The sequence below is a fragment of the Panthera pardus genome, unplaced genomic scaffold (assembly GCF_024362965.1).
Source record: "Panthera pardus isolate Hobbes unplaced genomic scaffold, ASM2436296v1 HiC_scaffold_9, whole genome shotgun sequence".
NCBI lineage: Eukaryota > Metazoa > Chordata > Mammalia > Carnivora > Felidae > Panthera > Panthera pardus.
In genome coordinates, this window is record NW_026527024.1 from 7,780,228 (window position 1) to 8,001,103 (window position 220,876).

Below are 220,876 nucleotides of genomic sequence, written 5' to 3' on the forward strand. Positions count from 1 at the left end.
GCACACACATAATACACATGTGTGTGCAGATACACGTGCATGGCATGCACATACAAACACGCATGCTCAAAATAATACACGTGTGCAGAAACACGTACACACATGCATGTGAAATGCACATACAAACACACATGGGCGCACACATAATACACATGTGTGTAAAGATACGTGTGTGTGGCATGCGCAAACACGCGTGTGCACACACAATACACATATGTATGCACACACGTGCGGTACATACAAACACGTGTGTGCATGCGCACACACAGTACCACGTGTATGCAGACACATGCAGACACATGCACATGACACACAAACACGCATGTGTGCACATACATAATACCACATGTGTGTGCAGACATGTGTATACATGTGCATGTGGCATGCACATACAAACACACGTGTGTGCACACACCCACATCATACACATATCGGCACCTCACACGCACGCACACACATCACTCACAACCACACATATATGTGCATACATGCTCACAATCACACAGAACATAAATGCATGTGTGCATACACAAAACATACACGCATGCATCTGCACATGTGTGTACACACGTACATATATATACACAACACACATGGATATATGCACACACTCACACGCACACGTGTCAAGTAATAGACATACCTGCACACACAACACGCACATACACCCATGTGCCCATGTACTCCCAGTGTACACACAACACACATGTGTGCCCACTCACATGTGCATGCACGCACACTTTTGCACACATACTCGCACACACACTCGTGCAGGCGCTGGCATACGTATACGTTTGGCCGCTTCCTCACTGGCCTGCATACCGCCTTATACATAGTGTGTGTGTACATAAACGTCGCTGGCTGGAGAGCATTATCACAGCCTGGCCTTCCTTTGTATTTGGAGAAAGTCAACAAGATGCTGCATAGGTTTACATTCTCAAAGAAGAGGAGTATACGAGTGTACAACAAAAAGTTCCCCAAAGCTATTTCCTACACTTGACCAGAAAGAACGAGCAGACTTTACTAGCTCCTGTGGCCCGGGAGCTCTCCTTTGCCGGGTCCAGACCCTCACGTTCAGGGTGTGGAACCAAACAAATGCAGTCACTTGTGTCCGGGACGAGATGGCGACGGTCAAGGCCCATAAAGGAAATGAAACCTAAGCTTACAAGAGTTGACAGCCCTTCTCAGAAATCAGAAGACATTACCAGTTCCCGAAGGCCAAGTCTGTCCACACCATCTCTGGGCTTCCTTGCCCCCCGACTGAGCTCCCCTAATACAAATAAGAAAGAAGGCCACTAGGCAACTGCAGAAAAAGCCTAATCAGTGGCCCGTTTACCTCGTCAAAACCCCCGTGTCCGTGAGCAACTTGAGACTCACTGCTCCCGGGTCCTTGAGGTCCCCAGCTTGCAGGTCGAAAGCCTGGCGAAAGCTCTCCTCCCTGCCTTGTTTTATTCAGTACGCAGAGTTTGGTTTTCGACAAGGGTGTCCACACGTTAGGGGCGGTGTGACGGACACTTCACCACACCGTCTCCGGGCAAGGTTTTGGAAGAACCGTTGCATAGAAAGCGACCCAAGAAGCTTCTGGTGTTATGTTTTCTTTAAGTTACGCGTAGAGTTGAGGCTCATAACTGAGAGTCGAAGCAGCCTGTGCAGAACTGGACAAGCAAAAGGGAACCTTGGCCAAAGCGGAGAGGTGTCTTCGTATTGAGTATTTGTAAGAAAGAGGAAAGAGAATTCGACACGAGAGAAGCCAGTCTCCATCACCCTGAGATGAGGTTACACAGGGGGCTGCAGTTTTGGTTTTTTTGTTTTGCTGTGGTTTCTTTTTGTCTTATTTTGTGTGTGTTTTAGTTAGAGAACCGCCATTAAAACCTCTTTCATTGGACACAAACCCCACATTGCTGGCGAAGCGATCCCCAGCACGATAGGATTGACCCTCCCCGTTTCATCCAGCGGGGTGTAGGTTCTAGGAAAGTGTGTGTTCTTACAAGACGGGACACTGAGGCCAGCCTGCACGGTGTGGCCCTTGACCCCGTCATCACGTTCGAGGAAAGCCCACGCTGGGACGGCTCTGGGGTGACCTGGCTGGTCTGCGGTGTCCTCGGGTGCCATCATTTAAAGCAGAGCGAGCCAGGCTTCAGAAAACGTGAGTGGCGGGTGCTGGTGGAGAGCAACCGGGGGGATCAGAGGTTCCCTCTGGGAAGAGTCGTGGAGGGAGGGAGGGTGGCTCTTTGGACCTAGAAGCCCCTCGCACCCGCAGGCCGGGACCCTCAGGCAGAAGGTGCCGGTCGCAGACACATCTGTGGCGGGGCTGTGAGCGGGCTCCCACAGGCCGCGTGGGAAGCTCCCGGCCGACCGAGTGCTCGCCCACTCTGTGTGTGACCTTCCAGTCCCCAAGGCCTGACCAAACCGTCGTAAGAGACGTCGCATCGTCTTTCACAAACATAACGCGGAGTGGGAGAAGCCGGATGCGCCCACACGCCCACCGCGAGCTCTGAACCGACTGAGCCGATCTGTAGGCCAGGCCTCGGGTGGAGCCGCCTCGCGGGTGTGGCCGCATCGCGGGGGGGGGGGGGGGGGGGGGGGGCCGGGGCGATGCTCGTCTTTGCTGCGGCTCGGCTCACACAGGACTCCGCTTGTGAACAGTCCAGGCAGGACGGCGAGGGTTTGCGCACGTTTCTGTACGTATTTTATACCATGATGAACAAAAGTGAGAGCAAACCGTGTTGGGCTGTGGAGGCTGCGAATCCTCAGCGAGGCTGGGGGCGGGGGAGGGGGGTTGCTGGAAGTGACCCCCGGAGGAAGGCCGGGCAGACGCACGGCCGCAGGCAGGGCAGGCAGCGGCCCGCATACCAGCCCCCTCCCCAGGCGTGTGGGGAAGGCGTTGGCGCTCTTGTCCTTGGACAGACCGGGAGGGACGCCACACCAGGAACTCAGGAAAGTCAGGCCGGTGGGGGCCGTGCCTTGGGAACGCGTGTGACCAGACAGCGTAAGGCTGTGGCAGGCCTAAATGGGGTGGCGCCCATGCAGGCAGCAACCCTGGGGGACAGAGCGGCTACGGCGACACGTGCTTGCTGCCTGTCACGCGCCGGCCTCCATGCTTGGCGGGTCCCGTCTCCTTTTTTCCTCTACACCACCTTCCACACAAGTACTGTGGCCGTGCCTACTTTGCAGATGGGAAGCTGGAGGCACAGAGACCTCTCTGACTTGCCCTAGTGTAAGGGCTAACGCTTAGCTTAAAAGATAACAACTTTGTTCTGACACTGAAGGTCAAAAGATAACCTTGCTTTTACTCTTGTAAATCATACTTCATACTCTTGTGAATCAGGCTTTACCAATGAAGGAAACAAAAGCTCAAAAAAGAGCATCGGAGACAAGGGCAAGGAGATCCACTGGTTGCAACTTAGCGGCAGAAAGTCTAAAATAATCACCTCATTCGATAACTGTTTCTGACTCATCTGGCAATTGTTTCTAACTCATCTGGGAACTGTTTATCTGTTCTGTTCCCAGATAATGACAAAACGATGTGATCGGCTTTAAAAACTCTGTACCCCGGCTGTTCAGGGCCACACTCTTATCAAGAGTGTCGGTCCCGATCGGTCGGCCTTGCCTCTCATTGTAATAAACTTTGTTGCAACTGTCACTGGTGCCCGTAGCATTCTGTTTCAGGAGTCGTGTGGATGCAACACTAGGTCACACAGGGCCAGGAGTGGGGTCTGAACGTGGGCAGTCTCTGAGCCATGTTCCCAACCACTGGGCCGCATTCCTTTCCAGACTCAAGATACTTCGAGTACAGGGAGCAGGGATTATCCAAAGAAATCCATAAAATTACAGAGCGGTCGTAAATAAATGCATGCAAACACGAAAAAGTGACATTAACTCCTTCAGTGCTTCTCGGAGGGCAGGCAGGCTAGCGACAATTTTTTTTTTTATTTTAAATCTGGGAGTACCTGTTTTTCCAACATCTTTGAAGGACTGTTTTGTCCGACAGGGGACACTTGACTGCCAGGCTCCCTTCCAGCCTCTGTGTCTGTCGTCCCCCCCCTCCCCCCCACCCCGGCCTGCACGGCCTGTGGTGAGGACCAGCGGTTATCTTACAGAGGAGTCCTGCACGAGAAGGGTCTCTCTCGCTCTCAGACTGTCCTGGCCAGTTTGACCATGAAGTGCCTCGGCCAGACCCCCTCACGTGGATCTTACGTGGCGTGCGTGTGTCGCCGTCCGGTTTGGGCAGGATCTCCCAAGCGTTCTATCTGGCCCTGCTCGCCACCCCCCACCCCGAGACTCCCTCCTGCGGGCGTCTCTGTTCCCCATACATGGTCTGTTGGCCTGCCTCCAATCTGTTGATTGCTCAGATCTACGGTTGAGTTCCTTTAGTAAGTTTGTATTTCATTTATTATAAACTCCAGAATTTCTATTTAGTCCTTTTAATAATTTCTCTCTTTCCTGATACTCTTTATTATTCTCACACTTGCCTTGACTTTGTTTCTTTGAGCATATTTGTAAGCTCATTCAAGGTCTCTGTCCACTTGGGCCCAACATCTGGGCTTCCCGAGGGACGGTTTCCACGGACCGCTCTCCCCCAGTACAGCCCATCCTTTACCACTGCTTTTACACGTCTTACGGCTTTCTGTTGAAAACCGGACATCTAAAATAATAATAGTGTGACAACTCTGTAAACGAGATCCCTCTCCTTCGACTTTGTCTGGCTTAGCAACTTTCTTGGGCTAAGTTTCCGAAAGCTGCCTTGTCACGTGCTGCCTCCGAGGTCTCTGCGCAGCTGGCCGTGTAGCTCAGCTAAGCACTTGGGGACAGATTTCCTCAGATGCGTAGGGACCGGGCCTTCTCCGTGCACAGCTCTGCAGATGCCCACCCCCTCCTGGTGCCCCAGGGATGCCGGGTTCTTCAAAACCCTCTGTGCACATCTCATTTCCTAGACTTCTCTTTCAACTGTCTCGCCAACCTGGTACACTGCCCCCAGCAGCCGCCATGGTGCGGAACTGCCACTGATGGGTTTTGATACGGTTTTCCCAGGAGCCAGACGGGCCAACCGGCTCCCTGACGATGCGGCTTTCAGGGGCAGCTCTAAACTCACTCTGTGCCCTCCCTGCTTGGCCGCAGTTCCCACTGCTATTGTAGCCCCCAGGCCGCTGCGTGACTTTTCCTCATTATATTTCCCTTTTTAAAGTGATCTCCACACCCAGTTTGGGGTTCGAACTCACGACCTGAGATCAGGAGTCATACACGCCGCCGACTGAGCCAGCCGGGCGCCCCTCATTACATTTTCTAGGAGCTACTAATCGTGTATGAGACACAGAGATTTATGTTTTTATGACTGGCCTCTTATTAAATACTTGCTGGTAAGTTTTCAGGTTATTTTCTTAGGTTTTACAGGCAGACAATCTTGTATTTGCAAATGACCTCTGGGGCGCTTAGGTGGCTCAGTCGATTTGGGTGTCTGACTTTGGATCAGGTTATGATCTCACGGTTTGTGAGTTCGAGCCCCGCGTCCGGCTCTGTGCTGACTGCTCAGAGCCTGGAGCCTGCTTTGGATTCTGTCTCCCTCTCTCTCTGCCTCTCCCATACTTGTGCTCTTTCTCTCAAAAATAAAGTGTTAAAAAAAAAAAAGAAAGAAAAAAGACTTCCTCCATACAAAATGTAACCTCTCTTTTCTTTTCATATCACATTGCCCAGGGTTTCCAGAATAACACCAAAAAAGGTAGACCTCCTGGCTCCTTCCCTACGTTTGTGCTCAACTGTTGCTCAGATGATTATACTGTTGGCTTTTTGTTGCAGTATTTTTCTTTTCCACGTTTGTCAGTACCTTTCTCTTTAGACTTTACTAAAAACTGTCAATAGGTGTTTGTCTTTAAGTGGAAACTTAAGACAAATTAATGTTAAGGTTGTGCCAGACTTTAGCCTTAGTTTATTCAGCATCTGATCGTTCACAGTGATAAGCAACTAGAAAAAGATTTAGGTGACACCCTTACGATCTGTGCCCTTGAGAGCTGACAGCGCAGCCAGAAATGGTTTTCAATAAAGCAGAACCACGGGCGCCTGGGTGGCTCAGCGGGTTAAGCGTCAGTCTTTTGAGTTCGGCTCCGGTCGTGATCTCACCTTCGTGTCGGGCTCTTCGTTGACAACATGGAGCCTGCTTGGGATTCTCTCTCTGCCCCTCTCCCATCCTTTCTACCTCTCAAAAATACGCTGTAAAAAAGATAAAGCAAAGCACTGCAGTGATGCTAAGTCTATGACTGGAAGCAGCACAGTGCTGAGAGGCCTTGTAACGGGGGCAGGGGGTGTTGGTTCGGGACACCCGGGGAAATCCACTCCAAGCCAGGAAGTGAAGGGCAGTGGGAGTCAGCTAGGCCAGGGGCAGGGGAAAGGCAGGTTTGGGGTACTGATGGGAAGGAGGGTGGGAAGTCTGTGGAACCGAGAGGAAGCGTCAGGGGTGGGCGGCACCGTGGAAGGAAATACGGCTGGGAAGGCCTCAGGGCATGGTATGCTGGGGGGGGGGGGGGCTTTATTCCAAGAGCAAGGGAGAGCGGTAGTGAGTTAGAGACGTGTTTTCAAAGACGGCCCGGCCTGCGGCATGGAGGGTGCAGGGGGAGGGGCCACAGCTCCAGCGCTGGGGGTGGCAGGCAGCACGGGCAGGGCCGTGGGCTCCTAGCAAAGCGGACGTCTTCTCGACTTGAACCGAAGGGCCTGGGGTCTGCACGTGGGAGGGAGGCAGAGGGACGGCCGAGGTCGCCACCTCAAGCTCCCGGACAGACACCGGCAGCCGGACAGAAACACCGCGGGCCCCTCAGTGCAGAGGGCTAACAAGGAGGCGCCGGGTTAGCGGGTGTTGAGCCCAGCGGCAGAGTCTGCGTTGCAGACATCAACGTGGACACCAAGTTGTCGAGGGCTGTCAAGCAGAATGCAGAGTAAACATTAAAAGAGGGACTGGGACTAAAACTTGCGTCCGTCCGCATTTACGGTCTGGCTGGAGAACCGGAGGGCCAGGCGTGTGGCCGCGGGCGCCCCGCGGCGGGGGGGGCTCCTCCCGGGCTCCCCCTCCTGCCTCAGCCAGCCTCTCGTCCGCTCTTCTCAGGACTCCGCTCACAAAGCGCACAAAAAGACCGTTGTTTTCTACTCGCGATGGCCTTTCAGACGAGTGTTTCCAAGCCTCCGAGTCCAAGGCAGGCAGAGAAGAGCCAAGATGGGAACAAGAGGACGAGTATCAGCGACCTGATGTTCCTTTGAAAATGAAAGAACTCACAAATAGCGTGTATAAAGAATCTACTTACTACTTTTCAAGTTATTTGACCACACGTTAAAAATTTCATTTCAGGGGCGCCTGGGTAGCTTGGTCGGTTAAGCGTCTGACTTCGGCTCAGGTCATGATCTCACGGTCCGTGAGTTCGAGCCCCGCGTCGGGCTCTGTGCTGACAGCTCAGAGCCTGGAGCCTGCTTCCGATTCTGTGTCTCCCTCTCTCTCTGACCCTCCCCCATTCATGCTCTGTCTCTCTCTGTCTCAAAAATAAAAAATAAACGTTAAAAAAAAAAAAATTAAAAAAAAAAAAATTTCATTTCAAAAGACAAAGGAAAAACAAATCACAAGTGAGCTAACGTAAGAGTTTATTGAATAAATACATGCACTGTCATGTAAAATTAGTTGATCAAAAAGGACATTCTCTAATAACAATTAAAAAAAGCCCTCCGCCGTTTTCCATCTGCAGTGGCGGACAGCCCGAGTATAAACGCGCATATACGCTGGTCTCCACTGAGCTTCGGTTCCTGAAGAAAAAGGGCTGACCTCCTGACGAACACTATCTCGTAGCACAGAACAGAGTTGCCGTGAGTACAGCAACGATCTGGAACTTGGAAACACCGGCGTCACACTTCCATACGCTAAGGCACAGGAGAAGCAACCCACATGGACAAACAGAACTCAAATCTGTGTAAGTTAATTTTCCTCCCGTTGATTCAGCTCAATACAGAGAAGTTAACGTTCCCTTTTCCTAGACGAATCGGTCATTAAGGAGCAGGGATGCCGATCTGGGGACCCTGGAGTGCGGAGTCCGGCCGTGAGCAGAATTCTCAGTCCTTCCCACGGAATACCACAGCTTCCCACTGACCGCTCACTTGGCCGTGAAGGACAGAATCACACCTGGAAAGGTTTGTTTGTTTTACGTCCTCAGAATCGTCCCTTTCCTTCTAAAGAGAAGGAAGCCCGCTGCCAAGGTCCATCTCCAGGCTCCTCCGTCCCCGCGGCACAAGGCGGGTGTCACGCTGCCACTGGCTTTATACTCTTCCTTGTACTTATTTTGCCTAATTGCTTAGAGCGCTGCATAAGGTGAATACATACCGCAAGGTGAGCACAAGGCAAAACCCAGATGTTCAGGATGTTGGTAAAAATTACTGGTATTGTAAATCCCAGTGAGCGGTCGTTCCCTTTTTATAGATTATGCCAGAGGCCCTTCAACAGACTCAACTGAAAAAAAATCTTCAATAAATCTAATACCATGGACCGACGACTAGGTTTATTAAGTAATTACCTGCCTTTATCGCGCTGCTAAAACACCACCGCAGTTAAATGTTTTGTGGGCACCAGTATATTCATCCATTTCCTCCTGTACATTAACATGGGAAATGGTTTATAATGAGGCTTTATAGTGAAGTTCCATCAAGTAGGAAGCAGGGAGATTACACTGGTCTTTATGATTACATGAACTGTGTTGTGAGGCTATAGGCTCCATTATATATAAACCTCCGGTTTAAAGTGTGAACTAAAAGAAGGGTAAGATCTGTTGGCAGGCAGAAGTACGCAAGGTAACAACCAGCATCCACCACAGGCACTTTGGTGTGTTTGGTCACACGGGCCGCCCATGAGTCCGTGGAGGGATTCATGGTAAGATCCCCAGTTTCAACCACAAAGCTCGATTTCCCCAATGTCCTCACACATGATTTCAGAATGTTCTGATAGCTAAGGACTCATTTGCACCATACAGCTTAACATACTGAAAACTCTTTCTGTGTCCGTGCGTGTTTCTCACAGGCGAGCACGGCTTAGACACTGCCACGGAGCCTCAACCCCCAAGAGGTCTGGGACTCGAGGATGTAAAACATGCTTTTAGTAATCTAAACAGGAAAACATATTCCAAAACAGAAACTGTATAACAATATCCCAATACTGAGGTCAGTCACGGCATAAAGTGAGGAAACCCCGGAAACGGTTAATTACAATCACCAGCCGCCGTGCTGGAACCCTGTGGCCCCAAGAGTGGCCTCTGTGTTGGGCAAAAGGAAGCCAAGGCCACCTCAGGGGTTCTGTCAACCTATGATGTCACACTGACAGGTGAATGAATGAGCTGTTGGTTTAAAACAACTTCCTCCTTACCCAGATCCACCCCACAAACTCTGTGGTGACCACGTGAGCCTGTCTCTGTCTTCACAGGCTGGGAAAACACTGAAAACTAACAAACCTTATGACCGACTATTTCACAATAGCCTAACTGCTAACACTGAAAATTTGGGTTGTATTTTAGGAAGTATAACTGTGTATCTGTGTACTATTTCATGAATACATTCTATCAAGCAATTAAGACATTTCATGGAAGAAACTTCAAGTTAGTGCACCATGATGACATGACATCCTCTTAGTATTATGTATTACTCAGTTACACATTTTTCCTTAGAAGCACTTCATCTGACTTCTCAAAAATACATATTTATATTTATAAAAGTGGTAATATTTTGAATATTTTCGTCATTCGTGATGGGCAGAACTATACTTATTTAATATTTAATCTTTCAGCTTTTCTTTTTAAAAAGAAAAATACCACAAAATTGGTCACTGAGAACTTTTCCTGCAAAGACAAAATGATTATGTGTCATAAGAATTTAATAAGTCTTAGAAAAAAAATATATTTCCTTAATCCATGTTCTTCAGAGTTCAAACCAGCAGGTAGAGATTATAAAAAATAGTCTATTTACATGGCAGAGTGTACCTCAGCGATGTACAAAACAAGGCAACAGTAAAGCATATACACAGATCTGCTTCCTCGTCGATACAACGGACATACAGCCTTACGCGACACGGTAACTAACTACTACCCTATTATACGCTAGAATAACCGGCAAATACTACAGGAAATTAAACATATAAAATTTAATGATAATATTGGCCAAATATGCCTAAAACGTCAACATGTTTTATAAAACTATTAAGATATGTATAACTAAATACATTGAAATTATAAAAACAATATTGGTACGTCTGTGGGAGGGTGCGCTGCGAGCGCACGAAGGTGGTTGGCACACCGGGGGGGGGGGCTCCTCGTGCCCGGCAGGGACTACGTCACCACGTGTGGTCTCGTGCCATCTTCTGTGAGGTCGTACCTAGGGGTGCATGGGGACATGACAAGAGACATGTGGTCAACCGGGGAAAGTGTTGTGGAATAGACACACGGGGCTCGTTCGTGCTGGGACACTCACCACTGGGTCCAGCCCTTGGCCAGTTCTTCGGACGCCAGACCGACCAACACCTGTGGGTTAAACGACACCTGTAACAGCGGGTGGAGCCCCGATCTCTCTGACCTCCTGCTGCCTCAGTATGGAACCCACTGTGTTATTTTGAGTCTCTCCCTGTCAATGTTTTTGACCCTGATGACCCCCCATGAATGATATGGCGATCACATCCAAGAGCTCTGCCCTGTATCCAGGACTCTCAAAGTTCGGTTATGAAGAAGGATCAGTGCTGATAATTTACAGGGATATCGGCTCACGCTCCATTAGTGCCAGCACAGTGGATCCGGATTATCTGCAAGCGGGACATAATTCAAAACTCCTCTTCCCTAACTCAGCCTCTGTGTACATTTAATGTTAAAGAATATATAATCTTATGCAAGAGTTACATGTGAATTCTGACAAAGACCAGAATAAATTCAGAGAAATAAAGGCACTAATTTGTTAGAAAAAGAATAGTTGGTTAGTGGAGGAGGCGGAACTGCAAGAGAATATTTTCCTTCATGTTTTCTTTCAATGTGACTCAACATTTCTTTAATTAAAAAATTAATCTTTTCTTCAACTCTACGTTCACAGCATTTGTGTGAGTAACATGCCCAATAATATGATTATGTAAAAACAATGAAAATAAAGTAATTTTCAAAATGTACTCATATTTTAGATGCCATGGTCTTTCATGGTCCACTATTTTATAAATAAGCATTAATCAGAGAGGAAGTCCCCCCCCCTTTCCATTGATTTAAGTATGGTCTAAAACAATGCCCTTTGGGTACGTGCTTAATGTTTATAAGATATAGGAACCGATCACGGTTATTTTTTAAACTTACTTTGCCAAGAAGCCCTTTGTCTTTGGACAGGAAGCCACCACTGTTCTTTACTGCTACATCCAGCGTCCTCCTCTGTACTTCTGGTAATGAAACGCTGAAATCAAAGCTGACACGGGAAAAAGAGGACCGCCCTTAAATTTCTCCATAATGTTGTTGTATTCTCATTATAACCAAAAAACAACCTTTCTGCTTACAAGACAGTTCTAAATGTTATGCTGTTTTTTATTATAAAATTGAGTTCTGTTCAATGTTTGGATCTGGCATTTCATGAAGACTCAAAAACAATTTTTGTTTCCCTTATTTTGCAAACATAACCGAAGACTCTGGCCTCCTAAGTATGTGAAAGGCCGTATGTAAGTGATGAATTACCAAATTCTACCCCTGAAACCAACACTGCATTAATATTACTAATTACTAACATATTAGTAACAAACATGTCAACTAAAATTTAACTAAAAATTAAAAAAAAAAAATCAAATAAAACAACACTAAGTATGCGAAAGACCCTACTGCCTGTGGCTCCCTCATGTATGGGGACGGGTGTTCTTTGAATGTCTGCCCTGGGGGACTGTGGATGTAGGTAGGACCCACTGGTTTTCTCATCCAGGCCAAAAGACTAAACAGCAGTGATTACAAAGCCGGGGTGAGTGAAATAAAGAAAAGTAGTATGTGATACAGCTTCATGGAAGGGAAAAGATACGCAGTGCACTTTTTAATGGCCGAAGTCAGATGCTACAAACAAAAATGCCTCCAGGGAACCAAGTCCTCAAAGCTGGCTGGAGTTCAGCCACTGTGAGTCAGGGTCTCTGGCAAACCAGAGGGCAGAGGGCCTAAGGCCTGGGAGGGATGTGGCTGGGATGTGGCTGGAATGTGACCAGCCTTCAGGGAGCTTCAGCAGCTAGAATCCCAGACTTGCAGGGGGCGCGGAGGGGCGTTTCTGAATCCTTAACTTTGGCTGCGGCTAAGTGAGAACACTGTCAAAATGTGCTCACGCCAGGGACTGGTGCACACCTCCTGTCAGTTTCTGTCTGTGATTTAAAAAGAGTTGCTGGCGTGAACATATGAGAAACAACCAGTCCATTTAAAGATAAATGTAAACAAAAGTGACACCATTTGACTATGTGATTTCCCAAAATGCTGTTGGTTTTTTTTAGCTGTAGACACTGTAACGTAAGGTAACGAGTTTGCAGACTGAAGCTCTTAAGGGTGGCGCAAGGCCCCCGGAGGTCCTCGAGGTGCTCTCTGGAGATCAGCACCGATGGCAGAAGCAGATATGACCTCTACTAAGACAGCCCATTAAAGGGATCTGCGAAAATGTTAGACAATAATGCCGTTCTTTTCACTTTTTTATTGTTTTGGAAACTAGTTGTTTTTCAGAAGAATGTTGTATTTTAAGATGTCATAGACTTATTGTTATTTAAAATAAACTTAAAATATACTTATTGTTGAATTCTTAGTTTTTATTTATAAGTCAGAAAAATCAATAGATACAACCGCCCAGGATGGAAGTTCCGCGAGGTCCACAATCACCAGTTTCCCTTCCACAGTGTGTACAGCCTGAACTTACTATGTTTAGCCACTTCTAGACCAAGTTCAAAATGTTCATTTATTTATGTTAACAAGTCCGTGTGTGCTAATCTGGAGTTTTTTCACTGATACTTCCCAACAGTGTGTTGGTTGAAATGCATTAGTCATTCAAAGGTATTTGATCAAGGCTTTTTTAATTTCTGAATTCGACAGCCTACCCATCTTGAGTGAGCACCATACCTCTGGTCAAACACGGGGTTCAGTGTTTTCTTTGACACGTGTGTTTTTCTCCTTCCTGACCTCCTCTTGTCTGGTAACAAATACATGCGGACATAGGGGTCAGAGCCATCTTCAGAGAAGGCAATGAGATTTCTTACGACACAAACCAGAGAACACTCGATATTAGAATCTAGGAAAACGACCGTTAGCATCACGTTCAAACTTCCTACTTCGATTTATATTTATCTACACCACTGAGAAGCAGAAAGGAACAAAGTGAGTTTCTGTCCTCACCCTGTGCTAGCTTGTTGGCGGACGCAACTTTCACCTCCGTTTCTTGAGCCCAGAGTTTGGGGGACATCCTGATACTTGCTCTGCTTTGAAAACGGAAGCTGTTGTTTCTAATGTCCAGCTTCTCCCAGTGGGAGGGGATGTGGTTGGCCTCACACCAAGGGAAACCCCATCCTCAGTGCTGCCAGGCTGCTCCCCCAACTCTGTGCCCTTCGTTCACCTAAACCTTTCACCTCCTTTGTGCAACCCACGCTGCTCTTCTCCTCGGACACCTGGTCTGAGCCAAACAGAGTCTGGGAGTTAATTATATGCAACCACTTCAAATTATTCACTTACCGATCAACCTGAAAATCTAGTTAGGGGACTATTTGCTGAGAGTCCTCTACAACAGTAATTATCTCACAGCAAGAATGTATAAGGTGCTCAATAAATAGGTTCAGAACTGAAGTCTACATTTATATAATTTCCTATGTTTCTAACAGCCTTTTATTATTTTTTTTAAGTTTATTTATTTACTTTGGGAGACAGAGAGAGAGAGAGAGAGAGAGAGAGAGAGAGAGATAGAACCCACGTGCATGAGCAGGGGAGGGGCAGAGAGAGAGGGAGACACAGAATCCAAAGCAGGCTCCAGGCTTTGAGCTGTCAGCACAGAGCCCAACGTGAGGCTTGAACTCACAAACTGTGAGATCATGACCTGAGCTGAAATCAAGAGTCAAATGCTCAACCCAAGAGTCAAATGCTGAGCACCCCAGGTGCCCCTCTAACAGCCTTTAATAAGATCCAAATACTTATGCCGTACATTTATATCCTAACTACTACTGAGAGAAGTCACACAGAAGGGAAATAATTAGTCGGCTCCATAGCATCATCACTAATCAAAGACAAATTAAAGCAACGCTGCCAGCTCATGTTACACTTACTAAATCAGTACGCTGCACAATAAACTTCCTGATGGGGGCAGGAGAAGATACACCTGTACCCTGGGTACCAATGCCAGCTGGCATGTTCCAGAAATAGTCTTGAAAGACTATTGGCAATACCTGTCATGATCTCATCAACCTTTTGAGATCCTCCGAATTACTGACAAAAACTTACTCCTGGAAATTTAATCTCAAAGAGACACTTCAAGAAAAATATGTTCATTACCGTGTTACATGTAACTTGGGACAATCTAAACATCCAGCCATATGGAATGTTGTATAAACTGCAGTAGAGCAGTTCAAGATGTAGTACAGGGGCACCGGGTGGCTGAGTGGGCTAAGCATCCGACTCTTGATTTCGGCTCGGGTCATGATCTCACGGTTCGTGGGTTCCAGGCCCACCTCAGGCTCTGTGCCGACAGCGTGAAGCCTGCTTGGGACTCCGTCTCCCTCTCTCTCTGCCCTTCCCCTGCTCTCTCTCTCTCTCTCTCTCTCTCAACACAAATAAAAATAAACTTAAAAAAAGGAGTGGATTACAAAGCAACCAAAATGTTTATGAACAGAAACAATGTCAAGAACAAAAAAAGAATGCAGTACTGAATACTAAGTCTGTAGCATAACATCATTACTTTGTCCTTCAAAAATGAAATGGGTTCATCTGTTTAGTGATGTCAGAGCTAACACTGGCCTCTCATCTAAAGCCCACCTGGGGGTTCCCGGGGGCCCAGCTCACCTGCAGGAGTGCACGACCACCACAAGCTTGTTTCTCTGCGAGCTGTGTCGGATGGTCAGCTGGATCTGCCCCAGGGGCGACTGCCCCAGTGTCGTCCCACTGGGGAAACAAAGCGAGAGGTTATAGCTCTCCTCAGAACTGAATGGGAGTGAGTCAACTGGCACAGAAACAATCAAATTACCCACGGACTTGAGCATAATCTGGACTTCTATTAATCAACCAAACTCATATCTCAAATAAGGTTTCAACATAACTTAATTATCCAGAACTGACAGCTTTCCCAGTGAGGGCCCATGGTAAAAAGGAGACTCAGGAGATGTCCTCATTACAAACATCGATTCTGTGGTCTCTGCAAAGCAACGTCTAGCCTGTAAGGACCCAACTCTACGTGTGCTTCCTCAAAGCCCCACGTGCACTGCTTGCTCTGATTTTCCCGGCAGCCTCTCTCAGGAAGCTTCTCTCTCAGGGTTGAAGCGCAGACTCCCAAGCCCGCCAACGGTTGCCCTGGTGCAATGTCCCTCAAGATCATCCCGGCTACTCCCCAAATTTAGCTCCTGAGAGAAGTGCTTTCTTATTTAAAGTTCTATCTCCTCCTAGAGCAAGAGAGGAAGGGACTGATTGCTTTCTTCTGAACGCTGAACCTGAGAAAGTACGCAGGAGAGAGCATGCTGAGTGTGGGTCACACGCGTGTGACTTCCTCAACCCCCAGGAGTGCGTTTCATCTCTGCCTCCGCTTCCTATGCCTCGACACACCTCTCGGAACAACAAACAGCAAGAACAGCTTCAAAGGGCCACTTCGTTCCTTCCACTGACGGGAAGAGGTTAACGTCTGAAGCTTATGATAACTGCAAGCTGCCTTCCTCCTTCTCTGAAGAGCCCAGGAGCACAAGTATGAATCCAAAGACTAGACAACACACGACCGGTGGTAGTAAGGGGGTGCTGAGCAAACAGGACTTGTTCTTCCAACACAGACACAACCACGGCACGAAGAGCGAGCATCAGCTCTAGGTCCCGCCTCCTGGTCTGAGGACAGGCACACAGGGGCTCAGACCCTCTTCTATTCACCCCGAACCCCACTGCTTCTTGGTCCCTAGTCAGGTCCTAGAAATGGCAGGTTTATTTTAAAAGGCAAACACTCAGTGAGCAAAAGGGCAGGGACACCTCAGGCTCTTTTGGCTAACTCAAGACGACATTAGCACGAGACGTGTGCTCTGAGTGGACAAGGACAAAGGAGGGGTCTGGTTACTTCTCTAGCTGCCGCAGCCTCTGCCGAAGCTCCTGGGTGGCGATGGGCAGGGATATGTCTGAGGCTATGCTTGGAGTGGGCTCCTTAACGGAGATGTGGCTGGGGGAGCAGGTGGCACTGGTCTGGAGGCTGGAGGAGCTCCTGCCCAGGTCGCGTGGGCCTTGGGGGCTGGCCTCCACAGGCTGGGCCCCCTCTTCCACGCCAGGCTTATCGCTGCCCCCGACGACTGGTGTGCACGGGGCTGTGCTGCCATCACCGGAGCCTGGCGATGCGGACGCGTGAGATCTGACAGGTATTTCTCTCCCTTCTTTGGAGACAGAGGGTCGCTTTACTTGAGCTGAGTGTTGGTGGTCTGGGGACCTTTCTGGCTTTTCAAGGTGGAGTATCTGCAAGTGGAAACAAACACAAAATTGAAATCAGTGACACTAGAATGGCCTGGTATATGAATGGCTTTAGATGTATTCACTTGCCAATGTCTACTGAAAACTTGGCAAAAACATTATAAACAGTCTAGTCTATATGTCCAGCTACTCTGTTATTAGAGTGATGCCACATTATGTAAGTAGAAAAAGGAGGGGCACCTGGGTGGCTCAGTAGGTTGAGCACCCAACTTCAGCTCAGGTCTTGACCTCACAGCTCATGAGTTCGAGCCCCACATCTGGCTCTGTGCTGAGAGCTCGGACCCTGGAGCCTGCTTCAGATTCTGTGTCTCCCTCTCCCTCTCTGCCCCTCCCTACTTGTGCTCCTTCTCGCTCTCAAAAACAAATAAAAATGTAAAAAATTAAAAAAATGCCTTAGTTCTCATTTAAAAAAAAAAAAGAAGAGAAAGGAAAGTTTAATCAAAATTATCGCTTCCATGATGTAAACATAATTTCTCTTCGGCCTCTTCCGTTTGCGTGCATTCTTGCACAGCTGTGGGGGTGATGTCATTGTTGGGCGAGCCTGAGCCACGCGCCCCCAAGAAAGGATGAGAGGTGAGGGCCCCCTCCCCAGTGGGCTACTGCACACACCCAGCATGAACGCCGGAACGGCCTTCGTGTCCTTCGGCTTGTGTGAGCACGTGAACCTTCACTTCGCTGGCTTTTCACAGTCGGTGGTAAGGTGTGCAACATTCCACTGAACAAGAGCCCACACCCCAAAACCCTGCGCTCCAGGGTTGCTGCAACAGTGTCAAGTCTCCCTCCTTGTAAAAAATAAAGCTGCAGCAAACATCTTTATGTTCGTGGCCTCTGTGCATTCTGTCTTCTTACTGAAGGTCAGATCTCCAGAGAACGGGTTCCTGGCCCAAGGGGCTCCGTGACCCGTGGTCTGCAGACTGCAGTGCAGTCCTTTCTGCAGAAACTGCCTATCTCCAGAGTTGGAACCAAGTGCAAAGAGATCATGAACACTGAACCCTCCACAGACCGAGGTCGCTTGGAGTTTTTAAAAAGTGGGTTCTTCATTTTAATTTGCATTTTATTTTATTTTAAAACAATGTTTATTTATTGAGAAAGCACGCGTGCACATGAGTGCGGGAGAGGCAGAGAGAGACGGAGAGAGAGGGTCCAGAGAAGGCTCCGTGCTGACAGCAGCGAGCCCCGCGTGGGGCTAGAACCCACGAACCGTGAGGTCATGACCTGAGCTGAAACCAAGAGTCGACTGAGCCACCCAGGCGCCCCTTAATTTGCATTTTAAAAATTAGTGAGTTTTAGCATTTTCCAATCCATTTGCCAGTTTTATTTTGAACATTTCCTCAGGCACTCACAAGAGTCATTGTCTATTTTGTACCAAAAGTCTGTTTGTAATTTCTACCATCTTGAAGAACTGTATTAAATTTTCTCTCCTGAATGACCTTTGAGAATTTAGCCTGGCCTGCTCAAGCAATCTGGAAATACCAGCTGGGGCAGATGTCTAAGTCCAAGCCTCAATTATCTCTCCCCTGAGCGCCTATAGTTGTCAGCAGTGGTTTCCTCGATCCCAGACAAGTGCCTTCCTGGCCCCAGGCTCGCAGCTATACCGCGGTCATCCTCCATGAGGGCCCATGCCCTTCACTACACTCTGGAGCAGCACCCAGGAGTCAGCCAGTCCGCCCCCCCCCCCCCCCCCCCCCCGACCCCTGTCCACTCCTGTAATCGCTGCATGAGACTCCAGTACCCTGAGGGCGATCTTCATCTTCAGAGTGCTGTTTGGACCTGAATTACTGAGTTGAAATCGCTGGTTCATGGTCATGTCATTGCTGGTAAGCAGCTGACTGAGAGGGATCTTCAGGTGCCCCAGAGAACACTGATGCTGTTCATCTTTGACCTGCAGAACACACAGAACACATTTAGCTCTGAAGGGTCAAGACAGAAAATATAGAGGGGAGCCCGGGGGGCTCAGTCGGTTGTGCGCCGACTTGGGCTCAGGTCATGATCTCCCGGTCTGTGGGTTCGAGTCCCATGTCGGGCTCTGTGCTGACAGCTCAGAGCCTGGAGCCTGCTTCCAATTCTGGGTCTCCCTCCCTCCCTCTCTCGCTCTCTCTCTCTCTGCCCCTCCCCACCAGGCTTCCATCTCTACCTCAAAAATAAACATTAAAAGAAAAAAATACAAAAAAATGGAGAAATGTCCAAAATCAAGTCTTTTTTTTTTTTTTTTAAACTAGGCTCCATGCCCAGAGCGGAGCCTAACACGGGGCTTGAACTCACAACCCTGAGATCAAGACCTGAACTGAGATCAAGAGTTGGTTGCTTAACTGAGTGAGCCACCCAGGCTCCTCCAAAACCCAGTCTTTAAAAAATATCTCAGCCATCTCTTTCTAAGTAGTGTTCTCGTAAATGACGGACACAGTAGAAAACCTCTTAGAGACACAGAATGCTACAGTAAGTGAGGTTCCAACGAATCTCTCATTTCCTCATTGCACAGCTACAATGAGCACCAAAAAAGCACTGTGGGGTCACTTGGGGGGCCCAGCCAGTTAAGCATCTGACTTCTTTTAAAAATTTTTTTAATGTTTATTAATGTTTATTATAGGACATTAAAAAGACATTAAAGGGATATTCTAAATAATGTTGTGCCAAGAAACTCAACAATTTAGATGAAATAGATGAATTTCTTAAAAAACATAAACATCAGGGGTGCCTGGGGGCCTCAATCGGTTAAGCATCTGACTTCAGCTCAGGTCATGATACCACAGTTCATGGGTTCAAGCCCCACGTCGGGCTCTGCTGACAGCTCAGAGCCTGGAGCCTGCTTCAGATTCTGTGTCTCCCTCTCTCTCTCTGCTCCTCCCCTGCTCTCACTCTGTCTTTCTCTCAAAAAATAAACATAATTTTTTTTTTAAAAGCATAAACATCAAAAATCATGAAGAAAAAAAGAGATACCCTAGATAAATCCATATCTACGAATGGAATATAATTTGTATTTAAATGCCTTCTCATGAAGAAAAGTACAGGCCTAGATGGCTTCACTGGTGAATTCTTGAAGCACGTGAGGAGAAAGCCCAATTCTACACAACTCTTCTAGAAAAATGCAAAGAAGGGAACATTCCCCAACTCATTCTAGGAGGACAGCATTACCCTGAGAAAAAAACAAACTTACAGATTAGGATCCTTCATGACTAAGATACAAAAACTCAACAAAATGTTAGCAAGTTACATTGAATACATAAAAAGGATACTACATCATGACCAAGTGGAACTTACCCCCAAACAAAGGTCTGTAAGGTTTAACATTCGACAATCAACAATATAGTCCACCATGTTTACAAACATGAACATCATCTCAATAGTTATAGAAATAGTTATTGAAAATAGTTATAGAAATAGTTACAGAAAAGCCTTTGAGAAAATTCAACATCCATTCATGACAAAAACACGCAGCAAACTAGCAGCTGGAGTAGAAGGAAGCTTCCTAGACAACAGACCTAATGGTGAAACCTCAAGGCTTTCCCCTTGAGGTCGGAAGGGAGGGGAAGGGGTCTACTCGCTCCAGAGGCTGGAGGGCCCAGCAGGGCAAGAGGAGGCAGGAAAAGGAAGTGAAAGGCACCCAGATCGGACACACAGAAGTAGAAGTGACATAATTAGCAGACAACGTGACTACCAGGTAGAAGACAATCCTAAAGTATTCACAAAAAGCTATGAGAATAATCAAATACAATAATATAATATCCACATACAAAAATCATTTGCATTTCTAGATACTAGTAACCAAAAGTTGAAAACTGAAAAAAATTATGTATCAAAAAGTATGAAATACTTAGGGATAAATCTGACAAAGATGTATCAATTATGGTGATGAGTCCATGAACTGTACTCTTTAAATCTGGGCACCTCTTTGTATGTTGGTTATATTTCAACAAATCTATTTAAAAAATGCAAATAAAATACCTCGACTTCAAGGTCCTGGCGCTTGGGATTGTGAATGAAGAAGGTGAAGTTTTCTTCCCATACAGGTTCATTGGTTTTGTACCGAATCTGAAAGAAATAACCAAGTATCAGCTCTGTGGTATTTTCTGTGGAAAAGGGCTACCGAGACTGTGGTTATTCATTTATTGTGTTTGGAAGCTTAGGACTTTAATTAAATTCCAAGACACTTATTTGCTGAGCATGTGCTGTGTGTTAATTGTGAAAAGTGTTCAAAGATGGAGACAGTCCAAAGCTTTTAGAGTGTGTCAGGGAAATTGACAGTTATGAAATCTCAACCTCTGAGCCCATCCCAATGACAAGAGTTCATCTGCTTGGTTTGGCCTTTGTTCTACTATTTTCCCAGGGACCACATAATGCTAGAAGTCAGGAAGCTTCCTAAATTGTGAACATTTTAAAGCGAACAATGGCCTGTAACTGTAAATAATTCCTGAAATATTTTCTTTTAAATTAGGAAAGTGGAACACATTACAACAACAGCAATGTCCTCTGAATGCCACAGAATTGTGTTTGTTGAATTTTAAGGACTGCTGGTTATCTTTCAAACAAAATATTTATAGAGCATTCAAAGGAAACTTAGAAATTTATACCATGTCATTTATCCACGAAATCAAGCAAAAGCATATTATGGCATTTTTAAAATTTATTTTTTGAGAGGGAGACAATGGGGGAGAGGAGTTGGGGGGGAGAAGGGGGAGGGGGAGAGAGAAAGAGAGACAAACTGAGCTACCCAGGCACCCCCCTTTTTTTTGTTGTTGATATTTTTAAACATAAACAATACATTCGTTACCCAATAAAGAAGTTTGTTATCTGGGAACTAACTGATTTGAGAAAACGAGAGGAAGATATGGAAATCAATGCCTCACGCCTGCACTAGCAGCCCGCTGACAGTCCCCACCTAAGACCAGTAACAGTGACATCATTGGAAACCAGTCAGCACCTCACCTTGCTCTCCTGGGCCTTGTGTCCAACTGACATCTGGACAAGAGGGTTTGGATTGCTGTTTATTTTCTTCCCTGACTATCCAAAAACAAACAAACAAACAAAAAATAAGACAAAATGAGTAAACATACATCTTGAACTGGGGCTTACTAAAAATGAAATTAGTGGCTCATATGAATAGTCATTTCTAATTAATTCTGACACTTCAGTTACAGGGACTATCTGGGAACAATTTAACTGGAAAATAATTGCTGAGCATATCCAAAGCCATAATTGGGTCTACCATGAAATAAATTAAGAAAATTCCTATTTCCATATGATTTTTAAATGCTAAGGCCTTTTATTTTTAAAGCAAGCTAGTTTGGAAAAATGCAAACTTCTAAATATCTTTAATGCTAATTCCAGCTCTCAAAACTCATGTTACTAGGATAAGAAAATGAGTAAGTGCAGCAAATGGAAACAAAAGCATGAGGAAGGACAAACATCTGGAACATACACTTCTGAATAGTCCCCTGGTGGGAATAATAAACACACTACAAAGTATCAGAGACATATCTTCACATTTTTAACTTCGTACCTTCTGTGCAAACATGTAGCTATCAGATATCACTTCTTGCTTACCAGCTCCTAAGTAATTCTGACTGGAAGAATAAACATCAATCTAGAACTGCATTAAATTAAGCAGATATAAATATAATGAGAAAAACTCAGGAATAAGAAAACAAATGGTGAGAAGCATACCTGAGCAGACAGGTGAAAGAACATAGTGGGACACAACATACATGGGACATGAGGTTTATTTCTAACTTAGCCCCACAAGAAGATGCAGTTAAATATCTGTGTTAGTGGGAATTAATTAGGTCACAAAAATGTTTTGTTGTTGTTGTTGTTAAACAATTTTAGAGTCAATCCTTAACACTACAGCAATGATAGAAATAGGTGTCAAATTCATAGGATTATCGGAATATTATTAGCCCAAACATACAGTGATAATCTATTTTCTGGTTCATCTTTTTGGTGTGAATAAATTCTGCAAAACGAAATAAACACCATTAAAAAAAGAAAACATCCAAGGTTATAAACTACTGTGGCAGAGAATATGAACTCTTCACCTAAATCCTTCCTTTACCACTGGAACCCGGAGTTCTAGGTGGGCACGAGTCCTCTGCACATGAAAATTCTATTTCCCAACTTCCCTTGCAACTGGGTGTGGCCAGGACGTGGGCTGGCCTCTAGTGAGGGCGCCCTCCTTTGTGGAGCCACTTTGGCTGGAGATGCTGAGCCGCGGGGCCAAGGCCAGGGTTCTGCTACGCCGGAGGGAATGAAATCGTCCTCTGATATAGCAACTGCTTTGATACAGAAATTGCTTCTTAGCTAGGGTAGGTCACTTCATCTCTGAAAAAGCAGCTGTTTCACTCCTAAAGTTACCGTGCCTTATCAATTTTGAGACACAATTTTTCTTTTTTTACCTTTCTAACATCTCTTGAAAAATTTATGGAGCTGTTTTGGGGCGGATCCCAATTGGGACACAGTTGTTCTTGCCTTAACCAATTTATTTTGCTTCTCTCTTCCTTTTGTTGTGTGCACGACATAATAAAAATCTGTATTTATCCTGAGTCTAAGAATTCTTCCAGTAGACACAAACACTATCAAACCTTAATGGAGCTTTTTTTTCTTAGTGGCACCTAAAATAATGGTGTATTTTTAAACAAATGATGTTCCAGTTTCTATGAAAGAGGTTAAATCGTTAAGTCTTGTACCACAATGCAGTAGTCAAAATGCATCAGCCCCAGTCAGATACACAGGTATAATGAAAGTATGAGTTTTTATTTTATCTTTTAACATTTTATTTTTTAATTTTTTATATGAATTTTAAGTAGGCACCACAACCAACGTGGGGCTTGAACTCACGACCCTGAGATTAAGAGTCGCACGCTCTACTGAGCCAGCCATGCATCCCAAAAATGTGAGTTTAAGTTAGACTGTCTTGAATTAAGTTTCAGTGGTTTACAACTGATTGTTGAGACCTACATGTTTCATCTATTTGAACTTTGGTTTTCATGTTTAAATAATGGCCACAATGCCATTTCCAAGGCCTTGCCGTTACGCTTAAATGAAACGGTAAAATATCAATTAAAACGTACATATTACGCTAGCTACACTGAGCACTTTTTACACGCGTGATCTTATTTAATTTACTCGATACCCCTAAAAAGATCCTATCACTTCCAGTCTATAAGTAGCAGAGGACCGGACATCTCACTACAGGTTATCCTGAGGAGTTGGGCAAGGCTGCGGTTCAAACCCAAACAGTCTGACTTAGAGCCTTCATTGCAACCGTTTCGTCTCGCTGGTCAATGATCCCCAGACATCAAAGAAACGGTGAGGGAAGACTCGATCTAATCCCTTCCAGTGTTACTGGAGCGGTTACTTCAACTACCGTGCTAACCACTACTGCAAAGGAGTAACTCACTGCTGGGTCACACCTCATGGCCTCAGTACAGGTGAGGACTTAATAAATTTACAGCAGAAAGCAGACATCTTGTCAGTCTTCTTCACTCAAAATTTAACTTCTTTTTCTAGATGAAGCTGATTCAAAACCATTCCTTCGGACAGAATTTTCTTGAGACCATTATATTTAAATCCCCCCCCCGCCCCAATATTTGATCCTAAAATGTTCGAAAGAATCGGAAAAAAAATAATAAAACACTGTAAGTCATAGAAAACTTTTAACAATTTGGCCAGAAAATACATGTTCATGTTGTTTTAGGGAGTGGAGCTTAGTTTTCAATATACCTCATTTAATGAAACTTAAAGCTTCTCAAAAGATCTGTCACCCAAACCCAGCAGCACCAAAAGCCATGAGGTCACCGACTCAGACGGCCCTAACTCAGCATATTGGAAGAGGTGATTTCTAAATGGATAGTCACAGTGCACAAGGAATACCTTGAAATCATAATCTAAAGATTGGTTATGTTTTTAAATAGACCTTCTATTTCACCATTTTCACCAATTCAAATCCAATTAAAATGCAGAGGATTTAAAAGTACCTTAGATACTGCTGCCTGAGGCCAACAAAACAGAAGTCTAATTTACCATATTGGTACTTTATAAAATTTATCTTCAAAGCTGACTTAATTTCTTCTAACTACTAATTCTTGGGTAAACAAAAAAAGGATCCAACTAGACAATTAATTACTATATTACTATGGGAGACAGTTTGTCAATAAACCCATGTGAGTTAAAATATCATCTCTTTCAATATGTTTCAATTAAGTTTTCAAAGGGAAACTATTAGTTTACCTTTAAAGCTTTCTGAACTGCAGACTTCTTCAAGACATCAGGGTTAAATTCTAATGGGTTACTCTTTCAAGTCAGAAGAAAATGAATATACCAAGGGTTAATAAAACATGCAATGAGGAGTTTATGTAAGGTTAATAATGACACGAAAATTTATGAGAACAAACAAAAAAATCTTTAAATGAAAACCACCAACAAGAATGACACAGTAAAAATCATCTGTAGCACATACAATTCTTCTTTATGCCCAAGATTTTATCTTAGGATAAACCTTTAATCTATAAATATCAGAATACATTTCCTCTGATTACTGTGATCCTTTACGATTACTGTTCTTTCACTCCCACCCCTCTTGTCTTTGGGATTTGAAAAAATCCAGGAGTGACACTTTAAGAAAGGGTTCTGTTTACTATTCTTAACCTGAATAAACTCATGAAGACGTCACCCATGACAACACTAAAGGTTTTATCTGACGTACAAGTGGATGGGCTCAAGATGCCCATGTGGCTCTCAAGCCAAATCACACCCCATACGAGCAGCTGACCCTTCCCTCGCTTCTGAACTTTACCTTCGTGCAAAACCACAGCAGAAGTGGGCCTTTTCCACTTCACTGCCATTCTCTCCCGAGTATCGAACGCAGGGGCTGAACACTTCGTTTCAAAAGTGTATCCTGGCTTTAAAGTTCTATTATTACGGGTTTTATGTCCTAGTTTCATTGACTTTTTTTTTTTTTTTCCATATCATTACTTTCTTGCCTTCAAGAGGACGAGGCAGAGCTGTCTGTAAGCTCCTTCAAGGACTGACATTTAACATGGAAGATTTTATCATTTCGGTTGTAATTAATTTCAAATGACAAACTGCTTTTTGTTATGTTTTTATTAAACAGCAGACATCATGGTGAAGAAAGATGGACAGCCAACTTCCCAGCCTCCGGTGGCCATGGCAGGCTGGGCCAGATGAGAAGACGGAACATCCAGCCCAAAGGAATTCACGTGACATAAAGGCCAGACCACTGCGGCGGCCTGTGGAGCTCTAAACACTGGACCCACCAGATGGGCCAGGTGAGGCTGGGAACCTCCGCCCTGACATGTGAGGACCGCCAACCCTCAGGTGTCACGGAAACCTCTGCTGAAGCTCACTTTGGGTAGGTGTGATGCACATCTCATTCTAACACGCACAACGAAAGCAAAAGTGAGGAGAGAGGCGTGGTGTGGGTGGCAGAGCTAGAGAAGCGCTGTGAGATCGTGGGGGGCTGCGCAGGCTCGAAAGAGAGACGGGCCAGATCACATGGGGACACTGGGAGGGGGCCAGCGTCGGCCCGGACGTCACGGCACCTTCCAGCCTCGGGCTGCTCCCCACAACTGGAGGCAGTAATAACCTGCAGTGTAGCCGCCCGGACTTTTTAAAGATTTGTATTTTTACGTAATCCGACACCCGATGGGTGACTCGAACTCACAACCTTGAGATCAAGACTCACACACTCCACTGACTGAGCCAGCCGGGTACACCCCCTTTTGGTCTTTAAAGACCTTAAAGTAATGCCACCTGTACTTTTTACAAGTGAAATGGCACCTTGCATCATCACACCCAGTGATCTTGCTACTGTGTACCAAGTATCCAATTTTACGGATACCAAGGAGGCAACGGTGTGAACACTCATCTCAGATAAACCCCACGGACAGCTCTGTGAACTCACAAACCTGAAGTGGTAACAACCTCACTCTACACTAGCATGGGGTAGACAGGAGGGGTCACAAGGCAGAGTTCAAAGCCCAGCTCTGGTACTGACTAGCTGCGATCTTGGGTCTCTAACTTCTGTCCCTCACACTCTCTGTGCTGCCTCAGCTTCCTTATCTGAAAAGTGACGTGATGGGGAGATTAAACAGGGCGGACAGGGAGAGCCCTTGGAAGGCGTTCAGCAAATGCGTGTTACTATGTAAGTCCCAGGTTCCCAGGTTGGAAAGCTGGCCACTGGAAGCCAGAGAACACCCTCGGCGCTCCAGGGTCACATTCAGCTCCAAATCTGATCAAAACGGGAGGGCAAAGTGCCGACAGTCTGTATCGTCAAGAGACTGTTTCCACACGGGAGAAAGTCCTGTAGTGCCAAAGGTTCCCAGATGGCGGTAATGCATGCATGGGGCTGCAAATTAAGTATCCTGAGTAGGTAGAAGGTACAAGACCAACGGGGCTGGCCTTTACCAGAAATACCAACAGTCTCAGCCTTTGGGGGAAAATTGAGAAAGCAATGATTTAACCTGACGATAAAATCCAATTTTCTTTAAAAAAGAAAAAAGGCAATCAAATCTGGTCAAATTAATCTCATAAAATACTGTGCTGATGCCTATGACTGAATCACTAAGCCTACTGTATGATTTTGATAATGTGGGAGGGAAGTTGGTTTTGATAAGCTAGCAATGTCTTAGCTCAAGATCATAAAGCAATTAAAAAATCCTGACACAAGGTCAGAAATATTTCCCTTTAAAGAAAGCAATTACTGAATGAGGAAAGGTAACTTAGAAAAACCACTGCAGACTAACAGAGTTTATGCAGGAGGGTCACACTGTTGTCCACAGCAGCTTACAACCGTCACTAAGAAACACCCAAAATATAAAGTCATTTCATAACTCGAGAGTTACAGAGAATGTTTGCCAACACGTACCAGTGACCTCATCTTGACTTTGAAAACACCTCAAATAGCAACAAGCAAGGAGAGTGAGGAAGGAGACCACGGTTACCATTTCCTACCCACGTGACTCTCAACAGCTCACCTAACCCATCAGGGTCTCGATGTCCCTCACGGATAAAATGGGGCAAAATACCTATTATTCAACTTTTGCCCCACCCTTCTTTGATAAGAATACACTGAAAGTGCACGTGGAAACAGAAATGAAATCTCTTCGAGAACACAAAGCATTACTACCACTGTTAGATTCAAGGGCTGAAGAACTTTATGAATCTCACTAAGTTATTGAATTAAATCAGCCCAGAAAGAGTAACTTTCTAGACTAATGACTAAGCCATCGGTGACTTTCTTTGACCCTAAAGCAAGTAAAAACAACTGTCTGCTACAAGCACCAAGAACAGTAGTACCAGGAATCAGGGCCCCAGAGCAAGACCCCAGGAAACAGACGTAAGAAGATCAAAGTCAGCTTCCCAAATAAGTGGGTTAGAAATGCTCAGTTATCCTCTCCTGGATATTCTTTAAGTTCCTTAAAAGAAGCTGAATCATAAACTCAATGTATTTTGTTCTCCCTTAGGAGCTCTGGTTAAAAAGAGGAGAAGGCACGTTTCCAGGGCAACAGCCGGACATCCGTCTTCACTGACCATCCCCACAGGTACAGCTGGCACTTCAAGGAAGGCCAAGTTCTGACACTTCTGTGTTTCATCAGGAGGGAAAAGGAGATCTAAGGACGTTTTCTGAAAGCTTGCAAATAAACATTTACATCTCACATTGAGATGAACCCTCAGAAAATCGGCTTTAATTATTATGGTTTCATTTTCCCCTCAGAAGAATTTTTATCTTTATTTTTTTATGGGCCAGTAGCAGCTTAGGAATGTCAGGATTCTTCACGACTCACCAGATTTGTTCATCTCATCATCAGATGTAGTCACCAAAGTTGGTTACAGCAGTGTTACTTTTACAAAACAAGCACAAAAGAAACACACGCACAGTAACTGAAATCATGCAAGAAAATTAAAAAAGCATGCCACATCATTCCACCATTGAATAGATGGCATTAGAAGTTCCAGCCCACATTCTAGCAGTCTCCATTAAAACAAAAGGAAGAAAGAACACTGGAGAACTCACAAATAGTGCTCTATAGACTGAGGTAGTATTTTCACAAAACACTAGTCCCGACGCTCGCCTCTCTTTTAAGTAGCCACACCCAAAGTTTCCCTCGTAGATACTCTTAGGAGAGTGGAAACAGGAGGAGAAAGCAAAGAATGGTGGACCGCGGTCAGTGAACGCACAAGAAGCACTAATAAACAGGATTGCAAAAGGCAGAGTCAAAGCATCCCACAGAAACGCAGGAGAACCGGTGGGCAAACGCTGTCGTTTAACTTAAACACCCGAGAGGGCAGCGGTTTTGCAAAGATCCTTTGCCTCTGACACACAGAGCATACTTCATGCACAGAGTGCCATTTTAATAAAAGGTTAATAAATACATTTTTGCTTTTGTTTTGCTTACGTGGTATTACTCAAATTTCAATTTAATGACAAAATACACACTTCGAAAGAGGCCTAATTCTTTCTTGCCAATTCACTTAATACTATTCTCCGTATCCTAAAATATATAACAAATTCACTTCCATCAGGCATTATAAAAGACTGTAAAACAAACATTACTGTGATTAAAAACCAAAAAGTTCTACTGTATGAGAAATTCTGCAGGAAGGTTAAATAACAACAAAACAACTTTCCCCAAATTGAGATCGTTAACGGAAAAAGTCAGAGTTTGAATTGGAAGACTGGCCAAAAGGTTAAGTAACATTTTAAGAAAAATTAAGAATTTATGAAGTTAAAATTAGTCAAGAAACCTTCACTGAAAGAAAGAGTACAGTTGCATATAATTACACAGTGTTCGCTACATCTTCCCAGTATAAAAACAGATCAATTACATTTTGTCAAAAACCTTAACTAAAACACAGGGATGCACAAAGTACATTTACTTTGCTTTGAGCTAAGTGCAAGTAAAGTGCAATTTTCAGAGCTTGAAAGGCACTGGAGGAGAAGTGGGGTGTGCACTCCGTGGGCTTCCGCGGGGAGGTGAGACGAGGACAGTCTGACGTGAGACACTTGGATGCAAACTGTGAAGGGCAGTAAACACTCTGCTTTCTCGTCTGTCTCCACCACGTCGATGCCAACAAGGAGAGGACACAGGGAGACTACATGCAAATGCGCCGGGATGGATGAGCACTTATTACAGGCTTAGCAGGAAAACAGCCTGCAAACCTCAACAGAACTGGTCTGGTGTTTAACACAGTGAAAGAAGGCAGGAATGACCATCCGCTGGGTATGGGAACTGGCACTCAAAAAAAGTGATCAAAACAATGTAACATTTATATAATGATCACATTACCCTAAATAGTGGATTTAAAGTACGGTGGTGGAGGATCCCGTGAGACTTCACATGAACAGAACGGTGGGATTTTTCTTCCCCACAGCTGTGGTCATTACCTATAAAAGCTGCACTTCACAGTGTTTTCTAAGAGCAAACAGTTCTGATGCAAACAAGCAGGGGCTCTCCCTCCGGGCCGTGGGAGCCAAGCGGGACAGGGCACCAGGGGCTCCAGCCAGCGCCTGTCCTACCAGGCTGCCCACCGGCCGTCCTGCCACGCCACAGCCAGAGTGGACTCTGGGGCCGTGGACAGAGCTGCTTTGTTTTATTCCCATGCCAGAGAAGACAAGGTCCATCCCTAGGGAACTCCATTTTAATAATTAGTGATTTTCTACGGAGTATCTTCTTCCCTAACTACCAGGCACATCCTTTTCTTATGTAATGGAGATTTCTTCATAAAGCATGTCAGAGTAAAGATAACTCTGAACATTCCGGACAATCAGTAAGATGCAGAAACATAAATTACACTCATGAAGCAAATATACACTGACCCCTCCCCTTTGCTGTTCTCCTGGGAGCAATACTGGTGACACGGTGTGGCTCAACACAAGATCTACTGCCAGAAAACGGGCACCCAAGGGAGCTCCCATGGCATTACCTACCGGAAGGTTCCTTGCTGAATCCAAATACAAGATCAGCAACGAAGAGGAAAGACCATCATTGGCTTGGTCTTTGTCAGCCCTGATGTCTGTCAGCACCTACAAGGAAAGGACAAAAAGCCTCAGCAGGTGTGTTTCCAGAAGATTTTAGAGTACTTCTACCTGATTATGTCTGTAATGCTCAAGAAAATAAGAAAGGTGGTGAAATAAACCACCCAATATATGCAACACAGAGAGAATGAAAACACTAAATATATTTTAATGACAATCTACACAAATCAGGGGCGACTGAGTGAGCAGTCGGTTGAGCCTCTGACTTTGGCTCAGGTCATGATCTCACGGCTTGTGAGTTCGAGCCCCGCGTCGGGCTCTGTGCCGACAGCTCAGAGCCTGAAGCCTGTTTCAGATTCTGTGTCTCCCTCTCCCTCTGCCCCTCCCCCACTCATGCTCTGTGTCTGTCTCAGAAACATAAAAAAAATTTTAAAAAAATCTACACAAATCAATTAAATAAAGCACAGGTGATCTGCGGCTTGCCAAACCCCCAAAGTATATCAAGCACAAAATGTGAAGATCTCGTAAAGCAGGTGGGAAGGACCTATAAATCCTTCTTTTAAAACATTCCGGTACCTTTAATTTACCCCTGATGCAACTGTAGTGACTTAGAGCGCAATAATCAAAACCACTGCTGTAATTTTTGTAAGCCAAGTAGCCATGCAGTCTAGAGATTCTAATCTCAGCTGTCAGGGGAAACACTCCATCACGGCACCTTATCGAGGTTTGAAGCATTTGGCATCAACGTGAGCCACTCCAGTTTCAAGTGCAGCTTTCCTCTTGGGACCTCGTCCAGGGTGAACCACTGAAGAGAGAATGTGAACGTTCACAACAGCTCTCCTGAGTCAGACTTTCCAGTCAAGCAGTTTCCACAAGTGTTACGAGCCGCTCCCTGGGAGGCACTGACTGTTTCTGATTACTGCTGAAGGACGGAGTCCTGCCCGATCTCTAATGAGCTGACGACCCCAGAGAGCAGCCGCTGGAGCCTGGCCAGGGAGGGTGCTGAAGGCTTCACTAACATTACCTCACTGAACCCTAACAAAACCATGGTGGAGTAAACACTGTTTTCATCCCTAATGGACACACAAGGATTCCGACGTGCTCCAGTCCTGTCCAGCACCATAGGGCTTCTATGTATGGACCTGAATAGAATTTATGGGCCAAGAGATAATACAACATGGATACCGAACACTGAATTTCAATATCAAATTCACGTTTGTTTTTATTCACCACTATATACTTCTCAATAAAAGAGTATCCAGCTGTTTCAGCTTAAAGATCACAAAGCAACTAATCAAAGCTAGTCCCCAAATACTCGGCGTTAAGGGGCTGCCACAAGTGCACAGGAAGGAGAATGTGTTACTTTGGAACAGTGGATCTCAACATTTATTTGCTTCCTTATGTCCTGCTTGTCCCAATCACACCCATCTTTTAGAAGCCATCTCAAAATTTTCCTCGCTTTTAACGCTTTTCATTCTGATGGCAATGTCCTGCTTGAAAGCAGTGTCTGCTTGTGAGTTCCCACTGCGTTTGTAGGCGGCGCTCATGTGACAATTTCTCCTCGACCGCACAGTCCTAGCTGTTATACCTCCAGCGCCTTGAAAGCCCACTTTTAGGAAGCTTCTCACAGGCCTCTGCCCTGACTCCCAGAGTGTCGTGCTTGTACTCGTGAATTTCTAACATATGCTGGGCTCTCAATACATACCATCTGACTGGGCTGTCACACTTCTTTCTTTTCACTTTGCTAACACTGAAGGGCCTAAGTTCTCAGTGTTTGTGAAGTGACCGTTCGGTTCTCGGAACACAGTGGGGACGGGCAGCAGGTCTGTCACTGGCCGTGAAATGGAACAAGAACTCAGAGAAAACTTACTTCATCTAAAAGGCGCTCCTTTTCAACTTCAATAAGATCAATCATAAGACTATGGAAATAACAACACAACAACTTTAGAATATAGAAACATACTTCTTAACACTGAAATAACCTTAAACATTTGTCTACGAAAAAGTACACAGACATGCATCAAAATGCTAGAGTTTATCAACAGACAGACTTCGTTCGGAAGCTTCCTCAGGTTTATCTCAAAACTATGAAGGGAAGTAAGGGACAAGCGGGGGGTGAGTCTCTGGGAGGTCAGGACCCTCAGTCTGGCCAAGCCAGGATGACAGTTGTAAAAAATGTGGTCTTCCCTATAATGTAGCTATTTACAGAATATGAAAACGCCAAAAATGTGTGGAAATATTCAGCCTTCCTGTCCGACAAGCTTTCCTTTGGTGCTGCCATCCGTCACTACAGCCTCCCCATCCTCACTCCTCAGCTCTGGACCATCAAGTATCTGGAGCCCCACAGAGGCCTCTGGCTCAGTCATCTCCCAGAGCCCCTTCTTCCCCTAAACACCCTGCTCTACGGCAAAGTGTGGCACTCCCCCCGGAAGCCAGAGATGACGAGGGTGGGAGAAGTCCGCTCCTATTTTCGCTCGTAAGCTACCCCTCCTCCTGCCCCTACCCCAGGTCAGACCCTCACAGCTCTTTCCTGGTCTATCACCATAGTCCCCAGTCTCAGTCCCCGCCACTCTAAGCCACACGGTGGCTCTACTAAAATGCAAAATTGATCTGTTTACTGCCCTGCTTACAATATTTCAGTCGCCCCTTGTTAAACCAGCTCAGGAATGAATTCTGAAGTCACAGAATACACAGGTCCTTCTTGATGAGGCCAAGCCTGTCCAATGTCATCTATACCCGTATCTTGTTGGCCACAAGAAATTCAGCTAAATAATAAAGACTAGGTTTAGATGTATTTTTCTAAAAGCTCATTTCTTCAGCTGTACCGGTTTTCACTGTAAGCATACAAATCAGTATTTATTTTTCCAATGTGTAGGCACAATGTAAATTACTATCCCCCCTGCTCCCTAAAAAACTCGACAAACTGAAAACGTTTAAAACCTCATTTCTACACCCTAGAGGGGAGCTGCCTGTGCGGCGTGAAAGCCGGAGAGCTGCACTGGCCTTTGGGGCCACGCTCTGATGTGGTTTATGAGCACTTAAATGGCGCCGAGTACAACCACTGAAGTGAATTTCAAATTTTGTTTAGTTCTAATCAATTAATTTAAATAGCTACACACAGCTAGTGGTTGCTGTGATGGTCGTAGATCTAGAATTTTCCTTCTTATACTTAAATGCGAGAGAAATAAAACATACGTCAAGAAGTGTAAAGTGAAACAAATGTTGTATCTAAGAGCCACTTAACAATACACGTTACATACACATACACCTATTTTTCAAAGCTGCGGTAGTTTTAAGTGTGACTACTGGGAAGAGTGTTCTCCTCGCCTCAGGGTTTACCTTCCTAAGAAGTCATCCTTGTCCGGGTCTTCGTCAAAGAGCTCAATCTCTAATTCCTGTCCGGGATGTTCATAGACTAAAGCCTGAAAAAATAACGAGTGGTAGTTATCTTACATTTTTACTAACGTCGGCACCTGCTGAATATGAGGATTATGGTAAAGAGCACCGTACTAGTTTTCTCTTATTAAGTGGTTAAGCGCTTACATTTTCTCATTGTCAAACCACATACGCTTCTCCGTGGGAGATCATTTTGAAACATCTGCCCACATAGTCTACTGTGTTTCCAGTTACCTGGGATTAGTCTCACCGAGTCAAGTTCCACCGCTCAGGAAGGAGGTCACAAGACAGCACCCACAAACAGAACAGGTTAGCACACCTTACTAGCCCTGAAGTGGCTGTGTTCAAGTCCTGTTCTTGGGGTAACTACTAGTGACCCAAGTACCACCACTCAGAGATTAAGCCATCCGGCAACAGCCCGGACCGGAAGGATGGGAAGCTGGTGACGTATAAGCCACACAACTGTTCCGAAGAACAATTCTGCAAAAATGTATCACTCCTTTACTCAAATTGTACTTCATGACGCAGCAATGACACCTTGACGAGCTTCTTTGGAGAAAACTTGGTCAAGTGAAGAAAAATATATTCCTATGACATTGTTACAACAGCGGTTCTAATGCTGGAATGAATAGTCAAGATCTCTTTTGGGTGAAGAAGTGAATGGCAATCACAAATCGGGTCCATCTGTATTTACTAACATGTAGAGATGTCCAGATGTATTAAATGAGAATTTACAAAATGATACATAATTAATCTCGTATTCGTATGTTTACGTATGTTAACCACATAAAACATTTTTCACGTGAAAAATATTCTGCCAATTACGTATTGCGATGGTTTCACGTCATCAAGGTTTAAAATTTATGTGTCGTTTATGTGTTGGCATGACAACAATATTGTGAGGAAGGGACGGAAAGGGGCAATTCTTTTTAAAGATGGGAAATTAAAGCAAAAAGGATTTAAATTACCCTCTACACCAACCACACGCCTGTGTTAACAGGAGCGGACTCAGAATTTGGAGAAGCCAGGCGACACCACTGGGCACATCTTACCTCGTATACCTCGTTCCACTTCGGACTGAGGTTCTCTTTGATGACTTTGCTTTGGAAGATCTGGTTGCCGACTCGAATGATCCCATAGGGGTCCGACTTTCCCTTGACGAGTCCCTTAAGGTAAGTATCTTTCCCCTGAAGGTCCTGAGCTTCGATAAAATGTATCCTTAGGACACCCTGAGAGAAAAGGAGAACCCGTGGACTGTTCACTGGTTCACGTGACAGGGAACAACGCTGTGTACACTCACCGTCCTAAAAACAGGACGGAAGGGAACAAAACAAAGACCCTCTTGTCGTGCGGCAAAGCAGAAAGTAAACCTGGAGCACGCAGGTGGCAGCGCTGAGGAGAAACTAAAGCAGCACCAGATGACGGCACTGGAGTGGTACTATTTTCAGTCAGGAGACCAGACCAGGGAGAACGAGGTGGGAGTCGGTGGCCCCACGGTGACACTGTGCTCCAGGAGCCTGAGGAGCCCGAGTTACAGAGCCTTACGGGTCACCAACACAGCCCTATGGCTCGGTGCTACAGTAACTGGTAACTAACATAGGATGTCTCAGACGTGGTACTAAGCCCTTCATATGCAATGATTACTTCCAGTTTTAGAACAATCCTATGAAATACAGTCGGCCTTGGAACCACATAGGTTTGAACTGTGTAGATCCACTCAAACGTGCATTTTTTTTTTTTTTTTTTTTTGAGAGAGAAAGAGGGTGCAAGTGACCAAGGGGCAGAGAGAAAGGGAGAGAGAGGGAGGGAGGGAGGGGAAGAGGGAGACAGAGAGAGAAAAGAGGGGCTCGAGCTCACCCAAAGCGGGACTGGAACTCACAGACTGTGAGATCATGACCTCAGGCAAAATCAGATGCTTAACCAACTGAGCCACGAGGCACCCAGGATTTTTTTCACTAAATACAGTAAAATGCTATGAATGTATTTTCTTTTCCTTATAGTTTTCTTAGTAACACTTTCTTTTCTCTAGCTTACTTCATTATAAGAAAACAGAGTAAAATACATAGAACATATAAAATACGTGTTAAATGCTCATGTTATCAGTACGGTATCTGGTCAACAGCAGGCTGTTGGTGCAGTTCTGGGGGAGTCAGAAATCATGCCGACTTTCTGCACAGGGGTCGGGGCCCACACCCATGCTGTTCAAGGGTCAGCTGTATGTCATTAAATGTAGTTTACAGAGAAGAAACTGAAAGTTTGAAACACACACTTACTCACAGACTTTAAACACAGTTTTCTTTTCCTAAAATGTTGTTTAATAGGTAAAATAAAAAATATCCATTCACACTTCTTTCAAGGCAAACAATGGTGGTAAAGTTAACAAGGAGCAGCATTCTCCTCTCTTTAAACAACAATTTTTTTTTAATAGAATTTTTTGAATGTTTATTTATTTTTGAGAGAGAGACAGAGAGAACGAGCAGGGGAGGGGCAGAGAGAGAGGGAGACGCAGAATCCGAAGCAGGCTCCAGGCTCCGAGCTGTCAGCACAGAGCTCAACATGGGGTTTGAACCCATGAACCATGAGATCATGACCTGAGCCAAAGTCGGACGCTTAACTGACTGAGCCACCCAGGCGCCCCTTAAACAAACGCTTTTAAAATCACTGGGCAATATTCCTGACCCCATCAGCTAGGAAGACATGCATTTTTACAGATAAATACACTTTTAAAACTTAGAGAATTTTCTGTTTACATTTTCCTGTGTGTAAAGTTTAGAAACTCTGGCAACATGTTTAAGCAGTGCTGGCTCTTAAACCCAAGGTTAAGGAAGGCTGGGTCTGGGCGCGGCTTCAGTACTCACCGTGCTCAGAGAATAAAAAGTATAAGACGCAAAGGAGCATGAGGATTTCTACATGGAAAAGAATTCTTGCATTTTCAGAGATGAAAATCGTAAATTAAAGAAAAACGACATTTCTCATATGTAGTGTTCCATTAAACCTGAATGCCCATGTTAGAACTAGTTTGGGCACCAATTAGCTGGGGTGTTGGTACTTTTAAAAATATAAGAAAGCTTATAGGTGTTTGAGGATTTGTGCACTGTTACAGAGATCCAGCTTAACTACAAAAATGTAACAAACATCAGGGAAAGGCTGTCTCCGTCCACTTCAGGAAGAACACTGAACACAACACCTCCACTGAAAGAGGACCAATCCCACACCTTCTGTTGAGTAAAATCAACTTGGGGTGCCTGGGCGGCTCAGTCAAGTGTCTGACTTTGGTTCAGGTCACGATCTCACAGTTCTGGGTTCGAGCCCTGCATCGGGCTCTGTGCTGACAGCTCGGAGCCTGGAGCCTGCTTCAGATTGTGTCTCCCTCTCTCTCTGCCCCTCCCCTGCTCATGTTCTGGGTCTCTCTCTCTCTCAAAAATAAGTAAACATTAAAAAAAAAAAATCAGCTGTCCTGTGTGCATCAGTATCACACTCATTACAGACAGGAGTGCAGACAGACTACATGGGTGGGGGTAAGGACCAAGCAGGAAAAGCTCTGTGAAAATTAATTAAAGGAAACCTTTAGAATGGGGTCAGGAGGCCAGCCCTGGGGGGGCTCAGGCACCACCACTCCACTGTCCACTGCAGACCCGACGGGAAGAGATGCACCTTGCACGTGATACTATTTTGCCAGCCCGGCAGGAGGAAGGGAGGTCTCCTCCTGCCCTGGCGACAGCTCAGCTCATGAGCCGCCACCACACTTTGGGCTCCCAGTTCACCCCAATGGGCTTTTAGGTTATAGCGGCCCCTCTCGGCTCCCCCTTTCGTCTGTGAAAGAGCCTCCTCTCCCTGTTCTGCAGAATCACCTGTGGTTTTGCCACAGCTTAATTGTCCCAGGCTGCAATTCTCTGCCGTTCCTGAAGAAACCCATTTTTGTTGGTAAAATAACTGGGGGTTTTACCTTTAAGATTAACAGTTCTCACTAACCTGTGAGGGCCTATCCACTCCAAGCACGTGTCTGACCATTAGAGGGAATTCTAGGTCCTTGACCGGCAAGTTCTCAGTTGTGGGATGAGGCTGCTTAGTCTACTCAAATGAAGGTGACTCCAATATCTGTGACCTAACTCTGTGCTAGGCACCATCCCCAATTTATAGTTGAAGAAACGAGGTCCACACATGCCAAGTAATATACCCCAAGACCAAAGCTGCTATTAAGCCCGAGGGCTGTGCTCTGAGACCCAGGCCTGCCTTCCCATTTCATCCAGGGCAGTTGGTAACAGCAGCACTGCTTCTGCCACGTTAACTTATTCAAGGATTCGAGATGACCATATTCTCATCTCTGAGAGAAAACGTGTACCAGTCATTACACAAAGTTCCCATCGCGTACTAAGCTCTTAGATTCTGTTATTACAAATAGTATATGCTTTCTGAGATGACAACTAAGTTGTCACAGCTGTCCTTTAGGACTTGCAGAATAGCATTTGCAGGATTAAATCCCTATAGGCACCTTGGATGTTCACGGCTGAGGATTAAGAATTGCCCTGAAGTTTCTGTGATGTACCTTAGCCAATCCCTCAAGAACTGTGACAGGCCAAACTATCACATCCAGATCCATGTGGCAAGGTCACTGCTAAGAGAACCACAGCAAGTTACAACACCCAAATATGCGATAGGCCGTCCCATATCTACACCTAAGTGCTAACAGGGGCGCAGGCATACTTACCTTTGGTATAGGAAACCGCAACTGTGCTATTTGAACTTCACTGACAAGAGGAACGGTGATCCGATTGGGAAGCACCAGATAGTTTGATATTATATCCAGAATGATGGTATCTGACAGACCACTATTAGGAGGGCAATAAAAAAGAACAACTATCAGGCACATCAATAGTAGGTCTTGCCTTTAATAGCAAACTTAAGCACAAACATGATCTAATATCCCATTTACAGGGTTGGAGTTGTCGAATTTCTCCAACACAGTATTTAAAACAAGCATTTTAAGGCAGTAGCTGTGATATGGCTATGGTGACCATTATGTGGGATGTATATGTGTATGTACACAAACACGCACACACACACACACACGTGTGTGTGTGTGTGCGTGTGCATGTATAGTTGAGATATATAGTTGAGTAGAGCTGAAAACACAAGGTAATATATTCTGGCTACATTTCATAATATTCTAAATGTTTCATACATTCTATGTAACTTTATCATTGACCTAATACTAAGATACATTAAATTTTTTTTTAGCATATTTCAAACATCCACAAAAGTGCAGAGAATACCATAACAAACATCCATCTACTCATTCCATGTTTCTAACATTAAATTTCTCTCTCATTATATGTCCATAGGTCCCAATGAAGTAGAAGAATTTACAGTTTCTTCTCTTCACACTGTATTTGGGTACTCACCACTGTAATAATTTTGAATTAACTACTGCCCAGAGAACTCAGTAATATGTATAAAGCTGTGGAGGATAAAGAAACAAATGTACTTTTGATATATTTTTGCCTACTCTTTGGGATAAATTTGAGAATTAAGCAGTATGTATGTGACAACATTTTTGAAAGCGCATGTAAATGAAGTTGCATTGCTATGGAAGAACACCTTTAACCAGAACTGAAAAGTTTTTAAGAGAGTTTTACTTCTTGCGAGGACTTTTCAGATGTTACGATTATTAACATAAATGTGTAAAGTAACCGTACATATAAAAACAACCACTGGGACAGAGTGGAAGTCACTGTTGTTCGGTGAGTAATAAAAACTGAATGTTCACTGCAAGCTGGGCATCCAAATACAACGACGAGGCACAGGGCTTACCTTACTTAGAACGTTTCCATTCATGATGGAAAAAGGACTGAAAACCCACAACCCCACAGACAACACGGACAACAACTCTCTGAAAAGGTCGGCTAATCAGACGTTAACACGCCACAGAGACTCAGAGGGTTTCAGGCGGCAGACACCGGATACGTGTTTGCTACGCAGCGGTGTGAGGCGGTCCTCGGGGCTTGGATGCCGGAGCACTTCTTACTTCAGGCATCCCCCGCCCCCTCCAAAATACTGGTTTTGTTTCTACTGAGAAAAATCTGCTGAAGCAGAGAGCCCTTTGATGACGACTTGCTTTCAAGAATCCCCTAGCTGCTATGGTGGCAGGACGACTGCTCACCAGCCGCCCAGCTGTGCAGACTCCGGCCCAGCACCCAGGAAAGCAGCAGAAGGCCCACCCTGGTGCCTCACCCCTGCTCTCCTTTCTATCCCCCAGTGCACATGTCCAGGCTCTTCCAGAATTTCCGGAGCTGCGGTGCTGCTCCCGGCTGCCCCTCTGCTTGTCCCAGCTGCTGTCACAATCTTGTCACACTGGAAGGGCTTCCTATCGTGTCCAGTCCTCTTTGTCCTTTGGAACTGCTGCCTCTTTACCTCACTTTTGTTTCTATCCTAATTCTCATTCCTTAGGATCCCTGTATGGCTCTTCGTTGGAACATGTGGGGATAGTCAAAATATAAGCTAAAGCGCAGCAATTCAAGCATTATTATCTTATGATACCTTTTGTTTTCATAATCAATGAATACAGCATGTAGAGGTTCATTTTATAATGCTCAAGGCAAGATTTCATTATATTAGGTTCAAAGTTACTATTTACTTTTATAACATAAAATACAAAATATTATATAAATACAAAATACAAATACAGAATGTTGTATATTATATAAATTTTACAGAATTATGTATAAGTTATATATATTATATATGAATACACAATTTTACTTAAAAAGATGTTTTTATATATTCCTTTTATACCATAGCTTTTTTTTTTTTTTTTTGAGAGAGAGCATGTGAAAGGAAGAAAGGGGCAAAGGGAGGGAGAGAGAGAATCTTAAGTAGGCTCCATGCCCAGCACGGTGCCCGATGTGGGGCTCAATACCACGATTCTGGGATATGACCTGAGCCAAAATCAAGAGTTGGACGCTCAACTGACTGAACCACCCAGGTGTCCCATGGCTTTGTTTCTGAATGGTATTTCCCTCTATACTTCTAATATACATGAGTATATATTTTTAATGATAAATGTATTTCTCTAAATACTAAGTATAAGTATGTATTTTGTGTGTCTCGTGCATAAAATTCTATACATAAAATAGTTAAAGCTATTACTATATGAAGAGAACCTATCTACATATAAAGTCATTAATTAGGAGTGCCTGGGTGGTTCAATCATTTTGAGTGTCCAACGCTTGATTTTGGCTCTGGTCATGATCCCAGGGTTGTGGGATCGGGACCCACGTCAGGCTCTACACTGAGCGTGCAGCCTACACAGGATTCACTCTCCCTCTGCCCCTCTCCCCCACTCATGCTCTCTGACAAAAAAAAAAAAAAAAATCATTAAATAAAATGGAGTATATGTATATATGTATCTCAATGTGTACAGACATGTGTGTGATACAGATCTCCCTTTTTATTTTTTATTAAGTATTTTTTTAATGTTTATTTTTGAGAGAGAGAGAGAGAGAGAGAGAGAGAGAGAGAGAGAGAGAGAGAGAGAGACACCATGCACCAGCAGGGGAGGGGCAGAGAGAGAGGAAGACACAGAACCCTAAGCAGGCTCCAGGCTCTGAGCTGTTAGCACAGAGCATGATACGGGGCTTGAACTCACGAACCATGAGACCATGGCCTGAGCTGAAGTCAGATGCTCAACCAACTGAGCCATCCAGGCACCTCTTATTTTTTAGTAGGCTCTACACCCAACATGGGGCTTGAACTCACAACCCCAAGATCAAGAATCATGCTCTACTGACTGAGCCAGCCAGATGCGCCTGTATCTCTCTTTTAAATAAATGATTTGGGACTGACTTGCCCCAGCTGCAGGCTTGCCAAGGCAAAACACGCCCTCTGGCTCACCCTGTAAGGCAACTAATATGATGCTATTTACAGGGTAGCTGCTTTGGACAAGGCTGTGTTTATTTCAGCCCTCCCATGATATACAAAGGAGAACACATTTTCCACACTAAATGGCAACAGCGATCTGTTGTTTTGCTGGCTGCCTAGCATCTGTCCGCCCGGATGAGAGGTCTGGGGCAGGTTCTTCCATTGCTTGCCCCCAGCCCCTCACCCTGGTCCTCTCTTCCTCCTTTGGGAGCAGGCAGAAGACCTGGTCATCAGAATCACAGGATCTGTCCAAGGATGGGTGGACAAACAGAAATCAGCCCTGGAACTCGTGCTGGAACCAGCGGAAGGTTCTTTTTAGACTGAAGTTGCTAAGCATGAAGAACAGAGGAGCTGCGACTTCATAGCAAGAGCCTGCCTGATAACAAACCCATGCAGAGAACAGCAGAGTCAAGATTGGGACAGAGAGCGCTTAGGGCATCATTTGGACACCAACACCTGCCTGACTTCATCCACACAATGCTCCAGCCTGCCCAGCGACAGGGGCTGGGAATGAGCCACTGGAAGTGGAGCTCCACGACACGAGTGTGGCTGTTCTGTTCATAGCTACACTCCAGCACTAACAACAGTGGCTGGCTAATGGCAGGCACTCAATACTTACTGGTTGGATACATGAACAAGTTGTCTTAAAAAACAGTATTTATTTACTCATTTGCTTTATTTTTTAAGCTTTATTTATTTAAGCAATCTCTACACCCAATGTGGGGCTCGAACTCACAACCCCGAGATCCACAGTCACATGTTTCTCTGACAGCCAGCCAGGTGCCCCCTACTCATTTATTTACTTTTTTATTTAAGACCACTTGAGTTGGCTTTGCTGCTTGCAAACAAGAATCCTAATGAATACTTCAAGAACTCTTAAAGTTGTCTGTTCTTTGCAAAGATCTTTTAAAGTAACAGTATTTTCTAGATCCATAAAACCACAGTACCTAAAAAAAGATTTTTATTATTAGGACTCACTTTATTATTATTTTTTTTAAATGTTTACTTATTTTTGAGAGAGAGCAGAGAGACAGAGACAGAGCACAAGCAAGGGAGGGGCAGAGAGAGAGGGAGACACAGAATCCAAAGCAGCTCCAGGTTCCGAGCTGTCAGGACAGAGCCCGACGCAGGGCTCGAACTCACAAGCCGTGAGATCATGACCTAAGCCGATGTCAGACTCAACCGACTGAGCCACCCAGGTGCCCCACTATGCCTCACTTTATTAAAGTCCTAACTTTTCCCTGATAATGAAACAAAATAAAGTTCTTTCCAATTACCATTTTAGGGGCATAAACAAACACACAGGAATAGAAAAAAAATTTTAATTTCTGAGTTATTTTAGAAAAAAAAACACATTAAAACGTTATCTACCAGGAACATATGTAACTGTAACCAATCAGTGATATAGTGCAACCCTAAAATACAAAAGTAAATAGCAAAGGCAGGATTCTAGAACCTTCTGCTTGGCAACAACAGGTTTGCCACAAACAGTTGCCTTCCATTAGATAAGACAGATGGCTGTGACCCAATGAGGAAGTCTTCATTTCCCTCACAGCAGGAATGTGCCCTTCACAGTTTCATAAGCTTGTTTTAGGCAAATTCCCTCATGTTTATAAAAAAATTTTCTTAATGTTTATTTCTGAGACAGAGAGAGACAGAGCATGAGTGGGGGAGGGGCAGAGAGAGAGGGAGACACAGAATCTGAAGTGGGTTCCAGGCTCTGAGCTGTCAGCGCAGAGCCAGATGTGGGGCTCGAACCCATGAACTGTGAGATCATGACCTGAGCTAAAGTTGGATGCTTAACCGACTGAGCCACCCAGGTGCCCCAAATTCCCTCATGTTTTAAATATGAGACTGCTACAGAATAACGAAGGACTCCCAGGGACACAAGGCAGAAACTCCAGGTTTCTCAGCTCTCACACCCAGGCCAGTGCCTACACCTGCCTTCCGGGAGGGGATGCTGGAGGAACGGAAGGCAGCAGCACAGCCTGAAAACAACCCAGAAGGCTAGTTTTATAATATATACTCATTTTTGAAGTTTCCTTTATTTTTCTGGGAAAATAATAAAAACCAAATTTAAAAATTAACTTACAAGTTATTAAAAGGCTGCTACTTTTCTAAAACACCAACACTTGGGGACTTGGGGCACCTGGCTGGCTCAGTTGGTAGAGCATGTGACTCTTAATCTCAGGGTCATGAGTTCAAGCTCCACTTTGGACATGGAGCCTACTTAAAAAAAAAAAAAAAAAAAAAAAGTAAAAAAATAAAAAAAAACAAACCTACCAAAGCTGGAAAGATGCCTCATGATGAGTAAAAAGTAAAATGAAGGGTGAAGGACCCAGTCTAACACTCTCACCCACTCCCCTTTCACTCACTTGGTCCCCATGCCTCAGACGCAGGTCTCAGGAATCTGAGTCTCTTCACCTGAGTCACATGTGAGAGCCTATGAAAAGGCTCAGAGTCTGCCTTGGACACAGGCCTTACCCGTTCTGTGTTATTCCCATGACACTAGAACTGCACATTATATCATAAACAAGCTAACCATAGGCCATGACATCATACTTACTTTAATCCAGGGATATCGAGAAGATTAGTCAGTCCTGTCCAATTAATTTCTATCAGCTGTTTTAAAAAAGAAAGGGCAAAAATATTAAGTATCCAGATTATTTCCAATTATCAAATCATACAGGTGTCTTTATAAACAAAATGAGGTAGTACGTAATACTGTCCTACACCTTACCTTGCTTTTTGCTTGGGAAAAATCAAAGCCACTGTCCTTTATTGGTACCTGGAGAACCATCTCTTTTTTTGTTTTGCTTTTAGATAATATCAGTTTCCTCCAGTAAAATCGAATAATAATTTATATAACTTTCCTATTGATGAGCACTTAGAGTATTTATAATTTCTCTTTTATTATAAGTTATGATTCACTGAAAATCTTACATACGTGTTCTTATAGCATATGTAGACTAGCATGTAAAACGTGAAAGTTTTGGTCAAAGATATACACTCATTTTTTAAAAAATTTTGATTTTATTTTACTTTAAATTCCTTTATTTAAAAAAATTTTTAAGTTTATTTTGAGAAAGAGAGGGAGCACGAGCAGGGGAAGGGCAGAGAGAGAGAGAGAGAGAGAGAGAAAATCCCAAGCAGGATCTGTGTTGTCAGCGCAGAGCCCGATGTGGGGCTCAATCCCATGAGTTGTGAGATCATGACCTAAACTGAAATTAAGAATCAGATGCTTAACTGAGCCACCCAGGTGCCCCAAAGATTTTTATTTTTTAAAAATAACCTCCATAGCCAATGTGGGGCTTGAACTCACATCCCGCAAATCAAGAGTCGCACACCCCACTGACTGAGCCAGCCAGGTGCCCCCATATGTTCATTTTTTGTTGATAGATGCTACCCAGTTGCCCTAAAGAAAAAAATGCTGTACTGATTTAAATTCCCGCCCAAAATGTATAAAATGTTCTTTCTTTTTACCCTCATCAAAAACCGACAGTAAAAGTCAGTCCACCTGGTAGTTAAAAAAATGGTACTTTATCACTGTTTCAATTTGCATTTTCCTGATATTAGCGGAACACGTTCTATCCATTCATTACTTGTATCTTATTTTGCTCATTTCTCTAGTGGGTATTTGGGTATTTAGTTAGAATAATTCTTACATAGTTGGCTAAGATAAGATTCCATTCAGGGGCGCCTGGTAGTTCAGTTAAGCTTCTGACTTCAGCTCAGGTCATGATCTCACAGTTTGTGGGTTCGAGCCCCACGTCGGGCTCTGTGCTGACAGCTCAGAGCCTGGAGCCTGCTTTGGATTCTGTGTCGCCCCCTCTCTCTCTCTGCCCCTCTCCCTCTCATGCTTTCTCTCTCTCAAAAGTAAAATAAAAACATTAAAAAAAAAAAAAAGATTCCGGGGGCGTCTGGGTGGCTCAGTCGGTTAAGCGTCTGACTTTGGCTCAGGTCATGATCTCACGGTCCGTGAGTTCGAGCCCCGCGTCAGGCTCTGTGCTGACCGCTCGGAGCCTGGAGCCTGTTTTGGATTCTGTGTCTCCCTCTCTTTCTGACCCTCCTCCATTCATGCTCTGTCTCTGTCTGAAAAATAAATAAACGTTAAAAAAAAAAAAAAAAGATTCCGTTTAGTGGATATAGACAGGTTAAAAAAAAAAAGCTTGATTAGAAACACTGACTTGTGCTTTATATTTGTGGAAGAAATACTATAAGAAATGGCATGATCTCAATTACCCATATAGCTGCAGCAATAAAACTTCTCAAATCCCTTTGGGAAGTGGATAGTTATAAACAAGTATGAACCAGAAGAGTCAAAAGTTTGTTTTGGACAGACCAAAACTTAAAAAAATTTAAGAAGCACTGAAAAACTATTTTTCAGAGTAAGAGAAATGAAATACAAATTTATTGCAACTACCAATATAAACTCATGCTGGCGCCTCCCCCATCCATCCCCTCATACTGGGTGCCCATCCCCCACCGAAAGAACAGGTGCAGAAGCAAATGGCAGTGGGGCAACGGGCAGTGGCCAGCGCCCTGATCATGACCTCTAAACACATTTTCCAAGGGATTCTGAAGAAACAGCTGATTCCAGACTAATGAGCCTGGGGCATGTTGTTCAATCAGAAAGCTTGGGAAACATCCAAAGATTAATGGGTCCCCTGGAAGCGACGTTAAAACTAGAGATTATAGAGGCGCCTGGGTGGCACAGTCAGTTGACATCAGACTTCCGTTCAGGTCATGATCTCGCAGTTTGTGGGTTCGAGTCCCACGCTGGGCCCTGTGTTGACAGCTTGGAGCCTGCTTGGGTTTCTGTGTCTCCCTCTCTCTCTCTGCCCCTCCCCCGCTCATGCTCTGTCTCTCTCAAAAAAAAAAAATAAACATTAAAAAATATTTTAAAAAAAACTAGACATTATAAAACATCAGGTGACAGACGGCTTACTCTCATGACCCCTGTCAAAATGATGAGATGGGGGCGCCTGGGTGGCTTAGTCGGTTAAGCGGCCGACTTCGGCTCAGGTCATGATCTCGCGGTCCGTGAGTTCGAGCCCCGCATCGGGCTCTGTGCTACCAGCTCAGAGCCTGGAGCCTGTTTCAGATTCTGTGTCACCCTCTCTCTGACCCTCCCTGTTCATGCTCTGTCTCTCCCTGTCTCAAAAATAAATAAAACGTTAAAAAAAAAAAACCAACAAACCATGAGATGCATTTAAATGTTACTCAAGCTCAGAGAAACAAAACACCAGGGAGGCAGGAACAGGATTCACGAAGGGCAGGATTCAGCTGGGTTTGAGAAGGGATGTGAATGCAAGAGACAAGCCCCCAGGAAAGGGGCCCTTTCAAGGGCCTGAAGGATGGGCTGTCATATCCTTGAACACAGGGGAGATAGGGACAGGAAGAGCCCAGAGCCACAGGGGAGGAAGGAATAAGAGAGGGGAGGGAGAACTTTTGTGTGAGAAAATGAGCACGTGACTTGTGAGTGATGTGTAAAAATGAGTGTTATCAGAGGGGCGCCTGGGTGGCTCAGTCAGTTAAGCGTCTGACTTCAGCTCAGGTCATGATCTCGCGGTGAGTTCGAGCCCTGCGTCGGGATCTGTGCTGACAGCTCAGAGCCTGAAGCCTGTTTCAGATTCTGTGTCTCTCTCTCTCTGCCCCTCCTCTGCTTACACTCTGTCTCTCTCAAGAAAAAATAAACATTAAAAAGAATTTTTTTTAAATGAGTGTACCAGAGAATAAGTGTGTAAGAGAATTAACGCCTGTGTGAGAACAAGTGTATGTGCGAACATGGGAGCATATGAGAATATGTGTAAGAATGAGTGTGAGAGAACAAGTGCATGAGAATGAATGTACATATGTGAGAGAACTCTCTCATGTGAGAGTGTGAACACGTGAGAATGCGTGTGTAAGAACAAGCATGAGAACGAGCACATGTGTGAGAATGAATGGACACGAGAACAAGTGAGTGTGAATGCATGTGTGAGAATGTGTGTATAAGAACAAGTGTGAGAAAGAGTAAGCATGTTTGAGAACATGTAGGAATGAGCATGAGAATGAGTGTGAAAATGAGTGTACATGAGACCAAGTGTAAGTGTGAATGCGAATGTGAGAACAAACACATGTGAGAATGAACATACATGAGAACAAGTGAGTGTGAACACACGTTTGAGACCATGTGTAAGAATGAGCATGTGGGGAGAAGTGTACATGAGAACGAGTGTGCGTGTATGTGAGAACGAGTGCAAGGTAACGAGCATGTGAGAGAACGTGTGAGAACGTGTACATGTGAACAAGTGTGAGTGTGAAGGCACGTGTGAGAACGTGAGCGTGTGTCGGAATGAGCATGTGTGAGAACGTGTGTGTGAGAACAAGTGTGAGCGTGAACGCACGTGTGAGTGTGAGGGCTGAGAAGGCAGCCACGAGAGGGCCGGGACCCAGGTCGTGGCCCCCGCCCCGCCCCGCCCCTGCCCTGGGACGACTAAGCTCTCTGGGAGAAATTCAAGAGCCAGTGGGACAGATTTCCCAATCACCCTCTTGGGCTGCTGTCACTCTTCTAGGAGAAACGGGATCAGTGACGTGGTTCCAGTTCCACTGGAACGACACAAACCAATCTGCTTATGCCATGAAAACCACAGACATGCCTTTCTCCTCTCTGCTTTTCCAGAAATGCATGGGCTGATGGATGCAGTAAAACATACACTCAACTGATTTCACACTTACTATATGCCAGTGTTCTAGGTGCACTAAGTTGTACAGTACAGACCACGAATCATCTGGGAAGCCTGATAAAATACAGACTGGTGCCTCCCGCCCCTCTCCAGAGTTTTTCAGTTAGTCAGTTTTCACTGATGGTCAAGTCAAGAATGTTCTCCTTATTTTGTTACTCCTGGGACTTCCAGATTCCCCGAGGTGATGCTCTTTCCAGGATGTCGAAAACTGCAAAGAGCATCACTGTTGAATGTGCCAGACAGCTGAGGTGACAGGGCCACCAGCTCTTCCTTTTGGGAGACTCCGAGAGTGGCTGAGGTACCACAGGGCAACTGAGAGGTTCCAGCTAGATCCTGACCGCTAAAGGCCAGTTCAGGTGAGCCAGAGTAAATCCAGACACGGGGCATCTGCAACCCACTTGTGGGCAGAGCAGTGCCTGTGTGCTGCAGAGACTGGGGAGAGCGTCTCTTGCAGGGGTGAGGCCACGGAGGAAGCGGCTGCTTCAGGAGACACAAACGCCACCTTCCGCTGTAAGGAAGAGAAGCCACTGGGAGGAGGGACACACAGCTGAAGGCTCACTGCAGCTGGGGGGCGAGAAGAAAACACGCGCTGTGTCTTGAGGAGCACAGGACACCATCCCAGGCCCTGACCATCAGACCCTGTACTGCTGGAGGTAGGTGTGCGCACTCACTCCTGCGTAAGATCCAGCAAAGACGCGCATGAGAAGGCGAGATCACTCGAAAGAGGGCCAGCCCCAAGACTCAGGACAGATGAGGGCAACGGGGAGCTCCCTCATCCCAACTACTGGGGGTAGGGCTAGACTATCCAAAACAACGAAAGGTATCAAAGCAGAGATCCAAGAAGACACTCGGAGAACACCCGCCAGGACAAATACCCTCAAAGCTCCCAAGTGACTTGATGTGTGCTCTAAGTCTGGGACCCTCTCCTGTCCGGTGGACTCTAGTGGGCATGCCTGCCCAGCCCTTCCTTTCCACACAGGGCTGCAGGAATTGGCTTCCAGGAGCCTGATTCATACACTGCAACGTTCCTCCTCCCAGCTGGGCCAGGGGTCTGTATCTGACCCAGACGGAACAGGGAAGGGGAGCCAGGAAGGGGAGCACTGCCTCTTGAGTATACTGGCAGCCTTGTTTCTGGCCTGTGGACGGGAGGACCCGAGGAAGGTGGTCTCGGAGGGGAGAGAGCGTGCAGCAAAGGCCTAACAGGCACGGATGAGAGTCACAAAGGCTTTCAAGCTCTGCATTCCAGTAGGTTTTGAGAGAGACAAATACACACTAATTTCACTTCAATAAAGGCTTTCCTTTTTTCCCCTCCTTCGATTAAGGGATCTCAGTTGCTGGAGTTGTAGCTAACAGGACTCAAGTTCTTCTCACAATCACTGTAAAAGGAAGATGTTATTTCCATTTTTACCGATGGCGAAATACAATCTGTGGTTCAAAGACTCAGGAAGTATGTATGCTGTCTGCTAGCTGGGAGGACCCTCTTAGGATAAACGCATTCTCAGCACGCCCCAGATCATCTCCTAGATTTACTCTAGGCTAATCCGTACCCCAGGGAAAGAAAGAACTGAGGACACCAAAGGGACCCTATGCGCGTGTGCCTGAGGAAATTACAACAACAGTCGTGTCAGTGTGAGTGGCCAGCTCCCAGGACACGGGTCAGGGGGAGACACTGGCTTGTTCCAGCCCTTACCAGAACCTTCACTTAAGTTATCGTGTTTACCAAACCTTGACTTCTGCTGTTAAGACCCACCCGAATGCTAAACCTGTGTGTAGGAAAATATTTGATTTCGTAAAAATCTGAGGACTTCCTATGCACCAGGCACCTACTGGCATTTAATCTTGTGAGGCAGTAGTTCCCATGTTACAGATGGGGACACACCCACTGACGTTTCATCTCCACATTACAGATGGGGAAACCTGGGCTTACAGAGGTGAAACAAACCATGCAAAGCACACGGTCAGAAGAGGAAGACCAGGTGCGGAAGACTAGGCCAGAGGACACCCAAGTCTGTCACTTAACCACACCTTCACTTCACTGTGAACTTACACTTCACTGTGCTCCAAAAAAGTTGGTCACTTTAGAAACTTTTAGTTCTTTTTTTAAGCAGGTAGCACACCAACAAAACTAAACAAATCAACAAGAACAAAAATGTGCAAAGGTTTCATAAGAGTCTCTGGCATTGTACTTTTATATCATCTGCTTAGCCAATCCCCCCCAATCTTTCTAGCTGTATTTTTCCTTGGGGTGACAAGGAGTTACTTGGCAGCTAGCAGTGAGTTCTGTACTCATATTTTCCAGTTGAAAATAACTGAAAAAAAAAATCCCTTCTCTCCAAAGCATATGTTTGGAGACTTTACTTGCCATATAAGGAAATGAATGATTCTGAACTTTTCACAGACTCCTCCATTTCTGACACTAAGATTTTGTTTGGAGGTTATATTACAACGTTATTTTTAAAGTTAATAACCCTACGAAAGATCCAACCTAAGGAAGAGTATTGCTAAGTTTTGAGGGGGATTTAAAGATTTGGATTTCATTGTTTTCTGAACTGAAAAAAGGTCTTTCTTTTAATTGTTAAAAATTTCCTGTAAATTAAAAATACTTTGCCATCTGCTAAAGATTAGTTTTTTTATATTCATTAATGAAGAAAGTTTCTTACACATAAAGGCTTTTAAATAACTGGTATGTAGAAAAAGCGCCATGAATTGTAAATCTTGTATAGAATTCTTCATTTCTTAAAATTTTAAGAAATTGAATTTTAAGAGATTCCTTAATGCCTTTTTAACTTCACTGCGTTTTGTGTAGGAAAATACGTTAAAAATAAGCCCATTATTTAAGCGATAAAAAGCAAATCAGAACAGCAATTTTAGCAGCAACTTAAAGTAAAGACACTTAACTCTTGTGTTTTTACATACAGAAAAAATACCACTTGTAGTCCAGTCTAAATAAACCTGTATTTTAAAAACCCAACAACAATTTGCATTAAGTTATTTAAATCGAATTATAAAAATTAACGTTTCCGTTTTAAACTATACACGATGTTAATGGTACCTCCAGAAAGGACTCACAAAGGTAACAAAAGTGGCATATCATGGAAAGATATTTGAGAAACAGATCAATGCACCCATCAGACATTTACTGAACTGTATGGAGACAGATGGGGCTGTGGCTTTGAAAGAGTTAACAAGAAGTGTGCCAGAACTCACAGGGCAGTCCGGCATCAAAGGAACACAGGGAAAGCTGACTACCTGTGTCTCTGGAAAGGACACACAGGGATGAAGACAGTGTTCTGGGGGAAGGAAAAGACAACAGGAGGCAGTGAGAGACAATGGGGTTGGTTGGTACTATTTGGATTATGATTCTGCCCTGAGGCCGGAAACTGGGATGCTCACCAGGGGCAGTGCCAGCAAAGGAGGCTGGAGAGAGACCCCACCTCTACCATGAGGACTGTGAGGGAGAGATGCTCCCTAGTGGGTCAGCCTGCACCCTGGGAAGATACCCCAGTGGTGAAGTCTATGGAAGACGGGGCCAAGACAGGAAGCCAGTCAGAGGCTGCAGGAACCCAGGTAAGGAGGAGCCTTATAGGTAAGGACCACCCAGGTGAGGGGGAGGAGCCTTAGAAGTCAAAGGGAGGGGAAGAGGGAGTCTTTTTTTAAATTAAGTTATTTATCTTGAGAGAGAGAGAAAGAACACGAGCAGGGAGGAGCAGAGGGGGAGAGAGAAAATCCCAACCAGGCTCCAGGCTCAGTGCAGAGCCTGCTTTGGGTCCTCGGTCCCCACCTCCCAAAACTAAACAAACCTTTAAGAATAAATAAATAAATAAATAAATACTACATAAAAAGTCTATTTTCGAATTTTCTGTAACAAACATTATTTTATAATCGGGAAAAAAGCTGTCTATTAAGAGATGAAGCCCTCCATTAAGAGCATTTTAAAGAGGTATGAACACAGAATTCATATGTCAGAAAAGGGAAAAGAGAGTGAAGGACAGACTATTTCTCTGCTTTACAGAGTCTTGCCAATGAATAGGAAAAATGAAATCAGCATCGACTTACTGGCTTCCTAAGGAAGAAGATAGACAAGGCTCCCACTAAGGGCATGTCTCCAATCAATGGTTCCAGGATCACCCGCATGGTACCATGAATCTAAATTCAAATGGGAAACCAAAACATGTCACAGAAGACAATTCCACAGGCCATTTACTGACTCAAGAAGGAGGACACATGATCGTCTTAGTGACTTCTGAGCATTTGACTTCAGGTTTCTCTCAAGTATAACCTACAAATAAAAAACTTAAACTTCAAAGAAATTCTCAGTTAATAAAAACTTCACAATTTTATTTTTGAATACAGCATAGGGAATTTTGGAAGACTATGAAACTTTAAAAACCTTACCTGTATACTTTGCACACCAGCTCTACAAAAATATCGCTTGATCTCCAAATCAATCTCACAGTTTCCTACAAAACTAGTAAAGAAAAAGTTCTGTATTACTATCTCTTAATCACCACAGATCTGCAAGGTCTACAATCTGAGTAAAATGAGAGCAAAGCAACCAAAAGCAGCCTGTAGGCAAACCTGAGACCCATATCTGAGTCTTTAATGCCTGGAACTGCACATGTCCCTGCTAGCAGACTTGACACCTGCCACACTGATTACACACGTCACTTCTCAAAGGGCAATTTCTGGATCAGTTTCTTGATGGAATGTAGTTTTCACTCGTTTTGTAAACAACTGTTTTTGTTTAAGATATTAAAAAAGTTTATATTTCGCCAGAAGTAAATTTTGCACCCATGCTCTCTCCAGTTGTGAGAAAACTAACAGCAGTGCTCCAGGGCTCTGTGACACCAAAGGTCAGAAATGATGCATCCACGTGGGGGGCACTCAAAGATCAAGTCATGGCAAACATTAATACAAAACAAAACCAACAAAACAACAGCATTAATAGAGCATAGCGCTGAATGTCAGGCTTGCATCTATTCCTAATAGGAGCAGGTTTCCTGTGGGGTCGCTATGATCTGACTCCCACCCTCAACTCCCAAAGTAGCACGTCACGCTCCTGCTCCTGCCTGAGAACGTCTGCGGGAAGTTTGAGAAATGCTGGAAGGACGGTGCCTAAGAACACAAGTAAAATACTAATGAAAAACATCTGGGATGAATTCTTCTAACATTTATGTCCTGGTGTTAAAACCAGCACCAATAGATTCTTCTCACTGAACAGGATTCTGGATCTAGCTGGTCCAATCACCTGTTAAAAAACCATCCTGAGGGACGCCTGGGTAGATCAGTTGGTGAAGCTGACTTCGGCTCAGGGCATGAGCTCATGCTCCGTGAGTTCGAGCCTCGAGTCCGGTTCTGTGCTGACCGCTCAGAGCCTGAAACTGCTTTGGATTCTCTGTGTCCCCCTCTCTTTCTGCCCCTCCCCTGCTGGAGCTCTGTCTCTCTCTCAAAAATAAATAAACATTAAAAAAAAAATATTGAAACTTTCCTCTTCTTCACCCTAAGATACAATCACTTCATTTCCTAATATCTGTCAATTACTCCTTCCCCATCTCTACTGCCAATAATCTAATCAAGGTCTCAGTGTGGAACACACAAAAAAGTGGAATGCAGATTTTTTTAAGAAACATAAATATCTGAGCAGCATAATCTGCATCTGTCGTCATGGCTGCTAAAACCATGAAAGCCAGACTACATCTTCACAACGGCATCCATTAACTGATTCCTTCAAATGTTTAATAAATGTGTACGAAACGCTCCTCAGTGCTGGAACAAGAGAACTTTGTTCTCAAAGTTTCCATCCTCATGAAGCTCATTATCAGCCTAGCGGACCGTCCCAGGGCACAGCTGAGCTGAAGACCCAGCGGGCCTTCCTCTTTTATTCTACAGATGACAACAGGGTTTGCAGTAGTGTCTGTATTTTAAAGATGTAGGTTTTCCATCAGATCATTAGAGGCAGTCAATGCTCCTTTCTAAAGTAAAGGTAATTGTTACCAACACTCTACATTTATTATATTCATACACTTTAAAAACTCAACGATGACATTATAAAAGGATCCTCAGTCAAGGATCAAAAAAAACAAAAGTGTGAAGCGTGTCTGTCAGTCGACACACTTCAGCAGCTGCCCCTTGCACAGTGTGTTACCAGGCCTCACAGGGACACAGGAAGCCATGAGCACATTCACGAAGAATGAGGACAAGAACTAAAGAAAACCACCTTTATCTGCCAGGTGTGGTGCCTGCCCTCAATTAACGGTTTTCCCATTTTTTATCGTAGGAAAAGACATAGAACGTAAAATGTCCCATCTTAACCATTTTCAAGTGTACGGTTCAGAGGCGTTAAACACCTTCATCTTGTGCAACCGTCACCACCACCATCTCCAGGACTCTCTTCATCTTGACAAACCCAAACTCTGTCCCATTAAACAACCGACCATCTTCCCCTCGCCCACACCCTGGTACACGCCCTTCTACTTCCTATCTCTATGAATGTAATCACACTAAGTACCTCATGTAAGCGGAATCCTACAGTATTTGTCTTTTTGTGACAGGCTTATTTCACATGGCATAATGTCCTTATGGTTCATCCACATCGTAGCATGTGTCAGAATTTCCTTGTAAGTTTTTTTATTTTTGGCTTTAGATGGTATTAGATAATTAGCTATATACTAAAGTCACCTGTTGATCTTTGTTTCAAGTTTTTATTTTAACCACCTGGTGCTCAGCATGAAGGATTTCCTTTTTTTTTTTTTTTAAAGCTGAATAATATTCCATTGCATGTACAGACCACATTTTCCTTATCTATTCACTCATCAACGAACATCTGGGTTGCTTCCACCTTTTAGCTACTGCTGGTGTGAACATGGGTGTACAAATACTCTTTGAAACCAACCTTGTTTTCAATTTTTTTGGGGTATGGACCCAGAAGTGGACCAAGTTCACACTGCTGGTGTGAACATGGGTGTACAAATACTCTTTGAAACCTTGTTTTCAATTTTTTTGGGGTATAGACCCAGAAGTGGAATTGCTGGGTCTTATGGTAATTTTATGTTTAATTTTTTGAGGAATAGCTATTCTGTTTCAACAGCAATTCACCATTTTACGTTCCCACCAACAGTGCACAAGGGGTCCCGTTTCTCCACATCCTCGCCAACACTTGCTGTCTTCTGTTGTTTTATAGCAGCCATCCTAATGGGTGTGAGGTAGTATCTCACTGTTTTGATTTGCATTTCCCTGATTATCAATGAGGGGAACATCTTTTCATGTGTTTATTGTCCATTTGTATATCTTCTTTGGAGAAATGTCTATTCAAGACCTTTGTCCACTTTTGAATTGGGTTGTTTTTGCTATTGTTGAATTTTAGAAGTTCTTTATATATTCTAGATCTTAATCCCTTATCAGATACGTGATTATACGGACGGCACTAATTCTACAGATTTTTAGTGTTGATTTTTAATAATATTAAGTTTCCCAAATGAAGAACATGGGCTGCTTCCATTTACTTATGTTTTCTGTAATTTCTCACAGCAATGTTTTGTAGTTTTCTTTGTACAAGTCTTTTACCTTGTCAGGTTATTCCTAAGTATTCTTTTTGATTCTAGTGTAAATGAGATTTTTCTCTTGATTTTTTGGATTGTGCATGGTTAGTGTATAGAATGTAACCGATTTGTGTGTGTGTGCAGACTTTATATTCTGCTACTTTGCTAAATTTGTTTACTAATTCTAAAGAGGTTTTTTTTGTGAATCCTTAGGGTTTTCTACATGAAAGATCGTATCACCTGTGAACAGAGACAATTTTACTTCTTCCATTCCAACCTGGATGCCTTTTCTTTTTCTTCTTACCTAGTGGCTCTGGAAAGGACTTCCAGTGCCACGAAGCAGTGAATGTGGACGCACCTGCTCCTGGTCTTGGAAGAAAAGCTTGGTCTTGCACCACTGAGGATGATGTTTGCTGTTGGGTTCTCACATATGCCTTTTATTACACTGAAGTGGTTTTCTTCTGTTCTCAGTTTGTTGAGTGTTTTTATTATGAAAGAATATGGAATTTTGTCAAATGCTTTTTCTACATCAACAGAGATGGTCATTCATTCTGTTAATGCGGTGCTTGGTTCATTTTCATATGTTGAACCATCCTTGCACCCTGGAAATAAATTCCACTTGGTCACAGTGTATAATTCTTTTAATATGTTGGTGAATTCACTTTGCTGGTATTTTGTTGAAGATTTTGACATCAACGTTCATAAAGGATATGGGTCTGTAGTTTTCTTGTAGTGTGTTCAATTTTTTAAAGTTTAACATACTTACAATTGGCAATTATCTAGGCTATTAGGAATTAAGATGCAGAAAATAAATAAATGTGGGTCTTTAACAGTTTAGTCAAAATCCACCGGGGGTGCCTGGGTGGCTCAGTCGGTTAAGCTTCCGACTTCGGCTCAGGTCATGATCTCACGGTTTGTGAGTTTGAGCCCCTCGTCGGGCTCTGTGTCGACAGCTCGGAGCCTGGATCCTGTTTCGGATTCTGTGTCTCCCTCTCTCTCTGCCCCTCCCCCGCTCACACTCTGTCTCTCCCTCAAAAATAAACAAAAAAATAAAATAAAATAAAAATCCACCAAACAGCAGGTAAGAAGAGTGCTCATTATAGCCTCCACTTTATGGGTCTAGCTAAGTAACATTATATGTCATTAACTATGACACAGATAAAAACTTACCTAATTTGAAGGTCCAAAATAATTTGCCTTTTGTCCACATTTTCAGTGTACACCTTCACACCATTGATCCTGAGTGGCTGAAACAAGAGGCAGCTTGTTTTAAAATGCAGGGAGGGTGAAAAATAAACCCAAATGGCAGAGAGATGAGAACAAGTTTAGCCCCACGCTACAGGAATTACAGTTCTGCATTCACAGTGTACTCGATGTTCCACTTTGGGCAACTTACGTAGCTTCCGTTTTTCCGTGTCCTCATCTGTGAAGTATGGGTCCTAGTGGCATCTATTTAACGAGGTTACCGCGAAATCAAAGGACGTAAGGAAATGCGCCTGGCACACAGTGAGTGCTTAGTCAAGCCCCACGGCCCCTTGTTTCTCCCAGTTTACTTTGATCCTTTCCCTCTACTCTGTCCTTACATGGTTTGAAACGTAACTTCCTTTCTGTTTTTTCTTCATGTCTTATAATTTTTCATTTCTTAGGATTTTCACCACAATGGAGCTTTTGAGTAAATGAAAAATACTGGCTGTAGGTATAATTTTAACACCTATTACCTGAGACAGAGACAGAATCACATGACTGTAAAAAGAAAAGGCAGATTGTAATAAATGTCATATTTCAAGGGCCCAGCTGTAACACCACTTCCAAACCTTCTCCCATTTTATCACATTGAGATCACTTCTAGGAAAGTTCTCAATCTCCCATTTGGGCATCAAACACTCAAGCTGAAGAAATACTTTAAGAGTACTACGCTTACTGAAGCAGCTTAGGTGCCCTAACATCTCACCCCACAACTGGCCACAGGATTAAACTCTAAGTCTTTCCTACACTTCCTACTATCTTGGGTTCCCGGCCTTTCCCCCAATGATACTGGCTCAAACATGTACAGACTGTTGAATTACAAAGAACATGGTTCAACCCGCTATGTTGATGAGTGAAAATGGGGTATAGGTGGCTTAGGATCCTTAGCTTAAATGTCCGCATCAGGTAAGATTCCCTTAGTTTAGAGGTCTGCGTTGGGTGATAATCTCACAATCAGATTTAAAGTGCGTGTAATAGAAAATGAACATAATTCTCCCTAAAACAAACCCAGCTGGGACCAGAATTCTAACTCTCCACAAACACAGGCGTATAATCTGACATCAGGGGACTGTGAACCAGGGCCTGCAAGTTAAATTTAGCCTTTGGCTAAGAAAGGTTTTTACATTTTTAAAGGGTTATAAAAGAAGTTGGGGGGGCGGGGAGAATATGCCTCAATGGCCCTTTACGAAAAAGTGTGCGATCCGATGCCTGCTTCAAGTTCACATGGCACTCGACCGTGTAATCGTGCTTTCCTATCTGCTGTGACCCTTTCAGGTCAGAGACGGTGAAGTAAATACTGAAGGGAAGTGTTATAAAGGTGTCCTGTGCAGGCACGTGTGCGCTCGAACAACAGGACTGAGCAGACCCCAGGCTTGTAACCTATTTGGAGACCTCACGGCCAAGAGGAAAAACAGCCCAGCACAACACAGTCGCCTGCAGTGGAGACCCCAGATGCTGAGTAACAGCAGGTAAGATGGAAGAGTTCTCTGTACGCAGAAAATCACTTCTGATGGAGGAAGGTGACTGACAGCCTGGGAGTATAGGATGGGGATGAGCCTGGGGACACTGATAAACACAACGCAGCCACCAGGTCACCAGGTCAGACACTCCTTGGCCACATTTATCAAATCCCTGAGGGGCTGAAGCAAAGACATCTGACCTGAAGCATACGGTGACACTGTGCTCTCTGGCTCTACTGTATGTGCTCCAAATGTGTGTACGCTGTGTGTGCGTGTGCGTGTGTGTGTTTAAAAATATTACTGAATTCTGAATTTTCATTAGGCATATAAAACAATGTTACCTTGGGAAGTACAACAGGAAAGTTATATGTCAATTACACCTCAATTAAAAAAATGTTACATTGAACTGTTAGTAATCATTGTAAACACTGACTTACAAAAATAAAAAGGAAGCTTGCCATGAGCAACTAATTTAGCTGTTGTCTTGAGGCTTTCACCAGAAGTAATATTAGGAATTAGGAGTTTTTCTTTGTATGATTCCAGTAACAAAATTTTTCTTTCCCTGCATCAATATAATTGATGTGATTCTATAAGCCTGGTGTTGGGAGTCCTTAATCGTTGTTTGTAAAGATCTTGAGGGGGTAAACATGTTAAGCTTGTTGTCGATTATTAAACTTTTAGTATGAATTCATATATCAAACTCCCCTTCCAACTAGATAAATTGTGAAAAACTGTGCAAAGGTAATTCTGACAGAAAGATGTGAGGTAGAAAGAAACGCTGGAACTGAGAGAAACCAACCAAGGAAACCGAACTGGCCAAAGACCACAGTGGAAGAATGAGGGCAAGTGAGGACCTCACAAAAGACAAGGGAGGGCATCCCATGGGAGGCAGACCTGGGAGGAGCTGCAGAGACACCCTTCCAGAACTTCCCCAGGCTGCTTTCTAGAGCAATTTTCTCTAGAAAATAATTGGAAATAGCTTAATACATTTTTAAAAGTTTTCACAGCAACGTGGGGGCGCCTGGGTGGCAGAGTCGGTTAAGTGTTGGATTCTTGATCTCAGTTCAGGTCATGATCTCATGGTTCGTGGGTTTGAGCCCTGCATCGGGCTCTGCACTGATGTTGCAGAGACTGCTTGGGATTCTGTCTCTCCTCCTTCTCTGACCTTCCCTGGCTTGTGCTTGCCCTCGCTCTCAAAATAAATAAATAAACTTTTAAGTGTTCATAGCACAAGAAAGAATACTTAAGAAGAAACTGACCTGCTGACCCACATCAACTTTTGTGAAACTAAAGGTGCTGAGGTGGGTGTTTGCTCCTCGCACAGCTGGCTCTATGGTTTCTCGAAACAACTTCTCTATAAACTGGCAAATAAAAGGCCACATGTGTTTTACGGTCTGTAAAGAAGAAAGAACTCATATCAAACAAGATGCTATAACACATAAATAATAATGTACTTAAGTCATCAGGAAAAATTACACCCCTACAGTTTACCAGCATTTTTGAAAATTAAAAGGGGGTGTCTCCTTTTGGTATGCAAAATCAACATGATCTGAACTTCAAAAATGTACAACAATAAACTACTGACCAACTAATATGTCTCAGGAATTAGTTATTCTGGTTAAGCATTCCATTTAATCATACCAGCACATTTAAAATTGCTATAAAAAAAAAATCAGAAAACCCTGTGGTTTCAACTTATTGCTAAAAACGTAAAACCGTATAGGGCTTTTCTTTAATGATGGACTAACTTTTGGTGCTATAAAAGAATCATTAATCTACATTAGTTTTTACTCTATAGTTCTAAGGATATATAAAATATAGGGAAAAAGGAGATCTACTTCAAAGTATGTGATCTTTAAAAATAACTTAAAATTATTAATCTATTATTAAATTTCTTGAGAATTATTTCCCTTTTCTTAATATTTTCAAAAATGTTGCCTATAATTATTATGAAATAGACTCGAGCACTAGCCAATCAGGGAAGTAGACACAAGGCCAAATACACAACTATGAATATATCATTAATTTTTTCATGTTAAAGACACAGTTTTCACTATTTAGGAATGTATCAGTTATGACTCAATTTTGGGGGGAGCGGAAACCAACCAAGTCCAAATGAGCTCACACATCGTCAACATCCAAATTGCCAAAAAGGGAAAGATGGCCCCTCGCCCTCTAATCCCACGGACAATCTGGTATTCGGTATATTCTACTCTTACCTTATTTAGCCATTCTGCTCTCTCAGTGTCTGGAAAATGAACCTAAGAGAAACACACACACACATGACTTATTGACTCCCAACTGTTTATAAAATGTCACACAGGCTACTGAACACTCTTATTGTTCGCCTACTGTTCACGTAATGCGTCTTTACAACGCCCTGCCCTGAAGCGCGCACAACAGCTTCTGAGGAGACACTGAAATGTGTGACACTCCAGCTCTTTACATCCCAACAACACTTTGAGGCAGAAAAGTCTAATGACCACCAAGGCTACAGTCCCTTCTTTGAATCTGTGAGGCCCCACGGAGAGTGCACTGGAGTCCGGAACATCAGGGAGCGATTCCATGCCATCTCCTCTGTAAGACACAGGTTTCTCCCTGCCATCGCCGGCACTGCCATCAGCCCTCCAGACATCCAGACTCCCAGCCTTCGAGAACCCACCTCTCCCTCCTGCCTTCCTCTTTTGGCCCAAACCAGCCGGCAGATGCGTTTCCTCATTTGGCTCCTCTCACACTATCTCCCAAATGAATACTGATTACAGTCCTCCACGAGTAGGGCCTGTATACTGGAGAGAATGAGCACTTGCAGAGACAGAAATAAACCTATTTAGAAAAAAGGTGGAGAAGTATTTTCTTTGCCATTAAAATAAAACCCCCTTGCAAAGGAAGGCTAAAGCTGTTTTGGTAGGGAGTTCTCCTCTGAGAAACGCTATGTACTCACTCCCTCAAAGAAAGAAGAGCATACAGACCATACTAACATTCTGAAAATGGTATTTTCAGAATACCATTCTGGCTTAGATGTTCAATGGGTCACAAGCAGCTTTGTAAGGGTGACTGAGATGTGTTCAGAGAAATATTCTGATTTCTGGAACTGCCACGCTCACTTTCCTAAAGAAGACAGGCGCAGCAGTCCGTGAAACACAAACCCCGTACCCCACGCTATGGCTGAGAGGAGCTGGCCAGGGAATGTTCTGGTTGTGGGTGACAGGGGGGAAGATTCCCAAGAACGTGGTTCTCTGAGAACCAACCCCACCTGTCGTGCCTGGCCCTGAGGAATACATCACTGAATGGGGCCCAGCAGCAACTGGGTCCTCGTTGGAGGCCGTGGTCACTGCACTGTCCCCGCCACACTGTTCCACAGGAGAGGCCATGGCAGGTTCTCCCTGTTCCTCTGTGTCCACAGGCCGGAGCTGCCCACTCCTTCTCACCACAGATTCAATGCGCCTGGACCATGACGGTGGGCTAGAAGGAACTGAAACAACAGTTTCTACATCAGTCAGCTTGAATCCATTCTGGGACCAAACCGAAGGGATGGCAACTTTCCAGAATTAAGAAAAAGGACGACGCTCAAGAAGAGAGATTTGGCAAAGAGAAGTGTTGGCAAAGGTTGCTTAAATCCAGACGACATGTTGCCTGGAGAGGCCTACCTGACCCGAGTGGAACTGTAGTACCAAAGGGACTATACTATCCGCCAAGAACTAAGACATTTGGGGCTGGCTGGGGAGGGTTGCAAGGCTTGCTAGACTGGGACTAGGGAACACGTGTAACTCATCCGCAGGCTGTATTCTGCCATTTCTTCACATTATAGCAAAGTAGACCAGGAATGCAACAGGTGGCTGCCACTCCAGAGTACCAGGCCTTCAGGCAGGTCTTCAGCTGTGGTTCAACGTAGCAATTTCTTGTGAGGTTGCCTTCCCTTCTGCCCTTCCCCGCTGAATCCAACCAGCCACACTGGCGACAGAAAGGACCGAAAAGCACGTGCTGAGCACCTATTTGGGGACAGCCAGAACTACTTCACTGTAGATGTGTTCCTCCTTCTAGATTTCTAAGTAAACGACACCATCATCAACACCCTCCGCAGGCCTGCCTCTTCTAGAGATGCTGTGACTGCCTCCGCCCGCTTCCCAGGGAGGCTTGGCCTGGTTTCCCAGCTAAACTGCGTGGGGCTACCAGAGCTAAGGACTCACACACAGGAGCCGCGTTTCAATTACCTCACTCGAGACCATAAACTCCTACACGTTTATCAAACAGCAGATCAAAGACTTGCCTCAAATCCTATTTTGCTTTCCAGAGACATCTGTTTCTATTTAGAAAATTACTGAAATTACTGTAAGTTCTTTGGGCTGTACTTTCATGTAAAATGTTATGTGAAGTGTAAAACCTCAATGTCGTGTTGGAATTAGTTTAAAATTCTTTATCATTCCACGCTCAATAGAAATAACAACTATCCACGACAAGACGATCCTTAGGACCACACCGGCTTATAGGTGACAGCGAGACGGGGATGCTACGATGTCAATGAGAGGGGCGTGCACAGGCGGTCCATGGCATCAGTTCTACGAAACTTGAACCGCTGCTCTGCTTCATAAAGAAATATTCCCAATGTCAAGTGTCCTTTGAAAACATTACAGCAAGATGAATTTAATCTGCTACTGAAGCATTCCTTTTACCTGTTTTCAGATCTTTTCTTTGCTCCCGAGTTTTACGAAGTGACAACACAAACTGTTCATTTATACCTCATCTCCAGTAAATAACTGCAACTCCATCTGTGAAAACAAGGCCCTTATCTGTTGTGGTCTTAGGCTGTGATGCCGACAATCAGCACCCACAACACACGTTGGAGGTCCCACCCTACCGAGAACATGGCAGGCTCGTGACAGGCTGGCACCAGCATCTCTATGCACAGACGGCCCATGCTCCTCAATAACCAAGACACAGACATCAGGTCCTGCCAGACACACCTGGGCCAGATGGGCCGCATCCTTTTTCCGTGAGCAGGCGGTAGGCAGCCAGTTCCTTTGTGCTAACTGGTAGAGAGTCCCCTTACAAAGCCTACAAATCTCAGAGAAACTGTTTCTCCACAGTTTAGTGCAAAGGTTTTCCTACTACTCCTCAGGGGTAAAATGTGTTTATAGTGATTCTTACTTTTTTTACGATTCCTTAGTTTCTTTGAAAAACTCAATTCGTGCTAAGTTCTGAAACCCCATAAACAGGTATCCTAAGTACGATGCCTCACACAGAGAAAGCTTCGACTAATCTAGATTTTCTACCCACTTCAAAGATGAGGGCCTTGTCTGGGAGGCCACATGCACAAGGCTGAGTGCATGCAAATCTGCAGGCCACACTACCAGATTTTCAGAGTCCACAAAACCAAGAAGGTTAAGATCAAAGAATGAGGTGGTCGATAAGAATAAGCTCCCTTCAAAGCCTTTCATATAAAAGGTTCAGAGGAGCAGGTGAAGGAAGGCAGGTGTTGAAGACCTGGTCCTTGGATGGCTGAGGTAACAAATCTCCCTCCAACTGGGTTTCCGGGAAATCTGTGAGGGCACCATCACTCTTCACTCAAACCCAAGTACACTCAAAGTAACTGCCAGGGCAGTATCATGTGCTGCTGTGTGCGTGGCAGGTTCTGTGCTAAGCTATCAATGTACGTTATCTGAGTTCATTCTTACAACAATCTACACACAGGAACCATTAACTTCCCCAATATACAGGATAGCTACTGACTGACTGGGGATAAAAAACCAGATTTGTCTGCCCCTGCTCCTGACTACTTTATTGCTAAAGGATGTTGAAAGTGCTATGAAGACAGTTAATCCACAGAGTCTACTAAATTCTCAGCAGGACATACTCCAATCAAAGAGCAAAGCCTAAACCTCAGATTATATGCCTTAAATTGTATGAAGTACTGGGGCACCTGGGTGGCTTAGTCGGGGGAGCATCTGACTCCTGATTTCAGCTCGGTTCATGATCTTGCAGTGTGTGGACCAAGCTCCCTCTCTCTCTCTGACCCACCCCAACTTGTGCATGCGTCTGCATGCGCCCTCTCTCAAAATAAACTTTAAAAAAACTGTATGAAGTACTAAGTCAGAAGTAGAAAATTTTGTGTTTAATAGTGACCTACTCATCTAGACTCTAGAGGTCAAATACAGTACAAGTCCTGAAACAGCTGACAGCAAAGTTCAACAAGCATGATAGCAATTCACAATAAAACACGATTACCAGACCCACTATTTCTAAAACTAAGAAGCGAGCAATTTAAAGACTGTTTCTATTTAGTATTTGCATGGAAGAGCCACGACACTTAAGTAGTAATGATAAAATTTCATATACGTATATTTACCCTTGTGACCCAGCAATCCCATTTCTAAGCAGTTGATTAAATGGGATAAATGACTTCTGCAAAAAAAAAAAAAAAAAAAAAAAAGTTCCAAAATGAAAACATGTGCCTTTTCTAACATTGTTTGATTTCTCTAAGTTCACTGGTATTTCTCAAATTAGGTCTGCCAATGTGCTAGCAAATTCCTATTCATTCTGTCACACTTAAAGCCAGAGTAATGCTATAAAGCTATTGTTTCTTTCTTGCAAACACACACCAGTCCCACAAATTGCCTACAGAATTTACATTTATGTAATAATAAAGCTTCTCTACTCACCATCATGCACCAGGACAGAAATACAGGTTGACTGGTGTGAATTCTGGTTTTGTTACTGCATTTCTGTCCCTGTGCTAGTCTTTAATATACTTGCACATGTATAGACTGTTCTTGTTAAAGAAGAGGCTGAATGAAGCAGCCGGTTTTTGAGCAGTTACTTCTGGCTCTGGCCTGAGCTAGGCATACGACACAGACTTAGACATACGACTGTCCTTGGGAAGCTCACAGCTGGTGGAGTGGACTGGTGTGGAAAGGTGTGACCACCAGTCCGTGAGAGAAGATCTGGGGCCAGGGGAGGATCTGATGCTGCCTGGAAGAGTCCACCAGAGATATGGGAAGAACACAGCATGTGACATGGGTTTGGAAAAATTACTTGGGGTTTGCTATGCAAAGAAGAGCCTAGTCTAAGCAAAAATAATGGCATACACAATTTACTCTTGCTGGATTTGAACATGGACAGAATGGTAAATGCTGAAGCTGAAAAACCAGGTCAGGAACAGCCTGAAATATTTTCTATGCCACGCAAAGGAGTGTTGATTTTATTCTACAGGCAATGAATGGGTCAACGCTGGAATGGTCAGGAGAGAAATGATGGAAGATTAGCATTCGAGGAAACACTTTTGCAGTGCCCACAACGTATTCTGGAACTATCAGAAACAGTAGGCAGAGAAACAGCCACACAAATAAGCCCTCAATACCAGCGAGCTGGCTGACACTGAACGTCAAGCCGTCTCCTTGCAGTAGAGTCATCCCAAGGCATTCAATCGTTGAGGTTTTTAATTTATGAGGGATTATTTCAAAGTGCCAAAAAAATATATCAAAATTGAAGGAAGTCTGTTACTAAATTTTAATTCTATTTACTAAGTCAAAAATCTGCTTCTCACTAATACATATTCATAAACATTTGCTTATGTTCTACCAAACAGAATTTAAAGTAGCAAAAACATCGAAGATAAAAACTGGGATACATAGAGAAAATAGAAAACATATCCCTAAATCACAGAGGAACCCATGAACATGTATCATTTGGTTTCAAACCTTACCTTTGAACTTAAAAAAAAAAAGCACAAAAAAGCCCTTAAATCTCCTTTATATAAGTCCAATTAAAAAATAAGTTTTCATATTTGTTATTTATATTGTCTCTACAAACTAGAAATAATCATTGTATGATTACTTAAGTTTTGATTATATTTAAAAGTTGACACTACCCAAGAAATCTTTTTAATCTTACCTTTAAAAAGAACAAAGGCATATTTTAGATTCTAATATAATGTTGATATTACCAAAGTTGTTTTGCTTAAAAAAAAATTAAACCAAATATACAAAGACAGAACATTAATTGTGTGCCAGGAACTCTACAGACAGCCACCGTGTCTAACCCTCACCACACTTAGAACAATGAGTGGCTCCATCTAACAGACCATGAAATAGACTCACAGAGGATGACTAATTTGTTCAAAAGCAGGGGAACGGGCCAGAGGGAAGAGACCCAGACTTGAAGGTTGGAAAGTCCTCCCTGTTACACAGGCTGAAGCATAAGGGATGCAGCTGGCTGGAGCACACCTGAATTTTCTAATCAAATCATTTCCCCCATTTTTGAACATTAAAAACATAATATGGGCTAATGCTTGAAGTTAAATAAAAGGACTGTCTTTTTTCTTCAAACAGCACTCCCCTTGAAGACAACGTTAATACTTAGCACTTGTATGGGACTTTACTGCTCAATCCAATGTCCGTAGAGGACTGAGTACCTGCAACTCCACAAAAGTACACCAGCGTATGGGGAATCCTTTTAAATTCCACTTGCATTAGCAACACTGAAACATGAAGTATCTGTGCTGTTCACTCCTTCCTTTATTGAAAAAAAGTCTAGAATAAAAATCAATACCTAGGAAAGTATGAAGATACATATCTATTACACTGGAAACGTGACTGACTTAATATTTTTAAGTAATATTCAAAAGATAAATGGGAGCACCTGGTGGCTCACTTAAGCATCGACTCTTGATTTTAGCCTTCAAGATCTCACAGTTTGTGAGATCGAGCCTGTGTTGGGTTCTGCACAGAGCCTGCTTATGATTCTCTCTCTCCCTGTCTCTCTCTGCCCCTCCCCAATTAGCGCAAGTGCTCTCTCTCTCTAAATAAACATTAAAAAAAAAAAAAAAAAAGACAAATGAATAAAGTGATTTTGGAAACCAAATGTCATTAAACTTCAAATAGTAAACTGGCCAATTAAGTTCACCAAACTCATTTATTCACATTCTTTCTCATCCTAAGAAGGATTTGAGCTTCCTCATCTCCGCATAGTCCCTTAGGCACTATCTCAACAACAAACAAACAAAAACCAACAGCAAAAACACACCCAACATAAAAAAACTGACCAAATTCTTACTTGGGGCAGTGACTGGTTCCAGCGAAAGAATTCTTTCACTATTTGCGGGAAAGGGTAAAGGAGTTCAGTCCACCTGGTACAGCTGCTCAGAGCGTGCCTTTGGAACCTGGGGGAGGTCCCAACCAGCACAAACCCGAGCAAGGCCTACCTCACCAGCCACCCAGCACAATGGAGCAGGAACCACCACCCAGGGACAATCCAAAAACACCAACCTTCCTACACCACGCAATGAGTTCTATAGACGTCTACAAATTGAAAAAGCCTAAGCAGGAGTTTTATTTTCTTATCTAAAATTAACATCTCAAAAACCAGGAACAAATGGGGCAAGACTAGAACAGAACCACAGGTTCTAAGAAAACATGAGACACCTATACTTTATTCGTTGTATCACAAGAGAAACTCTGTTTTCAGGAAACCTTGTAAAGCAATCAACACATACCTTTGCCTGGAAGTACTACACCACAGGTTTACTTAAACAGACTTGACCTGCGTTCAAAGAGTTCATGAGCTGGGGAGACACTAACTAAAAATCTTCAAATGTTCACAATTGTTTTGTCTGCATACTGATTAATCTTAAAATCGATACAAATGGAAAGAATCTTGCAGCAAGTTAAAATTACCCAGAAAAAGTCTGGTTAGCACACAAATCAACCAAAGGGAGTCTAAGGTTCCAAGGTACAGAATGACTTGGATTTGGAAATGCTATCGACGAAGGCACAAGTATGGGACGTCAGTGCAAGAGAGAGTGTCAGAAACTGTCCTCACTCTCTTGACCTTGGTTCAAGTGGACATTTACAATTCTCTCTATGCACTGCTTCCCTATCCTGACAGACACAGCCAATAACCTGTGTATGGCCTGCTGAGATAAAGTGGAGAGGACCTGGAGAAAAGAAAACCACTACAATTTCTAAATACTATATAATTATGATGAGAAAAAAGGCATTAGAGACAGTACTGAATACTCACATTGGACAAAACTTCCAAATGAAAGGGTTTCAAATATTTTCAACTTTAAGTCATCTATCTTGCAGGGTTCTTATTACCTCTTGGTAAACATACCAGTGAGGAGTTCTGAGCATTCTGGCAGATTGGCTGCTGAACTTATCAGTGAGAAAATGACTCAAATGTAAATTGGTACCAACATAAATTTGTGCCTCCAATCTTTTTATAAACTTCTTTACCTATTTTCCAGAAGGGTTATCATAAAAGCTACCTCTCTATATTTCCTCACAACCCCCCAGTTCTAATCTGCCCTTCTCCCACCTTCCCCAGAGGCTCAGTATGCATGCAGATCAGAAAAATTAGAGCCAAGAAATCTTAATAGTTTTTTTCTGAGATACTGGGATTCTTTCTCCTAATAGCTGCTTCTACAAAGAAAGTATTCAAGGTTAAAAACAGGAGAGGGGAATGTTTCTCTCAGAACCTGTCAATCCTGTAATAAAATGTTAACAGTAGGGTCAAATTTCTCATTTGGATGGTAAAAAGAAATTGCACAAAATACCTTGGTTTATCTATTTCTAGTCCACATAAAAAGTAGGCAGTCAAACTAATTCATGCAGTAAATCCACAGTTGTACTTTTCTCAGTGGTTTGTGTCAGCTTTAGGTGGACTTTAATTACTGTGGATTTGATACACCAAAAAGAATGCTACAGTACAAAGACATTAAAATACAGTAACTGAGCTGGAAAATCCACCTGCTTAAAGGCCTTTTTCTACCAAGAAACATTTTCAAAATTCTCTCCTAGGTGCTTTTTGCATTAGCGAGAAATTTCACTAGGGACTGTAAGGAGCACTAATATTCCTTCAGGGCTTACCTGAGACCACAGGTGGTGACTATGACCGCTCCTTTATATGCTCACCACAAATCTATCAGGGTATATTTGTCGCTTTCCTCTGTGGTCTCACACTCCAACAGTTCGAAATAAGAACTGTCTGCTGACCAAAGGAAGGCTGGCTGAAACTCCAATGGCGAGCCACAGCGTGGACCAAACCTCAGCTCCATGGTCTTGAGACTCTTCTGGCTCAAGTAATGGCAGAGTACATGAATGACCACTACCTATTTTTGTAGACCAGGAAACATTAAGATAAAAACTAAAAAGCTAGGTTTATCCCAGCACATCTTCTATAATCAAGCTGTCTAAATTATTTGAAAACCAGTTCTTATTTCTAATTCACTAAAAGAATAAATACTTTGAATGAATTTTACTATGAGGCCTTCTGTAATTTCATATAGTACATCTGCCATGTTGGATGTACTATCCATTCATCCATTTATTTCTGAAGGGAGGCTTTAAATTTCAGTGCATGCACATAATGACAGGAAAATTTAAGCCAGGACTAATATTCAATGGTAGAATCTAAACAGGAACACTTTGTTCCTTCTACCCAGGAGAACAATTAGATAGATATCCCTTCATCAAAATACTAATGTCAAGAGATTTACTTAATGCCTTACAGGGAAGATGCAGGTCTACGGATATTTTCCAAAGACTTGAAACATATTTCAATAAAATTCCAAAGTCATTTAGACATTCTTTCTTCAACTGCTCAAGAAAAGTCATATAAATTATGTCATAATCTTGATTCAGACTTGAGGTTCTGGCATAAATTACATCAATTTCGCAAATTAAAATGAGTCCAAGAATAGGAAACACGTCTTCTCATCTCCTTCACTAAACATTTAAGACAATCTGGTTGCTTTTGGTTTTAAATTCACATCAAATGCTACTATTCAAATTTATCTGCTTATGTTTTGACTGAAATGGACCAGAAGATAGATATGTAATTGTAGCACTGAATTAATTGCACATGTTCTATATACCAAGTGGAATCAACCCAGCTTTGTTCTACTATTAAAGAAAAAAAGGGGGCACCTGGTGGCTCAGTCGGTTAAGCATCTGACTTCAGCTCAGGTCATGATCTCACGGTTCATGAGTTTGAGCCCGGCATCCAGCTCTGTGCTGACAGCTCAGAGCCTGGAGCCTGCTTCAGATTCTGTGTTTCCCTCTCTCTCTCTGCTCCTCCCCTGATCATTCGATCATTCTCATTCTCATTCTCTCTCTCTCTCTCTCTCTCTCTCTCTCTCAAATAAAAAGAAAAAAAACCAACAATAATAAGAAACTATAGGAGTCTGTGAAGTCACAGTCCCCCTTAAGTACAGAACTGACAGGAATACCAAACATCTACACAAACTCAGAAGTCACTTCATGTTTGAAAATTAACTATAAATTTTTCATTTTCAAGAAACTGGTTTATCTATTTCTAAGATCTTAATTTTATTCTCTCACACAGACAGTATATATTTGAAGAGTTATGAGAATGAAGTCACATACCCCAAATCAACCCATTTTCTCTCTTTACTCCTTTATTAGTATGCAATGGAGAACAGTAATCAGGCACTTGGAAACATTAGGGTTTGTTTCCTAAATATAACAATTTATTTTTACTAGATGTTTGAAACCAAGATCCTGATACATGCCTGTTTGTCATTAACTGTGATCGTGCAATACAGAAATACCTAAAAAACCCCAACACCACCTCCCCACACACACAAGCCTTCAATTTGGTGTTACAGTGATATCCCGGGGAGAAATATCATGGCTTACTCTATCGTTCTTTCTCTTCCATACAAGAGGCTTAATGACGGGAATCTCAGGGAAAAAATTACAAGCGTTTTTGTACATCTTTCTTTCTTTCTTTAAGAGAAAGTGCGCATCTGTGCATGCCAAGTCAGGGAGGATAACAGGAAGATTAAGAGAGAGAATCTTAAGCAGTCTCCACGCCCAGCACAAAGCCTGATACAGGGCTCAAACTCAGAAACCGTGACCTCATGACCTGAGCTGAAATCAGGAGTCAGATGCCTAACTGACTGAGCCACCCAGGCACCCCTTTTCCCATCTCGTGATCAAATCCTGGATTCTCCCCAACTCTCCCTAGAAAACCCACTAGTTTACTCACTATATGTGCATCACTACATACAGAAATGATAATTAGATCACTTGTTCATGCACTATATATGTGTAACTATATACAGAAACAATAACTAGATCCTAAGATCACCTTCAAGAATTTCTCCTTTTGGAATATTACAGACGTCGTAAAAAGCGCCAAAAGGCCCTGTGTGCACTTCACCCAGTTTCCCCTATGGGTGTATTGTAAACAACTATAGTGCACCCTCAAAACCAGGAAGTGGATATGGTTTCTACCATTTATCTATCAATCACCTATCACCTCTCTCATTTTCTATCATCTATGTACCACCTCTCTATAACACAGGTCGTCAAAGTCGCAAAAACCACACACTACCTGACTCTATTTACATGGGCTGTCCAGAGCAGGCAAGTCCATAGAGAAAAAAACTGGATCAGTGGTTGCCTAGGGCTCGTGGGAGAGATGTGGAGGGATGGGTATGGAGTTGAAGAGAGGACAAAGTCATTCTAAAAGTAGACACCGGTGATGGTTCTATAATACTGTGCTATACTGAAAAACAATGAAGTGTACATTTTAAGTGGCTGAATTGCGTGGTATATGAACCGTATCCCAAATATAGCTGTTACAAAAGAGAAACAAACATACCATTCCCTAAAATACATACTGTGCTACCATACTTCATTTATTTTACTCAGATATTTCCCAAAATAATATCAAAACCAAGTAAGTAACCCCAGAGGCCTAGAGATAAATTAGTAGCCTGAGAGCTCTGTGTTGGTGGATTAACCAACAAACAAGGACACGTTAGTGATCTACTGGCCCTAAAGGGCACCTGCCCCAATCGCTGGTGAAGAAGGAACATACAGGGGCATGCCATTATGGGGACCAAATTATTTCTGTATTTAAAAACTTGTATATATGTCAGAACTGAAATATTTGGTGAGGCCATAAAGATACATGAATTTTTACTAGAGGATATGCTGTATATTTAACCAATGCTTGTATCTCCCCAGAAAACCCCATTCTTCCACTCCCTCACCCCGTCACTCCTTCACCCTTTCACTCCCTCACCTCTTCAGTCCTCCGGTCCCTCACTGCCTCACCCCTCCAGTCCCTCGCAAATTCTCTCCCTCACCCCTTCACCCCTTCAGATCCTCCCCTCTTCACCCCTCCAGGCCCTCACTCTTTTACTCCCATCCCCTGGTCCTGATTCATTTTTTATTTTTAAGTGCTTGCAGGGACCTGGCCGATCAATCACTGTACTCCCTCACCACTCTGCAGGTGAAGGATCTGAGCCCCATCCAGTTGGTGCCGGTCAGCAGCCACAGAGCTGGGGTCCACAGAGGACCGGCCTCTGACTCCGACTCCACACCCAGAGCAGCACCAGGCAAGCCCCCCTGAAGCAGTGCCCCCACACTGTTCTGTGGGGCAGCCAGACTCCCCACCCTTCCCTACACAAAAATGAGGCTGTCGTGAAAGTTTTAAAATCCATTTTTCTCCTCTGCTTATAATTAAAATCCCCAGCGTCTCCAGCCTGTTCTTCTCCTGAAGCTATAAGATGTAAAACAAATGAAAGAGCGTTCATGACTCATAAAAACATAAATTCACTAAATGGTCACATTTATCAGGTACTTCACAAGTCACTGAACTGCCAGATGCCATTTCATAGGTGAAGTAAGTGAAGCCCAAACTAGAATTTTTCTAGAGCGGTTTACGTCAAGCTCTACTGCTTAAAATTTACAAATGGCCTCATAGCTGGTGCTAATAGTAACAGGATTTTCATTTAAAAAGGTTCCATGTTGGGGCACCTGGCTGGCTCAGTCAGCAGAGCATGCGACTCCTGACCTCAGGGTCATGAGTTCAAACCCCACACTGGTCATGGAGACTACTTAAAATAAAAATTTAAAAAGTGTCATTTAGTATCCAAAATATTCATATAACTTACAAAACTCAACACCCAAAAAACAAATAATTAATTTAAAAAATGGGCAGAAGACATGAATACATATTTTTCCAGAGAAAACATATAGATGACCAAAAGACACACGAAAAGATGTTCAACATCACTCACCATCAGGGAAATACAAACCAAACCCACAATGAGATACCACCTCACCCCTGTCAGAATGGCTAAAATTAACAACACAAGAAACAACAGGTGTTGGTGAGGATGAGGAGAAAGGGAAACCGAGTTACACTGTTGGTGGGAATGCAAACTGGTGCGGCCACTCTGGGAAACAGTACGGAGGTTCCTCAAAAAGTTAAAAATAGAACTACCTACGACCCAGCAAGAGCATTACTGGGTATTTACCCAAAGGACACAAAATACTGATTCGAAGAGATACACACACCCCGATGTTTTTAGCAGCATTAGCAACAATGGGCAAATTATTGAAAAAGCCCAAATGTCCACTGACTAATGCATGGATATAGATGTGGTCTATACATGCATATATTACATATAGAGTACGAGGTATATATTTATAATATATACACACATATACACAATGGAATACTAAGCCATTAAAAAAAGAATGGAATCTTGCCGTTTACAACGTGAATTATGTTGTAATTTCACTTAGGTGAAATAAGTCAGTCAGAGAAAGACAAATACCATATAATTTCATTCATATGTGGAATTTAAGAAACAAAACAAATAAACGTAGTGGGGAAAAGAGAGAGGAAAACCAAGTAACAGACTCTTAACTCCAGAGAACAAATTGATGGTTACCAAAGGGAGACGGGGATTGAGGAGGTACGGGTTGTGATGTGCACTGCGCGTTGTACGAAAAGTGTTGAACCACTAAATTCCACACCTCATACTAATATTACACTGTATGTTAATTAACAGGCATTTAAATAAAAACCTGGGGGAGAAACCCATATACATTTAAAATATTTACCTAAGGATACATTTTGAAATAAAATTAAACAAACAAAACGTGACACCTAATCCCTTTCTGCCGAATCTATTTTCCCATCCCCCTTCCAAATCACACTCAACAACAGAAAATATTTTCCTTCGAAATTTTATAGGGCAACCAATATATGAGGAGTTCACAAATCTACTTTTCCTTATAAATAACGTTAGCTTAAAGCTGAGGAGTACCTTGCAGCAGACTGATTCGGCTGAGAACAATTAGAAACATGCTCATGCACACGTGCTCACACTCTCACACACGCATATACGTGCCAGAAGATACTGGAAATCTGCCAAGGCATGAAGGCCCAGTGGGGCAAACATGCAGGGTAGAAGGCACTACGGTGGGGAGCTGACCTTCTGAGACTGTCTTCCCCGCCAGGGATGTGGTGCCAGAGATTGAGAAAGGGGCTGAGAAGCAGAGAAGCCACAGAGTTAACGCAAACACCACAGGACCAGAGAGACAGGAATTGGGAGAGCTGGGTCGGCTGAGCAACAGACTCCAGGATCTGAGATCCTCAGGAGGGGGAAGTGAGCTTATCTGACAGTTTCACCCGTGAGGTAGCTGCCAAACTCTTAAGCTACTCAGGGCAAGAAGCTAGCCTCTAACAGGCAAAAGAGCTTGGCAGGCTCCTCATACTGAGGAAGCAAAACCGGGACCGAGGGCGACTGAAGAGGGACTCAGTCGACACTGCGTGTCTTCGGGGCTAAGCCTGAAAGCCGATGAGAGCAGACTAGAGAAGAGCGGTCCGCAACTTGCCCCCGGGCTAACTCAGAACCTTGTTAGATTAAGCTGATCTGTTCCCACACTGCCCTAACTTAGACGGTAGGGGGAACCCTCTCTGGAGGACAGGAACAGCATTCAGAGCTGGGATACACTGTACACATTTACAACCAGTTCCGAGATTGCCAACTTTGGGATGTAAATATTTCCAAACGGCCAATTTCAGGCTAAGAAAACTCACTAAATGTGGAGTTGGGAAGTTAGTTATCGTGGAAATGCAAACCAACCCACAATGAGACACTTCACACCTACCAGGACGGCTATAATCAAAAAGACAAAAAGTAGCAAGTGTTTGTGGGGCGCCTAGCTGGCTCAGTCAGCGGAGTATGTGAATCTTATCTTGGGAGTCTTGAGTTCGAGCCCCATGTTGGGCATGGAGATTACTTAAAAGAAAAAAATATTTTGTTAGGGCCCACTGGTGATGGTTAAAAGCTGAATAAAGATTAAAAACAAAAACACAAGTGTTGGCAGGTATGTAAGAGGAACTGGAACTTTTCCGCCCTGTTGGTGACAACGTAAAATGTTCCCATTATTGTAGAACCGTTCGGCAGTTCCTCAAAAACACGAGCCCAGCAACTGCACTTCTAGGTACACACCCTCCCCCTGCAAACTGAAAACAGGTATTCAAATAAAAATTTGCACACAAATGTTCACAGTGCCATTCACAATAGCCAAGAGACAGAAAAAACCCCAACGTTCATCAATGGATAGGATGATAAACGAACAGATAAATTGTGGTAGGTCCATATAATGGACTATTATTCCCCATAGAAAGAAATGACACACACTGCAGGGTAGAATCTTTAAAATATTATGCTAAGTGAAATAAGCCAGACACAAAAAGTCACATATTATAGGATTCCATTTTTAGGAAATATTCAGAACAGGGAAATCAGAGACAGAAGCAGTGGCTGCATAGGTGGGGGGACAGTGATGTAAATGTTTTGGGATCAGACTGAAGTGATAGGTACACAACACTGTGAAGGAACTAAATGACACCGAATTATACATTTTTTAAAAGTTAATTTTGTTATTTGAATTTTATTGCAATCAAAATAAAGATAGGAATTATCAAGCCAGGAAAAACAAGGAGGAACCTTAGATACATATTGCTAAAGTGAAAGAGGCCAATCTAAAAAGGCCACATATGATATAATCCCAACCATGTGGCTTCTGGAGAAAGCAAAGCAACAATAAAAAGATGAGTAACCACCTGGGGGTTTGGGAGAGGGAGGGAAAAACAGAGGGATTTTTAAGGTACAGGAGTTTTTTGGGCAGTGACTCCTAATGTAAAGTATGGATTTTAGGTAAATGAATCAACAGTTTCAGTAACTGTAACAAATATGCCACACTAATATCCTGGCTCCCAAGTATCCGGACATAGGTAGTGTTGTCAGCTCAGTAATGTCGCCCCCCGCAAAGATATATATGACGCAATCCCTAGAACCTGTGAATGTTGCCTTATGTGGCAAAAAAAGGACTTCCAGACGTGACAAATCAGGGATCCTAAATCGGGGAGAGTATCCTAGATAATCCAGGTGGGCCCTAACGCAATCATAGCATCCTTCCAGAAGGCACTGTGATGATGGAAACAGCTGCTGGCTTTGAAGGCAGAGAGGGGGCCAGGAGCTCAGGAATGCAGCCCTAGAAGCTGGGAGCACAGCCCTGCTGACCCTTCGTCTCAGCCCATAGGGACTTGTGGCTTCCAGGCTTGTGGAAGATAAATTTGTGTTGTTTTAAACCACCAAGTCTGCAGTTATTTGTTATCGTGATCCCAGTGCAGGCGGCAACCAGAGATGGGCTGTAACCCTTTCCCTCCTGCTCCGTTCACTATGAAATTACTATGTATAGGTGATTCCTTTTAAACTACTTCATATGCATAGCAAGATTCACTCCTTTATTTCCCCCAATGTGAAACAGCAAGCTGGATAGATTTCACAATCTTTATACACATGAAAAAATAACTAGAAATTATATTGTCATTTACGGTTTGGATTACATTTGGGCTTTTCCTTTTAAAAACCCAGTACTCAGGGGTACCTGAGTGGCTCAGTCGGTTAAGCGTCCAACTTCGGCTCAGGTAATGATCTCGGCAGTTTGTGGGTTCAAGCCCCACATCTGGCTCCGTGCTGACAGCTCAGAGCCTGGAGCCTGCTTGAGATTCTGTGTCTCACTCTCTGCCCCTTGCCGGCTAGCACTGTGTCTCTCTCAAAAAATAAATCAACATTAAAAATAATAACAAAGAAAAATAAAAACCCAGTACTCAGGTAGTTACTTAGAAATTGTTAACAGATCTTGTGTACTCACTGCTGGGCATTTAAATATTTATAGCACAAATGAAATACATTAACAAACTCAGTAGGCAGTTCACTTCAAATATTTACAATGGCAACATGGGCATTATATAACAATTTACAAGCTGAGTGTAGAAAGTCCTAAGAAGACAAGCAATTGGTAGTTCACTGTTCCAAAAATTCACTAGATTTACCGAGTAAACTATAGAAATGCATTCTGCAAGAACTATAGTGGAATATAAAAAGCCTTGTCTTCCAAGTCCTATGCTACACACAAGTACACCACAAAACAGATTTAATTAAATGCTTTAACAAATACGTAAGTAAAGTTCAGGAAGAAAACAGAAGATAAGAGTATTACTCTGATCAATAATTTTAGCAATTTGATGCTGGTATCTCAGAATATGAGCAGCATAAATGAAAACCAGTATACCACATACTCCAGTGCAGTATTTATGGGATGAAGCAAGTTGGACATTCTCTTGTCACATCACTGGATTTATCTTGTACAGTTCTACCTTACTTTGGGAAACCTAAAACATCACCCCCGAGATGCAAACAGAAGGAAACAACACCACAGATAACACAGGTTAAATTAAACTATTAATTTAGTTTAATTAATAAACTAAATTAATAATTCTGGGTCACTCCTGACCCAGAATAGGAGTGCATTTTCGAATCCCCACTTTGGTCACTAACCAGCACGGTTTCACCAGAGGAAGGAAAGGAGTGCTAGAATGAACAAAGATTCCAAGATGACACTTCAGAATGGAACTATAGTACACGCTGCATCAGGGCAGCTGCGGAAGGAGGGAAAATTAACCTTGTCCTCAGGATAGTATTTAAGGAAGCAGCAGCAAGGATGAGGGTTAATAACACAGGTTCCTGGGCTATCATTTTAGGGATATACAGAAGACAGAAATTATAAGTAGCACTTCTGTCTGTGAATAGTAACAAAGCATTAAGGTAGATAAACTCCTAGCAACAAAACCAACAAACCGCAGTGAAACAGAAACAAAGAGAAACTCCAGGTCCCCTCTGCCCTCTTCTAGCTGACGTGGGGGAGAAGGTGGTAAGGTGGGTAAGTGGCCCGGCAGCAGGAAACTGGCAGCAACACCAGGGCTTCTAAAAGGGAGCATCAATCACTCAGATCACTAACTCAAGAGCAAAGGCACCGCTGGCCGCCACTGCCCTGCCAGGGCCAGCATGGCCCTCGGTCTTTCCTCATTCCAGCCTCATAACCACATCATGAGTTTTTGTTTCATGGCTCATTTCAATGTGTATCTAATGATGAGGAAACTAAGGTTCTAAAAGGTGTGACTGACTTCTCCAAGTGCACAGAGTCGGGAGGGGACTGGACTCAGACGGGAACCCAGAGCTACCAGGTCCAGAGCCTGCTTCTCCAGTGTGCACCTAAGCCACAATGCCATCACAAGGGAGACCGGTGCCATGAGGGCAGCCCGTGCATCTGCCACTGGCACACACCAGTCAGTGACCGAGGGCTGCCAGACTAACACTGGTCACATGGCTAATGACACAAAGTCAATGACAATCCAGCAAGTCTCAGCAATCTCCAAGGAGCCATCATGACACTGTACTACGTGAAACCACTAATCCAGTTTAAAATATTCCTCCTGTTAACAAACTTTACTATCCCAACACAGCACAGAGAAAGAAAAGCTAGTTAAGCTGAGACTCCCCCCATGTCCGGAGAATGCTTTTTTTCTGAAGGTTATTCACATAAGAGGGGATCTGGATGAATCAACTGTGCATTTGAACATCAACATCATTCAAAAATAAACACTGCCCTCCAAAGTCAGACTTTTGTCTATAAAATTATCATGCTACTCTCATGAGTTCAAAAACAGTTCATATTCTGGAACATATCTGGTAAATAGCTCAAGCAAATAATGTTTCAGAACCTGAAAAGAGCAGAATATTAAATACATCTCAAATTCTAGTTTTATTTTCTCAGCATGTAATATCTAACAATCTTGAATCCAGAATTTATCAAATACCATCTAAATAAAACACAGCATCCCCATAAAATAGGTAACATTGCAATAACCAAAGACGTATTTCGAATAATGACACGATGTCCACAATGTAATGCTCAATGAAGGAGGATACAACACATACATGTATATCCATATACATCAGAGATTCAGAAAATCATCAAGAAGTTAGTAACGGTCCTCACTAGTTCGCAGGATGCAGGTGACTTTTTCCTCCTTACTCTTCTCCAAAGCTTGAAATGTTCTACAGTGAGGATGCCTTCTTCTATTAGAAAGATTATATGTTTATGAGAAACAAAGAAAAACATAATTGTGTATTCACTAAAAATGGGTAAGAGAGGCACCTGGGTGGCTCAGTCGGCTGAGCGTCCAAGTCTTGATTTCTGCTCAGGTCATGATCTCACAATCCGTGGGTTCGAGCTCCACGTCAGGCTCTGTGCTGAGTGTGCAGCCTGCTTGGGATTCTCTCTTTCCCTCTCTCTGCCCCTCCTCTGCTTACATTCTCTCCGTATCTCCCCCAAAATAAATAAACTTAAAAAAAATAGGTGAGAGGAACTTCACTTAGTGATTGAGCAAACAAAAAGAACTTTGGGTTCAACTACAATGACAGTTTTGCAAATAATAAAAAGGAAAACACAGTGTGAACTGTCGGGTTAGTATTTCCACACTTGCCATTTGCGTGGCTGTCACCAATTCCCACATGTAGTCACTAGGACGGCACTGCTCCCGACACACACAGTGCACTCAACATGTGTGCTGTTACTCTGCTCAGACACTCTGGTCTGCACACCCTGCTGTAATCCATCAGGTGCTGCACTGTGGGTTGCAGAGGTGTCCACCCTGAGCGGTCGTAAAACTGCCTTCTGCAAAGCAGGCAAAGACAGCAGAACATAAAGTTGGAAGTACAAGCATAGCTAGATCAACAAACCCTAAATAAAGTTTTAGTCCTCATCAATCAAATCTTTGATTTTATTAAAGACTCTAGATGTTACCTTAGTAAATGTACACAATGTTCTAAATGGCGTAATTTTTTTAAAAAATGAACATAACACCCCACCAACAGAAAGACCTGAGAAAGGTCTGCCTTTCCTTTTTCCATACAAACTTAAGAGTCAAGAAAACTTAAATCCTAAACCACATTTTCCTGAACAAATGATTTTTAGTATGGCTCATCACAAAGAGAAAAATTTGTAATAACAATCCCACTCAAGGTTGTAATTTTCCATCAACTACTATTATGGGTGATTTGGAATTATGAATGATATTTTTAATGTTTTTTTCCTGGATTAAGGAAACGAGTACCTATTACTTTCACTTAAAAAAAAAAAAAACTACAAATGCATACTATGACTAAAACTAGGACCACATATACACCCGTATTCTTACCAATGGGTATATTCTTGAGTTTCTAAGGCCTGTCTTACTCACGTTTGTTTCTAGCACCTTAGCAGGAGCCCTGGAACACAAATGTTGGTTGAAGTTAATAAATGAATCCATACAGGCTCGTTTCTAATCCCCAGGCATAAATCAAGCTACTTCCTTAAAATGTAATCTCTAGGAAAAATTCACAAAAATAAATGGATTTCCTTAACAAAATAGGACTTTTTTAATGCAAGAAAAATAAATGAAAAAGGTCAGTGACAGGGAGAAACAGCACAAGAAAACTCACAAAGAAAACAGGTTTAATGGAAAAGCGATGGCACACAAAAGAAACCACTGATACTGTTTATGTAAGAACTGTGCCCCACCCAACTCCAAAAGAACACAAGGTGACTCATTGCTTAAGCACAATAAGACCGTTAGAGAGAATGGTCTATTCAAGGAAGGTGGGCTGCACTTCCAGCTCCCTCCAGGTAAAGTGCTCAACAACCCAAGAATAATCTTGGCTTGTTTTTCTGGCAGCTGAAGCAAGAAGAGAATTCCACTCCACTGCACAAGAGCTTCCATTTTCTGATTTCACAAGCTTAATTCTGAATACATCACTATCTCCCCTTCCTCCAATGCCAAAACACTCTGAGTCTCAAGAGCAGTATTTATGTCTATGCCTAGCACAGGCTCCCTGTGAATTGGGAAATCTGCCCTGAGAACGGGGGGGGGGGGGGGGGGGGTCCGGCTGGAGCACATCTACTCCTCACCCCTGAACCCATAGCAACCAATGAGCCTCTACTGCCTTCCATCACCTTCCCATACAGCTCCCTCCAGATGGGACAGTCCAGGTGGGCTCTGATGTTCCCACCACAGGATACGCCTGATTTCCCACTTGGGCACTGTTACCTTGCTATTCCCACAGAATATAATGCCATGCCCTTCTATTCTTAAATGTCCATAAATATGTCTATATGCATGTCTATATGTACCACTAAGCGTGGCACTGGGGCCATCACATCCTGCCTCCTATCTACCCAAAAGATAGCACACACATATTTCTGCATATAATAGGTCCTCAGATCTTAAAAAAAAATTTTTTTTAACTTTATTGATTTATTTTTGAGATAGAGACAGAGTGCGAGTGTGGAAGGGGCAGAGAGAGAGAGGGAGACAGAACCCGAAGCAGGCTTCAGGCTCTGAGCTGTCAGCATGGCCCGATGCGGGGCTCCAACTCATCAACTGTGAGATCATGACCTGAGCCAAAGTCAGATACCCAACCGACTGAGCCACCCCGGTGCCCCCAGATCTTTAAATGGATAAAAGGAAATTCACCTGAGGCAGCACTGTGTCATGGATCTAAAAAAGGTAATGATTTAGCAAAATGTAATAAAACGCAAAAGACCACAAAAAAATACATTCTAAAATCATGCTATGATAAAATGAATCTAATATACAACAAACCATTCTATACCCTAAAAGTCTTAAACATACATAAGTATGTATCAATACCTTGAATCAAAGGAGTTTAGAATAACTAACAGAAAACCACACATTTAAGCTATTTATATCTTTGAAAGATGACTTCTATGTCATTCAATCAGAATTTATTTAGACATTCTGGTACCAACGTTTACAGTAACATTAGGGTCAAGGTAAGAACATTTACCTCCCTAGTTATCATTCTTAAGCCTACACTGTTCATCAAATATTCTCTAAAAATGCCTCCAAATTGAAGTTGGAACAATAATATTTACAGCTGCAACAGTGTTACACTATATTGCACACCTGAAACTGATGTAACACTGTATGTTAACTAGAGTGGAATTAAAAAAAACTGAATAAAATGTAAAAAAGAGTCACAACACAGTTTTTAGTCGGAATTCCACAAGCAAGGACGTATGTATGGCTTACTCTGTATTGTGACTAATTTTGTTTTTCACTTATTTTTAAAAGTTTATTTTTTTGAAAGAGTATGTGAACAGGGGAGCGTGGCAGAGGGAGAGAGAGAACCCCACAGGCTCTATACTGCCAGCAGTGTGAAAAATCTAAATTATTTAGATAAATAGAGGCTTGAACCCACAAACTGTGAGATCATGACCTGAGCTGAAGTCAGACACCCCTATTTTTTTTACTTTAGAGAGAGACAGTGTGTGTACAAGAGAGAGCAGGGGAGGGACAAAGGGAGAATCTTAAGCAGACTCCACACTCCGCACACAGCCTGACTCGGGGATCCCACAACCTTGGGATCATGACATGAGCAGAAATCAAGAGTCAGATGCTTAACAGACTGAGCCACCCAGGTGCCCCTGATACTCTTTAACAGCACTACTGAGATATAATGCACACACCACGCTGGTATAGGAAACAAAGGCAAATGAAAAATTAAATTTCCTTACTGACTACAGCCCATTGACAAGTCCTTGAAACAGCTAGAGTGACATTCCTCTAGGAATTCAATGATGACACTTCGCTAAGGGCAAAAGGTTATCTTAGCGGACTCCCCAGGATCCTGTAAGTCTACTTAACATAGAAAAATTCCTTTGGAAACCTCTTTTATCACCACCTTCCCCACCCCCCAAGATACATGTTGGCAATCAGCCTCCAAGCTCATATGGCCCACTGATGTACATCTGAAGGGTTTCAAGACTGAGTTTTTACTAACAGTAATAAATGACCTTTTCCTAACAGCAGCTAGCCCCTCAAGGTCCTGAAAACCTGGTTTCCAAAATACCTCAGAGACTATCCCTAACCCCCTCCCAACCTGATGGTATATACTTAGTCACTCTCCATAACCCCAGTGTAGCTCTTTCTGCCCACAGGTCCTGTCCCTGTGTTTTTAAAAAACAAAAACAATCCCCCCCCCCCCAAAAAAAACCCCACCTTTTGCACCAAAGACATTTCAAGAATTCTTTCTTGGCCGTGAGCTCCAGACACCTTTCCCCACCACTCTAAAACCACATCAATACCATTTGCTCATTTAAAGTATACAATTCAGGGGTGCCTAGGTGGTTCAGGTCGTGATCTCACAGTTGTGGGTTAGAGCCCCAAATTGGGCTCGCTGCTGTCACTGTGGAGCAGATTAGGATCCTCTGTCCTCCTCTCTCGCTTGCACTCTCTCAAAAATAGAAATATTCAAAGTGTACAATTCAATGGTTTTTAGCATATTCACAATGTCTGTGATATTATTCAAAGTTAAATGTTGTGACCAACGTAGAGATCATGAAAATCTCTAGAAAAAGACAGGTTCACTAGGCCTAACAAGAACACTATAGTTTTTCAAAACTGGTTCTTTGCAGGAGATCTGTATTTTATAAATATACTTAACACAATGTTAATATACTCCATATATTTCTAATTCCTATATTTATTCCTAGTTCAGTCCTAGCTCTATATTCTCCCATCTCACAATGTAAAGTGAAACTAATATTAATCTAAAACAGAAGTATTATTAAAACCAGAGCATACAAGTTGATGAATGCATATACCTTAAATTTAAGTCCATTTTTTAGTTTAAACTAAAAAGATATTATTGCTTTATGTGTGCCACACTCGGGGCATTCTGTTCCCACTCGATGAAGCATTTAGTCCACATACTCAGAGCAAAGCAGTGTGCACAGTCCTCCTCTGTGAACAGCAGTGCCAGTACAAATTAAAAAACCCAAAGCAGCATCGCATCCCCATCACAGCCGTCAGGAGGGCTCTAACATCTTTTCAAAGCACATAATCACTCTAGGATCTAAGTGCTAAAGTTGCAACCACAGTTTAAAATAGCTCAACTGTTGTTCCTGAATTAGCTACATGGACTATATGGTTACAAATCTTCACCAAATTTTATTAAAGTCAAGGATTAACACTGAGAATAAAAACAAATACTTGCCGTTCCTTCACATGAGACCAAAGTGTCTTCTTTTCTCTTGTTCATTTGATCCTTGGCCTGTATGTATTCAGCTCTGGCTAGAGATCAACTCTGGACTTCCCAGAACTATGGGAAGCTGACACGACAGCTCTCCCCCGAAAAAGCCTAACAAGGAAGCCCAGTGCTTTAAATCTCAAGTACCAAAGTATGAGAGTAATAAAAGACCAAGTGTCAAAAGAGGTAAGTAGTACTGTATATGATAGATTTGGGTCTCTCTTTTTTTTTTTTAATGCTTATTTACTTTACACACACACACACAATGAGAGTGGGCCAGGGGCAGAGAGGGCGGGACACACAGAATCCGAAGAAGGCTCCAGGCTCTGCACTGACATCAGTCTGCCCAATGTGGGGCTTGAACTCAGGAACTGTGAGATCATGACCTGAGCAGAAGTTGGACGCTGAGATGACTGAGCCCCCCAGGCTTTCTATTTGCAGCCATACAATCAGCATGTACTGGCAGCTTACTGTAAAAGCAGGAAAAGGGGCAGACTTCACCCTACCAAGTTCAAATACTTCAAATAAATAAAAATAGCAGTGGAAACCTGTCTTTATTCAACTCTATAAAATCTCTTCAAGAATATTCTTTACCTGTGGTCTCATTTTATAGGACCCAACTAACACAGGGTAGACACACACCACCATGACAAAAGGCCAGTCTTTGATCCATCAACTCAAACTTTTCCCTTTTTATGGGAAAAAAGAGTGAATAATAATAACATGGCTTATATAAAAAGCTATAGGACCAAAGTCTTACAGGATTATCACATGTTAATTGAGAGCCATTTTTCATATCCTTAATTACAAACGGTATATATATTTTTTCTTTTTTACTCAAAGTAGTCCTATCTCCTTTTCCATATCCAGTATAAATTGTTACTTTACAGATAAAAATGGTCGGTGAATGTATCCACAAGTGAGGTTAGGAAGTGAGTACCACATTAGTTCACGTTTTCCTAGGATTCCACCCGGCTATGAATCATAGTTGTCAATGACACACCATGAAAACACGTACAGACAAATCCTATTCAAAGCAAGATACCGCTCCAAAGTTCAGAAGCCCAAGAACCAGAGTATGTGCAGTAAAAGTATTACTAATATAGATATCATGACTTTCCTTAGACAAAGTTTCTTGTTGATCTGCTCCCTAGCTGTAGCAGAAAAGCAGGCACACTTCCGGACAGTGTGATTCACTGGTTTTATTATGACAATAACGGAGGGGTATTACAATTTATTGTATTAAAATATCTCTCTCAAACCCCAGACTCGTAATGCTTTTCTTGGCTATGATCACCGTGAAATTTTACGTTAATCCAGAAATTTTCTAAGCAGCGCAGGCATGTTTAAGTGGGGGGGCGGGAGGTGAACAAATACAAATTTGGAATAAACAAGTGAAAAGCTACGGAGAAAACGTAAATTCTATCAGATGAACATCGTGCTTCATCAGTTGGAGTCACAAAGGAAAAACCCAAGAAAAGAATCTCTGGCTAATCACCCTTCTATTCTGTTTAAAAAAAAAAAAAAAAAAAAAAAAGGAATTTGTCCTGTCCTTCAACATGGTATTTTTTTCATTTGCTCCGTGAAACTAGTGTGCATTTCACAAGGATTTTTACAGGCAAATTTGGTATGAGCCACTCCTGTTCATTTCAGCCCGGATCACGCCGCCTTTCGGTACCGTCTCTACTCTGTTTTTTAGCTCCTTTGCGACCTCCTCCAGCTTGCTGTAACACCGACACAGATGCCACTTACAAGCCCTGCACTTCCAAAGTGCTTTCCAGGCCCGGTCACTGACTTCTCTGCCACACCTCCCTCGCCCTTCCCGCTCGCTTCTAGCTAAACGCAGTGATTCTGCTTCTCCAACAGACGCTCGGACCACACAGTCACCGAGTATTGACAGATCGTTCAATCCCAAAGGTCCCCGACTAGGTAAGGTTCTCTGTTTGTCATCCCAAGGCAGCGTCCGTCGGGCTCCGCGCGGCCTGGGTCACACACTGCATGCCTGACTCCCCACGTGTCTTACGACTGGAAACAGCGCTCATTCTCCAAGCCCTTTCCTCCTCTGAAGGAAAGTGGCCCGTCTGAATTTCACCGGCGGGCCATACTCACGCCCAGTTTACACCGAGCCTCATGCGAACGTCATTTAAAAACAAGCACCGTTTCCTGCCGTCAGGACTGTGACAGCAACTCGCGGGTAACACAGAACCAGGGCGTGACGAGAAGAGGACACCCACTGCACTAGTTCCCTTGCCGCAGAAATAAATTATGCGGACAACTGCCGGACGTAAAAATAAAATAATCCATATCATGACTCTTGCTCTTAGCACTAAAGTTCCCCACCCCCCCTCCCAAATTCACTTCGGAATCCAGTTCACCCTACGCGAGTATGACGTTACTCGAGAAAAAACGAAACACACTCTCAGTTATCTTAACAACAGCAGATCTTCCGGAGGGCCTTCCGGCTCCCCTGTGCCAGGAACGATCAAGAAATGACACTCTCCCCGGAGCAGGAAAAACCAACTTCTCCAGGAGCACGGGAGAGCCGCCGGGCTCCAGGCCGCGGCGCCGCCGCCCAGAGCGCACATTCCAGAGCTCGCCGAGGTTAGGGCTCGGCTCCCGCGGCGCAGCCACCTCAGGAAAGCACGCCGCGCACTTCACCCGTGCAGCTCCGCGCGGGACAGGGGGCGCGGACCGGGACGTGGGGCTGGGAGGGACGCGGCCGGGCGGGTGCGGCGACAGTGGCGAGGACGCCTGACAGGTACCGGGGGGCGGGGAGCCGGGCGGCGGTCGGGCTCGGAGCCCGCGGAAACCGACGGCGGGGCGGACCGGTGGCCCCGGGCGGTGCGGAGCCGGGGTCCCGGCGGGCACCCGACCCCGGCCCGGGCGGGGAGCCGGCACTCACCCAGGCCGGCAGGTCGCAGGCGCGCACCCCCAGGCGCACGGCGCGCTCCTCGTCCTCCAGCAGCGCCAGCGCGCGGCACAGGCGGGTCGCCTTGAGGCCGCGGCTCCTCCGGCACCACACGAGCAGCCCGAGCGCCAGCAGCACCCAGCTGAAGCTCAGGCCCAGGTAGCCCAGCGCGTACACCGGCAGCAGCAGCGCGAAGCTGCGCGCCAGCTGCGCCAGGAGCCCCGCTACGTCCACGCTCAGCGCCGCGCCCGGGGACTCGGCCCGGGCAGCGCCCGCCTCGGGGCCGCGGTCCCCGGCGCCGCTCATCGCGCAGCGCTCGCGTCCCTACCCCGCCGCGGCGCCTCAGCCCGCGCACCAGCGCCCCTCTGAGGGGGCCGCGCCGCCGCTACCGCCCGCCCGCGCTTCCGCCCGCGGGCGGCGTACGACGCAAGCACGCAAGTTGGGCGGGGAGGCGGCCGGCCGCGGCCCGGGGTCACCACGCGGGGTGGGCGGGGGCTGATGGGTGACGTCATCATGCGGGCAAGACCTGAGGCTGGAGTGGGCGGGGCCAACGTCAACGTCACCGCGCGAGTTGGGCGCCACCGCGGCGGCCGGGCGAGGCCCTGGACCCGAGCCACAGACTCACTGTGGGTGGGCGGGGCCGGGCTGCTACCTCATCGCGGGGGCGGGCGGGCGCCGTAGGAGGCGGGAGTGGGTGGGGCCGGCACGGAAAACACACTGGGCGTGCGGGGCGCCGCAGAGACGGCGGGGCGCGTCGTCACGTGGGTGGGTGGGGTGCCGCTGTGGCGGCAGGGCGCGGTCCTGCATCTAGGGCACGTACCTACGCTGCGTGAGCGGGACCCACCTGCTTCCGCTTCCGCAAGGGCGGGTAGGTGCGTGACCGCGCGGGGAGGCTGTGGCCCGGCCGGGCGCGCAGTGGCCGCGTGACCTTGGGGGGCATTCTCTGGAAGGCTTTTGTGGAACGAGAAGTGCACGTTCCAGCGTGTGTCTTACACTTGCCCACTTTCCGGAAGTTCCTGTTGAATACACTTGTAAGATGTTAAAAAAAGCCAAGCGCACTTCTGATCGTTGCCGTTCTGGTCGTGCCGGTAACGCCACAGCGTGAAGATGCTTCTCTGGAAATCTCCCAGCTGTTCTAGAGCTGTGAAAAATGCAACAGGGGAGGTCTGGTTTTTGTGTACGTAAAATGAAGAGTTTTGGCTTGAATATGTGCCCGAGGTGAATCCAAGCACCTGCACTCCCTTTTATTTTTTTGAAGTTTAGTGATTTACTTTGAGAGAGCGCACGGGAGCAGAGGAGGGGCAGAGAGACAGAGAGAATCGCAAGCTGGCTGCACACTGTCAGCGGAGAGCCCGCCCCGGGGCTCCAGCTCTCAAACCTTGAGATCACTACCGGAGCGGAAACCCGGAGCCTGTTCCTGACGGACTGAGCCCCACCCCTCTGCCCCCTAGCGCCTGGGCTCCTAAGTAGAATGCTTTGTAGTTTCCTTGAAAAATGTTGACCTCCTGCTCACTCTGGCTTATTTACAGAGAGAGGGAGCGCGTGACAGGGGGAGAGGAGCAGAGGGAGAGGGAGAAAAATCTTAAGCAAGCTCCATGGTCAGCGCAAAGCGGGTCGGGGCCCAATCCCACGACCCTGGGATCATGACCTGAGTCCAAGAGTGGGACGCTTAACCGACTGAGCCACCCAGGCGCCCCCAGACTCCCTGCTTAAAGTACTAGTTTAGACCCCACTTGCGACTCCTGAGGAGAAACCACAGCCCTTGGTTACGTCATTTTCCAGTAAACTCAATCAGGGTAATTCCTAGTTAAGTGTTTTTGAGCATATGGAGTTCCAAGGAAATTTTAATTCCATTTATAACAACAAAGCTAGTTTTTTCCCTCTTCCTCTTCAAATCTTTGTGACTGGTGACCTTGATCATTTTCAGGAAGGGCAGGGACTTCACTGATGAGAAATAGAGCACACCTACATGTTTTTAAGCTTTCGATTCAATGTGTACCTCATGTGACAAGTTCTTCCCTGCCATATGGCAAGGGTTCTGGAATAATAACCTGATAACTCTGTCGCTGCAGGGTCGAACCGTGGTGTCTTCGGGACAAAAACCTTGACCCACCGCTTTGTGGTGCAGATAAGAGAGTAAAAGCCACGAAGGCAAAGAGGACTGCCAACCGAAGGCTAAACTGCCACCACAGCTCCGTTGGACACCCCAAACCAAAGATTTGCTGCCAACTGGAGCTTTTTGAGTGGGGGGAAGCATTTGCATGCATTCATGGCTTTGCCGCAGTCTCATTAACAATTCAACTTTCAGTTCCATGAGGGCAACGATCATATTTACTATGTTTATCATTATATTTCCAGGCTAGCACAGTGCCTGGAAGAGCAGGTACTGAATGAATAAACAACACGTCTCTTCTCCCCTTATCTTCAGGTCCGAATGGAATTACGTATGCGTGTGTGTGTGTGTGTGTGTGTGTGTGTGTGTGTGTGTGTGTGGCCATGGAGATACGTAAATATATCTCATTTCAGAAACATTGCTCTAGGGTCTGGAACAGTCAGCTTTGGGCAAGGGCACTAAATCAAGCAAGGGACAAAGTGGTTTTCCGTTTCTTGCCCTTCACCAAATTACATTGTTGTAAATATACAAAATAACAAGTCTCAAACCTTTTCCTCTGCAACAGCTAAATGTTCTAATGCCACCTCTCCCTCAAGACTGTTATAAGTTTATGACAGGTAATTACATCGTTAACATAGGAAGGGGCTGAGCTTTTCTGTCCTATGGTCTTCCCTCTAAAAAGCTGTAGGACCATAAAGAATTGAGTGGACATTCGCAATAGATTATTTGACCTGAGCAGCCCTGGGATGTAAAATGCACTGAAGAGAAGTGTCCAGGCTGCACACCAATCAACCTCCCAGCCTCAGCTGCCTTCCTTCATGACCCCATTGAACTTCTGGCCACTCGCACACCAGCAAGGCAGAGCGCATCTCATTCTGTATGGAGGCTAATAACAGACCCAGCTCGGTTCTTAGGTTTTTGCTAGTATCTTTAACCCCCTCAGCTTCCTGGGATCTCTTCATGTTACCCGCTTCCTTACCTTCTGTGCCGATGCTCCTCCAATGAAAGGCACTGCTTTCTCAGAGGAAAGAAGAACCTCATTGTGACTGATCTGGTAAAAAATGGTAAAGTTCCAGCCTCTGCCCTCAACTTTTCCAGTTTCAGAGAAAAGTGCTGCCTCCTGTTTAAGTTCAATCCGTTCTGCTTTGTTTCACATCCCCTCTCACCTAGGTCTGGGCCTTATCGACTCTCCTGTCCACCTGTTCTACCTCTTCCTGTCCTCGCTCCTTCCCTATCACCTCTACATAAGTTTCACTGTAGAGGATGGGAGCACATTTTGCCTCTCTTCCTTTCTTACAGCTAACCGGGACTCTTTTTGCCCACACTCGCCAAGACTCCTATTCCTGTCTCGGAGGTGCTCCTTTGGTGACACAGCCACACATTCTTTACTACCCGAGCCACCTGAGTACATTTCTGTGTCATGCAACCGGAAGAATCGGAAAGGCCTTGGTCCTTTCTTGCTTACCTGGATGATTATAGACCGGTAGCCCTTTAATCCTGCCCTCTTTAAAATTTCCACGGAGACTTACTCTCCCCACCACGGAGGAGGCAGTGGCAAGTAGATTCTTCAGCCTGGTTATGTTAGCAAATAGACGCATACACTGACGATAACGAAAGTCAGCTTTCTTGCTGTTGGAGAAGATCTTACAAGCATGGAAAGGGAGAGGCCAGAAAGAACCTTGTGATGGATTGGACTCGGAGGAGGTATGAACTCATGTGTTTTGATACATATGTATAAAGAGGCCTAAAAATGTTTTCTATTTTGGGGCGCCTGGGTGGCTCAGTTGGTTAAGTGTCTGACTTCGGCTCAGGTCATGATCTCACAGTTCATGGGTTCGAGCCCCGTGTCGGGCTCTGTGCTGACGGCTCAGAGCCTGGAGCCTGCTTCGGATTCTGCATCTCCCTCTCTCTCTGCCCCTCCCCTGCTTGTTCTCTCTCCCCCTCTCTCTCTTAAAAATAAATAAACATTAAAAATTTTAAAAAGTATATCTTCTATTTCTGTCTGCTGAGAGTGTCCAGAAGCAATGGTACCCCAGTACCAATAAGCACAAATAACTCCCACATCTTGACTTCTGAATACTATTCTCCAATAAAAGGAACCAGAGATCTCTGGAGAAATAGTTGACTTCAGGGCTGGAGCAGTGAAAATACAAGATAAGCCTGGAATATTTTGTTGTGCCAGGAGGTAAGAAAATGCTCAAAGAATCACGCAATGTCAAAGGACACGGGAGGCAACTTGAAGGGCTCTTGCTGATTAAGTCTGGGACTATCTGAGCAGCAAAATCAAGGATGACATTGGCAGATTACAAGCCAGGGAGTAAAATAGGAACCCATGAGCCCACACTGATGTAGATGAATGAGCGAGTGATGAATGCACAAAAAAATAAGTCACTGGAGTCAAAGAAATGGAAAATCCCCACTTAGCAGTCATTGTAGCATAAGAGTGAGTTATCAACGGAGGCTAAGGGCGGTAGGTGAGGTTTGATAAGGAATAATACCAGAATACTTTCTACAAGATACTTACCAATTTAGGGGAAAGAGGAACACAGCATTTCTGGGACATTTTGCCAGAGAGCTTGAGAAAATTTGACCCGAGTATAGGGACTCGGGGGACAGATGCCATGTGGGGTCCCCATGTTCTTACTGAGGAATTAATTATTCCAGATTGCAAGAGACTGAAGAGCCACAACAACCACATGCAACGTGTGTTCCTGTGTGGGATCTGGGCTTTGGGGACAATCTGTGGAACAAAGGGGTCTGTCGTTTGGACAGTAGAGTTGTATCCATGTTGACTTCCTGACTGGAGGGAGGGTTGTGGAGCGGAGGCTGTCCCTGTTTTGGGGAAACAAACACTGGAGTATTTCGGAGTGATGAGTAATCATACCTGAAGTTCTTTGTCAAAGAATTCAGGACAAGTCTAATGATCACAGGTAAGTGTGTGTGTAGACAGGTAAATAACTGCTGGGTGACAGACAAGTGGAGCACGTGCTGGGCGGTTCGTGGTGGGAACCTGGGCAACGAATGGAGTGCTGTGTACTTGCATGTTTTCTCTAAGTTTGAAATTAATTTGAAAGTCATTTTTTAAAGTTCGTGTTTCGATCAAATGGCCAATTCAAAATGCGGATTTGATTGAATCTCTTCTGCGCTTGGTTTTCTTTGCTCCTATTCATGACAAACAGAGCTTGCCACACTTGACCCTCCTTCTTGCCTCGCCTCCCGACTAGGGTCTGCACTGCTGCTCATCCCTGCCATACCCTGCTGTCACCTGTCTGAGCCTGTACACCTGCTGTTCTCTGAGTCTGGACTACCCTTCTCTCTCTGTCCATATGCAAAACTCCGGTTCATCTTTCAAAAAACAATTTGTATATCTCCACCTCTGGGAAAAATTTTGTGATATTTCCCTCCTCGTGTTAATCCTGTCTGTACCTTATGCTCATGATTGCACTTTTCTGCTGAATACCGCTCAGCCCTTAGGAGCCTGGAGGCAGCTCTGTGCATGTGACGGGGAGCCCCGATATTCTTGGGGGAAGTCCAAATTAGGTGGTACGTATTAGAACCCACAACTGAAGCCATCTATCAAGTCACAAGCCCCATGCCGGTTTCTGTCGATATTGAAGATGATATTTGCGTGGCCTCACTGGGTCCTCCGCTCAGGTCTCATGAGGTGAAACCAAGTGTTGGCTGAGCTGTGGCCTCCTCTGGAGACCTTCAGCTGAGACCCCTCCCAAGTTCATTCAGGGTGTTGGCAGATTTCAGTTCATTGCAGCTGTAGGGCTCAAGTCCCTGATTTCTGCCAGCTGGCAGCCAGGAGTCACTTTCTGTGTCTCCCCCTTGCCCCTCCTTCAACCCCTCCTAGTGTGGTAGTTTGCTTCTTCTTCCAGGACAGTAGGAGTGTTTCTCAGATGTATCACCTTCTTTGGAAGTCAGGCCCACTCACGAAAACCTCCCTTTTGACCAATTAGTCAACTGATCAGTAACCTGACCATAGGAGTAGATCCCATCACATTTACAGGTTCTGCTCACACTCAGGAAGAGAGAGGGTTAAACAAGAGCATGGATGCCAGGGACTGGAATCTGAGACCAGAGTTCTGCCTACCACAATCTCTTCATTGATGCAAGTGCTCCAATTATGGTTTCATAAGGTTGCGGATAATTTATAGATTTATGAAAGAAGGTTCTAATTTTGGTATCCCACCTATTTCCATCTGCCCTAAATGCTTATGATTTAGGTGCTAACATATAACAATAATAAACTTGTTAATAACTAACACTGTGGGCTTAGTTTGCCACAGGCGATGTTCTGGGTATTTTGCACAATTGCTCATGTAATCCTCATGACTGCTCTACAGAGTTAGGCACCTTATAATACTCATTTTACTGAAGAGCTAACTGAGGCATAGGTAGTAAAATAAACTTCCCAGGTTCACACAGCCAGTGAGAGGCTGATCAGACTTCTCACTAGCACATTAGCACATAAATTAACTCACAGGTAGGTTTTGTATCATACCCACATACACAGACGTTACAGTGACACCAAATTTAGCTGACCTGGAAAACCAATGAGTTTGGGAGAGGAAAGTTCTTGACTTCTGTAACAAAGTTGCCTATAACTGAAGAAATGTTTTGTTTTTATCATAACCTGGAATTACAAGTTGGTTTACAGTCTAGTGAGGGAGATGGACACATGTGTTCAAATTCTAGAAAAGTGGATGCAGTAGAACTGTAACAAACCATTTGGACCGAGTGTGAGCAGGGGAGGATCTGTGCAGGGTTGCTGCAGTGAAGGCTCCAGGGGGATTGAGGCAAAGCTGGCTGGGGAAAGGGGCAGAAAAGCAGCTTTGTGCAATGAGGCTTCACAGTATGCAGAGCCCCACAAAGCCCACTCCTGGCTTCCACTCATCTCCAGCCCACCTTTCCTTCAGCATTCTGGTCCCAATTTTAATGACTTACCATTGCCCAACAATGCTTTAAATCTTCACGTCATGCCATTCAAGGCCCCTCACCACCTGGCCATGTTCCCTTTTCAACCTCCTCTCTGACCATCTCACGCCACCCCATGCCCCCTGCCACCCCCACCCATACCTTTGCTAGAGACCTGGTCCACTCCACACCAAGGCCGCTTGCCACATGGGGCTTTGAGCATGTGAAGTGTGGCTAGTCTGAACGGGCATGTGCTGTAAGTGTAAAATATACACTGGGTTTTGAAGACAGTGTAAGAAAAATGTAAAATACCATTTAAATACATGATAAAATGATAACATTTTGTATGTATTGGGTTAAATACATTATTAACTTTGATTTCACCTCTTTCTTTTGCTGGATAATGTTTTATGTGGCTCACATTCTATTTCTACTGGACAGCACTGTTACAGGTACCATTTCTATATTTCCCAGAAGCCTCCAAAGCCTTCTTCTCTTTGTGCTTGTCCCCATATTTGTGTTCCCTTCAAGATGTTCTTTCCTAGCCTCTCTTCCTGGGAAGTTGTGCCCTTCCCAACCTCAGTCCTTTCTTCCAGACAGCCAGCTGTCAGCTCCTCGCTCACTGCCTTTTAGCAGTAGCTCTCATGGGTTCATATTATCTAACAGCTGTTTGTTTGTCCTAGCAGTCACCAATCACCAGCTCCTAGAGGTCCAGAGAGTGTTTATGTAGCTTTCTATCCCTAGCCCTCTGTCACTTCCCAGGTCACCAAGTGAATTTAGGAAGGCATCTATTGAATGAACACAATAAAAGAAAGATTATATGAAAGGTAACTGCTCGTCCAATGAGTTACGTAGAAAATGATTATTTTTAGGAAGTCTGAGGAGAGAAAGACTGTTTTCGCTCCCGCTATAGCCCCTTATTCGGCAAATGCGGTGGGGAGAGTGTGAGAGAGGAGACAACATTCGCCAAGCCTGTGAATATGGTGCATCTGGGGAGCTCTCGGTCATTCTGTTTGCTGATGAAGGAGTGTAGTCCGGAAAGAGAGCCAAGGTGGAGATGGAAGCAGGGAGTGAGCTGCAAAGGGAGCTGCGGGGAAATAAGGGGCAGAGTCCGCACAGGATTATCTTGAGTCTGGTTTCACTTGGGGGGTGACGGAGAAGGGCTTAAGGGCCACATCCAGGTTGGTCGTGCGGTGTGCACGACTTTGTCTAATGCTGTGGCTGTGACTTTATCCTGATGTTCAACAGAATCTGAAGCTGTTCCAGAATCAGCTGTGTTCTTGGCTTACAAAGAGTGACACAGTGGTTAAGAGAATGGACTTTGGGATCTGACTATCCACCAGCCTGGCTTTGTGAGTTTAGTCAAGTCAGTTAACCTTTGTGGCCTTCAGTCTCCTCATCGGAAAAACGGTAACATGCCTACCTCACAGGGATGCCACGAGAATTAAGTGAATGGTGAAATGGAAAGTTTTAGTTTGGTGCCTCACTCAGAGCAATTCCTAAATATATCATTGGTACCACTGAGACTACCTTTCCCACCTTCCTTTTGTGTTATGTTCTTCCTAAGTGCTAATGAGTGAAAATGAAAAAGGTAGTAGTGATATGCCCAGACCAGAGTACGATTAAATAGAAAAGGCTTTTGGGATCTGTTATAAATTTCTCTAAGGCAAGAAGCCTGGTAAATGGCTGGAACAAAGTAGATAGATCGATCCATAAAACTGTAAGCTGGTTCCTAACAGTATGTGGTTCAATAATACGACATCTGCTAAACAAATTTTGTATTTACGGGAAAGCATGATATCACAAGCACAGACTATTAATAACATGCTCACTGAGGTACTTCTTAACACATGATTTGAGAGCATTGTGTGCATGAAAACATGAGTGGAATCTTTTCTTTCTTTTTTAAAAAATGTTTTATTTATTATTTCTGAGAGACAGAGACAGAGCCTGAGCAGGGGAGGGGCAGAGAGGGAGGGAGACACAGGATCCAAATCAGGCTCCAGGCTCTGAGCTGTCAGCACAGAGCCCAATGTGGGGCTTGAACTCACAAACTGCGAGATCATGACCTGCCAGCCACTTAACCCACTGAGCCACTCAGGTGCTCAAGTGGAATCCTTTCTTAGTTACATTTGCATACTAAACAAATCCAAAACAGTTTGTGAAAGCACAGCTAAACATCAGTTATAACCTGCATCCCTGGAATTGGACCATCCCTCTTCAGTCTTGAATGTTTAATAGTAAGTTTCAAAGAAAATAAGTCTGATAAAATAAGTCTGAGATGAAGAATATTTGTCTTAATGTTTCAGTTCTTGTCCCTTGTCTTTTATAAAAAATCATTCTTTCAACAATTACATTTTCTTTTTTTTTTTTTTTTTTTAAATTTTTTTTTTTAACGTTTATTCATTTTTGAGACAGAGAGAGACAGAGCATGAACAGGGGAGGAGCAGAGAGAGAGGGAGACACAGAATCTGAAACAGGCTCCAGGCTCTGAGCTGTCAGCACAGAGCCCGACGCGGGGCTCGAACTCACGGACCGTGAGATCATGACCTGAGCCGAAGTCGGACGCTTAACCGACCGAGCCACCCAGGCGCCCCAACAATTACATTTTCAAATACTTTATGATTCCGAGTATCCTACAGGGTGTGTAATATCAAATGATATATATGGGAAAATAATTTCTAAGGCGCAAAACCTTCATACACAGATGAAAAGCTCTTCTCTAATCCGTACATTTGCTAAGTCTAATTTCGGGGTGCTTAATTTTCTTGCTTTTAAGAGGTGGGACATGAGATTGCTTCCTGATGCAGTTTCAGGACCCGAGAATACCGCCCTCCAGGCACCTGGTCGGTGGGCTCCGAGGATAAAAGACCCCAGAAGATTGAGTTTAGCCGGTTAAGCCGCAGTCGGCTCAGCAGCCATGCCTCAGTTTCCTCGTTGTAGCTCCGGATGTCCAGTGACCCGGCTCAGCTCCAGTCCTCCCAGCCTGGCCGGAGGGTCAGCCCAGTTTAGTCCCCGCGCCAAGCCCCGCGCCCCCTCACCCAACCGGACGCTGACCAGGCAGGGGACCCCGGCTTCGGCCCCTTCCTTAACGCATCACCGGGCGAGGCCCGGGCTGCAGGGGCGGGGGGTGGGGTGGGGAGTGGACGTCAGACGGGCCAGCGATCGCTCGGCCCTCTGCTGCCTCTGCCTGTCAGTTGCTAGGCGCCGGGGAGGCACAGGCGCTCCGGGAACGGCCGCGGGGCGTTCTGGGATAGCGGTGGCCCGGCGCTCTTCTGCTCGTGCCTGCCAAGGGCTAGGGGCCGGAAGAGCGCAAGCACTCTAGGAGCAGGCGCGCGGCATGCCGGGACAGCGGTCGTTCGGCGCTCGGTTGCTCGCGCCTGCCAGTTGCTAGGAGCCGGGGACGCCAGCCTCGCTGCCGCGGCCTGCGAGCGGCGATGGAGCCCGGGAAGGTGGGTGCGAGCGGGAGGCTCGCGGGGCAGGTCCCGGGGTCGCCCGTGGGCCCGGAGCGCACGGTTGTCGGCGTCCCGGCCTCCCTCCCGCCGCGGTCGCGTCGCGTGTTGGGTGTTGTAGGAGTTGGTCCAGGGCGGGCTGTGGCAGGGTGTGCGCGTCGTCGGGAGCCAGGTGGTGGCGTGGACGGATGGGAGTACAGAGCCGTGGACTCTTGAGTGATGGGACGGTGTTGCTCTGCGGGGGGACACCCCCTCTTCCTCTGACCTGCGTTAGCAGCGTCGCGCCCAGCTTCCGAGGGAGGGAATGCAGTGAAGTGGCTGGAGTTTGAATTCTGGCTTCTCTACTTCCTTGCATGATGTCTAGAAAATGACTTAACAGGTCTTATTTTGCAGTTTATAAAGTTTGGACATTAATAATAGCAACTTCATAGGTGTTTATGAGGAGTCAATGGGATTTTGTAATAAAAGTGCTTAGAATGGTGCTTAAAACAGTGTTACTAACACTCGGTAAGTTTTATTTTTCTCGTGTATTGATTCCTGAACAGTAAAAGATGAGGGTTTTAGTTTGCATGCATTTCCTACTTTTCCTTCTTTCTCTTATTTTTGTTTTTTCCTTTATCATTTACTTCTGCAATGTTAACATGTTTAAAAAAAATTTTTTTTAATGTTTATCTTTATTGTTGAGACAGAGAGAGAGAGAGCAAAAGCGGGGGAGAGGCAGAGAGAGAGGGAGACACAGAATCGGAAGCAGGCTCCAGGCTCTGAGCTGTCAGCACAGAGCCCGACGCGGGGCTCGAACTCGTCAACTAGGAGATCATGACCTGAGCTGAAGTCGGAGGCTCAACCGACTGAGCCACCCAAGCACCCCTTAACTAGTATTCTTTATATCTATTTTGTGTTATGTCAACTTTAGATACTATCTTTTAACTTTCCATTGGTTAGGATTAGGAAGTTAGTATCCTATGCTACCCTCCATCTATTTTAAAGTCCACCAACTTCCTGACCACTGTCATCTTCCATACCATTCTCTTATATTTTCATAAGTCATTCTTAACCTACATTCTCTGATTTGTTTGTAGGTTGATTTTGAAATAGAAAACCAATCCACACTGTAATACATGATTAATACATGAGTAGTATTTACTGTAGAACTTAGTGGTGTGAATGCACCAACAGAGAAAATGCAGTCGTGTATCCCTCAACTCCTGCTGCTCAAGGAACTATGTTCCTGGCATCAGAGTCACTAGATCATATTTTCTTACTTTCAATTAATTGTACCACACGTAGTTTACTTCATATTTGGAGCATGTCTTTCTTAAATGGTTCTTTGGTTTTCCTGTAATTTGTATTTGCCTTCTCTTTGACAAAAAAGAACATATCCCCTTTTTCTTAACCTTATCACTTACATATTTTAGCTTATTAATCAGTCATATTATCTGTTTAATAAAATCTGCTTTAAAAGATTCTTGTCAGAGTTCTCTGACTTCTGTTCTAATCACGGCTAATTTTTTTCTAGACCTTTTCAGAGCTATTGTCTGGGAATTTCTTTTATGTGTAATTCTGGGTTAGGTCTACTGTTTTTTTGGATCCAGTGTCATAAACTTTCTTGAAATCCCCCTTTCTCCCCTGGAGTAAATCCTCAAGTACCTTTTTAAATGAGAGTATGTAGGAAGAAAGTCTTTAGTATACTGATACACTTGTTTGAGACTTTAGCTTAGCATAGAATTCTAGGATCAGAATTAATTTCCCTGGGACTTTGAAGGCATTCTGCTTTCACCTTCTAGCAACCAGTTTGGCTGATGAGATATTTTTGTAAGTAACATTTTCTTTCTTTCCAGAAGATTTAGGATCTTTGTGGTGTTCTGAGCATATATGGCAATGTGTTTATTTTGGGTCTTTTTTTCATTCATTATTTTTGACATTTGATTTTCCCTTTCAGAATGAAAACTCAAGTCTACCTTTACTTCTAGGACACTTTTTTCTTTCTTTTTTAATGTTTCATTCATTTTTGAGAGAGAATGTGTGTGCTCATGTAAGGGAGGGGCAGAGAGCAAATCCCAAGCAGGCTCCTTGCTGTCAGTGCAGAGCCTGACATGGGGCTTGATATTACAAACCATGAGATGATGACCTGAGTTGAAATTGAGAGCCAGTTGCTTAACTGAGCTACCCAGGTGCCCCCAGGACATTTTTTTCTATTCTGTATTTACTTCTTTCTGTTTTCTCCATTCTCTCTGGAACTCTGATTCAGCTGTTAGATGTTGAATTCGTGGCACATATTTCCCATCTCCTTGACTTTATGTTTTCTATATTCTGGTTTCTGCAACTTTAATGTTGACTCCATCTACTTAATTGTTAAATCTAATTTAATTAATTAATTTTGAAAGCAAAGAACTTTTATTACTTGTTACAAGTAAAGGGCTAGGGAGCATGGTCTCCCCTTGGGGCAAGTGCAGGAAGCTTTTTTAAATTTTTTAAAACTAAAAAAAAAAAACTTATTTCCCATAGAGTTAACATACAGTGTTATATTAACTTCTAGTGTACAATATAGTGATTCGACAATATGTTAACATACAGTGTTATATTACATACAGTTATAACATACAGTGTTAGATTAACTTCTAGTGTACAATATAGTGATTCAACAATTTCATAAATTACTGAATGCTCATTAAGACAAGTACACTTCTTAATCCCTGTCACCTGTTTCACCCATCCCCCCCACCCCTCCCTCCTACTAACAATCAGTTTGTTCTCTGTAAGTTAGAGTGTTTCTTGATTTCTCTCTCTTTTTTCCCCCTTTTGCTCATTTGTTTTGTTTTCTAAATTCCACATATGAGTGAAATTATATGGAATTTGTCTTTCTCTGACTGACTTATTTCACTTAGCATAATACTCTGTTGTTCCATTCATGTCCTTGCAAATGGCAAGATTTTATTTTTTTTATGGCTGAGTAATATTCTATTGTATATGTATACATCTTTTCTTTTTAAACTTTTTTTAATGTTTATTTTTGACAGAGAAAGACAGAGAGAGAGAGAGAGAGAGAGAGAACATGAGCAGGGGAGGAGCAGAGAGAGAGGGAGACACAGAATCCAAAGCAGGCTCCAGGCTCTGAGCTGTCAGCACAGAGCCCAATGTGGGGCTTGAACTCACAAACTGTGAGATCATGACCTGAGCCGAAGTCTGACGCTCAACCTACTGAGCCACCCAGGCATCCCCCCCACCATATTCATCAATCAATAGACACTTGGGCTGTTTCCATAATTTTTATTTTAAATAAATATTTTAAATAATGCTGCTATGAACATTGGGGGGGGCATGTATCCCTTTGATTTTTTTTTTTTATTAATATTTCTCTTTTTTTCTTTGGGTCATTTTCTTTATTTTTTTTTTCTTATAAGATTTTATTTAAATTCAAGGTAGTTAACATACAGTGTAGAATCGGTTTCAGGAGTAGAATTTAGTGATTCTCACTTACATATAACACCCAGTGTTCATCACAAGTGCCCTCCTTAATGCCCATCACCCATTTAGCACATCCCTTACCCACTTCCCTCCGTCAACCCTCAGTTTGTTCCCTAGAGTTAAAAGTCTTTTCTTTCAGGATCGTTTTCTTTGTTTATTTTTCTTGATTCTTCTCTTTCTTATGTCATTTTTTTCTCAAATGCCTGATTGAGTTTTCATATTTTTGAATGAAGCATAAGATTAATTAAAGTTAAGTGTTTTGAATAGTAGGGGTTTGCTTTGCTCGTTCCCTCCGAGTCCTTTCCCAGAATTGTTTGTAAAACCCTTGTTCTTAACCAGTGAGTTAGGATTCCAGAGCATGGAGATTCCTCAGGCTCTTTACTTCCCCAAACATTTAATTGTCAGACATGTATTTCCCTATTAGATCTTTTCTCTCTGCTGGCTTTCTGTGATCTTGGATGACAGTTCACCTAGTCGATCACATTTTGCATTGCTTTGGATTATTTTGGGGGTTTTCTAATACATATTTGTAAAATAAACATTTCAAAGTAGCAAAAGCAGCTACTGAATACCCATATTAGGTTCTCATTTGCAAGTTGGTCATTAACTTTTTAGGAAGTTAATCTCCTGGTCATTAGAACTTAGTCATGTGATTATTAGAGTGCTGAAGAATTAGTGTATTTTGTTCCATAAAGTCAAGGGAAGGATAAAGCCTTCATGAAGTGATTGGAATAAAATTGTACTGGACTTTTCGATGTTGTTTAATTTTTTTTTTAAGTTTATTTATTTTGAGAGAGAACGCAAGTGGGGAAGGGGTACAGAGAGAAAGCGAGGGAAAGAGAGAATCCCAAGCAGGCTCCACACCATCAGTGCAGAGCCCGATGTGGAGCTGGAACTTGCAAACAGCGAGATCATGACCTGAGCTGAAGTCAGACACTTAACCGACTGAGCCACCCAGGCGTCCCGATGTTGTTTATTGTAACTTTACCATGTACCAAGCTCTTCTTTGGGTTTGTGTCAGTATGTTTATTTGCTGACATCATAGCTGTCACTAACATTACAAGTTTTGTGTTCTTTATTTCTGCTAGGATCATACCAGGGTTCGGTATTGTGTAGTTATTCTTAGAAAACTAAAATTTAATGGCATGTTTGCTGACTACCCTGATAAGGGTAGTGACAGTTTTCAGTGGCAGTTCTTTAAAAACACTTTAGTTTGCCTTGCTTCCAGTGTTTATGGCTTTTATTTATTTCAGTGCCCAATGAAAATTCTAGAAATTTCTAAATTTTTCTGTTACATACCAAGTAATTGGTAATGTGTGAGTTTATTATTGTCATGAAATTTATTAATCGTAGCTTGAAATGTGTAAACATATATATGTAGATATATATGTTTATATTTAGGTTATCCTTAGAAGAAAATAAATTTCTACTTTCTTTTAAATGTTGTTATGAATTAGGAATCGCCATGTTCCAGCCATTCACTTAATGGTAACTGCTGTTAACTGTTCAGACAGGTGTGGGGCTATTTCATTCTGTTTTTCGAAAGGCTGCATGTTCTAGGGCAAGTACACTGGGCTCTCTGAGAATGGTCCTCACTAACCCACTTACGAGGTTCTCCAGCATGAAGAGCCCTAACATTTAGCGGCTCCTGGCAGCCTAAGGCCACATCCCTGTGGTGGCCCAGCCCCCCGGGGCTGCTGTCTGGCAAAGCTCAGGGCGGTGGGTCGTTTTGCCAGCACTTGGATAGGCCTGCCTCTCCTTCTCGTACATTTGCAGTTGTGCACCCTTCCTCTGTCCCTTGGAGATGTCCATGTGTGTCTGCAACCCAGGAGTATTTCTCCCTAGGACCTGAGAGCCATCCTGGAAATGGAACCCTCAGGAAGGATGAGGCCTCTGTGGGAAGGTGGGCTGCTGACTTGCACAGCTGCCTGCCTGCAGACACAGCCAGCCTGGCTGCATTTACGCAGACCACCCCTGGGTGATTTTCCCTGCCCTGGCTGCTCCTTTCAGTGCTCCCAGCGCCCCCTACCCCCCACCGTGGGAATGGAGCTCGGCTACCCCCTGCTGTCAGTGGTTTGTCTTTGACCCTCTCCCTACACTGCTGATCTGCAATCCACTCCAGAAGGAACTCAGTACATTTTGTGGTTATAGTATACTTTGGCTAGAATCTTAAAAGTGATTGCTTTGTATTTATTTCTAATTAGCATACTTATGAACTATTGTGAATGATTTTTCTATTTCCCTAATTTTCACACCAAGATTTTTGGTGGCTTATCCATGAATAACTATTCGTTTTTCATTTGTACCACATTAGCTTTGAATCTGAACCTTACAGGGGTGCCTGGGTGGCTCAGTCGGTTAAGCGTCTGACTCTTGGTTTCAGCTCAGGTCATAATCTCATGATTCGTGGGTTTGAGCCCCACATCAGGCTCTGCTCTGACCACACAGAGCCTACCTGAGATTCTCTCTCTCCCTCTCTCTCTGCCCCTCCTCTGCTCTCTCTCTCTCTCAAAATAAATAAACTTAAAAAAATATTTAAAAAAATCTGGACCTTACAAAAATTTTACCTTTTTTTTTTTGTACCCTCAAAGCAGTGTTTCTCAAAGGGAAAATAAAATAATCTGGATAAATCTCTCTTGTTGTCTACAGAAAACATCCTTGAGCAATTTGCTTCGTGAGTTTCTTTCATTATTCAAATATGTCTTGCACGTGGCAGATGAACTGTATATGGGCCTATGGAGGAGTCATGTTGCTGTGTGCTCAGCCCCTGACAGGGGCAGCCTGCCAGGCAGGGACACTTCAGGGGAAGCAGGGACACTTCAGGGGAAACTGCTCCATTGGCAGCTAGAAATGTTGGGCGGTGGGACTAGACATTGACATGGGGCACTGGGTGGCATGGGGAAAGGTGGGGAGTGTGTGTTACCTACTCTTATGAAGTACTCAGAAGAACACATACTATAATCGTTTATAGGTACATTTAGACTAGGGAGTAATTAAAAAAAATTTTTTTTTAATGTTTATTCTTGAGAGACAGAGAGAGAGAGAATGAGTGGGGAAGGGGCAGAGAGAGAGGGAGACACAGAATCTGAAGCAGGCTCCAGGCTCCGAGCTGTCAGCACAGAGCCCGACGCGGGGCTCGAACTCACAAACCGTGAGATCATGACCTGAGCCGAAGTCGGATGCTTATCCGACTGAGCCACCCAGGTGCCCCAGGAGTAATTTTTTTAAAAGTCTGTGTTACTAATGCCTTTCCTTCTAGTAGGTAGTAATTTCTTGCATGTCAATGACTAATTGCCATTGACTTACATGGCCTAATAAAAAAGCAGCTCACTAGAGCGGCAAAATTAGTTTTTTAAACTTTAAAAATTCTAACTTTATAATTTTCTTTTTAGAGAAGAACGAAAGATGATACTTGGAAAGCAGATGACCTCAGAAAACACCTCTGGGTAACACGTTTTAAAGATTTGGGTTGGGGTCCTTTTGGACCTTGGATGGTTTCTTGGACAGTTTTATTTGGTTTTCAACACAGCCTAACTTTGCTTATGTGTGGCTCATTTCAGAAGCATTCTCGACTCAGAGATAAAGCCGTACGGTTAATAGCTCTGGAACTGTGGGGGGAACGGGGTTGCCCAGCCCCGCGTCCCACCAGCTCCATCAGGTTTCTGTTAGGGTTCAGGGCGTGTGCCATGTGTGTCTGTGCATGCGCGTGTTAGTGTGCACTGTGGGTGCGTATGTGTCTGTGTGTGTGTGTGGTATGTTTGCATGTGTGTATTTGTGCACGTGTGTGCGTGTGTGTGTCTGTGTGGTGTGTGTGGAAGGGGCTTGGGCTGTGAAAATTAATTAAAGGAAAAGGGGGTCGGGAGGCCAGCACTGGGGGGGCTCAGGCACCACCACTCCACTGTCCACTGCAGACCCGACGGGAAGAGATGCACCTTGCACGTGATACTATTTTGCCAGCCCGGCAGGAGGAAGGGAGGTCTCCTCCTGCCCTGGCGACAGCTCAGCTCATGAGCCGCCACCACACTTCGGGCTCCCAGTTCACCCCAATGGGCTTTTAGGTTATAGCGGCCCCTCCCGGCTCCCCCTTTCCTCTGTGAAAGAGCCTCCTCTCCCTGTTCTGCAGAATCACCTGTGGTTTTGCCACAGCTTAATTGTCCCAGACTGCAATTCTCTGCCGTTCCTGAAGAAACCCATTTTTGCTGGTAAAATTACTGGGGGTTTTATCTTTAAGATTAATGGGTTGAGATCGAGACCTCCTGAGAGTTTTATGAGGGAGAGTGTCCTTGTTCTTCGACTGGGACCCAGGCTGTTGCTGTCTCAGAGACTTTAAGACACAGCTACAGTATGCCTTTCTTTTTCTTTCTGTTCGGTATAGTATTTCAGATTTGACTTGCCAGCAAAAGTGAATGTCCCTTGTGAACGGGTGCCCGTTGCCAGTCGTAGAAATGCTCCATCGGGTTCCGCTTACTGTGGCCTCAGAGACGCGTCTTCCAGGCCCGTCTTGCTGGGATGGAAAGCAGGGGAAGCTAGTGTGAAGACACCTCAATGAGCAGGACTCACATTCCGGATTCTGCTTTCTTTCTCTTGGTTTAGGCCGCACACTCAGGTAATCCCAAGGGAGATAAGAAGCACAGAGAAAAAAAGCTTCGTAAGGAGTCAGAAGTGGACTTCCCTGAAGACAAAGAGCAAAAGCACAGGGACCCGGACCGAGACACCAAGCACAGAGAGAGGCCTGCTGAGAGAGACGGTCACGCGTCCAGAGAGAACCCTCGTGGGGACAGAGACCGAGAAAAGCCAAGGGAAAGGAAAAAGGACTCCAGAGACCGGGACAGAGAAAGGCACAAAGAGAAATACCGAGAGCAGGACGCAGAGAAGTCTCACAGTCGAGGAAAAGACAGGGACAAGGACAGAGAGCGCAGAGCGAGGAGGGAGGAGCTGAGGCAGACGGCCCAGCACAACCTGCTGGGCTGGCAGCTCCCGGAGCCGGCGGAGCGCAGGGCGCGGGCAGGTGCGTGTCTCTGCGGCAGGCAGCCCCGCTTCAAGCCCCCCGTTCGCTGTGTCTTGTCTGCATTTCTCCGTAAAAGAGCTTCCTCGGAGCGGTTGCTCACTCATCATTGTGTTTTCTCTCGTGCTTTTCTAGACGGCTGAGCTTGGGCCTTGAAGGCGTAGGCCTCTGGTGTGTGTGTGTCCTTTTCACTGTTTTCTTTTTGATATTTTAAAAACCCATTCAGTCAGTGAAAGGAGTAACACAGTTTCTCATTTGCTAGAGTTTTACTCTTGAAACTCATTAGATCACCCAAGTAAAGCTGAGTCTACATTGTAAATAAACAAATATAGTGCTTTTTATTTATTCATTTATTTTTTATTATTTATTTATTTTTTTGACGTTTATTTATTTTTGAGACAGAGAGAGACAGAGCATGAACAGGGGAGGGTCAGAGAGAGAGGGAGACACAGAATCGGAAGCAGGCTCCAGGCTCCGAGCTGTCAGCACAGAGCCCGACGCGGGGCTCGAACTCATGGACCGTGAGATCATGACCTGAGCCAAAGTCGGACGCTTAACCGACTGAGCCACCCAGGCGCCCCAAAAATAATGCTTTTTGATAAGAATACCTCAAAAGTGTCAGTTTTATTGTAAGATTTAAATGTTTTTGTCTAAATTCCCAGGATTCTAAGGTGAAGGTGCATGCCCCCCACCTTAAAATGGAAGTATTGTATTTTTTAAATTAAACTAGCTGACATAAACAAAAAGGAACGTATTTATTACTATTTTTTAAAATCATGTTTTGTTTTTTTTTTAAGTTCATTTATCTATTTTGACAGACGGAGCATGTGCACACACGAGCAGGGCAGGGACAGAGAGAGAGAATCCTAAGCAGTCTCCGTGCTGTCAGCACAGAGGCTGAGGTGGGGTTCGATCTCACGAACTGTGAGATCACAACCTGAGCCAAAATCAAGAGACAGACGCTCAACTGACTGAGCCACGCAGGCGCCCCACAGAAAGGAATATATTTAAAGAATGTGTAGGAATTGTTAGAATCGTCAGGAAGGCTGGAGATCCTGGTTCCGAAAAGGATGGACACCAGGCCCTTCATTCCTGTTCGTGTTGCACGCTGTTGCCTTCTGCCGGGCCACTTCAGGTGTCGGCACACAGCTCAGCAGCGGTGCAGCTGTCGAGGCGTGAGTGCATTTTTGTTGGGTGAGGTATACCTAGGGGTGTGCTTACGGGTTAGCGGGTTCACCACTCGGTAAGTTTAACAGTAACTATCCTATCCGTTGCTTCTTTTTAGTATTATTATATTGATGCTCTTGGTATTTATTTCTAATAAAATCTTTTTTGTTCTTGCATCACTCTTTTGTGGTTGCTACCTGACCTTATTTCTTCAAGGCATTATCGATACGAGTAATCATACGATTAGACTGTTTGACATTCCCTCCCCTTCCTTGGCGTTTCCAGGCCCTTCCCATCTCCTCTGAGCCTCCTCTTCTGGGAAGTGTGGCCTTGCTCTTTGGGCTACCTCATCTGCTCCCTCCCTCTGACTGCATCCTTTCTCATGATTTTATGCACTTGTCATCTGTTCCTGATTTCCAAGTTTTGGTCCCCAGCTAGGTTTCTTCCCTGAGTTCTGGGCTTACACATCCTCGTGTCCTTTGACATCTGATGGATGTTGCAAACATAATGGGTCCTGACCTGAGCTTCTCAAATCCCCACAAACCCTACTTCCCCAAAGCCTTACCCATTGTAGTTGATGCAGCTGCACCCTTCCCTTCCTCGGGTTGGAAAACCCAGGAGTCACTCTGACCCCACTCTGTCCTGCGGGCTCCCATAACCCGTCCCCTCTCTGCATGCCACACCTGTCTCCCTGACCCTGTTTGGATCTCTTGTATTCCAGGCTCCTAGAAAAGCAATCAGTGCTCCATAAGGACTTTCTTTCCATGTTCTCTGTTTAATTTTGTCCTCATCTTTTAAAATGGTGATTCTCTTAATTTTAAGCCTAATGACTGTTTTTGTTGTCTGTACAGATTCAAAAGTGAAACTCTAGTTTGACCAGCAGGGAGAGACCTCAAATTGTGGGTAGGGGTGGGTTCTCCTCACCACAGGGGCCTCCCCCATCCCCCATCCACTGTGCCCTCAGCAGTGGGCTCCAGGAGTTGTGGAGCTGGTGCAGTTCCCGTGGCATCCCTGAGGCAGGCATTTCTTTCTTTGCAGCCAAGCACTTGGTGATGGCCCAGCTTTTCTCCATGGACTGGGCTTTGCTTCCCTGGGTGCTTCTGTCAGTGACCAGGAACTTAGATGGCATGTGTATTTGGGCTGGTGCCCCTCTTGAATTTCCAGCGGCCCTAGTCTCATATTTTCCAGGTTCCCTCCCTGGCAGTTGGCATTGTGATTTCCCTCTTTAGGCCATTTTAAGTTTAGATTCTAGAACTTTCCATTCTTTTTAAAAAATTTCTTATTTTTGAGAGAGAGAGGGTGCATGTGTGTGCAAGCAGGAGAGAAGCTGGGAGGGGGGTGGGGAGAGAGAGAGAGAGAGAATCCCAAACAGGTTCTGTGCTTATCGCAGAGCCCAATGTGGGGCTTGATATCATGAACTGTGGGATCATGACCTGAGCTGAAACCAAGAATCAGACGCTCAACTGATTCAGCCACCCAGGCACCCCTGGAAATTTCCATTCTTGATACTGGAGGATGTGTTTTAACTGAAGAATCTGTTTTCATAGGTGTTAATATGTAATAAATAATAAAGTAATATGTACAGTAGAGATTGCAGCAAGATGTTGGAAGATCATTTCGATGTGTGAAAGTTTGGAAATGTTGAAAATATGTTCCATTTTTGTAGGCAGCAAAGCAAGAGCAGAAGAGAAGGAGAGGAGAGACGAAGGCTCTGAATGGGGGGACGAAGAGAGGGAGAGGCGGTACCGAGAAAGAAAGGTAGGCCGCAAGCCCAGGAGCGGGTGCTCACGCAGGAGCATTAGAAACAGTTTGGGAAAGTGTCGGAACAGGATTCAAGGTCTGAGGAAGTTTGCCTCCGCTTTTCCCTCACACGCACGTGTTGTTCTTCCATTCCAAGAGAAGTACGAGTTGATTTTGGAAAATTTAGGAAATCCAAATAGTAAGAAGGAAATAAAAACAAAGTCCACCCAGAGACAATTATTGATAGTATTTAAGTATTTGTCCTGATAGAGTAGGTCTATGTACGTATTTGTGTGCAAGTGTGTGTGTATACACACGTTTTCTTCACGTGGAGTTTTCTCTTATGAACTGTTTAAACGATAAATTTGGAGCAGTTTTCTAAGTCCCGTTTCTCTATAATATTATTTTAATGGCTGCATAATATAACAGTCAATGACATGGGTGTGTCATAGTTTTCTTGGCACATCTGCTCTTTTTGACGCTCAGGTTGCTTCTGGATTTTTTTACTGTAAAGACATGCATGGGGTAAAGTCTTTCCGTTTATTCATAGTTATTTTCTTCTGATTAATTTCTGGAAATGAACTTGCTAGATGAGAGTAATGTAAACTTACTCCATCTGCTCTACATAAAAGCTGTAATTAGCTGTATCGTCAGAGTGTAATTCCCCGTGTCCTAGGCAGCTGCTGGACACGATCATAATTTTTAATCTTTGCTAATTTGATCCAGAACAAGGGAGCATTTCTGAGCATTTTATGAAAGGGTTTCCTGCCCTCTTGTCAGTTATTCCCTGTGTGCATTTGCTTCCTTTCCTAACAGAGCATCTTATTCTGGGAGGACTTTAAAGATGAACTCCCTGCTAGTTACCTATGTTTCCACTTCTGTTTTGAATTTTTTTCATGGAATCTTTGTTTTTATAAGTAAGTTCAAAGTTATGAGGTAGTCAAGTTTGTCTTTATAGTTTTGGTTGTTGATGTAATGCTTGGAGAGCCTTTTCCCCACCAGCATTATGTAAGTAGTGCCTGTGTTTTGTTTTGGGTCCTTATAATATTTTTTACCCCTTAAGTTTTTAATCCCCATAGAATTGATCTTGGTGACGGGTGTGTGGTAGTAATCTAACTTTATGACCGAGGAGTTTGCCCATATGGTTTCTTTAGGAAGGTTGTCCTGGCAGAGTGAGCAAAGTGGGTGGGAGTCGGGTGAAGGGGAAGAGTCGGGGGGCCGCTGAGCGGCCATGGGGGGTGGTGGGAGGGGGGACCACAGGGACAGAGCCCTCCGGCTGTAGAGTGAGCGGTGACAACCTGTTGGCCCTGGTGGAAGGAGAAGGGCATTTCTGTTTGGGGTCCTGGTGAGACATCTGATGATGATCCTAAAATTGTGAGCTTGAGCTGGAAATATGACCCACCCACAGCCTGTTCTGCAAATAGCCACGCGTCACCATGGGACAGTGTCACCCGTCGTGGTTTGGGGGTTACAGAGGTGACTAGACAGTGGTGCCCAGTTTTGAGAATCTCCCTGTGGGGGAGCAGACATGTGAACTGCCAGGGACAGGGGCTGGCGGGCACATGGTTCTCTGTTCACAGAAGTCACACATCTCACAGCAGGGAGCGTGGGTCGGTGGAGCTCAGGGTGCACTCAGAGTTGGGGAGGCGGTGACAAGAATGACCAGGAGAGGCTGCAGAGGAGGGGGCACACTGCCGCGCTGAGGGGTTTGCACGTGGGTTCCACTTCAGGGTGAAGGCCGGTGTGCTCCGTTGCCCCTAGCCTGTGGATTGTGCGGCCGACAGCAGGTATTTCCTTCCAGAAGCACATCTTCACGGTCAGGATGGAGGAGTGAGCGGCAGCGCGGCTCCCTGCCTTCATCACAGCAGGTACGAAGGCCAGCGGCCGTGTTCGTGTGCTGACGCAGTTTTCCGTGGGTCCCGTTCACAGCTGCAGTACGGTGACAGTCAGGACAATCCTGTTCAGTACTGGCTTTACAAAGAAGGAGGCGAGCGGAGACACAGGAGGCAGAAAGAAGCAGATGGAGAGCGGAGACATCGAGAAAAAAGCAGCATGAGGGAAAAAAGAGACAAGCACTCAAGAGAAAAAAGTAACTCGTTCTCTGACAAGGAAGGGGAAGACAGACACAGAGAGAAGCGTCACAGGGAAGGCGCTCGTCTCGACGAAGAGAGGCACCCCGGTGACACGGGTAGAAAAGAGAGGTCGTCAAGAGAGGAGCTGAGGAAAAGAGAGTCCAAGGTACCGTTTCTGACGCTTCGTAGCCTTTGTAGCCATCCCCAGGTCACCACTCTTGGAGAGGAGGTAGATCTCCGTGTGGCCAGATGATAAGACCTGTTGCTGAGAAGTAGTAACCTTGGTAAAGACGTGATTCAGTCTGTGCAGTGTGACCAACAGAGACTGCTGACCTACTAGAAAATAGGAAGTCACGTTTTCTGATTATATCGTGAATGTGCTTTTAACATCTATTCAGAAATCTATCATAAAACTGAAATTTTGAAACATTAAAAAGACAGATTTTTAAATGGCGAGTAAGTGAATAATTTAGCAAAACGTTTGAATCGGAATTAATAGTATTAAGTTTACAAAACAAAGCCAACAGAAGACAAAAATAAAACCATTGCTTGCAAAGGGCCTGACGCTGCAGTTGCTTCATATTTTCCCATACTAATTGTATTTTTTGTTCTCGTGTGTACACTGTTTGCTGTGCTGTTTTTCCAGACTCTGAAGCAAAGCGATTTCATTCTCCTGCCTCTTGGCAGTGCTGCCTGTCAGGTGGAAGCAAAGCGAGGGGCAGGTGGTATGAGTCTCGGGGCCTCAGGCCTTCAGGGGCACAGACTGTGGTGGCTCAGCCAAAGCCTGGGACTCTGACTGACAGGTGCCCGTCCACCAAAGTGTGTCTGGTGGAGGAGTGCGTGTTAAGGATGTCCCAAAAAACCTTTGCAGTCGCTGCCTGGCCTCGTGACCATCCCAGCTGGCTCTTTGCTGAGTGCGATAAATCAGCCTGGTGCCTGCACCTTCTGGTACCTTCGCCAGCACCTTCCCTCACAGCGGGACTGCACCCCTACCCTGTCACCTGCAGCCTCCACCCCTCATCAGAACGCTGGTCATGTTTCTTAGCAGTTGTATGACAGGAGCAGTTTTATTAACCATGTGTGTATGTGTGTATCTCAAGTCCCTGGACCTCCCTTGGATCAGCCTCACTGTGTGTTTACATTCTTAGCCATGTACTCATGTCAACAAGCTGAGGGAGGCAGTAATTGAGAAGGGACCCTCACCGAGAGGTATTCATCCCTCTTGTGTTTTAAATCGCTTTCCCCAGGGGCACCTGGTGGCTCAGTTGGTTAAGCGTCCGGCTCTTGATTTTGGCTCAGGTCATGATGTCATGCTTCTTGAGTTCAAGCCCCACGTTGGGCTCTGTGCGGACAGTGTGGAGCCTGCTTGGGATTCTCTCTCTCTCCCTCTCTCTCTCTATTCCTCTCCCGCTCACACTCTCTCTTTCTCTCAAAAATAAATAAATGAAGTTTAAAAAACATTAAAAAAATTCTTTCCCTACATTAAAATCTTTTTAGTGTGTTTTTCTATTATTTTATTATGAACGTTCTTAAACATACAGCAAAATCGACAAGTTTCCACCACCTAGATCCTACCACTAACATTGTATTGAACTTGCCTATTTTACGTTCCCTAGATCACATCTAGTTCCTAGAAACAACCTGTTTGTTTCCCCACAGAAATGCCTTTTTGAGACTTGTCACAGTATACACATCTGGCCTAAGAAATGGCCCCATGTTAATAAAACCACTGCCTTCAACAATGCTCTTTCCATAAGGATTAACATAATAATTAGCCCCAGGAGAGACTCTTTTGACAAACTTCTTTCTTTTCAATAATTTGTTCATATTTGTGGACTGGCCACTGTGTGATGGCCTTTGTTCTATGTGCTGAGAACACAGCTGTGAACACAAATTTGTATTTTTGTGGTGTTTAAGTTTCATTGGAGGAGCCGTACAATAAAGAAAGAAATAAGTAGACAGTACATTAGAAGCGATTAGTGAGCACTGTGTATTTAACATTTCTCTTTGCCGTGACTTTCAGGCGCTCAAAATATGCTTTTTAACTTAGTTACTATGTTAGCCTGGTGATTGATGTAATTTCCGCTGAGGTGACCATCAAGTACAAGGGCCAGTATTACTAACTGTGTAACAGGTGTGAGCCAGGACCTTTCCCGGGGGTCGTGTTCTCCGTCATTCTCTCTCACTTTCTCTGTATGGTTTTTGGTCTGTTATTTTAACTGTGCGTGACTTTTATTGTGTGCCTCCTCCAGTTTCTCTTTTCTGTTTTTAAAGTAGGCTCCACACCCGAGGTAGGGCTTAAACTCACACCCTGAGATTGGGAGTCATGTGCTCAGGGTGCCTGGGGAGCTCAGTCTGTTGAGCTTCTGACTTTGCTCAGGTCAGGATCTCACAGTTGGTGAGTTCGAGCCCCGCATTGGGCTCTCTGTTGTCAGCACAGAGCCTGCTTCGGATCCTCTGTCCCCTACTCCCTCCACCCTTCCCCTGGTTGCTCTCTCCCTCTCAAAAATCAATAAAACATTTTTAAGAAATTAAAAAAAAAAAAGGTTCTCTCCCTCTGCCCCTCTCCCCCACTCACGTGCTCTCTTTATAAAATTAAAATATAAAAAGAAAAAACGAGTTGTGTGCTCTGCTGACTGAGCCAGCCAAGGGCCCCCATCCTCTAGTTGTTTTTGTTTTTTTAAAGTTTATTTTGAGAGAGAGAAAGAGAGAGCATGAGCATGAGCAAGCAGGGGAGGAGACAGGACGGGGGTGGGGAAGAGAGAGAGAGAGAGAGAGAGAGAGAGAGAGAGAGAATCCCAAGCAGGCTTTGCACTGTCAGCTCAGAGCCCGACTCAGGACTCGATCTCATGAATCACGAGATCATGACTTGAGCTGAAGTCAAGAGTTGGACGTTCAACCAACTGAACGACCCAGGCGCCCCACTCTTTCAGTTTTCAGGGACGAAGAAGGCATGCTTAAGCATAATAACTATAACAGAGTGTCTTCTAAAGGTAACTGAGCAATATTGACTTATCTACCAGAAGAATCCCGTGGCCCTAGCCCTCTATTAACCACTGCTGAACATGGACGTGCTCCTCTCTGCTTTTGGGGTAGTGACTTCAACAGGTCCTTGTGGGCATCTGTTGCTAGCCAGAACCCTCCTGACCAGCCCACACAGCTTGGGAACAAAGCACTGAGCTCATGGCTACCTTTTCTTTGTTTTCTTTTTATCTAGATAGCCATTAAATCATAATTTTTTCCTACCTAGAACTACTGATTTCATTTTCTCCCCATTCCAATGTATTTAGTAGACTGATGCCAGACTGTTCTTCCTGTTAAACATGTAATTATACTTTTCTCTAATTAATTTTGGAAGAATTTTTAAATACAGGAAGAAGTAAAAAAAAAAAATTTATTCATGATCCCAGACTCAGAGATAATCAATTTAATAGTAAATATGTATATACTTACAATTCTTTTCCTATATGAAAATGAACTTTATAAATGAACTTTATAAAAATGCAAAATTAGAGTCATGCTATTTTTTCTCTTCATTCTGGAAAATAAATTAAAAAAAATTTTTTTTAATGTTTATTTTTTTTGAGAGAGACACAGAGACAGAGCATGAGCGGGGGGGGGGGGGCGCAGAGAGGGGGAGACACAGAATCGGAAGCAGGCTCCAGGCGCCAAGCTGTCAGCACAGAGCCTGATGTGGGGCTTGAACTCACGAACCGTGAGATCATGACCTGAACCAAAGTTGGACACTTACCGGACCGAACCACCCAGGTGCCCCTGGAAAGTGATTTTTAACAACTGGATACTTAATGGCCATCTGGTATCCTTTCATATGGTCATAACCTTATTTATTTAACAAGTAACCTAATATTGAACATTCAGGTTTTTTGATTTCATAAATATTCTGTGACGAACAGATTTAAAACCTTAATACATGTCTTTGTTTTCTACGAATAATTTCCCAGAAGTAGAATTTATAGGTCGAAGAAAGTATTTGAATATTTTTAGCTATTTTTAAGGCTTTTGATACACGTTATGTATTGCCCTCCAGATTGTCTTCCTTAGTGAGTGATTTAGTCCTGCCTTCCTTCTGCTCTGCCCTCTTCAGGGATCAGTCCCCAGGTCTTGTAAGCTTTCCCTGCCCTAGGGAGGTACTCCCCTCGTCCCCTGGGGTCTTGTCACCAGCCAGCTCTCCCTCCAGACCCCCCACCCTGCAGGTCTTGCTTCCTGCCCACGCTTATTCAACAGATGCCTCTCTCGTTTCAGTGACCTACCTGGATATGTTGGTTTGCTATCTGATGGTTTTAATTTTATTTTTATAGATTCTCTTAATTCAAGAGAACATTGTTTACATTCTCTTTTTTGTAGGTAGATGGATCTCTGAAGTAGCCACATTATGTTTGAAAGTGCATAATTTTAAGCAGTGCAAGGGACCAGTCAGATTTATCTGAAAGTAATATGAAATTGATAAGTATAAATTTCTTTGACTTACTGAGGTAATGTATCATCACCTTTTAGTACACCTTTTCTTATCTTCCTTACATTAAGTATACAATTCACTGAAGCTAGCTGGTGAAAACATACTTTAAAAGATTAGAGATGCTTTTGTGGAATTTTGAGTCCATGCTTGTTTTACAGAGTTCACTAATTACAGTTAATTTACTGTGATCTATTAATGAATGTCATGGAATTTTCTGTTCCATAGGACAGTGAGCACAGAAATCGGGGTGCAAGTTCAAGGAGAGATCCGACCAGCAGCCAGGAAGGATCATGCACTCTCTGGTGACTATTATGTGCACTGTGCTTCTTGAAGAATGCTTTAAAATGATTTTTTCTTACCGGTCCTGATTATAGCCAGTAAATGAAAGTGAAGTATGGGTATACTCATGTACTCCTGATACAACCCCTCCAAATTATATCCTAGGTACCCTGAAGTAGCTAGGAAACTTGTTATAAATTATTAGTCTTGTTTTGCTTTTTTAACATCTGCTCATACGAACTTGGAAAGTTAGCGCTGACTTTGGAGTGCGAGCGTGTGCGTGGGGGGGAGCCTCCGGCCTGTGGCACAGCCGGAGAGGGCGGGGCCGCTGCAGGCGGGCTCCTGGCACCCTTCCCTGCCAGCAGGTGCCCCCTGGCCAATGTGTATAAGTCAGAGCACAAATCAAATGTGCCTTCTTTGGCTTTGTAGCCTTGGCGAGGGCCAGGGTGCAGGCACCAACCTGCTGGAGTGGCAGGCCTGCCCCCTCTTGGGACGTTGGGTCGTCCTCCAGAGCCTTTTCTCTGCTGGTGAGGGTCTAAGGAGGGTACCTATTTTGTGTGGGTGTTGTGAAGGTTACGGATTAGAGTTTGTGTGTAAAGTCTTGTTTTGTTTGTAAGCTCTAGAGTTTTTAAAAGTTTTTATTTAAATTCCAGCTTAACATGCAGGGTTATATTTTATGTTAAATTCCAGTTAACATACAGCGTTATATTAGATTCGGTGTAGAACACAGTGACTCAGCACTTCTGTACATCACCCGGTGCTCATCACAAGTGCATCCTCGTCCCCAACACCTGTTCCCCCATCCTCCCACCCACCTCCCCTCTGGTGACCAGCGGTGCGTTCTCTGCTTTGTCTCCGTTTCCTGGTTTGTCTGTCTCTCTTTAGGAGAAAAGAATTTGTTTCTTAAATTGCACATGTGAGTGAAATCATGTGGTATTTGTTTTTCTCTGACTGACCTTGCTGACTCCCTAGCTCCATCCGTGTTGTTGCAAATGGCAAGATTTCATTCTTTTTTATGCCCAACCAAGTAATATTCTTGTGTGTGTGTGTGTGTGTGTGTGTGTGTGTATGTGTGTATCACATCTTCCTTATCCATTCATCACTCGGTGGACACTGTTTCCATATCTAGGCTATTGTAGATAATGATGCTATAAACATCAGGGTGCATGTATCCCTTTGAATTAGTATTTTTATATTCTTTGGGTAAAAACCTAGTAGAGTCATTGCTGGCTCTTACGGTACTTGTGTATGTAGCTTTCTGAGGAACCCGCACCCCGTTCTCCACAGTGGCTGCACCAATTCTCGTTCCCGCCAAGAGCGCACGAGGGTTCCTTTTGCTCCACGTCCTGCCAACACTTGTCATTTCTTGTGTTGTTGATTTGAGCCGTTCTGACAGGTGTGAGGTGATAACTCATTGTAGTTTTGATTCGTATTTCCATGATAATCTGTGATGTTGAACATCTTGTCGTGTGTCTGTTGACCATCTGGGTCTTCTTTGGAGAAGTGCCCATTTTTTATTTGGATTATTCATTTTTCAGGTGTTGAGTTTTAGAAGTTCTCTGTATATTTTGGATACTAACCCTTCATCCGCTATGTCATTTGCAAATATCTTCTCCCATTCCATGGGTGGCCTTTTTAGTTTTGTTGTTTCCTTCACTGTGCAGAAGCTTTTTATTTTGATGAAGATTACAGATTAGAGTTTGTGTGTATGCTCTTTTTGTATGTAAGCTCTAGATTTTAATTTGTTCTCTATGACAACCATATTTGGTAATTCTTTTTCACAGATCAGGGAAACTCAGGTTAAAAGTACTTTGCCTAAATTTTGAAGTTTGAGCAAACCTAGCACTTAGTCCTGGGGGTGAAGGTTCCTAGACTTTGTATCGCAGACCTGCTGGGCTGCCTGGGGCTTCTGCTCAGTTCTCTGCTTCTTTAGACCACATGCTGTATTGAATTGGTGAGTCTAGGTTCTGAAAGTGAAGAATCTGAAAGCCTTAATTTTAGGTCCTAGCTAACATATAGCATGTGATTAAAAAATAGAACTTATTTCGAGTTAAATCTTTCTTTTGGGAATAAAGATATGTTAAACGTAAAGTAATGTTTTTGATTCACTAATAAAATTACAGGAGTTTTCTAGAACTCTCATAAGGATATAGAGTCATACATAGAACTTTGTTAAAACACATAGTTTTTTCCCTCTACTGAGGATATTTTCTTTCTAGGGTTGCTGCTAGAACAATGAAAATGTAGGAAGACCTTAGTATTCCTTGCTCTAATGAAGCAGGCTTTGGAAGTTTGCTAGTGAATAGGGTTTCTTAGTCATATCAGATATTGCTAAGAGCCTTCATTGAAGTGTAAAATGTTTTAGGTTTCATGTCTTTGTTTAAAATTAATTTTGAATTTGGTCCTACTTTCTAGGTATGCAGAGAGTTTAGTAAGAAATAATGGAAAAGATAAAGACTCAAGAAAGAAGGTAAGACATTTATGTTTATTTTATTTTTAAGTTTATTTATTTTGAGAGCGAGAGAGTGTGAGCAGGGGGGGGGCCAGAGAGAGAGAAGGAGAGAGAATCCCAAGCAGGTTCCGTGCTAACAGACATGGGGCTTGAACCCACAAACCGTGAGATGATGACCTGAGCTGAAATCAAGAGTCAGACGTTTAACCGACTTAGCCCCCCAGGGGCCCTTATGTTGATTTTCTTAGGCGGCAAGATTAGCCACGAGTGTCTGTTTGTGATTCCCCTTGATAGCAGAGCCTGAGACAGGCCTTGCCAGCAGGGGAGTTTTTCCTGAGTGGGTATTCCAGGAGGACATAGTAGACATATTTAGGTTAAAAGACTCAAATAGATGGAGAGTAGAAAACTGGACAAGAGGGGCGCCTGGGTGGCGCAGTCGGTTAAGCGTCCGACTTCAGCCAGGTCACGATCTCGCGGTCCGTGAGTTCGAGCCCCGCGTCAGGCTCTGGGCTGATGGCTCGGAGCCTGGAGCCTGTTTCCGATTCTGTGTCTCCCTCTCTCTCTGCCCCTCCCCCGTTCATGCTCTGTCTCTCTCTGTCCCCAAAAATAAATAAAAAACGTTGGGAAAAAAAATTAAAAAAAAAAAAAAAAAAAAGAAAACTGGACAAGATAAAGCATCAGACGGCAAGTGTGTCATTGCTCCAGTGCCTGCCCTAGTGTCAGACAGAAGTGACTCGGAGACAGATATTGAAGGACCTGCATGATGGTACAACAGTTAGCTCACAGGAAGATGCCACAATTATAAGTGCACGTGCACCTAACAAAAGAGCCTTAAGATACAGAACTACAGGGAGAAATAGAGAAGCTCTACGGTAGCAGAGCCTTTGGCGCCCCTGGTCACTAGCGGATAGAGCAGCAGTGTTTCACCCAGTACATTAGGCCACTTGTAGGAAGGGGCAAGCTCCTGGAGACATAAATCACTGCGGCTGCCTCCGGAAGAGTCGGAAGTCAGGCGAGTGAGGGAATTGTGTCAGTATTAAAGTCTTCCCGCAGGGAAGCCTGGGCCCAGGCCTCGCCTGCAAGCTCTGTCTGCAAGCTCTGTCCTACATTTGGCGTCAGCACCAGCACCAGCACACCGCCCACGGCCCCGCCCTCCCGCTGCGGTCTCTGTGCTGGTGAGCGGTTGTCAGTCTTTGTGTTGCAGCCCCGCGTCATATTTCCCATCAGAGGAGTCTTCATGGAGATGATCGCTGCGAAGTGCCGGGCTCAGGGCTTTTAATTATCATCCAACCATTTTCTTAGTTTGTTGTTTTGTTATTATAGGTAATGTGGCAAGCAGATTTGGGTTATTATTTATGAAGAACAGTTTTTTCTGTCACTTTCTTTGGTAGTTGTCTGAAACCCGTGACACTGAGATAATCATCTTTAACATTTGTGCCAAATTTTTATGTGTCGCTTTATTCCATGTACATACACGAAACACATGTACTTTTACATAAATTAGATCACACGGCATGTGTTGTTTTGATGTGGGTTTGTTTTATTCATTCAGTTTTGGGGGCTGGTTGGAGCACTCACCACCTAAGGAAAAAAAGCCTTACAGAGACTGCTTCCCCTGTATTCTTTTCTCTGTGTAATCTTTTACAGCCGTGTATGAATGTTTATATTTGGTAACTGGGGACACCTTTTTTCCTCCATGCACACACCTCCACTCCCCTGCAACATCTTGTTTTTCCTAGTGCATTGTGGAAACCGTTCAGTTCGAGGGGCACAGACCTCCCTCACGCTTTTTGTGGGTAAATTCTTGAACTGGAGTTGTTGGATGATAATAATATAGATTTTTTTTTTTCATGTTTTCCTTCTATCTCCCACTTCTTTTCATGAGCTCTAGATTAGCACTGTTCATTAGAGTTATAACGTGAGCCACATTTGTAGTTATAAATTTTGTAGTAGTCACATTAAAGAAGCAAAAAAAATTCATTTCAATAATATGTTATAATCAATATTTCTGAAATATCTTTTCAACATGTAATCAATATAAAAAATTATCAGTGAGATATTTTACATTCTTTTTTTTTTTTTGCCAGTGGAGCGAAATGTATGATTTTTTTTTTTTTCCTGAAAGATTCTTGAAGGTATTTGACAGCTTGTTTTGGCTTATGAATTGGGTCATATGTTTTGTAGCATCGATGCTGAGTGTATCTTCGTTGAATTCTTCAGCATTATGGAAAGCCTACAATATGCCAGAGTAATTTTCTGGACACACGGAGAAGTCCTTATTCTCTTCATGGTCATACACCATGCCGTCTCCAGTCTTATGCACTGAATAGTTGTGGGTAGTGATGTCTAGGACTTGTGCCTTCCTGGTGCCGTGACCACTACAGGATTGGAAGTCAGTTTCCTCACCGGTGCAGGGTCACTGGCACTGGGAAGTAGGTCCGGTGGTGCCCCCTTATCCGTGGTTCAGATACCCGCGGGGAGCAACGGGCCGGAAGCAGACGACTGTCTTCGGACGTATCATCAGACGTCAGTAGTAGCCCAATGCTGTGTCACACGCCTGCTTACCCCCCTCCCTTCGCCTCGTCACGTGGGCATTTCACCATCTCACATCATCACAGGGAGGGGCGAATGCAGGACAGTAGGTATTTTGAGAGAGACACCAGAGTCACTTAACTTTTATTACAGGATATCATTATAATTGTTCTGTTTTGTTATTAGTTATTGTTGCTAATCTTTTACTGTGCCTAATTTATAAATTAAACTTAAATTAAATCATAGGTGTTGTATGTATAGGAAAAAACATGGCATGTGTACGGTTTGGGACCATCCACGGTTTTAGGCATCTATTGGGGGTCTTGGAATGCATCCCTGTGGCTGGGGGGGGGGGGGGGGACCACAATTATTCCCATTTCTCAGAGGGAAAAACCGAGGCACAGGATTACTTGCCCTCAGTGACCTTGTTTGTGCACCTCGGGGCCAGAACCCAGGTCTTCAGCCACTGAGGGCAGTGCCTTCATGGGGGACCAGGTGTATCAGTGGTTGGCCTGACCGGCTCTGCTATCTTCCACCAGAGCTGCCGAGAGGGCTCCGCAGTGTGGAAGCAGGCTCTGAGGCCAGGAAGTGCAGAAATTGTGGTAAGGAGAGTATGTCTTTTATATTTTGCCAAAGACATGCTTTTACTCATCATACTTTGCTTTCATAGTGCCTTTTTATTAGGGTAATCATTATTCCTTTTATTTATTTAATATTTATTTTGAGAGAGACACATAGCATGAGCGGAGGAGGGGCAGAGAGAGACGGGTGACACAGAATCTGAAGCAGGCTTCAGGCTCCAAGCTATCAGCACACAGCCCGACGCGGAGCTCCAGCCCACAAATCGTGAGATCGTGACCTGAGCTGACGTCGGACGTTTAACCGACTGAGCCACCCAGGCGCCCCATCATTATTCCTTTTAGACAGCAGAACATTGGTATGAAGGGAAGGAATAGATTTTAATGACATTTAATTTGCATCTGAGAGTCCTGGGTGGTGCCAAAGGCATCTTGTGCTTGGGCTGGAAGGAGGTGACTGGTTCACTGGGCAGGAGCTTGGATGCCGCGGCCTCCCTCTGTCAGGGAGAGGAGAAGGCTTTGCAAAGAGCATGGCAGGGAGGAAGTTCCAGCTAAGTGAACAGCCAGCCTTTTCATCTGTGCTCTGTATTCAAATTCAAGAAGGTTGAGGAGGATTGAAGGAGCCAACTAAAAGATGAGATTCGTCATCGGTGAGACAGTCAAGGTAACAGATAATTTTCAGAAATATGAGGCAAACCAGGGAGATCAAGGAAATGGCACTATCCTCTTATAAGAGTTCTTTCCAGAACTGACCAGTCGGGTATCAGGCACTGTACTGTCCTAGACCCTGGGCCTAAAGTTCTTTCTTGTCCAGCCAGAAAGCGGGACGCAGGATTAAAATGTGAGAGATGGCTGATGTCTGGGAGGAGACAAGAGCCCCGATTAAGGTCCTTGCTCCGTTTTTATTAGGATCAAAAGGCTTACAAACATGTTGATGGACGTGCACAAAGACACAATAAATCTGGGAACATTAACTCATGGGCATGAGGAAAAGGGGGTTTTGAAGATATATGGTGTTAGAGGTTTGGGTCAATATAAACCAAAATCCTGGCCCAGGGCAGATGGATGTTAACAGCAGACTTGAGGCACCATGTCTGTTTATCTTACCAGCCTAGGGAACAAGACAGACAGAGCTTGCTACCTCAGGGTCAACAAGGCACCTTTCTTTTGCTAATCGGCTCCATTCTGGGCAGCTTCATCCTGCAGTGGCCTATAGCCCTATTTACCTGTTTACTTAATTTGGTGCTTCCTTCCTGTGAGAGCAGCTTTCTGCTATAGTACTAAATTGGGGGGTGAATCCACCCTGCATGCCTAATCTTATTTACCTCATATAGCTTTGTATTGGGGCCTTTGCCCTGCCCTCTCTATCCTGGGACCTCTGCCCTCTCTATCCTGGGGCTTTGGCCCTGCCCTCTCTATCCTGGGGCCTGGGCCCCATCCCCTCTATCCTGGGGCCTGGGCCCCATCCCCTCTACCCTGGGGCTTTGGCCCTGCCTTCCCTATCCTGGGGCCTGGGCCCTGCCCCCTCTATTCTGGGGCTTTGGTCCCGCCCTCTCTCTCCTGGGGCTTTGGCCCTGCCCTCTCTATCCTGGGGCCTCTGCCCTCCGCCCTCCCTCAACCCCCCCCACCCCCCCATCCTGGGACTCCTGTACCTATTTACCTGATCCTGTTTACCCAAACTTGGGTGTGAGCATTCTATGGCTTTGTAATTCTTTATGCCTTGTGAACCCATCAGTGCAGGCTCAGGGAATTCCTAAGCTTATTCCCCACACTCTGCTTAATGCCACTGATGAAGGGGCAGTTGGGCTCTGCTGGTGGTACTTTTGTTGTCATCGTCTCTGGCTGGGTTTGAGCTCTGCAGAGAAGTGACACATCGGCCCTGCCGTCCCCTGGAGGAGAGGCTGGCCCACTCTGGGGGTGTGTTGTTTGCTGGGACGTGTGCAGAGCCCCTGTGGGTGAGGTGTCAGGGGTCCTCGGGAGCTGAACGGGATTGGGCAGTGTGATGCCCGAGATGTGCTTAAAACTTCTGCACACATTTTTGTTTCTCTTATCAGTTAACAGGTGTCTTATCTGTTGATGCAATAAATGTAATGTGTCATTCGCTGTAATTAACAGTGACTTTATATGACAGTGTGCCCAAAGGACCTTTTTACGGAGTAGTTCTTCCTAAAAAGTATCAGCATAAAGTAACTTCCCAACCCCCAGGCAGTGAGGTGTCCTTAATAATCCCGTCAGTCCTGTTCACTTTGAGAAAGTCAGACCAGATATTATCCACTTTGAGGAGCAGCTAGAATCTGCGTGGCGTGAAGTGTTGGTTTTCTGGCACTGTTTACTGCACGGCACTTTATCGGGTTCTGGAAGGCGACCGGCCACGTCACTGAATGCCTCCCGAACTCCATCTTCTCTTGGCTGGCCCTGCCGTCCTCCTCCTGGCTGGCCCTGCCGTCCTCCTCCTGGCTGGCCCTGCCGTCCTCCTCCTGGCTGGCCCTGCCGTCCTCCTCACGCTCAGCACATCCAAGCCATGCTTCCCACCCTCCCCATGGACTCCCTCCCCCACCTCTGTGCCTCTTCTGGTTGAGGTGCCAGCATCCGCCCAGTTTTCACCCGTGAAAACCTGGGGATCATTTCTTTCCCACCGTCGTCCTGCCCCTCTGCACCCAAGCCCAGAGGGTCCCCTTTATCGGCGCGCTTGCTCCCCCTGGGATCAGAGCTGGAGCGCTTCTGGGGAACGTTTGTTGTGGGGGCGCCCTCCAGCAAGGGTGGGGCTACCTAGGTGTGGACGTGGGTGTGCTGTGGTCACATTTCTCTCTCAGAGGGTCTCTGTGCTTGAGTGAACGGGAGGGTGTGCGGCAGGGAGGGTTTGCTGGGCTGAGGATGAGGGGTGGGGGAGGTGCCTTATCTGCGCCTGCGTGACACGGAGGTGCTGTGTTGTGGGTCGGTAGGATGTGGACAAGAGGAAGAATGGCTTCGGGGTGGGAAGGACGAGTTTTCTAAACACGTATTTCATTTTTGCTCCCCTCTTATCCTGGAAACCCAGAATATGTTTCTACTTGGTTTTCCTGGTAGCCTCTTACTGTCCTGAAGATCCAGACCAGGGTGGCTTTAGGGTGATCTAAGCTCACCTCCCAAACCCCCAGAGCCCGACGGGGCACGCCTCCCACTGTAGGGCTTGGAGAATCCCCCTGGTGAGCCCCAGGCCTGGAGGGCAAAGCCACGAGGCAGGAGCGCTCTGGGTCTGCGGGGCCAGTGTTGGCACAGCCTGTCTGCCCTCCGTGAAGAGAACAGGGACGCTCTGAGAACGCCCTGTTACACATCTCGTCAGAATTGTACGCTTTCTCAGAAAGGACGAGTTCATTAACTTTTGTCTCTTTATGGTCATACTGGTTAGCGAGGTATTTCTTAAGGAATTTGCAGTTAGGTTGTGTTACTTTTATAAATGCATTTTAAAATTGGGGCGCCTGGGTGGCTCAGTCGGTTCAGCGTCCGACTTCGGCTCAGGTCACGATCTCGCGGTTCGTGGGTTCGAGCCCCGCGTCGGGCTCTGTGCTGATGGCTCGGAGCCTGGAGCCTGCTTCGAATTCTGTGTCTCCTTCCCTCTCTGCCTCTCCACCATTCACGCTCTGTCTACCCTTTCTCTCAGAAATAAGTAAACATAAAAAAATTTAAATACATTTTAAAGTTAGCAACATTAAATGAATCTTAGAAAACATATTTTCCCAATCTATTTGCAAAATTCAAATTTGCTATTGAATTTTTTTGTTATGTGTTTGGTTTTTGCCCCCAGGAAATTGAAAAGGAAGACACTGATATAGAAAATGCTGGAACTGATGAGTATACACCTTGTTTGGAAGATGATTTTGAAGTTTGTATAACAGTTAAAATTTTTCTCAGCTTAAAAATAATTTGTTCTTAAAATTTGCTTAAGTACAGTAACTTAATGGCTTCATTTCTCTCTCTGCTACTTTTACTCCACCTGTGTTTCATTTAGGCTTGTTACCAATAACAGGTGCTGTCGCCTGTCAGTGCCACCAGGTGATGGGGTTGAGTGATTTTACAGTTTAACCCATTAAGTGCACGGCATCCAAACGTGTGTGTATGTTTGAGTGAATGTACGTGTGAGTGGAGTGTGTATATTTACTTACACTCTCACATTCTCAGCACAAAAACGTTTGCGTGCTTCTGTTGTTAAGAGCTGTCTGTGTATGTAAATCTATACAGTGCAGTTCATTTTTAGAGAATAAGGCAGCAGTCCATACAGATTTATAGCTCAGTGGTGTTGAAATCAGTTAACTATAAAAACCTTTCTTAGCCATAATGAGAATTTTGTCTGTTTTAAGTTCTAATTTGCATGTTTTGTTTCATATGAGTGTTGTTTAAGGTCGGTTTGTCTTAAAGGTTCCAGGGTGTAATTATCGTTTGTAGGACTACGAAGATGACTTTGAGGTTTGTGATGGAGATGACGATGTGTCAAATGAACTGGAACCAAAAGAGAAAATCGAAGAGCTTCCTCTGGCTAGAAAAAAGGAGATACAAGAAATTCAGGAAGCCATTAACGCAGAAAACGAAAGGATTGGCGAGTTGTCCTGCAAACTGTCTCAGAAGCGAGGTCTGACGGAGGGTGAGAGGGAGGCAGAGACAGGTGCGCATCTGTCTCAGGGGACAGTGGGTGCCCGAGCCTGCACGGTCCTTGTGGGTGGAATTCTTCTAATCTTAGGTGGCAGATGTGTGAGTGTCCCGTGCTCCCACGACGATGCCAGGCGACTGTAACGTGTGATGGGGACTGTCTTCGGGGAAAACAGCTGCACGCGGCCTCTGGTCAGCACCTGCAGCCTGCGGGTGGCTGTGAGCACGTGTCAGCCTGTGGGTGCTCAGGCAGGAAGCGCCAGTCCTGGACGCGGCCCTGCTCCCCTTTCCCCGTCTGCAGCACGTGCGCTTGTTTTCTGAGGCCACTGTCTTTGACCTTCCACAAGGAAAGCGTGTCAGCAGGAGGCTCAGGGTGGGGGCAGCAGAGCCCAGGGCCAGCTCGGGGAGACGGGTTCAGGAATGTGGCCCTCCGAACCGGTCTCGAACACTCCTAAGTGAGCCCTTCTTTCTCGGATTTCCTGTGCAAAATGAGAAACGTGTCCAGCTCAAAAATTCTTGGTATCTCCACATGATAAATATTTTAAAAGTAGGAGTAAATATTTTAAAGTCACTGAAAGAGAATAAGTAATAATTAGTAATTAATACAACTAATTATGATTAGCAGTTAATATAGTCATCCGAGCGAAAGTTGGGCAGAGTGCTTCTTATGCTCCTGTTTTGCATCCTGCTGCAGAGGTAGCAAAACTGAGATGGCCAGTGCAGACGTATAGAACGTTCTCCCGAGTTTGTAGAGAAACCAGTGTCTCTGAAGCCGGGGAAGCTGTCCTGTGTGAAAGAAGTGCTTCAGTTGTACAAAATAGCTTTTTTTGTTGTTTTTTTTGTTTAGATGCAAACAGTTCCCCTTCCAGAGCCCCTGTTTGTGGAATTTTCATGGATTTTGCGACAGCCTCACGCCGACAGAAGAGTCGGACTCAGGCCCTTAAGCAAAAGTAGGTGTGTTGGGAATTTGTGAAGGGTATTAATGGAATTTTAATGTACTTCAACATAAAAAAAAATAGAGGCCTTCTTTCTTACTTTCACTACGGACTTTAGGTACATTTTTAGATTTGTGCTCCGCTTGTCCACGTTCAGACACCATGTTGCTAGTTAAGTGTGTGCACCTCTGTTTCTCCTGCGGCACCTGGGGGCTTTGCCCTAGGTTGGCCGCCACAGGGTCACAGTCGCGCATTCTCTGAACGCAGCGGACCCTTCTGCCTCTCCGGGGGCCGCTCCCACTCGAGGTCCATCGCCTAGTGCATCAGTTCCTCGGATGAGGAAGCTGAGGAACCTGGGACGGTTAAGGGTACGAAGGGCCGGTGACACGTACCGAGTGTGACTTTCCTTCCGTGCCTCAGGCACTGTGCTCCCTGTGTGGTAACTGCTTGGCTCCGCCCCTGCAGCCCCATTTTGTAGATGAGGAAAGTGAGGCTCCAGGTTGACATCTGGTGAGTGGTGGAGCTGAGTTTTGAACTCAGGACTACAAGACGTCACAGTCCAAGCTTATAATTACCGTACATTTACGAATCTGTACAGTCAGAAATTTATGAAAGTCAGAGGAGGTAGGCCCAAGTCAAGGGTCTATCATATTAAACTCAAATATGATTTAGGAGTAGATGTAAAAATTAAATATGTTTTTAAAAACTGTTTAAAATCCATCATACTATCTAGCTCAGTACATAGCCTTAGTAGGTGCTCAGTAAACTTTCCTGAATGAACAAATAAATCATGAATAATAAGTTTTCACATCATTTTTGTTGTCCTCATATTTTGGACCTCCTATTGAGGTAAGTAAAACCAGTTTTTGCCACTATGGCTAGGGTTTGTTTTTCCTTTAATCTCATTCAAGTCTTGGATACTCCATCTGGTTTAAAATAATTTTTATAAATTCAGAAACAATCAGAACCACACAGTGTTCTTATGTTTAGGCATATATATAAAGGTTGTATATATGTGTGTGTGTATATATATATATATGTGTGTGTGTGTGTGTGTGTATATGAAGTTATATATATGTTTAGGCATCTATATAAAGGTAAGATAAAACTATATTTTACAAAGCAAGAAGATGAATATTTCCAAGTTCTGTATAGTGATTGTCATGGGCTCTAGGGGTTAGGGGTGCGTCAGGGAGGGGCCCTAAGTGGGTACAGGTTGCCCCTAGTTTTCGTGGTCCTGACATCAGGCAGCATGTCCTGGGACGTTACCATATCGTGATACCTCATGTGTACACATATTACATGCATTTTTTAAGCTCAGAAATTACACTAAATATGGGAGACTGGAGGCAATAATTTGGGAAGATGGTGACAGTGGTCAGAGAATAAGGTTATGCAAAGGTGGCAGTTACTGGCAAAGGCCAAAATGGGTGCACAAGGAAGAAAGGAGCAGATCTCCTTTGCAAGGTGCCCAGGTGGTGGAGGACCATTCACCACCTGCAGACTGAGCAGCACCTGTGTGGAAATCACAGAAAGGAAAGAAAGGAAACTGTGCCCAGGCCGAGCTCGTATTCCACTGGGGGTGAGCAGTGAAGACAGGGACTGGTCCTGGGCATGCCATGTTAGGGCGGCTGGAAGGAGGAGGCCAGAGGGAACCATGTGCCAGCAGTGTCTTGGCAGCCTCACCGGGCAGGAGGGGCGACGGGCCGAGTCATGTGATGCGTGGCCACGTCCTGTCTGGTCATCTCGGAAGAGTGGCCTAAAGGACAGCACACACCTGGCCAGCTGTGCTCTGGCCACAGCCCAGGTGACATCACAGAATGTAACCCTTCTGGTTGAGACATCAATTCATGGAGTAAAGTAATTGCTGTCCATGAAATTTCTAGAGTGCACATATTGTAACTTTATTTTGTGTTCACTCAGGTGCACTGAATTAGAAGAATCAAAATTTGGTTCGTTCTGTTTTCGCATTGTTGATGCACATGACCGTGTATTTTTAACAACTATTAAATACCTCAGACTCACACCCACACAAAAACTCTGCATCTGATCATAAGGTTCCTTGCACTCTCTCTGTCCTTCCCTTTGCATACTATTCAATTTAATTTTTGTCTCGTTTCCAATTTTGAAGGGCACGCAGTACAAAACTGCTTCGGCTCATTGACTTGGATTTTTCACTCACTTTCTCTCTCTTGGACCTACCACCAGTAAATGAGTATGACATGTATATCAGAAACTTCGGGAGAAAAAACACCAAGCAGGTTAGTATAAGACGTATTCACGGGGTGACGGAATGCAGGTGGCGCACGCTAAGGTGTACTTGAGCCGCCCCGTGTCTCGTCTCCGAACGCTAGAGCTTGGGGGTGGTGTGTGGAGGGGGTGGACTTGAGGAAGAAGGGACCCCTTTGTCACGTGGCTCTCACTAACCCGGAGCCCGTGCAGGCGTTCCCAGGGCTCCAGAGCAGGGGTGTATGGCCCACGTGGGACGGGGCACGCTCCCAGACTTGCAGATGGTTTATTTAAAGTCCGGCAGAACGTTACGTCTGTCGCGTTCCACCCGCCCTCCCACGCAGGTCTCCGGGTGCCAGGCCCCCGTCCCTGTCGGCCTTCCTCTCATTTACCTGTGGGTGCTTCATCGCCCGCGTCTGTTCTCTAGGGGACTCCTTCCCTCAGGACTTACGCTGTACCTCTCTCTTATTCCGGAGCTCTCTACCCACACCGCACAACTAGTTACGGAGCCGTCCGACCTCCCAGCAAGGTTGTAAAGTGTCTGAAGTCAGGAATCACCTCTTAGGTTTTCGTTCTGTCCCCGATGGCGTCAGCAGTGAGCAGGTGCCTGTGTTAGGTTATCATTCTGTCCCCGATGGCGTCAGCAGTGAGCGGTGCTTGTGTTAGGTTATCATTCTGTCCCCGATGGCGTCAGCAGTGAGTGGTGCTTGTGTTAGGTTATCATTCTGTCCCCGATGGCATCAGCAGTGAGCGGTGCTTGTGTTAGGTTATCATTCTGTCCCCGATGGCGTCAGCAGTGAGCGGTGCTTGTGTTAGGTTCCTTCTGTCCCCAATGGCGTCAGCAGTGAGCGGTGCTTGTGTTAGTTTATCATTCTGTCCCCGATGGCATCAGCAGTGAGCGGGTGCCTGTGTTAGGTTATCATTCTGTCCCCGATGGCGTCAGCAGTGAGTGGGTGCCTGTGTTAGGTTATCATTCTGTCTCCGATGGCATCAGCAGCGAGCGGGTGCTTGTGTTAGGTTATCATTCTGTCCCTGATGGCGTCAGCAGTGAGTGGTGCTTGTGTTAGGTTATCATTCTGTCCCCGATGGCGTCAGCAGTGAGTGGGTGCCTGTGTTAGGTTATCCTTCTGTCCCCGATGGCATCAGCAGCGAGCGGGTCTGGGGTGTGGTCGCCATCTGTCACAGGGTGGCGGGAAGAAGGTCACAGGGTGAAGCTCGGAAAGCTGGCTTCACAGATGGCTCCCTTAGGCCTGCAGTGGAGTATTTAGCTTCTTTGCTCATCGTCCTCGTCTCACAGCTATTAGGAACAAAATGATCTTTGCCGAAGCACGTACCTGTTGGAAACCTGAGTTGTGTTTGGTTTTGCAGAGCCAGTAGGTTCTAAGAGGATAGGATGTTGGTGTGCTAGGTGGGAGTATTTTCTTTTTGTTTTTTTTAAGTTTACTTATTTCTTTTGAGAGAGAACATGCATGCGTGAGCAGGGGAGGGGCAGAGAGAGAGAGGGATAGAGAGAGACAGAATCCCAAGCAGGCTCCATGCTGTCAGCACAGAGCCCAGTTCGGGGCTCGATTGCAGGAACCCTGAGATCATGACCCGACCTGAAATCAGGAGTCCAAGACTCAACCACCAGAGGAGCCTCCCAGGCACCCCCAGGGGGCACTGTTTCCAAACCAAAGCTAAATTGTTTTGCCCTGGATAAGGGAGTGTCTGTGTTGTGTGGACAGAGGTCCAAGCCCTTGGATTCCCGCTGGAAGACTTAAGTGGGGGGAACCTGCGCTCGAATAAAGACTAAGGACGGCGGGAGGGAAGCAGCCATCACGGAGCAGTTTCTTGAAAGGAAAGTTCACTCTCCAGGTGGGAGAGCCGTCAGCTTCCCCGCTGGAACCAGGCTGGAACCGCCCGGGTTGCTTTGGGTTTGGATGTTACTGGTCTCTCCGGGCTGGGAGGAGCTGGGAGGGGCTGGGGCTGCTGCAGGGTGGTCTCTGAGGGTCGTGCTTCCGACCCTTGGGGGAACTCCTTCCCCAGACTGGGAGGGGGGTCATCTGACCCTCCGAGGTTTGTGGGAAACTCGGGGCAGCCTTTCTCTGTCTGGGGAGGGCCTGTGCCCTCAGTGTGCATGCATCATGTCGAGTCTAGGGGTTCCCCGGGGTGGGGTGGAGGAGGGCCGCGGGCTCTGGGTCTGTCAGCCCCAAGGCCTTGGAAGCCACGAGGTCAGGACCTTGAGCTCCAGGGTTTTAATGTGCAGCTTTCGCGTCATCACTGTTCTTGCCTCCAGCTGGTGCCTCACCCTTCCCTCCTAGGACTGGGGACTCTGCATCCCTTCCAGCACCCTTCGCTGGTCTACCTGACAGTCTGGGGTGACTTTCTAAAACATTTGAGACCCAAGTGGTCTTTGCAAGATGGTTATTTATGTCTCGATACTTTTGGGGAAAGCAAGAAGACTCATTATTAACTTTACCATTTTTAATTTTTTTCCAGTAATGAGAAATTGCTCTGAAGTTGAGGTGTGGTGCTAATTCCAGCGTATCTTTTTGTTAAGGCATATGTTCAGTACAATGAAGATAATGTTGACAGAGACACCCAGACCGAAGAGGTAGAGACCAGGGGAGTGTGGAGCCAGCACCCGGGAGAGGGCACGGCCGTGTCAGGGGGTGAGCAAGCCTTTGCTCTTGACCGTTGAAAGGGCCGTGTCTTTACATTAATTTTGGTATTGTGTTCATGACCTTTCTTGTCCTTTCTTCTTAGACCTTTCTCTTGGGTTGGGTGGCTAGTGTGTGACAAGGGCAACACCCAGTCTTCTCTACAAGCTTTAGGGAACCACTACCCTTAGTGCGGAGCTGGAGGCCCAGTCTGGGTCTTGACCAGGGTTTATAATACTTTTATTCCTCAACATCGGGAGAGTCCACGTTCCAAACAAGCACTTGTAAATGGGCTTTGGAGCCCTTTCTGCTCTTAAGTTGGGACCAGCCTGCCCTCATGTATTAGGTGCAGTCTGCAGGCGTGTCGCCTGGTACAGAGGGAAGGCCCAAAGGATACACGCCGTCCTGCTTGGTAACAGTTGCTTTCCCAGGACGTGACCCTGCGGCTGGGGCCCCAGCCGCCGCTTTCCTCAGGTGAGCTGTGTGGAGAGAAAAGAGGGGACCCGAACATGAGACTTATGTAATGATTGCATTGATGCCTTTATTCTCCTTGCTGCATTTCAGTAGGGTCCTGCGTACAGACTTTCTGTAAAACAAGATGCAGTTGTGTTTGAAAACACCGCGGTAGATCTAGAGAATGCAATGTAAAATTCTTCGACTTTTCCCTCCAGGGCTCTTAGCATTCGTTTCTAACAGCTCTTTGAACCCTAAGGTGTGTGAAACGTGATGGTAGTCGGTTGGTTCAGCACAGCCTGGTCTCTTTAGGGAGTGGCAGCGGAGACCCCTGTGACACTGGTGCCCCGAAGGTCAACACGCCCAGGCTGTCCCGCTTCCTTCGGGCCGCTTGCCAGGTACGCGCTGCCCTGTGTCCATCGCACCCTGGCCCCCGCGGGCACGTGTCCCACACGTGCGTGTCAGCTGCTTACATTTTAAAATAAATACAGACTAAAAAACAGATAGTAATATTAATTTGTCAAACGAATAATATTAAATGGTCAAGGCATGCACTAGGGTGTTTGAAATTAGTAAATTCATAACTTTTCAACTGATTGTGGAAATTTACAAAATATACACAAAGATGAAGGGAAGGGTCTGTTGAAGCCCACGTCCGATTTTAGTTGTCACCTCATGGCTGGTGGTCTCATGGGAGCCCCTCCTCACCCCGCCCACCCCCAGCTGTTTCTACGCAGGCCGCAGTCCCCACACAGGGCACTCGCTTCAGGGCGAGGCTCTTACAATAGCAGTACTCCTCAGAAGCATCAGGAAGGAAGTCACTCCTGTTTCCTCAGTTGTCTCCTGTGTCTGTGTCAGCAGCGAGTGTGGGTTTGGAGTAAGCCTGTGTCCATCTTCCATCTGGACGTATGGTAGTCACTCCCTCCCCGTGCTGTGTTACGGAGAGAGTCTTTGCCGTGGGAGATCGATCGTACTCCCGATGTAATTTTAAATTTTAGGGTGAGTTCACGGGGAGCGACGAGGAGAGCCGTTGTGAGCAGGGTGAAGCGGGGGGCTTGGGCTGGAGTAGGGGTGAGTGAGGACAGAGCGGGCCGGTCAGGGGTCAGGGCCGGCCTGGCCCTCCCAGCTCTCCTTCCTTTTCTGCGGCTCGTCCTCCCCGCTGGTCCCGTCAGGTCTCCTGAATCTGCCATGTCTCCCTTTCCCGTCATCACCCTGCACGTGACCTATTAGAGCTGTTCCGTTGACTTCCTGCTCAGTGTGTCCTCACGGGGCCCCGGGAGTCAGCGTGCTGTGTGTACGACATTCTTTACAGCCCTTTCTTAGACAAGACAACGGAGGTGGCCAGCCTTTTTCCTCCTGTTATTTTTAGCACGGTGTTTACCGTAAAAAATGACATCTAACGTTAAATAATAACGGCTGTCCTGTGGGGTTCACATTAATGGAACTTTACCTGTTAGTTTCTGTTATTGCTCGGAGAGGGCAACCTAGTTTGAAGTTTCATTCTGTTCATCTCCGTGACGCCTTGGAGTTAAACAGTTGTTTTCAGAGATGGAGGCACAACGTTATGATTTGTGTGTTTTGTTTTTTTCTCGTGAGAGTGAATACGTTCGAAATGTTCACGAGAGACCGTTCACTGTCTCTGAAAGGTGATGGCGGTTTTGCTGGAAGAGGACCGTATGGCAGCGGAGCCCAGCTGGAGCCCCGCAGCACAGGACAGCGCCCTGCGTATCAGTGACAGCGCCTCCCAGCTGAATACCAGCCTGCCGTTCCTCCAGAGTAAGGGGCTGACCTCCACGCGCTTTTAAGTCTAATCCCCAGCGTTTCTGCTGGAATAACCGTCTTTACTGTGGCATCCTGTGTTAGCATCATGGGAATTAGATTCGGCATCTGTGAACTCTGACGGGCAAGGTCGGTTTTTGTGTAAATGTGCGTTAGAGTCACGTGGACACCCGCCGGAGGCGATGGTGGGGGGGGCGTGGTGCCATAGTTAAAAGTGGAAGCTGAGGTTCTGTGTGTTTGTTTGAAATCGTATTTCTTTTTCAGTCCTGTTCCTGGGCTTCTCTTGGTTTCTTGGAGTGGGGGGGCCCTGGGGAGCTGCACGAGGGGGTGTTCAGTGAGCGCCCTCCGCTGGCCCCGGGGCACCACGTGCTGAGCAGAGGACGCCCGGCCGCCACGCACGTGGGACCGTCTCAGTGACTTCAAACAAGCTGCATTTGCATGGCCACATTTCTGTTTCTTGAGCTGGTCACCTCTTTGCTTTGGTTCCGGCTGGTGAGGCGGTGGCCCCACCCTGGTCCTGGTCTTTGTGAGGAGGGAGAGGAAGGCTATTCGTTTAGTTTATTAAATAGTTTGTTTATTGTGCCGTACTTACACAGAAATAGTGTGCCTCGTAGAAAGAATAAAAATGTATTCAGAGTTCTAGCTGACAGCAAATAAAACTCCATGTTTTACTCGGGGAGGCCAGCGGCCGGCCTCGCCGGGTGCTCCCAGGCCTGGGGGAAGCCTGGGTGCCACTTGATCTAGATGTTTCTTCTGTCCTGCCTGCTGTTTAGACATTTCGATTCATGTTTGTTCCTTTGCATTTAACATTAACGAAAGTGGAATTATTAGTTAAAAAAACAACAACTCATGTTCTTTAGAGTTTTTTGTTTTTAAAAGGTAAGAGTTACTTTACTGGAAAAATAGGGAATCACTGTATCTACAGTGTTCAAAACATGCATGTTCACATTCCCACACCCCTCCTCATCCCAGTAAATGGGAGTGAAAGATGTACTTTTTCTGGGAGCTGGTGAGTGACAGCAGCTTTACAAAACCAGATGGAGCTTGGGTTATATACATGCATCTAGAACCCTTTGTGAGAGACACATGAGGCACGTTTGTTCTCACAGGACAGGGCCCCTTGGTGTGGTGGGTGCGAGTTGGCCGTGTGAACAGTGTGGCGGTTTTTCTTGTTTGTTTTGTGTTCCAGTGGCATGGATTTTGAGATACCAGAAGGAAAATGGGATCAGATGACAGATGTCTGACAGAGTGAGGAGTTGCCTCACCTGTGAACCTGGGACTTGGTCACATTATGCCCCAGTCTGTTCCCCTCATGGATCCGGGCAGTGCTGTCCTCACTGTTCACACACCTGCCACAGAATGATGTGGCCAACACTGGCCTGCACTTTCTTTCATCTAAGTGGACGGAAGTCCTGCCCTCCGGTGGCGGGGGGGGGGGTGTCACACAGACAAAAGCTGGAGAAAAAGTGAATGTGACTCGTCACAGGGGGAAGGAAAACACAGCTGGGAGGAGAGGGAGTGTCCGGGCCGGCTGGTGTGAAATGGCCTTGCTGTGTGAAAGCCACACGCACCGAGAGTCTCAGCAAGGCATGAAAGGGACCCGCTGAGGTGACCTGACTCTAGGTCACCTCCGGGTGACGTGGTTCTCTGGGAGTAGCTAGTAGATAAAGCGTGGCCTGCACCGAACGTTAGTAAAACCTTGAGGCCCGCTTGAGCCTTTTTCAGGAAGAGCTGTGGCCACTTGATAAAACCCAGATTTCAGGCACGGGCCGCTTTGAGAGGATTATGTTTGTTTCTTCATTAAGGGGGAATTTATTTGAATATTTCTAAAAAAAGTGTTTATTTTGAGAGAGGGAGAGAGAGTCTAGTGCAGGAGCAGCAGAGGGGCAGAGAGAGAGAGAGAGAGAGAGGGAGAGAATCCCAAGCAGGCTTCATGCTCAGTGTGGAGCCGGATGTGGGGCTCGATCTTATGACTGTGGGTTCGTGACCTGAGCCGATATCAAGAGCTGGGCGCGTAAGTGACTGAGCCACCCTGGTGCCCCTATTTGAATATTTTTAAGTGTGTTAATTGAACATGGATTCTGGAAGACACTAAAATGCAGAAGTACTTTTCTCATTCTTCCCCCCAGATCGGAAAGTGTCCTGCTTATGTGCCTCTCAGGTGCAGAGGCAGACAGTGGTATCTGTCCACGGGCCGCCTGGAGCAGCATTTGATCCCACGCTGGATGGCAGATACGTGCTGTGTGTGTGGGATATCTGGCAGCCTTCAGGGCCGCAGAAGGTCCTGATATGTGAGTCAGAGGTACAGCTCCGGAAGTTGTAGGTTTGTATGAGAGGAGGGTTGGGGTGTCAGGGGGCCAGCAACACAGGACTACAGGGACGTTCAAGGTCATTTCTTTCTCTCCCTGGCCATCCTTCGCTATGTGCAGGTATGACGGGACACGTGCACGTGTCTGTTTTGACTCTAGAAACTCTTAAAGGATCAACAAAGACTGAAGAGATCCAGGGTTATCACGGCCTTCCATTGGGGATAAAGATGCCGGCCACCCTCAGCATGGCTCTGGGACCCCAAAAGTGTCCTGTTGGCTTGCACTGTTTGAGTCATGGATATTTTAGGGGTTTCTTAACGGGCTTAAGGTTTTTGGAGTCTTCGGTCTCCTGCCTCTCCCAGCTCCTCATCACCAGGGCTGTGGCCGAGCTCCATGCGGGTACAGTGGGAGAGCCGGCCTTTTGCATTTTCCTGTTCATCTGCTCCTTGACCTCAGAGTCCTCCATTCTCACCAAGGCTGGCGGAAAGACTAACTTATAGGTGTCAGGTTTCGGGGCTCAAAAGGCAGGTTTTATAATATAGGTTATAAATAAAATGACGAAAGAGAGCTTTGCCATCCTGGGCCCGGCTACTTGGGTTGAATGGAGAGGGGTTGTGGTGCCCTGTTGTGTGCGAGGCCCCCGTGTCTGTGCCCCCCAGTCCTGCGAGGGTGGCTCATCCTCCCCGCTTTCCACCTGGCGCTGATGCGGACTCACGCCTGCTACTGTGAACCCCAGCTTCCAGGTGGAGGGTTCACGGGGGCAGCATGGGAAATGGAGAGGGCTGGTGCTTCTGTGACCGTGGCCTCATGTTTTCAGACTCCGGCTTTCTGTGTGTGTCATTCCAGGTCACGTGTTGCTGCTTTAGCCCTCTTAAAGCGTTTTTACTGTTTGCCGGAACAGTGCACGGCTCAGTCCTCGTGTGGGACCTACGAGAAGACTCCAGAATACATCACTATGTGAAGCTGGGTGACTGCTTCTGGACGTTCAGGACAGCAACGTTTTCTACTGGTCAGTGACACCCACCTGCCTGTCCGGTGTCTTCTAGAAAAGCCGTGACAGATTTTAGGAACATCTGTAGTTTGTTTGAATTTATTCATTCAGATTGCCCCAGGGGGTGGGGTCTGACCTACAAGCAAAAGAGGCATTTGGCAAATAGTAAAAACAAAAATCCACCTAGGCCCTGCTTAGCTGGTGGCCAACAAGATTGGAATGCTCTTTCATGTTAATTTCTGGATTCCAGTTCTCAATGAAATAACTTTTAGTTTTAAATTAGCTTAAGGCATGTTGGTATGTGTGTGTTCCATGGCTTAGTTAACCCCCCTAATGCTTAAAGTACATGGCAAGTTATTCACTTCTTGGGGGATGAAAGAATCCTGAACATCTGCATCTGCCAAGATCTTTAGATTAACAGGAATCCTTCCTGCCATGCCATTGCAGCCACAGCCAACCACCCCAGCCAACCACCACAACCACCCACCACAACAGCCAACCATCACAACCACCACCATAACCAACCACCACAACCGGTCACCACAACCACCACCACAACAAACTTCCACAACCACCCACAGCAACCAACCACCACAGCCAGCCATCACAACCGCCACCACAACCACCCACCACAACAACCAACTACCACCGCCAACCATCACAGCCACCACGACCAACTACCATAACCACTCACCACAACCACCCACCACAACAACCAACTACCACAACCACCTGTCACAACCAACCACCTCAACCATCATAACAGACAACCACCCACCACCACAACCAACTACCACAACCAACCACCACCACAATCAACTACCATAACTACTCACCCCAACCACCCACAGCAACCAACTACCACAACCAACCACCACAACCGCCCACCACAACAACCACCACAACCAACCATCACAACCAACCACCTCAACCATCATAACAGACAACCACCACCACAATAAACTACCACAACCACCCACCACAACAACCATCACAACCAACCACCACAACCACCACAGCTACCCACTACCACAACCAACTACTACAACCACCCACCACAACAACCAGCTACCATAACCACCCACTACAACCACCATAACAGACGACCACAACCACCACAATAAACTACCACAACCACCCACCACAACCATCCATTACAACAAACTACTACAACCACCCACCACAGCCACCACCACAACCAACTACCACAACCACCCGCCACAACCACACACAACTACCACAACCACCCACAATAACCAAGTGCCACAACCAACCAGCACAGCAACCAATCACCACAACCACCACCATACTTGACCACCATAACCACCAAGCCTTGGTAGACACTCTGTGTTCTGGGGCTTCCTCAGTAGCCCCGGTGTTTTGCAGACATTGATTGCTTAATGCCTGTCTCGGCTTGCTTCCCCTCTGCTCAGGGGGAGCAGAAGCTTGTCCCCAGTCACACTAACTTCATGGCAGGGCCTGCGCTCAGACCCCATTGTCTTCAGTGTGTCTTTCTTTCTGTTCCTGCCCTGTACTCCACCTGCACTTGGTTTCCCATCTCCCCTTTCCCACCAGCCACTAATCAGTTTTCTGTCTCCATAGTTCTACTTTTTCCGGATGTCGAATAAATGGAACCATGCGAATGCAGATCCTTGAGTCTGGCTTCTTTCACTTAGCATCCTGCATGTATGGGTCGTGGTGCTGCTCTGTACACCAGCAGCTCACTCCTCCACTGCGTGTACCATGTTGTTGACTCGCCCACCGGGTGATGAGCATTTGGTTAATTCCAGTTGTTGGCGACTGTGAATAGAGCGTGCATCAAGGGGCCTGTACCACGCTGCTTGGACCATTTTGCAGTCCCAGCAAACTGTGAGCTCCAGGTGCCCACCGTGCTACCAGGTTTTTAGCCATTCAGATGGGTGTGTAGTTGTGTCTCATTGTGGTTTTAAAGTGCGTTTCCTGATGATCTATGACAAATGGAGACTTTTCGTAGTCTTTTCTGCCACGGTGTGTCTTCTTCAGGGACGTGTCCTTTCAGGTGTTTCGTACATTTTTAACAGTGATTTGTTGCCTTCTTATTGTTGAGTTTTAAGAGTGTTTGTTTGTTTGTTTGTTTTTGGTTTTTTGGTTTTTTGGTTTTGTTTGGTTTGGGGTTTTTTTGGGGTAACGGTCCTTTATCAGGGGTGTCTTTGCTGGTATTTTTCCCAGGCTGTGGCTCGTCTTCTCATTTCTTACCAAGTGACCTTTAAACTTTCTGTTCCCAGTCTCCCTCCATGAGAGTTTAATACGACACATGCTGCATATCTGTTTACACAGTATACGCATAACTGTGTTTTATACCATTTACTGGTTATTTTACCAGTAAAAGATGGGTTTATTCGGGAATGGCAGAGAGTTGCAGTCTACGACAAGCATGCTACGGCAGAACCATGGGCAAGTCCAACAGACGAGAGGCACGTTATTTTATGGAGAAGGAGGAAGTTGGGAGGGTCGTTTTGAAGGGAAGCCCGTTGGAGGAAAGCAGGGGTTCAGGGCGATGAGGGGTCTCACTGGCTGAACTGTAGGAGTGGTGGGTTTCCTGTAGGAGCCACAGTGCACACTTTCCCCTGGTGGGGCCCGTGCCTGGTGGTTCTGTCTGTGGAGGGTTCTGATGTTGGGTCTGTAACCAGTGGTTGTTCTGTGATTGACACTGAGTGGTGGGCTCCCCCTTCCAGCCTCCCCTCCTGGCCTCCCCAGTCCCTTTAGTCATTTTCATAATGCATACAAAATGTTGTTTGGTCCCCTGACAACCAATTTTTGCCTCTTTGGTGGCAATGTTGCTGCTGTTGAGAATGTTTGAGTTATAGGTACCTTATGGGTTTGATGCTGTTACAAAAGTTAGCTTTTAAAAATGTGCATGTTTTTGGGGCACCTGGGTGGCTCAGTCGGTTAAGCGTCTGACTTTGGCTCAGGTCATGATCTCACTGTTTGTGGGGTCGAGCCCCGCATCAGGCGCTGTGCAGACAGCTCAGAGCCTGGAGCCTGTTTCGGATTCTGTGTCTCCCTTCCCCTCCCCTGCTCATGCTCTCTGTCTCAATACTAAATAAACATTTTTTAGAAATGTGTATTTTTTCTAATTGCTCTCAATGTTACTAATTAATATTTGAACTCACCATGTTCTAAACACTGAACTATATGGTTTTTTAATTTTATTTTAACATCTATTCATCCCTGAGAGTGAGAGAGACAGAACATGAGCAGGGGAGGGGCAGAGAGAGAGGGAGACACAGAATCCGAAGCAGGCTCCAGGCTCTGAGCTATCTGCACAGAGACGACGTGGGGCTCTAACTTACAGATGGTGAGATCATGACCCGACCAAAGTCAGATGCTTAACCGACTGAGCCGCCCAGGTGCCCCCTGAACTATAGTTTTTAAACTATATGCAGGCAGGGCACCTGGAGTCTGTGTCTCCCTCTGTCTCTGTCCCTGCCCTCCTCTGTCTCTCTCTCTGTCAAAAATAAAAAAAAGAAACATTAAAAAAAAATTTAGACTATATACGGAGATGTTACTCTATTAAAACACCTCCTTCATTTTCTTTTGCCAGCTAAATATTGTCACTGGAACCAGCCAAGTTTCACTAAGCTCCCAGTGCTGGGAGAACCATGGAGCTTCTGACCCAGGCTGTGCATGCCACCCCCTCGCCCCAGCACGGCCCCTCCCAGTGTCGTCCTCCTGCAGGCCCCTCCAATGTGTGCCTCTGCAGTGTGGCTCCCCAGTACACATCCTACCCAGTGCACAACCCCCTCCCAGTGTGGCCCCCTACTGTACAGCCCCCCAGTATGTGACCCTGCCAGTGTGCTCCTCTCCAGCATTTTCCCCACCCCCAGCTGGCATCTGTTTAGTGGGGAGCCCCCTTCCAGTGTGGTCCCCCTAGTGCACAGCTCCCCCCAGCATGCGGTCCCCCCAGTGCATAGGCCACCCCCTTCCTCAAGCTCCGTGAACTGGAACCTTGTCCGTTCTTCACCAGTTTTTTTTCCAGGGTTCAGCCCCAGCTCCCATCTTATTTCTTGCTATTTTCTTTCTTTTTTTCCTTTTTTTAATATTTATTTTTTAGAGAGAGAGACAGAGACAGAGACAGAGCATGAGCAGGGGAGGGGCAGAGAGAGAGGGAGACACAGAAGTTGAAGAGGGCTCCAGGCTCTGAGCTGTCAGCATAGAGCCCGACGTGGGACTTGAACTCGTGAACCGCTAGTTCATGACTCGAGCCGAAGTCTGACGCTTAACCGACTGAGCCACCCAGGTGCCCCAATTTCTTGTTATTTTCTATCCATTTCTACACTGGGTTTCTGATTTCAGGTGTTTTTGTTCATTTGCTTGCTTACTTTAAGTACATTTCCAGAAGCTTTTTGAAGCGATGTGCTGCAACATGGACTGTTGAACTCTGGGCTTCTGTTCAGTGCTCGTTTGGGGGTGAGAGAATTTTCATCTGCTCAAATGCTTTGATTTGCACTTGTATTTTCTTCTTACAGCAGTTCTCAGTGGAGTTTGTCTTGATTTTTTTCTTACTCTTGCACATTCGGTAGACGGATATTCTAGGTCAAAGGAACTTCATTCCATTAGTGTGTGAATTGTCCTTTCTTTACTGGGTGGTGCGCTCTGGGTGGGGCCGGAGAGTGTCCCTGCTCCCTGTGCCGCTGTGGCTCATCCCTCCTGTGGGGCTTCACTTTCCACTCTGCCCGTCCCTGCGGCTGGGGCGTGGCCCCCCAGGCCCTGCCCGGGCAGTTAGATTTACTCTCTGCGGGCGCTTTTGTCTGGTTTCTGTCTGCCTTTGACTCCCTCTCAGTGTCTTAACCTCACGCCTGCCCTCCGCGCCTGTAGACCCGCAGAAACGCAGCGGCTGGTTGGAATCCGTCCCCCTCTCCCTCCTTACAGGTGTTTTGAGGTCTGTGATGCCTCATGGTAGTGCCAGAAGCAGGGCCCACACATCATCTTACTTGTGGTTTTGTGGCATAACATCTGTTGTACTTTTGTGACTTACTATTCACATGTGGTCCTGTGTGCTTTAAACCCTAGACGGCCTCCTGACTTCAGTAAACCACCGCGGTCCCATTCAAGCCGTAGAACCCATCTCCACGTCTGTCTACAAAAAACAGAGTTTTGTGCTTTCCCCCTTTTCTACCCAAGAAGGTGTGTGATCTTTCACCTCCACAAAACCCTTGCATCAAGTTACGAAATGTGGTTTCCTTGTTCACAAGCCATTTCTCTGTTTCTGTTTCCACTAGAAATGTCAGGTTTGTCGTTCCACGTTGCTTCCCTGGAGGAGAGTGGGGTTCTCAACGTTTGGGTGAGTAGGACGTGCCCAGGACGCATGCAGGGCAGCACCAACTGCGTGCACGGGCTCTCTGAGCCGCTAGTTTACGTGGGAGTCCGGGGGGTGCTACGTGCCTAGTGTCGGACGGCGACATGCCTGTCTAGGACGGGAAAACCGAGGGTCCGGCTGGATTGGCTGCGCGCCTCCGACAGGGGTTCGTGGGGGAGTACGAGGAGCGGCAGGGGACGCGGTCTTGGGGGCCGCGCCGCTGGCCAGTGTGAGTGAGGAGAAGTGAAAACAGGTCAAAGAAAGGGATTCCCGACATTTAAATACCAGTTCTCAAGGCAGCGAGCAGTCTTGTCTGGAGCAGGTCCGTATTCAGCACCGAATGCCGCACACTGTCTTGATTGGAGCGGCTCTGTGCTTAGGTTGCACCCTGGCGCCCGGACACTCATTTCCACGCTCTGTTTGCAGGTGGTGGTTGAACTACCGAAGGCAGATCTCGCAGGCTCACTAAGTGACTTAGGTAACTATGAAATACAAAAACTCATTTTAGTCAATGTTTTCTAGAATGAGTGGAGATTAAAGAAAGGTACTGGCAACCTCTTTGAAAAATAAGTACTTCGCTACCTGAAAAAGGAACGTTAGCGTTCTGTATCGCATGACCTTGTCGGCCAGCGGATCGGCCCCTCGGTGTGATTAAGCCATAGTGCTTGCAGCTGACGATGTTCTCATTTCTGTCTCCGCCTGTGTCGTTCTTCTCTGTTCTCTGTGCCCCTTCCGTTCACTCAGGAGTCTCAGTCCTTGAGCGCACATTCAGGCCGTCTTCCCTTTGGTTTTGACACGTCAGTCCCCTCGGTACGACTCCCCAGGGGCTCTCAGAGCCCGGCGTGGGTGGAGGGTTCGTCCTGGTGCCTGGGGAGCCGCAGCATTTACTGAGCCAGCCTTGGGCTCGCTGCGCAGGAGAACCGGACGAGAGGCCCCCCAGGAGTCCCAGGCAAGGCTGTACTGGGGCCTGTGCTCCAAAAAGGAGGTGTGTGAACGAAGGGTCCTCAGGCTGGCTCCCCAGGAGGGGCTGGCAAGAACTTCAAAGAAACTTTGGTGGGAAAAGGGTGCTGTCTGAACAGGCGGGAAGGGAGCGGGGCGGGCGGGGTTGTGTATGGGGGCTTGTTAGTGCTTCTTCCTGCACCTTGTGTCTAATTAGCATGTTAAACCCCACCCCTGGGTGTGGCTTTTAGTATCATAATGAGGGGAGAGTCCTGAAAGGTCATCGCTGGGGTCCATCTTGGCTCAGACTGGTTTGATCTGATTCTCACAGCTGAACTTCCTGTTTTTGTGCTGGAGGGTTAGCATGGAGTCTGAACTGGAGCAGACTCGTCAAAAACCGGGCCTTGGGGGCTTGTTTGGAGCTTGTGGCTTCTGGCATCTGGCTTAGTTTCTGGTGGCAAGCAGCACCTGTAAGCAGGAGTCCTGGTCCCTGGTCTAGCTCAGAGGAGTCCTGGTCCCTGGTCTGGCTCAGAGGAGTCCTGGTCCCTGGTCTGGCTCACAAGTGGGCTCATCGGTAGCAGTTTGCTGTTTTTGATGCTGTGGCATCTGGTTTTCAGTTCCAGCGAGGCTCGGGGACCGGGGACCGGGGGACAGCGGAGCCTCGTGCTCCTGGACGCTCTCCTCACATCATTATCCCCCCCGCCTGCTTCCCAGTGGCCGGCCCCCTTCACCCTGTCTGTCAGGGGTCTGACCCTCATCTTCTTCCCACTGTCCTGTGTCAGTGCAGCTGGTGCTGCAGGCTTCCTGGTCAGTGTCACAGGCGGCCCTTGGAAGTTACCGCGGGCTCTGGCTTCCTTAAGAACAAGGCAGAATCACTTCACTGATTTCACTGGTAAACGTTTTGAGGCAGAGTAAACGTTTCTCTCAGTGTTTTCTTATAGCAGCCTCTCTGCTTATTACGAAACCATTATACTGAGCCTGTGTGAGACCTTTGGGTGGTTCACAGAGTCTCGGAACGTTAGAGCGGGACAGCTCTAGAGGGGAGGTGGTCCTCCCCTTTTCAGCATGGAGTCACGGTGCGGCCGGACCCCTGGCTGGGCTCACCCAGGCCTCTGCCCTGACCCAAGAGCGCTGCAGCCTGTGGAGCACAGCTTCAGGCTGTCTGTGTTGCTCACTTGTGCTATGACCAGGGCCTTTTTTAGGAATTTTGGAGGGTAGTAAGGATTAGAGAGTCTCCGCCCATAGTTCGTTCATAATCTTTCTGTGGAGACAAAATCGTCTGGAATAAAAATACTTCATGGGAATATGGAAGTCACACCAAAGTTATTGCAGGACAGTGTGTATTTCATTGTTAAATGTTGCTATAGAAAGACTCCCTCTGTCTGTAGGACCCTAACCCAAACCCTGACCACGTTTCAACTTTGCTTTTAGGAAAAGAGGGGATGATCTTCCTGGAAAGGCTCTGGCCATAAATGTCCGTATGCTTGGGGTGGCTCCCAGCTCTTCTGTGTGCATGACAGTAGTGGCTGGTTGGAGAACTCAGATCATGGTTAGCACTAAGCCTTTGCCATCTTTCCTTCGTCCGTCGATGAAAGTTCTCTGAACAGGCTCGGTCCTGTCTTGGGTGCCAGGGAAGCAAGGGGACAGGCCACTGGCTCTGCCCCAGGGAGTGTAGTCTCCTGGGGAGGCTGGCATGCAAACCACAGCGGTCGCTGATGTGACTGCTAGATCAGAAGTGCTCCTCAGGGGCCGAGCACCCAGGACAGGGACGTCTTCCCAGGGGAGGTCACATTTGGGCTGAGACTCTCAGGCCTGGAGTTCTTGTAAGAGGACAGCGTGCTGGAGAAAATGGAGGTCATTTTCAAGTCTGTGACAGCAACATGAACATTCTTGGAACTGTGGCAGAACCCATCATACGTAATTACAGTCGCCCTTTTTGCTGTAAGTTGAACTTATCTGTATAGTTAGGGTTTATACACTCCCTAGGTTCTAGGCAGTACCTTGCCCAGAATTTGGGTTTCAATATGCATCAGGTTTTAGTTACCTCCTTTGCAATAATTACAAAAGAGGGGGAGGATATTGGAAACAGGCGGAGGCAAAGCCGGTGAATGGCTGAGGGGTCCAAGTTGTGGCCATAAGTGCTTTGGGAGTCCGGGGAAGTTCTGGTGCAGGGAAGGGGGTGCGGACACTGAAGAGCGGGTGCCCCTGTGCATCCCGCAGCAGAGAGGTGGCCTTCAGGTGTGCTGTGCATTTGTGCTGGGTGCTCCTGAGGTGCTCCGGAGGAGACCACCAGTGCGCATTTGCAGCTAAGTATTGCTGTTGGGAACTTCAGGGTTTTTTGGTTTTGCTTTTGTTTTGCTTAGTGTCCTGCCATTGTTTTATTCTATCAAATCTAAAAATGTAAAGGCTTCCTGATTGGTTCCACCAGCCCTTTTCTCATAAGGCAGTACAAGAGCCTCGGCTGCATTATAGAGGGAATACTCTTCATGGGCCCACGTTTTGATGTTAACTTCCTAACACAGATATTTAAGCAATGAAAAATGATTCGAGGCAACTGTAATTGGATTTTGGTTTAACTTGTATTAAGAGGTACATTTATTTATGGTTTTCCTATTTTTAGGTTTAATACCTGGAGGGAGGATAAAATTGGTGCACAGCGCCACGATTCAGCTGAGCGACAGGTAAGACCGTGTCACCTTGAGTTAGAACACTGCCTTTGTCTCACGAAAACCTCTTCTGCAGAAGGAAATAACATTAGGGAGTTGCACATAAAGTAAATGCATGGTCTGCTTTGCATTGAAAAATGCAACTTTTCACATAGTATTTTTGCTAAATAGTTATTTGCTAATTAGTTTAATATTAATGAGTCAGTATAATAAACACAGTTACCAGGTATAGAGCTAACATTTTTTTCTTTGATTACAATAACTTCTATCTTAGGGGAGCCTGGGTGGCTCAGTTGGTTAAGCATTTGAGTCTTGATTTCGGCCCAGGTCACGATCTCACGGTCATGAGATCAAGCCCTGAGTCAGACTGTGCACTGACAGTGCAGAGCCTGCTTGGGATTCCCTTTCCCTTCCTCTCTACCCTTCCTCCAAACTCTCTCTCTCTCTCTCAAAACAAATAATCTTTAAAAAGAATAATAATTTCTATCTTATAAGTCGGTACTATTTGACTATTTTTCATCCAGTTTTAATACAACTCTGAAGTTAAATAGGTAAGTTTCAGGAACCAGAAACACCAATATGAAATTTTTTTTGAGAAATTTTGATTTCTGCTTTTACTGCTATAACTTAATGTGACATAAAAATTCTTATTCAGTAGACAAGTATTATTTGTGGTATTTCTATGTTCCATGTTGATTTGTTTCCCAGGCCTCTTTTTTCTTGTCAATTACTGCAGTTGGAGGCTATCAGCATATGACTTACCCTTGAAAATTTTTTTATATTAGCCTGATTCTTCATCATCAGCCAGACACCTCTGGGTTGTGTTAATAAATTTGTATACACTCTGAGATTGCAGAACGCCTTTAGTTGGTTTGAGTATAGTTATTACAGGGAATCAGTTACATTTAAAAAAGTCCCCTGGTACCTTGTAGAACCAACCCCAGGTTCTTGATTGGTTCTGGGCTTGTCAGGCCCTTGGCCCCTCCCTGAACCTCCTCAGGAGTTGGGGAGGGGTCCGCTGAGATGGGAGGATGACCATGAGCTTGCTCGATCAGAGGGGGAGGGTGTACGGGAGGCCCAGAGGCATGAGCACCAGACACGTTTAGGAAACTGCCGGTAGGTTGCTGCTGGGGGAAATGCGGAGATGGGGACGAGTCCCTGGCCAGGCCTCAGACTGTTTGCTGTGCTGAAGGGTCGAGACTGTTCTCTTGCAGGAGGTAGGGAGCCGGTACGGGATTTTCAGGCAGCGAATAAGTAGCCTGTCCTATTTGTGATCTGGCACGATCGACTTGGCAGCAGTGTGAGATCGGACAGAGGAAGGGAGACTGGAGGTGGGGAGATTGTCAGGAGGCTGTCGCAGGGTTGACAACAAAGATGAGAGTGTGAAGCAGGGTGGCCATTGTGCATACGGAAGGGCTGATTTCTGTTAAAGGGGTAGAACTGAAGAAACCTGGTGACTGACAGGTTCAAGGAACTGCCTCTCACCAGGTGTCTGTCTCAGCTGCTGGGTACCACACACCAGATGAAGGAAGGGGGCAGGATCTGGTCACCGCCTAGGGTGGGCTGGGCTCGTGGTGTTTGTGGAGATGACCAGGAGGTAGCCAGCTCCACCGCAGGGATCTCGGTCAGAGGCACGGACTTGGGAGTCCTTGGCTGACAGGTGACATTTGCAGTCCTGGATGTGGGTGTGGGAGACAGTGGCCAGAGTCCTGACTTCTGACTCTGGCGACATGGTAGAAGGAGGGGCCATGGGTCCTTTCCTGTTACAGACACATACGCTGTATAGAGTTAAACTAACAATAAACTAAAGAGAGTTTTTCCAAAGAAGAAGAGGACAGTGCCAGGACAGGAATGGAGCTTGGAGTAAGTGTGCAAGATTTTGTGTGGTGTGGAGGCCAAGGTATCAGGTGAGGCTGTCGTAGGCCTCTTGGCTGTGCGGGGCTCAAGGCTGTGCGGGGCTCAAGCCAGTGATGCATCAGGCTTGCCTGAGGCTGGCAGCTGGAATTGAGAGCCCTGTGCAGGACTCTGGAACTCACGGCCCCTTCGGTGAGAGAGAAACTCAGGAGGTCTCACCCCAGCCCAGGGGAGACCAGGGACCACGGAAGACCTAGAACCCCAAGCTCTGGGTCTGGTCTGGGGTCCCCAACCGAGAAGGCAGCGTCAGAGTCTCAGACCAGTGGCTTAGCATCAAGGCCCTGGGACAGCTGCCTGGTGGGCGGTGTCAGAAGGTGGAGGAGGAGGGACTGTCCCCTGACACTGAGAAGGCACTTTGAGACTAGGAAACAAAGCAGGCGACTCCATCGAGTTTACACAGCATTTTATCCAGGGTAGCTTAACCAAGAGGGAGGATTGAGCCAGGGACAATCCAGAGCTGCACAGCTATTCTCTGCGAGGTTCAGACCTGAGTCCACAGCTTATGTAGAGTGAGGGATGTGCGCAAAGGCATAGTGGTGAGGTCAGGGGGTTCGCGTGCATCTCGGAGAGTTTGTACGCACCTAATTGCAAGCTAACCTTTAATTCGATCTCCTGGTGCCATCTGTGCACCAGGAAGGGGAGACCCTATGTCACCTTTAACAAATCTGTGGGTAGCCAAAGCAAGCCTCCCCCAATCCTGGCCTTAGTGGTCATTTCTAAGGTACGTATCTTCATCTCCAAGGGGCCCAGAACATGTCGTCCTGAGAGAGGATGTGCACAAGATGGAGTCAGTGTCGTCAGCACTTCCCCCTGCAGGGGGGATGCTTCCATAAGCTGGGCTTCCGGGGCTCTCAGAGGATGCAGTTCACAGAGAAAAATTAAAAAAACTGTAAGCATGAGAAAAGATCTACCATGGCCTAACAAATAGGGTTAGCACAACAAGAACTTGAGATGATGGTACAATCTAAAAGACATTTCTAGAAAGAAACTATCATCTCTGAAATGTAAGAGTCAGTGAATGGTTTGGTGGATGAGACCGAGCTGAAGAAAGAATCAGCGAACGAGGGACCAGAGCTGGAGAAGTTGTCTAGCGCCTAGGGAACATACGAAGAAACGGAGAAAGAGCAGTCAAGAATTGCAGAGGAAGCGTGGGATCACCTGTTCCTCTGCGGGCATATGGCGAGGACTGGATGCGTTAAGTGGCATCATCCCTGCCACCTCAGTTCATCTGTTCATCTTTCCGTTTCTTTCCAGCCTTTCCCATAAAGGCTATGAGTTCTGGGGGGCTGCACAAACCCTCAGTGTGAAGTTTCTTCCTTCAGATCCTGGTCACTTCATTGTTGGCACAGACATGGTAAGTAATAGTTTAAATCTTAATCTGTAACTCATTCTCCTTTCCTGGCTGCCTGTTAACGTATTGTTTGCTTTGATTGTGATGCTGTTTTAATTGTTTCAAGAATAACCGCTTTATCCAGCCTCGTACCTAATCCACTTTAGTCACCATTGGTCTTCTTATCACCAGGGTCTTATAAGTCATGGCACCAGACAGGACTTGAGAGTATCTCCCAAATTGTACAAACCCCAGCAATGTGGGATGAGACCAGTCAGAGTGAATGTGATGGATTTTTCGCCATTTGGAGAACCAATATTCTTGGTAAGAAAGTCAGTTGTTAAAGTACCACTTCCGTTTGGGTGGCAAAGCACTGGCGGTGACCTCGGGGAATGTCACTCTGGTACCAGTGGGCTGCGTGGGAGAAGGTCCCCTCCGTGCCGTCAGAGCGGCTCATTCCACATGGCTGTTGAATGGATCTTAAAAGTCTTTATCTTCACATAGTTTGGGGCTTACAGAAAAGTTACAAGAAGCTGCCCACCAATCACACGTTTCCCTCCGTGGCTCCACCCTCTCTCTCCCAGTTGTGTGTGGGTGTACGCACTTCTCTGTTTGAGAGGAAGTTGCACAGATGGTGCTTCATCCCTAAGTAGCGCGGTGTGGGTTTCTGAAGAACAGGGTCATCCTCCTGCAGCCGCAGTCCAGTCCTGACCGTCAGGAAGCTAGCACTGGCGCAGTCCTGTCTTCTGATGGACAAGGCTCTTCCACGTTCCACGGCCATCCCGATAATGTCCTGCTGTGTAAGCAAAATAACACCCAGGTTGCGAATCTCATTCGGTTTGGGGACAGTTCCTCAGTCTCTCCTGCCCTTGACATTTTTGAAGTCTTGGAATTCTCCTCAGTTTGAGTCTGTGTGACGTTTCCTCACGATTAGATTCAGTGTTGCTCTGACCTGTGTCTCCCGGCTCCCTCCGCGGTGGAGTCACCACTTTCCCTGTGTGGTTACCGAGTATCTGTGGGGAGATAAAGGGACACTACGTCAGCACCCCACGTACGGCCCCTCCGATCCCCCCGCTGGCCCTGGCATCCCTCGGCGAGGCTTGCCTGCATCTGCTATTGGGGCGACTGGCAGATGGTGATTTTCTAGGCCTTTCCCTTGTCTCCTGCTCAGGTGTGCTTGTGTGTATTTATTACGTGCGTGTGGACACGTGGCTGTTCACTCTCTTCATTGGGTTACATCCCTCACTGTACTGCCTTATTGATTCCGCTGCTCAGACTGTCCTAGGGATGTGCCTCAGGCTGGCTTTGTGTTTTCTGACATCATTCTGTGAGCCGTTCTTTGCTTCCTGGTACAGCAAACTCAGAATCAGCCTTTTTTCCAAGAGGTCCTGGCTCCAGTCAGGAGAAAAATACCTACAAACCAGAATCTGGGCAGGAAGAAGCTCTCCTTGGACAGGACACAACATCGCTACACGCTCGGATCTTTGCTTATCATAAACACTTGCTTGTCCCTCATCTTTAAAGCCAGGGTGACTCAGGGCTCCCTCTACCCCCCGACAGTGGGGGACCTGGCTCCTCCGACCCGTGTTGTATGTTTATGTGCTCAACCCTAGGGTGCACAGAACATTTTGTGGTTGCTAACTCATGCCTCTGCTCTTTTTGAGGAAGGATGTGAAGGATTAAATATATTGAGTAGAAAGGAATTAAGCTTCTCTTCCTAAGCTTAAAATTTGGTTTTTTACTAAATCAGCCAAGTTTCATTTTATAAAAACTTCAATCCAAGGAGAATATATCACTTATTGTTTCAAATTTATGTACTTTTTTTAAAAAGGCGGTTCTTTATTTCTCTGGAGCCAGTCTAATGGCCTGTGGGCGAATTAGCAATGTTCAACTTTGTTAAAGATAAACACTGGTTTATATGTTCACTGAATTCATCATTAGCCATTTGGGGAAGGGGAAGGGTTCAAGGTGTATCAGGGTCTCCAGGGTGGATGCTCACCTTTGTAGTTTACGAGGACAGAGCTAATGCTCTGAGCGTCCCTCGCTGCTGAGGTTGAGGGAACAAGAAAAAAGGACCGTGATGGGCAGTGTCCTTCCCTGCCCCCAGGCTGGCTGTTCAGACGGAAGCATCAGGCTGCATCAGCTGACCAGCGAGCACCCTCTCCTGCAGTGGGACGGTGGCACCGATGGCCACGCCATCACGGGCCTGCGCTGGTCCTTGACCAGACCTGCCGTGTTTCTGGCCCAGGATGACACTTCCTGCATTTATATTTGGGACCTCCTGGAAAGCGATTTGGGTCCTGTGGCCAAACAGCTGATCTCTCCGGACAAGTAAGTCTGATGAAACCGCTGTGCCCTCACAGGTAGTTGTTTTCGGAAGCATCCTTGCTGGTCTTTCGTACTTAATTTATGCGTAAGGTTGCTGAGCTTTAAAATGTGGCTATTTATGTTTAAATAGTTTTTATATTTACATCTTTAAGTGATATTTTGAGAGCCACTTTAAAATGTGTTATTTCATGTTTCGTCCAGAATAGTCTGTGGATTAAAGAATTCACACTATACTATTTTCCCATGATATCATTGTCTAAATAAAACAAACTTTTTGTGAGCTCCTTATAAATTATTGGTCTTATAAATTCAGTACACGTCTGAGCCACATAGCGTCTACCTTCTAGTTTCGGAGAAGGGTTACCACATGGGAATCAATAATTGACGTAAGTTCACATCGGTGTCAGTTGCTGCCATGGACTGAGGTCACAGTCAGACCAGCCCCTGCCTGTCTCTGCTCTGATTAACATGAAAACAAGCCCGGTCACGATCCGTTGTTGTTGCGTTTGATCGAAACTTGAGAATGTATCAAGTGATCACTGTGAAAGACTCTGCTTTGTCTCTACACCTGTTTTCTTTCTTGAGATTTTATTTTTCTCCTCAGTAAACTCTCCTGCTATGAAATGAAGGCTGCCAATGACCGGGGGAGGGCAGGGCCGCTCGGCCACATCCCACGTCCTTTTGTAGAGGAGAGGGGGGAACAAGCAGTGATCAAAACCGGGACACGGTTTGACCGAATGTTGGAGCGCACCACTGAGACCTGAAAAAATTAAGAACCTCATTTACTTAGTTCAAGTACTAGGTACACTTACGTTATTCTAATTGCTAAGCAAAGACATCATTAAAATCCAGACTGTGATCCACACATAAACACGTAGCACGCACACACACTCACGTAGTGCAACAAGTGCTTACGAGCACCTACTGTGCGCCTAGCAGCACTGCCAGCACCAGGGGGCAGTGGTGAACCAGCTGGTGGGCTCGCCTCCTGACTTGGGGCGAGGTGGGTAGTAAACACACTGAAGTCAACTCGCAGCTCCCACAACCGGTGAGGAGGGGGGGGCTGGGGGTCTCGGGGCCGGGGACGGCGGGGGCCAGCCAGAGCGCCGGGGTCTCAGGAGAGGGCAGCGAGTGGGCCTGCGCAGAGCCAGGGAGCTGCTGAGGCGGAGCGGGAGAGAGGCTTCGGAGAGGGTGGAGTGTCCTTCCCGAGGCCCGTCCTGTCCCTGGTTGGCAGCAGCGTTTAGTTAGAGGAGTGGTATTCACAGAAAGGGCTCAGCGTCTCTTTGGTGTAGAGAACAGAACAAGAAGAAAATAACCGTGTAAACCCTTAAACCGCCTCACAAACCCGAAGAGCGTTTTCCCTGGACAGTGACCGTGCTGACTGGTGCTCCCGCATCTACCTGGGTGGTTGTCATGCGGGTCCGGTTCAGCGGTGCCTGTGGCGCGTGCCTTCGTGTTTGTCCTGCTCTTGTTTCCAAGTTTGTGGCAGTTAAATGTCCCCTGTATTTTGCGCTGGTGGTCGCACGCCAGCGTTGAAGTACCAAGGAGCGCTAAGAGACCGCTGCGGGTTTTCATGGCTCGCTCACCTGCCCCAAGCTTCTCCAGAGCGCGGCCTGCAGGCAGGTGTAGACTGGCCCGCCCCACAGAGGCTCAGTCAGGTCTCTGTCGGGGTGTGGGGACAAGTTTACAGAGGATTAGTGGGCAGCAGACCCTTGGGGCCACAATGGGTGCTACCTGCGGCCGCCGGCACCCACCTCGAGGGGCTCACTGCTCCCATCCTGTGCCAGTCGTGGATCCCACTGAACGTGGCCCCCGGGTGTGCTGGTGCTGGTGGCCCTGGTCATTACGAGGAGACGGGAGGGGCGGGAGCATCGAGGTAGGTGTGAGGTGGGACGGTCTCGGCTCTCTTGCTGAGTAAAGCTGGGACGAAAGCGTGACAGAGGCATTCCCAGGATGCTGGGGACCCTGACCAAATTAGGCACAGTCAGACCATCTAGTCAGGGGTCGGGGAGGCCCCTGGAGGTGACACCACTCAGCCAGGTGTCAAAGGATAAGAGGAAGATGGGCAGAGACAGTGTCCAGGTGCCTCGTGGGAACTGGGGTCTGGGTGGACTTGAGTAGGCCTGGGATGCACGTTGTTATCAGCAGACTGTGAGGGGAGAGGTTAGAGACAGGTCCCCGTCAGAGAAGCCGGTGGTGACGGGACGGGAGGCGAGGTCAGGGCTGCTGGGCCGGCTCCAGGTCTCTCGCTGGGCACCCGAAAGCCCGCTGGCGCCCCCGGTCTCCAGGAGGACCAAGCTGTCTGGGTGGTCTGGCGCCCAGGACATTGACCTGGCCTGGGTACTCAGGTGTCCCAAGGCAGTGCTTCCTGATCAGTGATCCTCGCAAACACAGAAATATGTTTTCTAAGTGCTTTCCCCAGAATTTTATACGTTTATTTCTGGTCTAACTGTTCTTTCATGTGACTATGACTGAAATTTTTAGAATTTCCCTTCCTTTTTACTCCTCCCTTGGAGGATAGATGCTTTGGGAGACTCACAGTCACACGGTATGTGCCTCTCGCTTTCAGGCTGGTGGCCGTGACGGTCGTGGGTGAGGCAGAGAAGGCCAGCGGCGGCTTCCTGGCCCTGGTGCTGGCCAGGGCCTCCGGCAGCGTGGACGTCCAGTTCCTGAAGAGGGTGTGGGCGGCCCCCGCGGGAGACGAGCTCGGGAGGCTGCGGCTGCTCTTGCGGGAAGCCCTGTAGGAGGGGGCGCGGTAAGATGGCGGGCGCAGGCCGCCTGGTGACCGAGCGTGAAAGATGTAGCTCCATCCGCGGGCATGTGCGTTGATGTAGATAGAGGACGGGTATTCTGTATGTAACTTACTCTGCGAGAATGTCACCTCACGTTCCCGGGAAATAAATCGCTATTTTTGAATGGAAACAACAAACATTTGAGTGCACACTGAACTTGAGAGGAAACAGTCACGGGAATCATGCTCTTCTCTGAGTATATTTCCACTTATTTTTGGAACAGGTTTAAAATATTGGCACGTTTATATTTAAACAATCCCCCATGGCAACGTATTTTAGTGAACAGTTTTCTCAGTCATGCAGAAAATGACATACACAGGGTGTAAGTTAGAAGGAGCGCCTTTATTGAAATCATGTCTACCAGTCACGTTTTCTTAAAACCTCCTTGGGCTTCGTTGGCATTATTTGACACATTCTGCATTATGCTTTAGTGTTTAAAATGTCTCTGTATAAAAATAACACAAGTAAATAAATTCTCTCTTGAACGTGGCACTCCGTTATAACAGGGATATAAAGGCGGGAGAAATCTGGGCTGAGATCTGGGAAAGCCGAGGACGGCCTTTGCCAACGGCCACTGCTACCGGGCCCCGTGACGGGTGTGGATGGGCAGCGAGGGCCCAGGCCGGGGTTCAGTCCCTCTGGCCACACGTGACTTCTGCCTAGCCAGCCACGGGAAAGTCTCACTGCAGAGCTGGAGCATCGTTCACAGGGAGGGGTTCCGGGAAGCCACCTGCCCGTGTCACCCGAAGCCCTGGGATAGTCATTTGTCACCTGTGTGTAAACGTGTGCGTGTCTGGCTTGTTTGGTGGGTGTGCTCTGCCTCCTTCGCTGGCCCGGGAGCTCTGTGGACAGAGACGCGTGCGTCTGCTCACCATCATCTCCCAGAGCTGCGTGCCTGCCCTGTACTGCCGGTCGGCGCTCAGCCAACGGTGGAGGAAGGGAGGAAGGGAGGCCCGGTGGTCGAGAGATGGCAGGGAGCTCTCGCTAATGCAGAGCGGGGTCCTCCCAGAATGCCATGTTTCATGGCTGGATATGGAGATTTTGATTCTGGAAACAGGCTCGTCCCCCTGTCCCCTCGTCTACCCGTCCCCATCCGCAAATCCTGATTTGTGAAATTTGACCTAAACTGGACCTGAGAGGAGTCTAGCTACTCCTCCAGCAATAACCAGTAACCTCCAGCGACCTCCAGAATAAGATGGCATGAGGTTAGCAGTCATACCAGCTCTTCTAAGTTCCAGTAGAGGCTCAGGAAGACACAGAAAGGACAAAGCACTGTCCCACTGATGAGGAACTTCTAGGTGTGAGATTGTTGGACGCTGCCGAAAAGCACCATGACACCTAGGGATCGAGTGCCTCCCATTGGAGGCTGTGGTTGGACGCAAGACTGTGTCTGCCCCTTCCCATCCCCCCGGAAGGCTGCTTCTCCCTTCGGTGGATGCTGCTCTCGGCTTTTACAGACATAGCCCCCCCCCCCCCCAGCCCGTGCCCACCCTCCATCGGTACCTCCTTCCTCCCCTCCGCCTCGAGACCCCAACGCCAGGCAATCCCAAGAGGGAGATGAATGGCAAAATGTAATTTTGCCAAAATTCTCATCGAGGACACATGGAGATTAGAAGGGTCCTTACTGGAGAAGCCGTTTTTGTGGGTTTTCACTCTTTGTTCAGAGTGCCCAAGAGACATTAAGGAAGAGGAGACCCCGTCTGAGTCCAGCGGGTCTGCAGTAGGAAGAGTCTGCTTTGGGCTGGAGGCGTGCACAGCCTGTCACATGTAGTAAGCTCCTTCTCTCGAAGGAGAAGTTCCCACTGAACCCTGCTTGTTGGCATGCACAGCCCGTCACAGTGTCTAGAAGATAAGGGTCTCACTGAGCCCTACTTATTGGCATGCACAGCCTGTCACAGTATCTAGAAGATGAAGGTCTCACTGAGCCCTACTTGTTTGCGTGCACAGCCCATCACAGTGTCTACAAGGAGAAGGTCCCACTGAACCCTGCTTGTTGGCACCCGCAAAGTCTGGACATGACTGCTCTTTGAAGGATGAGCAGACCAAGAGTGAAGAACGCAGTGCCGGGAAATATATAGCACAGCGAATGAGAGAATATTATGCTGAGGACCCAGAAAGGGAGCAGACCTCCAGAGACAATGGGGCAGAGGAAGAAAAATAGGCAGCAAACCACAGCCAAAGGGTAGGCTGTAAGGACAGATGGCTTCCATGAGAAGGAATAGAAGCCACAGGAGAAAACAGATTTAACAATAAATGCGAGAGAAAATGCGTAAAATAAGAATTAAAATCCACACTGAAGATGATGAGTGTCTATTTTCTGTAAGGAGTGATGGGTCAGTGATGTGCTCGAGGAGTTTCTCAGGATGCAGAGGGACAAACTGATGAGATATTGGAAGACCCGAGTGCAAGCTAGGAATTACAGGTCTTTTTAAGGAGAATAATTGGAAAAGAAGTAACAAAAAACAATGGTAGGAAAACTTCCTGTGTTGATAAAAGGCCTAAATACGCATGTTGGAAGGCTCACTGAAAGGTGATCCATAGGCAGGAACAGGGTCAACATAAAGTATCCGTGTGCTTTCAGAGCCCAGGAAGTGGATTTTATTTCTCCTCTTTTTTCCTCCTCCTTACTTAATTGAGCATTTTTTTATGATTCTGTTTTATGTCTATCGACTTATCACTTACAGCTCTTTTATTTTAAAAAAACCTTTTTTTAACATTTATTTTTGAGAGACAGAGACAGAGCATGAGCAGGAGAGGAACAGAGAAAGAGGGAGACACAGAATCTGAAGCAGGCCCCAGGCCCTGAGCTGTCAGTACAGAGCCCGACGCGGTCTGTAAGCTCAAACTTACAGACTGTGAGATCATGACCTGAGCTAAAGTCGGATGCTTCAACGGCTGAGCCACCAGGCACCCCATCACTTATACCTCTTTTGCAAAGTTGTTAGTGATCACCCTGGGGCTTACTACATGTGTCTTTATTTAGCCAGCATGGGTCTCTGATATCACACCTCTCTGTGGGTGGTGTAGGAAGCTTAGCTCCTTCCTCTCATCCTGGATGTGTCTGCCATAGATTTTTCTTCATACGTGCTGTAAACACTCAGTGTGTTGTTATTTTTGGTTTTGACAGTTGTCTTTTCAAGCAATCCCACATCTCAAGAATGAGTTTCATCTCACCCTCCTTTATCCTGTGCTTCCCTTTTCTTTCTGTTGATCCCAGTTGCTGTCTGGTATTCTCTTGTGCCTGAGGACCTTCCTGTAACATTCTTGAAGAGTAGCTATGGTGGCAATGAATCCCTAAGAATTTTGTTTGTCTAAGAAAGTCTTTATTTCTCCTCCACTTTTGAATGCATCTTTACTGGGTGTAGCATTCTAGGGCCAGAGTTTTCCTTCAGCATGTCAAAGATGTCCCTCCATCATCAGCCAGATTTCTGACCAGAACGTGCCTAGATTTTCATCTTTGTCCCTGTGTGTGTGTAATATGTCTCTTCTCTGGCTGCTTCTAGGATTTTCTCTTTGACTTTTATGAACAATATGAATACGATATGTGGGTTTCTTGTCCATCCACCCCTACTTTTTAAAAAACTTTGTCCTGCTTGGTGTTCTCTGAACTTCTTAGATCTTATCATTAATTTAAAAATATTCTCAGCCATTATTTCCTGAAATATTTCTTTTCCCATGTTCTCTCCTCTCCTCAGATTCCAGTAATGTATGCATTAGACCGTTTGATATTGTCTTAACAGCTCCTGGATAATCTGTCCTGCCTTTTTTTCTTTCATCGTCGTCTTCTTCTTCTTCTTCTTCTTCTTCTTCTTCTTCTTCTTCTTCTTCTTCTTCTTCTTCTTCTTCTTCTTCTCCGTCTCCTCCTCCCCCTCCTCCTCCTCCTCCTCCTCCTCCTCCTCCTCCTCCTCCTCCTCCTCCTTCTTCTTTTCCCTCTTTCTGTTTCAGTTTGGGTAATTTCTCCTGATCTATTTTCAAGTTCACTGTTTCCTTGGCTGTGTTGAGTCTAAGGATGAGCCCACTGAAGGCATTCTTTTTCTGTTACTATGTTTTTCTCCTCTGGCTTTCACATTTAGTTAGTTTTTTTGTAGTTATCATCTCTTTGCTAAAATTATCCATCTGACCTGTGTGTTGCCCACCTTTTCCATTATAACCTTTAATGTGTTACTCATTATTTTAAGTTCTCTGTGATCTAGTCAGCTAGTTCCAGCATCAATGCCATATCCTGATGGTGGTTTTGTCTTTTGGGACTATGTTGGGTGTTTTCTTGTTTTTTTTTTTTTTTTTGGTTTTGTTTTGTTTTTGTTTTTGTTGTTGTTGTTGTTGTTGTTGAAAGCTGCTTATCTGATACAGGACAGTGGAGACTAATGCCTGGAAATGGCTGTGCCTTCTCTTCTGGCAGGCCTTTCATGTGGGGCTTGAGTCACTCTAATCAGGGCTTGGGATTTGCTGTTGCTCTAGAGTTTCCTTGTTGATCCTGTGGGTTTTGGGGGGGGCTCATTTGTCAGGGTTTCTTCAGTGTCTCTGTGCTCAGCTTTGGGGCTCCCTCTGCACTTTTCCTCAGAGAGGTTGTTACCCAGTAGGTGGCTTGTTGCTTAATGCTCATTGGCCTGTTGGGGGTGGACTTTTGGGTTTCTGTTCTGATGGAGCCTGATCTCAGCAGGTCTTGGGGGTGATCCTGCCGCTTTCCTGGCCAAGTCCCAAGCTTAGCACCTGTTCTTGCCCCCGTCCCCACCAGGGGCCCTGGTTTTTATTTTTCCCTCATAGCTACACCCCCAGTCATCACTGGTGTTATGAGGGTGAAGCGTGCATCCTGCCAGGTTAAGGCTTGTTCTGTAGGAAGACAGGGTGAAGGTCCCGGCCCAGGGGGAGCTCTGCACCAGGATGATTCTCTCAGAGCCGTGCTTCTGACAGTGCCTGGGCGGGGGTCCAGGAGAGAAGCCAGGAGAGGCCACCCCCCGCCACAGGTCACTGACCCGTCTCCTGACCTCTCTTGGCCCAGGGGTCTCCCCAGCCCACTGCTGGACCCGGGAATGTGTGCACTTGCCAGTGTCTCTGCGTGTGCCAAGGCCACATGTCACCCATCCTCGTGGCTTGTCGGTGCTGCTTAGAGCTCTCTGGAGCAGGAGTGCGCTCACTCGTGGACGCTGTCATGCTGGGATTCGCAGAAGACACGTGAGCTGTGAGAGGGTGGCCGTATGGGGCAGCAAACATTCGGCCGTCCCTCCATTCCCGCGTCCCCCAACTTAGAATTCCCAAACCACACGCACTTGCAAGAGGCAGTGCAGGCAAGAGCTCTCTTCGAAGAAATGTTACTTACAAAAGCCGCCAGAATCCAGTCTTTTGAGGGTGAGATCCAGGGGGATAATCGATCACTTTTATGTTTTGAAAGATCTTCTTCTGTTTTGATAAGCACTCATGTGGAATACTGAAGACACGCAGAGTTAGGTAAAATCTTTTCTACAGGGAAGCCCTATCCTCCAGTTCTTAGACTTTCTGACCACACTGGGACATTGACCTGACTCAGCAGATGCTCCGGAGGCCTCCACGCATGGGTGGGCAGACGGCGAACGGTGACCACGCAGAGCCGCCCCCCATTCTGCAGGGCCTGGTCCTCGAGAGGTGAGCCAGCCCCACGGTCTGAGCACGCCTCACAGCGAGGTCCTGCACCGCTCAAAACAGAACCGCTGCCCTTTGGTCCAGCCATGGCGGGCCAGTCCTATCTAAGCCTGACGACTGTTTTGCTTGTGAAGCAAAAAGCTGCGGGTCTCTGAGGACTGTCTGCAGGAGGGGTGATTGTGTGGGTGCCGCTGGGAGGGAACTGCAGTCTTCCCTTGCAGCTGTGATGAGGTGTGAGGTGTGGCTTGGGGGTGCAGGCGTCCTGCCCTGCAGGGCCTGACATCTGTGCGTGTTTAGGGGAAATGAGCCATGAGAACAGGAAGACAACCCCCAAGTAAAATGACCCCTAGACAATAGAAAGCTGCCATCAGAAAGAATTTGGAATTCTGATCACTCAGCTTCAAGCTGTAATCACTGCCTTTAGAAATCTGTGAAAACAGAAGTCTCCCTAGAGTATTGGAATGTACTACCTGGTCATCACAGTCAAGGCTTTTACTTAAAAGCCACCTTTTTTTTTTTTTTTTTTTTTAAATAAAACCTTTGCTCATTATCTTATACGCTCAATTCCCAAGCTGAATAATAGGAATTATTGTTATTATAGGAATAAAGAATACTGTCTAACTAATACTTGCTGACATTTTAGGGAACTAAAAAATAACCCCCTTTTCTTCCCTGCTGATTTTGGACTCGGGTGAAAACAGATCAGACATGTGGCTTTTGACTGTGGCCCGTGGGCCTGCTGGCACTTGTGCCCAGAAGTGGACAGACGGGTGTCCTGCTGGGAGCAGCGTCCCCCCGGGCAGCACACAGCAGAGAGAGCAGCCATGCGCTCACTCACAGGTGCACCTGAAATGGGGAGAGGAGGGCGTGGCCAGGGCCGAGAACCACCGTCTCTCTGACTCTCATTTGTTTTTTATCTATTATCAATTATCTGTTGTTTTATCATCTATCGATTAATCATCTATCAATATATTATCTATCCATATTTTATCTGCTCAAAGGTACGGAGAGAGTGGACACCAGAGGCCACATTTTAAAGACAAAATGTGCGATGCAAGGTACTGGTTGGTCTCAGAGAATCCCTGCGGCTGGCGGCCACAAACCACAGCCTCCAGCGCGGCCACGGCTCTGCTCCTGCCACCTTTCCAGAAGCTCCAGGCACAGGGCCGTCTGGCAGGTGTGGCTGTCCTGGGCCAGGCTCCTGGGAGCCCCCAAGTCCCTGGACCCTCTCGCCCGAGTGCTCCTGTGGCCGGGCCGGCAGCCTGCTCCCCGAGGCCCAGCTCAGCAGGGCTGTTGTGAACGGAGTAACACTGAACCAACCCGAACCTCCAAAGCCATCTCTGTTATTTGATTTATGGTGGTTGGAATAAAGGAATTCTCTCAAATATGATGGCGTCTTCTGAAAACTATACAAGGATATCATATTGAAAGGTTCTTACTCAGGTTGTTACTTGGACAAAAGTATAACCTATTTTGCATCAAGTTTCTACTAAGAGTTTTGGTACTTTACAATTCTTTTAAAAATTAAGCTTATTTCTGGAATTATAAAAAGTAGTATTTGCATCTTGAAGCTAAATGAGAACTACAGTAAAAATATAAATGAGAATAAAAGTGTGTTCTCTTCGCATTACTGCATTTAGTCCAATGTCTTTAGATCTGTATTGTCAGGACATGGGCAGCGAATCTGTTCATGACACGGAAGTTCAGCTTCCCTGCCCTGCGTCTGTCCTCGCTGCAGGTGCATCCCCTGGCCGGCCTCTTCTGTGAGGCTCCACCTTCTCCTTGCCCCCCGGGCAGCCCTCTCCCTTGGAGAGAGTTAATAGTTACAGTCCCAGACTTTAGCCTCTGCTACGAAGCTGTAATCATCAAGACAGTGTGGTACTGGCACAAAAACCACAGGCCAATAGAATAGAATAGAGAACCCAGAATTGGACCCACAAATGTATGGCCAACTAATCTTTGACAAAGCAGGAAACAGTATCCAATGGAAAAAAGACAGTCTCTTTAACGAATGGTGTTGAGAAAACTGGACAGTGACATGCTGAAGAATGAAACTAGACCACTTTCTTACACTGTACACAAAAATTAACTCAAAATGGACAAAACCTAAATGTGAGACAGGAAACCATCAAAATCCTAGAGGAGAAAGCAGGCCAAAACTTATTTGACCTCAGCTGCAGCAACTTTTTACTTGACATGTCTCTGGAGGCAAGGGAAACAAAAGCAAAAATGAACTATTGGGACCTCATCAAGGTGAAAAGCTTCCACACTGCAAAGGAAAAAATCAACGAAACTAAAAGGCAACTGACGGAATGGGAGAAGATATTTGCAAACGACATATCAGATAAAGGGTTAGTATCCAAAATCTACAAAGAACTTATCAAACTCACCCAAAAAACAAATAATCCAGTGAAGAAATGGGCAAAAGACATGAATAGACGCTTTTCCAAAGAAGACATCCAGGTGGTTAACAGACACATGAAAAGATGCTCAACATCACTCATCATCAGGGAAATACAAATCAAAACCACACTCAGATATCACCTCACGCCAGTCAGAGTGGCTAAAATGAACAAAACAGGAGACTATAGATGCTGGAGAGGATGTGGGGAAACGGGAACCCTCTTGCACTGTTGGTGGGAATGCAAACTGGGTGCAGCCGCTCCGGAAAACAGTGTGGAGGTTCCTCAAAAAGTTAAAAATAGACCTACCCTATGACCCAGCAATAACACTGCTAGGAATTTACCCAAGGGATACAGGAGTGCTGATGCATAGGGGCACTTGTACCCCAATGTTTATAGCAGAACTTTCAGCAATAGCCAAATTATGGAAATAGCCTAAATGTCCATCAACTGATGAATGGATAAAGAAGGTGTGATTTATGTATACAATGGAATACTACTTGGCAACGAGAATGAAATCCTGCCATTTGCAGCAACATGGATGGAACTGGAAGGTATTATGCTGAGTGAAATAAGTCCATCAGAGAAAGACAGATATATGTTTTCACTCATATGTGGAACTTGAGAAACTTAACAGAAGACCATGGGGGAAAGGAAGAGGGAAAACAGTTACAAACAGAGAGGGAGGGAGGCAAACCATAAGAGACTTAAATACAAAGAACAAACTGAGGGCTGATGGGGGATGGGGAGTTGGAGGGGAGGAGGGTGGGTGATGGGCATTGAGGAGGGCACTTGTTGGGATGAGCACTAGATGTTGTATGTAAGCGATGAATCATGGGAATCTGTTCCCGAAACCAAGGGCACACTGTATACGCTGTATGTTAGCTAACCTGACAATAAATTATATTTAAAAAAAAAAATAGGTGTTGCTGACACCCTATGTGCGTTCCCGTGGGACACTAAGTTCCTCTAGATCGGCTGGTGTTTGGGGTGATTGTAGAAGGCAGAGGTGAGGAAGGAAAGTAAGACTGAAAATGTTCCAAAGGATGCTGGGTTTTTAAATATATAATCACTTGAGATGCACCAAGGAGGCATATTGAAATGTTGCTTCTCCTATCTTGTTAAGAAGGAGGACGTCAGATACATCAGGGCAGCGTTACTCCGGTCTTGGTGAAGCAGACAAGATTTGTCCTGGAACGGAACCCCTCCACGTACCTGCCTGTGCTGTGCGCCTATAGTCCTGCACCCACTGCTTCTGGAGGGGGCTCCTGTGTCTGCCTTCGTGCTGCTTCTCCAGAGTGTGGACGGGCAGCAAGGGTCCATGCGCCCGGTCTGGGCTGTGCCTTTGCGGAACGGGTCTCCCCGCCTGCGGAGTGCCCTCCTGGGTGGGGAGCGGGCTGGTTCCGTCTCCCTCTCTGTCTCCTTCGTGAGCCCCCACTGCCCCCTGGCTTCCTCAGCTGCTTCCTCCTTCCACAGTCGTTCCTGAAAACCTTGGCCTCCTCGGCCTGCGTCATTCAGGTGCGAAGTGATTATGCTGGGATGTTGGTCAGCACCGGACCTTTCCTTTGTGTGTTGTGCAGCTCCGTGTGTTTCCATGACAGATTTGGTGGACAGTTAAGTGGCTCTTGTCCACGTCAGCTGCTCAGTGGTTGAAATGTGGTCTTAGTGTTACGAGAATTTGTCACGCCAGCCCTTTTCATTTTGAAAATTTTGTGACATACTCTGAGATACTTGGAAATTTCTACTCTCTTTAGTTTTATTGCCTGGCACATGATGGGTGGCCAACTGCATACACAGTAACTTTTTATTTTACTGCATCAGACAGAAGATGTTGTGAAACTACTTAAAATTATAACAGGGATTGCAATTGGAATCGCAATTATACAGATACAAAGTATCCAAGCACCCAACAGGCCTACAGACAGTGGTCCTGGGAGCATGTGGGTTTGTACCTGCCCAGCCAGAAATAACACGTCCCTGCTTGACTTCTGTTGGCATCGATTAAGGTGCATCTTGATTCCAGGAACAACAAAGCTGTGGGTCAGATGCGAGCATACACCTGTTCTATCTTTAGTATCACCTGACTGTCTTATTCTGACACCCTGGCTTTCAGCCGCTTTGCTGATTGGAGATCCAAAACATAGTTAATCTTTCTTCCTCACGTTGGCTATTTTCTGGCATTGAGACTCTTGGCCAGAGGCCTGTTCTGTGCCTTGGCCAGCTGCTGGCATCCGCGGGGACGCTGGCCCTGGGCTGCTGCTGCACAGGACCCGGATGTCCCCCCCCCCCCCCCCCCCCCCGTCTTCCTGACTTGCTCTGCACCCTGCGGCATCTTGGTTACACATATCCAGGCAGCTCTGCATACTCAGCGGTGGGTTTAAATGCATTGAAACCAACCCGAAAACCTCTTGTATAAGCATTTACACATAAAGTTCTTCCTGTGACACTCGCTCAGAATTTAGTTCTTGCCACCATTCGGCCAGTTCCAGCCCCTGCCTCTGGCTCATTGGCACGCTTGTTGGACGCCTGTTTGCACCTGCCTGCTGGCTGCTATACGGAGCGGAGCGCGCCCTCAGCGCCGTGCCCGCATTCAGTAAGTGCAAAATCAGAGAGAAAGTGGAGCCAAGGGACATGTCAGAGACTCACAGACCACTTTGCTGCAAAGACTGAACACCATAAATCCAGAGAAGAGCGATGAGATGATCTCGAGTTTTCTTCTGACTCTAGGATGATTTAGATCACTCACGAGATAAGCATCTGGTCGGCCCGGAGGAGCAGGGCACGTGCTGTGTGCTCTGTAGCGTCAGAGGAGCTGATGAAGCCCGTTCCTCCGGAAGAGTCCTACTGGGCTCCTCCACACAAGACTGTGTATTTACAGACCATAAGCGGTTTGGGGCCGTGGCTCAAAGTGAGTTGCTTTGCTCTGCGCTGAGGCCTGTGGAGAAGAAGGCTTTGTTCTGAGTGAGGCCCGTTACAAGTGGCCTTTCCCCGGGCCTTCTGTTTGGCCCCAGAATGTGGCTTGTAGCCTCCCCATTTCATCCTGAAGGGACATGTGGACTCAGATGCCACATGCCCACCCGGACAGGACCACCGGGCTCTCTCACACACACCGCTGGCCAGAACCGTGCAGACCCATCACCCAGTTTATGCAGATGTGGCAGACGGCCAGCCTCCTCGGTGCCAGAGCCGCTCGGCGCTTTTCCAGGCTGGGATCCTGTCAGCAGGGTCCTCACGAGCGCTGCTGGTGAGGGGGTTCCTCAGGCATCACCCCACTGATAACCCAGGGGACCTGCGCCAAGCCAGATCTGGATGGTGTCCTGCCATTCGCAAGACCTTAGACCTGGGGGCAATTCTGTGAACAGCCTGGGAGGATGGCAGGAAGAGTGAAGCTTAGACAGACAGACGAGAAACATCCACAGGGAAGTCAAACATCCACGGGGAAGTGGGGCCTCTGGCAGGGCCGTTTGTGTTTATTTTGCTCCCAATTCTATGCAAAGTAGCTGGCTTTGAATTGCTTGCAGTTTTATTAGTTGAATCTCTATAAAGACCTCCTAATAATGGTGGTCGTTAAAGCTTAACCCTGTTTAAGTGTGGGAAGGAGATGAACCAGCCGTTTCCACCAGTCAGAAATCAGTGCTTGGTTGGTGTCTCTGTTTTTTGTCATATTTTCTTCTGTTTAACCAACATTGCTGTTCGGCTGTTTTGCCATAAACTGTCCATTGAATGGATCCTTCTTCCCTGCAGAGTTTGCAGAGGCCCCAACCGTTACATAGTTGTGGGTGCTGGAGGGCTGTAGTCACAATCCCAAAGGCTCCACACGTGATTTCCGCACGGAAGGTGCTCAATGAGAACGGTGCTCCAGGGGCCTTGGCTGTATTAGCACATGTTTATTAAAGCCCCTTCTCCCCATTCTCCTCCTCAGTGCTGTATCTGTCTTGTAGCAACAAACAACTGCAGAGTCCAAACGTGGAGAAGGATGCGGTCTGGTCCCTTTTAAAATGTTCTTTTATTTTGTCTGCCCAATGCCAGATAATTGAATGACTGAAGCTTTACCTTGTTAGTTTTTTTCGTAACCTATCACGGATAGAGCCTCTTTTGTTCTGAATTAGTCATGATTTAGTTCTATGCAAATGATCTTGGCTTTATGAATGGATGTGATTCTAAACCTTCTTTAAATATGTGTTTGGGATTTCAGATCCATTTCTTCCACACTGTTGATGTGGTTCATTCATTTCCAGCTCTGCCCCACTCCATGATATTATGTCGGAGGGTGGAGAACCTCGCCAGCATTTACCGTGTTACTGGAAAAGGAAAACTCCCACTGTTGGGAGAAGCCATGGGAGATGGATGTGGAGAGTTCATCTGCAGAAATGAAGGTTTGGGGAAGGAGGGGAGCTGCCTCTCCCCGCCCTGCTGCCCTCCAGCCCGCTGGTCCCCGGAGTCACTTTCTTTCTTGATTCCGGCCTGTTCCTCGTCTCCACGGCCTTGGAGACATGTTGGTGCATTTGGCATCTAGTCTGGTGAATATGATGAGTTCTCAAGTGTGGAATTAATGTTTTCCTTCAGGTGATGGGCCTTTAAACCACAAGGCTCATATTCTTGGAAGACTAATAAAAGACAAACTCTGAAAGCAGTTTCAAAATGGCCTAAAAATGTCCCAGTGCTAAGTAGTGAAAACAGGTCACTTAAAGGAAATCACCTTGTGGTTCTGTGGCTCCATCTGGCCATGAGCCCCCAGCTTGGAAGATGCCTGAGGCAGGGTCACCATCCAGTGACTTTAAGTCCCCAACCGGTTTTTTCCAGTGTGATCTCAATCACAGTTTCATCTCTGAATCAGTCCAGGCCCTCGGTTTCCTCCAGCTGGGACCTGCCCAGGACAGCTAACCTGCAGTGGGGACTGGCCCAGGTCAGTAATCTGCAGTGGGGACCTGCCCAGGTCAGCTAATCTGGGTGGGGACCTGCCCAGGTCAGCTAATCCACAGTGGGGACCTGCCCAGGTCAGCTAATCCGCAGTGGGGACCTGCCCTGGTCAGCTAATCCGCAGTGGGGACCTGCCCTGGTCAGCTAATCCGCAGTGGGGACCTGCCCAGGTCAGCTAATCCGCAGTGGGGACCTGTCCAGGTCAGCTAATCTGCAGTGGGGACCTGCCCAGGTCAGCTAATCTCAGTTGGGACCTGCCCAATTCAGCTAATCTGCAGTTGGGACCTGCCCAGGTCAGTTAATCTGCAGTGGGGACCTGCCCAGGTCAGTAATCTGCAGTGGGGACCTGCCCAGGTCAGCTAATCTGCAGTGGGGACGTGCCCAGGTCAGCTAATCTGCAGTGGGGACCTGCCCAGGTCAGCTAATCTGCAGTGGGGACCTGCCCAGGTCAGCTAATCTGCAGTGGGGACCGGCCCAGATCAGCTAATCTGGGTGGGGACCTGCCCAGGTCAGCTAATCTGCAGTGGGGACCTGCCCAGGTCAGCTAATCTGCAGTGGGGACCTGCCCAGGTCAGCTAATCTGCAGTGGGGACCGGCCCAGATCAGCTAATCTGGGTGGGGACCTGCCCAGGTCAGCTAATCTGCAGTGGGGACCTGCCCAGGTCAGCTAATCTGCAGTGGGGACCTGCCCAGGTCAGCTAATCTCAGTGAGGAAGGGGTGAAGATCTGTACTTTATCTCCTCCCTCTTCTTCCCTGGCTCTGGTTCTTCCAGGACCCAGGTTGGGAAACACGTGGGAATTTCTGTTCACCAAGATGTGCTCTCTCAGGTCCATTGCCTGTGGGATGCCCTCTTGTCACAGGAAGTGGGCTCATTCTGTCTCTGTCCCTGTCTCTCCTTCATGAACCCTTCTGGGCAGTGTCCCCTGAGCTGGTCACACACCCTCAACCCTCCCTTCTCCAGGCGGTCAGCCCACCCAGCAGAGGCCTTCCACGGAAGCTCTGGGTCACCCACAGTGGGCCTGGGGGAGGGCTTGGCTGGTGGCAGGTCACTGGGTCACCCTGGTCCCTTTCTTCCTCCATTAGCCTGAAAGCAGCTAGAAAAAGCTTAAACAGGTGTTGGGCATGAGCACTGGGTGTTGTATGTAAGTGATGAATCACTAGGTTCTACTCCTGAAACCGATACTACACGGTGTGACAACAGACCTGATTATAAAGACAGATGTTCATGGACTTGCTTGCTAGCTGCCCTCTGATAACTTCCCAGCGCACGAGGGCTAAGACACGCGTCTCCCGCCGTGACCTGTCCTGCGCTGTGGTCCTGTATGTCTCCAGGCTAACCACACGCCTCCCACAGGCCTCACTCCTGGTACAAGGATTTCCCCCTTAGAGTAGAAGGGGTGCAGGGGAGGGACAGCCTGGCAAGGCTATGTGTGGTCTGCAGGCTGGTCCCAGGTCCGGGCTCTTCTGGTTCCTCCCAGCTGGGGAACAGCTGTCCTGCAGATGCTCAGGGCGAGGGTCCAGGGCTGTCTCTGTAGGACTGAGAGATTTCAGATGAGAATTTTGTCTTCACTCCTTTATGAGTGCTGGACCCTTGTTCTCTGGCCTCTCTGTGCACAGCGCTGCTGGGACCTCCCCTTCCCACCTGTGGGCCGTTTTAACGTGCCTTACCGACCCTCTTTATCTCTGTGCTTTAATCTGGTCGTGTAGTTCTTTACTGACTTGGCAGATCCCTTTGTATTTCCATGGCTAGTTTCTGGACTTTTTGTGTGTCCAGCTGTTGCTTTTAACGGAAACGCTCATGCTTCTCTGTGGTTATGTTATCCTGGGGCACAGTTCATCCATTCTGTCTCCAGCCAGAAACATCTCAGAAAAACAGGGCCATTTCCCTCGTTTTCTTCACACTACATTCAAAGAATCATCCAACCCTATTTGATTAGGCTCAAGTGTGAAGGCTGGAGAAGAGAGGTTTTTTTCCCTATAAATTCTAAGCTTTTGCTCCAAACCACACAGAAAAGGCCTAAATTATACGTTTAACAGTGTTACCCCGGATGCCGTGGTCCTGACCCAGGCTTGTATGTCCTGCAGCCTGGTGCGGCTCCATCACACAGGCACGTGAGTGGCTCTCCTCCATTCACGTCTGCAGCTAAACCACAAAAGCAGAGCTTAGCCCCCAAGTGTGGTGCATGCATAATTGATGGGCCTTAAAGTAAATGGCAGGCCGGCTTTGTCCTAACAAACCAAGCAATTTCCCCAGAAACAGGTTTGTTTATGACAGACTGAGATCCACTGGAATCGATGAAAGGGAACCGTGGGCCAGGACCCGTGAGGCTCGCGCTGGAATTCAGCTCCAGCAGCATGTCCGGGCCAAGTCAGAGTCCCTTCCTTGCAGAATCTTGTCATCACCGGCGCTCTGAGCCCTCATGGAGGCCGCATTACATCAGGTCCCCGCTGCGAGTTGGCCAAGGGAACAGGTGTGGCCTGCCCACAGCAAGAGCTGAGCAGTCATCCACTGACTGAGCCACGGTGCCCACGGCCACTCCAGAGCCAGTCCTGCTCCGGGGAGCAGACAGTTGTGCACACGCATGTGTGCGTGTGCACACGTGAAGTTCTGGGGTTTTCCAAAGTCCTTTGTCTCCTGTCCGTGGACAGATGCTCCAGTGTGACCACTAAACTCTAGTTTTTATGAGCAAGATTCTCCTAGATAATCTGCCGTTGAGGACATTCGCCATCTAGACAGCTTTGGGGGAAAGCGACTGACCTTCTCTTCCAGGGTTCAACTGCTTTTCTCGTGTTTGAGCCCTGCTTGGTTCTGGTGACTTTCCTTTTGTGTAGATTTACAGAGGTAGGCGTTGGTGTGCAGCTGTGTGTGCATCAAAGCCGACTGTTGGGAAGGGCCCAGAGTTTGAGGTTCATTATGGAGCCTGACGAGAGCTTCTCACCAGGTGACCCACCGCATTTCTTTCTGACGTCAGTGGACAACTGCTTCCCCGAATGTGAGACGCATCCGTTTCTACGTGGGAAACGGCACCTGGGGTTTAGTGACATTGCTAGTTTCGGCCTATTTTCTGTCCTGTTCCAACATCCCGTTTCTCTGAATGTGAAGGGCACGAGATGGCATTTAGCCAGCACAGGGGTAAGAGTGCGGTCTGCAGTCGGGCACAGCAGGGCCGCAGCCACGCTCTGCCCGAGTCTGGTGGGCAGCGTGGACAAGGCTTGAGCCTCCCCTGCTCCATGTCGCCGTCTGTGACCGCGATCCCTCGAGGAATCGGGTGATGAGCTACGTCCCTCACGGAATGCAGGTCAAATGAGATAGCCCGTGAAGTGCTGAGCACACGATAATCACGAACTGAATAAATATGAGGCTCACTGCGTGTCATTTCCGAAGAAGGGTTAGACACGTGATTAACCCTGGCTACACATGGTCACTCAACTTGAAAAAAACAAAGGAGCAAATCTGTTCGTGTGTTCTGCTCACGGTCATGCATAAGAAATGTACTTATTAGTCAAAAGGAATCCCGAGTTTTAGTGTTTCCATGGCAACAGAACAACAAACACTGACCCAGAAATAGGAGGAAAGTCAGAAATAAAATTGTCCTTTAAAGGCATCTCTGACCGCCTCGTGCAGGGGCAGGGAGCAAATGCCACCCTCCCCGTGAGGCCGCCCGCCGACCTGGGCGGCGCCTGCCCTCCTCGCTCACCTTCCACCTGCCGTGTCCATCTCCTTGCACACCTGGATCAGCACCTGGCGCGTAACAGGCGCTCAGTCAATGAATGAACGGAGCTGAGGAGGCTTGGCTGTTGGCCTGTGACACTGGTCCTTCGCCAGCCCACCGGATATGCTCCGATTTTCCTGCTGGTACCCTGTCACCAAACATTAGAACAGCAAAATGTAAGGAAAAATTAGAAGTGAGAAGTTACGTGCTTTCAGTGTGACACAGGGGAACATTTTGTAACTCAACCTCTCTTGGCCCTCTGGAAGCATCTTGGTATTTAGTGTAAGAATAAGGAATCCAGATTTTCCCCTAAGTTAAAATGATAAAACACACTACTTTAGGGTTAAAAATGTAGCTGTTTTTCCTGAGAGGAGAGCTTGAATTTCTAGATCACTTCTGTATGGGATTCCTAAAGAAATCACTCTGTGAAAGTTTGCCGTTTAATTTTTAGCACATTTGCATGGTTCCCGCAGGACAGGACGGTGGGCTAAAGAGAGGCATTGGTTCGGTGATGATGGTGTAGATCCTCAAGGGGCACCAAGTAGAGGTGGCCGCGTGCCGACACCTGCCTGGCTTCCAGCTGCTGCCCAGGTGTCCCTGCGCTAGCGATGCGGTGGTCCTGTTGTGAGCATTCTGTGTGCGAAGAGGTCGGGGCCAGGGACATGGAGCCTCCCAGAGACGCCCTGAGCACATTCCTGCCGCTAACTGCCCATCTCCCGCTGGAAGCACAGGCGTCTTGGGGGAGGGCTGGCGCCTGACCGGGCTGATGTCCAGCAGAGCAGGTGTGTGAGGGCAGCCCCTTTGCCGTTCCCTTCACACCTGCAGCGGAGGCGCCTGTCCTCTGCAGGCACGGGGCCGCGGCCGCGGGAATTGGTGTCAGGATTGCTTCTTGGGGCTTGTGGCTGCACGTCCTGGCTCTCAGTAACCCCACTCGGCACTGCGTGCCATTCCTTCATCCTCTGGCACCTTTCCCTCGCGCTCGTAACCAGGTCTGGTGTCGACAACACAGGGCAGATGCGAGAATGGTCTGGGGCTTCCTTTATCTTTCCTTTTCTGTCTTGTTCTGGTTTTATTTCCTCCATTCATTTGGGAAGCGTGTGCTGATGGAAAGATAGTGTGATCTAAGGTGAGGAGGCCAGCGGTGGACCCTCATGTGGGGGTGAACCACCCTGGATAGTTGGAATATAATTTGAGTCTGAGCTTTGGACACTCTCCAGAGGGCTGCGGGCTGATTTATGTTATGTTCATAACTAAAGAATGATTACGTTTCTTCGGTGTTTTTAAATGAATGACATTTCCAAATGACATCTGCCACCAATATTACATGGAACCACCTCTGTGGCCAGGCAGGGTGTGGCGGCCCCTCCCGCCCAGGCTGACGTGGCTCACAGTCGCCGCTGTGGGGATAATGGACGTAAAGGAAGGGGCCGCCTTCTTGCAAGTGCCCTCCCTCCGCCGGGAGCACCATGCTGTTGGCCTGCCATGGGTGCCACCTTCCCGTGTGAAGCTTGGGGAGGAAGGAGCTGTGTATCCTAGCCCATCTCCCAGGTGCTTTCATTTTTGGAAGGCATTTTTCTCTGTGTAAAATTCTAGATGGAGATTTTTTTCTTTTAGCACTTTACAGCTGTTACTCTGCCGTCTTCTGATTTCCACTATTTCTAATAAGAAGCAATTGCTCATCCCGATCATTGTTTCCCTCCCTATGTCTTTTTTTCTCTGGCTAATTGTAAGATTTTGTTATTCCTTGCCTTTTATTTTAGCAGTTTGACTATGATATGAGCAGGTGTTTTATTTTTTATTGACTTACTCTTGCCTGGTTTCCTTGATCTTGGGATTGGTACATGTGGTCAAATTTGGAAATGTTTTGGATGTTATTTTGACAGTGATTCTTTGCTTGTCCAAAATTAGGTTCCTAAACCTGTGTTCTTCCTTATAAAATCCATTTTTAGCAGGCACCCTGGTAAGTCAGTTTACCAGAGCCACGCCCACCCAAATCTGAATCTGAGTGGGTTCCTCATCCCCCATCCCCCATCCCCCAGGTGAAGTCCTTCAGCGGGAACCCTGTCAGGTCAGTCACCCCTGATGCTTCCCCTTTTCCTGCCAGCCTGCCTGCTTCTTGGCTGTAAACCCCCACCTGCCCGTGACCACACTGTGTTCAGCCCGATCTCTTTCCCTTATTGCAAAATCCCACTGATGTGGGTCCTACATCCACCATGATGGCCCTGAATACAGTCTGCCTCACCATCTGTAACAAGGGAATCGAATGTTCTTACCTTTTCAACAAAGTCTTCCAGTGTTTTTACGTGCATCATCCCCTCTCTCTCCCTTCCAATCTCTCTCCCTCTCCTCTCTCTGTCTCTGTCTCTGTCTCCCTGTTGCTTTCTCTGTCTCTCTTTCTGGGACTCTAACTGCACATCTGTGGATCACGTGATATTTTCCATAGTCATTTGAGTTCTGTTCATTTTTCAATACATTTCCTCTGTGTGTTTCAACTGGTATGATTTATATTGGCCTGTTTTCAAGTTCACAAATACTGTGTTTTGATGTTGTGTATCTGTGTTTAAACAGAGGATGATCCTGGTCGATAAAGTTTTGATTTTAGATATTATATTTTTCATGTCTAGAATATTCTTTTCTTAAGTTTCTAAATCTCCTACTCTTTCCTGTAGAAACTTTAACACATTTATCATAGTTATTTTAAAGCCCTTTTTACTAATTGGAACTCTGGGTCATTGGTGGGTCTCCTTCTATTGACTTATTCTCCTCTTAGCTAGAAGTCACATTTGCCTGTTTCTTTAGCAACTTTTGGTCGTACACTGGATAGTGCAATGAGTGATGTTGTAAAGACTCTGGCTTCTAACTTTTCCTGAAGAGCGTGGAACAGTGTTCTGGGACAGTTGAGTCACTGGTGGATCATGAACTTGTGAGGCATGGTTTCACAGTTTGTTAGGACAGACCTGTTTTATTTTTCTCGTAGTTTTGGAACAAATCCCTTAGCACTGGCTTGTAATCTTTACCTCTAAGGCCTAGTTCCTCTGGGGTTTCCATGGAACATGTGTATTAAGCCTTTGAACTTGGTGAGATCTGTGCTCCAGACTCCCTGTGGTTTGCAGCTGTGAGAAGGGGCACAGGACAGAGGGCACCTCCCAGCTGAGCCAAACCCACTGCTGACACAAAGTATGAACAAATCAGCTGATCATTTTATGCCACTTACTTGTGCTATGATGCACTTTGCAGTGATAGATAACTGATACACTGTGGGTGAATATATTTCAACACATTCTAATATGCTAATTTGAGTATCTTTTTTTAAATGTTTATTTATTCATTTTTAGGGGGTGGGGAGGGGCAGAGAGAGAGAAAGAGGGAGAGAGAGAATCCCAAGCAGGCTCTGTGCTGTCAGCATAGACCCGAAGCAGAGCTTGAACTCACGAACCTCGAGATCATGACCTGAGTTGAAATCAAGAGTCAGACACTTAACTGACTGAGCGCCCCAGGTGCCCCTAATTTGAATATATTAATGCTTTCAAAGTCATGATGTGTCCACTAATTCCGTGCATGTCATGGTTTACTTAGCAGTGACTGTTCTTTCTTACTTAGTATACAAAATAGTCATACATTTTCAAGCAATGGCTTCTTAGATTCAGTGAAATACAGTGAGTTTGGTCAATTCTGGGCTAAAGATAGTTAAAGAGCTTATTATACCACAGGACTCCTCGGAGATTTTAGTAGGTTAATGTGAAGTGTGAATTTCCCAAAGGCGATAGAGTAATAAGGTGACAAAAATAATATATAAATGATATGTACACATGCACATATAATACTATGTGTAAATAAGAAATTAAAAGTAATATAATAAATGAAAATTGCTCAACCCCCAGGTCCACCTCCCATCACTTCTCCTTCATTTAATGCACTAACCTTTCAGGGATGGTAATATTTTGAGGACCCTGGTTCAGGCAATTGGGATCTAACATCCATTTTCTTGCATCAGACCAATCGATTACACTGGTTTCCTCATTTATGGCCTCAAATGCCAGAGACCATATTCCAAAGATAGTGGTCCAGAGAAAAGAAATGAAATTTGGAATGGGAAGGTAATGACTTGTTTAGAACAAAAACCACAATGTACGAATCTGAAAGAGAAAATGCAAAAGTTGGTAATTTTGTTGTTAAATATTTTCAAACGTGTTCCCTCCGGCTGACACTAATTGAAGCTTCTTTATTAAAAATGGCACGCGGACCCTTAAGTATCTCGAGTTCATCACAGGTCTTGTCAGTTGGTGACAGGCATAAGCTCACGTTCACAGTGGGAGGAAATTAAAGTTAGCTGCTGGAAGAGGAATCCCAAAGTGAAGGCATTTATATCCTAGATTAATGAGAATTTAACAACATAATATTAAAAAACGATGTTCCTGGTTAACTTCCCCATGGCCCACAAATTGTATTTCTAATTTCTAATTTATACAGTAGTATTTTTGTAAGCATTGAAGACTCTTCTGATAATAGAAAGTAAATTATATTAAAAATTAAGAATATTAGCATAGGAAGGCACTGTCATAGTCATGTGGTGAATCTCTTCAACAAAATCCCTAACTGGCTTTCCCTGAAGCCTCCATGATGAGGAACCCACCGTTTCGTTATACAACAAGCCTTCTTTACTCAGTTGAGGTTTTTTCTTTATTATTGCAACTTATTTTTAAAATGGTTTACTATCTGTTTTTCTGTTATAAAAATAATTCCTGTTCATGAACTATGGAAGATTTAGAATGGCCGAAAGAAAATGCAGCTTGGAGACTGACTCCCTGACAATGTTCTCATTCACAGTTTGGTGAGTGGTTTACGGCTGGCTGTGTTTCCTACACTAACTGTGTGTACTGATTTGTTTTTATACCCTTATGCTACAATCTAAACTTTGATACAGGCTGGCTCGAAACTTTCCCTTTAACAGCTCCACACATCTTTTTTTTTTTTAATATGAAATTTATTGTCAAATTGGGTTTCCATACAACACCCAGTGCTCATCCCAAAAGGTGCCCTCCTCAATACCCATCACCCACCCTCCCCTCCCTCCCACCTCCCACCAACCCTCAGTTTGTTCTCAGTTTTTAAGAGTCTCTTATGTTTTTGCTTCCTCCCTCTCTAATCTTTTTTTTTTTTTTTTTCCTTTCCCTCCTCCATGGTCTTTTGGTAAGTTTCTCAGGATCCATATAAGAGTGAAAACATATGGAATCTGTCCTTCTCTGTATGACTTATTTCACTTAGCATCACACTCTCCAGTTCCATCCATGTTGCTACAAAAGGCCGTATTTCATTCTTTCTCATTGCCATGTAGTATTCCATTGTGTATATAAACCACAATTTCTTTATCCATTTATCAGTTGATGGACATTTAGGCTGTTTCCATAATTTAGCTATTGTTGAAAGTGTTGCTATAAACATTGGGGTACCAGTACCCCTATGCATCGGCACTCCTGTATCCCTTGGGTAAATTCCTCGCAGTGCTATTGCTAGGTCATAGGGTAGGTCTATTTTTAATTTTTTGAGGAACCTCTACAGTGTTTTCCAGAGCAGCTGCACCCAGTTTGCATTCCCACCAACAGTGCAAGAGGATTCCCGTTTCTCCACATCCTCTCCAGCATCTATAGTCTCCTGTTTTGTTCATTTTAGCCAATCTGACTGGCGTGAGGTGGTATCTGAGTGTGGTTTTGATTTGTATTTCCCTGATGAGGAGCGACGTTAAGCATCTTTTCATGTGCCTGTTGGCCATCTGGATGTCTTCTTTAGAGAAGTGTCTATTCATGTCTTCTGCCCATTTCTTCACTGGATTATTTGGTTTTTGGGTGTGGAGTTTGGTGAGCTCTTTATAGATTTTGGACACTAGCCCTTTGTCCGATATGTCATTTGCAAATACCTTTTCCCGTTCCATTGATTGCCTTTTAGTTTTGTTGATTGTTTCCTTTGCAGTACAGAAACTTTTTATCTTGATGAGATCCCAATAGTTCATTTTTGCTTTTAATTCCCTTGCCTTTGGGGATGTGTCAAGTAAGAAATTGCTGCGGCTGAGGTCAGAGAGGTCTTTTCCTGCTTTCTCCTCTAGGGTTTTGATGGTTTCCTATCTCACATTCAGGTCCTTTATCCATTTTGAGTTTATTTTTGTGAATGGTGTAAAAAAGTGGTCTAGTTTCATTCTTCTGCATGTTGCTGTCCAGTTCTCCCAGCACCATTTGTTAAAGAGACTTTTTTCCATTGGATATTCTTTCCTGCTTTGTCAAAGATTAGTTGGCCATACTTTTGTGGTCTAGTTCTGGGGTTTCTCTTCTATTCCATCGGTCTATGTGTCTGTTTTTGTGCCAATACCATGCTGTCTTGATGATTACAGCTTTGTAGTAGAGGCTAAAGTCTGGGATTGTGATGCCTCCCGCTTTGGTCTTCTTTAATATTACTTTGGTTATTCGGGGTCTTTTGTGGTTCCATACAAATTTTAGGATTGCTTGTTCTAGCTTCGAGAAGAATGGTGGTGCAGTTTTGATTGGGATTGCATTGAATGTGTAGATAGCTTTCGGTAGTATTGACATTTTAACAATATTTATGCTTCCAATCCATGAGCATGGAATGTTTTATATCTTCTTCAATTTCCTTCATAAGCTTTCTATAGTTTTCAGCATACAGATCTTTTACCTCTTTGGTTAGGTTTATTCCTAGGTATTTTATGGTTCTTGGTGCAATTGTGAATGGGATCAGATTCTTTATTTGTCTTTCTGTGCCCACATCTGATGGTGCTATAGACTGTGTCCTCCCGAAATCCAAATGCCCAAGGTGATGGAGCTGGGAGGTGGGGCCTTTGAGCGGGGATCAGGTCATGAGGGTGGAGCTCTTGTGATGGAATTAGAGAGCCCACTTGCCCCCAGACACTTCTAGAACCCAGGAAGCAGGTTCTCAGCTGACACCCAATCCACCAGCGCCTTGATCTTGGCCTTCCCACCTCAGATCTGTGGGAAATGCGTTTCTGTTGTTCGCAAGCCCCTCCACTCTGGTGTTGCGTCCCTGCCACCGAGCCCGCCGAGGGGTTCTCTGGGAGTGCACGTTCTCTGGTAGCCAAGTGTGTGACCTGAGACCACTGGGGCTTTGCTCTGCGTGTGGAGCCCAACGCAGAGCTGTCTGCTGACGCTGCTTCTGGCCATTGGGGAAAAAGAAGTTGATTTGGGGAATAAGACCATTTTTCCTGGCTTCTGGTTTACTCTCTGTCACACATGATTGCCACAGCAATAACTCATTCCCTTGGTGAGTTTATGCCTGCCCGACCCCACTGCCCTGGGCCTCCCTGGCCGGCGTTCCTGTTTATTCCCAACCTCCTGGAGGCCTGGCTGCCCACCATGCGCCCGCTTCCACTGGGGTTCACCTCTGCCATCTCCCCGTGCATCAGGAGACCCCACAAAGGCCGGTCCCCCAAAGCTGTGTGGCCTGGTGGCAAGGCAAGGGACAGACCGCCCTCCCCCAATTCGCCCCACGCCCGGTCACTAGGCCCGAAACAGCTCTTCTGAATGTGTCTTGAGTGGTTCTGGCAGCTTCCACTTTGTGCAACTTCCTCCAAGTTGCCTGTGAAATCGCCTATAACTTCTGCATGGCTGGTAGTTTTGTGGAGACTGGAGAGGATGCTGAGAGTATGGGTGCGATGTCAGGATCAAGTCGGGAGGGACTGCTGTCATTGGTGTGTGACAACATCTTGTCTTCTGCATCTTTCTTCCTCCCCCCCTTCTGTTCCCGATGTTCCCTCAGCAGCAAAGGGAGCCTCCTGTGGGCAAAGGGAGCCTCCCGGAGAGAGCACGCAGGGCCAAGGGGAGAGGGCTGCTTGCCCAAATGTCTGAGGAGCTGCTGTGGGCCACCCAGCACCTATGTCCTCGGCTCTGGTCTGTAGGACAGAGAGAGGTACTGGCACAGTTAACGGTGAGTCAGCTGCGGGGAGTGTGGAGGGTGTGTTGAAGAGACGTTGCCTGGAAATGGCCTTTTCTCTAAATTTCTCTCCTCAAACCCTTGGCTCGTGTGTATAATTTGTTTATAAAATGCAATGCCTGATTGAATGGGTCACATTTTGTTTAATGGGTCAGATTCCCAGCAGGGACACTTGGCAGTCTCCACTGGGGCATTTGAGAAGGGGTCACTTCTGAGTGCGGAGACCCTGGTGTGAGGGCACGGGCGGCCTGAGGCCATCTGGCTGGGACTCAACACCCCACCTCCCTTTTCCTGCCCCGAATGTAGCCGCGGGCAAGGGCCGGGCGCTCCCACTGGCCACCCCAGGCAGAGAGCGGGGATGTGGGGGGGTGGGGAGGTGCAGGCGGGCCTGGAGGGACAGATGGGGATGTGGGTGAGGTAACTTACACCTGCCTTTCTCCGTGCCACCTTCATGTTCCTGTAAGTTGAGGCAAGTTCCTTGTAGAATAAGCCACACGAAATCATAGAGACCATACTTTCCAATCCCCCCAAATTAGGCTCTTTCTGCAAGTATCTTTAGTCTTGCGTGTAGGATGCGTGCATCTCCGTGGCTCCAAGTGGCAGAACGGCCACGGCGAGGGGCTGGACGTGGGGTTCTTGAGCTGAAGCACAGTAGATGTGCAGATGGGGGCTAGTCAGGAGAGGGGGGAGAAGACCCGCCGAGAGGAGGAACTGGACACATTTTTCCGTCAGGAGTTGGTCTCCAGGACGGGGCAACACCTGCTCCTTGGGCTCGCAGGCCAGTCAGAGCAAGAGGGGAGAAGGGCTCCGACCCTCCTTGACCCTCCTTGACCCTCCTTGGCCCCTCATGCTGCTCCAGCACACGCTCAGACCCACGCGAGAGCCGTGCAGGTTGGTGGACGGGTTGGGAAGGGGGTCAGAAAGGGGAGGTCCGGGGGTGCAGTTGAGAGGGCAGATGTGCTGGCAGGAGGCTCTCACCCCCCAGGGCACGGGCCCGTCGTCTGACTGAGGAGAGGGGGGGCCCGGAGCAGGAGGTGTGCCGGCAGCACGGCCATTCCGGGAGATGGGCCTACGGGGGCTCTGACTCGTGGTGTCTGCTGATTTCCAGGCTGGTCTCCAGCCGCCAGGGTCCTGTCACTGCCTGCTTAGCTGGGAAGAGAGCACAACGGACTCTCAGTCAGCAGCGTCTGGAGATGAGCATTGCTGCGGTACTGTTGTTTAACCCAAGTACCTTGTGTGTTGTTTTCTGTCTTTTTCGTCTTCTTCAAACCGGAAGAGTTTCTCAGTCTTTCATGTATTTATTCTTCCAGGTGAACATTAGATTTATTTTGCTTCAGGAGAGGAGTGGAACTTCGTCCTTTGTTTGGAATCGTGTTAAGGTAGTAGATTTATTAGGTTCTATTTGACATCTTTAAAAAAATTGTTTTTAATATTTTTTTCTGAGAGAGAGAGAGAGAGAGCACGAGCAGGAGAGGACAGAGAGACAGAGAGGGAGACACAGAATCCGAAGCAGGCTCCAGGCTCCCAGGTGTCAGCGCAGAGCCGGACATGGGGCTTGAACCCATGAACTGCGAGATCACGACCTGAGCCAAAGTTGGACGCCCAACCAGCTGAGCCCCCCAGGCGCCTCTCTATTTGACATCTTCAACATACAGAGTCTACCCAACCGTGAAGGTCATGTTTCTTTTTTTGTGGCGCTCAGTTAAGTCGCATCATTTTTTACCAACTTGTTCACAGCCAGAAAGACCAAGGCAGAAATTGAGGACGAGCGTGGTGGGCGTGGGCTGAGCTCGGACGATGCCCCAGAACCAGGGTGGCTGTACATGCAGGCCCCCACTAGGCCCCATGACTTTCAGTGTTGGAAACGCACTCAGAGGGCAGAGGTGGAGGAAGTCAGGCTGCCCAGGCACCCCCGTTTTAACCATTTCTAAGGGCACAGTTCAGCGGCATTAAGTGCATTCACACTGTTGTGCAACCATCACCACCACCATCTCCAGAACTTTCCATGTTCCCAAACGGAGGCTCTGTCCCCTTTAGACACTAGTTCCCCCTCCCCCTCCCCAGCGCCCACCCTCTGCTCTCTGTCTCTATGGATCTGGCGGCTCCTGGGACCTCAGATAAATGGAATCACACAGTATTTGTTTTTCTTTTGTGACTGGATCATTTCGCCTGCTATAATGTTCTCGGGGTTCATCCATGTTGTAGCAGGTGTCAGCACTTGCTTCTGTTTCAGGGCTAAATACTATTCCTTCACATACGTGCATATCACATCTTCCCTGTCCGTTCATCTGTCGATGGATACGTCGGCTGCTTCCACGTGTTAGCCATTGCGAACGATGCTGTGTGGATGGGAGTGTACAGATAACTCTTTGAGATCCCACTTTCAGTTCTTTTGGGTATAGACCGGCCACATGGTCATTCTAAGTTTAATTTCTGAGAAGTGGCCGTGCCATTTCCTACGGTAACTGCCGTTTTGCATTCCCGCCAATGATACACCAGGGCCCCAGTGTCCACATTTTCACTGGTACTTACGTTTTGTGGCTTTCTCTGGGTGAGCCATCCTAGTGGGTGTGAGGTCGTACCTCACTGTGATTTGGATTTGTATTTCTCTAGTGACTACTGATGTTGACTATCTTTCCCTGACTATTGGCTGCCTCTATATCTTATTTGGAAAAATGTCTCTTTAAGTCCTTTTCCCATTTTTGAACTGTGTTGTTGGCTTTTTGAATTGTAGGAGTTCCTTATATATTATGATTGAGGGCTTATTTTTTGATCCAATAATTCTTAATAGTTTTGGGCACCATATAACCAGATGCTACCGTTCTTTCGGGTCAGTCACTGGCAAGGTTAAAGCAGGTCCCTTGATGACTTATCCCGTGTTTCTAGATTCATTAACTTGAGTTCATCTTTTAAAATGACAGCAATGTTATTTTTCTTTTTATAACAGAAGGTTAAAAAAACTTTAATGAAATCTCCGGCTTTAGTGTTTCCAGGGCCAAGTGCTACCCTGGAGTAAAATGTTCGAGCACAGTGAGAGATCCCTGCATATGTGAGGGCACCTGGGGGGCTCAGTCAGTTAAGCGACCCAGGTCATGATCTCAGGGTTGTTAGACTGAGCCCCATGTCGGCTGAGCGCGGAGCCTGCTTAATTAATCCTCTTCCTCCCTCTCTCTCTGTCCCTCCCCGAGTTGCACACATGCCTTCTCTCTCACACAAATTAAAAATAAATTTTAAAAATTTAAAAAGAGAAATCCATGGATATACAGAAGTTTCTTTTCAAAGGCTGGACCCCATGTGATGGCAGAGTGGAAGTGTTACAGTGGTAACATTGTATCATTTATCGGTTGATACATCTTGTAAACATTTGCTGGAAGCCAGGAGAAACCCAGAGTAAGGACAAGAGATATTCGCCAAAGCAGCAGCTGTGTGCTGAAGAGTGAAACAGTGTCAGCAGAGGGACTGATGTTTGGACCTGCTTTCCCGGCAGCGGGCTGGCAAAGAAAGCCAGAGGGCAGGGGGAGCGGAGGAGGTCCCTGCCCTGAAATCCGTAGGAAAACCACGGGCCCCGCCACGCCTCACCTGGGGCTTCCACATCCCAGGGAATGGATGTTTGCAAAAGATGCACATTTACTGCCCTGTTTCAGAAAGCCTTTCGACCTGCTGTAACAAAAGTCAACATGGACAGTTTTCTGTGCGATTTCCCAAGAGACGGATGGAACATTCCCTGAGAGGCCAGCACACAGAGGACCTGCTCTCCCATTCACAGCCGAGGCTCACCCAGCACTGGTTTCCCGCCACATGGGGAAGAGCCACATGCTCTTCCAGGGGGTCTCGCTTCGCCCCCTCCATCGAGGCTGCCGTGTGCAGGAGTGAATCACGCAGTCTGACTCCTGCTCTTACAGCCCTTCCCAATAGCTTATTACACGTACCTTCTCAAACCCCTCCAGGATCTAGGCACAGGAGGAGCTCTAGATGGGGATTCAGAAACACCCCTGTCAAGCCTCGTTTGGTTCTTGAAGATTCTGAAAGGCTCATTTTTGCAAGGACAGTTCTGTGATGATTTTCCTCCCTGTGACCAACTCTGCGGTTCTTATAGACCAAACTTCGCATTATTTTCCACAGATGCTGCTGGATGACAGACAACAAGAAGGACATTTATAATTAGTCCAATCATCTCTAACCTTCTTGGCCGAGCACTGCCTGCGGTGACCCCACAGAGGCCTGTGAAAATTCAGACGGAAACCATAGCAAGTATTTTGCCAAGACCTTCCTTGCAGAGTCCTTATCTCTGTTCTAAGAGAAAGCACAGACTTGAGAAAGACACCCACGTGGGGAACAAATGAGCCCGAAGAGGGCACACGCGTGGTCTACGGGGAGTCCACACCCTCCCGCACCTGTGTAGCCGGAGCACAGATTCGGGCCCGTTCCCCAGCCTCTGGTGGGGACAGAGTGGGCTCGTCAAGGAGGACAGGGCTGTGGATGGCACCCTTGAAGCTGACGGCGGTGCTGACCTTTGTAAGACAGATTCAAAGGGGGTCATTCCTATAGGGACGGGGGGCCCGTTGGACCTGGCCACTCAATATATTACTACTCTTTCATTAGGCAAGGGTGTATCGATGACCACAGTGTGCCAGGCGCTGTTAGGCCCCACAGACACAGGACGGAAACCTGTGGAGAAGGAACCAAATGTTCTACCGGATGACGTTGCCGCTCTGTCTGGGTCGTCTGGCCACAGGCCGCAGAAGCATTAGCCCAGTTTCCCAGCAGGTGGCCAAGGTTTCCAGATAATTCTGCATCACCGCATGGAGCCTCAGACTGTGATGCCCAAGCCTGGACCATCTACTCTCCGGATTTTATAATCATAAGGATAAGACACACTTCGGAGAAGTGCAGAAAGGGCCACCATGAGAGCTGGGAAGCCAGTGTAGAGCATGGGGTCACAAAAGGCCTGTGGTGGGCTGTCTCAGGATGCAGGAGATGCCTCCTGGAGGCGGGACCTTCTGAGCAGGCCCAGGATGAGGGCAGGTGGGTGGAGCATGAGGGGTGAGGGAATGTGAAGGAACCGTGAGATTTGGGGCCGTGAGAGGTGGGCAGGGGCAGATGGGGGGGGTGCTGTGTGCAGGGCTGAGGACCTGGGGCCACCCCACTGGGGACAGGAGCCTTGGGAGAGAGTTAATAGTGAGGCTGTTAATTTCACTGGAATTTCACAGGCTTTTTCTAGAGGTGAAGGCAAGAGAGGCCTACCCAGTCCAGGTGGAAAGCACTGAGGAAGAGACCGTGATGCTTGTTCTGGGGAGTAATTCTCCTGGGAAAGCTGCAGACTGACATCCATACCCCGTCCTCAGTGCCCCCCAGACCAACATGGGGTGATGCTCAGATTGCTTGCCAAGATTATCTGACAATATTTAATGCCCCAGTGGAACTGGTGGTACTGGCTGTGCCCTGGAGTCTGGGGTCCAGTGGAGAAGTCACGGGGCCACGTTGAGAGGACAGGCTGGCTCCGTGTTGCCCAACCTAGGTGGCCTTCCTGGTATGTATCTGAGGCTCTGCTCCCCCACTGCTCTCTGGACCCAAAGGATGACCCCGGGACAGTCTCCAGCGTCACACCGGTGAGCCCTCTACTCAGACTAAGTCCACACGTGGATATTTGGATTGGCCAACTGGCTTATGAGGTTTCTGCAAGAAAGTTCTTTAGAAAGTTTGGCAGATCTAAGGGTGAATATAGCCTCTTCACCAAAACCCTTTCCCAAACCATCAACTCCAGATTTTGTGGAGGTATTAAAAAAGATACTGTGGATTCCTGACCACAGAATGTTAGCTTAAGAGTGTTTAGAGGTTTGGTCTAACTTGCTGATTTTTCTGGTGAAGAGACTGAGGCCAGACTGTGGGCAACTCTGAGTGCATGGCCCCATTGGTACTGGAGGCCACCCCAGGAACCGGGCCCACCATACTAGCTGCCCTGAATGTAGGCTAATTTCTGGTCCCAAAGTTCTGAACCAAGGTATTGACGGCCTTCTTGTTTATACTAATGAAAAATCGGGAAGAATGTAAGGGTCCCCCAGTATGGAGGGAGTGAAGTAAATTCAGGTGTGATCTTTCTAAGGGGCAGGAGGCAGGCACTGAAGTCCACACAGCTCTTCTAGGATGAAAACCCTTCTGTCTGTCTCGTCATAGACATATCCTTAGTGCCTAACACAGGGTCTGGTGCTTGAGAGACGTTACTAAATATTTACTTCCGATAATGCTGGCAGAAGAGTCTGCATGCAGAATCTTTTCAAGAACCCAAAGCTTCAAGTGGCAAAAGTCAACAAGGCTGACTTGGTATTGGGCCAGAGTTCCCCATAGGTTGTATGGCCCCACCCCCCAAACTATAGCCACTGCACTCCTGGGAGGAGCCAAGAGAGGATGGAGAGGAGAGGAAGGGGCCTCGGAGGCAGAGGTCCTCAGGGGGAAAGCTTGTTCTCTCATTTGAACTTGTCCTTTTAGCATTTGAGCGGCCCCCAGGCCATACAACTGATTCGCACACTGTAGAGAACATGGGGCTCAGTCAGCTGCAGGGGTCAGATGTCCAGGTCTCCCCAGGGATTCAGGGTGCTGAAGTACACACTGTGCCTTCGGCTGCAGTCAGTGTCTTCTCAGTACCGCTCCCACGCCCCACCAGGAGCCACAGTCTCATTGCTCAGCGTGACCACCCGCGTTTCCCTCTCCACACCCTCTCTGGACTGCCTGGGCATCTTCTGTGTGTTTTCCTCCATAGGGTAGCTCTCTTGATGGCAACGCAATTGCATCAAGATGCTAATGTTGGAGGTAGAAGGTGTGAGCGGAGTGGTCAGCCCCAAAGAGAAGACAGGTTTGTTAGAAAAGTATAAAGGGCTGGCCCCACGGGGACCCGTCCCTGAAGTCCAAGGCAGAAAGCAGCTCTTGCCAGATGCAGAAGGGTTCTTGGTTCTCTGTGATTGTCCTGCTCTGTCCTGTTCATTAAGGCAGAGCTCAGACTTCATGTGTCTCCTAAATGAAGCTGGGATTTTAATCACCGAGGGAATGCGTCCACACGGATGCCCAGGCAGCTGAAACTTTAATGTGCTCCTTTAATAAAAAATTAATGTTACGAGTTTAATTAAGTGTTCATAATGAATATGCAATTAGAAAATCGCTCGGAGCATTTGGGGACCCATTGCTCAAAATTTCATGCTCTGGTACATTCAGCTCTCCCTCTGAGAGATGTGAAGCAAGTTATTCAGACTTTGGGCCCATGTCTAACATTTTTCTATTTGTCAGCCAACTGCTCCAGTGGCTTCAGAAATGACATCTTGCTATTTATTAAACAAATATTTATTGAATTTTCTCAAGAAGAAATATAATTATACTTGAATTATGGTCTTTGTTAAGTGGTTTAAGTAGGCTTTTAATTAAGCTCAGTAGATGACAGTTCAAAACTCTTTGACAGCTACTAATATTCTAAGGAATTATTTGGATTGTGATTGGGGAAAGCGACTTTACCTTTGGTGCAAAAGGCAATTTAGAAATGTACATATTGGTTTTTGTAGAGGGGAGGACAAGAGGAACATCCATCATCTATCCATGATCCATCATCCACCAATCAGTCATCCGTCATCCATCCACCCATCATCCGTCATCCATCCACCCATCATCCGTCATCCATCCACCCATCATCCGTCATCTATCCATCCATCATCCATCATCCACCAATCAATCATCCAGCCAGCCATCCATCCATCATTCCCTGCCATCTATTCATTCCCTCCTTTCCCCCTCTTTCTCACCTAAGCTCCAGAGCTAAATTTTCTATTGTTTGCTGATGATTTCACTAAATGTTTTAAAGGCTCTCAAAGTCAGCATGCCCAGGCAGAATCCATTATTTTCTTTGGTGATGGATTCTTGCTCTGAAATTCCTAGTCTCATTGAATGACACCACTATCCACTTAGCTGTCCAAATTCAAGGGTAAGGAATCATTTTGGACTACTTCTGCTTATCATCCACACAAGTCCTGTTGATTCCACCTGTTGTACTCTTTTGACTCCGTCTCCTCATCTCCACCGACTCATTTGGAGCCCTCCTCATGGGTCCTACAGATTCCCAGGGCAACATTAGATTATGTTACTTTCCTTGCTTAAAATCTCCAGTGGTTCTCAGCACAAAATCCAGTGTAAAACAAGTGGCTTCATGAACTGATCCTGTGTATATTTATAGCTTTATTTTTCACTGTCTGCCACATGCATCCTGTGATCCATTCAGTCAACATTTGACAATATTTTCCGAGCCTCTGCTATAAGCGAGGTTGCTCTACAATGAACAGGAGTGAGTAAGACAATCCCTGCCCTCAAAGGTGTTGTAGCTGAGACCTCAAAGGTGGAACTATCTGTGGATCCCTTGAAGATTTGTGCGGCGTGGTCACCTGGAATGCTCCTGGGACCCCTCTCCTGCTTCCTCCATCTGGACAGCTCCTTCTTGTGTTCTAACACTGTTCAAGTTGTCCTCTTTGGAACCTTCCCTCTCATACTTGCGGTTCCTCTGGGCTCCTGCAGCCTGATGCACATTCACGTTCCATAGCACATACATCACAAGTACTGACTTTGTAAGTGTATGCTTATTATATTACGTTGATAGGCTTCCCACGGACTGGAGTTTGGTGGCCCTCTGAGAATTAACCCGAAGGCTGTCTTAGTGTGGATCAGAGTGAAGACGTGTAAAGTGACCTTATAGACAAAATGTCCCAGGCAATGTTTATGTGTAACTTGATTAAAGGCTAATATAACCAAAGAAAGGGCTCATCTGTCAAAAGGGGAAAGACAGGGATTTGTTAGCCAAGAAAACCATGTAAAGGAAGGAGCCCAAAGTGACCGTGCTGCCCATGGAGAGGAGCTGAGATCACTCAGCTGGAAGCCTGGGTCTTGGACCCAATACGTCCCTGGAGAAGGTTGGGCTCTCCTGGCACCTGCCATCCCGGTTACCTTCAGATTCCTGGTTTAGGTCCTTGGCTGCAGATTCCCAGTCTCATCTCACACTGCCTTTCCATGGATTAGCCTAGAGAATGATGCATCGCAGGCTCTGTTCCACTCTGACTGTCAATTAATTCAGTGGCAATCTGGTTTGTGTATATGTCTCTTGTGAATCTGATCTGGCAACTTTGTTTTTCTAAGGCTTATTTATGTATTTTGAGAGAGAGCCACCGCATGGGGGCCACAGAAGCATGCGCGTGGTGGGGGGAGGGGCGGAGGGAGTGAGAGAATCCCAGGGAGACTTCACGCTGTCAGCGCAGAGCCCGCAGGGGGTGGGGGTGGGGATCGAACTCACAAATGATGAGATCATGACCTGAGCCCAAATCAAGAGCCAGACGCTTAACGGACTGAGCCTCCTGGGCGCCCCTGACTTGGCGGCTTTGTGAGGAGGGTAAAAGCCAGAGGGTAAACTTGGACTGTGAGTTCCAATCAGAAACCCTACTTTTGGGAGCTGCCCTCCCACGTGCTCCCCGCCTGCATCCACGTGCCGGATCCTCAGGGTCTTCTCCGTGTTTAGGACGTGGTCCTGCAGAGAGAGGGATCAGGCGGACGGCCGTCGTTTCACTCCCACTCCAGGCTCTCCCCAGGCTTACCCAGTGCTTAAATCTCCTGCGTGTATTTACAGCATCACCTGTACCCTGTGCCGGGCTCCCTCTGCCCCGGACCCTCCGCTGTGGCCCCATCAGGCGTCTTCCGTGGGAGTCTCTGGTACGAGGCCTGCCAGAGGCCTGCGTGTGGAAGGGCATTCATATTTCCTGGACCAACAGGAGGTATTTGTTTCCACATACGTCCCTTAAGTTCTCAAGGAAAACTGCTTGCTGTCTGAAATTCTTTCGAAATATAAATGTGAAATAAAACCCCTTTTCCTTGACCTGAAACCTCAGAGCAGGTAAGCTAGCCGACACTGGGGCAGCAGGTCATGTATGGAAACTGTCTTCTGTGTGCGTAAGGCCCTACTCTGTCTCATTCATGTGGAAATACCGATGGGTCTCTGGACGCGTGTGCTCACCCACGGCGTGAGGTGTGGTGGTGTCGGCCTTGGAGGGGTTTGTGACCTTCTTTAGCCCCCACTTCCCACGTGGGGCTGAGGGAGGACTTGGGGAGATGATGGCTGGGGTAATGTTCTCACCGACACATAGGACCACATGCACTGGCTTCCTTACATGATGCCAGAAAACCGACGAATGGCAAATTCTAGTCTAGCCAGCTCCCCACGGTGCTGTTCATGACCACTGCGGTCTGATGCAGTCCTGAGCTGGGCTTGCTGATACAGTTTTCCAGTGACTTCGTGTGATTGGATGGTACTCACGAGACATTCCTCCCTCTGCCTGGCCGTCCCATGGGTCACATTTTCAAAGAGTCTCCTGGAGAACACAGTCCCTGGGAAGGTTGCAGCTTGCCGATCTTAGATTTCTTGCCTAGATTCCTGTTAGTTTTGATTCCTGATTTTCCCTTCGTATTATTCATCCTTCAATCCTCTGTCCTGATGGTCAGGGTCCATGATTTCAGGTCCTCTCCATTCTCCAAAGTCTGTCCTGATGGTCAGGGTCCATGATTTCAGGTCCTCTCCATTCTCCAAAGTCTGTCCTGATGGTCAGGGTCCATGATTTCAGGTCCTCTCCATTCTCCAAAGTCTGTCCTGATGGTCAGGGTCCACGATTTCAGGTCCTCTCCATTCTCCAAAGTCTGTCCTGATGGTCAGGGTCCACGATTTTAGGTCCTCTCCATCCTCCAAAGTCTGTCCTGATGGTCAGGGTCCACGATTTCAGGTCCTCTCCATTCTCCAAAGTCTGTCCTGATAGTCAGGGTCCATGATTTTAGGTCCTCTCCATCCTCCAAAGTCTGTCCTGATGGTCAGGGTCCACGATTTCGGGTCCCCTCCATTCTCCAAAGTGGCGTGAATTGTATTTGTTTAGCAGTTGTTATCTGTGTAGACACACCATCATGGAGGGGACTTGAGTCCCTCCTGCAGCCAGAGCTGAAAGGTGGGATTCCCACTGTGTCTGTTTGGCCAGTGACTTGTCCGTGCTGGATGCCCTCTGGGAGGGGCTGTGCAGGTTCGGCGTCGGTAGCAATGTCTGTGCACATGACATCTTGCTGTGCTGAGACTTTTCAAACAGAGCTCCCCGGAGAAGGTTGGTTTTAGAAATGGATCAAATAATGTTGGAAGAGCCAGTGAGCATGCAGCAGCCCTGTCTCCAAAGCCGCGTCAGCCGTAGGCCCGTAGGCATGGCACTGGCTGCCCTCACGCCATGAATGTGCACAATAGTCATTCCTGTCCCAAAGAGAAGGTGGCATGGGCCCCACTCTGACCCCTGTTGAGGATGGGTGGGATGTGCTCCTGCCAGGCCAGGAACATCCATGGAAATCACTGGGAATCCCACCCCCTGGCGGGCGAGGGTGGTGGGGAGGTGGGGCCCTGGGAACCGTTTTTGTGTTAGGAGAGACTTCCATGTGAGGCTGCTACTCGGATACTCCCAAACAAAACCAGAGCCCCAAAGGGGACGCAGGTACATGCATGCACAGACCGTGCTTTGGCGTGGCAGGGGCAGTTTCTCATGGGCACACACTGTCCTGCAGTGTCCGGGGTCTGGGTGGCTCCCCCTCCTCGCCTGCAGTGCTCCTGCGGGTCCTCCCCTGGGTCTCACCTGGGAAATCGGGACAAGTCATACTTGTTTTGAGACAGGGCGTCAGGGAGGGAGACCTAGGACCTTGCAAGCCTCCCATCTATGGTTGCAAGCAGTTTTCAGAGAAGAGCCTCTGGATGTGTCAGTGTTTCCTGCTCACTGGAGCTGGGGACAGAGGAGGGCTGCGTGCCCTGTCCCCACTCCCAGCAAGCTGGTGGCAGGGACCACGGGGAAGTAAGCAAATCTCTTCAGGAAGAGCCAGATATCCAGCCAGGTTGTCTCGTGCTTGGGTAGCTTTTCTGCCTGGTCATTGTGGCAAAGGTTGATGAATGGAGTTGGAAGAGTTGATTGCTTGGTGAGTATGTTTTAAAATGGATTTTAATTGTTGGTGTTTTTTTTTTTTTTTTTTTTTTTTTTCCTGCTTTTGCCTGAAAGGTCTTTTCTAGCAAAGTTTATAACTTTAGAAGTCTGAAGCAAAATCAGCACAACGGGAAGTTCCCTGCAGTAAACAAGCATGGTGGGGGAGCGAGGGGTGTGGGGTCCGGATGCGGACACCGCCTTCTGCCACACTGTGTTTGAGGGTGGGTGGTCCTCCGGGCTGTTTCCCAGAATTCCTAGAGTCCAGTGGAGTGACACTGAAGACAGGAAGTGAGTTAGCTAGAACGGTTTCTTTGTTTTGCACTAAAATGACCTCCGCTGCTGGTGCTAAGGTGTGCTCTTGTGCTGCTGGAACCTGGAAAACCACCTACAAAGCGCAGTGGGAGCTTTGTCTGCACTTGGCCTCCATGCAGGTCGTACACATTTGGGTGTCACATCCTCATATGGCACACGTCTGTGGCTGCACCGTCCACGGGCAGAGAGTTCCCTCGTCGCCTCTGCATGCCAGTGCAGATGACCCGTCTGTGTCCCGCCCCAATGGATGCGGCTCTTGTCCCCTGCCCCTCCTCCATGCCGACCCCCCCTTCTCTCAGGTATGTCCGTCAGACCATCAGCACTTCCCACGCAGTTTTCCTTCTTGAGAGTTCGGAAGGCACGCAGGCTACACTTTTTCAGCATCCTTGGGTGTCTGCAGAGAGGATCTTCGGGCTTCCTGGTCTGTGATGTTGGTGGAGCTGGAACACGATGGTCATTGTGCAGCCTGTCTGATAATGAAGTCTGTAAATAAGGTAAACGCCAATTAGCAGGGGACTGGTTAGGCCAAGCCTCAGCAAGCCCTGTGTAAATCGCCAGATAGGCAGGACCTCAGCCATGTATGGTCCCTGCTTTGACTCCTTGTTTTCGTGTTTGCCTGTGTTTTACAACCATTAAAAAATGTAAAAACTATCCTCAGCTTCCAGAGGAATGGTCCTTGAACTAGATTTTGCTTGAGGACCTGCTAGGTTAAACTGTGCTATAGCCATACAATATGACCCTATGTTGTCATTAGAGCAGTTTTATGTGACAGCATTAAATGAGATGGCAAATATTGATGCCATGTATTTAAATGAAAAAACATCAATGCATGTCACAAAACATGGAAAATACAATTTCCGTTTTTTAAAAAAAATGTTTATTTGTTTTGAGAGAAAGAGAGAGAGAGAGAGAGCGTGAGGAGGGAGGGGGAAAGGCAGAGAGAAGGGGAGAGAGAATCCCCAGCAGGCTCCATGAGCCTGACTCGGGGCTTGATCTCACCAATGGTGAGATCGTGATCAGAGCAGAAATCAAGAATCCAATGTTTGACTGATTGAGCCACCCAGGTGCCCCTGATTTCGATTTTTCAAGAAGAACCCCTCCTTAAAAACGTTTGTGTACACGGGTGCCTGGGTGGCTCAGTAGGTTGAGCGACCGACTTTGGCTCAGGTCACGATCTCACGGTTTGTGAGTTCGAGCCCCGTGTCGGGCTCTGTGCTGACAGCTCGGAGCCTGGAGCCTGCTTTGGATTCTGTGTCTCCCCCTCTCTCTCTGCCCCTCCCCCACTCATGCTCTGTCTCTCTATGTCTCAGAAATAAATAAACATTAAAAAAAAATTTGTGTACAAATATGCAAAAAAAAAAAAAAAAAAGACTGAACAGAAACCCAATCTTAACACCATCTTTGGATTGAGGCACTGCAGCCCAGCAGGGGTCACTAATGCGCGAGGGGACACCTGCACTACAGAAGCCACCGTGGAATGAAACATCGGCTGGCTTGTCTCTGTCTGCTCGGCCGCCCTAACAGAACACAACAGACGGGGTGGCTTGTAAACAACAGACACTTACTGCTCACAGTTCCGTAGGCTGGAAGTTTGGGCTCTGGTGAAGGCCCCCTTCTGGGTTGCAGACAGCTGCCTTCTTGCCGTGTCCTTACATTGTGGGAAGAGAGCTAGCTAGCTCTTGGGGTTCCTTTGATGGGGGTGCTGATCTCATTTATGGTCCCCTCCCCCCCATAACCTTGCACCTCCCAAAGGCCCCACCTCCTAACACGGTCACCTTGGGATGAGGGTTTCAACGTATGCATCTGGGGGAGACACAGTCAGTCCATGCACACCCCTCCATGTTAATACTTATTGTCTCTAGTTCTGGGCCCCAGAGCAGAAAGTCTGCGTTTGGTTCCTCTGAGCCTTTGAGAAAGACTCTAAAGGATGTTGACTTAGATCCGAGACACAACGGAAATTTCCTGTGGAGGTCGTTATGGATTTGTGATTCAAATTTAAACATGGTGTTACCTCATCAAAATAAATTCAGTATTGGCCAACGGTTTCAATATAGAAAGTGAAACCAAAAAATCACTAGAGGAAAACATTTTTTTGGTATGTGGTAAAATCATTTCTAAGAATGACAGAAACCATGAAGTTCATAAAAGAGAAGATTAATAAATACATCGACTGATGAAAATAGAAAACCGTAGAACAAAAATGCCATAAATAACATCAAAAGACAAAGTATGAGATGAAAAATATCTGCAACACATAAGACACAAGTGTATTCTCCTTAAATGTAAAGAAAGCTCAGATCTATAAGATGGACAATGCACTCGAAAATCAGCAGAGACTTAGAAAAGACAGTTCAGGCAGGGAAATACTGCTGGCCAGTCAGCACGGCCAAATTCACAACTTCACTACTAATTCAAGGACTGTTTCTCAAGAACAGTAATACCGTTTCCCTCCATCTGATTGGCAAAAATGCTAGAGCCTCACACAACCCAGTGCTGGCAGGTGTGCTCTCAAGTACACCAGCAGAGGGGGTACATAACCCCAGCTCTTTGAAGGTCATTTTGACGTGGTTTGTCAGAATTTAAAAGGCATTGTTGCTTCAAGGAGCAGTTCCCCTGCTGAACTGTTTTCTGTGGCTGCCCTCAGAGCCGTGCACAAATACATACACACACCTCTGTTCGCGGTAGCATTTTGTGTGACAGCAATTCAGGCGTCTGTCGGTAGGGGGTCAGTTCCGGGAGGTTTTATTATGACCAAGACACAGAGCATGGCGTAGCCATTAGGAACAAGCTCCAAAAATGTTAGGTGAAAGCCAGCAGGTTGGTTTGCAGTAGTATGACATGACCTTGCGAATTTAAAACATTAACACCTTCCTGCGGTCAACAGAGGTGACCTTTGCTGTGGGGCGTGAGGAGCCCTTGTTCTTTTGGCTTCTGCCTCCTTTTTGTATGCGTGGATTCTACAGTTTAAAAAATGACCTTCTGTTATTGGAGGATTTGGATGTCCAGACAAAATTGAAAGCAAATACAAGACCCCCCCCAACCCCCCCAAACAATCACCTCTCAGTGGATCAGAGACTTGGGACGACCCTGAGGCTGGTGCTCCCGGAATCTAACACCAGCTGCTAGGGGAAACTGAACAAACACAAGGAAGCCAAGGAAGCCAGGCTCTCTTTGGCCCAGAGCGAAGGTTCCCTTTAATGATCTAGAAATTTTTATATTAATGTCAAGCATGGATAGTATATTGAACCGTTATCTGTAATAAGAAAATGAGCCATTAATAGTTTATAGTAGGGAGTACGTCTACCAAGCTCCAACTTACCCTAAAAGAATTTAACCTCATAAAATTATATAATATATATAATTATATATATTATATCTATATAATTATATAGATATAATTATATCTATATCTATGTATATATAGATTTATATAATTTATATAGATATATAAATTATAGATAATTTATATAGATATAAAATTGCTGAACCAATAGTCCTGTGAATTAGAATTCTAGGAGCTCATGTGCTCTGTGATGAGTGTATGTGTGCATGTGAGTATATGTGCATGTTTTGGGGATGGTGGTGGAATAGTATCGAGGTGGGAATTTAGAAAATGTGTTCAATGTGGGACTGAGATAAGAAGTGTACTGAAATATTGAAGGAAATTAACCCAATAGCCAAGAGGTGCTATGAGTGTGTGTGTGTGTGTGTGTGTGTGTGTGTGTGTGTGTGTGTGTGTGCGTGTTTTCTCCCAGCAAGGAGGATTCAGAGGAGAGGTCCTATCAGCATTTTTAAGCAGGGCATTTAAGAGAATAGTTGTAGTACCCAGGGTAACACTCATTAACAGACCTCAAACATCAGCTGACAGCGTGGTGAGAGTACCTCCCGCTTGGTGCATCATAGGTGGTGGGGCCTGTCCATGTGGTGACTCGAGCTCCAGGTGTCTTCCACTTTCGAAACTGCATTTCGACATAGGACTTCCAAGGAGAGGAGAGGGCAGAGCAGGGACGCAGGCCACTCCCACCCACAGCCACTGACCAGGGCTGGTCACGTGGCTCCAGGCCACTTCCAAGAAGTCTAGAACACAGCGCACCTGTGAGCAAATCTTACCCAAATGTCTGTGGCATCTGGGTCTGTGCTCTCAGGGCTTGAATTCTGAGGAAACGCAGACAGCTAAAGACCTAAGACTGTGTTTTCTTTCTTTTTTAAATTTAAATTCAAGTTAGTTAACATATAGTACAGTAATGGTTTCAGGAGTAGAATTTAGTGATTCATCACTTACTTATAACACCCAGTGCTTGTCACAAGTGCCTTCCTCAATGCCCATCAGCCATTTGGCCCATCCCCACCCCCCTCCCTTCCTCAACCCTGTTTGTTCTCTGTATTTAAGAGTCTCTTTTGGGGTCACCTGGGTGGCTCAATGAGTTAAGTGTCTGACTCTTGATTTTGGCTCAGGTCATGATCTCATGGTTCATGAGATTGAGCCTTGCATCAGGCTCCATCATGAGTGTGGAGCCTGCTTGGGATTCTCTCTCTCTTCTCTCTCTCTCTCTCTCTCTCTCTGCCACTCCCCTGCTCATGCTGTCTCTCTCTTTTTTCTCTCTCTCTCAATAAATAAAGATTTCAAAAATGCATAGGGTCTCTTATGGTTTGTCTCTCTCTCTCTGTTTTTATCTTATTTTTCCTTCTCTTCCCCTATGTTCATCTGTTTTGTTTCTTAAGTTCGACATATGAGTGAAATCATATGATATTTGTCTTTCTCTGACTAATTCGACTAGGGTAATACACTCTAATTCCATCCACATTGCTGCAAATGGCAAGATTTCATTCTTTTCAATTGCCAATTCCATTGTATATATATATATACACCACATCTTCTTTATTCATCAGTCTATGGACATTTAGGCTTTTTCCACAATTTGGCTATTGTTGATAGCACTGTTATATACAATGGGGTGTGTATGTCCCTTCGAATCAGCATTTTGTACTCTTTGGATAAGTACCTAGTAGTGTAATTGCTGGGTCATAGGGTAGTTCTACGCATAGGGTCTCTTATGGTTTGTCTCTCTCTCTCTCTCTCTCTCTCTCTCTCTCTTTTTTTTTTTTTTTTTGAGGAACTTTTTGAGGAACCTCTGTACTGTTTTCCAGAGTGGTTGCACCAGCTTGCATTCCTACCAACAGTGCAAAAAGGGTACCCCTTTCTCTGCATCCTTGCCAAAGTCTGTTGTTTTCTGAGTTGTTAATTTTAGCCATTCTGACCAGTGTGAGGTGGTATCTCATTGTGGTTTTGAATTGCATTTCCCTGATGATGAGTGTTGTTGAGCATCTTTTCATGTGTCTGTTGGCCATCTGGATGTCTTCTTTGGAAAAGGGTCTGTTCATGTCCTCTGCCCATTTCTTCAGTGGATTATTTGTTTTTGGGGTGTTGAGTTTGTTAAGTTCTTTATAGATTTTGAATCTAACCCTTTATCAGATATATCATTTGCAAATATCTTCTCCCATTCTGTCAGTTGCCTTTTAGTTTTGCTGACTGTTTCCTTCACTGTGCAGAAGCTGTTTATCTTGATGAGGTCCAAATAGTTCATTTTTGCTTTTGTTTCCCTTGCCTTTGGAGACATGTCTGGCAAGAAGTTGCTGCAGCTGAGGTCAAAGAGGTTGCTGCCTGTGTTCTCCTCTAGGATTTTGATGGTTTCCTGTCTCACATTTAGGTCTTTCATCCATTTTGAGTTTATTTTTGTGTATGGTTTAACAAAGTGGTCCAGGTTCATTCTTTTGTATGTCATGGTCCAGTTTTCCCAGCATCACTTGCTGAAGAGACTGTCTTTATTCCATTGGATATTCTTTCCTGCTTTGTGAAAGATTAGTTGGCCATACGTTTGTGGGTCCATTTCTGGTTCTCTATTCTGTTCCATTGATCTGAGTGTCTGTTTTTGTGCCAGTAACATACTGTCTTGATGACTACAGCTTTGTGATGCCCCCAGCTTTGGTTTTCTTTTTCGAGATTGCTTTGGCTATTCGGGGTCTTTTCTGGTTTTATGCAAATTTTAGGATTGTTTGTTCTAGCTCTGTGAAGAATGCTGGTGGTATTTTGATAGGGATTACATTAAATGTATAGATTTATTTGGGTAGTATAGACATTTTAACAATATTTGTTCTTCCATTCCGTGAGCATGGAATGTTTTTCCATTTCTTTGTGTCTTCTTGAATTTCTTTAATAACCTTTCTATAGTTTTCAGTATACAGAACTTTTACCTCTTTGATTAGGTTTATTCCTAGGTATCTTATGGTTTTTGGTACAATTATAAATGGGACTGATTCCTTGATTTCTCTTTCTGATGCTTCATTATTGTTGTATAGAAATGCAACAGATTTTTGTACATTGATTTTATACCCTGAAACTTTGCTGAATTCAGGGATCAGTTCCAGCAGTTTTTTGGTGCAGTCCTTTGGGTTTTCCATGTGGAGTCTCATGTCAAAGACCCGAGACTGTGTTTTCTATGACAGTTGAAAGCAGTCACATTTTACAAATTCCTGATTTGTTACCTGTGACTCCTCGTTTGTCTTTAGAAAATACTGTCAAGAGTTTTTACTTATGATTTCTCTCAAACACACTATTCATCCTCTTTTTATTTTTTTATTTTATTCATCCTTTTTTAAAAAGTAGTTTCCAACGTATTTACCAAACCTGGAGTCACTTTAAATATTCCCATCGACCTGTTGCATTTCACTTAGTGAGCAGAAAGCTAACGGCTCTCTCCGACTGGGGAAGAGCCCAGAGACCTGGGGCACCAGCACTCCTGAACACCATGATCCTTGGCTTCGTTGGGGCTGGACCAGCTATGATTATCTGCTGTTCTAGTGGCCCTCCTGCATTACAGAGAGAGCCCTGGGGCAGGGCAGCACTTGTGCTTTGATCTAGGCTCCCCCCAAACTCAGGAAGTGGCTTTTGGCAGGTTGCTTGACCTCCCAGGTCAGTCCTGTGATGTAAAAAATATCAGGAGAACAGGTGCCCTTGTTTCCAATTGCTTTTGAGCATCTCTGCTGGGACGGGCTGGGAAAGTCTAGGTTCATGGCTCATGGGCTGCTGGACTATGCATGCCTCTGTCACCAGAACTAACAGATCCCTCTTCTTTACTGGGATTCTGCATTCCATTTTATTGAACAAAATATCCCACTAGTGTGAAAACCACTGGGGGGGGGGGGTGGGTATTAAAAGCCCACTAAGCTCTGAGCCTCTGATTCAGAAGCACACTATTCTTTTAGTTGATGGTGTCTCTTCTTCCTGGTTTTGGCTGCCCAGCTTCTGGTTTTTCCTAGCACTTCATGGGTCTCCTAGATGGACAGGTAGGTGGGGGCAGTGGCCCAAAGGACAACACAGATAATCTTCTGGTGACCATGGTGAGGGGTTGGAAGGAAGGAAGATGACGAAATTATTTGCAAAAATAAAGGCTTTGGGATATGAACGGATGTTCTAGCGTGTGCCCCTGCTGCCTGCCTATCTGGAGAAGGAGAGCCGCCCAGCCCCATGTGCAGAGAGCACAGCAGGAAGCCTGGTTCATGACTGCTGGAGAAGCAGTGAGAAGGCTCCAACTGTCTCCCCATCCCCAGCCACTAGTCTGCCATGTATCCTAAGAGTTACATAATTAATCTCCTTGGCTCTTGGGACAAGGGGGCACTGCTGAGAGGGATGGTGGCCTCCCCATACACTCTCACAGCATCCAACCCTGGAACATGTGTCAGAGTGGCTGGGCGATTGAGGCTGGTGGACGGTTAGGATGGGACCGGCAAATTATGATGGAAATCCTGACAGTGAGATGAGGGCAGGGATCCCTGCTCTGGGGATGTGGAGGGTGGGATGGTACAGGTGGGGCTGGGGGCTGGGGGGGTGGGCTGGCATCATAGTCCTGGAGCCAACGGGAGGCATATGGCAAAGATGCCCATCAAAGGGCTTCTTGATTATCTTGTTATGCAGGTGTGGAAGCCTGGGAAACCTGTGTCCTGGTAAGGATAGCAGGATAGCCCAGGGCCTCATGGAAAAGGGAAGAGCTGTTTCCAGGGATTCGGGTCCTCAGCATGAAGTGCGAGCATAAGATGAAAGCCTAACCCCAGTGATTCCTTCCTTCCTTCCTTCCTTCCTTCCTTCCTTCCTTCCTTCCTTCCTTTCTTTTCTTCTTTCTTTCTTTCTTTCTTTCTTTCTTTCTTTCTTTCTTTCTTTCTTTCCTTCTTCCCTCCCTCCCTCCTTTTCCTTCCTTCCTTCCTTCCTTCCTTCCTTCCTTCCTTCCTTCCCTCCCTCCTTTTCCTTCCTTCCTTCCTTCCCTCCCTCCTTTTCCTTCCTTCCTTCCTTCCTTCCTTCCTTCCTTCCTCCCTCCCTCCCTCCCTTCTTTTCTTTTCTCTTCTTTCTTTCTTTCTTTCCTTCCTTCCTTCTTCCCTCCCTCCCTCCTTTTCCTTCCTTCCTTCCTTCCTTCCTTCCTTCCTTCCTTCCTTCCTCCCTCCCTCCCTCCCTCCCCTTCCTTCCTTCCTTCCTTCCTTCCTTCCTTCCTTCCTCCCTCCTTCCCCTTCCTCCCTCCCTCCCTCCCTCCCTCCCTCCCTCCCTCCCTCCCTTCTTTTCTTTTCTCTTCTTTTCTTTCTTTCCTTCCTTCCTTCCTTCCTTCCTTCCTTCCTTCCTTCCTTCTTCTCCTCCTTCTCCTCCTTCTTGTTTTAAGCCGGCTTCATGCCCAGCCTGGAGCCCAATGCAGGGCTTGAACTCAAGACCCTGAGATCAAGACCTGAGCTGAGATCAAGACTCAGGCTCTCAACTGACTGACCTGGGTGCCCTTGATTTCTTCCTTCTCAACTGCAGTCAGTGAACCACGAGTGGGTTAATTTGTGTACTGCTTTCTCAGTGTCTTCAAAAATGAAAATTGCTTGTCTCAGTCCTGTGATGGAGTCTGCGGATTTGAAAGAGGAGCCGGTGAAATCAGCTGTTGGCTGGCACCTGGCTCTGTGCTGCGGCTTCCAGGGAGCTGGCCAAGCACTCGCTGCAGAAGTGTGGGGAGACCGGGCCGCTGGGCCCCCTCTTCCGCGGCGGAGCAGGTCCTGACCCATTGTTCTCCCCTCGTACATCTCAGCGCCTTCCCCAGCGCCACCGCCCTGCGACCTCTCCACAGTTGCCACCACCAAGATCAGCTTGAAAGGTCGGAGAGAAACGTAGTCTCGAGTCTGTGCTGCTCATTGTGACCAGTCTTCAGTGGGCCCAGCCTCTTACTGCTCAGTCTTCAGAAATCAGGCAAACTCAGAAAATGTCAAATCTCTACATGTTGATGGTGAGGATGTGTCACAAGTGTGATGCATTAGACGCCTCAGGATATTTGCTCCCTTCATTTGAAAGGTTAGGCTTCATATGAAAATAATAAAGAAGTCCCCAAAGGCTAGGAATCTTTTTTAGAAAAAGCATTTGACCAAATGTTCTCTAATGATAAGAACGATCAATGAATGAGGTATAGACGGAATTCGACTGCTAAAGCCCAAACGTCACACTCAAGGTGGGCACCTAGACCAAGAACGGGCAAGGTGCCTGCACTCACTGCCCCGTTCCACACAGTGCTGGGCGTCCAAGCAGAGCCCGCAGGCATGGCAAAGAAAAAAGAGGCATCCAAACCGGAAAAGAAGTAGGTTGTCCCTGTCTGCGGATGACGTGATTCCATATGTAGAAGACCCTGAAGACCCCCAAGACGCTATTGGAAGTAATACGTGAGTTTAGTAAAGTGGCAGGACACCAAAGTCAGTTGCATTTCTGTATACTAACAGAGAACCACCTGACAAGGAAATTAAGAAAACAATCTCATTTACAATAGCATCCAAAAGAATGAAATACTCAGGAACTAATGTTTTTGTAGAAATAGAAAAAAAATCCTAAAATTTATATGGATCCAGAAAAGACCCAGAATATCCAAAAACAATCTTAAGAAAGAAGAACAAAGCTGGGAGCATTACACATCCAGATTTTGAGATACACTGCACGGCCTGCGGTGAGGGACAGGGCCTAACCGAACGAGCTTACAAGCTGCATGGGAAACGGCCCGTGCTTGGAAGGAAGCTAGCTATCCCCGTGCTCACGTCACCCGTGTGTGCAATGTAGCAGCTACGCTATTTTCTCGATGCTCCAAATCCTCCTGATGCTCAACTCGGGAACTGCTAATCTTCTGGATTCCAAGAGTTTACGTGTTTGTGAGCTATTACCTCTTGCAAGGATGAGGCACAGAATCACGTGTTGATCCTTTAGAGCTGAGCCAGCATTGAAGGGAGAGATTCCGAGGACACTTTGTTCTTCAGGCCACCCACAGTTTGATGTTGGGCAAAGGAAAGTCACATTTCTCCTCGTGGGAGGCTGACAAGACCGCTGGAATGCCCCGAGAGAGGCCTGCTGTCCGCTGGCCTCCCCACGGGCCACCCGCATCCAGACGGCTCGTCACACTCCTGAGGCGGCATCTCTGAGCTCCTCCAGGCTTGCGCCTCAAAACTGCCATTTTGACTTAATTATAGATGGCGTCCATCTTAGGAAGTGAAGGAGAACATTCACCCCCAATTCCTGCAGGGGGGCCAGCAAGGGACCCAGAGGACCTGACTTGGTGAACCAGAATGCCACGGATGCCAGCTCCCTGCTCCCCAGGGCTGGGGGCTGCGGACAGACTGGCGGACAGGGATCTCGTCCAAATCCTCATCATGGCCTTGGGTGTGACAGGGCCCTGCTGAAACCACTCCCTCATACACTCTGTCTCTTGATGAGAAGATTCAGAACAGGGCTCCAGCCACTGCCCTTCAGTTTGGGTGTCCATGGTGTCTGAAGGGCCAGCTGGCTGTCATCGGAAGCCGTAGCCCCGGGAGACCCCTGACAAGGTGGGTGGGGGGTGACAAGGCACAGTCCAAACTCACCCTCTTCAGGAGGTATGGTGGGTGTGTGTTCTGAAGCACAATCTGGGTCCTGGATGTGCCACTCGGTTATTTACTTGGACTTGTGAGTGTTGTCTTGTGAATCTGGGGTGGAACTTTTGATAGGGAGAGAGTCTTGAGTTTGCTACACTTAAAGTTGTGGATTGAAAGTGTTCCCCACATGTCCTTTGATCTCTGGTTGACGTAGCGCTTGAAACCATCAGGCAGGCCTTCCTGCAAAAGTTTTCTTCCTCTGCATCTGAACCTCAGAAGGAGGTGACCCTCCAGAGTCACTGTCCCCCGCATCTGCCTGCACCCAGCCCCGTGGGGCTCTCATAAACCTTGTGCTTGCCCTCGAGGAGCTGAGAGCCCCTGAGGGAGGTGAAGAGAATGAATCGACACCCGGCAGCCAAGGACTCTTAAAGACACTGAGGCGTCAGGCCCTGAGAAGAGTGAGGGTGACAGAAAAATATGCACACGTGAGGCAGGGCTGGAGTTAAGCTTGAGGCCAGGTCTTCCTGGGTCGGGGGACAGGGAAGGACGGCAGCATGGTGCCCCTCCAAGGGCCCAGGGTCCAGTCCGCTGGAGCCCAGGACCCCCGTGTGTGCGGCTCCGGTGCGGATTGCGGCCCCTCGGTGTTCTTGGGGCAGGTTACGGGGGTGGGAATGCTGTGTGAGGGGTCCCGCCGGGGGCTCCTCAGTGACGTCTGCCCTGGAGTGGAAGACGGGGAACATGTCTGGCCAGCAGGGCTGTGTCCCTGCAGAGAGCTTAGGGCATGCACGTGAATGCCACGCAGGCCGCGGGCTCAGGAGGGCCGTAGGGTGGGGAGGATGGCGTGCGACAGGCAGACGTGCAATGCCTTTGGTCCTGTAGTTCTGGGTTGCATTCTTAAAAATGAGGCATCTGAAGAGTGAAAGCGTCAACAAACAGGCGGGCGGTGCGTATCGACCACACGGAGGGGGCGGACTCTTCCTGTGACTCTGTCATTGGCACTCGGGTGGATGTGGGCCGGGATGCCTCAGCGCCCTCCTGCTCAGGACACCTGCACAGCCTCACCTGTTCTGGGGTCTGAAGCAAGTGTTGAACCCTCTGGGGCTGGGGTGTGTGCTCTTTCAGAAGGTGTAGCCTTGTTCAACGGCGAAAGCAAGTCCATACAAAGTTGAATCTTACTATGTATTTATTTAATGCTCTTTTGGAGTTGAGGTAGGTAGGTGGTTACTTACCAATTCTTCCATGATTCCTGCATCTTTCCCCCAGCCCCGGGAGTTATCAAGGCAACACGAGCCCTTTGTCACAGCAGAAGATCCCTGTTGTCATGTGTCCCCCGAAGGTGGCGCCAGGCTGACCCCATTCTTACCTTGGGCGAATGGCTTTGGGTAAAAGAGAAGGAGGGATTTCAGGGGGACAAGCCACGTGTAGGTGCCTAGAGGTGTCATAATGGGGTAGACAGAGTGGGACAGGTGGAGAGACCAGCCTGGCCACTGCAGTGAGAAAGGGGTGCACCTGGGCCCGAAGGGGTGGACCCTTCAAAGTGAAGGAGGGTCTAGATAAAGCCCGTGGAAGCAGGATGCCCCAGATGGCTGGCCTGCCCTGTGGCCACGGAGAGGGGGGCCTCCTCCCTGGGCTCATCTCCTCAAGAACAAACAAACAGGGTGGGCTGGCGAGGGTCTAAGCTTCCCTCCAGATCAAAAGTGCCGATCATGAAGGGCTGACAATGAGTCCACGACCCCAAAAGGGTGAAAGGCCATCTTTCTCCCAAATCTCCCTTTTTACGTTTCTCATCTAGGGAGGCAGACTTCTAGGGCTGAAGCCACGGGGTTGCTCGCGTTCTGTGTGAAATCTGTTAGTCTCTGGCCCCCTCTCCCCCCTGGCCCGAGAATGCTCACGATCTCACCTCTGCCTGCCATCGGGGGAGCTGGGGTTTCTTCTCCAGAGACAATAAAACCTCAGGAGGAGGTATCTATATGTTGGAAATGGGTAGGCAAATATCGAAGGCTTTGACATGAGGCAGAGAGACTGAAATAAACCAACTAAAAATGATCCCAGGGAAAGCAAAGATAAACACAAGAACAGATGTGTTCTTCAAAAGGTTTGAGAGTATGCTAATGAATAAGAACACGATGCCACACACAGAAAGTAATCCGGGAATGGAGAAGGGCTCCTGGAAATCAGAGACATGATTTACAAAATGAAAGATTCAGTGGAAGTGCTGGGAGGTAACGTAAGGAAACGTCCTGGAAAGTAGAGCAAGGTGACAGGACACTTAACAATATCTAACTAGTAGGAATTATGGAAAACGATGGAAAAAAGGAAGGGAGAAATATCAAAGAAATGTAAGAAAAGTTTCCCAGAGTTAAAGGATACAAGTCTCCGGATTAACTGGGCCCTCCAAGTGAATGCAAAAAAAAAAAAAAAAAAAAAAAAAGTCCCAAACCCAAAACCAAATCAAACAAACAAGAAAACTCAAACCTAGGCAGACATCTAGCATCACTAGGTTTCCGAGCACCAAGAGTCAGGAGAAGACCCTAGAGAGTCCCAGGGGGTGGAGGGCAGAGGGATCGATGGAGGGAGATGAGATTCAGGTTGGTAGTGATTCTCAGCGGCCACAGCGGCACAGGCGTCACCTGGGAGAAGGCTTTGCTAGTTCTAGAAGGGATGGTTTCAACCTGAAACAAAGGCAGGTCACCAATGAGATGTAATAGTAGTCGCTTCACATAATCAAAATCTCAGGTAATTTTTTTTCTGATGTACTCTTTTTCAGAAAGCTACATGAGGATGTAACCCAAGAAAACAAGGTAGAAAAAATCAAGAGAAAAGACTGGGGCCCCAGGAACTAGCTGACCCTTGAAGAAAGGCCTGACAGCAAATCAGGTCCCTGGGATGACGAGTGGGTAGATGGGGGCACCCTGGGGGGGGGGTGGGGATCTGGGACAGGGAGAGGAGAAAAGTCTCTCCAGATGATCTGACTGCTCAGTGTAGTCGAGTTTGTAGAGAAAATTAAGAATACACAGGCAGGGACAGAGCAAGAGAAGGGGAAGCAGTGTAGAAGCTATACAGCAATAGAAAATTAATCATAACGCTATGCTCAGCTTTACGATGAGCTTTACATTGTTAGAGCGTCAATGCTGATTGTGCTAATTAAAATCAGGATTTAATTGTTGGTAGTGGAAGGAAAGTTAGGAGGTCTATGAAAGCCAAATCTTTTCACTTAAACAGAAGTCAGTATTTACAATCGATCAGTGGAAGTCCCATTTTTAAGACTTCCTCCGGAAATGTGTCAAGTACCAGAAAACCTGGGATGAGGCTTGAGAGTGTCTGCTTTGGGAACCTGTAGAGGAGATGTGATTCGCACCATTTGATCTTTCTGATCATGTGTGTACTTTGCATCGATTGCCATGACCCGGTCATCCTGATACTGTTGTTATTTTGTTTTGAGTTCTGCCCCCTGGAGGCTGTGGCAGCCCTCCGCTCTTGACACCTAACTGAGCCCGTGTCTCCCAGCTGCTGCAGCTGGCCTTTCACCAAACCTCTGTCTCCCCACCCCCGCCCGCCAAGGGGAGGCCTCACCTGGCTGTGAGCCTGTGGCCTGGGCTCCATGGCGGGCACAGCTGATCTCCTGTGTCTTCTAGAGGAAAGCAGGGGGCGGGGGGGGGGGGTTGACAGGTCATTGTGCTGGCATGGTCAGGTGCTCCTGCCTCCCAGCAGAGCCCTTTGATCCCAGTACCTGCTTCTCAGGTGAAGCTACACTTTGACCCCATGCCCGCTCAGGTGACTGTGCTCTCGCTCTCTACTATAAACCCGTTCTCTTACTCACAGGGAGATGGCCAGGACAGCCACCTCTGGGTTCAGCGCCCTGCTCTGCCACTTGCTGCCTGGGCACTTTGGGTGAGTTGCCTGTCCTCTCTGAGCCTTGGTGTCTCTGCCTGTAACATGGGGTAACAGTAGCACGTGCAGCACAGACTGTGGGGTGATGAGTGTATTTCCTGTTATGTAGACGCCCTCGGCGAGTGTCACTGTTGACGTCACAGTTCTTGTGGAGCACCGTGAACAGTGGACGGTGTACACGTGGCCCCTCGTCCCATGGAGCCTACAGTCTCCCGGGCCTCACCCTGTACGGGGCCAGTGAGGAGCAATGCACCTGTTAATGGTCTGGTATTGGTGCGCTTATCCATGTAACTGATCCAGATGGAGGCCTTCCATTTGCAAGGCTCTGTTGGATCACTGACTCCAGAGAGGGGGTGGGCGGTGAGCTGCGGTGGGAGCCCCGTGGCTGGGAGGAGGCCAGTGTGGACGTGCAAACCCTGCTCGCTGCTTCCTCATCGCTTCTGCTCGGTGGTCTTCCACGGGCCGTCCTGACGCCCTGCCGGCAGCTAACCCTCTTCCCACATCAGACTTTCATCTTGGTTTGGGATGGAAAATTGTCTCATGCCGTTCTAATTTTTATTCACGCGATGATTTATAATGTAAGCTGAGAGCTTTGGATCATCTAGGCTCTTTTTGCAGCTCAAGAAAGCTGTTCTCTCTTAAGAAGCCTGCTCTTGAGTAAGAAGCCTGGGGTTTTAAGATGCAACATCTGAGAGGAGATTTTAAAAAGTGATTTAGAACCCTAGTTGGCTTTGGTTCTAAGCTTTATGCAAGCTCCCCATCCCCAACCCTCAGCTAGCAAATCCCATGTCTCATTTGGTTGCTGTGGGGAAACAGGGAATTTTTAAGGGAAAATAAGTTCTCTCATTTTATCATCTCCCCCCATAGTGAACCTTTGCATTCTGGTAAAGAATCTTTGCTTTTCCTAGCTACTTCCTTGTCCAAGATTATGAGAAACATGTCTCTGTTCTGAACTCCCCCATCCTGGAATAATAAAGAAGTCCCCAAAGGCCAGGAATATTTTTTAGAAAAAGCATTTGACCAAACATTCTTTCATGAGAAGAATGATCAACGAACGAGGTATAGAAGGCACCCAGATTATGGCTCTTGGAGGTACGCCTTGTTTCTGGGTGAAGTTCATGCTCTCCTCCCCTGGTCAGTGGCCTGTGACCTAGCCTGTAGGAGGCAGGAGCACGTGAGAAGGCAGGGTTCTCATACCGAGTGCATGAGAAACACTGGGATAGCTTGTCAATGATGTAGACTCCTATCTGTGTCCCTCCATGTGAGGCAGTCGGTCTAGGATGGGTCCCAGGAACCCAGGTGATTCTTCGACAAATACCAATACATCTGGTGATGACTGGCCAACTCCAACAGAGCTTGTCACTTATGGAATCTGTAGACAGCAGAGTCCCAGAAGTTGAGACCTGGAGCTAGATGTCGATGGTAGCCAACATCGGAGATGAGGTGGGGTGGTCCATCAGGCGGCAGAGCAGGAAGAGCGACCCGGCTGGAAGGGAAGCAGAGACGATGGGGTCAGAGTGTGACAGTTCTAGACTTGCCTGCCGATCCCCCTAGCTGCTGTGGGGCTCCCGAGCTCTCCTCAACACCAGATGACACGTGAGCTCCTGTCACACAAGGTCGGTGGCTGTTGAAGCTCTTTCTGCCCTAATCTCCTTGTGCTTTCAATAAATTCATTAATCAGACCCTGAGCAGGTGTTTATCGCCTGCCACTAAGGTATCTCCTACCTCATAAATGGATGGATTCTTCTCCATTGGGTCCAGTCGATCAGTTAGGAATGCTTTGGCTCCAAGTGACAGAATATAATAAGTAAAGTCCTTTCAGTTTACTTACCTGGGCAGGTGTACTTATTTCCTATGGAAAGAGGTCTGGGAGAAGGTGGCTGCGGGCCCCGGCCTGGCGATTTGCTGATGCCAGGGCCGAATCCATGCAAGGTTGTCACATTTCCCCCATGATCACAAGTGACTGCTCGGGTCCTCACATCTGTGTCGTAGGCAGGAAGACACAAGGAAAAGGTGTTTTATAAACTGGGTCGACATCTCCCATTAGCGACGTGAAGTGGAGGAAATTATTCTCAGTGGCGTGGGTGGGGCCTCTCTAATTACTAGAAAGACGTTAAAGCAAACACCAAGGTTTCCCTAGAGAAGATCTCCCTCAGGACTGTGGAACAGATATCTTGCCTTAGTGTCCAGTCTGCTGGCCTGGCCTGTGGGTTTTGGGCTTTTTGGCCCCATAATTGCATGAGTTGATTCCTTGAGATACCGCCCCCCCCCCACCCCATAGACAGTAAACACGGCAGGTAAGTAAACTGAAAGGGTTACGTCTGTTGGTTGATTTGTGTTTTCTGCAGCTATGACCAGAGGATTCACATTTCAGACGGTTTTCAGATGATTTAAACAGCCCAAAGCTGGACCTCTGTGGTGCTACGTCTATCTGCAGAGAGGAAATCTGAAGACTCGGCTTCAGGCTGAGCCACCTCCACCCCTCCAGCCTTGGCATCCTGTGTTCAAGTTGTGATGGATCCAGCCCCTGAGCCAAATGACACGCCTCCAGTGCTGTAGACATGACTTTGGCCCTGCAGAAGCAAGGCAGGCACCTTTTCGGAAAAACTGCCCTCTGTGGACCCAGAGAAGCCAGCCCTGTGAGAGGGGGGCGGAGTTTTTGATGTCAACTTTATGAAATGAGTTGTTCCAGAAAATGTTCTGCTACGTCGGTGTCGAGTGATCTCATAACTATCAATGCAGGCCAAAACCCACCTTAGCAAATTGTTTCATAATTAGTTAATTCTGTGTGATCAACAAATGATTTATAATCCTTAGAATAGGGCACACTAATCCAAAAATCAACACCGAAAACCCTAGGAAAAGTACTCAAACAATCCTCGAACAGAATAGAAGTCGCCTACTTCTGGGGCCCGGCTTTCCTGACATAAGAAGGAAGGCCTGAACCCCAGCCCAGCCGCCCCAACCAGCAGACCTAATGCCTCTCGTCCGCCCTCGGCCTGCTGAGCGGACAGGAGGGGAGCTGTGCCCTGCAGTGAGTCCTCAGGCTGGTGGGCAAGCCTCCCTGTGTCTAGAGCTCCGTGGTGAACAAGGGGTTAATTTGGCAGTCCCTTGGGACCCTCCATGGTAGAGTCAATGCAGATTCCTTTCTATTCTTGGAAGACAGTTTTCTTGCTACTATGTCCCTGATGATGTTATTGTGGACGTACTAAAATTTATGGTGATAAGTTGGTAAGTGGTTTTTGGCCTGAAAACATAACTCAAAGTGAAAAGTAAATTAGGGAAAGATATTTACTTTTAGATAATAGAAGCCGAGCAGTCCTCCTCAATTTGTCCTCTGAAATTTTCACTGCAATTCTGCTTAGAAAGTCATGTCTGTGTCAGAAGGTGGAGTTCGGCACAGGCAGGTTGGGCTCACCAATCTGGAGTCCTGGCTGTCAGCCCGACTCTTCCTTGGGTAGGGTCGTATGGGTCTCTTGCTCTAGAAACCATCTGCGGCCTTCTCCCTTATTTACCACAGAAACTCTTCTGACTCTCCTGCCAAATACGCACCTCTGCCGGCCTGTCAACTTCTGAAGGCTCAGTAGAAGGAGACAGAGCAGAGCCTGTCAGGGTGTTGCTGGGCCCAATGTTTGGAGGGTCCACTTACTCACAGACTCTGCTGGAGCACGGGTTCCTACCTTTGTTTCCCCAGATGGGCTTCTGGGCATTTCTGGGCATTCACGGTCTCTGAAACTGTGCCCCCAAGCCCCTACCTACATGTCATTTTTCTGGGGATGCCGTGTACAGTAAAACCTTGGTTTGTGTGCAAAGTTCGTTCTGGAAACATGCTTGTGATCCAAAGCACTTGTATATCAAAGCAAATTGCCCCATAAGAAGTAATGGAAACTCAGATGGTTTGTTCCAACCCCCAAAATATTCATATGAAAATAATTACAATATTACGGTAAATACAAATTAATAAAGAAAATACAAAATGTAAAGAAAAATAAACAAATTAACCTGCACTTACATTTGAAAGCCTTCGTGGCTGCTGTGAGGGAGACAAGAGAGAGGAGGGTTACTGTGTAGGACGACTTTCACTATCACTAACAGATGTTGACCACAGTACAGTGTTAATAAACTCTTGTCAGAGACTGCATTTAATGTAACTGGCAATGAGGCAGCAGAAGAAAGGGTCTATATCTGCAGGCGGCCTGACCTAGAATGAAGCAGAGGACTGTCCATAGGTGCTTGGAAGTGACAAAAAATACACTAGTGCCAGTTGTGGGCACCTTCCGGTGTTCTGAACAATCACTGATTTCTGCCAAACAACCATGGCCTGAGACCGAGCATGCGAGCGTGGGAGACGATCACCCACAACCCCCCAGAGAGAGAGAGAGAGAGAGAGAGCCATTGGCTTAATTGTGATCATGTGACGTTTGGCATCATGTACGACTCGTATTGCAAGACATCACTTGTTTATCAAGTTAAAATTTATTCGAAATGTCTGCTCGTCTTGTGGAACGCTCGCGGAACAAGATGCTCGCAATCCAATAGGTTATGGCTGGCTGCCTTCATGGGGGATTTCGGTTTCTTACAAAGGCAGGTACTGCTAGAAATGTCTTCGCCCATGACCTTGGAAAGGAAGCATGAATCAGAAGGATGCTGACCCTTTCTGAGTTGGGGCATGGGTGAATGGGAAGGCCAGACAGAGGGAGGTGTAAGTTCATGAGGAAAACATACGGAAGCATCAGAAAAATCATCTCCCTTCTTCCTCAGGATTTAACCATTTTCTTTTTTCTCCAAACTTAGGGAAAAATATTTTCTACTCGAATCTTCAAATGTTTCTTTTGCTTCAAATCTTTACATGTATAATTAGTTCAAAAAATATTAATGGAGTGTCTCCTGTGTGTCAGGCACTCTTATAAATTCCAGGGCAAAGAAAAAGTCCTGCTCTCATGGAACTTGTATTTTGGGTGGGTTGACCAACAAAACACAATTATTTTATGAGTAAACCAAATAATGAATAAGAGGTTTTTTTTTTTTTTTTTTAATGAAGACGCCAGACATTCTTTCTCTCTCCTTCCTCTCTTCTTTCCTTATTTGTTTCTTTTTTCATTCCCCTTTTCCTCTTTTTCTTTTAGAAACGGGCTTTAGACCTATAAACTGAACTCTGGGCAAGAACCTTCCTTTATAAAGAAAGCTTGAAAAAGCATTGTCCAGCTCTAGTTTTTCACCCAAGTTGTGGAGTTTTTGAATTGTCTTGAAGCGTGACTTTGCTGGAAGGAACTCGAGTCCTGGGAGGGGACTGTGCTGTCCCGGGGAAGGAACAGGCCGGGGAGAAGGCCTGGGAACCCAGCGGTCTTGGTGGTGCCTCAGCCACTCATGAGCCACATTTCCTTCTAGAATGATCTGGAGAGAACCACATCCTCAAGATCTGCTCCTTGTTTGGTTGTAAGGGGTCTTTGAGGAAAATGCAAACCAAGGCAGACAAACCTTGCACTGGAGATGCCCCAACAGGGCTGCGTTTCCCCGAGAACAGTTTATTTTTTGATTCACAGGCCTGTAGAGACCGCTACCTTTTCCCAGGAGGCCAGGATGGGTGCCGGCCCCCGGCACTGGTGTGTTCCCTCAATGTCCGCTCTCCCGTTGCAAAGCCTGGAGTGTTCACAGGGGTGGAGCCGAGCCCCAGCCCCTTGGTGGGGACTGAACACTTCTCTCTGTCCTCTGTCACTGTGTTCACACGCGGGTTGGTAAGCCATGTCGTGTCCTCTAGCAGCGCGTTGGAGGGGCCCTTGGACACAGCAGCTAACATCGGAGCCGCCAGACTCCGGGCGCACTCTGACCTCTAAGTGCTGTTCTCTGCTTTCTGGTAAAGAGGCACACGGAGCCCAAACCATCCCCTCTCACGCTCTGAAGGGACGGCTGAGGAGCTAGATTTACATTATTTTTTCAACAAAGATTAATAATCGTTAGATGCTTAAGTAGAGAAACAAAGCAGCAGTTAAGTCTCCACTCAGAAATGTTTTCCCAGCCTTTCCCATCGTGAGACGTTGGCTGCAGCCTCTTGTTGTCGGAAGATGAAGTGGGTCAAGCGAGGCATGAAGCCAAGCCCAGCCTGGTGTGCCAGGGTCCCTCCCCGGGTTGGGGTGCACCGCCCTCCTAACTATGTCACTGTCATCAGCGCTCCAGGCTCCGACCAGCTTTACGAGGAATGGGAGAGAGCCCTCCCTGTGAAAAATAGAGAGGCCCGTATGCCTGTCGGACGGAAGGGGGCTATGCTCAGAAGTCCCCCGTGAAGCCTTTTGGATGCCTGAGCTGAGGAGGACTGGGAGTTGGTGTCACCAAAACCCCCAGTTTGTGCCTGTGGGAAACGAGGCGCCAGGGCACCCGTTGTGGGAAACTTTTTCAGAGGTTCAGGGGCCAGTGCCGCTTCAGTGAGCATGTGTCCCTGGCTCCCTGGTGCTCAGGATGGACCAACTCCAGGGCCCTTCAGATCTAGGAGTCAGGAGGCCCCACGTCACAGCAGTGGCACACGGTCAGGTGCACAAAAACACTGACGAAAGGCTTTTTTCGCAAAGGACCCACCGTCCTCCCTGCCTCCTCCCTGCCTCCACCCGCTGTCCTCCCTGCCTCTACCCGCCATCCTCCCTGCTTCCATTGTCCTCCCTGCTTCCACCCACCATCCTCCCTGCCTCCACCCGCCGTCCTCCCGGCTTCCACCCACCGCCCTCCCTGCCTCCACCCGCCGTCCTCCCTGCTTCCACCCGCCATCTTCCCTGTTTCCACCCCCCGCCCTCCTGGCTTCCACTCACCATCCTCCCTGTTTCCACCCCCCGTCCTCCCTGCTTCCACCCACCGCCCTCCCTGCCTCCACCCGCCGTCCTCCCTGCTTCCACCCGCCATCCTCCCTGTTTCCACCCCCCGCCCTCCTGGCTTCCACTCACCATCCTCCCTGTTTCCACCCCCGTCCTCCTGGCTTCCACCCACCATCCTCCCTGCTTCCATTGTCCTCCCTGCTTCCACCCACCGTCCTCCCTGCCTCCACCCGCCGCCCTCCTGGCTTCCACTCACCATCCTCCCTGTTTCCACCCCCCATCCTCCCTGCTTCCACCCATCATCCTCCCGGCCTCCACCCGCCGTCCTCCCTGCTTCTACCCACTTCTGTAGAAGTTTTTTTTTTTTTTTTTTTTAATTAGATGAAAGGTTCAGGTATTTTAGAGGAGTATTTGACGTTTAATCACTACTATCAGACATACTTTTTATATAGTCTTGATCTGAATTATCACAAAATCCAGTTGTGGAGATCTGAATTGTACTAAGAAGATTTACTCATAAGAAAATACATTTGGGGTGCCTAGCTGGCTCAGGCAGTTGAGCATCTGACTCTTGATTTTGGCTCAGGTCATGGCCCCAGGATCGTGGGGTCGAGGCCCGCATTGGGCTCCACACTGAGTGCGGAGCCTGCTTGAGATTCTCTCTCTCTCTCCCTTTGCCCCTTCCCTGCTCATGCACACATGTGCATGGGCTCGCTCTCTCTCTCTTTCAAAGAAAAAGAAAATAAAATATACAATTTATTTGGCACTTTGATATTTTTCAAAATTAATATACTCATATCATTAATTAAAGAAGCTTTCCTCTTCATTTAAAGCCATGAACATAAAATATTACACGAAAGTTAACGTAAAACATAAATAAAGAGCCAAGGTAAATACTTTTTTTTTATTACCCAAGTCAGTCGAGAGCTTGTCCTTTCCTTCCCCAGTGGTCCTTCGCTCTGTGTGGCTCACGAAGAGGAGTAAACCTCACGTCCTGTGCGGGGAGGAAGGGAGCGTCCTGAAGCCAGGCGGAGTCCTACAAGCAAGGCCAACTCTTGGCAGGTGCTTGTTCCAGGAGACGACACCAAAGATGAATCGCCACGAGAGTAATCGTGCAACTGTGTGTTAAAGCCAAAGCCTGAAATTAAGCTCTTGGTCGGGAATAACTTCATAAGAAGCAAATTATTTTGATCAAAATGGTAAGATTTCATTTCCACTTAAAAGTGTGATGGTGGCTATAACTTACCAAGTGTGTGTTTTGAATAGTAAATTGTTCTAAGTGTTTTATACTCATCATCTCTCATTGTCCAAGCCACACCTCAGGCAGGGTAGGCGGTGCTGTAGTCTAGAGGAGCTAAATTCGTTGCAACATTGCCCCATTGCGAATGGCAGTGTACTTTACGTGATAAGGACGTGCCTGTAACCCAGGCTTTCACTATAATGTTTTATTTATTTTTGAGAGAGAGGCAGAGCACGAGCAGGGGAGGGGCAGAGAGAGAGGGAGACACAGAACCCGAAGCAGGATCCAGGCTATGAGCTGTCAGTACAGAGCCCGATGCAAGGCTCGAACCAACAAACTGTGTGTGATCATGACCTGAGCTGAAGTCGGCTGCCCAGGCGCCCCTGTAACCCAGACTTTTGGAAGTTTTGTTTCCATTGTGTCTGTTGTATTTTCTCCTTCTCATCACAATATCAGTGCCCCGGTACCTCCACACCTTCCTAGACCCGTTCTTGTGCCCCTGATTTATACACTAAATGTGGATGGCACCTGCTGCAGCCTGTCCCGATTTGTCTCCTACCAGCCATCTCCCCTGACTGGGAAGCAGGTGCCTTGGAGGCAGGTGCTCTGTTCTGTCCACTTCCGAGTTCCCAGTGTCCTAAGAACACTGCCTGGTAAATACGAGGCATTTTATACATGTTAGCTAAATGCAAAGAAGCATGAGTTTCTGAACTTGAATTAACAGTGCCTCCAGGAATAGCCACCTTAATATTTTGTGTATTTGTTTTTAGTGTTTTTAATGTGTTTTATATGAATGAAGGATTCTATATACAATTTAAGTGCTTTTTTTAAAAAAATTTAACTTCCTAAGCATTATTTTTTATTCATTAAAAGTTCACAGACATCCTTGGTCACATGATATCCCAGTAAATGGGCACATTGGGTCTAGCCCTTTCTCCTAGTTCCAGTCTGTGGGCACAGTTCCTGCCATTGCCATGTGTGCATTTTGTACATAAATATGTGCTTCAAACCGGGTGAATTTGCTTAGGATAGAGTTTTTAAAATTTTTTTTTAACGTTTATTCATTTTTTTTTGAGAGAGAGAGAAAGAGAGACAGAGCGTGAGTGGGGAAGGGCAGAGAGAGAGGGAGACACAGAATCTGAAGCAGCTCCAGGCTCCCAGCTGTCGGCACAGAGCCCAACGCGGGGCTCGAACTCAGAAACCGCGAGATCATGACCTGAGGTGGGATGCTTAACCAACAGAGCCACCCAGGTGCCCCTAGATTCTTAAGAAATAAAACTATTTGGCCGAAGTTTACAACATTTGTAAAGTTATTGTTGTATTTACTGAAATGCTTTCTTGAAATTTTGGACCAATTTTGTCCTATCGGTAGCATTCTATGTCGAATATTACTTATTTATTTTTAGAAATTATTGTAAGTATTGGGAAATAAAAATTCATCACTTTACTTCCTTGTGAGGTTGAACAATTTTCACATATTTATTAGGCATTTTTCTTTATACTTTGTCGCTTGGCTACTTATTCATGGTGTCTGAGCAGTTTGCTTATGGACTGGACCTTAGGAATACTCACTCCTTTTCAGTTCCCACAAATATTTTTCTATATTATTATTTGCCTTTTAATTTAGTGTATTGGTTTTTTTATATGCAGAACTTTAAAATGTGGTAAAATGTAAGAACTTTTGTGTGATAAAATGCAGCGATTTTCTCTGACATTAGAAAGAACTTTCTCAACCGATGATAGAGAAATTTACCTGCTTTTGATCTTTTTTGTTTTTGTGTCTTCTTTTGATCTTTTTTGGTTTTGATTTTTAGTGTATTAACCCCTTATCCATCTGAGATTCATATTCGTGTGTAATGGGGAGCACTATACATGCTTATTTTTTCTTTTTTGGTTTTAAAAGTGAACTCTGGTTTTGTTTTCCTCAAGAGGAACATCGACAGCCCCCTGTTTAGGCGAGGCACCGTCAGCGCCTGGCTGGTGGGGTGCACATGAGCACCCGTGGACCTCCTCCCCCGCCGGGACCCCAGAGGCAGCACTGTTCGTTTCCCGCCACACATGTATGCTCTGGACTTGCACTTCCCGGGGGCTGGCGGGGCCTGGATTTGCCATTTATGGCAACAGGCAGCAGCAGAGCTGAGCCGCCCGGTCAGGGGGACATCTGCGAGGACCCGACGGTGGACTCCAGCCGGCTCCACGCCGCCTGCGGGTCCCTGGTCCAGCCCGAGCTCTAGCTGCTCTTCCCCAGGGGTGGCTGGAGGGAAGCCGGATGCTCAGACAGTGTGACTGCGAAATAGGCGCCTTATTCGACTTTGGCTCCAAACCAGATCCACCTGCCCTTTGAGAACAGGATGATCTTAAGGAAAAGATCCCATCAAAACAAAACCAGGAACTTTTTCTCTGAGGAAGAACTCTGAAATTTCTGGACTGATTATTTTTCATTCCATACCGGTTGCCATAGCAACAAGTATCTTGTGCTAAGACAGATAGGAACCAAAGTGACATGCTTGAAAAAATGAGTCACTGTATTTTAAATTAATTTTTGTTCCTTGTAAAATTGAATATTTTCAAATGTATTTCCAAGGAAATAAGCCCAAGGCCTATATAATCTTGACCTGATCTAGCATGAGCTGCCCAGACCGGCCAAAGCCCGCTACCCACCCCCCCAACCTTGGGGGCTATCCTCATGGAAACTTTTAATAAAAATCTCGAACCCGTCAGAAAAAAAACCAATTTTTCTTCTTAAGGACATATGTGAATGTTAATAAATCTGCGGTCCGCATTCCTAAGCCATGCATAGCGGAGGTCACCGTGCCCCTTCTCCACGGGTAATTCGAAGAAGGACAGGTAATTGCACAAATCCCCCAAGGGCTTTGGCCTCTCCTCCGGCTTCGATTTCCCTAGATGTCCTGTCACCAGGCACAGCTGTGCAGCCTGTGAAGTCCCAGGTGCTGAGGCCGCATCCCGCGGCCCCAGGGGCACCTGGGCGGCTGGTCTTCAGGTACAGGTGCCTCCTCCGTGCACGTGCAGAACGAGCACCTTGAAACATTTGTGAAGAGCCGGTTTAAAATTTACTGGGATCTGTATTTCCTGGAAAGGTCTCTTGAGGCTAGTCTTTAGGAAGTCTAAGTAGCTGTTTTCTCCCTCCCCGCAGAGGAAAGCAGACATGAGTTGCTTAACTTACTGTTGGATATTTCCTTGTTCTTTTTGTTACTGATTTCTAGTTTAATTCCATTGTGATCAGAGGACCTACTGTGTATGGTCTCGCTCATTTGAAATTTGTTAAGACTTGCTTTATGGCTTAACGTATGGTGTATTTTGGTCAAGGTTCCATGTGTATTTGAAAAAATATACGTTCTGCAGTTGCTGGGTAAAGTACTCTATGTGCATTGATTAGGCCAATTTGGTTGATATTTTTGGTTAATATTATTCACATTTGTCTACATCTTTACTGATTTTTTATAACCTTTTTCTGTCAATTCCAGACAGAGAGGTGTATTTAACTCTCCAGCTATGATGGTGGGTTTATCTATTTCCTCTCTTAATTTTGTCCATCTTGCTTCACGTGTCTTGAGGCTCATACGGTGCCTGCACATCTAGGACTTTGTCTTCCTGTCGAGTTGACTCCTTGTCATTCTGATGTGGGAGGCTGCTGAGAGTGGGACGGCATGTCAGGGGATGTGGGACACGCAGGTGGAGATCTGGGTTTGGAGGAGGTGCCACGTACCTGAAGATGTGCCGTCGTGTGCATTGTGGCTGAGACCGTGTTACGTGAGCTGGCCTCCTCCTTCTCCAGTACCTTTGATCACCGAGTGGCCACGTTTCGTCCTTTAATACCCTTGCTAGGCGCGTAGTAGGCTCACTAATTTGTTGCGTTGCTCACGGTGTGCCCGGCAGGTGGTTACTACAGGGACGCACACGGGTGCGCATTTCAGGTCGGACCCGAGAGCTGCCTCAGGCAGTAAATGCCCCTCCGGTTACACAGGGTGCTTACTTGTTCCTCCGGCCCACACGTAGCTCTTTCCCGTAATGTTGATCTTGTTCAGGGTGCCCGGCCTGTATGTGACTGACTCCCTGCGCTTCTCGGAAGGATTGGCACGCGGCCCTCGTGCTGCTTGCAGTGACCTCTCCCACGTCAGAGTCTCCGTTCGGAGTCTAAGCCACAACTGACTTCACCACCCTTTCTCGATCAAACATTTTTATTGTTTCCAATTCTCTGACATTGATACTGTAAATAACATCACGATGACGGTCCTGTACCAAGTCATCCAAGGTCCCTCACGATGACGGTCCTTGTACGTGAATCCCTGTGCACAACTCTGAATATTTGATTAGGGAAAACCCCGAGAGACGAACTCACTAGCTGGAAGGAACATTTCCGTAAGTCCCATTTTCTAAGTGTCGGTATTTTTCTTAGTTACTTACAAGCTCTTCACAGGGAGCTGGACCTCCCTTCTGTTAAGAAGTAGTAACAGCTAACCCTCAGCTCTTATAGGATTAGGACCGATTCCAGGGCTTTCCCCAGTTAACTGCATCCTCTCAGAAGTCCTGGACCGGCCACAGGTCCAGCAGGTGGAGGGAGTTCAGGGCTCACACGTGGGTCCTCTGGACCCAGGGTCTGCTTGTTAACCCCCAGGCTGTGCCGCTCACGGGGACCCCTCGACCATGCAGTAGTAGGGCCTCCGACAAGCTGGCACGTGCCGCCTCACCCGTCCCGGGAACGGCTGGAGACCCTGGGATCCTGTCCGCTGGAAAGTGCTCACTGAACCCCTCTCTGATCAGCTGCCCCTGGACGGAGGTGGGCCTGGGGGAGGGCTGAGAGCCAGGAAGGCTGCAGGAGCCCCTCGGAGAGCAAACGGGCTCCGGTGCCTGTTAGGTTCCCCTCTCATTTACGTGAGAAAGTCCCAGGGCTCCTGGTCCAACTGTCCCCTTTCTGCCTCCGGAATGACTCCTGTTCTCTGGAGCGTGCACCCTGCAGGAGTGCTGAAACACTGGCTGAAACCGACTAGGCCTCAGGGCCTTTCTGGAAGAGTAGGGAAGGACAGAGGGGCTGCAGGGCAGTGTGGCCGATCCCACGGGAGGACACCTCTCGGCTTTGTCACCGGATGGAGCACCAGCCGTCTCTCAACCAGGGCGCTGACGCCAGAACGGGGGCTGGGGCGGCAAACATCGACCGGACCCTCCCCACATCCAAAGGGGAAGGAAAGGGGGCTGGGGCTTGGACGGACTCTCAGGAACTCTATTCAGAGGAGAGTCAAGCATCTCGCTTCTCTCGTTCCCTTTGCAAACAATCATTCTTTCAACCTGCAGTTACATATATTTTCAAAAAGTTTCTCAGAGATGCTTCCCCGTGTCCCCCCAGGCCCCGGGGGCTCTGGAGTTGATTTTCTCTCTTACCTCCTCTCCACAAGCCCTCCCCCAGCGTCTGGTGGAAAGCAGGCCTCGCTTCCTGGAGCTGAGGGGCTCCCTTTTGCAGCCGC

At 46.5% G+C, this 220,876-nt stretch overlaps 2 protein-coding genes and 1 long non-coding RNA gene across 11 annotated transcripts; 1 reads left to right on the forward strand and 2 right to left on the reverse strand.

Moving 5' to 3' along the window:
• Positions 1-7,600: 7,600 nt before the first annotated feature.
• ESYT2 (extended synaptotagmin 2) lies at positions 7,601-88,536 on the reverse strand. Of its 4 annotated transcripts, XM_053898711.1 has the most exons (24): positions 88,116-88,536; positions 61,164-61,205; positions 60,204-60,338; positions 57,410-57,486; positions 53,097-53,169; positions 52,758-52,847; positions 44,540-44,595; positions 38,765-38,885; positions 35,109-35,285; positions 34,000-34,082; positions 32,531-32,579; positions 31,376-31,465; positions 30,613-30,708; positions 28,699-28,800; positions 24,894-24,956; positions 21,594-21,668; positions 20,613-20,699; positions 18,403-18,552; positions 16,270-16,655; positions 15,024-15,122; positions 13,101-13,232; positions 11,334-11,439; positions 10,477-10,526; positions 7,601-10,380 (listed from the first exon to the last, which is right to left on the reverse strand). In XM_053898711.1, the coding sequence occupies exons 1-24, from the start codon at positions 88,425-88,427 to the stop codon at positions 10,335-10,337; spliced, it is 2,697 nt and encodes an 898-aa protein (XP_053754686.1). In that variant the 5' UTR covers positions 88,428-88,536; the 3' UTR covers positions 7,601-10,334. The 4 variants fall into 4 exon arrangements, with proteins under 4 accessions (XP_053754686.1, XP_053754687.1, XP_053754688.1 ...); XM_053898712.1 differs by lacking the exon at positions 24,894-24,956; XM_053898713.1 differs by lacking the exon at positions 28,699-28,800 and having other exon boundaries at positions 88,116-88,535.
• A 9,941-nt stretch (positions 88,537-98,477) lies between these two features.
• Positions 98,478-168,473, forward strand: DYNC2I1 (dynein 2 intermediate chain 1). Of its 6 annotated transcripts, XM_019424961.2 has the most exons (26): positions 98,478-98,606; positions 105,464-105,517; positions 106,665-107,079; positions 109,910-110,001; positions 111,913-112,221; positions 116,758-116,834; positions 119,227-119,281; positions 122,335-122,397; positions 126,158-126,235; positions 126,796-127,012; positions 127,844-127,946; positions 130,063-130,192; positions 132,700-132,811; positions 133,565-133,650; positions 134,899-135,028; positions 137,161-137,333; positions 138,187-138,349; positions 143,384-143,497; positions 143,593-143,654; positions 144,096-144,147; positions 147,229-147,289; positions 150,443-150,542; positions 150,711-150,842; positions 152,626-152,849; positions 155,416-155,601; positions 167,895-167,999. In XM_019424961.2, exons 1-25 carry the CDS (start codon positions 98,592-98,594, stop codon positions 155,588-155,590), a joined length of 3,192 nt encoding a protein of 1,063 aa, XP_019280506.2. In that variant the 5' UTR covers positions 98,478-98,591; the 3' UTR covers positions 155,591-155,601; positions 167,895-167,999. The 6 variants fall into 6 exon arrangements, with proteins under 6 accessions (XP_019280506.2, XP_019280508.2, XP_019280505.2 ...); XM_019424963.2 differs by lacking the exon at positions 155,416-155,601 and having other exon boundaries at positions 167,895-168,473; XM_019424960.2 differs by lacking the exon at positions 167,895-167,999 and having other exon boundaries at positions 155,416-156,127.
• On the reverse strand, positions 143,931-144,786 carry LOC109252457 (uncharacterized). The gene is made up of 2 exons (XR_002074024.2): positions 144,252-144,786; positions 143,931-144,151 (listed from the first exon to the last, which is right to left on the reverse strand). It is a non-coding gene; the product is annotated as an uncharacterized LOC109252457 (long non-coding RNA).
• Positions 168,474-220,876: the final 52,403 nt, after the last annotated feature.

What these genes read in the sequence shown, in the direction of transcription:
- ESYT2 (XM_053898711.1), bottom strand. Translation starts at nt 88,427, where the DNA reads ATGAGCGGCGCCGGGGACCGCGGCCCCGAGGCGGGCGCTGCCCGGGCC. An exon ending in CCTGCGACCTGCCGGCCTGG is followed by an intron (nt 61,206 to 88,115) that starts GTGAGTGCCGGC and finishes TGTTTCTCTTAG; the next exon opens with GTTCATTTTCCAGACACTGA. An exon ending in CAGTCTATAGAGCACTATTT is followed by an intron (nt 24,957 to 28,698) that starts GTGAGTTCTCCA and finishes CTGACTTGAAAG; the next exon opens with AGTAACCCATTAGAATTTAA.
- DYNC2I1 (XM_019424961.2), top strand. An exon ending in CCCCTTTTCTACCCAAGAAG is followed by an intron (nt 143,498 to 143,592) that starts GTGTGTGATCTT and finishes TGTTTCCACTAG; the next exon opens with AAATGTCAGGTTTGTCGTTC. An exon ending in ACGATTCAGCTGAGCGACAG is followed by an intron (nt 147,290 to 150,442) that starts GTAAGACCGTGT and finishes GTTTCTTTCCAG; the next exon opens with CCTTTCCCATAAAGGCTATG.